General features: G+C 38.3%; 12 protein-coding genes across 26 annotated transcripts in view; 6 read left to right on the top strand and 6 right to left on the bottom strand.

Annotated features, from left to right (window-relative positions):
* prokr1a (prokineticin receptor 1a) overlaps nt 1-6,986 on the top strand; it is a gene marked incomplete at its 3' end in the record, with an annotated part of 10,564 nt that extends 3,578 nt beyond the window's left edge. Inside the window, exon 3 of the mRNA XM_084402122.1 lies at nt 6,281-6,986. Within this exon, the coding sequence (XP_084258248.1) occupies nt 6,281-6,986 (706 nt within the window). The remainder of the gene's footprint in view (nt 1-6,280) is intronic.
* A 27,703-nt stretch (nt 6,987-34,689) lies between these two features.
* aplf (aprataxin and PNKP like factor) lies at nt 34,690-57,953 on the bottom strand. Of its 8 annotated transcripts, none has more exons than XM_084396827.1 (12): nt 53,388-53,719; nt 53,145-53,237; nt 52,892-52,985; nt 50,289-50,360; nt 48,413-48,573; nt 46,776-46,938; nt 45,906-46,011; nt 44,390-44,574; nt 43,498-43,760; nt 42,566-42,709; nt 41,290-41,336; nt 34,690-35,734 (listed from the first exon to the last, which is right to left on the bottom strand). In XM_084396827.1, the coding sequence occupies exons 3-12, from the start codon at nt 52,961-52,963 to the stop codon at nt 35,553-35,555; spliced, it is 1,395 nt and encodes a 464-aa protein (XP_084252953.1). In that variant the 5' UTR covers nt 52,964-52,985; nt 53,145-53,237; nt 53,388-53,719; the 3' UTR covers nt 34,690-35,552. The 8 variants fall into 8 exon arrangements, with proteins under 8 accessions (XP_084252953.1, XP_084252954.1, XP_084252951.1 ...); XM_084396828.1 differs by having other exon boundaries at nt 53,514-53,652; XM_084396825.1 differs by lacking the exons at nt 52,892-52,985; nt 53,388-53,719 and adding an exon at nt 57,827-57,953.
* fbxo48 (F-box protein 48) lies at nt 53,720-55,279 on the top strand. Its single transcript, XM_084396919.1, has 3 exons — nt 53,720-53,812; nt 54,105-54,409; nt 54,490-55,279. The coding sequence occupies exons 2-3, from the start codon at nt 54,107-54,109 to the stop codon at nt 54,649-54,651; spliced, it is 465 nt and encodes a 154-aa protein (XP_084253045.1). The 5' UTR covers nt 53,720-53,812; nt 54,105-54,106; the 3' UTR covers nt 54,652-55,279.
* Nucleotides 55,420-59,037, top strand: cnrip1a (cannabinoid receptor interacting protein 1a). Its single transcript, XM_084396893.1, has 3 exons — nt 55,420-56,073; nt 56,447-56,591; nt 57,851-59,037. Exons 1-3 carry the CDS (start codon nt 55,769-55,771, stop codon nt 58,013-58,015), a joined length of 615 nt encoding a protein of 204 aa, XP_084253019.1. The 5' UTR covers nt 55,420-55,768; the 3' UTR covers nt 58,016-59,037.
* A 1,026-nt stretch (nt 59,038-60,063) lies between these two features.
* On the top strand, nt 60,064-81,879 carry ppp3r1b (protein phosphatase 3 (formerly 2B), regulatory s1ubunit B, alpha isoform, b). The gene is made up of 6 exons (XM_084396906.1): nt 60,064-60,269; nt 64,834-64,873; nt 75,112-75,288; nt 75,659-75,718; nt 77,630-77,814; nt 79,673-81,879. Exons 1-6 carry the CDS (start codon nt 60,267-60,269, stop codon nt 79,718-79,720), a joined length of 513 nt encoding a protein of 170 aa, XP_084253032.1. The 5' UTR covers nt 60,064-60,266; the 3' UTR covers nt 79,721-81,879.
* A 9,331-nt stretch (nt 81,880-91,210) lies between these two features.
* etaa1a (ETAA1 activator of ATR kinase a) lies at nt 91,211-96,507 on the bottom strand. Its single transcript, XM_084401589.1, has 6 exons — nt 96,173-96,507; nt 95,607-95,741; nt 95,453-95,526; nt 95,261-95,370; nt 92,989-94,514; nt 91,211-91,949 (listed from the first exon to the last, which is right to left on the bottom strand). The coding sequence occupies exons 1-6, from the start codon at nt 96,309-96,311 to the stop codon at nt 91,828-91,830; spliced, it is 2,106 nt and encodes a 701-aa protein (XP_084257715.1). The 5' UTR covers nt 96,312-96,507; the 3' UTR covers nt 91,211-91,827.
* A 6,484-nt stretch (nt 96,508-102,991) lies between these two features.
* On the bottom strand, nt 102,992-126,453 carry meis1a (Meis homeobox 1 a). 2 transcript variants are annotated; one of them, XM_084401773.1, is made up of 13 exons: nt 126,074-126,453; nt 124,721-124,932; nt 124,077-124,215; nt 123,818-123,868; nt 123,626-123,676; nt 122,992-123,138; nt 119,949-120,054; nt 117,537-117,682; nt 112,594-112,670; nt 107,354-107,412; nt 106,323-106,412; nt 104,406-104,506; nt 102,992-103,785 (listed from the first exon to the last, which is right to left on the bottom strand). In XM_084401773.1, the coding sequence occupies exons 1-12, from the start codon at nt 126,083-126,085 to the stop codon at nt 104,445-104,447; spliced, it is 1,152 nt and encodes a 383-aa protein (XP_084257899.1). In that variant the 5' UTR covers nt 126,086-126,453; the 3' UTR covers nt 102,992-103,785; nt 104,406-104,444. The 2 variants fall into 2 exon arrangements, with proteins under 2 accessions (XP_084257899.1, XP_084257900.1); XM_084401774.1 differs by having other exon boundaries at nt 106,323-106,409.
* A 2,758-nt stretch (nt 126,454-129,211) lies between these two features.
* Nucleotides 129,212-142,478, top strand: spred2a (sprouty related EVH1 domain containing 2a). Its single transcript, XM_084397579.1, has 6 exons — nt 129,212-129,594; nt 135,733-135,916; nt 136,003-136,171; nt 136,251-136,315; nt 138,598-138,747; nt 139,842-142,478. Exons 1-6 carry the CDS (start codon nt 129,569-129,571, stop codon nt 140,529-140,531), a joined length of 1,284 nt encoding a protein of 427 aa, XP_084253705.1. The 5' UTR covers nt 129,212-129,568; the 3' UTR covers nt 140,532-142,478.
* A 10,051-nt stretch (nt 142,479-152,529) lies between these two features.
* On the bottom strand, nt 152,530-165,037 carry actr2a (actin related protein 2a). Its single transcript, XM_084399903.1, has 9 exons — nt 164,885-165,037; nt 163,611-163,721; nt 158,280-158,495; nt 158,118-158,190; nt 156,999-157,135; nt 156,500-156,649; nt 156,173-156,318; nt 155,560-155,692; nt 152,530-155,128 (listed from the first exon to the last, which is right to left on the bottom strand). The coding sequence occupies exons 1-9, from the start codon at nt 164,930-164,932 to the stop codon at nt 154,958-154,960; spliced, it is 1,185 nt and encodes a 394-aa protein (XP_084256029.1). The 5' UTR covers nt 164,933-165,037; the 3' UTR covers nt 152,530-154,957.
* Nucleotides 165,038-166,774: 1,737 nt separating this feature from the next.
* Nucleotides 166,775-177,439, bottom strand: atg4da (autophagy related 4D, cysteine peptidase a). The gene is made up of 11 exons (XM_084399894.1): nt 177,121-177,439; nt 173,860-174,087; nt 173,605-173,688; nt 172,321-172,494; nt 170,830-171,187; nt 170,681-170,745; nt 170,427-170,578; nt 169,755-169,833; nt 169,593-169,669; nt 169,369-169,488; nt 166,775-168,299 (listed from the first exon to the last, which is right to left on the bottom strand). Exons 2-11 carry the CDS (start codon nt 174,044-174,046, stop codon nt 168,120-168,122), a joined length of 1,476 nt encoding a protein of 491 aa, XP_084256020.1. The 5' UTR covers nt 174,047-174,087; nt 177,121-177,439; the 3' UTR covers nt 166,775-168,119.
* Nucleotides 177,440-178,945: 1,506 nt separating this feature from the next.
* Nucleotides 178,946-243,312, bottom strand: mast1a (microtubule associated serine/threonine kinase 1a). Of its 2 annotated transcripts, none has more exons than XM_084399874.1 (27): nt 242,630-243,312; nt 235,341-235,372; nt 206,961-207,049; nt 206,798-206,873; nt 202,952-203,024; nt 201,307-201,464; nt 200,590-200,665; nt 200,036-200,245; nt 198,412-198,513; nt 197,452-197,584; nt 193,467-193,534; nt 193,058-193,134; nt 192,761-192,969; nt 192,420-192,558; nt 191,274-191,406; nt 191,030-191,195; nt 190,302-190,403; nt 189,078-189,200; nt 188,881-188,990; nt 187,573-187,733; nt 187,196-187,461; nt 186,843-187,100; nt 186,498-186,727; nt 186,269-186,391; nt 185,964-186,097; nt 185,691-185,878; nt 178,946-185,588 (listed from the first exon to the last, which is right to left on the bottom strand). In XM_084399874.1, exons 1-27 carry the CDS (start codon nt 242,678-242,680, stop codon nt 183,838-183,840), a joined length of 5,238 nt encoding a protein of 1,745 aa, XP_084256000.1. In that variant the 5' UTR covers nt 242,681-243,312; the 3' UTR covers nt 178,946-183,837. The 2 variants fall into 2 exon arrangements, with proteins under 2 accessions (XP_084256000.1, XP_084256001.1); XM_084399875.1 differs by having other exon boundaries at nt 186,867-187,100.
* Nucleotides 243,313-256,474: 13,162 nt separating this feature from the next.
* kif16ba (kinesin family member 16Ba) overlaps nt 256,475-288,358 on the top strand; it is a 33,844-nt gene continuing 1,960 nt past the window's right edge. Inside the window, exons 1-30 of one of the 6 annotated variants that reach the window (XM_084393409.1) lie at nt 256,475-256,813; nt 260,701-260,770; nt 260,862-260,975; nt 262,306-262,422; nt 262,563-262,660; nt 263,295-263,404; nt 264,774-264,916; nt 265,061-265,229; nt 265,310-265,441; nt 265,994-266,169; nt 266,318-266,383; nt 267,440-267,499; nt 267,600-267,719; nt 267,852-267,903; nt 268,890-269,027; nt 271,794-271,876; nt 272,319-272,407; nt 273,796-273,828; nt 274,190-274,243; nt 275,269-275,470; nt 275,754-275,977; nt 276,757-277,141; nt 278,316-278,576; nt 280,131-280,468; nt 283,035-283,193; nt 283,290-283,395; nt 284,381-284,428; nt 285,395-285,439; nt 285,519-285,641; nt 285,774-285,863. In XM_084393409.1, coding sequence (XP_084249535.1) covers nt 256,767-256,813; nt 260,701-260,770; nt 260,862-260,975; nt 262,306-262,422; nt 262,563-262,660; nt 263,295-263,404; nt 264,774-264,916; nt 265,061-265,229; nt 265,310-265,441; nt 265,994-266,169; nt 266,318-266,383; nt 267,440-267,499; nt 267,600-267,719; nt 267,852-267,903; nt 268,890-269,027; nt 271,794-271,876; nt 272,319-272,407; nt 273,796-273,828; nt 274,190-274,243; nt 275,269-275,470; nt 275,754-275,977; nt 276,757-277,141; nt 278,316-278,576; nt 280,131-280,468; nt 283,035-283,193; nt 283,290-283,395; nt 284,381-284,428; nt 285,395-285,439; nt 285,519-285,641; nt 285,774-285,863 — 3,852 coding nt within the window. In that variant the 5' untranslated portion in view covers nt 256,475-256,766. The remainder of the gene's footprint in view (nt 256,814-260,700; nt 260,771-260,861; nt 260,976-262,305; nt 262,423-262,562; nt 262,661-263,294; nt 263,405-264,773; nt 264,917-265,060; nt 265,230-265,309; nt 265,442-265,993; nt 266,170-266,317; nt 266,384-267,439; nt 267,500-267,599; nt 267,720-267,851; nt 267,904-268,889; nt 269,028-271,793; nt 271,877-272,318; nt 272,408-273,795; nt 273,829-274,189; nt 274,244-275,268; nt 275,471-275,753; nt 275,978-276,756; nt 277,142-278,315; nt 278,577-280,130; nt 280,469-283,034; nt 283,194-283,289; nt 283,396-284,380; nt 284,429-285,394; nt 285,440-285,518; nt 285,642-285,773; nt 285,864-288,358) is intronic. The other 5 variants (XM_084393410.1, XM_084393411.1, XM_084393412.1 and 2 more) reach the window with 5 other exon arrangements.

The raw sequence follows: 288,358 nt of genomic DNA, 5'->3' as shown, positions 1-288,358 counted from the left end.
TGACGGTAAAAGTAAAATGACATAGCATTCTGAGGTGAATAAAAATTAAAACACTCATGGATCATTTGTAATTGTTATATATTTTGTTATAGGATGTTTTTTATGTGATTTTGACACTGTCCCAGTTTGCCAATAGCGTATTGTTAACTGGGACAAGGTATTACTGGCAAACTGGGACAGCCATTTAAGTCATTCTAATGGGGGAATTGAGTTCCCTTTTTGTATGCCCGTCATAATTTTAGTTAGCTAGCTAGATATTTCAACAAAGATTGTAAACTGATAAAAAAAAACAATGCCAATTCCAAAAAAAAAAACCCAAAAAACAAGAAAGATGGAGGGCACAAGCTTGGATGGCTGGGACATTTGCAAAAAACTTTTCAACAAAAAGAAATGAAACTTAGCCTGTGTGGAATAAAATTAGCCTATAAGAAGAAATGTTTATGAAGATTTCAATTTTTTTAATTTATATGAAATAAACTAACCCCAATACAAAATATTGTGGACAGGCGAGGGAGGGAGGGGTGGAAAGAATCTGCTGTACCTGCACCCCTCCTTAAAAAAAGTGATTTTTATTATTTTTGTTGTTGTTGTTTATATTGTTATTGTGTATTTAATTCATTGGGCCTACATTTGAATAACAATTTAATGTGTCCCAGTTTGACAGTAGCGCCTGGAAAAATGTGGTTTGGGGTCCATGTGTGTTTGAGGAAGAGTCATCCATCCTGTGTTTAATGTTTCTTTCTTTTTTATTCTGTATAGTAGAGTAGAGCTCTTAAGCTATTCTGCATAAAACATTATGCAGAAGGTAAATTATCAGAAAGTGTCCCACTTTACCAGTATTCACCCTACATCAATGAATCCTGAAAATAAAAATGTATCATGGTTTCCACAAAAATATGAAACAGCACAACTGTTTTCAACATTGATCATAATCATAAATGTTTCTTGAGCATCAAATCATCATATTAGAGTGTTTTCTGAAGGATCATGTGACACTGAAGACTGGAGTAATGATGCTGAAAATTCAGCTTTGATCACAGGAATACATTACATTTTAAAATATATTCACATAGAACAGTGTTAAATTAAAAACCGTTATTTTAAAATGTATTAATATTTCATGATATTAATGTTTTATTATATTTTTATTTCATAAGAGACTAATTTAAAAAACATAAAAAATCCTATCGACCGCAAACGTTTGAATATTAGTGTATACAATATTAATATTGAATGCCAATTTTGCCTAAATTAGGCTGTCATACATCTATCACTGTTATTCAGCTTTTTAACTTACATTTTTAAAAGTTAGTAAAAAGTTGGGGTCCGTTCTTTATTCCTCTCTTAATACATCTGAGATGATTTGACAGATGCCAGATCTTCTAATCGTAATAACTGATCTCTGGCTAATTTGGTTCTTCAGAGGAATTTGTGGATTTGATTAAAATACCAATGGCTGGGATTCTGGGACAGACTTACACTAACAAACCCATCCAATCAAACTAACAATCCTGGATCATGTCATATCGTCAACAGTGAAATCCAGATGACAGAGTAATCCAGAACGGCTCCTCAACAACACTGCTGTCTAGTTCAGTTAATTTTATGTTAGATAATACTGTCTCTTCGGGTTGTTTCATTTCTGTCGTATTCATGGAAGGTGCCAAGTGAAAAATAGAAATTGAAAATTGCTTGAACACATAAATTCCTGTTTATGAATCCCAATCTTGCTCTGCGCTTGCATCACATTTGGTCATTTACTCAGGCTAAGCTAGTTAGCATGTCAGTATTTGAATGGCCTGGCAGAACGTGCTGTATTTATACTCATGTAAACCTAGGCCTTAGATGTCAGGTTCGCTAGCATGTCATGAAATCAGCATCTGGCACACAGAACGGTACATCCAACAGTCTCGCCGCCTCTGAAGATCTTAATGTTAACCCATTCGTCAGTCTGTGCTGCAGTTTGGTTATTTTTGAAAAATCTATTCTCAAGCACATTTCAGTAAATAGCAGGACAGATATTCACTTTAAAATGACAATAAAACTTAATGAGCTGAGTGTCTACTAAGGCAACATCCTAACTGAAATTAAGCCTTGGAAGTTTAATTTATTGCTATAGAGTTTGACAAAATGACACTTTAATAAGCATCCAAACACACAGCACGCTAAATATACACTCACCTAAAGGATTATTAGGAACACCTGTTCAATTTCTCATTAATGCAATTATCTAATCAACCAATTACATGGCAGTTGCTTCAATGCATTTAGGGGTGTGGTCCTGGTCAAGACAGTCTCCTGAACTCCAAACTGAATGTCAGAATGGGAAAGAAAGGTGATTTAAGCAATTTTGAGCGTGGCATGGTTGTTGGTGCCAGACGGGCCGGTCTGAGTATTTCACAATCTGCTCAGTTACTGGGATTTTCACGCACAACCATTTCTAGGGTTTACAAAGAATGGTGTGAAAAGGGAAAAACATCAAGTATGCGGCAGTCCTGTGGGCGAAAATGCCTTGTTGATGCTAGAGGTCAGAGGAGAATGGGCCGACTGATTCAAGCTGATAGAAGAGCAACTTTGACTGAAATAACCACTCGTTACAACCGAGGTATGCAGCAAAGCATTTGTGAAGCCACAACACGCACAACCTTGAGGCGGATGGGCTACAACAGCAGAAGACCCCACCGGGTACCACTCATCTCCACTACAAATAGGAAAAAGAGGCTACAATTTGCACGAGCTCACCAAAATTGGACAGTTGAAGACTGGAAAAATGTTGCCTGGTCTGATGAGTCTCGATTTCTGTTGAGACATTCAGATGGTAGAGTCAGAATTTGGCGTAAACAGAATGAGAACATGGATCCATCATGCCTTGTGACCACTGTGCAGGCTGGTGGTGGTGGTGTAATGGTGTGGGGGATGTTCTCTTGGCACACTTTAGGCCCCTTAGTGCCAATTGGGCATCGTTTAAATGCCACGGCCTACCTGAGCATTGTTTCTGACCATGTCCATCCCTTTATGACCACCATGTACCCATCCTCTGATGGCTACTTCCAGCAGGATAATGCACCATGTCACAAAGCTCGAATCATTTCAAATTGGTTTCTTGAACATGACAATGAGTTCACTGTACTAAAATGGCCCCCACAGTCACCAGATCTCAACCCAATAGAGCATCTTTGGGATGTGGTGGAACGGGTGCTTCGTGCCCTGGATGTGCATCCCACAAATCTCCATCAACTGCAAGATGCTATCCTATCAATATGGGCCAACATTTCTAAAGAATGCTTTCAGCACCTTGTTGAATCAATGCCACGTAGAATTAAGGCAGTTCTGAAGGCGAAAGGGGGTCAAACACAGTATTAGTATGGTGTTCCTAATAATCCTTTAGGTGAGTGTATATTGGCTATATAAGGAGCCAAGTTTACATGATACTGTTTCCAACTAACAACAGAAAACTTTTTATGCGTTTTGGCCGTTCATTTACACAACGCCGTTTTGTGGGCCTGAAAATACAAACTTTTGAAAACAGGTTTCAAAGTGAACGTTTTTTGAAACGTTAACGTTATCGCCTCTGTGTAAACTACAAAAACGCGAATTTGTGAAAACGGTGATGTTGTTTTGGCGGATCCGTATGAATGGAGATCGTTTTTGACAACGTAAAAAAAAAAGTGCAAAAAAAAAATGATGTAGGCCTACATTTTTATTTAGACAACTATTTTAGCAATATTTTCAGTATTGAACAACTACAAAAACGCGAATTTGTGAAAAGATGTGCATTGCAATGCATTGTGGGATTGTCTTTTCCATATAATGCAGCATTATAGCCAAAAGAAGTTACCTGGGACAGACTATAATGCCTTTAAATGCTCCCTACTTAGGGAGCTCGCTAGGTTTTGGAACAGAGCCGCTGTCGTATCTTAGAATCCCATTCATGAAATCATCCAACCTGTTGCTCCAAGCAGAACTCAGACTTCTTATTTGGGATCAAGTAGCACAGATAATACATATCAATAGTAAATTTAATAAAGTATAAAAGTCTTTAGTCTGCCCATGCATCACAGTAACTGAAAGTACGTTCTGTTCACTCCTGCTGAGAGACTCCGCTCCCTATTGAAGGTTTCCTATGGGAAGAACAGAATTCTTTGGAACATCAGAATTTCAAGTTACATACAGATGAATTAACAAATTAAATGTGTATTTACCAGTAATACATTTGGAATCATTACAGAGAGAGGGACAGATTTCAGAACTCAAAACAAGATGAGCCTTGAGCAAAGAGCTGTTCATCAAAACGGACAGAGTGTAAATGTGTAGAAATAGTGCTGTACCTTTGATTTAGAGAACAAGAGACGCTATTTGCCGTGAATGTCAAAAGGTTATGGGATATCTCATTAAGGACGGGGAGCAGTGATCAGATCAGACAGAGAGATCAGAGAGTCAGTGCGTGTTAATAGACCGCTGTGTGCCAGACCGATAAATAATCCTGATTCATTTTCCACGTTTGAGCCTTGAACAGAGATCCGCTCCGAGATGTTTAATAAATACCATTACAGATCTACCACAAACACCCACACACCACACACCAGATCCGTTCGAAATGCTCACAGTTTCCTGATCCACACCCAGTCCAAAATTCAGAATTTATGCCATTTTGGAAAATCGAATACCAGTCAAATGTTTGGACACGTCAAGGTTTTTTGAAGGATCATGAGTGAAGACTGGAGTAATGATGCTGAAAATTCAGCTTTGATCACAGGAATAAATTACATTTTAAAATATAACTCAGGAAGACAGGATCATTTAGGCAACTATGTACATTTCTCCCGAGTAATTCATATAAGCTTATGAGCTCATGTGAGCTTTATATAAAATATGATCCTTACATTTTTGCTTTTTGTCTCTGGAACATTGTCCCTGTACTTCTTGGCAAATATGTTACAGATTTTTCTTGTTAAAAGATATATATATATTTTTTTTTTGTCTTATTTTGCAATTAAATATTATACTACTAAATAACTACTTGAGAAGCCACACAGCAGAAGATATTAAGACCTCTTTAATTTTGCTTTACTGCAAAAGTAATTATTTTCACTTGTTTAAAATATAATATTGTATATCTGTATGTAATTTAATATTGTATATAATATATCTCTTTATTCAAGAGATAATCTTGAATAAAAAAGCAATGTTGCTTTTCAAGTAGATTTCTTGGATATTTTACTGAAAAAATTGTTTTAAAAAACAAAACAATTGAAAACATTAAGAACAAAATTATAATTTTTTGGCATTGAAAGATAAATGTAAGATATTTTGTGATAACTGTCAAGAGTCACAAAACTATGGAAGCTAGCTTGTTTCCGCCACAGAATAAAACATAAAAAAGGTTATTGCGACTTTATATCTCACAATTCTTAGCCTGGAAATCCAGACCTAAATCTAAAAGATTAATGGTCTGGCGTCGACTAATGAAAATCGGCCAGCTCGAGGGGCGGCACCAAGCATGCATTTGAAAATCTCACTGCACGCAATTGGATAACAGTACGACCAATCACAACAAGTTATCGCTTAGCTAATAGCTACCAGCGGAGCTAACTGGTACATTAGACTCAAAGCAACGTCCTTCTTGCAAAGGAACGATTCGAGCGGCGTCTTCTGTTCCTCTTTTAGAGAAAAAGTCTAAATCTTACATTGTAGCGGCCAAAGCCGTTTCAAACAACTGGTGTTCATCCATAGCCATCTTGCAATGTTTACTAATGATTTCGACGTCACAGCGCTGTCGTCATCTGTTTAGCTCGCCTCTGGCCCGCCTATATCAGATAACCCGATGTGATTGGTGCAGCTCAGATCGAGGAGCATATTTAATGAGCATCATTACTCGACACCAGAGTAAACTCGCTGAGCAAATTCAACTTGAGCTCTCGCGAGAACTCTGGATTACCAGGGTACACAATTCTGCTTTTTTTCTCACAATTGCGAGTTTACATGTCGCAATTCTGCCTTTTCCGCTCAGAATTGCATGTTTATATCTCGCTATTCTAACTTTATAACTATTTAACAGTCTTTTTTTCCTTAGAATTGGACTTTATAAACTCGCAATTGTGTGTTATAAAGCCAGAATTGCGAGATGTAAACTCGCAATTGTGAGATAAAAAGTCGCATTTATCTTTTAAAATGTTTTATTCTGTGGCGGAAACAAGCTTTCATACAAACCCGTTTCCCCCCTGTTACAAATATCTATGTGAATTCGGAGAGTTTTCTCAAAGTTTTCTGTATTCAACAGGTACATGGCTATCGTTCATCCTCTGAAGCCCCGTATGAGGTTTCAGACAGCGTACTGGCTTATTTTTGGGGTTTGGATTATCCCAGTCCTCATCGCGGTGCCTTCGGCCTACTTCGCCACCGAACACGAGTACCCGCACAGCACGCTCGGCCACGACAAGAAGATCTTCTGCGCCCAGATCTGGTCTGCGGACCAGCAGATCATGTACCGCTCCTACTTCCTCTTCATCTTCATCGTGGAGTTCTTGGGGCCCGTGATCACCATGTCAATCTGCTACGCGCGGATCTCAAAGGAGCTTTGGTTCAAGAGCGTCCCGGGATTTCCCACGGACCAGCTGCGTAAGCGACTACGGCGACGGCGCAGGACAGTCGTGGCGCTGATCGCGGTTCTCGTGGCGTACGTGTTGTGCTGGACGCCGTATTACAGCTTCACGTTGTTACGCGATTTCTACCCGGCGCTGATCACGCGCGGACGTAACTCGCTGGTCGTTTTCTACATCATCGAGTGCATCGCTATGAGCAACGGGGTCATTAACACTCTGTGTTTTGTGAGCGCTAGGAACAATGCCGCAAAGTGCCTCGGAGCCGTCAAACTCGCTAACTGGCGCTCGCTAACTAGGGCGATGGTCGGCAAGATGGCGGAAGACGACATTAGGACTTCATCCTTGAGAGTGACCGAGGATGTGGAATGTACACAAATTAAGTGAACGGATGAGACGGGAAAATACAGGTTTGGGGGTCGACTTTGGAAGGATGAACATGAATTACAGGGCCAAATAAATTAAGACGGACTTCATAAACTGAATTACCAATGAAAAGGTTCAGATCACATAGGCTAACTGAAGCCCCTAATATGGTTCAGCCAACTGCTGTGATATGAAATATGCTGATGAGACCGACTGAACTCGTTTATGAGCAACATGAAAGAAAATGATCCCCAGATTAATATATTTATTGCTTCAAAGACCCACCTTACGTCAACAAGCATTTCCAGTGATCGGACCAAAGGTTCTGTGATCAATGTAGATTATAGAGCAGAAATTATGTTGCTGGTTGATTTGAACAGAAGTGCCAAATAAAATGTTTTGTTAGCGATTCATTTTTAGACTAATGTTAAAAAATTGTTGCCTCTACCACATCTTTGCTAACCCTAAACTTCAAAGATGTACTTTTCTCTGCAGATTCCAGCTGAAATTATCACTAACAACTTTTATTCATTTTCACGCAAATTATGATTTCAGGAGATTATCCATTAATAAAGACTTATTTTTCCTGTTTCCTTGCACAATATGTTATGACCAGGGCTTGACATTATTTTTTTTGCTCACCAGCCATAGTGGTTAGTGGTTTTCCAACGTTACTAGCAACTCAACATTTTCATTGGCCACAATTCTGCCATCGATACCATGGGGAAAAACTGCCATATAGATATTTTTAATATTATCTCATAATTTGACGCACGGATCCATCATATTGTTACACATGCGTTTTCTTTCTCAACTGTTTACCTTCACTTAAAATATAACTGACTGTGTTTATGTGAATACTCGCCAAGACCGACATTGTGAGATTATTTTGTGTGTATTTTACTGTTTAAGCTCAATAAGCAGCGGAAAAAAGAGCTCAATTTAGTCCTGAGAGGCGGATTTATGTGCCGCACTTTGAGTGTGAGCATAAAATTTGCGGGAATGAGTCAATTTATGTGCAATAAATGCAATCCCACGCTGAAATTCAAGCCCTGTGACAGCAACAATATTCACCAGGAGCAAATGAGACGAGTGAGTGAGAGGAGGCGGGTTTGTGTGTCGACTCGCTGTCGGTATTGGAAGCGTTTCAGACATTTAAATATCGATATGTATCGAAAAATCTATATTTTTGACAACACTACATTGCACTTAGTTTATTATTTCAGATGCCTTTTTAGAAGACTTCTATTGTAAAATGTATGTGTTATATATAAAATTCAGCACGCCAAAGTGGCTACACACCACTGCTGAAATCCACTGGTTGGCTGGTGTTAATGTCAAGCCCTGGTTATGACCTCAAAACACTTTTACCATAACACATGACTTGTAAACAAATACATTTCGATGTTTTCATCTCATAACCAGCTCTAAATATATGGCTTTTCTGATGAAGTAAACTTGCTCGGTTGCTCACTTGGTACAGATTGCACTTGCGTTATTGAGTCACAATAAAAAAAGAGCTCAAAGAATCAAGCTAAAATGGCATGGTTGCTTCAGCAAATGTGTTTTAACGTCACATTTGCTTTTGTTAACACTGTTAGATTTAGTGCAGGTGGTACGTTATTTAAAGGGATAGTTCGGCCAAAAATGATATTTAACCCATGATTTACTCACCCTCAAGCCGTTCGAGATGCATATGTCAATCTTTTTTCAGACGAACACATTTTCAGTTATTTTAGAAAATGTCTTAGATCTTTCAGTGGTTATAGTGTGAAGCTATGGGGTCCACCTCCTCCAAGTCCCAAAATGTGCATGCATCCTTCACAAAAGTAATCCATCCGGCTCCAGGGGGATAAACGAAGGCCTTCTGAGGGTAATCCGTGCGGTTTTGTCGTTTTGTCGTGGTAGCGGTCGACGCGCGTTCACGGAGATGGATGCTGGCGTATGACGTAGGACGTAGCGTAGGAAGCGTTGTGACGTAGAACGAACGTAGAGTTTTGGTTTGCTCTGCTCTCTGGCTGCGCTATCACGTTCGTTCTACGTCACGACGCTTCCTACGCTACGTCCTACGTCATACGCCAGCATCCATCTCCATGAACGCGCGTCGACCGCTACCGGAAGCCAGTTATTTTCATTTATAAAGTTTTAAATATGTATATTTTTACGACAAAACCGCACGGATTACCCTCAGAAGGCCTTCGTTTATCCCCCTGGAGCCGGATGGATTACTTTTGTGAAGGATTCATGCACATTTTGGGACTTGGAGGAGGTGGACCCCATTGCTTCACATTATAACCACTGAAAGATCTAAGACATTTTCTAAAATAACTGAAAATGTGTTCGTCTGAAAAAAGATTGACATATGCATCTCGAACGGCTTGAGGGTGAGTAAATCATGGGTTAAATATCATTTTTGGCCGAACAATAACCTTTTAGCACCACTTGATGGATATTTCAACTGCCGCAATAAAAAAAGTCCAACCAACGTAATAAAATGGTGTCCTATTCACCTTCATCTGTTTTGAATAAAACGAATGTGTCGCAAAACGTAAGAGTAAAGTTAAAATAAAGCATTTATGATACAAATAAACAGTTGTGTTAAGTAATTTTAATGACCCAAACGTTGAAAAATCAGGCTGAATATTCACTTTTCCAAAACTTAACATGCATGAAATAAAGTTCGTTTTGGATGCAACAGCTACAATAATATCAGCCTGCTTGGTTTTCTATAGATCAGAGGAACATCTCAAAAGATTAATTTAGAAATTACAATTGTTATTAATCTGGGAAGTTAAAAAGAAATAAATACAAAAGCAGTAAAGTTACTAAACGGAGGAAGCCAATTTTCCTTGTGTTCAATCCAAAACACATGTTCACACTTTAGGTACAAGATGCACTTTTGGGTCAAATCAATAAAAAGATTGTTTCCGTACATGACAGTCATGTCATGCTGTGACTTGTTTTGATCGGATATAAGACTTTCCTAGTCAGTTTCACGCACTGAGCAAATAGAAAAACAATCTGCCTGAATCTGAAAAACACATTCGTTCCGTTCCCGGTCAACTGCCAACGTGGGCAGCGTTAATACCTCATTTAAGGCCAATTTCAAAGCAGAATAGCATGCGTCCCTCGAAGAGAAGGCAATCCCATAATGCATTGCACAAGCTAGAAAGCAAGAAAACCGTTGATGAACAGTGAAACAATAAATGAATTAGGCTACTAAAATTAACCAAAGGATGATAATAAAAACAATTTTATACCCATTATTTTTGGCTGCGTTCATGCCGTGTTGTAATTAACCCGTGACTTTTTACGCTGAGCTATTCTCGGACTCGCAATGGCAACACTATCAACGGCAAAATGAATATGCAGGGGTCATGAGGTAAAAGTCAGAGCACTCCGAAATTTCAGAAGAGTTCTACGAGGAGGTGAACAATTTTCAGAAGTCAAAATCTTGTAATTACTGTAACTATTACGTGATGTGCGTGTTTTCATCTGGAAGACATTTCCTGTCAGATGTTAAATATACATTTATAAAACGTCTTTAAGGTGTTTATGATTTAGAATGCATGTCAAACTGACTTTTTAAAGATGTTAATCAGATGTTTGTTCACAGCAGACGCTTTCCAGATGAGCTGCTCTTTAACAGACATCTTGGAGACATGCGTGTGCTATCTAATTTCGTAGAGTCTACCTTTCATGATTAGCATTATTTGCATATTGTGAGGTTCAATTTCATTTAGGATGCTGGCTAAGAAGGCATTTGCTTATACAGCTCACCGCTTTGGAAAAAAAGACATTGTGCCTCATTCATGAAACATGAGGAGAACAAATTTTCAGAGTTAATCATTTTCGAAACCATAATTCCCGCATCCAGTTCAATGCGACAATTTACGTAAGAATGGAATTACGAATGAGTTTGACGCAGATTTGATCTGCTTGTGTGTTAAGTCAAGTCACGTTTATTAACACATCAGCAGTTCAGAGTTGATTCAGTTCCGTTGTAAAGATGATCAATTATTAAATTAGTGCATTTCATCTATAAAGCAGTTATGCAGAAAACAGTGACGGCATGGTCCAGCTCAGTTCAGTTCTCGTGCATTTAGTAATCAATAATATTGTTGAATATTAAGTGTCCCCAACTAAGCAAGCAGAGGCGACAGTGGCAAAGAACCCAAACCTACAGAATCACCTGAAAACCTTGGCTCAGTCTCATTGAGAACATATCACACAACTGATTATGATGCACAACAAAAACTGCATTAACAGGCACATGACATTTACTTTTATACGAGTCGAGCGCCGACAAGAGTGCTTTATCACTTTACTGGGCTTATGATAAAAACACATTTTTCTCCCTAATGGTTTGGCTCCCGCACTTGAGGCTGGAATAGAGGAAGGACGCACAAAAAGATAACTGCCTAAATCTGCTAAAACGCTAAATGCTAGAAACAGACCAAACCACAATGTCTCTATTTACCTCCCTTCTCTTGGAGACTGATGCTCTAGAGAAACCAGCAGCATTTCAGGACAGCTGGGACCAATCAAAACCAGTAAGAGCCGCTGATTTACAAATATACTATTGTTCAAAAATTTGGGGTCAGTAAGATTGGATGCGATAAATGAATCAAAAGTGACAGAAAATACATTTATACTGTTATAAAAGATTTCCATTTGAAATAAATGCTGTTCTTTTGAACTTTTTATTCATCAAAGAATACATGAACATATTAATAATAATCAGGTAATTGATAATAATCAGAAATGTTTCTTTAGCATCCCATTGAAAAAACTTTTTCATGAACATTTCATTTCATAATATTAGAATGATCATGTGACACTGAAGATTGGAGTACTGACATTAGGTTTAGAGCTGTTTTGTGGGCACTTCTTATGAAATCATTAAAATATATATATGGTTTGAATGGGGTTTCAGGATGTTCCAGGTTCAAGTTAGACGTATCGTCCAGTGCTCTCCATCCAAGATAAACCTAAAAAGCCCCGGTCAGCCAAGGATTTTTTTTTAGTTAGCCGTTTAAACCCATAATTAAATATCCAGAGTGTCTAAATCAGCAGTTCTCATCTGGTTCTGCTTCAGGACATTGATTCAACATGGGACCTGATGTGTAACCAAACACAGGACCAAAATAGTTTATCGTACAATAAAAATCCTTGAAATAAACAATAAAAATGTATTAAACGGAACACCAACTGCATAGGACTATGAATATGAGAAAAAAAAGACGAGCCTTTTCTTGTTAAAAAAAGTTACAAATCCAATTTAATTTGCAAACCTGAGTCAACTAGACATGATTATATATTCATTATTATTGTATTATTTGCATTTAGTTTTCTCCCTGCTGTTTGCAACCCACATTTAAAACAAGCATATAGAAGATTTTTTCAACTACTCACCTATAACTACTATAATTGATTATGAATATTTGGATCAGGTAACAGAATTAACTTAATGTTGTACATTAATATTACAATCAATTAACCTGTTTGTGCCGTGAACACTCAGTGTTAATTGTTTATTAATTCTAAGAAATGTACATTTCCGTGGCATGGGAAATGTCTTTCTTACTTTACAGTACTACTAAGAGCAAGTAGTCAAAATCTGCATGATTAGGGACTCCAGATATGAGCTTGAGACACGGACAACTTTACATGTGACATGAACAAGATTTTATTAACTAGACTAAACACTTAAACTACTCCAACATACACATACAAACATGCATAGTTTCCCAAGAGAAAGAGCTGAAGCAGAATACAGGAAAGCAAGACGTTATAGCATTGTTTGATATTCAGCAGATCAACAGTCTTGAGCAAACCATCAGTTTACTTCTAACACACCCTTCTTAAAAAGGGGTAAGGATACTTAATGTATCAAATAATGAGACTTTGAGTTTGATACTTGCATGTCTCGCTCATTTGAATTAAACTGTCCTGATGCAATTTGTTGAGGCTCCAGTTGATCTTTGCTGATGTCTTGATGAGAGAGAACCAGTGGGAGTCAGAGGATCGTTGGTGAATGGAAAGACAAGGCCGCAGCCTGGCACAAGATTGGGGGTCCTTAGAAAACTTCTCGTTCAGCATCATCTTCACATCAGGACTTCAGAAAGGAACTAAGAGAGTAAGAGGCGTGATCTTGTGATCAGTGATTTTTAAAGCGTGAAGATGTCACACCCTCTGGAGGTGTGTGAGCCAATAAGAAGTTGTTCCCTTTGGAGGGAATTTCTTTACGACCCTTTGTTCAAGCAGGCCCTTGAACATGTAATTTGATTGGATGTTTAACAAAAGAATCTTCAAGATTCTTATCATACTAATGCGTCACAAAGTTGGCAAAATAATGTAAATGAACAAATGGGGGGTGAAGATTGGAGTTTATAGAGACTAAACATGCCAAACATTTTGGTTAACCATTAAATATTAATCCAAAAGAGTTTAAAAGACTACATAGACCAAACAACATAAAAGGAAAATCATGAGGTGGGAAAATTAGATACATGTTTATACATTTCTCAAGTGGTTATATATAGAATATATAGGATTAAAAGGGTTTATTTCTCCTTCTCAGCAAGAATTAAGTGAGATTCACAACTGTAACAGGACACCGGGCTCTGCCGGTGTGATACTTCATTTGGGATGTTAGAGTTTGGGGACGTTTCATAGACCTTTGTTGGGAGAGTGAGTTTGATGGATTATTCATTAAATATAATTAATCATTTGTGTGTGTCTGATTGGTCCAGATGCCTTATAATGCAAAAGTAAACGTGTGGAACATCATGTGAAAACAAAAGGTTCTTAACTGTGTTTATCTTTGGTCTTAAGGGTAGGCGCACGGTCGATTAGTGCCTGTTTTCTCCTCTGTCCAGGACAAAAAGTGTCTGGAGGGATTAAGGTTAAGCCAAAAAAACATGAGATAGCACATTTATCTCATTGAAAGTTAAAAGAAAAAAAGGCTTTGTAACTGTGACTGCACACTGACAGATGGGAGGTCAGGAATGAGCCAGTGTTGGTAGCATGTTGTTATTTCACGTCTCTTAGAGATCAGCTTTAAATCCTGCACAGTGACCGGGTGTAACGCAGGACTGGTTGAATTTAATCTGTGTGCCGTGATTCTCTGATTCAGACGGTACGGTCCGGCCACCAACAGCATGAAATAAAACTGATGAGTGAGGACCGTGAGACTGATTAAACCAAAACAATGGTGCATAAAATAACTCTTTTAATTATTTTACTCTTGACAAAAATCAAATTAAGAAATATTACCAAAGAAGAGAAAGTATTAGAAAATAGTATCTGTATTTTGAAATTAAATACAATTTGCATCTAAAAAGTATTAGTATGTTTGTTTTAAAGTCCCCAGTAGTCAATCATTGTATCCCTCAGAACTCGTCTTTGATCACCAAAATTACACATTTAAACTTTTTTTTTTCTTTCAAAAAAAAAAATTCATGTTTTAAAATAGCTTGAATGAGTCTACACCCTTGCCTCATTTAGTATACGCGGTTCTATGAATATGCAAATGAGCCCCGCCTCCACTCACACCAGCTCAGAGATCCACTCGTTGATGATCACACGTTGACCTGGGGTCCGTTCTTCGTACGTCGCTAACTCACTTAGCTGGATTTGATTGTTGGCGATTTGGCATGATCTTGGATTGTTTGGTTCTTCAACGCTCATCCTGGACTTGCTGTCATAGCAACATGTGCGCAAACTTAAACCTGCTCGGGAGCAGGCTTATTTCATGTTAACAGGATTAGATCCCGGCTTCATAAGCGGAGCTGATACGGGAAGTCCAGCGATAGTGCACTTTCTTTCTGAGATATATATTTTTTCCTCGTGATTCATGAGATTGTCGTTTTTGTCGCTTTTATGTTTAAAAAAACAGTTTTAGTTTTTTTTTGTGGCATTTCCAAGCCACTTAAGACCCAATGTTGTAGGCTAAAGCATTTTTTTTTTTTTTTTTTGGCTATCATAATTTTTTATGAAGATCATACAATCATGACCATGCCGATTACAGATATGTCACTCAGGCTTCACTAACGTGATTGGTAGGCTACCATAGACTATAGGCTACCATAGACTGCCATCAAGGCCTCAATGAAGGGGATTATGTGAACAGAAAGGGGGTTCACAATGTAAATGTGCAGCCCAGTTACTATTGTGATTCTTAATATTCCAGATTAGTAATATTATATCAAATAAAAAAAAGGCAGTTGACTAAAATCTTCCATATCACAAATGTGAAAGCAAAATGGCCAGGATCTGTGCATGACTTAAGAATTTTCAGAGATTCACATTTATGCACATTATTTGAAAGTGGTAAGAAAAGTTCCACAATTAAATATCAAGATCACTGTATTACATACACTTATGCTGATCCTAACAGAACTGCATTTTTTCATAGGTGATTATGACATATTCTTGCCTGCAGACAGGTGTTTTATGACCCCATTCCCTGACCCAAACCAGTTACAATGCAGCTCCAGGACAAGGGCACACAATGAAATGAACTTTGGCTAACTAAAGGGAAGATTTCAGTGTCTGAAAAGTCTGAGGGTTGCACACCTGACAGGGCCTGTGACATTGTTGCATGTGCCATATTACACAACATTGCCAAAAAAAAAAAAAAAACACTTTTCATTAAATGTTTAATAAAAGACAAATATGCTTAGTTCCTTGAGTTTTATTTCAATTGTCCTTTGTAAAGAAAAGCCAGTGGTCAAGAGATATTAGACACATGCCTCATGCAACAAATAAAAAGGAAAAGTTGGCTCTACACTGCCCACCTGTAGGCCTATGTCTCCTCTGTCTGTGCAGACTCTTCTGTAGGCCTGTCTGTAGATGTGGAATCCTGCAACTTATATTGCAGCCATAAAGCATACAAGTATAAATTAAGTAAATTTATTTATGCACTTGCAGGTAGGCTAGCTCCTCCATATGACAGTTATCTGAGAGGGTTTATTCACTGTCCAGTGCAATGGAAACAAATGGACATTACAAAGTCTTATACTTTCTTTCCTTTGGAAAGTTAGAAAATGTCCACTTACTGCACATATTTCAGTCACCACTTTCTTGGGAACAGCTACAAGTGTTGGTGTATTATGTAAAAGTGCACAAAAGAGGAAAAAACAATGTCATTACAATGAACTACACTGGGGAAAAATGTGATCAATAACTCATGGCAAAATATTTTTACATTAACATAAGTTTATCAGTTTTCACTTTCACAAGTCAAAGCAATTCATCATTACTCAAGATTTAACAGATGAAATGACTATACGGCCTTAATTTAATGCAGCAAAAATGATTTTACAGTGTAGGCTACTAAGATCTTTAGTCTTTAGGCTACCAGCCTTTTTCTTGGTTGCTTTTATAAACAGACAACCATTTATTTAACAGTGCCTTTTATAAAAGAGACTATAATATAACTAAAAATTACCATTATGTAGAATATTTTTGTACTTCACTCTTATTTGTTCCCATGTTCTAGTATGGTGACTGACATTACAATGCACAAAGTAATTATGCAATTATTAAAATACAAAAATATAGGCTAATAAGTGATAAAAACATCTAACGGATTTAAATGGTCTGCCACTTTTTGCCAGCCCTCTCTCCTGGCTTTTGCAGACTTTGAGGTGTTCCCTGGCGTTTTGATTAAACATTAAAATTCCGAATAAACTTCGACTATTAGTTCTTGCTGTGCTGAGGAGAAAAACTGAGCGCGCTCTTTGGCCACGCTGAGCAGCCAATAGCAGCGTTGCTGATCAATGTTTCTACTATCGATACATATCCCCTTTTAACCAGCGCATGAACGTCTCCGGTTACTTTCGTAACCTCGGTTCCCTGAAAGGCAAGGAACGAGACATTACGGATGTCGTATATGGGAACTCCTCTCATCCTTCACTTCCGCTGAAATCTTATAGGCTAACGCCAGCAGAGCTGGCCAATTGACGCAAATATGCAAATACTGAACACCGTTGCAGTTATAATGCAAGTGCAGCGTCAATTCCCTTCAGAATCGAACAACGCTAAATTTATAGCGAACACGGCGGCGAGCGTAATGTCTCGTTCCTTGCCTTTCAGGGAACCGAGGTTACGAAAGTAACCGGAGACGTTCCCTATCAAGGCTACGGAACTCGACATTACGGATGTCGTATATGGGAACTGTATAGAATCCCGCCGTGGCAGCAAACTACTGAACAGACCCAATACAAACCTCGCCCCCAGAATGGAAGTGCCTGATAGGCCGAGATTGACAAATAGCGAACCTCTAACCTCTGATAGGTCCAAAGGGACCAATCACAGGAACACACCAACACTACCGGAATTTGCATATCCCGAGCAGTATAACTGGGGGAAGGTTGCACTGTAGACCAACAGGGCAACAACAACAACAGAGAAGCCAACGCATAGCGGTGACAATAGTATAACACACAAATAGCACACAGAACAACTCATGAGCAAAGCGCAGAGCTGCTCTCTTAATGCTGTGTAAGCGATCAACTCACCGAAAGCACTCGAGACGCTACAGAGGGTAAATCCAACTTATAAAATCTGGCAAACGTGTTCTGAGAAGACCAGCCAGCCGCAAGACATAAATCCTGAATAGACATACCCTTAGTCCAGGCCCACGAGGAGGCAATCGCCCTAGTCGAATGGGCCTTGATGTTCAGGGGACATTCCTGTCCCAGGCAATCATAAGCCAAAACAATAGCGTCCACGATCCAGTGAGCAAGCCTCTGTTTTGAGACCCCCCGTCCCTTGTTGCATCCACCAAAGCACACAAACAGCTGGTCCGATTGTCGAAACGCTGCCGAGCGAGAAATGTATTCTCGGAGCGCTCTGACTGGGCAAATAGCACTCTGAGCATCCGAACCCTGAGAGGTTGATGGCTCAGCGGACAGGGCAGGCAGAGAAACGATCTGCGCTCTGAACGGGGTATTGAGCGACTTAGGAACGTAACCCGGTCTCGGTCTGAGAGTAACATTACAGTTTCCCGGTCCAAAGCGAATACAATCTTCACTTACAGAGAAAGCCTGTAAATCCCCAACCCGCTTCGCCGAGGCGAGAGCGAGAAGCAGAGCCGTTTTAATCGATAGCTCCTTAATGGCAATCGAGGCTAGGGGCTCAAAAGGCGGTCGTGACAAAGCCTCCATGACCAAAGCTAAATCCCACGGCGGCACAGAAGGCGGCCGTGCAGGGCACAATCTCCTAGCTCCCTTGAGGAACCGTGTCACCGACGCATGTCTACCGATAGACTGTCCGTCAACAGGGGGGTGAAACGCGGCAATAGCGGCCACATAAACCTTCAGAGTGGATGGCAGGCTCCCTTCATCCATCCTATACTGAAGGAAGCGTAGAATATCCGACACAGAACAGTCCGCTGGGTCTATACCGACATCCTGACACCATTTAGAGAACACACCCCACTTCAGAGCATACAGGCGCCTGGTGGACGGAGCTCGCGCCTCCGCGATGGTATTCAAAACCCGCGACTGCAGCGCGTCCCGCCCGCTCAGCGACCCTGTAGCGGCCACACATGGAGGCTCCACAGCGCGGGGCTGGGATGCCAGATCGTTCCGCTCGCCTGAGACAGAAGGTCCTTCCTGAGCGGGATCTCCCATGGCTGCCCTGCTAGCAACTCTACCAAATCCGCGAACCAGGGCTGATTCGGCCAGTTCGGGGCTACCAGAGTCACCGCCGCCTTCTCCTCCCTGATTTTGCACAACACCATGGGCAAAATTTTCACCGGAGGAAAGGCATAGAGACAGACTCTCGGCCATCGCGCAGTCAGCGCGTCCACCTCCCGGGGGGAACGGGACAGCGAGAAGAACATCTGACAGTGCGCGTTCTCGCTCGTTGCAAAGAGGTCGACCTCCGCCCTGCCGAAACGATTCCATATCAGCTGAACCGTCCCGGGGTGAAGCCTCCACTCCCCCTGGGGAATCCCGCTTCTCGAGAGCATATCCGCCCCGCGATTTAGAACACCGGGGATGTGCGCCGCTCTCACCGAGAGGAAAAACCGGTCCGCCCATAGCAGAAGGGATTCCGCCTGCCTGAATAGGGCTTTGGAATGTACACCGCCTTGGCGATTTATGTACGAAACCACGGAGGTGTTGTCTGTCCGAATCAACACATGCCGCTGCTCCAGCTGAGACCGGAAGGTTTTTAGAGCTAGAGAGACCGCTTCCAGTTCCAAGCGATTTATGTGCCACTCCATCTGCTTCTCTGACCACCGACCCGAGGCGGGCTTGCCCAAGCAGACCGCTCCCCATCCGGTGGATGAAGCGTCCGTCAGGACCTCCACTCGCTGGGTCACTAAGCCCATAGGGACACCTGAGCTGAAGAGATCTGGGTTCCTCCACGGGGCCAGGGCGCGGGCGCATCCGCTGGTGACCATAACGCGCCTGTGGCCAGAATACCACGCACTCGGGGGAACGCGCGCTTTCAGCCAGTGTTGAAGCGGTCTCATATGCAGCAGCCCCAGATGACACACCGAAGAAGCCGCTGCCATCCGTCCCAGTAGTCTCTGAAACTCTTTCAGTGGGACGAGCCTGCCAGGTCTGAAGAGACCGAGAGAAGAACTCAGAGCCTCCGCTCGCTCGGGGGAGAGGCGCGCTCTCATTCTCACCGAATCCAAGCACACTCCCAGGAATGTTATCGTCTGGCTCGGTGTGAGCACACTTTTCTGGACGTTCACCCTCAACCCGAGCATCTCCAAGTGTCGAAGGAGGGCATTCACGTGGCTGACCAGCGTTTCTCTCGACTGAGCGAGAACTAGCCAGTCGTCCAGATAGTTCAAGACGCGCATTCCGCTCGATCTGAGGGGTGAAAGTGCCGCGTCTACACATTTTGAAAACGTTCGGGGGGCTAGGGCCAGTCCAAACGGAAGCACCGTATATTGGTACGCCGAATCCTCGAACGCAAACCTCAGGAATCGTCTGTGACGTTTCACTATCTGAATGTGAAAGTAAGCGTCCTTTAAATCCACTGAAGCGAACCAATCCCCGGGGCGAATTTGCGCCAGGATTTGCTTCAGTGTTGTCATCCTGAAGGCGCGTTTGTGAAGCGCTCTGTTGACAGGTCTCAGATCCAGAATGGGGCGGAGACCCCCTCCCTTCTTCGGCACAACGAAGTAGCGGCTGTAGAACCCGCTGTCCCGTTCGCTCGGGGGAACTGGTTCTATAGCCTTTTTCTCGAGCAAGCTGCACACTTCCTGCCTCAGCACGCGAGCGTTTTGGGGCAAAGTTAATGACTGAATTACGCCGCGAAAGCGGGGTGGTCTGCGTTTGAACTGAAGTGTGTACCCGCGCCGAATTATATTCAACACCCACGGCGAAATGCCCGGAATAGCTTCCCACGCTGCCTGGAAACGACTGAGCGAGGGCTGATCTAAACCTGCGGTCATCGCCGCTGCGGTCATGGCCGCTATGTGAGTGTTGGGGGTAGTTATTGACCGTGACTCTGCGCTGCTCGAGGGCAGGGCGGGTAACACAGTGTGTGGTGCAAGAGGAGAAAAAAGCTCTGTTTGTGAAGTAGTAATTTGCTTTATTTGAACAACATTCACAACATTTACACACACAGAACAACTGCACGCGTCGCTCACAGAACTCTGAGGGACGAAGTGCACTAGAGCGCGCCGCTTGCACGCGGGGCCGGCCTGGCGCTTTTTCCTCCTCTTGCCCGAGCGGTCAGGACGACTGCTTGGGCCTGGCAGGGGACGCGGTGGGCTTTCTGCGCGGGCTCCTCTGCGTCCTCCTGTTACCCGCCCCTTGCCACGGACCGCTGCGGCCTTTACGGGCATCCTGTCCCGGGCGGGGCGCTGTCTGTCTTCTGGCCGCAGCCTGGGGTTGGCGGCCTGAGGCTGAGGACGAACGAGAGCGCGGCTGCGGCTGCGGCTGCGGCTGCGGCTGCGGCGGCGGCGGCGGCGCCCTTCGCGGAATGACGTGGCTCATAGCTTTGGCCTTTTTCTGCGTCTCGGAGTAACGCTCGGTTACTTTCTCCATGGCGTCTCCGAACAGGCCTGCAGGGGAAATGGGCGCGTTCAAGAGCGTCTTCCTGTCGGCTTCCTGCACGTCCGACAGGGTGAGCCACAGATGCCTGTGGAGGACCACGAGGAAACCCATAGAACGGCCGATCGCCTGGGCCGAGCGCTTCGTGGCCAGGAGCGCGAGGTCCGTGGCCGAACGGAGATCCCGGATGGCGTCAGCGTCAATAGAGGCGGCGCCATCCAGAGACTTCAGCTGCTTTGCCTGGAGCACTTGGAGAAGGGCCATAGCGTGCAGCGCGGATACCGCCTCCCCCGCGGCACCGAAGGCCTTGTTGGCCTGGTGGGCCGTAAATCTGCAGGCTCGGGACGGCAGGCTGCGGTCCGAGCCCAGGGCGGGAGCCGACGGGCAGAGATGAGCGGCGACGGTCTCCTCGACGGGAGGGATGCCGAGGTAGCCGTGGTCCCTCGCCTCGTCCACGGGGGCAAACATAGCCTGGGTGGAAGTGAGGGTGCGCGCCGATTGCGGGGCCGCCCACGACTTCACCACGTGCTCATGCACGTCGGGAAAAAACGGTGTTCCCCTTTTCGAAGCGGCCTGACGGCGGCTCGATTGTAGGAACCACGTATCCAATTTGCTCTTAGATGGTTCATCAGGAGCTTTCCAGTCGAGGTCCAGCTCCTCGACGGCCTTAGAGAGGACACGGAAGAGCTCGTCCTGCAGGTCCGCAGGGGTGTCCTGCTCCGCGGCCGCCAGCGGTGCGGCCTGCTCCGCACCCCAGTCGTTCTCGGAGGCTGACAGCGACATGGAGTCGTCCTCCTCACTCACCCCGAAAGAAACGAAGTCAGCGACGTCGCGAGGGGGATGAAAGGTGGGGTCGGGGAAGCTCACCGGGGAGCGAACCTCGACTCTGCGGTTGGGGGGGGCTACCAGCGGCTCAGAGGCGGCGGTAGGCCCAATTCCCGCTGCTGCGCGAGCCTCGTCCCTCCTGGCTCTGAGGGCTCGAAGGGATAAATCCGCGCAGTGGTCGCAGGACCCTCCGTCCCCGAGGGCTGACTCAGCGTGGGCCAGCCCCAAGCACGCGATGCAGAACAGGTGCGTGTCGGGGGGGGCGATGGGGCCCGAGCATACGTTGCAAGTAGTTGCCATCGGATGCAGGAGACAGTGCGAGTATCTCCGACGCAACTTCAACGACGGCGAATAATCCAAGTTTGTAGTATCAGCTTTCTAGCACACGATTTAAGCGTGAAGAGAGAGATTCTGAAGGGAATTGACGCTGCACTTGCATTATAACTGCAACGGTGTTCAGTATTTGCATATTTGCGTCAATTGGCCAGCTCTGCTGGCGTTAGCCTATAAGATTTCAGCGGAAGTGAAGGATGAGAGGAGTTCCCATATACGACATCCGTAATGTCGAGTTCCGTAGCCTTGATAGGGAACGTGCAGTTATCTCAGATAACTCAATCCAGCGATACTAATCATATCCGGCAAGTGTGTTCGAAGAACCGAGTTAGCCAGATCATGATTCCAGGGTTCTCAAGTCTCACGCATTGGCCGTGAGACACACGCAATTCAACCAGTTCACACGCTCACACGCCACACCGTGTATTTCTCACGCTGAAAAGGCAATGCCAACCAAGTTGTCCTGCAAGCTTTATATATAACGTTGTATACGAGCGCAGGCACACAAAGTGAAGTTTCCTGCCGCCAGCACGTATCTCGACCAGATTGCGTTCGTTACTAGGCAACATAGATGCGCGAACCATAGGCGCGAACACACGGAAGTTGACGGAAAATTCTCGGCCGCCGTACGTTCGTTACTAAGTAACCAACAACATCACGCGAACACACGTCGTGATGGAGAAGGTAAGTTGGAATTAAGAAAGCTCGTCTAACATTTTTAGGCCAGAACATTAAATATATCAATGTTATCAAGGCGTCAAAATGTGCAACAAACACTTACAACACAAAACACATAGCTGCAGTGTGTACTCTTGTGTACACACACACACACATGTAGTGTTTTAATTTTTTATGGGGACTTTCCATAGACATAATGATTTTTATACTGTACAAACTGTATATTCTATTCCCTTACACTAACCCTACCCCTAAACCTACCCATCACAGAAAACTTTCTGCAATTTCACATTTTCAAAAAAACATAACTTTTTTGATTTATAAGCCGTTTTCCTCATGGGGACCAAAACAGTGGGACATTTTGTCCCCATAATGTAAGGTTTACCAGGCCACACTCACACACACACACACACACACACACACACACACACACACACACACACCTTAATACTATGTCATTTGTTCACAATGTCCCACACCACACAATAAATCATTATACCATTACGACTAGACACATTCAAAATGCAAAAAGATTTGTTTTTCCAAACTGTTTGGAGCAATTTGTTATATTTTTGGATATTTGTAATTTTGAAATATAACATTAAAGAGTATATTTGATGTGATTAATTGCTCTGTCATTTATCAGATTTACCAATTGTTATAATTTCAATTTGTGCTGGTTAATTATGAACAATGGGTAAAATTGGGGGGCGGGGACGGACGGGTGGGGGCGGGGCTCCATTAGGGCTCCTCCCCTAACCGCATGTGATCTCACTCCAAGCTTTTGATAAAACTTGAGAACCCTGATGATTCGCACGATGATATCATCTTGGATGTGTCATTTGATCTCGGATGTAATAAGCAACGTACGAAGAACGGGCCCCTGATTGGTTACAAGGTAGTGTGTGACGTCAGAAACACCAGCGATTTCAAACCGTGTTTTTGAGACTGTCTTTGGTTCACTGCAGTTTTAAAGAGAAAACACTCTGCAATGGTGTTGACTTATGAATTCACACATGGTTTGTCTTAAAGCATATTAAAAACACTGGATTTTCACCACAGGGAGACTTTAAAACAAACTTTTTTCCTCCTAGCTGAATAAATGGTTTGGTAACACTGTACAATAAGGTATATTACATATCATGAACTATGTTTTTTTTTGGTTTTTTTTACAATGTAAATTTATTTATAGTGTCATATACTGTTCTTCATTTATTCATTCATAAAACATTAAAGGGATCATGACATGAAAAATCAAGTTTGAGAGCTTAAAACATCTTCCTCATTATAAACAAAACATTTATTTAATGTCAAAAAAGGCTCCTTTTGATATTGCAGGATCTGTGAAGTAAGGGTAAATTAATTAGCATATTCCTGCCTCCAGAATAGTTACACATCATTGCACCATTGGCCCCGCCCACTGGCGTTCAGTAACGGCTGGCATTTGCCTAACTGTTACATCACTTTGTGTCATGTCAAAAGCAAATAAAACTCATTATTGTCACTGACGCTGTCTACACTGGATATAGTATACAGATGTGCTCAGTTTCTGACATTCGTCGCGTTCGTTTTGTCGTGTCCATATCGTTTGCGTCTCTGTACAGACTTCAGATGGATCACAGTGTTGGAAACAAGTGGATGGTTTATTTTTAATGGCGTCATGAATCGCGTCAGAGGATTATATGTTACTTCGAAGCATTTTTGTTTTGAAACTAGGCACAGTGTAAAGGAGAGTTCGCAAGAAACTTTTGTGGACAGGTGAAGCAGCAACTGTATTGGATCTGATCTGCATCACAATCCGTATATGATTTCATAACGATTTGTCTGTGAATTACAGTCTTACATGGATGTTTTCAAAACACTTTCTATCACAGAAGAGTGTGAGTAATGTTTCCTATATGCAATAATATTAGCCAATCATAACAGTGGCGTTTACTGACAAGCCTTAAAGGAGCCGCGCCTGAATGAAGGTTGAAAATAATCATATATTTGTGCAAAAAAACTTTTATTAACATTATAGGTGAACCTCAAGAAACATATTGAATAAATCTATCTCTTTAATTTATACAGCTTAAAATGTTAAACATGTATTAGTATATTGTCGATTCATAAATGCTCCAAGTATTGTTCATAATCTAATGAATTAACTTACTTATTGTAAAAGTGTTTCCAATGTTTTTAATAGCACTAAAATGTTAATACAGAACAGATTCAATTTACACCGAAAATTGTCTTGCTGTCTTCTGAGCGAGCGTCCTAAATAAAAGGGAATCTTTTAAGTGAGTGATTCTGAATGCTCACACGTTTGCATGGTTTCAAAAGAAATTAGAGTTACCATGGCGCTAAGATAATGACTCGCTACTCATAAAGCTAAAAAATAAGCAGCACACAATTAGTCAACTTCAATACTGAATGAAATACAATTAAAATTTCTCTTCGTTTGCCATCTTGGATGGATTTTTTCCAGCTTGTTGCATTATGTGATTAACTTCTCTGCGGAGGACACATGCAGTGCTAGAATTTGGCCAAAGCAAGCAATTTTAGATGGCATTATAATTATGCTACCTACCTTTTGGAACAAACTCTACATTTGCAGCAGTGCTGGAACAGAGCAATTGTTTCCAGAGCAAATAAATGTCTGGCTTCATATTTCATAAGCAAGCGCAACTAGCAACTGTCATGACAAAATATCTCTCCCACTGTGTTAAATAACTTCAGACGGACAGCAGAAAGAAACAACATTCTCTCATCCGTAGAATAAAGGGAACTGGCATGATGGCCGTGGAGACAGTGGGAAGGGCATCTGGCACTGATTGTATTAAGATCGCCCAGAGTAAGAGTCTCAATTCAACCCAGACTGAGGTTCTTCAGATCCTTAGAACGTAGGCTCACTATTAGCCAGCATCACACATATGACCAGCGTTGGCCAATAGTGAGCCTACGTTCTGACGAACAACCCAGAAGCGCTGCGGTTACACTACGTGAACTCACTCAGAGGCCCACACAGAAGAAAATTAAGTTGACTTAAGTTGTTATTTTTGTTTGCTTTTTTGCGCACAAAAAGTATTCTCGTCGCTTGATAAAATTAAGGTTGAGCCACTGTATTTTTTAACGATGTCTTTACTAACTTTTCTGGGCTGGCAGATGACCAGAGGTTGAAAGAGTACTGAAAATTTGTACTCAAGTACAAGTACCGTTACATTGCTGAAATAATACTCAATTACAAGTAAAAGTACTGGTTTAACACATTTTTACCTTATTGTCGAAGGACATTAATTAGTGGATACTGGAATTTCTTACTTCAATTGGCGCTTTTCCACTGCATGGTACGGCACGGTTCGGCTCGGTACGGTTCGACTCGGCACGGAACGGTTCGGCTCGCTTCGCTTTTCCACTGCGTGGTACGACTCGACTCGGTACGGCACGGTTCGGTTCGCTTTAGCTCGGTTGCTTTTCCATTGCAGTTAGTACCGCTTCAAAATGGGTGGGACTGATCGTTATAGTTGCCGCCTCTACTGCCATGACATCATCGTAAACGCGCCACATTTCAAACGCACAACACAGGGGATGGTGCTCTTGATTCTCGGCATGTTGTGGATGTTTTTAAATTAAATTAAACGTTCTTATAATGGTTTACTATATGGAAGGAAAATTCTTAACGTGTAATTAAACGTTGCGTTCATATTCTGGGCTCATCTGATTTTTTGTACATAGCATAGCCTACTTTATGATTTTAGTATCATAATGATTAATAAATGCACGCACAATTATCCGTGAACTTGATTTGAACAAATGCCTTTCAACTTGTGTGTGCAAAATTCAGAATTAAATGAATGTGCAGCAATCTTTACAAATAGAGAGTCTAGGCCTAATGTAGCCTACTGTTTTAAACTACTGCCATTAAAAAAGCGCATTTAATGTTAAGTTATTTTTTTCCATCTGCATATGTTGATTATGAAAAGTGAACAGCACGAGACGAGTAGAGAGACATGGAGCGAGTCAGACATAATTTTGACCACTTCATTAAGTTTTGTTCACTTTGTTTTCTTTAAAGTGAATTTCGTTTTGTATAAATTGTATCTTAATTTTAATAATTTTTTCATCAAACAATTGCCTGGATTGAATAAGATGCAAAATAGACAATTTAACCATTGAGGCGCCCGAGCGGTCACGTTAACTGGAGCGCATCTCATCCTCAAATACACAAAGCTTGAAATGTCTTTAAACGAAATAATTCAAAACAAAAAGAAATAGGCTACTCTCTTATGTAATCCATTATGTGCATTTCTCTCTATAGGCGCGTTTACTACGAATATGGCGATCGTCAACTTCATCTTTGCCATGCACAGACACTGACAGAAAACACTATTTTATAAATAAAAATCAGTGCACGCGTTTTAATAAAATTAAAACTTTAATTGTGATCATTAAAATAATTGAATATTAAATAATTTGTGGCCAATTTTTGCTCATTTATTAATAGTAGGCTATATATAGGCCTAATTTTATTAAATTGAACAAGCGCAAAATTCAGCATTCAATCAAATATTCAAAAAGACTTAATAATAATAATGTTATTTCAACATAATATCTCGTTATTTCGACATAATGTGCGTGCAACAAGCAAGATGTGCGTTTGTAAATCCGGGGACGCGTGCACTGATTTTTATTTATAAAATAGTGTTTTCTGTCAGTGTCTGGCAAAGATGAAGTTGACGATCGCCATATTCGTAGTAAACGCACCTATAGAGAGAAAAAACATTATTATTAAGTCTTTTTGAATATTTGATTGAATGCTGAATTTTGCGCTTGTACAATTTAATAAAATTAAAACTTTAATTGTGATCATTAAAATAATTGAATATTAAATATTTTGTGGCCAATTTTTTCTCATTTATTAATTATATATATATATATATATATATATATATATATATATATATATATACACACATATGTGTGTGTGTGTGCCCTCAGCACATGCGTTAAAAATTATCCGGCGCCGCCCCTGACTGCAAGAAACAGTTTACAAGAAACTTTTTAACTGCAAGACACTACAGCGTTGGCTGTTGTCTACTGGCTATTTAAATCTAGCGGGTTTGTCTCGTGCATGGTCTCGTGTCGCAAATACAATGACACTGATAGTGACGATTCTGTCTGACCAATCAGTGATCTTCAGTGTTTTCACGTCACATTTTAGTACCGGTACGGTACGCTTGGAACCTCAACAGAGGTGGTACCATTTAAAGCGAGCCGAAGCGAGCCGTACCGTACCGTACCATGCAGTGGAAATGCGCCATAAGCGTGCCGTACCGAACCGAGCCGTACCGTACCATGCAGTGGAAAAGCGCCAAAGCGTGCCGTACCGAACCGAGCCGTACCGTACCATGCAGTGGAAAAGCGCCAAATATGACACCTTGAAATATGTCAATATTCAGTAGGCCTAGCCTATAATTTTTAATACCATCGGGAAAACTACTACATACTAAATATTTTAATATCTACATTTTTGTCCATCCATTTTGTCAAGGCAATCATTATTTTCAAGCATTGAAAAGCACAACACTCATTGTAACAAATCTTTGAATGGAAAAGTTTAATTCAAGTCTTCTGAAGAGACACATCCACTTTATAAGGTGAGATTTTAATTTAGGCTTTTGTTTACATATTTAAACATTGATCAATAACCATTACAATAATCTAATATTTACTCACTCAGTGTATTTGTCTTTACAAAAGGGTAACGTGAACTGTCGCAATAGCTCACACACAGCACAAGGAAGCTTGATTTCAATTCAAACTGAATTTAATTTGCAAAAAGACTAGATTTTTCATAACTTTTGACAGCGTTTAATTCAAGAGCATGGAGAGATTGGAGCTGGACGTCATTTGAGTCTGCAGTGAGAACCACTTGGAGAGATTCGCGATTACACATGATATGACACACAGTCCGAGAGCGCACACTCAATATCCGAGTCCAGTTCATTCATATTTGAGAGCTCGCGTCCAGTTTTCTGCGATTACATGAATGTGCCCTCGCGTTATAATATTGTTAGTGACATTTGCCATTAAAATATGCCATAGAAACTTGCAGGTATTAATAAAATTATGCGTAATAGCTAGGCCTACCTGCAATCCCGCGCTGAGAGGAGGCGGGTGTGTCAAACTCGCTGTCGTTGAGATGAGAGAATGAGAACGGGCAGCTGGTATCGTATTGGTGTATAGGCCAAAATGAGTTTTGACAGATATTTCAGTATTGATATGTATCAAAATATAGATATTTTGACAATACTACTATGTTGTTCCAAACTTTCAGTCCAGCCATTAATCACTCTGAGCTCCTCGCCTCCTTCATGATCAGCTCTTCAAAACCTGCTGCGACTGCGGCGGCTTTCATTCAGTTTATTGGTCCGTTTTACGATCGAATATTTTTATTGGCTACCGAAATGCCATTCAAAGATTTGAATATCAATTCAAATTGTAGGCTACTCAGTAACGAAATGTGATTTTACAAGTAGCGAAGTAGATTACTTAGCTTAATATGTAGGCTACTTGAGTAGCCTACAAGTAAAATTACAGATTTAAAAATATACTCAAAAAAGTACACGTACCCAAAAAAACGACTTAATTACAGTAACGTGAGTAGTTGTAATTCGTTACTTCCACCTCTGCAGATGACATTACCTAACAGCCTGTGAAGGAGTGAGCCAGCGCTCAGATTTCATCAAAAATATCTTAATTTGTGTTCCGAAGATGAACGAAGGTCTTACGGGGTTGGAACAACATGAGGGTGAGTAGTTACTTACGTGAATTTTCATTTTTGGGTGAACTAACCCTTCAATATTCATTACAGCACCACCTCTATTCTCACAGTGTATTAAATAGTTTGATAAAGGATCCGGTCTCTCTAATCTCCTCCTTTCTAAGAGCCTACTGTGCTCTGATTGGTCAGATTGCCCAGTCTGTTGTGATTGCTCTCCTCTGCTCGGATTGGTCAGATGGCCCAGTCTGTTGTGATTGGTCTACCTTGCTTTGATTGGTCTACTCTGCTTTGATTGGTCAGATGGCCCAGTCTATTGTGATTGGTCTACTCTGCTCTGATTGGTCAGATGGCCCAGTCTATTGTGATTGGTCTCCTCTGCTCTGATTGGTCAGATGGCCTAGTCTGGGGCATGTTCAAGTTCAAACCGGTGCGCAACGTTTTGCTACGGTTTCCGGGTTGAACGTCATGTTTCCTGGAAACGGCGTGCACCGGTGTGCAACGGGGTTTGAGATACGTTTTCTCTTGTTTGGTGGGTGTGTCAGAACTGCAGTCCAATCAGCAGCAACATGTATATAAAGCACGTGGTATTAAAGTGAACTCGCACAATGGGTTCAAGGAAAGTAATTTACAAATGTGTTCGATGCAGCTCGATATACGCAACAACTGAGGATATTAGAAGACATGTTTGTCGTAAGTTTTATTGTAAAAATATAGGATATCAACATAATGATGTAGTTGTTTATATTTTTAGCTTCATTGCAAGTGTATGACATTTGGTATAGAAATAAACAATGGTAATTAAGTGCTTTTCCTAAAAATGTGAAAGAAAATACAGTGTATTAAAACAGTATGAACTACAAATAAAGTCAGTATGTGAGGCTATACAGAGGCCCGATGTGTTTTAGTCTGAATTAGGTAAGATGTGTGCTTCCATTTCAGTTTCAGCAATCCCTTCACTCGATTGGGATGTTCTCTTTTGTTCTGGGCGGCAAGTGCAGTAACTGTGACATCGGGCATATTTTGTACTATTAAACACATATTTATACCGACTTCATCAGGCTCAGAAAATTCTTCACAAAGAATGGCCTTCTCAGCTGCCATAGTTGCAACTCTTGCGTCATCAGAACAGTCTATTCAACGCATCACCGTTTCTGTTTAAAAAAAGGTTGTGCAACGTTTTGTCGGGGCTGAACGCAGCCCTGTTGTGATTGGTCTACTCTGCTCTGATTGGTAAGATGGCCCAGAGTCTATTGTGATTGGTCTCCTCTGCTCTGATTGCTCAGATGGCCCAGTCTGTTGTGATTGGCCTACCTTGCTTTGATTGGTCTACTCTGCTTTGATTGGTCAGATGGCCCAGTCTGTTGTGATTGGCCTACCTTGCTTTGATTGGTCTACTCAGCTCTGATTGGTCAGATAGCCCAGTCTATTGTGATTGGTCTACTCTGCTCTGATTGGTCAGATGGCCCAGTCTATTGTGATTGGTCTACTCTGCTCTGATTGGTCAGATGGCCCAGTCTGTTGTGATTGGTCTACTCTGCTCTGATTGGTCAGATGGCCCAGTCTATTGTGATTGTTCTACTCTGCTCTGATTGGTCAGATGGCCCAGTCTGTTGTGATTGTTCTACTCTGCTCTGATTGCTCAGATGGCCCAGTCTGTTGTGATTGGTCTACTCTGCTCTGATTGGTCAGATGGCCCAGTCTGTTGTGATTGGTCTACTCTGCTCTGATTGGTCAGATGGCCCAGTCTATTGTGATTGTTCTACTCTGCTCTGATTGGTCAGATGGCCCAGTCTGTTGTGATTGGTCTACTCTGCTGTGATTGGTCTACTCTGCTCTGATTGGTCAGATGGCCCAGTCTATTGTGATTGTTCTACTCTGCTCTGATTGGTCAGATGGCCCAGTCTATTGTGATTGTTCTACTCTGCTCTGATTGCTCAGATGGCCCAGTCTGTTGTGATTGGCCTACCTTGCTTTGATTGGTCTACTCTGCTTTGATTGGTCAGATGGCCCAGTCTGTTGTGATTGGCCTACCTTGCTTTGATTGGTCAGATGGCCCAGTCTATTGTGATTGGTCTACTCAGCTCTGATTGGTCAGATGGCCCAGTCTATTGTGATTGGTCTACTCTGCTCTGATTGGTCAGATGGCCCAGTCTATTGTGATTGGTCTACTCTGCTCTGATTGGTCAGATGGCCCAGTCTATTGTGATTGTTCTACTCTGCTCTGATTGGTCAGATGGCCCAGTCTATTGTGATTGTTCTACTCTGCTCTGATTGCTCAGATGGCCCAGTCTGTTGTGATTGGCCTACCTTTCTTTGATTGGTCTACTCTGCTTTGATTGGTCAGATGGCCCAGTCTGTTGTGATTGGCCTACCTTGCTTTGATTGGTCTACTCGGCTCTGATTGGTCAGATAGCCTAGTCCATTGTGATTGGCCGACCGCTTACAGTGCGTGTCAGAAACAAAACGCTTCTTTCTATCTGAATTTCAGCTCCAGATCTTCCACAGCACTTGATACACAGTGATACGAACAGTAACAATGCCGTTAGTTTTTCCATATCATATCCAGCCAGAGTCCAAACAGAGTCCAAATCCTTTGGAAGTGCATGCAAAGTGGATTTGCTTTGGCAACGCAGAAAACAGTTTATTCGCAACATGTCGACAACACGAGGCAACTCTTCCAGGCCTCAGCTACAACTAGTGTTTGAGGATCAAAGTAGATGTTGTTCGCCAGCAGACAATGAAGACCATAGGCTGGCATTATGCAAATGTCTTACAAACCTACTTAGGTTTGTGTAGGAAGTGAGACTGGAATGGCTGGAATTCTGACTTGTTTAAAGCAGTTCAGATTAATCTGTTCTCAATCACTGTTTTTGATCAACAAAAATTAGATTGCAAAGAAAGTAAGATTCAGTTACAGTTAAAGGAATCGTTTACCCAAAAATATCAATCAGAAGCAGATGGTGATCGTTTAATTCCAATTTCCCAAAAAACAAACAGAAACAAATAACAAAAACAAAATCAAATGCATTATGAAAGTATTCTATTCTATTTGACTTGTGCTAAGAATTATAAAGTCATATGAAAGCTTTGTGTGAGCAACGGCCCATAATTTAAGACAGTATCTTAAATTAGTATCTTACATTTCTCAAAGCTATTGTGTGACTTCAAAAGACTTGGAATATAGTGCATAATCCGAAGAGAGAGAGAGACACAGACAGACAGACAGACAGACAGACAGACAGACAGACAGACAGACAGACAGACAGACACAGACACACACACACACACACACACACACACACACACACACACACACACACACACACACACACACACACACACACACACACACACACACACACACAAATATATGTATGCTGGTCTTAATCAGGAAATAAGCCCTGATCCAAGCATACGCTCCCAAGTTTCGACCTCACAATTGAAGATTCTTCATAATTGTCAAGTAATTTCACATGTGCCAATCAATCATGAGTCAACTGGCAGGTGGAGTCGTTCCAAATCAATCACTTACGAGGGTCACAAACACGAGCTTGATTCTGGGTGTTGTTGCTTTATCTGACAAAACAGAAACAATGCTTTCCATCAACAGACAAGTGCAACAATGAGCTTTATAAACAGACAAAAGTCCAAGATATTCCACAGGATAAAACCCCACACACATCTTAATGCTTTGTATGATGTATAAAGCTTTACTAAGCACTCGTAATCTGCATAGATCAACAGTTCCTGAAAGCTCACATGTTTATTTGTGATTTCTAATTTGAACGGTTTCAGACTCTTAATTCATAATGACTTGGAAAGAGCCATATCTCAAAGTCATGGATTTCCTGTTTAAGGCTGGTTTGTTCTCTTCTCCATTTAGTCATTTGTACTTGATCAGTCACAGATAAGAAACTTAATTTCTGAAAAACTTTCCAAAAACTGCAGCCCACAGGGTTCTGGCAAGAATTAGAAATGAAATAAAGAAGTGGCTAATTCTTGGTGATGTCTCTGCTTTCAGAGGCTGTGTTCAAAAACCATGCGAGCTGCCTATCTAGACAGCATTTTAAGGTATCAAACGCATCCTTCCGATGTGGATGCTCTTCTAAAATGTAGGCTGCCTTCTAAGATACTTTGTTTTGGCCAAACTTTAAAGCTGCATCAGACAAGGCAATGCTTCTTCCATACCAAAAAGTATCAATAGCAGTCTTATCCTGTGCACTGAAAAGAGCGCTCTTTGTTATGATGCACAGAGTTACTCCCTAAGGCGCCATTTACACCACACCATTTTCAACTAAAAATGTAAAACCGTTCATTTACACAACAGCAGGCCATTTTGGGGGCCTAAAAAGGCAAACTTTTGAAAATGGGATTCAAAGTACACGTTTTTGAAAAAGATACCGTTATCGTCTCTGTGTAAACTACAAAAATGTGAATTTGTGAAAATTGTGACGTCATGTGCATCCGTATTATGCGTTCAGTCTATAGATGTGTGTATCTGTTGTAAAAAGTTAAGGCCCTTGCACAATGAGTCCGAAATTCACGTCCGAAATTTTCGCACGTAAAAAAATATATACAACCTCACGTTATGTCAAATCACGCTTACACACTGCCTCCGAAACTTTCGTCCGTCATAAAAAAAAAAAAAATCGGATCAGGTTCGATTTTTATGTGTTTTTCGCAAGCATTTTGAATGGGGTTTTGACAATTCAGAGCCACCAAATCACAAATACGAAAAAACGCATACGAAAATTTCGGACTCAAGTGTGCAAGGGCCTTTAGGGAGTAACTCCGTGATTCATACAAATAGCATTCTGAAATGGAACCCTGAGTGAGCGATTTGGAACACTGTTATGTAATATTCCAAATCGCTCACTTACGGTTCCATTTCAGTTAGGATGCCAAACTTAAAGCAGCAATGACCTTTGCTGTTGCTCTATAAAGGTCACTGGCAGAAAAAGAAATTTTTTTATATATAATATATATATATATATATATATATATATATATACACACACACATACACACACACACACACACACACACGACCAATGTATTTTTGTAACTGTGGCAATTAAAAAGCATTTTAGAAATTGTGTTACTGAACTAACTGTTGCTACTGGTTCATCGCTTTATTTTTCCTATTACTCTAAACCTCGGTTCAAAGAAGACCCAGCAATAGAAATAAACAGCCGGTCAGTGAAAATAAAAGCCCACACAACTATAATTAACTGAACTCATACAATGAACAAAAAAAAAAACTTACAAAGTAGCAGCATCTATACAAACACTCACAGACAGGATAAGACAGGCTGGGATAAGAGAAAGTAAAAAAAAAAAGAAACAAAAAGAAAAGAGCTGGCTATTAAAACAAACAAACAAACATTAGATTGCAAAGAAAATTAGATTCAGTGATAGTTCACCCAAAAATCATTTACAAGGAAACCAGAGATGGTGATCACGTAATGCCAAGCTCATTACAGCTCATAATTTAACAAGGAACAGCCCATCATTTAAAATTATTCCTTAAAATGTGAAAGCAAAAGGGTAATAAAGGTAATATGAAACTGAATAAAATGCCTCAATGGACAGGGATTCTGTCAAACCCAGCAGCAAAAAACACTCACAGGACGGGATAAGATAAAGGCAAAAAAAAAAAACACGGCAGATTGTGAAGAAAGTAAGATTCAGTTAGAATTAAAGAAATATTTAACCCAAAACCAAAAATTGTGTCATCATTTACAATGAAAGTAGATGATCATTAAATGCCAATCTCCCAAAAAAACAAAAAACAAAATTCTTTTCTGGGGAATCCATTCTTTAAAATGTGAAGGTAATCTAAACCTGAATAAAATGCCTCCATGGACAGGGATTCTGTCAAACCCAGTGTCAGATGTTCCTCAGTCTTTGTGAGATTAGTGTAAAGAAGTGGTTTTCATGTTATCTACCCCAAACGAGTCACTTCTTCCTCCTGAGGAAGGCTTTTGCCTCTTTCTGCAGCTGTTTAAAGTCCTCTGCTTTTCCACTGTCGTCCGATTCGGGCACATAGTCTGAGTCTTCATCCACCACTTCCCCCTCACTCTCGTCATTAATAAAACTGTTTTCGTAGTGGTCTTCATCCTCTTCAGCATCGGTCTTAGCTGGGGAAACAGAACAACATGAAATGTGGTTTGAATTAAACATCTTGGAGCCGTTTACACCTGCATTTCGCCCTGACCCATGTGAGCACCAAAGACGCTGTAAACAGGGCTTGAGAAGAAACATCTTGCACAGTCATGCGGTTGTAAGCGTCATTTTGTTAGGATTTTCTGATAAGGAAAATGTTCTGAAAACAGCTGCAAGCGTCTGTGGTTCTCGGCCTGGTTTTTGTGAAACCACTACACCGTTTTCTGGAGAAAAATATGCTGTGACTTCATGAAGCATCAGTGACTGCTAATAATGAAACATCACAGTGTAGATGTTTCTCTTGATATTTATGATGTTGTCCATATGTGCATTCTGTTCCTCCTCAGGGTCCACACAGCATGTTCTCAATTAGTTTAAGAGCAGTTTAATTATATTTAATGTCCTCACCAAACATTACGCTCAATCAGTCCCGTGGAAAAGTATTCAGATTTAGGCTTCAGTGGGACGCAAGGAGTTGGAACAATAAACATATAAATGAATCTTCATCTCAGAATGTCAAAGCGATCGCATCTCAGAGAAGAGAAACTGTTTATCACATTTTCATTGAGGGCTTTATACCAGGGTGTCTACAGATATGAACAAGTTAAATTTAAGACTTTTTAAGACCTTTTTAATGCCACTTTGAATGAAATTTAATACCAAACCTGTGATGGAAATACAAATTATATTACATAAGTATATATTATGGGTGTAACGGTTCACAAAATTCACGGTTCAGTTCGATACGATACACTTGTGTCATGGTTCGGTTCGGTACGTTTTTGATACAGCATAAAGAAATAAATGCCAGAGAAATGTCCTTGATTTAAATGTTTTATTCTTTTTTATATTAAAACTAACATCATAAAGTATGATTTTTTTTTTTTTTTACTTTGAGCAATTCTAGAGCTATAATTGACTATTCTTAGGAGCATATAAAACAAAGCAGCTCCTTGGAAAAAATGAAATGTCATATTGTAATAGTTATAAACAAAGGTTTATTTTAGTTCAGATTAACATTTGAGGGCAGCAATTGTATTCATAATGTCAAAATAAAACCGACGTGTTACTTGAAGGCATTATAGCCTACTATTCCTGCCAAACGTAGGCTACATGGTTGCAGTTAGTGTTACTACAGTAAATCCATGGTGAATGTTGCTGATCTGTGGACACCGATAGTTCATTCATGGCACAATGTTTCTTCCAGGTTTCCACGTCAGCGCTGTTTGATCCGTTAATAACGGAGAAATATGAATGCTTCGTTCTCACTAGATCTCGCAGCAATGTTATTACTTCTGTCAGTTCTGTGGCGAATACAAATGCTTTCTTTACTGCATCTCTTATTAGCGCTGTGTAGTAACAGTGTCGCATGATCACGATCGGCTCGCGCTGCACTGGTCCAAACTGATAAACGGTCCTTCAACCACACAATAACGAGCAGTTTCGTTCCGCTTGCATTTTACGTTTGCCATTTGATGTTGGGCAATGTTGTGGTCGCGCCGGCGTCTTACATTATGAGCGCGCTTTCCACGCGCAACGCGCCTACATTTGAAACACCAGAAAAAGCCTACATTATCATTATCAATATCTGTTTATGTAATAAAATCTGAATCATTCTCGCGATTCGATGCTTCACTGGTTATTTGACGGACATTAGGTGCGTCAGACTGGATAAATTTTAGCGGTAACGTGACCAGAAATATTTAAGACCTATCGAATCTGAATTTAAGACATTTTAATACTTTTTAAGGCCTTTTATTAGGAAAACTTTATTTAAGACATTTTAAGACTTTTTAAGGACCCGCGGCCACCCTGTATACAAACAGAGATGAGAGAGCTAAACCAGAGTGATGACCGATACGGCCACCTTGCTATTTTTAACTAAATTACAAATACAAATACAGACGATGATGAAGACAGAGAGCCTTCAACATGACTCACTTCAGGCTGATCCACTTATATAACAGGGATTTTACTTGGACAAAAATGCATTGACTTTACACTATTTCAATTAATTATTTAACTGGCATGATTAAATCCTTTATACGACGGAAAGATGTCTGCATTTATTTGATCAAATATACAGTAAAAACAGTAATATTGTATTATATTAATTCAATTTACAATAAGTTTTCTAGTTGAATATATTGTAAAAATGTAATTTATTCCTGTGATCAAAGCTGTATTTTCAGCATCATTACTCCAGTCTTCAGTGTCACATGATCCTTCAGAAATCACTCTAATATGGTCGCTGTCGTGTGGAAACCTCGTATCTCCAAAAAACGCTACTTTTTAGGAAATAGGGGGAAAAAACACTATTTTTGAAATAATTAAACCTCATGTTGATATATCAACATTGATATTGTGGCTTTATATACGTTCAGACACTTGCATCTGTCATTACATTACAAACATTTGAGTAAAATCAAGCTTAAATTGAGTTACATGGTTTTTGACCAGCGAATTTCTGAAAATTTCAGTGCATCGCATTACATTTTCATCAACTTTCAGGTTATAAAGTATAATATATACAGTGCAATGCATAAGTCAATACACCCATGCTAAAGTTGACTAAAAAGAGGAATAAAAAATCATATTTTGGAAATTGAACTTAATGCCTTCATTTAAAAAATTAGGAAAAATCCAACCTTTAAGGACACCAATTTTCTTTGTGAATGAATAATGTATCGTAAATAAATAAATGTTCTTCTTTAAAATACATGGTGCATAAGTGAGTACACCCCTATGTTAAATTCCCATAGAGGCAGGCAGATTTTTATTTTTAAGTATTTTTTTTTTTTACATTTTAGGATACTATGCATCCTGATAAAGTTCCCTTGGCCTTTGGAATTAAAATAGCCCCATATCATCACAAAGCCTTCACTATACCTAGAGATTGGCATGATTTTATTTCAGTTAGCCTAATAGCTAGTTTGATTTGCATTGAGAGATGATCTTATGGAAAGTACCCCATGCCAATCTCTAGGTATGGTGAAGGCTATGTGATGATGTGGGGCTATTTTAATTCCAAAGGCCAAGGGAACTTTATCAGGATGCATAGTATCCTAATTTAAAAAAATATATATATACTTAAAAATAAAAATCTGCCTGCCTCTATGGGAATTTAACATAGGGGTGTACTCACTTATGCACCATGTATTTTAAGGAAGAACATTTATTTATTTACGATACATTATTCATTCACAAAGAAAATTGGTGTCCTTAAAGGTTGGATTTTTCCTAATTTTTTAAATTAAGGCATTAAGTTCAATTTCCAAAATATGATTTTTTATTCCTCTTTTTAGTCAACTTTAGCATGGGTGTATTCACTTATGCATTGCACTGTATATATATATATATATATATATATATATATATATATATATATATATATATATATATATATATATATATATTCTTGTATACATTACAGGGAACTACACTAACCTTTTCCACTGGTGGCACTTGCGCTACTAACTTTTTCAGTTACTGGCGCAAAACATGATTTGGTCGCACAAATTATTTATAGTAAGCCGCTCTGGATAATAATGAACAATAATGAAACTATTGCATACAGATGTGCTTTTTATTTTACTTGCCATCTTTTAAACCACATGCCTTCTTGTTTTCTTTAACATTGGTTGGGATAGATTTACTGCAACAAAAAAAAAAATACAGTACACAACTGTCTCTACACTTCGCGTGCTTCATACTGTCATTGTGAAGCTTCAATGATTCGTGTTTGAATTGTTTTGATGCAGTTACAAATTTGGACAGTCCTGCAATTGAAGGCCCACAGAATTTACAGTAGGCTACACACAGTGCATTGCTCCATCTTGGTACCTTAACCACTGGTATTCTTCGAGCCACTGGTGTCGAAATTCATATGTCCGGATACTAGGGGTGTAACGGTTCACAAAATTCATGGTTCGGTTCAATACGATACACTTGTGTCACGGTTCGGTACGTTTTCGATACAGCAAAAAGAAAGAAATGCCAGAGAAATTTCCTTGATTTAATTTTTTTAATTATTTTTTTTATTTTATTTTATTAAAACTAACATCATAAAGTATATACATAATTTTTTTACTTTGAGCAATTCTGGAGCTATAATTGACTTTTCTTAGGAGCATATAAAACAAAACAGCTCCTTGACATGAAATGTAATATTGTAGTAGGCTAGTTATAAACAAAGGTTTATTTTAGTTCAGATTAACATTTGAGGGCAGCAATTGTATTCATAATGTCAAAATAAAACCTACGTAATGTTACTTGAAGGCATTATGCCTACTATTCCTGCCAAACTTCCATGGATGCAGTTAATGTTACTACAGTAAATCCATGGTGAATGTTGCAGATCGGACACTGGATCATTCATGGCACAATGTTTCTTCCTGGTTTCCACATCAGCGCTGTTTGATCCGTTAATAACGGAGAAATGTGAATGTTTCTCACTAGATCTCGCAGCGATGTTATTAATTCTGTGGCGAATTCAAATGCTTTCTTTACTCGATCTCTTATTAGCGCTGTGTAGTAACAGTGTCGCATGATCACGATCGGCTCGCGCTGCTTTGGTCCAAAGTGATAAACGGTCCTTCAACCACACTATAACGAGCAGTTTCGTTCCACTTGCATTACGTTTGCCATTTGATGTTGGGCAATATTGTGGTCGCGCCGGCGTCTCTTATATTTAGGCTATTATGAGCGCGCTCGCCACGCGCAACGCGCCTACATTTGAAATAACGAAATTTTTGTCGGCAGGAAAAATGGTCCAACGAACCGTTCGGTTTAAAAATTCGTACCGAAAACCAAACCCAACTTGATGTGTTGAATGCTCAGAGTAGCCTACGTTATAAAACGTATTCTTAAAATACACATTTCGGTTTTAATAAATGCTCATAGTAAATCATAGCATATAATCAGTGATACATTTGCGACCCATTAAAAATTAGGGTCGCAATGGCATTTCAAAAGGTCGCATATGCGACCATTTTGGTCGCAGTGTAGTTCCCTGCATTATTTTATAATTTAATGTTTTAATGTAGTTTTGAATTTTCTCTGCCTGTCCTTAGATCCAGAATGTTCTAAATTTGAATATCAACCAAGCGCTTGGTCATTTGAGATATGACTAGAGATTTATGTGACTAAATCAAATGGCTCGCATAGCCTAGCTTTTTGTAGTTTCCACCGCACAATTTATTCCTAAATCCTAATGGAAACATAAATGCAGGAAAACCATTTTGGCACCAATAACAGAATTCTGGGGAGTGACTCACTAAATCCGTTTCTCTAAATTGCCAACCAGGACCCAAAGAGAAAGTAAATACGACATTATATTCAGTTTGAAGTTAAGGAGGACAGATAGAAATCTCTTATTCTCAATTAGTGGAGTCTTCTAAGGTAAGAAGGTAAGGTAATCACTTATTATTGTTATACTTAAGAGCTAGAGATTTGAACAAACCCTTCATCTTACTCCAAGTATGTAATTGTGGCAGAGAGTTCACTTTAATTCACATTTAAAAATACTCACGTGGTGATTTAGTGTGTTTGTACTCTTTCTTGTGAAGTGGATTCTTCCTGAAACATTGAGACAAGCACACAGAACACACTTTAAACAAATGCTAGAATTACACTTAATGCTTTGCTTTATTAATCTAACAGATGAGGCAAGACACTACAGGCAAATCCATTGCTTTTTCATGCACTAGTCAATATTGATATTTTGGGCTATTTTGCTTCCATAACATGTCTTCTTTCAGACTAGCGGAAAGAAGATTTCAATGTAGATTTCAATTACAATGCAAAGATTTTTCTCCTGCACTGAGCCACAAATCTCCACTTCAGTAGTACTTGCGTACACTGAACTTTTTTCTACATTTATTGCTATAACAGCTGCACAATTCTTGATAAACTGAAGAGTGAAGATAAAAGATCCTGATTCTAACCAGACAACTAAACAAAATAAGTAATTTACTCACTCAAAAAGACTTCACTTGTTTCATTAGCGGATGAATTAGCGGTTTTAAAACGAATCTCGAGTGAATGATTCAATGACTCATATACTTCACTTGTTTCATTGCTGGATGAATAAAGTATTAAGTGCGCTCTTTCAATTAATCGTTAAAAGATCGATTCATCTATTAATTCTTATCTACATTCTGGAGGTTTTTACGGGGGGGTTTCCTGAAGACATATTTTATGATTTAGAGTGATAAAAAGAGAGATCCAAAACTATAATATGTCAACAAAATGAAACAAGAATTTTAAGCCTGGCTTTATCCAGTTTGGACTTCTGGCTTGAAGATATATGCAAATTAGTGCAGAACATTTCAGAAAACAACTGTCTTAACGTTATTGTGATTAATAAACTGTTCACCCTATTCACCTTTAGTGCCTTGCCTTAATTTTTTGTTCCTACGCTCCACTTTTAATGTTCCCTATAAAGACGTGTAAAAGTGGACCGTCTTAAAAGGATAGTTCATTCTTTAAAATATCATCTTTTGTGTTAAAGGATGAAAGAAACTCATAGAGGTTTAGAACAACTTGAGGGTGAGTAAATTATGACGATGAAGGGTGAACTATCCCTTTAAGTTAATGTCTCAGATTTTATATGAAATTAGTAGTATTTCAGAACAAGTAATTTTTTTTGTATCTTACTTTCAACAAATGTTTTGAGTTCTGAAAGTAACAGTTTTAATAGTATCCGAACTCTCATCTCAAAAGACCCAAAAACTTTAATAAACTTCTAATTAAAAATAAATGTTTAAATGAAGTATGGTGGTGTTTTGAATCTCATTTGTTGTCACCTGTAGCAGTGGGTTCCATACGGACACTCCGGCCTGTCATCATCATCATCAGCGTCCTCTTCTTCTTCCTCCTCTTCCTCCTCCCCCTCCTCATAGTCACTGTCTCCGGGGTGACTGCACTCCTGAAAGTGGAGGGGATTTTTCCTGGAGAGAGGAAAAACACAATTGCTGAGTGAACTGCAATGCATGCTGGAACACAATAGGTCAAATGAATTCAATCACGAGCATTCATGCAACTTAATTACACTGACAGCTAATCAAGTTGAAAAAATGAAACGTTTCTGTTCTTCATTTCCGAATGTCGTTATCATTCTGTGAACCTTCATAACAGGAATATTTCTATTAAACTGTCAACAGAAAGAAACTCTCATAGAGTAATTGATCAATCACAACTGCTGTCAGTTAGAGATGCTGCTTTTACTTATTTATGACTGTTTCTAAAGAAAAGTTTGGAGGGGAATGAACCAAAAAAAAAAAGCTGCGTTTTCAAAAGATGAAATGGTTCACAAGGTAATGTCACGCTTCACCTCTGCGTTTGAGGACAGCACCCTCCGGCTAAAATACAGATTTTGTGTTTTTATCTCTCAGCTTTTTGGTATTTGGAATAAACATCAGAGAACCAGACAGGAAAACATGTGCATGTGTCTTTGAAATACCACGCAAACCATTTCAGTCGCAGATTCACGCATATTAAACATCTCAGAGGAGCTTTTGCTTGTGACTGTTTCAGTCTTAATCCTCTTGTAGCATCTTGAGATGATATTAACTAGATGAAACTAATTAACATGTGCAGTGTTGATTTTCAAGGAATATTTCGAGTTATATATTTATGGCATTATAGACATAGAATCTCTGAATGCTGTCTTGAAACCGCAGCATTGTTTGAAGGTAGAGTTTAAAAAGCAGAAGTTCACTGAAGGTTACTGAAGTACCTGTAGCAGGAGCTGCCGTAAGCACACCGCATCCGCCGCTGTTTTTTCACCTTACTGGTGCTTGTTTTGCTCTCGGCCTCCGTGATCTTTGACCTCTGCGAGGGTCCCTGGCTGGCCTGAGAATCACTGGGATCTTCAGCTTGAGCTCCTCGTCGGACCTCATCTCCTTTCGTCTCTCCATCGTCACGCTCCGTCAAACCGGTGCTGTTCTCTCCGTCTGGGACTGTTCTGACTCTACTGCTCCCGGGAGCTGCCGCATCATCCTGTCAGGACATCCGTGCACACAGTAAATACTTCCATTTCAATGCAACACAATTCAGGTATTAGCTATATGGGACAATTCATGTATACATCTCTACCAGGTTTTACTACGGTTTTATTTAATATGAATTAATATTATTATTGTATCCAAAAATGTAGTGTTTGGCATGTGCATACCTTTTACGGTTTATATATTTTATACAATACATTTAATATAGTAACAGCAAATGATAATCTCACATAAATAAGCAGTGAAATGTGATACTATAATTTAATAAATAGTAAATCACAAATTTAAAATTTGTAGTCTATAAGACAATTCACATTATTATTATTATTATTATTATTATTAATAACAATTATAATATTTTAATACATATTTTATTATTATTTATTATTGTTGTTGTTGTTATTTTTAATAAACAGTATGCTACCATCAAAAAAAAAGAAAGTTGCAGTATGCATGTCATTCCAAACTATAATTATTGATGTTGTTGTTGTTATTATTATTAATGAAAAATGTAAAACTTGCTGTCTACAGGCCATTTCAAATGATTAAGAATCACAATTCTCCTTTTTATACTAACATATTATTTAATAATATATTAATATATACAAAAATGTCTCTCACCAGAGATACCAGAGGCACCGCCTCATCTTCAGAGTCACTCTTCAGTCTCTTTGTTTTTCTTTTGGGCATCTCTTCCTCCGGCTCCTCTTCCTCAGATGACAGCTGTGCGGCTCGAGCTCGGTTGGGTCCAGTCGCCCGCTTCGGTGCAGCTACTCGTTTGGGTTTGGTAGGAGTCCCTCTCACTGCTGAGCTCCAAAAGAACGTGAAAAAAAGAAGATTAATTGACGGATAATGTCAACTAGGGCTGCACAATATATCGAAAAATTATCGTTATCGCGATAATAGTATATGCGATATCCGTATCGCAGAGAGGTGCGATAAACTGCATTTATTTTATGTGCCAAGCATTTGTGTGATGCATGTTGCATGCCTAAGTTGTTTATCCAAATTCAACCAATCAAATGTGGCCTTACTATCTTTATACCCGCCTCCCCAGTAGGTGCTATTATGCTATTGGCTAGATCGGGCCCAAAGGGGAACCTTGTGGCTCAGAGCAGAGAGTGGAAAATAAAAACTAATGGCGGGAGTAGAGACAAGCGAGGAAAATGACAACAGCGTAGAACCGGTGCCTAAAGAGAACTGTACGTCTGAAATATGGCAATATTTTGGCTTCAATAGAGAAGACGTGTCATAAATGCAGGTACTGTGTAAGGGGCCGTTCACATATCGCGTCTAAAAACGCATGAAACGCTCTTCTTTTCCACAAGCCATTGCGTCTGTCGTTGTTATGCAACCATGACCTGCGTGCGGAATTCTGAAAAGTTGAGATGTTCTCATCTTGTCACGGCATAGAAAAATGTGCTTCCATTTTGCGCGCAAAAAATGCGATATGTGAACATAATCTCTGACCCTCTCAGTGCCACAGGTCACATCTGGAGCCCTCTGGGGCCTTTTTCGCTCTTTTGTGGTCCTACAGATCGTACAATGTGTAATCACAGCATCAGATGTCTTCCTCATCCTCAGGGCTTCTCAGATGTATTCTGCAGCTCTCCAGAAATGGGGATGGATTGCAAAAGAGCAAGTACAGACTTCATAAGCACCTCATTAGCACCACACCCGTCACATTCATCTCTCCATCTGGATCTTGTGGCACTGCAAAACTTTTTCTGGAGAGCTGCAGAATACATCTGAGAAGCCCTGAGGATGAGGAAGACATGTGGCCCGAATCTGGACCCAGTCCGACTGAGACATGCAGAATTCGTATTTAAAAAGTCTTACTCTCGTGCCCAGATGCGTTCTCAGGTACCAAAATTTGGCACGATTGATTTAATGTGATTTAATGGCACCGACGTGATTCGGTCGGTGCCATTAAATGTACAGAGTTCGGTACCCAACCCTGAAAACGACTAACTCTCTCCTCCTTTTCCAATTTATCCCTCAAAAAAATGTCTGAGTACAATCACTGTGATGACCGGACACTTGACAGATGTGGGGTTTGTTTCTGTATGGGTGTGAATAAACAGACCCCTCACTCTGTTGCCATGGGGACAGTGTTCCATCGCCATAGTGACGGTACCTTTGGAGGTTGATGGGCTTGTGGATGCTGACGTCATCATCCAGGCTGGCAAGATACGCTTCTTCTGTGGCCGATCAGACTCATCCTGTTGGCTCTTTGTAGGCACCTTGAAAACACAAAATAGATTAGAATTAGATGATAAAATTATTGGACTATAGTTAAATTGGTATAGAAGAGCATATGAAAATATAATACAGAATAGAAGAGTATAGATAAGAAAAGTAGAATTTATAGAAGAAGAGTACCAAAGAGTAGGGTATAGAATTATATGTATCGACAAAGATAGAGAAATTATAGAACTGAAGTATAGAACTAGAGTACAGTATGCAATTATGCATGTGTCAATATGTTTAAAATCACCAAAACCCACATATATAATCTGTATAAAGCTATGGTAGTTTGGAGTTTAATAGATTAAACTTAATAAAAGATTAATACTTTTATTCAGCAAGTCAAAAGTGACAGTAAAGACATTTATAATGTTACAAAAATGTCTGTCAAATAAATGCTGTTCTTTTAACCGTTCTATTCATTAAAACAGTCCTGGTTTCCACACAAATATGAAGCAGCACAACTTTTTTCATAATTGAAGAAATATTTCTTGAGCATCAAATCATCATATTGGAATGATTTCTGAAGGATCATGTGACACTGAAGACTGGAGTAATGATGCTGAAAATTCTAAAAGTTATTTTAAATTGCAACAATATTTCACAATATAACTGTTTGTACTGTATTTTAGATCAAATAAATTCAGCTTTGTTGAGCAGAAGAGACTTCTTTCAAAAAGTATAAAAAAAAAAATCGTACACACCTCAAACCTTTGAATGGTAGTTTATATGTAGAATGCAAACACACACACACACACACCTCGGGTAAAGAGCAAAGAGTGTGTGATGAAGCGCCTTTATCTCCTGTGAGTGTGCAGCTTGGGCTCGTGGGCGCACAGCCGTTGGATTCGAGTGTGGCAGCGTCTATAGAGAGCTCTGCTGGTCCAGTCAAACACTTCTCCTCCTCAAACGCCTGACTGTTTCTGTGAAGAGAGCAAATCTTCTCTTATAATCCTCTATTATGCCCAAAGTCTTGATTTAGTTTTTGGGCTCTACTAGAATGGTTTTCATGCTTGAATGAATGTTCAAGAAACACTTAATTTTTCACGTTTGCCATTGTTGCAGCACCTCTCTTCTCAGTCTGTCAGTAACGCTCTGTTTAGTTCCTGTCTCCATGAAGCTCCTCCTTCTGAAAAGCACACTGTGCTCTGATTGGTCGGCTGGACCAGTGTGTTGTGATTGGTCAACCACTTCGAGCGTGTTTGAGAAATGTCACACCCCTTACCATACCTGCGAGTTTCAACACACCACTAACTAACTCAACCAAGTCCCTTTATTTGCATATGCCTTGTGCGGGAATTATTTAAATGAGGAACATTGTGACATTTTCAATCCCGGAAGAAAACTCAAGACTCAAGTCTACAATGGAGGCGTTTCAGGGAGTTCAGAAACAGTGTGCACTGATATAATAAATCCTGTCGGAGTGACTTTATGCTTTGTAACTTTGCAGACCTTTTTAATGCTCAAACAGCAACATTGTAATGCACACTATAGAAAATTAAAAAATTGCATTATAGGTCCTCTTTTAGCCTCATATTGTGATAAAATCACTTTGATAATATTCAACAATGTATAGCACAATTCAGACACAATAATTGCACCCTTTTGAGGAGACAAGGCTTAGAATCTTGCCAGTCTTTAAAACAATTCATCATTAGCAAAAACAACAATCCCCCGTTTGCGTGAGCACGCCATAAGAAAAGACAGACACCTAACGGTCTAATTTCACAGATGAAAGGCATGACTTTTAAATGCATGCAAATCAGCACATTCAGAATCAATTGGCCACAGCAGCACTTCTCATTTGTTTTCTCAGCTGATCATCTGTGTGTTATCAGAGCATCTTTTTGAAGGTGTCCAGTGAAAACCAGTGTGCCTGCGAGCTCATTATAGAGAGAGACAATAAAAGTGTCCTTTGATTTAAACGCAGCGGGTCACAGATCGATTTAAGGGTAAAGGTCAAAATGAACATGTTCAACCAGACGCTTGTCATCATGACCAGAGGAAATATGGAAAGATGAGATAAATGACTGGCACTATTTTAAGATGACAAATAATTCTCACACTACATTTATGAATGTATTTTTGAATATTCATGAGGGTGAGAATATTCATAAGGATCCTTAATGTGACAAACTGTACAATATCCAACAATGAAACAACGTAGCACACTTAATTTTATCCATCTGGAATCTGGAAGCCAGACCTGAATGTATTTAGAAGGTAAATTGAGTCAATGATATATTAACCCCTCCTTTTAAAGGGTAAAATGAATAGAGAGGTTGTTGCAAACATGTCGCACACTTTCAAATCATATCATCGCACGGCCAGCCAGATTCAGCTCTGTTGTTGTTGTTGAATAATAAATGCGCGGCTTTTAGTGACAGGCTGAATCACCTGAGGGTTTGATCTTCTTCTTTGAGGCGCACTCTGTAAACGAATTTCCCGGGCATGAGAGAGAAGATGTCTCCTTCCTTTAGGCAGTGCCACTGGTCCTTCTCCAGAGGCTGAGGGCTGGCCACAATGTTCGTCTGAATAAAGCATGGGTTCAGGTGTGTCTGCAGGACAGAAACCAGAGGAATGCCGGTCGGTCACATGCACTATACAACTCTTTTTGCACAGGTCTTTAGCATACTATTCAGAATTATTGTGTTGCGCTGATACACAGCTTTGACAGTCTCTCTCAAAATAAGTCACATAACTGAGCTGATCTCATGTTACCATTATTTATATACTATTATAATATGTATTAATATTTTGAATTAGTTTTTAGTTTTATTTTACTTTTAGTTATTTTGTTATGTGCTGGTGTCATTTTAAAAAAATGCATATTTCCATTTAGCTTTACTTTTTGTTTTAGTAATTTTAGCACTTAAATGTATTTTAAGCTTTTTATGTTTAAACATTTCATCTAATATTCATACTATATAATTTCAATTAATGAAAACAATTTTGGTGACACTTTTCAGTACATTTTCCATTTGTTAAAGTCCCGCTGTGGTGAAAATCAAGGTTTTAATATTGTTTATGTCTATGTTGTGTTTTTAATATGCTTTAAGACAAACCATGTGTAAATTCATAAGTCGACACCATTGCTGAGGTTTGAAATCGCAACGGTTTGAAATCACTGGTGTTTCTGACGTCACACACTACCTTGTAACCAATCAGGTCAACCAATAACAGGTACTTAAAGGAGTCATAACCTGCAATTTTCACTTTTCCACGAGAATCAATGTATGTTATGATCGACTAACGATTATACACTGGCCGGGAAGCCGATATTTAAAAGTGAAGCGTTTGTTTACCTCAGGGTAAATAAACCAGCGCGCGTGCACGCCCACTCAAATACGAGATTTTGATTTCAGCTCCCTCTTGACGTCATGAGGTAGTAGGATATACCATATATGGACACCGCAGCAGGAAGCCCCCCTTCCCCTCTCCCCCTCATATTCAGTTCAGTCGAGAAAGATGGAGAAACCGAGTGCACACCGGACTTGCTCTGTGGTTGATTGCCATAAAAAACATGTAAATGTGTTTTATCTCCCACAATCGGACGAAACTATCAGGGACCAGTGGATGAAATTCATTTTTAATGACGCTGTCCCAACAACACTTTCAACTGGCGTGCAGAGCCATATAGAGCGTCCACGACAGCCAAAACATCGCATTGATCTCGCGAGACAAAAATGCCTTCAGAAATAAGGGTAAAAGTAGGTCTGTGTTTATTTTTTTTCCACTTTTCTTTTTTAGAAGGGCCTGAAAGACTATAATACAGCAGTAGGTATCCAATGTAATACTAGGTTATGACTCCTTTAATACATGTTAACAAAGGAGACCCTAAAGCGTTACCAAAATTTGTATAGTTTTAGTTACAACAATAACAAAACTGAATTGAGCTTTTGCAGCCAGAAACATTTGCATACTTGGCCTATAGTGTGTTTAATGATTTAATTCAATTAGCTATTAATAATCTGAATATTCATGAGATGAATGCAGTTTTGAAAACAAGGGCTTGTTTTCAAGAGTGAAAAGATCAATCGAGGTGAAAATGACCCAAATGCAATCATTGCAGCTATGACAGCATGACTAAGAGGCAGTAATGACACGTGTAATTAAGAGAAACAGCTGCGAAAGAGAGAAAGAGCTCTTCATCACGAACTTTTGATGTCTTAACATCAAAGGCCAGTGCCGCTTTTGTTCGGCAGAAGAGTCTGAAATGACAAAACCACCATCACGACTCTCTGCCCACATCAGACAACTAACAGAAACCTACAGGCTTCAGACGCAGACGACCGTTTTGGTTCTCCAGGACGCCGTGGTTCCTGGACACCCTCTTATCATTCACCTGGTGCAGAGAAAAAAAAAAAAAAAAGTGGATCAGAAAAATAAATCTTTGCAAAACAATAGAATGATAAACTGCATCTTAAATTGGAATTTATAAAGGCATCTGGTGATCTATGGTTCAAAAGTTTGCATGGGGTCAATCAGATTTTTTTAAAAGAAATTTCTATTTTTATTCAGCAAGTGACAGTAAAGAGATTTATGATGTTACAAAAATTTCTATTTCAAAATATATGGTTCTTTTGAGGGGAAAAATAAGATTTTTTTTTTATTACAGTTTCCACAAATAGCCTAGATTAAGCAGCACAACTGTTTTCAACATTGATAATAATACGTTTCTTGAGCATCAAATCATCATATTAGAATAATTTCTGAAGGACCATGTGACACTGAAGACTGGAGTAATGATGCTTAAAATTAAGGAATAAATAATATTTTAGAATATATAATTATAATGTACTTTTCACTGTATATTTGATCAAATAAATGTAACCTTGGTGAACATAAGTGATTTCTTTCACAAACATTTAAAAAAAATCTTTCTGGCCCCAAATGTTTGAATGTTAGTGTAGTATTCTTATATGGAGAAAATTCACACATAAATGTCCAATGGCACCCAGCACTATCATAAACAGATTGTTTTCTGTAGCTCAGTATCATGACACACTTCACTGAGATCTGGGTGATTTAAAGACCACATGATTTAAAACGAACTGGCCCGTATAAGCTTTCTGTCTTGTATTGACATACTTCCTAGAGATTTAAAAAAATGTGTTTATATGCTAAAGTTGATCAACTTTTAGGTGTACACTACACTAGCTTATAGACAGATAACACACATACAATAAAAGGCAAAAATCTCCCATTTTGATTTTAATGGGTCTTCAAAAAAACGGACTTCTGAGGTTTGTTAAACACAATGAAGAACGCAGTTCATGGACCACTCCATAAGAGATTTAACCTCAAAATCACAGATTTCTAACCCTAAGATTTGATAGTTTGGACTGCCATCTTCAGGGCTTTGATTGTCATTACTCCAAAATAAACAGCCCCATCATGCATGAAACTGAAAGTAACAAATGTTAACACATAACAACAACGAAAACATTCAACAGGACAAAATATTTTAACAATTTGAATCAACAAATTATCCATGCAGCCTTCACATAAAGTCTCTTTTACTTCACTCTCAGGAATAGTACAAAGCTGTCACTGGGGCAGTACTCTAAGGCAGCGGTCCCCAACCTTTTTTGCGCCACGGACCGGTTTAATATCAGACAATATTTTCACGGACCGGCCTTTAAGGTGCGGCGGATAAATACAACAAAATATAAAAAAAATATAAAAAATAATTAAATATAATAATAAACGTGAATCCAATGTGTAGGCTTACTTGCAATTTTATTAGCAGGGTACTCGTAATATCGCGCCTAAAGACAACTGAGAAAGCCTGAACACAAACAAAAAGCCCCCCAATAGAAAAAAATCTCCATGTTGTTTACGGTGCTGATGCGATGTAAGGTGGCGCTGCCAATAAAGCACCTAAAAGCTGTCACAAAGAACCGATTTTAAGAACCAAAATTAATGATTATGAATATGTAAAATATAGCAGGAGACATTTTAATTGTTTAATAATAAACAAGTGTTTTCTGTGCAAAGATGAAGTTGACAATGCTGACTCGATCTTCGCAGTATGCCTAGTGAACGCGCCAGAGAGAAATGCACATTTCATACGAATTACATAAGCAGAGAACAGTCAGTTTTCTTTTGTTTTGAATTGTTCTGTTTAAAATTAGACATTTCAAGCTTTCTATGTCTCAGGTCTGTGAGGCAAGTAGGCTACCTTATAGGCTGGATTTCGGTTAATTTATGAGATCAGCTCCAGTTCACGCGCCCGCGCCTCCGTGTCCTGATTAAATATTTTCTATTATATTAACTTCTTATTAAATCCAGGCAATTGGGTGATGAAACATTGATTAAAATTAAGATACAATTAATACAAAACGAAATACAATTTAAAGACAGGCTTTTTGCTTTCTGTCTGAGGTCTTTGTGAAAGTTTTAAAGCAGTCTTTTTGTGCCGCTTTCAGAGCGCTCACGTCCGTAAGGGTGAACAGTCCCATCCGAACAATTATTATTATTATAATTTTTTTTATTTTTTTTGTGAAATAGGCTACATTTCTAAATTAATGCGACTTATAGTCCAGTGCGACTTAGGCTATATTATGTTTTTTCTTCTTCATGACGCATTTTTTTACTGATGCGACATATACTCCGGAGCGATTTATAGTCCGGAAAATACGTTAGGTTATATAGGCTATTCTTTCTGTGAGGCCCGGTACCAAATGTCCCACGGACCGGTACCGGTCCGCGGCCCGGGGGTTGGGGACCTCTGCTCTAAGGTACAAAAGGTACATTATTTACCCCGAAATGGTGCATAATAATTCCTTAAAGGTTCATATTAGTACTTTAAAAATACATTTTTAGTTCCTTAAGTGTACATATGATATTAGTACCCTTTTTTAGCTTTTGTACCTTAAAGTACTTCCCCATTGACAGCTTTGTGTCATTTTTTCCTGAGAGTGTTGGGTCATTCCTCCATGCCATATTGAGCTTTATAACTGCATTTCTGTAAAAGCACACAACAGACTAAAGGCACTATAGTATACTTGTTAATTTGCACAAAGGCAAGAACCATTGTGCAAAGGTTAATATAGCATACTGTCTTATATATTATCAAGACATTTGTGAAAACACACTGCACAGTAGTAATGGCTCACTCACTTACCCCCAGAAAGGGTCCTCTCCCTAAAACAGTTTCTCCATCGGGAACGTTTATAGGACTGCCACCGTCCACCTGCTCCAACTCAAAGCCTGGCATCTGTGCAGAAGAAGAGACAGAGACCAAAATATGAAATATCTTTACTTAACTATAACAAATAAAGTGCATACAAACAGATTTGTGCTCGCACGCGCTGCTGTCTTTCTCAGTACAAACTCTCCCATACTAGTTTAAGAAAGAATTACTTACTAGGAATTCGTTAGTGTTGTATGCAACCCAACTTTTCGCTACTTCATGTAAATGAACGTGCAAAAGAAACTCACTGTGTTGACTGACCGTGAAGTGCAGTAAGAAAAAATTAATAATGATGATTACTTTTCGTGCGCGAATAAGTACTTCCGGTGAACTCCACATTAGCATGCGCTGTATAAACACGCACGTCGGACTTATCCAAAGCTCTTGTCGACGAAGGTGTGCACATTTAATATGATATAAAATGTAACCTATAATTCATATTTTGCACTAATAACAAAGAATCAAAAGGACTCTACATTGGCGCTGAAGAATCGCGCATGCGCAGTGAGAACTGGGCGGGGAGGTTTGGCTTGTGACGTTTCTGTCGTAAACAAACAGAGACGTTTAAATCCTCAGCTGTCAGCGAGACGCGACTTTCGGTATGAGCCTTTACAAATAACATGTTTTTAAAAAATATCATCTTGAATATCACTTTTTCGTACCGCATACAGTTATATAGATGTGACCGTTTCGTGGTTGTTTTTAAAATCTCTTCTAGCCATTGGTTAGCTAACGTTAGCTGGATTTACGTTTTTGGTGCTGCTGTGTCCAGTAACGAACAGATACTGCAACACGGACAATCTTCGTATTGCTTAAATTACAATGCTTTATTTGTAAGTCAAAGGTTCTGTCATGTAAATAACTTGGTTTTGGAAACTGAAACTGTTTTAGAGATGCATAATGTCTGCAAAAGGAGCAAAAGCGCCATCTTCAGGCCTGAAGGAGACCCATCCATGGACCCAGGTGATCATGATCCACTTCAGCAGGACTTTGTAGAGACCCTGCCAACAGAGGTGAGTGTGAGGATCTTCAGCGAGCTGGACGTCAGGAGTTTGTGCCAGGCCTCGCTCACCTGTAAAAACTGGAATGACATCATCGAGGGCAGCGATCACCTGTGGAGGAGCCACTGTTTTACGGTGCTGGCTATTTGCCGGAGAGAGGTGAACGGGGACAGGCTTGATGGATGTTCGTGGAAGGTTTGTGTTATTAATATTCCTGCCTCATTTTGTACCTAAACCTCTGCTGTTCGTTTATCTTCTTCTTCCTGTTTTCCCAGGTTGCTCTTGTGCGTAACTACAGGAAAGGCTGCGTAAAGAGGAGGTGGCTGAAGGGCCTGTACAGTAACATCCGCTCTGCCGACGATATCCCGCCCAACAGCATGTGTCCACTGGACGTGGAGACCTGGGGGGAGATACTGGAGGCAGAACTGGAGAGATAAGAGACTTTTGGGATCATGCCAACAGACCGAAACACATCAGATATGCGTCTACAACTGAGAATTTTTGACTGAAACACTTGCTGGATGATTTTATGGGATGTTTTATTATCAGTGTTGCAACAAAAAAAAAAAAGACAGACAGACTGAGGTGGTCAGAAAACATGATAATGTGTCTTTTGTAATGGAAAATGTTATTTCTATTACTGAAATTTGCTGTATGGGAAATTAGATTTTATTGGTTTGAAATCGTTTTATAGCTGTAACAGAGAGATCTTTTCTTCGCTCTTTTTATAGATCAACAAAATTGTGCACATTTTGAGTTTTGATTTTATAATCAGTGTTGCCAAAAAGCACAAAGATTCTGCGGCGGTCAGAATACATGATAATGTGGCTTTTGTTATGGAAGATTGTAATTGTATCACTGAAATTTGCTTCAGACTGTATGGGAAATGACATTTTATAGGTTTCATGGGATGGATTTGTTTTAAAACTTTGTGTGCTTTTTTTTTTTTTTTTTTTTTTTTATCAACAAAATTGTGCACCTTTTGAAAGTGTTCAACACCAAAAGTGTTCTGCCTTAAATCATGCAACAATTATTTTATAAAAGCTAATATATTATTTAAAAGCATGCGTCCCTATGCTATACTTCTCTCCCCGTCCCCGGCCTTCCATTAAGTTGCTGCTGCTATCTGTTAACAAAAACATAATTTAGTTCATTCATTTTATGTTAATATTTCAAGCTCACCAAACACGTAATAGCAGCTTTTTGTGTGTGTGTTTAGAACATTTTATATTTAATCTTTAGGACACAAATGTTACAGCAACACGTGATTCTTCAGTTTCAGCACTTTGGACAGGGACTTCTATCGCGAAAATAACGGAGATGAGATGGACAATAACTAATGGGTTTACGATCTAAATAGAATGCTTGATAAGCTATTTACGATATCTATGACTCCTAGAATACAAATATAGAAAATATAAAAACAATTTGTAGGGTAGCGATTCCTATTTCCCTGCGTTTGTTTACCCAGCGCGCGCGAGCGAGAATAATGGGCAGCACTGGTGTATTATATGAGCCTTGTTTATGCATAAGCATAGATGTATATATGGCTGAATGGGAGTGATGGCTTGTGTAGACGTCACAGCATCTCTCAACAGCTTCCTGGGACCATCCATGATCCGCCATCCCTTTAATGACGGGGAGCCCTGGAAACACATCGACCTCCGTTATCTCGCAACTATGGCCGACGTTCCAGCGATAATAAACATCGCGATTTCATTGAAAATCCAACCTAATGACGGGCCGGTGTTTTATAAAGTGGACGGGACGAGGTTCGGCCAGAGCAGGACAATCAAAATGCTAACAGGATCGAAATACAAAATCGAGGTGATCGTGAAACCGGGTAGCGCGGAGGCCACGTAAGTCGGTGCAATGTGAATACGCGACTGAATTAATCGTGTAAAGCCTATATGAGCCACGCATCTGATATGTTGTTGCATACAAAATAGCTCTTAGGACTCGATGAGTTGTCGTAATATTGTAATGATGTCGAAATATGCACCTGCGCCGCTGTAAGAAAAGAAATAGCCGATAATATATCATATAGCCTATAAATAGACTGCTCTGTGCATTAAAGGAGATTCTTTAGAAACGCTTTATGGCTGTAAAACTGAGCCGTGTGGTTACAGTGCACGAGTCTTTAATGTTTTATTGACAGAAGGAATTTCAGATGTGTGTCATTTAAGCTAAACAGGCAGTCTCAGCCTGACATTTGTTTAAATGGGTTTTTAGCACAATGGGGATCGGTGGAAAGACCTTCCCAATGGAGGAGCAGTCCAAAGATGAGGAGCAGATCGTCTACAATGGCACCTATGATACTGAGGGTGTGCCACACACCAAGAGCGGGGACAGACAACCAGTGCAGGTCTCCATAGAGGTAACAAAACCAGCAGGGAAAAGAGTACAACAGAATTAACACTGAAATCGTGTGGAATTGGTAGGTGCTAAATTGCTCATACAGAGGATTAGGGATTTGAAGCTAAGTATTAGACTTCACACGTAACTCCTACCGCACTATTTTGGCTTGCATGATGCCTCAAATCTTTTTTTGCTCGTATATGATTTGTAGTAGAGCTGCAGAATTCTGGATAAATTGAGAATCACGATTAATTTTTTTTCAAACAGAAATCACGATTCTCCCACGATTCTGAACAGACAACTTAATCAAATAACATGTAATTTACTAGAGGTTCTGACAAAATGTTAATTGCTGCAGTCAAGAAATTCAAGAAATTTCTGTCTCATGACAGCCGAATAATAGGAATATCCTAGTTTACTCGCCATTTATGCAATCTGCTCAATTTCCCAAGTTTTGCATCTTCAGAAATCAGAACATCCAAACCGGTATCTGAGAGAGTTGCAAGGAGTCCTAGTTGAGTTTGAGTCGAAGAGGATTTGTGACCCTTTGAATTTCAATTTATATCTTACTTTATTTGCTCATATTGACCCAATTAGGTTTAGATCAACTTGGGTGACATTAATTTGAATCATTTAATTTTTTTTTTAAATCAATGACTCACTCTTAAAGGGATAGTTCACTCAAAACATTTATTCACCCTCAAGCCATCCTAGGTGTATGACCTTCTTCTTTCAGTCAAACACAATCAGAGTTAATAAAAAAGAAAATCCTGTCTCTTTCGAGCTTTATAATAGGAGTGTGATTTGTGATTTTGAAGCCTAAAAAAGCGCATCCATCATAAAAGTAATCCATATGACTCCAGTGAGTTAATAAAGGCCTTCTGAAATGAAGCGATGCGTTTTTGTAAGAAAAATATCCATAATCATTGGCTTCCGCCTTCCGGTAACAGCCGTTCGCGAGTCGGTAACCAGACAGTTGACGGTAGCCATTGACTTCCATTGTATTTTATCTTCTTCTATGAAAGTCAATAGCTACCGTCAACTGTTTGATTACCAACATTATTTAAAATTCCTTTGTTTCTGTTTATCAATTGAGCTAAATCAATTTAGGATGCTACTGTACATGTACTGTACATAGTTAACAAGTAAGAGCATTGTGTTCATTTTGCATGTATGCAAGCATGCAAATGTCCACACAAAGAGGTACAACTGATTGAGCGTATGAAGAAAACTGAACTATGAAATGTTACTAACCTTCCATCTTCCTGTCGTCGCCAGTTCAAAGATGCCGGCATGTTTGAGACAGTGTGGCAGGTGAAGTACTACAACTACTACAAGAGAGAACACTGCCAGTTCGGCAACAGCTTCAACTGCATCGAGTACGAGGCCAAGCCCAACGAGACCCGCAGCCTCATGTGGATCAACAAAGAGGTCTTCCTGTAAAACACGAGCGCAGCGGCACAGAAGCAGCAGCAAATATGCACAACATGTCCTGTAACCATCATGGGGCCGCTGTGTGTGGGACAGATGACTCCAAGCTCCTCAGTGAACATTAAAGGCGGATCCATCAGGGTATCTGTTCACCAGTCAAGCAATGCACCTGTTTGTCCTACCACTGCTCATGCATGATTTCCAGTTTCAGTTGTCAGAATTTCGCCTCATTTATGTCTCTCCCTCCTTATCATGCCTGAGCTGGTGAAATCTGAATAGGGGAATCAAGTTATAGGGGAAACTTTGTGTGAAAGTTTCCATGGGGAAGGATTTTCAGCTCTCTCTTGGTCATTTGCACATCACATATCTGCTCTATTATGGTTACAAATACACTGAGACCATCTTTCCACAAGACTCGGGTGAGACGGCTCTGAAGGCCTGTATTTAACCAAGTCATTTGCTGTTAAAGAGACAGGCAATGCTGGCTCAAAAAGGTGCTGTATGAACGTACACAGGCTATACATGATACTCTATATTAGTGTGGATAATGTAATATTATAAAAGTAAAGACCAGTCAGTTAATATTGTGGTCTTTTGGTACCAGTGTAAAACAATTATTTATTTTATGACAGGCGTGCCTGTTTATGGTGTGAATGGATGTTTCATTATTTCCCATTTTGTGTTACTGTTGTTTACTGCTTAAACTCTTATCTTTGTTGCCTATTTCTTCACAGAAGCATTAGTTCACTGGTGAGAGTTAGAAGTGAATCAGAAATGAAGGTAGTGCTTTATTTTGACTTAATTCTATTATTTTGACTTAATTCTATTCCCATTTTCACTCATTTTCAGATTGTTTGTTTGCCTATGTGAAGTTGCTGAATATCAGTCTTGATTTTGATCATTCTCGTGTGACTTTGAGCCAAACTTTTGACTTTGTTTTTGTAAGAATATAAACAATATTGTTGCTTGAAATTCTGTGCTGTTTTAATAAATATGTTACAGTTTAAGACAAAAGACCACAAGAAGAATAAGGCAAGAAAAAACTGAAAAATTGAAAATAACATGCTGGTTGTTTTTAGCTATACGCATACTGATATAATATAGTAACCTTAGCTGACAGACATAATAGATAGCCAGATTATCTTATAATGTCCATCATATGAAGCTATTTTTTAACAACGGGCAGCTGGTGCAGATTAAATACAGTATAGGGGTTGTTATTTTGAAGTTCATAGACGCACACCTGCAACACTTTAAGATGCAAATACCTGCATAGTAATGGCCACCAAATGTCCATTAAAATGTTATATTTTTAAACACAAAAGCAGGCCTCTCAATAAAAGTCCTTTATGAGTATGAGTTTCTTTCTTCTGCTGAACACAAAAGAAGATATTTTGAAGAATATGGGTAACCAAACCGTTGACGTCCATAGTATGGAAAATAAAAAACAATGGAAGTGAATGGGGATCAAAAACTGTTTGGTTACTGACGAAATATCTTCTTTTGTGTTCAGCAGAAGAAAGAAACTCATACAGGTTTGGAACAACATAAGGGTGAATAAATAATGACAGAAATTTCTCTCTTTTTTTTTTGCGTGAACTATCCCTTTAAGAATGTTAATTTTTTTTTAAATAATTTGAAATGCCTTCAGCATTCAGTATTGGTGCATGCTGAAATGCTGCAGGACCTTATTATAAAATGAAAAGTAATGTAAAATTGTTTTTGTAATGAATGTTATTGGTACTTTTGTGTGAACTGTGAACTATCCCTTTAAGTAGGGTAATAACAGCTTACAATACATTTCCATTAATCTCCTCTTCCGTAAAGTCAAAATACTATGTTTCTCTTTCTGACTTGAGATGCAAAATCATTTGATCAACGTCAATGATGCAAATGTTCATGTATATATTCAGGGAGAGAATATCAGGCATAAATACCCGGATGTGATGTGCTGTTCTAATGCACCTCCCCCCTCCGCTCCGCTCAATCTTGCTCCCTCCCTCTCTCTCTCTCTCTCTCTCTCTCTCTTTCTCTCCCCCTCTCTCTCTCCCTCCACCACCACCACCATCGGCTCAACCCACTGCCTCTCTTCCCCCTCCGCTGCGGACCTACCGAAGCCACTGCAGTGAATCCTTCAATCTTCAAACCGAGAACAAGATCCGAGCGACGCGCTTATCGCGACTTCCTCGCTCAGAAAAATAACCGTCGGCGACAGTTGAGTTCCGCGAGAGTCTGCACAAGGCGAAGAAACCCCGGCGACAGAATGGTAAGGATCCCCAACAGCTCTCGCTAAACCGCTGCAAATATATCCGAGATAGCAGATACTTCCTATACTGTTGCGCGTCGTATCAATAGCGCGTTTAACACGCCTTTCTGGTGCCGTGACGGACTGGAAACGCGCTCGCGGTGTCGTGATCAAAGCCGTTGTTGATAAAACAGAGCCATGGCAGTCAGTGTGGCCCGCGTTCAGGCTCTGTACGCTATGAGCTGAGAAGAAACACGTCGCTATCTTGTAGATTCCAGTGTAAATGCTGTATTTGACCCGAACAGTGATCAACTGTAATGGCGCGGCTGGAGAAGAGAAACATTGTAACGTTTTGGCTGCTAGTTCAATCGATACGGCTGTCAAAGTGATCGAGAGCTGGTTTGCTCGTAAAATAGATCCGTTGACAACTTGAATCGACTGGTTGATTCTCCAGGAAAGGTTGACTTTGCTGGGCCATCAATTATACGACGGGGATTCCTACATTTGGGGAAGTTTTCTATCCCCTGGCGTGATTTTAATACTACTTTTTCATAAAACAGTTCTTTAGTATTTCTCATTTTTAGGGTTTCTTAAAGGGATAGTTCACCCAAAAATCATTTACTCACCCTCAAGTTGTTCCAACCCTGTATACATTTCTGCTGAACACAAAGGAAGATATTTTGAAGAATGTTTGTAACCAAACAGTTGTGTTTTTTCCTCAATACTATGGTGATAGTACTAAGTCACAGATAGTACTACAATACTAAGTCAATGGTGTCCCACAACTGTTTGCTTCAATGTTCATTTTTGGGTGGACTATCCCTTTAAATTTGCTAGAAGGTCTCTGTTTGCGGTTGTCCGCCCACCCTGACTTCTCAACTTTCCCTGTATAGGCTAATAGTTGTATAAAAAGTCCTAAAATTAGGGAAATTCTGCTTTGCAACTTTTCATAAGAGCGTAAAAACATTTTCGCCCTGGTTTGATATTAACTTGTGCATTTCTATTGTTCTTATAACAAGACATTCACTGTCCCACACACTGCTGTCATTACTGCCACACCAAGCATTTTAGTTCACAACCGTGTTTCTTCAAAAAGCTAATATTTGGTTATTATAGAAATTGCAAAGTGACAGGAATGTTTTTAAAATGTTTACATCATGATCTGAGAGTGGATTTATTATGCATCATTGGCCAAACAGATAGAGTTTATTAGAAACTTTGTTGATGAATCATGTTTACTGTAATATTTAGTGTTGTATATATGCAATTATGACAGTTAATGAGCTGATTGACATGAGAGGAAGTCATATCTCACATTTTTTTGATACAGTTCATATCTACCAATATACAGTAAGCTGAAGAAATAAGCAACCTACAGGATTCCCTCATTTAAGCAAAACCTAAAAAATATTCTTCTGATCCTAAAAGTCTTATTAGTATTAGCCGTATTACCAATGACAGATGAATTTGTGCCAAAATAGGGTTTGATTGGATGTACTGTCATTGAGGTAAACAAAAGATATGGGAAGGTGATATTTATTTTGCTATCCTAACTATAAGTGGTTAGTTGAATATTATTTTATGTGCATTTTTGTCGTTTTTTTCCCCCCTGCTGTCCTTGATCCTATCAGAACAAATCTGCAGCCCATTTTTGTGTCTTTCTTGACCTACTAAAAATTAGTAAAACATTTATTTTTAAACTGTTTTCTAGTAAACTGGTTTGACTGGTCAAATAATGCAAATGTATTGGTCCGACGGTGTGGGAACCCTGAACCTGTTGTTTATGTACCAATTTCTGTGGTATAGTCATTGAATTTAGCCTCAATTTACACTGAATTGCTATCATGAGCAGAGTGGCTGATACAAAGCATATGTATGAATAATTAATCATAGCTAATAAAAGATACACAAGTTTTAAAAGGACCCTAGTTGGAACTTGGAATGAGCACTTCTTTTAATCAGATGCTGCAATCGGCCAATGAGAGAATCTCAGTTGATCAGTGTGACCCTAAAAGAAGACATTCAGTGCACTCAATTCAAAGAAAGTGAAGTGTGCATACTTGGGATGCATAGCGTAGCATTACGTGCTCCAAGGACTAGCTTCACAGACCCAGAATTAGCCTAGGCGGAGACACTATCAACATGACGTATATCTGATTATAACGGATTATTGAAAACAAATGTAAGGCGGGGCTTGGTATCTATGCAGTGGTTGTTGATTGGATGTTGAGATGTGGATGCAGGCCCTGTCCCAAATGGCACACTTCATGTGGACTTCCAATGGCCGCCGCGTGCGTTAAGTCCCCAAGACCGTAGGGTGTCCCATGTGTCATTTTAGGTTTCAGAAGTTTCCCTTTGCGGCCGCTACGTGCACTTTTACCGAGACCGCAAGCCCACTAGCTCTGCAGACTTCTACCCGACAGTCACAGCGGCGTAACTTCACGAAAGTGTGGACTTGGAGGAAGATTGTGAGGGTTTTGGGTTCCATTTGGGACAGGGCCGCTGATGAACACGAGCTTTGAGGAGCAGGGTTTAAGTGCACTAAATTATCCTGCTTACGTCATCAGAGAAAAGTCTTGTGTTTTAAACATTACGAGGTCAAAAAATGTGTTAAAAATTAAACATGCACAGATGACTTGTTCACAATACGATGTGTTAGCGTGCATGTAGAAAATAGATGTGGTGAATTTTCTTTAAAACAGCAATGAAAAGTAGTACATCTGCAAAATTATGCAAATGTATATCTGTTGACCTCATGTTTAGGGGTACAGGCCTGATTTGCGTATTCATTTAATACCATTACTTTCCATCTGCACTTTCCCTTTAAACAATACCCAATAAATGCTTCAAGCCGTTACAAAACAAAGCACAAATCACAAGGGGTTCCCTTGAAAAGTGCGTGCCAGTTGGCTTCCTAACAGACTACTGAAGGAACTTCCTGATTGGACATTTGAAATGATTGGGAATGTGGTGATGTAATAAAGGGTCAAATGTAGCGCAAATATAGTTACATTTCAGCCGTGCATTCATTCCCTGTATGAAAGTTTCCTCCAGCTTTTGCTTTGCTTTGAGGTGTCTTTCCTTGCCCGGTGACTTTGCTCACGCTTTAGGCCATATAACCAGATGAAGTAATCCTAAACCCTCAATCCACTTTAAGTTAATTTGCTGTCGCTCTACCACTAAAGTTAAAATAGCACATGGCACTCAACCTTAGCTAACCTACTAGCTGTGGCAAAACACCGTCTGATTGTAGAGCACATGAGCGTACTAACTCATTTTAGAGGGAGAGACATACTGAAACGGCTCTATTTGAATACAGTAAATAAGAGAAGTCTCTGTGTTTGACCACACAGTGACTGAAGTGTGACCTGTCCCACACGGGTTTAATCTACTTCCACACCATAGGTGCGAACGCATGTACACACAGCGCCAAAAATACACCTCCTCTACTACATGTTTTATCAGCGCCAAAGTGTGCTCGAATGTTATATTAGAACAGAAATGTTAACACTTCTCCTTTTTACAGTGTTCGTTCATTTTCTCTTATCTTATCCCCATGAAATGGCTGGATCACAATCACATAGCCACACGGGAACTTGACTTTGTAAGCTGTGAAACTGTGTGATACACGTTTAATGGAGAGCTATAGATATTGTGGAAGTTGCTGTAGATCCTTCTAGGCACAGCGATGGCCCAGTTTATCTGTCCCGCTCCCTATATTGGGTTGTGGTAGCTTTGGTTTCCTCCTGCGAGTCACAACAGGCCTTCAGCAATCCGCTCCTGAAGGCACCAGCCCACTTGCTGACTTGAAACAACTTGATATTTGTCTGAGATGTCACGCCTATTGAGAAATCGTTTGTTGAAATCTTGCCCTCTGTCTGGTCTTGTAGTTCGTTTAAAAATCAAATTATGTAATTTACGCATCCCAATGTGCCATATTATTTTTCTTCCCTGAAACCCAAAATGAGATGCAGCCTCACCAAGGCTCATTCATAAAATTCAGTAAAACTTTAATGTTGTGAAATATTATTACAATTCAAAAGTGACAGTAAAGCTATTTATAATGTTACGAAAGATTTCTGTTTCAAAGAAATGCTCAAAATGTATCGCCGTTTTCACAAAAATAAATATGAAACCTTCATTCTTTATCATAAATGTCTCTTGGACAGCAAATCATCATATTAGAATGATTTCTGAAGGATCATGTGACACTGAAGACTGGAGCAATGATTATCGAAAATCTGATTATCTACTTAGCTAAGACACGTCAGGTGCCATAGTGGTGTGACTCTGAGGACCCTTTCCCCTTGTGACTCGGGTGACAGCCATGTGTCATGTAGTGAGAACATAGTGAACATTTACTACATCAACACACACACAACTTTTTCATTACAGGAAATAGTAGCCTAAAAGACATATATTATGCTTGGTTGAGGTATTTGATGATGCCAAATCATTGATTATGGTGTTATAATTGAATTTATTTCCTCAATCAGTATCAACGACATTAAAAAAATGAATTCCCCTTGGTTAACATTTTAAGTGTGTTGTCATGCTGATTCAGACTCTTGTTCTCTCTCTACAGGGAAATGAGGCGAGTTATCCCTTGGAGATGTGCTCACACTGTAAGTAAATTGGGTATTCTAGTACTTTTCCTTACTTTTTAATTTGTAAATAGGGAAATTCAGTCATAGTTTATGCACGATGCCTTAAACAGCACCTGTACATGTCTGGATTTGTTTCAACATTTGTCAGAAACATGTGTTCGACATCAACAATATGGAAAATGGTGATTATGTAATTATTGAGGATTATGTAGGAGATGACGAGGTTTGGAAACATGCATTTTGTATGCTAGGATGGGCTAAAACCCCTTTAAGGCAAGTCAGTCCACATGGCGGCCATCTTGACAGGGCCCCTGGGCTGTGGTTAAATGAGGTTTGCCGTTTTGTTTCCTTCCTACAAGAAAGAACTAGATATTGCATTATATTGCACTACTGCTTAAAGTAAATATCTTTAAAATGTACTTTTGGATGAAAGGAAACTGACCAATCAAAGCACTCTGAGCTTATCAGAAGGAGGGGCTTTGTAGAAATCGGCACTTTTCAGAGAGACTAGGAATAGAGGAGCTGCAATAATGTACAGCATGGGGGGAAAAAAGTGTTTTTTGAACCTTAAAGCATAACCTAATCAATTAACCCAGTAAACAAAATAATGAACTTTTAAAATGGCATCAAATGACCCTTTAATATTTTGAATTTTCTAAATTTTCCATTTTATTTTTAATTAAACTTTTAGTAATTTTGTTGTGTTTTTGTCATTTTATTGGTTATAAATGTGTCTATTTAGGTGTGTGTGTGGGGGGGGGGGTCCGATTTATTTATTTATTTATTTATTTTTTATCAATTTTAGTACTTTAACCTAAATAAAACACTTTATTGTGCACCGGTCAATATTTTTTTCAATGAACCCTCCTGCAAATTTACGTCAGATGAACCGTGGTTAGTCACTAGAGCTGCACAATTCTGGATAAACTGAGAATTGACAAAATGTTAATTGCTGCAGTCTAGTTTTAAAACGTTTAATTAATTTAAATAATTTATTTTTTATTTTTTAATCCAGTTGAATAAATGATTCAATGACTCGCTCATAAATACATCACTTGTTTCACCACTGGATGAATCAGCCTTTTTGAACAAACCTCTTGAATAAACGATTCAGTGGCAAACACATTTTTTAACAGTCACGTGTCGCCACCTACTGGCGTAACGATGTAATCATCTGTGGTAATTTAAATATTTGCAACACAGACATAATTATACTGTGTGGTTGAAAAGACTGTATGTGTTGTGAGCTTTTTCATACCTATACATGACCACTGCTCTTTCTGGCTCAGCGGTGTGATTTTGTCAAAGATTAATAGACATGGCTGAATCGTTGTCATTTAGGAATAAGATCGCGTGGGTATTTAATTCGATGTTTTAGCGATTAATCGTGCACCTTTATCAGTCAAGACATGTTGCTCGTTGTGTATGATCAGAATAAGCAGCCGTCAGTGTAGTCTAGTTTGGTCCTTTAAACACTTGTGCTTGCTGCTTTGGGATCAGCTGGAAGATCGAGACATGAGGGAGAGGGCTTTCCCTGGATCAGTGGGGCTCTCCAGGTTTGGAAGAGGGCCAGTGCCAGACAGGGTGGCGTAAGGGTGCTTGCTGTGGATATGTGGGCTATAAATGCCTCCAGCTTGTAAAGGTTAGTCTGGGGGCTGCGGGAAGCACAAGCCTGTTTATTTATAGAGTTGGTGGGGGTGAGTAAAAGATCATGAGGCGATGGCCCATTTTTAATAGGTTTCTTTTTTGCGTGGTTCGTAATTCTTGACGAACGCATTTAGGAGAGCTTTAGGATTTTTGATAACCCTTTTTTTGCTGTGAATGTGATGGCTGGTGCTTGGCCGAAAAGTCTACAAACCTCCAACTGTTTCCACTTATTTAAAGGGACGGTTCACCCAAAAATGTATATTCCGCCCTCATTTTCTCAAGCTCATGTTGTTTCTAAACTAAAAGAAGAGAGAGATATAAAAAAAAAATGTCTTGTTGTTTTGTCCAAACAATGAAAGTCAAAGGGGATCTTCTTTTGTGCTCCAAGCAGACAAATGAAAGTCATACAGGTTTGGAAAGACATGAGGGTGAGCAAATGATTACAGAATTGTTGTTGTCGGGCGAACTATCCCTTTAAGAAATAATTCTAATGTTACTGTTACTTCATAATCTTTGCACATATAGAGAAGGAATATGAAGAAATTTCTCTACTTTGTAAGTAAAACTAAGATTATTAGAGTATGTTTTATAAGCAAATACTATTTCAGTCTTACTCGTACGTACCGCGGAGAACAAGCTGTGTCCTGTGAATAAGAGGACAAAACTCTTTCAAATATTTGATGGCACTAACATGGCAAATCCAGTGATTTTATTCGTCCTCAACACCGTAATGATGAAAGCAGTGGGAGGTCAAAGGTCAAGGCGAGCCGAATTCCCAGGAGCTTATGCTGCCGAATGAGGTTCCAGTAATGAATTGCGCAGGACTGTAACTGGTTGATAACGAGAGTGCTGCTGTGAAACTGAGCCACCTGTTGGTCAGATGGGTGCTTGGCAACCACAAGGACATCATAAGGCCTCTCAAATTAGCAGCTGTGGTAACATAACACTTATGACATCATCCCAAATCAGTTTTGTAGATGAGATGCATCTGGCAGACACAGGCTGTTTATTTGACATACAAAAGAAAAGATGATTCTGATCACCAGTCACTATATTTCACCCCGACACTGTTTTATTGGATCATGAGAAGGCACTATGTTTAAGAGGGATGTGCACACGAACTGGATATCTGTGTCCGAAATCGCCCCCTATACCCTCACCCACTATTCCCTACGTTAGTCTACTAATGTAGTCCACTTGAAGGAGTGAATGAAAACGAGTGAGTGAATTCGGACACTGAGGGCTGTTGTTTTTGCATAGTTTGTGCTTGTCGTTTAATAATCATTTGAAACTTAACAAACTAGCAGCTCCAGTTGTAATGAAAAGATTTATCTTGAACTCTGTCATGGAAACTAGCATAAACCTTAATTGAACAATTTAATAATCAAGTAAAAAGGAATTATTTATACCTGTATGATATTATGCTGTGCCCACATTGGACCAGCGGTTTGGAAAATGGATGGATGGATGATTCAGCTGCGCCGCCATCTTCTGGTCAGACGCGGGAATTCAGTCGGCGACTCTCACAGTGCATTATGGGTATTCTCTAGCCATTGAGCGTACATCGGTTGTACCAGAGAATGTCTAATAAGGGGAGAACTTCCACTCTCAGTAAACTTCCGGCTTCTGAACTGGTTGCAGTTCCACTCTAATTCCATATGAGGGCGCTCACAGGACGAGTGCAGAATGAATGGAGGTCTATGGCAGTATACCCCTCAAAATACACTTTTCTCAGGATATAATTTTTTGTCTAGTAATTTGAATGCTGTATTCGAAAAGAGATGCAAAGAAATTACACATCGCTGGGTGTTAGATTTTTTTTTTAGAGTCACTTATTTGCTTTAAAAAGTCTTTTAAAGTGTCAATGACGTCATACACATCGTACAACCAGATATACTGCTTTACGGCAATCCTTCAGTCACTTTGGTGCTTTCGCGCTCTGCACTTTCTTTTCTCTCGAGGCATCGACAACACAGCTGACACAGGTAAATACACGTGCTAGAAGAGTTTTTGTTTTGTTTGTTTCTGGTCCCGCTTCGGATGCCGCGATGCCATCAAGCGGTATCTCTGGTCGTAATCAGTCCTTCACTGACCAATCAGCGTTCATTAGCAGAATGCTAGCGTGTTATGAGCAACAACAACTCAACCTGTAAGAAATCGAAAGGACATAAGTACTCGTTCATTCAACTTTCGACCTATAACCCATGTTGAACTTGCAAAACCTACAATCAAATCTGAGATTTATCAACGGCAATCGAGTGAAAGAGACGAATTTAGCCGTTTAGCCCCACAGACTCTCATTCATTTTGCACTCATGGGCGATCGCCCCCAGTGGAACTCTGGTGGAACTACAACCAAAATTCGGTACAATAGGACTTAATAGGGAGTGGGCAGGCTCTCCGTAGACGGGCTCTGGTTGTACACTCGTTACTGCGGTGCATTGTGGGATTGAATGTGTGCATTCGATAACGTCCGCTATGGTTTTGGACACCACTACAAATGGCTGTTCCCTCAAATAGAGCCCTATTTAAGGGTATAGGGATGATTTCGGGCACAGACACACTTTCAAAAAAAATTTGAGGAAGTGCTTCAATATTCAGTATTAAAGTAGTATTAGACAAAGGGGAACTGGAGCGCTGCTGGTATCCCTTGTATCCTCTGGTGCTCGTGGAAAGGTTAAATGTTCATAAAAAAGAATTGGAAAAAAAATCCAGGTCCAGGCACTCAGTAGAATGTAAAAGTTAAAAAGCCTTTATTATTTTAAAGGGCTAAAGCATTAAAACACCAATGCGTATCGGCCCACTGGCCTTCATCAGGGTGTTGGTAACAAACAAACAGAATCAAGCCATACTTATAGTTGCATTGATTATTAAAGTAGTATTGTTCCAGGTTAAATAAGTTAAGTTATCAATTGACAGCATGTGTGGCATAATTTTGATTACCACAAAATATTATTTCAACACACCCATCGTTTTCTTAAAATCAAGGTTACACTGAGGTTATAATGCAAGCGAGACAGATTTTGGCGGATTTAAAAGCAGAATGTGAAACTTACAATATTGTACAATGTTCACTTCTATTGAAAGTGCCTCATGTTGTTGCTTTTTTTTTAATAAAACTGGTGAAAATGGATTTCTGTGGTAATTGTCACAAAGGCTATGTACTGAACCCAGAATATGTTTTGGATTCACCTGATCCCAAATAGACGTGTCTTAGAGAGGGCATTTACATAAGACACGTTCTTGCATTTAAAAACGTCTAGTTGGAGCACTATCTAGTGTTGTTGACACATTTTAGAAGTGGAACGCTAATTAAAGCAAAAATCTGCAGCAGAAATGATATAGCAAAAGTTGACACATTTCTCTAACGAGCGTGTGCACCACTGCTCTCCCTCCGCTGAGATGGATGTCCTTGTTGCTAGGGGGCTTTTCTGAGAGATGGCCCTTATCAGCCATTACAGTGTGAGAGACCGTAGACGATCAGCCCGACTGCTATAAATATTTTCCCATCTCGACAATGTTTGAATACTGTGGCTCAGTGATGCAACAGTCATGCTGTGCCTGTAGTGAAGAGTCTGAACTTTATTTTTATTCGAGATCCGCTGATGCCGATTATTCAGAATGATATCTACCAGAATGATATCTATGTTTGATTTTCTTAAGGAAAAAAAATCTCTCCCAAATAATGCTGCAAACTATACAGGGAACCCTCTCATTTGGTACATTAAAATTAACAACAGCTGTTATATTCAACTGGTATTTATTTTCAGATATAATAATTACACTTACATTTTGATAAGTTGTGCTGTATCATTCAGCATATCTTCTGATGTTCATGCATGTTTTTTCTTGCTATAATTTGCGTTAAAGTGGAAGAAAAGACTCTGTCGCTTCATCTGAGGCTCTACAGATCTGTCACGTCACATTTAAGAGCGTCAAAATGCCATTTATTGTTTGAATTTCGTGATAAAATGGACAGAATTTGAAAGCTGAGACTTTGTTTCTTATCCGAAGTAACAGAGCACAAAGCTCTTTGAGATTATTGAATGGGAGGCGCTACAAATAATGATTGGTGTAGGAAAAAAACGCAGACCTGACAATCCTGGCTTCAGCTACGGGTGATTCACAGGGTCAGATAGAGCCTGCTTTAACGTCGCTATTTTTAACTGTCAATGCGTTACTGTTGCATTAACTTGCCCTCAACACAAGAGAGATTTTCTTCACACTCATTATGGGTTGCAGTCTGAACACGTTTTTCCGCACCCTTTTGATTGACAGGATACAATCAGCCCTGATCATTGGCTGTTTTAAAAAAAAACGTCCGATAGTGAAAATAATTGCTTTTATCGGCCAATACAGATTATTAGCCAGTACGTTTTTGCATCTATCATTTTTATTCTTTTGAGGCCTAGAAAGCCCCTTTATTTTACGCAAATCTGACCTAAAATGGCCCCATTCACCACTTTCAGTATGTGGACTGTAACACCCTTTGTCCCGACGTCTCGCGGCACGACAGATGCATGATGGTGTAATACAGTCACCTGGTTTATTGACACACATTGACACTAGCTCTATCAGGGTTAATCCATGGTATATTAATAGATATGAAGTATGAATAGTTATATCATCTGCTTTAGGTTAATCTGGGAAGTGTCCACACACTCGAAATAGCACAGCAGAAATCCGCATGTGTCTCTTTACCTCTCTTGAACCACGGAGAATAACTGGATGTGCAACAGCAGTAACTCAGAGCTTGTATCAGCAGTGACAGGGTCTCAGGCTGCTTTTCATTTACACGGCTGTTTTTGGAACCCATTCAACTTAAATTACATGTGCTTAAATACTGAATATTATTGTCCTCCGGAGACCCAGATGTTCGATTTGTCCTCTGTTGAAGACTTTTCCCCCCCTGAATTGCTGAGTATGCAATACCTGATTAATCTGGTCTGTCAGGGATATTTAAATGATTTAGGTTTAAAGCTACAATATGTGATTTATTTTTTTCGCCGCTAGTGGTCGCTAACCTCTTACAATAACAAAGGCGTTGGTTGATGACGCAGTGATAAGTGGAATCATGGAACTTGTCGTCATGCCGATGGATCTAATAATGTTTGTGGATGAGTGAATACATTGCTGTTTTTTAACATGACTGTGGTATGAAGCAGGGCGAGATTGCTAATGAGAGACAGATATCAGCGCCACACGCGAGTCTCGCGGAGATAAAGGAATGAGGACGTTTAATTCTACCTAACTAACTTACCCACAAGTGCTGAATTACTACTCGCACAGGTCAGTTTATTTGACAAATTAATTTTGTGAGTCTACACTATCTTGGTCTACACTATCACACTGAACAGCATTTGAGTGTGTTGAAAGTTATAATGTTTTTCTCTGTGTTAAGTTTGTTGGCTATATGAGACTAGCAGTAAGCTAGATCATCATTAGAATAACATAACTGATCATATTCTAACATTTCATCATGTTGAGCTATATAACATTGATTTGTTTTATGGGGGCTGCACAATATATCGAAAAATGATCGTCATTGCGATAATAGTATATCATATGCGATATCCATATCGCAGAGAGGTGCGATAAATTGCATTTATTTTATGTGTCAAGCATTTGTGTGATGCATGCATGCATAGGTTGTTTATCCAAATTCGACCAATCAAATGGGGCCTTACTATCTTTATACCCGCCTCCCCAGTAGGTGCTATTATGCTATTGGCTAGATCGGGCCCAAAGGGGAACCTAGTGGCTCAGAGCAGAGAGTGGAAAATAAAAACTAATAGCGGGAGTAGAGACAAGCGAGGAAAATGACAACAGCGAAGAACCGGTGCCTAAAGAGAACTGTACGTCTGAAATATGGCAATATTTTGGCTTCAATAGAGAAGACGTGTCATAAATGCAGGTACTGTGTAAGGGGCCGTTCACATATCGCGTCTAAAAACGCATGGAAAGCGCGGCCGCGCCGCTATCTCTTCTTTCCACAAGCGCTTAAGTCTGTTGTTGCTATGCAGCGGAGCTTGCGGAATTCTTAAAAGTTGAGATGTTCTCTATGTTGGAAAATGTGCTTCCATTTTGAGCGCGCTTGCCGCGCGCCTGCATTTGAAATAACGAATTTGCACGCGCAAAAAACGCGATATGTGAACATGAAAAATGTTGGCCACGTCGAGAAGAAACTAATCTCCATAGTCATGTGGAAACGCAACCTCAGGGAGCTATATAGACTTCAAAAAGTGTAAGCCCAAATCTACCAAAACTGCTAACGAAATGCCAAGTAACAATAACAGAGTCTCACAGACAACCATTAATCAAGTGTTGCATGTGTAACGTTAACTCCTTATGAAAAAACTGAGATATTCCTCTGAAGATCAGAAGAATATCTATTAGCCTACCTGTTTATTTTAATATGATCATTACATATATAAATGATTAAAAAAAGTAATAAAAATAGCATTTCTCTAGGGAAATGTTATATCGCAAGAAATATCGCAATACTCAAGAACGATATCGCATATTTTCCCAGTATCGTGCAGCCCTAACATTTGCTCACCTGTCTTTTAAAGTACATGCAAGAGCGGCGTCTCTGTCAAGTCGAAGTTTGCCGCGAAGCTCTCGGCATCTCGAAAAACGCCACGCCGATATTGATCCTCGTTTTAGTTCTCCTTTTGTCCCAAAGTCTGTTTGCCATGATCCATAATGTTTGAACAAAACAACAACAGAGTGCCGCTAAATATTACGCTAAATCACTCCGCAGAAGTAGCAGTGCTTTGCCTTCTGAGAATATAGTTCCCAGTATGTAACGGTTAGAAGATGTCTGTGTCTCATGTGACCTTGTTATTTGTACACGCTGTGACTATACAAATCACAACATGTAAACAGGAAAATGTTGGCATTATTTTGTCACTTATTGGGAGCATTATGCTAGCTGGAGCCGTTTACCTCCAGTCTTTGTGCTAAGCTAGGCTAGCGGTGGGTGCATCAGACAGAGTTACGGCACGTACGGTGATGAAAAGGGTATGTGTGGACTAGGCTTGGCACGATAGTCGGTGTTACCGGTGTTACATGGTGTTCAGTCGCAACACCGGTTTCATCACTTGCCCACCGCAGCACCGCAAACATTTTTTTTAAAGCAGTTACGCAGTATCCGTTTTTTCGGTCATCAGTTGACTAGCGTTATATGATCACGCTCAACCATTCAAGTGCGACAAAACAAGAGACCGCGCTGTAAGTCCTGCCTATTAACACACACGTGCGCACACACGGAAAAGACGCGCGTCAGTATCGAGTTCTCTTTTCGGCCTTGAACAAAACATAACACACACAAATTACGCCAAAATGTCCGTTTTGTTGTTGCGTTTTTCATGAATAATAACGAATAATAACGAACCCACCATTCAAAACACTGTGGTTGAATCCGAAATCGCGCCCTATACCCTCAAATCGTGCGTTATTGTTCTCAACATGATCTCAAGCAGTGAAAAATAGAGGACACTGACAACGCGCTGAAATACAGGACCGAGCAGGTAATATTTAATATTAAACAAAGTCTTAACTTTCAAATTTGGTCAGTCAAACAAAAATAAAATAGGCCTACCGTTTTTTGGCTCTTTAATGTGTCGTGACAGATTGCCTCAGTTAAAGCCAAGTTCAAATCCACCGAAGTTAATCAATAACTCTTCTGACTGCTTTGTCGCACAAAAATGGTGGAATTTGATCGGTCAGATCGCATGTCAATCAAACTCAATATGAATGATGAATTGACGCCATGTAAAAAAAAAAATTACATCACTCTAATACCCCCCACCCCCACGATGAAACCGGTAATACCGGTGTTGTCACAATTCGATTAACCGGTGGGAGAATATTATCACCATCACATCTCTAGTGTGGACTTATCTAACTCTGGGGGACACTGTGAATAAGCTAAAGTCCCAAAAAGTCGCCGTGTTCCTTTAACCATTTACAAAGTCGGCAAGATGCATAGTGTTTTAAAATCTTCAGATTTTAAAAGTTGTGTAGTGTATTCCAGCCTTCAGTTGAACAGATTGAGTTGGGCCTCAGAATTGTATCCCTGACACTGGGCGACTGAAGAGTTGCAAACTTTGAGAATCGCTGATCTCTTGTGATTTCGATGTTTAATTCGATTAACCACACAGCGCTAACAGCAAACAGTCTGACAGCTGATTACTTGAGGTGTGTACCACGTGGCTGTGTGAATGAGATTAGGTCATTTAGCAGTCCGCAGCACAACACTGAGCCGGAGCTGAACGGCAGTCCTCTGAGAGATGACCATGACTGCCAGGCAGAAGAAACTGGGTACGGCTCCTTCTGGCTTTCTGATGGGAGCCAAAGATGGATGGGTGTGTGTATGTGTGTGAGAGAGTAAGAGCCTTGAATATGGAGTTTAGCATCCCTATGTGTGTGTGTTTTAAGACTTGCGCAATCCTCGTAACCATTAGAGATTGACGTTTTGAAGATCTATTATTGATGGTTGTAGCCGAGGGAAAGCTAAGAGAATGAGGAAAGGATGTATTATTTAGTCTGTGTTTTGTGTTGCGCTTCTGTTTAAATGAATTGCTCTCTTCTCTCTCTCTATTTCAGTTGACGCTGATGAGATTAAAAGACTAGGAAAGCGGTTTAAGAAACTCGACCTTGATAACTCGGGCTCTCTCAGCGTGGAGGAGTTTATGTCTCTACCCGAACTGCAACAGAACCCGCTGGTGCAGCGAGTCATCGATATATTTGACACAGATGGCAATGGAGAAGTGGACTTTAAAGGTCAGTAATTGTGCAGTTATACAATGTTTAGGGTCTTTAAGCGTCATGATAGTGATGACATTGCAAAAGCATACTGAATTCCAATTTAGTCTTTTTTTTATTACATCTGTTTGCATGATCAGTTGTGATTGGTCTGGTGTTCCTTGCATATATTTAACCATTCATATCTGTCTTTATGCAGAACCAAAGCCTAAAATTGTTTCTTTGTGGCCTAGGAAATGTAATATTATATGCATTTTCTGACCAATTGAAATTGATGCATTGAGAAGCACAAGCTCAATGCTAGTTTCAGAGGTGCTCTGTGTACTTGAGGAGTTCAGTGTGTAAATGGCTACCTCATCCTTCAATTGCCTGTCTTTTTTCCTTCCAGAGTTCATTGAAGGCGTCTCTCAGTTCAGCGTCAAGGGCGACAAGGAGCAGAAGCTCCGCTGTGAGTCTCTTTCAGTTTTGAATTTTCCTAGTTAACCCTATGAAGCCTACTGTGTCATATTTGATGTGCAAAATTTCTAAAGCCTCTACATTATCAACATGAGAACTGAAACACAATCGACTCTGTGCCTTCTGTCGTCTGATTGATCGTTACCATTTCAGCAAGTAAAAGGCTTTTAGAGTCATTTTAAAAACGTCCACCTCCAGGTCGTGGTATACGTGTCATTCTGCTCTGAAATCTTTAAAAACATAAAAATAACTTTTATATTGTTATTAATATTTCAAGATGAACACTTACTGGACTGAAGCAACTAAGGTTTACTTGATTATCCATACATACATTTTTAGAAAAATCACATGAATCGATATATCAGATGATCTCTCGATCATCATTGCATTACATGTTTTTTCTCCCACAATAAAAAATTACCGCTCGTAAAACTAAGCATTTAAATATTATCTTACTTAGACGTATAATTGGAAGAAATAGTGACAACTGATATGTATGTACAACTGCTATACTGTTATAAAGATCCTATTAATTTACATTACAGGTTATCTGAATTTCATCTTGGTGCAGCTGCACCAAATTTCATATTTTTGGAATAAAATTAAGCCGTTTTTTCGTTCTAGAGTTTGAGCTTTATATTCCCACTATATGATACTACATGAGCCATAAAAGCATGATGCAGAGTCCTGCACGTGGGTGGGTGAACCGCTAATATTTGATGTAATGGGTGGAAGAAAATTTATGTTGTCATTTGAGAAGCGGTTGCATGTCGGGAATCAATAGGCGAGGGCGGACTGCGGGTCCAATATCCAAGACTATTTCACCTCCATTCGGTACACGCTGCTTTTAAGCGGTCCGTGCATATTTGTTCACATTCTGAAGACTGTCAAAGGTTTCTATATACAATGCGTTTTGCAGAATTAAACATAGTCAGTCGCACTGAATTGAAGAGATGGACAGCTTCAGTGTCAAACGTGTTCAGAATTAAATTAGTACAAAAAAACACATGCAATCTTTACATATATACACTGCCCGGCCACAAAAATAATAAAGTCGCTGTTTGGATTTAAATGCAAAGCTTAAGAGTCTATGATTGGATCATTATTGCAGTGATTGTGATGTTTCTAGCATGTTATATGTTTGGAAACAGTTCTTCTAATCCTAATTGATGGAGTGTGCAGCTTTTCATTTCTTAAAGGGACACTCCACCGTTTTTTCATATTAAACTATGTTATTACCTTAAATAAGATGAGTTGATACATACCTCTCTCGTCTCAGTGCGTGCACTAAATCGCTCTGGCGCGCGGCGAAACTTTGTTAGCACTTAGCTTAGCCCAGTTCATTCAATATGGGCTAAGCAGAGAAGCTACCAAACACCTCCACGTTTTCCCCATTTAAATACAGTTACTCGCGTAGTGTAACTTGACCTAGGACGGTGACACAAAACAAAACGTTGTGCTTTTCTAAGCATGTAAAATGGATAACTATATTGTATGGCGGAATACCATGGCAAGTGCTTGGAAGCACTTCGACTTCGGTCCTCACAACCATTCTTTCACAATTTGAGCCTGATGAATCTTGACATTGTCATCCTGGAATATGAACATGATGTGGCTTAAGAAATGAAAAGCTACACACTCCATCAATTAGGATTAGAAGAACTGTTGCCACACATATAACATGCTAGAAACATAATCACTGCAATAATGATCCAATCATAGACTCTTAACCATTTGCCTATTTAAATCCAAACAGCGACTTTTTTTGGCCTGGCATACAGTATGTCTAAATGCGCAGCAAACTTTTTTTTTTTTTTTTAATTAGATTTTTTGGAATTATTTCATGTCAGACTAAAAATGTTGATACAAACCAAAAAAACTCATTCTTGGTTTGTTTCTGCAGTTGCGTTCAGGATTTATGACATGGACAAGGATGGCTACATATCCAACGGCGAGCTGTTCCAGGTGCTGAAGATGATGGTAGGGAATAACCTGAAGGACACCCAGCTGCAGCAGATCGTCGACAAAACCATCATCAACGCAGACAAGGACGGGGACGGGAGGATATCCTTCGAGGAGTTCTGCGCTGTGAGTCTCACATGGGTCATTTCACTTTTGGGTTTCTAATGTAGGGATTCAGCGAAAGTTGACACACATCTGCTGATGCCATTTTCAGCTCTCACTGCAAGAGAAAATAGGCTGGAAGTAAAACGAAAGGGCTCGACATTAACGTTTGTCCAGGACATGTGGGGTTTTTTTCAAGGGGCAAGTGAAAGAAATTGATTTGCCCTATCGGACAAGTAGCCTGATTAAAACTGATTGAAACGCAAACATGATTCTGATTTTAATACATTCAGTGTAAAGAGTTATTGATAATGGATAGTGTATTTCTGGTAATAAGCTCGCGCTGCATGTCTCTGTGTGAGAGACTTTCGTGAGAAATTGAAAAAAAATGCTCACATAAAAAAACATACTGACCACTGAGGTAATAATTCATAATGTTTAGTTTTTTATGCATAACATATGATATAGTTAAGTAACATAACACGACCCAGGGAGCTGATTTGCCGAATATTATCACGATTGCAAATGTTTTAATGGTTTTATAATCATTAACATTATCAGTTCAATCGTTATCAGTTCAATAAACAAGTAGTTAATATTACATCACTTACATTTTAGACACAATATTGACTGTTTTTATTGTATTTCACCAAAGACCACAGCAGAACATTTGTTTATTTTCAAAGCATCACTCAGCGGTGTTTTGTCATTGAATGATTCAGCGTTTTGAACTAATCGGTTAAATCAAAGATTCAATGACTCACTTATTAAATGACTTACTGCCACCTACTGGCAGTTTAGTTTTACCTTTAAAAGTATCATGGCATTTTTTTTCCAACATTTCTTATTTATATATTCAAAAATGTATTTAAAACATTAACTTTTATTTATTGCAGTTTTAAAATTTGCAGTCTAAATTATTTAATTTGTTTGTTAACGGCCCTATAGTGTCTTATTATTATAATTACATTTATATCATTCAAATGTAAGAATTTGACATGAAAGATGACGCATAGGCTACATTTAATTTGGTTATTAAAGGTTGTATCAGTGATTTCAGGCCTAAACATAAATGATCACATTCATCTAATCTTTCCTAACGATCCGCTAGCTGGTAATCACCCGACAGGGCTGGGTGTTGTGAGGTTTTGCGCTCGTGCACGGCTGCCTATGACGACTGCACGCGAAAACCTCACAACACCCAGCCCTGTCTGTGATTGGTTGGAACACTATTTATTTTGGTTTTGAGTAGTTGGTGAAACCAACTGTTTTTGTGTGCAGATCTCAGAGCCTAGGCTGCCTACAGAGACGCGTTTTTTTTGACGGCATGCTTATGGGGCGGGCAGCTAGCGGATCGTTAGGAAAGATTAGATGAATGTGATCATTTATGTTTGGGCCTGAAATCACTGATACAACCTTTAACCAAAAATATGCATATTCAAGTATTTAAATCTGATGACAATATTCATCAGTAACTTTTGTACTCGCACAAGCACATGACAAGGCTTAATGTCGAACCCTGCATTGGTTGTTGTTGGTTTCAAATAATTTTATTTCATACGTTTCTATCTCTATAAACGGTTTTGAAAAATCTTAGTCCAGTACTCCTGAATAAATGTATTGATTTATTGATCAGAAGTTGTTGGAACACTAAATAGAATAATTAACATTTAATATGAATGTAATTATTATAGATATTTTGCCTGTGTTTTTTAGTTTTTGGTATGTTTTTGCGGTGGTGCTTTAATTGGCGCCCTGCAAGAAAAAAAATTTAAAAAAGAAATGGGTTATTGAAACATTACACTTTCTTTTCTTTTTTTTCTTTTACAATCTCTGGTTATGAAATGCACTGACTTTTTTCCCTTTCACCCTTTATCCGCAGGTGGTTGGTGGCTTAGACATTCACAAAAAGATGGTGGTGGACGTGTGAAGAGACGAAACAGGCCCTTCACTGAACACCCTCTTTTTCACTTCTCCATTTCTGAGAATCAGCTCCAGACGTTCTGCTCTCTCTCTCTCTCTCTCTCTCTCTCTTTCTCTCTTTCAATGGAAGTATTTCTCTGAATGATGCCTCTGTTCCCCGTCTGTACTCCCTGAGCCTTGTGACGCCTGCCATCCTAAGTGTTAAAGAGCATGAGATTCTTCTGTCCACGTTCTCGGGTATTTAAGGACAGTCAGAGAGACGTCATCTCTGTCCATTACCGAGCGATTCAGTGTGGTGGAGAAGGAAGGGAGGAGGGTGTGTGTGTGTGTGTGTGTGTGTGTGTACGTTCTTTATTTTTATTTTTGAAGGGGGGGGAGTTTTTGTATTTATTTTGGTCCTGTCTTTTTTTAAAGATGATCCAGGTCTACAGGGAATACATGTATGCGAGCGACATGACTTGACACTTGATTTCAGTGCAACACGCTTCAAGCATGAAGTGCCAATCGAAACATACAATAGCTGAATATTGAAATCGCTATCTGATGTTCTTCATGTCATGAGGAGATTAAAAAAAGTTTGTTAACAAGCTTATTGTTTTTGTTTCCACCTCTTTTGGTTTTGATATCTGCTTCAGATCTCGCGCAAAAAATGCAAAAATCCGATTCGAATTTTCTACCGAGAATGTGTGCGTGTATGTGAACGTGTGCTGTGTTAATATTGTCAGGGAGTTCATCTACCGTCTTGCTTTCTGATATACAGTAGACTAGGATAAAAAGTAAATATATTTGAAGTTGTGCACATATATACGTATGGTTTACTTTTTAAGACGGGTGTTTTATCGCAGGGGTCGCGGGTGGGGAGGGGCGATCAGATCACATATTACTGTAGGATGGAACCGTGCCATCAGTAAACTCTCAACTTTTTTTTTGTGTGTGTGTGTGTGTGTGTGTGTGTATTCTGGATTTATTACCATTTTAACACCGCAAACGAGTCATTTTGATTTACCTCTCGACATTGTAGTTACTTACGAGGATACAGTGCATATTGTGGCGGACTCAATCCACAATAACACCTGATTTGAATATTTGTTGTGGAAATTTAAGGTTAATTTTTCCAACTTGACTGCAGGCAGCATTGTAAAGATCTTAGTAGCTCATATTTGTATATTAGGGATTGAAGGACAGAATGTGTGTGTTGTGGGCTTGGGTTTTTTAAGCTTTAATCGAGTTGGTTCGCAGCATGTTGCTGTCGAAGTAGGCAAAAACCAGACCAGACTGACCATCAGTTTCTCTCTTTCACTTCATCATTTCAAAGACTGATCGATGGGATTCGATTTGTTCAAGAAGGAGAGACCAAACTAAACGCTGTCAATGCGGATGAATACACTCGAAGCATTCAGCCACTCCGCTAGTTTTAAATGTGAATCTCCCGCGCAAACCGGCGCCATCTTCTGCACGGAGACGGGGCTTGTATGTCGTTCCCGAAGACCGTCGAGGTCGAGGTCTTGTGATGTGCTTGCATGATACGGGAGGGTTTCTCTCTATTTTTTTCTTTCTATTGTGCATGTAGATTTTTTTTTTGGGGGGGGGGGGGGGGGATTCTCTTGTTTACATATGAATCGTACTTTTGAGATATAATCTGAATGACAGTTACATATAAATATATGGACGTTGCCAAAGTTTTGGTAAATGTTTAAATATGGAAATTATTTTAAAGCGAGTTTCTTCACTACATTTATCCATAAATATTATTATTCTGAAAATAAACATGTGTGAGTTATTCTGGATTGGTGTCTATCACTCCCAGCGAAGCTTCGTTTTGTTCTTTCCTCTTTTTTAAAAAAGAGAGAGTTATGTTTTTTTTTGTTTTTTTTCGTTATTGGTTTGGTTGAATTGTTTTGTACAGAATGTGTGTTTATTAATGCTTCTTGCTTTCGGTTCTGTTTTGTATTTCTTCAGCTGGGGGGGGTCAGACAGCCATCTATATAACTTTCGGTATGGTGGGATTTTGGACAAAGGAAACACACAAGTGAATGAAAACGTTTCGCTTTTAGGTTCAACGTTTTGTTTCTTTCTTCATTTCTCTGCATGCTGCATCATATGCTGTGGGAACCATTGAAATGTCATTCATGAAAATGAGAAATAAAATATTTGAGACTTGTACAACTGTGTTCTGGTTGTGTCAATTGCACCATAATGTAGAAAAAGCCGTTCATTTTCGTGTCCCCATCATGGGTCACCGTGATTTTGCCAAGACAGACATGTTCCTGGATCAACATATTTTGTTGATCCTGGAATAACATTCCTGTCCCAAAATTTAGCCCTTACCAAATCCCTACCCCTAAACCTAACCCTACCCATATTTTTTTCCTAAAATCAGAGGGAAATGATAGGTGAATAACACTGATGTCGAAGCAACTCACCCTGGTTCTAAGCCTAAACTTGACAAACTGTAAACTTGTCCCTCAAATCTGATTGGTTGATTGGAAAGTTGTTCCAGGATCAACAAAGATGTTGATCCAGGAACATTTGGTACTTGGTGAAATCACGTTCACCCCCCATCATGCATTTCTTAATATAGGCTATTGGATGTAATACTTGTAAGACTGATGTCACAGTTGGGTTGTCCTTAAAGGGATACTCCACTTTTTTCGGAAATAAGCTCATTTTACAACTCCCCCAGAGTTAAACAGTTGAGTTTTACCGTTTTAGAATCCATTCAGCCGAACTCCGGGTCTGACGGTACCACTTTTAGCATAGCTTAGCACAGATCATTGATTCTGATGAGTCCAGTAGCATTTCTTTCAAAATGACCAAAGAGTTTCAATATTTTTCCTATTTAAAACTTGACTCTTCTGTAGTTAAACCGTGTACTAAGATCGACGGAAAATGAAAAGTTGCGATTTTTACGCCTGCTGCACTCATGGTACAGCCGCACAGTTCCTTAATTATTACGCCGGAATGAGAGTAGTTCCTAGTCATATAGGCTTAGAAAATCGCAACTTTTCATTTTCCGTCGATCTTAGTACACGGTTTAACTACAGAAGAGTCAAGTTTTAAATAGGAAAAATATTGAAACTCTTTGGTCATTTTGAAAGAAATGCTACTGGACTCATCAGAATCAATGATCTGTGCTAAGCTATGCTAAAAGTGGTACCGTCAGACCCGGAGTTCGGCTGAATGGATTCTAAAACGGTAAAACTCAACTGTTTAACTCTGGGGGAGTTGTAAAATGAGCATATTTCCGAAAAAAGTGGAGTATCCCTTTAATACTGTTATTTTTAACCTGATCGTCAACAAGTGGATCTCTGAGCTGCTGTGAGTGAGTGGAGGCGGAGCTCATTTGCATATTCATAGAAATGGATGTACTAAATGAGGCAAGGGTGTAGAGTTACATTCACGCTATTTGGCATGAAGATTTTTCAAGGAAAAAGCATTTAAATATGTCATTTTGGTGATCAAAGATGTTTTAAGGGATAAATTATTGGGAAGAGAAGAGACATTTTGTTTGGTGGGGAAAAAAAACATAAATTATTAGCAATGGATTTGATCAATTTTCACCTGTTGGTTTGTCGCACTCTTAAATATCCAGTTTGGTAATAAATTGTCAAAAGCTGGTTATAAATATCTAAATTGTCACCAAAATTTTTGGGGTGAACTATTCCTTTAAAGGCCCACTGAATTGTCTTGAAACACGGAAAACAGGGTGGGACCATAGACTGTAAAAGGGTGGGACATATCGAACAGCTCCTCCCCTCATAGCCAAAAGAGAGCCTAAGTCCCGCCCCTCCGCTTCCGGCTCATGGGACCTTATTTCGGAAAAAATATGTATGGTAGTCAATGGCGAGAACCAACTTATATTTTTATTCCGTCTGAACTGTGCCCTGAATTACACAAATGATGTTTGTCAATTTAAAAGATAATTATGAAAGTCAAGAAAGTCGCAGTTTGTCATAAAACAGAAGAGTAACATTTAGTTTTATGTGAAAATCGCTCAATGAATTAACGTTACATCTCCCGGGAAGCGAAACAACGAGCAAGATCCGTTGCTCGTATGTGTGCAGTCTGGTACAAAACACTCAGGCATGACGGCGTAACGTTACGATTATAACATAAGACTATAGAAAAAATGACAGACGTTAGCTACAGTACAGTTAGCTTCATTCATTGAGAGAAAAGGTATGACGTCTCATGTGCGCCTTTTGGGTTTGTAGTCTTTGTTATTACGTATTTTCACAGTCTTATACCTCAACAGTTTTACATCAAACTGCGACTTTCTTGACTTTAAAATGTATCTTTTAAATTGACAAACATCAAATGTGTAATTCAGGGCACAACTCAAACGAGATCAAAATATTTGTTGTTACTCGCCATTGACTACCATACAATATTTTTCCGAAATAAGGTCCCATGGTGGTCGACCGGAAGGGGAGGGGCTCATAGTGTTTAGTTTATATCACAGCTCGCGAGAGCCGTTGAGCTCAGTTACGCAGCAGTTTCCTCCTAATCTCTAATCGTTTCTCCTCCTAATCCTCCATATCGCTTTAAAATATAGCATTCTGTGCAGAATTCAAATGGGTCCGATACGTTTTCTGGTCTGCGCGGACTTAATCATATGATCCGCTGTGCTATGGTGTCTCTGGACCGAAGCTGTGGCGGTTCACGTGACACTAACATGAAACCAGATTTTATTCGCCTCAAGGGAAAGCATATTTATGCTGTCTGAATCTTTCCTTATCCCCTATAGTGCATTAACATGTGCAACGTGTCCCAACAAGTGACTGATTTCAGCTGCTTCAGCATTTATTTATAATGTAGTTTTAGATTCTAGAGAGCATTTGATTGGACAGGAAATCTGATGAGAAGCTGAAGTGCAGAGTGATGTCATCAAAGTCATTGATCCCTATTGGCGGGAGAGACTGAGACTGTAAATTTGAATGCTTTTATCTTCTAAATGCGAATTTTGCCATTGTTTTGAGGCACAATAGCTTGTAGGTAACAGTAAGACTAACATATCACACTACCAGCCAAAAAAACTTCAATTTTGATTCATGGGGACTTTAAAAGTCTTAAAGCTGTAATATTAGTTGTTTGCCGCTAGGTGTCAGTGATACACAAAAAACTAACGAACTCAAAAGGTTGTTGAGTCAAAGGGGGAAACCCAGCTAACAATTTGTGGTTAGTTTATGGTTATAATAAGAATAACACTTCAAACCATTAGATAACGTTTTGTATAAGTTCTCATTAGGTTATTACAACAACAAAAAACTCCCTGTAACGTTCAGGGAAGGTTAGAATTTGGTTACAGAAAAAAGAACCTACAGTTCCGTTAGGAGACGCTAGCGGGCAGAAATTACACCCATGAGGAAATATCGCCTTATAGAAACGGTTACCAAATCGAAAAGGTATTAAAATGTTGTGTCTTTTGGGAAAGAAGAAGGTTATCTTAGTAGTCTGTTGCTTTACAACACATTTCCCTGGCAAAGACGTTAAGTTAAAACAGCCAAAGTTGGTTTGTTAGTCTTAGCGTGTTTAAACATAGCCGTTAGACAAGAGGATCAGAGTTTCTGGTCACATTTTAGATTAGGGTCCAATTCTTAATATTAACTATGAATTTTGCCCCAATAAACTCAGAATGACTGCTTATTAATAGTTAGTAAGGTAGTTGTTAAGTTTAGGTATGGTAGGATTAAGGATGTAGAATTTGGTCATGCAGAACATGGCATTAATATTTGCTTTATAAGAACTAATAAACAGCCAATATCCTAGTAAAATGCCTGCTAATAAGCAACTAGTTAATAGTGAGAATTGGACCCTAAACTAAAGTGTTACTGAGTGTCTTTATAGCCCACATCAGAGATCTTTGGATGACCAGCTTACATTACACAAATGGATGTGCTGATACTCATACAGAACACATTTTGTAGTCTATTAATTGATGACTCAGAATAAATCCTCAAAAATCCACAAATTTGACATGCAAAACCCTAGTAATGACACTGGTTTCACTTTATTTTGATGGTCCCTTTATTTTGATGTTTGATGGTAACACATTCTGTTGACTGTCTATAAGTAACATTGCACCTACATGTCAACTAACTCTCATTAGAGTGTTAGTAGAGTATTAGTAGACTGGTAGGGTTAGAATAAGTTGACATGTAGTTGCAAGGTTACTTATAGTCAGTAGTATGTCTGTTGGGAGAGCATCACAATAAAGCGTTAGCAGATATTAAGCACAGTCTACTACTCTAATGAGAGTTAGTTGATATGTAGTTGCAAAGTTACTTATAGTCAACAGACTATCAAAATAAAAGTGTTAACATGGCATGACACTTTGTTTAAACCATAGGGTAAACTTACAACAGACATTTTCCAACACGTCATTTTTTTCCTTGCAGAAACCGAGTCCCGTACTGGATCTTTCTGGAGGAGAGATTCAAGACCAGCCCTATCAGTCAGCATCAGGTGAAGCACAACAGACAAAATAGAACATCTATCAATTACAACACACACACAGAGAGAGAGAGAGAGAGAGAGAGAGAGAGAGAGAGAGAGAGAGAGAGAGAGAGAGAGAGAGAGAGAGAGAGAGAGAGAGAGAGAGAGAGAGAGAGAGAGAGAGAGAGAGAGAGAGAGAGAGAGAGAGAGAGAGAGAGAGAGAGAGAGAGAGAGAGAGAGAGAGACTGTTATTTCCCACACACATGCATACACATACACACACACACACCAGAGGACACTGGTCCACTTCCAGAATCTGTGCCCCAGTAGGACAATAGTCTTGGCCTCACAGGTTGGCATTTCTCAGGCTCGGCGTCTGGGACAGCGAGCGGTATTTTTGTATCGGTGTCCGTACTGATTGGGAAGGAGAATAATTGATGAAACTGAGAGAATCGGAGTAAAGCAGAGAGGAGAGCGGGTTCATCTGGAGTTCAGGTGTATTCTCAGGTGACTTTATTCCTGAACACAGGCTGCTGATAAGCATGTTTATCGAGCAGACAAAAGGACAGTGAGGATCCAGTTGCTTCAGTTTAAACCTGCTCTCCGTCTCCATGTGCTGGCGATGGGAGGCCAGACAGGCTCTAAATGGAGCAACAAAATGGTGCAGTCTCTTACACAGAATTTGCAAGTATTCCTATGGGCTCCCACACAGTGGACCAGTGAATTTCCATGTGTTTTAAGACATTTATGATAAGGATTTTAAAAACAATTCAAATTCATACTGATTCACTATAAACCGTTCAGAGTCGGACTGATTATGTGAACAGCGTTGATAAAGATGCTTTGAAATGAACCTACTCATAAAACTGATTCACTATCAAACCAGACATTACAATGACATTCAAGCAAATTATGAGATATAAGAAAAATATATGAGTGTTATTATTCACACTTTCTTTATTTCCTATGCTGGAAAGATGTATGACATACAGTGCTGGTCAGAATTATTCACCACCTTGGTAAATTTGATCAAAGATGGCTGTAAAAAAATGAATCTGCATTGTTAATCCTTTTGATATTTTATAAAAAAAATTAGCAAAAATCTAACTTTTCATTGAAGTAAAAATTGAAAGTGGGGGGAAAATCACATTTTTCTCCAAAAGACGTTGGGAACAATTATTTGCCCCCTTTTATTAAATACTTTTTGCAACCTCCTTTTTAACAGCTCTGAGTCTTCTCCTATAATGCCTGATGAGTTTGGAGAACACCTGACAAGAGATCAGAGACCATTCCTCCATACAGAATCTCTCCAGATCCTTCAGATTCCCAGATCCATGTTGGCGCTTCTTCTCTTCAGTTCAGCCACTCATCTTCTATAGGGTTCAGGTCAGGGACTGGGATGGCCATTGCAGATGCTTGGTTTTGTGCTCAGTGACACATTTTTGTTTTGATTTTGATGTTTGTTTTTAGATCACTGTCCTTTTGGAAGATCCAAACACGGCCCGTTATAAGATTTCTAGCACAGGCTGTCAGGTTTTGATTTTTTATCTGTTGGTATTTGACCGAATCCATGATGCCATGTATCTGAACAAGATGTCCAGGACCTCTGGCAGAAAATTAGGCCCACAGCATTAAAAATACAGCTGAGTATTTCATTTTACACATGGGGTACTTGTTTCATCTGTCCATCTGAGCTGTTATCTTGGAAAAAGCAGGTAGTAAAAAGTATTTAATAAAAGGCGGCAAATAATTGTTCCCAATGTGTTTTGGAGAAAAACATTTATTTCATAATGTGATTTTTTTTTACAGCCGTCTTTGATCATATTTACAAAGGGGGCAAATAATTCTGACCAGCACTGTAAATATTCATGTAGGCCTATATATGTGTGTGTAAATAAATAAATTATATACATACACATATACATATATATATATAATTTATTTACAATTTATCATGTTAATAATAAAATAGGATATGAATGAAATTCTTATATATATATTTGAATTTCATTCATATACTATTTTATAATTAACATGATAAATAAAATGAATGAATATGATTCATTTCTATAATGTTAAACATGAAACAAGTTATAATATTATTTTAATATATTTAAATATTATTATATCAAAAAAGTCAAAAATATATAAAGCTGTTAATAGTTAGACAATTGACATAAATAAAATACAAACAGAAAGAAAACACTGTCATCAAAGTTTCCAAACTTTCTGACCAATGAATTTCCATGACTTCTCCCAATAATTTATTGAAGCTTACACTCACAAATCAGAATTCTCCAGTCAGACAACCCAGCAAGCAACTTTGCGTTTAAAAGACGTTTAATAACCGTCCAAACACAGCCCAGGCGTCTAGGCTAAAACAAGGCAAAATTTGGGCTGTCAGTGAAAATTTTATAGAAGTCTAAACCAGAGCCCAAGAATAAACTAGTCATCAATTAGATAACAAAGAAATATAAATGCACATTGCTTACATGATGGAATATCATACATCTCACAAGTTATTTTGGCAAAAACAACATGTAACCAAATTCAAGGTTATTTTGGCAAGACGTGGGTCACTCATAGCCGGACTATATCGGGTCTATAGTTAACCAAGACAGTGAAATGACGGCTATTGCTTGCTGGGAAAAGATGTAAATCATTGTTGATTTCTTTCAGGCTTGGGAATCATAATTGTAATGACGATTGTAATGACGACACCATGCCGATGTAGGCCTAATTCTAAAGCCCACTTTACACCAGACACGTTCTGCCTCAACAATGTGTCAAGCTACCGAACTGCTGTAAATTGAGACCATTTTTCAGCTTTAATAGCAGTCACATCAACCTAATGTGTTGTGTGTACTTGTTAGCGAACTAGTGGTTAATGAAGCACAGATGTAGACCTTTGACTTCAGCCATGTAATCCTCAGGTCAGCCCCATATCAAAACACACACTAATCTCAGCATGTACGACATGAAGCTCACCGAAGGCCCTATTCATGCTGTCCTCATCAGAGTTCAGTCAACACATGGTCCAGGTAAGTGCCTGGACGCTCCGCTGGTCAGGTGAAACCGCATCCCGGGCCGCGGGGGCTTTTCATAGTTCTGTGCGCTAGCTACAGTTACACACCGGCAGGCTGATAACAAGACTCGACTTTCAGGAGCACTCATGTGTGCCGCAGGTGTCCGAGGACAGCTAATGATGAGAAACAGCCCGCCTGAGAGGCCTTACACACTCTTACACCCCTTTACCTGCACGTTTGTGCTTAAAGACAGGGTAGGCAATTTGTTTTATAAATACATTTTGCTACACTGGTTCGAACTCTCTTCACACACTGATAGCAATCAATAACAGAAATGGTCTAAATATTAAAACATGCACATATATCTTCTGTGGAAGTCTCAGGACCCAACAATGTTCATCCAATCATTCCCGATACCGGCCTGTCAACATGTATTTACATATCTTTGCGCATCTGCTCGCGCCGACATCACCCGTCATCTGCGCGTTCTGTAAGTCTATGCAGAGTTGTAGACAGACGTCAGTCACTGAGCGCCACAAACAGCAGTCGCCTTTTACAGTTCCTCCTGAACCAAAACAACAGCTGATGCTGCGTTTCAAGCCATGTCGTAACTGTAATTAAGAGATGGCAACCCGTGACGTTCTACCCGGAGCTGTTCACGTCCTCAGACTCGGGTTTATGCGTTTCAATGTCAACACTATCAACGCCAAAAATAATCTGCAGCAGTCAGGTGGTACAACTAGAGCTCTGTAATTTGTTTAGGTTCATTATTATAATAATGTTATGTGCGTTGAGACATGAGGTAGTTTAACACTTTGCAGACTCTGCGGGTTCATGTGTCCTGAAGGAGGCGTGGCTTTGGAGACGCTCTGAAGGGAGGGTGGGATCTCATGCTATCAATGCTCAATACAATTTCCAAATTGCCAACCCTACCTTTAAAGGAGAACTCCGGTCAATTTTAACATTAAGCTCATTTTTTTGTACATTTGGAGTGCTGTCAGTACAGAGAACAACGACAAAAATCGGTGTTGCCTACATCGTGTTATCCTCTTTTTAAAATTTGCACCCGGTTGACTTCAATGGGGCAAGTTTTAAACCTGCTTTTAGGCTCTTAACATCCTTGATGTGTCATTACAAGTGCACAGGTCATGTGAGTGATTCCTTCTGAGTGAACGCGGGTGAATCTGACTGCAGTAGATGTGAAAGAAATATATAAAAAATGATGTTTATTCAGCCAGCGCACATACCTGTATTTACTTCCTGTTTTCGGTCGAAGTCCACAGTAATCGATTGTCGAGTTCACGTGCATAGGTTTAGTACCTATGATCACGCGCGTGAACTCGACAATCGATTACTGTGGATATCGATTAAGAGGATAACATGGTGTAGGCAACACCGATTTTTGTCGTTGTTCTCTGTACTGACAGCACTCCAAATGTACAAAAAAATTAGCTTAATGTTAAAATTGACCGGAGTTCTCCTTTAAGTACGTGGTATTGGTCAGATGGGCAATCTGAAAATGCAAATAACAGGATAAGGATGTTTAAAAATCATGTAAAGTCACATTTGCTGAATAAATCTTTCAGAAGACTTTATTTCTTTGACTTTACCATGGACCAGTTTCATAACCAGCCATTATGTTACGACTGTGTCTTAAGAACTAGTATGACAAACTAGCTTAGTTAGTTGGGGGTAATTTTGGTACCAAATTAGACCAATCTTCTTGTTTATGTAACGAACTTAGTTGTTATGAACAGTCTTAAAGAAAAAATTTTAGACTAGTCTTAGCAGTTTATACAACCAATCACAGGCCTGGAAACCCCAGCACCCAAATGTCCAAAATGAATGTTCAAAATGACCGGGAGAACCTGAAAAATCGATGAATTATGATGAAGTGTCAGTTTGGCCATTTCAATCTGCTGCTCCTGATGCGACTCTGAAACGAAGCATATAGATGAAATACAGGATATTTGTAAATGATTTAATATTCCCTTGATTACAATGACAGTTCCAACTCAATAAATACTGTACATCACTTACTTGAAGTCACTTTATTATTCTGGGCTTCTTATTTACAAAGACTGTACATTGACAAAAACAGTAAAAATCAACCAACCAACATTTTTAAAATGTCTTCTTCATTATAAACTGAACAAGAGCGATTTCCTTTAAACATTGTGAAAATAAAATGTTTAAGATACAGATTGAAGGAAATATTTATTATACAATTTACTTAGAAATGCATCAAATTCGCATTAAAGTGACTGAAGTGAACAGGGCAGCTCCTCCTGATTTTCTAGTAACCAATGGGGATCCATTGAGAACGTCATCATACATGTTTATCAAAAACAAAATGTTGATCTAGGATCTCCGATGCCCAAACAGAAACGTTAATGGCAAACCATATGACCTTAGATCAGCATTTAAATGTTCTACACATAAGAATGGCCCTTAAAGCAGCAAAAGCCATTATTCCAACAGTTTTGGTAACATTGTCCACAAACAAGTGGCATGATGCAGGACAATTAGATCCATGAAACTGCACAGGTTTGTTGTTTATAATGGGAACAGCTTTAGTTGTGATGTAGAACTCTTATATAGACATAGACCTCTGCAGGTCTGTTTTGTTGTACATCTCCATAGTAACGCTGTATCAGAAAGGAGCTCTGAGGTTCTGATTGGCCAGCATCTTGAGTCTCCGCCTCTCCATAGCTTGCTTCTTCTTCCTCTCGATCTCAGCATCACTGCACCTCGCGGCTTCAGACTTACACACGTCTACGGAAAACACACACACACACACACACACACACACACACACACACACACACACACACGGAATAAGCAACACTTCAGGAGAGTTTTGAAAGTCAGATATTTGGTGAATATAACACCAACAAGGGTATTTGATTAAGTAAATATTACATTTCTGTAAAATGATTTAACAGCCATAAAAAAAACATTCAAAAAAATCTTACCGACCTCAAACTTTTGATTAGTAGTGTATAATATATTATATATACAGTATTGGTGTGTAATGGGTGTTTGATTTTTGCATATGTTTAAGAACTGCACGGCACATTGGCCAACCAACTGTTGTCAACTAATCTATGATTATTCTGTAAAATTATTGACCTTATGTGACAATAGTAGTGAATATTGTTTATTACTATTGATCATATATAAATAAAAATGACTAAATATTAGGAATTAACAATATATCGGCCACCATCTCTGTATCGGCCGATACATGTTCATTTTTTATATTATAGTTATCGGCCTGATAAGAAAATTTGGCCGATATATTAAAGCTGATAAATAACAAATACAGAGACCATTCAGATGCACGCTGTTCGCCATGATGGTTTTGAATTGCTTGAAATATTATTGGAATCACTTCGAAAAAGGAAAATACAGTAAAGTGCAACATGTGCAGCGCTAGTCTGTCATATAGGCTACATAACATTACAATGAGAACATTATAATTGTGTGCTTGGTACATGGCTTTTAATTGTGAGACTTTTGTTTTTGTAATCAGGCTCTCAAACATTATATCCAAATTTGGATTTAGATTTATCAGCCAATATATCGGTTATCGGCTTTCAAATATAAAGAATTATCGTATTGGCCAAAATGTTGATATCCGTGCATCGGGATTCTCCCTTGTGCCCTTGTGAAAAACTGGAAAATGTGCTTGATTTAAGTGAAAGTCTACCTAGATTTTAATTTTTTTTACCCTATTGTAGTTCTTTAGACATTTAAAGATATCATACCCCTAAAAGCCACTTGCAACCATAATAAAACAAAGAGTATGTACCTTTGGCGAGGCCCGGCGCAGACCTGAACGAGTCGCTGTGTGGCTTCTTGAACTGGTGACTGTCTGATATTCTCACATCTGATTGGAGGACGGCCAACACGCCCCTCTCGTGACCCTGCTGTGAGGAGCTGCTCACCTGTTTAAATTTATACGGCCCATTACTTAAGGGGCCAGATGGTCTCATTGTGTCACATGACACATTAGAGCCGAGTCCTGTAGGCCCAGAATTCACAGCATGAGCTTTCTGCCCGTACAGAGACGCTGATGTGTTTGCGCTGGACATGGAAACATTAACAGCCGGCCTTTTGGGTGGATAAGGATGGGCAAATACAGTTTTCTGACTAGCCGTATCACACGGTTTGTTTTGTGCTGCTTTTGTGGTGTTGTGTTGGCCGTTTGTGTCTGGGGTTTCAGACTTGCCAGGTAACTCCTCAAGATTATCACACGCCTCACAAAACAGATCATCGTCCTCGGCTCCGTCATCCCAGATGTCATCAGATGCAAAAAAGGAGTCCAAGTCTTCATCTAAAACATCACTGAAGCCATCTTGGCCTGTAACGCCATCCTCTTCTCTTTGTCCAATACCTCCAGAGTTTGGATTTTGCTGCGTGCTGGGCGGCTTTGAATGAAGGGGTTTTATAGTACTGAGGCCGGTGGACGGCAGCATCTCTTTGGTGTTTGAATGGAAACGGCGCGTTGAGGAAACATTGTTGAGTTCAGATGAATTCTGAATAACCGGATGCTGTCGTACTTGCGTTTTTGCGTTTTGGGCATTAAAGCAGCTTGGAGCAACTGGCAAAGCTTTACCCATGGGAAAAACCTGATTTGTGCAATTATTTTCAATGTGATTTCCAATTCTAGGCAACCCTCCACAAGGCTTCGCCTCTATCCGAGAATCCAGCTGAAAAGTTTGTTCGCTTTTCGCCTTTTGCCCTTGAAGTGTGCCACATTTAACATCCTTTTTAGCTTCTTGCGATTTGTTTGCCATTACACTTAAGGCAGTTTGATTCTTGTGAGTTTGTTTTTGTGTTGAACTGTGCTGTGGTGCAGCAAACAGATCTGGGTTTTGCGTCATCTCCAACAGCAAAGAGTCATCAAGTAAACCGTCGCTGCTCCAATCGTCATCAAAATCATCAGCATTATTAACTTGCTTACGGTCACTGTTTGCTGTCGGACAGAACGAAGAACCTTTTCGTGAATCACAGGCGTTCACAGCATTTCTCTCAGGGACAACCTGAGTATGAAAACTCGACGCCTGACTGAGACGCCCGCTGAGCTGCTGAGTCGGCCCATCAAAAAGGAAATCAAGATCATCCTCCATCTCCTGATTAAGCCCCCTTTCATCAACAGGCTTCTTGTCATTGGGTTCGAGAGCAGAACTCTTCATGACAGAACCGATGTGAGCTGTTGTGTATCGGTCACCATGTGAAGCTGGTTCATCCGAGCTCTGTTCTTGAGTTTCATCTTGCCTCATGTTGAAGTCAAACTGCTTCGCCAGCCGCATGAGATCTTCTACAGTGCTCTGTCTGCGACATACAAAACAGCAGAATTTAGACGAATATGGACAATAACGAAATGCATTAATATGATATACATTTGCACTTTTCTGTATCTTTTACTGTAAATGGGTAGTTGATGCATAAAATGTAAAATGCATCATCGCACCTTGACGGATTATAGTATTTGACAATGTGAAGCTGTTTGTGCCTGTCACAAATAATTCAAAAAGATCTTTTGGATTGCAGCCTATATTTAAGTTCCAAATAAAAAGAGAAAATAATATAATAAATAAATAAATATTATTAAATTATTAAAATTTTATAGAAGAATAATGTCATCTCATTGTGACCAGTTTTTAAAAAGCAGCATACTATTGTGTTCATAGAGTGAACACTTCACTGATTTTTTTTTACAGTTTAACGGAAGTTACACCCTTCATTCACGCAAAGCGTCATGGGGCATAGGAAAAAGGTGGATTGAGCATTTTTGCAGTGCATTGTGGGATTTATGACTCCCTGATCAGTGCCCTGACTACTGAACTTGGGAGCTGACTGAGACGCACCCTTAAGTCGTGTGCATTATTTATAGTAGTCATTTATGATTGTTTGTTTATTAGACTGTATGAATATGATCCACGCTGTAAGCCATGTCAGACTGTGGGATTTCAGTTGTTATTAATGTCAGACTGTACAGCGATCAAGACGCGTTAAAAACAGACACACGCAAGAAGACTTAGCCTTAAGATTCCCCCTCCTACAGAACAGTGGCTTACTTTGTCGACACAGGCTTGGCTTTGGGTTGTCGTACTTCCGGTGTGCAGGGAATGGCACTGTCTCCAATCCACTGCAGTAAAGAGGAGTCCACTTCTTCTAGTCTTCCATTCTACAATCAAAGAAATGACAAAACACACACTTTTATATTTTGACCTGAAAACACAAGCACTGTAGCAGTTCTTCGAGCAAACCTTTGGAGCGATCCGATTGGCAATGTCCGATATATCCACCGCTCTGACGTTTGCAGTTCTCCTTTGTACACGACCTGAAGATAAATACACTTCTGTCATACTGCATGTTTAAAGAGGAATTTCAAAAATGCACAATTCCAATAGACATTATTACCATGTCGAATGGGTGACGGAGATGTCGTATCCCATATAATATCTTGATGAGAATCAGGATCATTGCTGGGGGAGTCGTCAGGTATCAGGCTTCTGAACTGGCCTCTTGCTGGACGTGTAGGTGTTTTGAACTCTGCTATAAAACACAGGCATTTCAAAAACACATGCTTTAGTGAAGAAACATGGCTGTATCTGATGGTTTTGCAATGCATATTAATCCCCTAATGCAGAAACTAAAAACTTAATAGTGATTTTATATGTGGGACTTTTCTACTATGTTGTTTGACAAAATGTAAAAACACGATTCAATAATAAAATAAAATAAATGTAAATCTACTTTAGTTTGTAGTTTGGTCTACTATTTCATTAAAATGTTTAATTTCATAACAAATACGTTACAAAATTACGAAATTAGTTACACAACAGGAATGGCTAAATACTTTCCGACGGGAATAAACAATGTAGCAGTAACATTCATAGAAAAGGTTGGTGCTTTCACACATGCGTTAGATGCGGCATAAAGCACAGAAAAGCAGGATAATAAGTGTTTTTCGGGTGGTTTGGTACCTGTGTTACGGATCTGCCCGGGATTCAGTGTCGCTGCTTTCGGGCTCCGTTTCAATCTGTTTACTTTCGACTTCATCTGCGTCAGTTTGGCGATGTCAGTTCGCTCGCATTGTGAATCCTGACTGCGTCTGCCCTCCATGTTGTTGGATTATTCGGAATGTATACAGCGCAATATTTCATAGAGTTGGTGTTATATTATTTCTGCTTTTCGTTCCCATCGTGAGCCTGGATTGATGATTTGTATAAATTGTTCAAATATTCCGCCAAATACGCAATTCCTCCCAGGATTCATTGCGGAAATGTGCTCGAGGACATCCACTGTGCGCAGCTGCTACGCAACGCAGCGACGCATACAACAAATAACAACCGACTAGACATAATTCATTGTTTGTAATGTGACTGGCATTTAAATAAATTAATAAAAAAAAAACACATAATAACAACATAGCTGTATAACGAAATCATTAAATATCTGAAAAAATCTTTAAAGACTTCTTAGTTTTATAAAACTCTAATAGTTTATTAAATGGTGTAATAATAAGTCTGTTTGAGCGAGCGCAGATCGGTTGTTTCACGTCAAATGTATAAGTTAGGCTAGTTTTAAAATGTAGGCTACATTTCGTTTTCTTAACACAAAACAATGTCAAATAAAATGAGTAATTCAAGTAATGAGCCTAGACATCTGTGTTTACAGTCATTTTCATGGGTAAGTTAAGGGGTTTTCTTAGACATGACGCCGCAACAACAACATCAATAGGCTAATGATATTAGGAAAACTAAATACATTTTCCTTCAAATAAATATGGTTCAAGTAAATTAATATAGTACACATTTTTATTCGGCAATTTTTCAAATCCAGCCATGTAGGCTAGTTCAAGATCTTCCCCATGCAGAATGCGCAAATGCCTTGTTTCTATCACTTTATGGTAACTAGCTTATGTCAAAATAGTATACACTTACACTTAGACTGTTGGAAACTACTGTCATTAAAAATATGACAAAACATATTTAGAAAACTTCTTTGCTTGAGGGAGATCCTTGGCTATTCATTTGTTATTGATATGATTTTACACCAGTGACAACTTAACTAGTAGCCTTCTCTATTGTCTAATCTCTTGTTGTGAGTAGGCTATTCATCACCATACTGACAAAAGTCTGGAGACTGCGTGGCTTTGACTGTCCGTCTGTGTCACTGCAGGTCAGTAACTGTAGAAAAGTGTCTGTATTGGTAGCTCATTGTGTGTGTGTGTGTGTGTGTGTGTGTGTGTGTGCGGTTCAGGTATTCTATGTTATGGAGACAAAATGTCCCCACAAAGATGGTTTTGTCTTTGGTCCCCATTAGGAAAACAGCTTATAAATCATACTAGGTTTTTTTTTGTTTTAAAAATGTAAAAATGCAGAAAGTTTTCTATGATGGGTGGTTTAGGTGTAGGGTTAGTGTAAGGGGATAGAAAATACAGTTTGTACAGTATAAAAACCATTATGTCTATGGAAAGTTCCCACAAAACATGAAAACACAACGTGTGTGTGTGTGCTTTTCTGAAATGACCTGTATCCAAATAATGGTTGATAGTGATCTTAGCTTGTCAGAACCGTTTTCCTATTGTACTTATGGAGTGATTACATTGTCTAAATGTCATAATACAGAATGTGTCTACTCAGTAATGTATTTAAATGTTAATGTTTTGGTTTCTTGCAGTGCTTTTGCTTGTCGACGGCACCACTGCAAAGCTTCAGTGTTATTTCAGGGTAATGTAACAGGAAATAGCTGCAGGAGCTCAACATAAATTTAAAGGCTCACGTGATCGACCTCGTGGAGGTTAAGTGGAAATGTACATCCGTTTGATGTCATACCAAACGATATCGTTAACAGAAAGTCGGACAATTCATAACATTAAACAAATTACTGTTCAAACTAGTAGTCAAAATGATTTGCCTTGCGCCTGAAAGGGATTCTTAATCTTTTAAAATGCAACGGACCCTAAATATTATCATCCTCGTGCAAGGAACCGCCATCCCCAAAATTAAAAGGCTATATATTTTCATGCATTAAGACCGAATTTATACTAATTTAAACTGGTATACTATACACGACACCAATTGAAAATATTATTATTTAGAAAATATATAAATTTCTATAAGTATTAAGTTTTTTTTCCTACTCACTACTACTTTATTTTATTTGAATTAATTAGTTTAGTTTAATTAATTAATTTACTTACTTATCCTAATTTAATGTAGCCTATTTATATCTCTTTTTTTATTTATTTACTATTTTAACCTATTTATTTATTTTACGGGATAGTTAACAGGATAGTTCACCCCAAAAAACTCATGTCATTCTTTTTCTTTTTCATGATTATTAAAATTTTTGACCTGTAAAATACACTTAAAATGGACCACTTTTAAAGTTCTATTATGGTTTTATGAGTCCTTTCTAGAGCTTGACTGACTTACATTTTTGTATGCAAATGAGCAGTTTGATCACAGTCTGGTTTGAAACGTCATGAGAGTAAAAGTTATGGCAGAATTTCTTCCCGTTTTTTGCTAAACTATTCCTTTGAGACGTCTTTAAGATCCAGCTTTCCAGAATCGCTGTAGCCGTTCACTGTATGATAGATGAAGAACATCTCATTGAATTATCAAAGCATGATATGTTGTGGTTTGGCAATTTAGCTCAGTTTCCTGTGAGTTCAGCCCATGTCAGACCGGGCCTCGCGGGTGAGTCTAATCAATAGAGCTAAGTCATTCTAAACAAGAGCAGACTGGGGATATATTATTTGATCTGACCCGTGTCTAATAAATCTCCCGTGAACTGTTAAACTGTCAGGCTGACATGTAGACGGAGGCCTGATTGACTGCCCTGTCACTGCTAAAGCTACCTCAACAGATTACTTATGTTTATATCAGAGTCCACACACACACACACACACAGAGAGCTAGGCCTTTCATTTGATAAATGGCTGTTCCACGAACAGTCGGTTATTGGGAAACTCTGTGATATACGGCCCTGTATTGCCGCCAGTGCCGGTCCAGCTCCGGTTACCCACAGGAGTCTGATGATGTCATCAGAAAAGGTACCTAACGACCCCTGGTTGGCCTTTTTGTGGTTAGATCCTGATTAGAGGAGCTGATTGAGTGTGTGTGTGTGTGTGTGTGTGTGTGTGTGTGTGTGTGTGTGTGTGTGTGTGTGTGTGTGTGTGTGTGTGTGTGTGTGTGTGATAATCACTCACAGGCCTGTGTTTGGTGTGGTTTGGGTGAGGGTCACACAGGGGTTGGATGATGGGAACTGTACTGTATGTACACTGACCCATCAAACAGTTCACGTCTCAGTCTGTGTGATTTCGGGAGGCTCCTTTCTTGTTGTTTGACATTCTGATTTGTAGCTTTATTGTTATTCACATTCATTAAACCAGTGTGAGTCTTCCTGGAAACTTCTATGTATACTTTATCTTCAGATACACCACTTCTGTGCGCGTCCATAAAGAACCATTTTTGGTTCCCCAAAGAACCTTTCGGTGAACAGTTTCTTAGTGTGAAGAACATGTTAATAATCTAAAGAACCTTTTGTGGAATTGAAAGATTCCATGGATGTTCATGGAACCACAGATGAACCTTTATTTTTAAGAGTGTGCAGTGAAAGAAATATCAGTGCTGAAACTTCAGATTAAGATAAATGTTTGGAATAGCGAACACTGAGTTTAAAAAGAGGGTTAAGTCTGATTTCATGTTGGCCACAGTAAGTCCATGTCTTTGTTAAATGAAGCCAGTTGCTTCTTCAAACGAGGTCAACTTCCTGTCCCGGTACAAGCTTTCACAGGACAACCTGACACTCCTCTGTTTGTCTCTCGCTCTCTTCGTTTTCCTCTTTACCCTTGAACTGAAACAGATCCAGAGACACTCAATCGCCTCGTTTCCTGTTGACTGTGGGCACCTCTTATTATGTGCATGATTTAAATGGTTAAAACAGTGTGTGTTAATCAGGCATAGCTGATGTAATAATAATAAATGATTATGCCCCAAATAATAAATTAGATTTTGCTTAAATAAAAATAAAATGAAGCTTATCTATCTATCTATCTATCTATCTATCTATCTATCTATCTATCTATCTATCTATCTATCTATCTATCTATCTATCTATCTATCTATCTATCTTATCTATCTATCTATCTATCTATCTATCTATCTATCTTATCTATCTATCTATCTATCTATCTATCTATCTATCTATCTATCTATCTATCTATCTATATCTTTCTCTATCTATTCTGTCGATCTATCTATACACACAAAAACACAAAAATTATGTATATATTTTTTAAATGATAACTTTTTTAACTACTGTACTAAACAATTTTTTTTATAAAATGGCATAAAATAATATATACATATTTTAGACGGTTATATATTTATATATAGATATATACACTACCGTTCACAATTTTGGGGTCAGTAAGATGTAAGTTTTTTTTTTGGAAAGAAGTTAAAGAAATTAATACTTTTATTCATCAAGGACACATTAAATTGATCAAAAGTGACAGTAAAGACTGTTACAAAAGATTCTATTTCAGATAAATGTTGTTCTTTTGAACTTTCTATTCATCAAAGAATCCTGAGAAATAAAATGTATGACGGTTTCCACAGAAATCTGAACTGTTTTCAACACTGATAATAATCATAAATGTTTCTTGATCATCAAATCATCATATTAGACTGATTTCTGAAGGATCATGTGACTCTGAAGACTGGAGTAATGATGCTGAAAATTCAGCTTTGATCACGGGAATAAATTACACTTTACAATATATTCACATAGAAAACAGCTGATTTACACTGGAATAATATTTCACAATTTTTACTGTATTTTTAATCAAATAAACACAGCTTTGGTGGGCAGAAGAGACTCTTTTAAAAACATAAAAAATCTTAGCGACCCCAAACTTGTGAATGGCAGTGTATATATATATATATATAGGCCTATATATATATATATATATATATATATATATATATATATATAATTTTTTTTTTTTTTTTTTTTTTTTTTTTTACGTAGGCTAGTGATTGTTTTTAACAAGTAAAATTTCTGGATGCATTTTTGTAATTGCAATTTTTGCCAAAAAAAAAAAACTTTATTGATCCCAAAATACTGTAGATTTCAGCTGAAGGTCTGTAGGACCTGTAAAACCCTCCAGAATAACTGATCTGAAACATACACTCATAATGCAAACAGGAAAGCTGCTTCAGAGTCAAATATGTCAACGTAAAACAGTTTGCCAGAATTGTAAACATGGTTTTGGATTAGCTTCAAGATTCTCCTCTGTTGAGATGATGGCGGGTTTGTTTTGGTAGTGAGTTTAAACAGGAAAGTGGAAGAAGAGAGAGATCAAGCATTAAAATCCAACCCAGACATTTTAATTCCACTGACCATCACTCACCTTCATACCACAGATGGTTTCATTACAACCGCAACCCATGTTCGCAAGCCGCTTTCTCTCAGTCAGTCCTCCTCCCTTTTCTATAGAAGTCAGTTGTGATATAGTTTTTAGTTCATTTTTGGTTGGACGTGGACCAGGGGTGTCCAATCCCGTTCCTGGAGATCTACCTTCCGGATCAAACCCGACTGAAGCAGCTCATGAAGGTCTTGATCATTACAGACCGGTGTGTTGGAGCAGGGATGGACCTGACCTCTGCAGGATTGGACACCCCTGGACTTGGACATTCATTTACCCCAGTTGTTGATGAAATTTCCAGTTTAAGTTATTGGACTGCAAAAGAAACCACAGGAGAAAGCAGTACCTCTCATGCCCTACAGGGGGCGATACCTCCATTGTGCAACCCGCTTACCAACAAAGCAAAGGCTGTGCAAAGGTACTATTCCTGCAGTATATAGTATGTGAAGTGTGCACTGTATGCATAGAATACAAAAATGTGTAGTATTTAACAGAGCACACTGCACGGATTACTGTATCCCATAATGCGTTGTGCTCAAATTCATCTTCCATGGTCAGTGTGAATAAACTGGACATAATGTCTTCTTATCTCATTACATGGTAAGACATTTTGAAGACTTAAAGGCAGAATTTGGTCAGACTTTGAAACTCATATTTTTGAGATTATAAAAATAAACATGCAACATACTGAGGTAAATGTAGCTGTTTGAAACATATATCAGTGCTTATTGTTTTACATTCACTGCTGTTCAAGTTGGGTGTCCATTTAATGTTTGTGAAAGAATAAGGCTGCATTTATTTGATCAAAAAAATACAGTAAAAACAGTAATATTGTGAAATATTATTACCATTTAAAGGAACTGTTTTCTTTTTGAATATATAGTAACTTATTCCTGTGATCAAAGCTGAATTTTCAGCATCATTACTCCAGTCTTCAGTGTCACATGATCCTTCAGAAATCATTCTAATATGAGGATTTGATGCTCATGAAACATTTCTGATTAATATCAATGTTGCAAACAGTTGTGCTGCTTCATATTTTTGTGGTTACCTTGATAGATTTTATTGCGGGATTCTTTGATGAATAGAAAGTTCGAAAGAACATCATTTATTTGAAATAGATATCTTGTGTAACATAAATGTCTTTACTGTCACTTTTGATCAATTTAGTGCACCCTTGCTAAATAAAAGTACTAATTTCTTTAAAAAAAAAACAAAACAAATTCTTACAGACCCCAAACTTCTGCACATTAATGTACTTTTTAAACTATGTACTGTATATAATATTCAGAAAGCAGTACACTAGCCCGTGCCAAACACAGATGAATCACCCATGTGCAATAATAATGATATAACACACGTGTTGAGGTATGAATTTTTATGTGAATAAACCCACACTCACTGAAAACCAACCAAACACACACACACACACACACACACATAGTGTGAATATACAGCTCAGCTCACTTCAGTCGAATCCAGAACAATCATTAGTACCTTTTCAAAATCTCATCGACTGTCCAGATGCATCTAAGCGCATTTATACCGCAGTAAATGGTGTATGAGAAACCTTCAGTTGCATTCATTGGGCGTTTATGAACCTTTTCTGTCATATTTGACACATCCAGCAGCATTATATACAGTTATGGGCTTTGTATTGAATTGCTTTGCACAGATTAGATCGCAAACTTCCGTCAGTGTGACGTAGGCATCTGGTGGTGTGACGAAGGCGTCTATCGCTCCCGGACTTTTGTCTGCAGAATAATGACTCTTGATTTCAGGTGGCACTTGAGTTGAAACACGAGACTTTGTTTCGACCTTTCAGGCCACTTGAAGATTCACCTGGTTCCAGGTGAGAGGTCACGTGAAAGAACCTCCCGGCCCAGAGCGAGTACGTCCAGGTCTTGAGGCATTTCTTTTTTTCTGTATTGTTTACTGATACAGTTGATCTGCCCATCACAGGGAACACGAGTCCCGGCGGCCATCTTGAATCCGTCTGGCGCCTCGCTCCGAGAGTAAAGCTGTAGGGGTTTCTTTAGGGTGTCTGTACCGTTGAATAAAGGCCGTTTATTGTGATGCAAGTCAAAATCCAATTTCCGAATCCGCCCGAAAAACTCCGGGTCCGTGAGCAAAGGATCGATCCTCTCGCCAAAAAGCCTGAGTGTGTAATGAAAAAGAGTTGAAATCATTTATGAGGAAACACTACTGGCGACAGCACGGTCACAAATCAATTCAGCTGACATTTCTGTCAAAACCCCCGCTTTCATCTTTATCTTTTCCTGTGGGTTGAGACATTAACTGATTCCAATGTCATAAACTGTCTCCACTTAGTAATTGAGTGACTAATTAATTGGACTGGGCGGTTTGTACCATGTGACGGTGGAAATGTGGGATGGTGATTTTGCTGTACAGTTGCTGTGAGTTGATTTTGATCAATTATTTTTATAAACTGCTCTTGCAAATTAAAGCAGGTTTAAAGTGGGTTTTGTTGTTGTTGTTGCAAGAACCAATTTTGGTTCCCCAAAGAACCTTTGAGTCAACGGCTTTTAAAATAACCTTATTTTTAGTGTGAAAAAAGTGTTAATAATCCAAAGAACCTTTTGTGGAATGGAAAGATTCCATGGATTTTAAAGGATTTTCCTTTAAAGAACCTTTATTTTTTTAAGAGAGCATGAAGAAAACTGAAAAGGTGAACAAACATGAATTTGACTATTAGCTGGGTCGAACCGCCGTGAGGGATGTTTCCATACAGGGGAATCCCTGGTGCAGAAGCGTACCTCTCGTCTGCTGTGTTCAGCAGGATGGCAGGGGTTTGTTTACATGTAGTGCCACTGACTCTCCAGACCCATATTCACTCCCCCAAGACCACCCAGAGCCGCTGAGAGAGAGAGAGAGAGAGAGAGAGAGAGAGAGAGACTTTCATGAAATCACAAACACATCTACTGCCAGCCTTGAGAATGGATCATTCTCATCTTGTATATTCAAATGTTTTTTGTGAATTTTGAGTAAATGTTTATTATTAATTAGTTATTTCATTTCAGTAATATTGTATACATCTAATTTGCTAAAATAAATGTATATCTATGCATATAAACACTGTATATAAACCATATATTGCAGGTGGACTGACATTTTTATGACAGTTAAGCAGTTTTTTTTGTAATGCATTATTTTCAACAACACAAAAATGTAATTTACAAAAATATAGTAAAAACAGTAATATGGTGCAAGAACATGTCCTGTATGACACATGTCCCACTGAGATAATAATAATCATACACACACACACACACATATATATACAGTGCAATGCATAAGTGAATACACCCATGCTAAAGTTGACTAAAAAGAGGAATAAAAAATCATATTTTGGAAATTGAACTTAATGCCTTAATTTAAAAAATTAGGAAAAATCCAACCTTTAAGGACACCAATTTTCTTTGTGAATGAATAATGTATCGTAAATAAATAAATGTTCTTCCTTAAAATACATGGTGCATAAGTGAGTACACCCCTATGTTAAATTCCCATAGAGGCAGGCAGATTTTTTTTTTAAAGTTTTTTTTTTTTTTTTTTTTTTAGGATACTATGCATCCTGATAAAGTTCCCTTGGCCTTTGGAATTAAAATAGCCCCACATCATCACATAGCCTTCACCATACCTAGAGATTGGCATGGGGTACTTTCCATAAGATCATCTCTCAATGCAAATCAAACTAGCTTTTAGGCTAACTGAAATAAAATCATGCCAATCTCTAGGTATGGTGAAGGCTATGTGATGATGTGCAGCTATTTTAATTCCTTTAATTTAAATCTGCCTGCCTCTATGGGAATTTAACATAGGGGTGTACTCACTTATGCACCATGTATTTTAAGGAAGAACATTTATTTATTTACGATACATTATTCATTCACAAAGAAAATTGGTGTCCTTAAAGGTTGGATTTTTCCTAATTTTTTAAATTAAGGCATTAAGTTCAATTTCCAAAATATGATTTTTTATTCCTCTTTTTAGTCAACTTTAGCATGGGTGTATTCACTTATGCATTGCACTGTATATATATATATATTCTACTATTAAGTGTTTTCTATTTGAATATATTGTAAAATGTAAACTGATGGCAAAGCTATCAACTAATTAGAGAACTAATTAGTGAAATCAGCTGGCTGAGTTCATGGCTGGAATAAACATACGGCAGGACTTTTACTTTCTGTCCCCTGGACTTTACACCTCTGAAGAAATATTTATTATTATCAATTAAAAGCTAGCAATAAAAGCTTCATATTCATGTGGAAACTGTTATGGAACTGTTGACAAATAGAAATGTCAACAGAACAGCATTTAATTGAAATAGAAATCCTTTGCAACATTATAAATACCTTGACTGTCACTCAATTTGTTCAAAATCTGTCCTTGCGGTATAAAATTATGAATATCTTTAAATATAATATAAATATAAATATCGAAAAATTGGGATTTTTCTGTGTTATAGTAACGAGAAAGTTTCCTTAAATGTCATAAACACATCAAAAAACAATGCAATGATGGCTTCATTTTCTTTAAGCAAAATATAATCTCTTATATATTGATTATGGTGTGAATCATCCTTTTATAGAGCGTTTTATAAATGAAGCAGTGCTTTGCTGGCTTCAGTTCATTTTCACCCTCAAACATTTGAGCATTCGTTGATGTACCTGGTGGTCTGATGCCCATGTGCGACTGACCGTCCATTACGAAACCTCCCATTGGCTGACCATCAGGGGTGTACGGGCCACCGTGACCTACTGCACACACACACACACACACACACACACACACACACACACACACACACACACACACACACAAGACAGTTAAGAAGGTCAGGCATATCCACACATAACAGCTTCCCAAAGGAAATGTGTAAACTGTCACAATGTTAAGAACACTTCCTTTCCAATCCACCCTATACATTTACTGAAACCAAGCTGTGTGTGTGTGTGTGTGTGTGTGTGTGATGGATAAGGCTGAGTTCAACTAATTCATCCTAAACAAGGTCATACAGGACATGTTCTTGCGTTTAAAAATAGCACAACAGAATGGGACCAAAAGCATGTTTGGAAATACATGATTGGTCCATTGGTTTAAAACTGATGCACATTAAAACTTGTTGTAAAACTTTGTTTTTTGATTTTGCATACATGCAATTTGCTACACAAACATATATCTAAGCACATATATGCTATATATAAACCATATATTGCAGGTGGACTGACAATATTCTTACGAGAATTAAGCAAACTTTATAAACATTACATTTTTCATTCCCAATAATACGTAAGAAGTCTCTTCTGCTCATTTATTTGATCAAAAATACAGCACAGTAATATTGTGAAATATTACAATTTAAAATAACTGTTTTCTATTTGCATATATATAACATGCTAGTTTATTCCTGAGATGCAAAGCTGAATTTTCATCATGTTTGGAGACAAATGATTGTTTCCATTGTTTTAAAACTGCTGCACATTAAAACGTGTTCATTTGACTCCTTCAAAAGCATGATACTTGTGGTGCAAGACACTGAAATAAACAGCAATGCAACAGCAAAAGTCATCCATCTGTCGCATGCTTGCATAGACCCAATAATTAAAACATAGTGCAGATTTCCTGGATGAAAGAGCATTTTATGCAGTTTAGCTCTGAGGATTGAAACAAAAATCCGTCAGTTTTACAAGGCACTTGCCTGCGCGGTTGGACTGGTCGATCATCGGCTGGACGATCCTTCTCCTGGCATTGATAAACCTGATGGAGCAAAGCAAAGAACGGTCGAAATGAGCATAAAAGGACATTTATTTTTTTTATTAACGTGCTGGCTCCTTTCAAACGCAAGCATCAATAAAATTTATGGTTCTGGATCTGAACAAACATATTTGAAAAAGTATTCAACTTTGGCGCGCGGCTCATCCAGCACAGTTTGTGCTTACAGACACGAATGATTTCTCAAATCATGCAGCTTATTAAGTCTAAAGAGAACAGATTTGGGTGAAAACGGGTGAAAATCATTGTCATGTCGGCGAATTCTGCATATGCAAACACGGCTGACATTTACAGAACACAAAAAAAAACCTAGTTTATTTGAACACAGAACATAAATTAACACAGAACTTCAATGCTTTCCGCATTTATTCCCATGCTATGCTTGACCTATGACCCCCTGACTCGGTGACCTCACACCCCGGGCAGCAGCCCAGCTCTGCTCTTTCTCAGCCTGAAAAATTCCCCGTGACCTCTGACCTTGGAGTGCCAGGGCACAAGTCCACACATGATTAATGACCCCTCTGCGTCACCTCAGGTGCTTCGCTTCCATTCGAACCTTCACAAAGGAGGGGAAGTTCTACTTTTAATTCATAGGAAGTGAATTACACACACTGACCATGTGAGCGTTCTTTCCATTAGAGGAGAAGCCTGCCTCTACATCAAGTTTTCCAGCCAACTTTGACCAAATCTAAACATTCACAACAATATTCCCTTATTGCAACAAAGATGCATTTTCTTAAGAAGCAAAACTGCATAAGAGACAAGGACTCATTTTCAGAGAATGGATGAATTATGTTATTTCTCTTACTGCACTCTTGAATAATAAGAAAAATAAATGCTTTGAAATCAACTCTTACACAATTTTATTTTACTTTTTTTAAAAATCTTGTCTTAAGTATGAAATTCATATGGGAAAACTGGACAAAAATACAGATTTAGAAAAAAATTCATATACACCTGTTCAGAAGTTTAACAAAAAAATAATAATATTTGTATTAGACAAATATGCATTCAATTGATCAAAAGTGACTAAAGACATTTATAAACTTACTATTTATCAAAGAATCATGAAAAAAAAGTATCCTGGTTTCCACAAAAATATGAAGCAGCACAACAGTTTTCAACATTGATCATAATCAGAAATGTTTCTTGAGCATCAAATCATCATATTAGAATCATTTCTGAAAGATCATGTGACACTGGAGTAATGATGCTGAAAATTCAGCTTTGATCACTGGAATAAATGGCATTTTTCAATATACTCACATAGAAAACACTTATTTTAAATTGTAGAAATATTTCACAATATTACTGTTTTTACTGTATTTTTAATCAAATAAATACAGCCAAGCACATTACTATTCCCAGTGCAGAAGTGAGAATGTACCAATTAAAATGTCTATATTTTATAAGATTTTATAATACATTTTCCATGTAGTGTTGCATCCCACAGCTTGAGAAGCACAGGCATAGATGAATGTTAAGAAGCAGTAAAAACAGAGATGAACAGGATGAGCAGCGTGACGAGCAGGTACGATAAACGCTTTTTTTGCGGTTGTTGAGCGCTAGCATCTCTCTCAACTCCGCCCGTTAGGTGACCAATCAGAGATAAGAGCCGTTTCCCCAGCGGGGACGAGCCCGTCCCACTCTTTAAGGGGGTTAAAAGCTGACCCCTCACTGAACCCCTCTTCTCACCACGAGACCAAGTTTACGAGCTTCATGCCTCTGCCTGTTCACTCCAAACACACACACACACACACACACACACACACACGTACACGGCCCAACACGCACGCCAAACACATAACAACACTACGCAGCAAGTGAAATATTTGGGGGCCCTTTCTTGTACACAAGGGAGCAAAGAAACACATAGTACCTTTACTGCACAATCCAACACAGAACAAACCTGCTGTGCCATATAGGCTCATTTATATAGGAAGAGCTAGTCTATGTGGGGTTCAAATGCTAAGATCTACTATATACAGTGCGGCTGAAAGAATCCACTAGTAAAAATACTTCTATTCTGAATTTTAATACAAAATATTTACTTGCAAATTTGATTGCAAATGCTGTATATAGTGGGATTAATGGTTGTTGTTGTTTTTTTTTTTCAATTTAATACAAAACATTTATTTTCTAATTATATTATCAGCATAATTTGAGTGAAAATAATTTTAGTTAATGCTCAATTTTCATGCTCATTGTCAGAAAGAAATAGTTAAATCAATAAAGTTAATAAAGTGGGAAATATCAGTTTTCATTTCCAAACATTCCTTTTGCCATTAATTGTAATAATCCAATAATCCAATACAGCAAAAGATATAAATAACTGGCTTAGAACCATTTTTTGGGGTGAAAATACTAACGTACCTAAATATATATATTTAATATTGTGTGTGTGTAACAATATTAAATTAATAAAACATTTATAAATAATTCAGCATTTTATATATATAGCATCTATGTAGCATATAGTGGGGTTACTTGTTTTTTTGCAATTTAATACAAAATATTTATTTGCAAATGGTATTATCAGCATAATTTGAGTGAAAAAAAAACTTAAAGAAATAAAATTTAACAAGAATTTCAGTTAATGCTCAATTTTCATCCTCATGCATTTAAGATCAAAATGTACATATTTCTTTATTTTTATGTCATCGCTTTTTTTTTTTTATATTCTGAAAACTTATTTTCCCGGCTTGAATAAAAACAAAGATTTTCTATGTGGTCTCTTTCTGGACCCCACCGTACATTCCTAGGCCTCCCAGTTTATATTAACTCACCCTGTGATACTTGTAGCCTATTGAACCTAAAACTCTACAGTAAATGTTCCTGTCTGGAAAGCATAGACATAAAGTTATCTTTTAGTCCCACTGTATTGTGAGGTCATTCGGAGGACAGTGTTCCTCTTTACGAGTGTGTGTCTGTGCGTCTCCATGTTTAAATAAACCAGTCCAGCTGTTCCCTGTGATAATTTCTGTTTAATTTGACAGCAGCTCGTTTTCGCCCCTCGCGTTCCCTCACCTGTTTCCTCTGCGCGCCGGAGCTGCACACACACACACACACACACACCGCTTTCTGCGCTCTTGTTTGTGTTGGGCTTTGAAGAGCACCTAATGTATTTTCACTCCGGTTATTAAAATACTAATTAGTTGTCATTTTGATTATGAAGGGCTCTTGAGGGTCTAAATACTGTTTACGGTGACGAGCAAAAGCCAAAGACGAGAAAATGTTCTGCCAATTAAAATGCACAACAAAACAAAAGTCAAAGAAATGATTAAATATGACTGAATCAACCTGACGACACACACAGTCCAAAATGTATATTTTATACACAGTCCAATATTTTCTAAAAGCAATGAATTTGTATTTTGTATGATTTAATTATTAAAAAATATATATTTTAAATATATATCACAGTGGAATATAAGAGATATCTTGTGCAAATAGCACAAGATGAAAACCTTTCTCAAAAAAGAAAAAAAAAATATTTTTTGTTTTGGTGACTTGAGGAATATTCCACATAATGGTGTTCTGCTAATAAAAAGCTCTGGCGAAGAACAAACTTACAGTACACAACTTCGTCTAGTAAAATGAACAAGCAGACATGTTAAAATAACCGTTTTGTTTAAGTTCTGCTTACAAATCTCAACTTAAATCTGTAAGTTGCCTAAACTTTTGAAATTGAGTTACCTGTACTCAAGTTTTATGGTAACCTCTACAAGTACACAAGTTAACTCCACAAAGTAGTAGAGAGTAGTATCAAGTAAAAAATGTTACTTGAAAATTTTGAGGCAATACGTTTCCACAGCTTTTCTAAGTAAAGTCAACTTGTCACTTTTTACAGTGTAGAGCTCAGCAAATTAAAGGACTGTAAAGAAACCAGTCCAGATCTTCAATCACCACACCTAACATTGTTTAACTCTACTTGTCAGTTACTATGGCAGAAGCAGTCGGTTTATGTCCTTGTAGAAATGTTTCTCATGAATCATGACTGGTGCCGGGACACCACAGCTCATTTCCTTTCACATTAAGCCGGATCAGAACATACACTCTTAAAAATAAGACTTCTCCATTGGTTCGTTTCAGCAAACGGTTATAAAGAGCCATTTTTCACTCTATAGGGTTCTTGAGTCGACTAGCGGTTCTCAACTGGAAGGCCACAAGGAGTGTGCGAAATGTTAAAGGAATTTCTGCGTGGGAAAAAAATGCTAAATGCTTGAACTAACCATGTAATCGTGCACAGTTAGGATAGCAGAACAGATACGGTTATCAGCGTAGAAGTTGATAGGGAGGAGAAAACCCTTCCTGTATCTATTGCTGTTGACGGCCAAAGCTGTGAGTTCAATCAGAAGCACAAATTAATCTAAAGCTAGTCAAAGTAGACAGATGCAAACATGGACAGGTTGCCTGTCGTGCCTTTAAAAAACAAAAAACTTTGAAAAATGATCCAGACTACATTAACTCAGGGTTCAGTTGCTGCAAGCAAAGCATTGTTAGTGTCGACCACAGTGTGTTTTAGCATTTAGCATCTATCTATCTATCTATCTATCTATCTATCTATCTATCTATCTATCTATCTATCTATCTATCTATCTACTGTACCCCAGTTTCCACAAAAATATGAAGCAGCGCAACTGTTTTCAACATTGATAATAATTAGAAATGTCTCTTGATCCTCTAATCATCATAATGATTTCTGAAGGATCATGTGACACTGAAGACTGGAGTAATGATGCTGAAAATACAGCTTTTATCACTGGAATAAGTTATATTTGACAATATATTTAAATAGAAAACTGTTATCATACATTTTTTCACAATATTCCTGTATTTACTATATTTTTAATCAATGAAATGCAGAAACTTTTCTCAAAAGCCCCAAACAACACACTCACACACACACACACACACAATGTATTGTACACTTTATGTCTAGTCTCAGTACTGCAAAAAAGATCTTGACGTTACACATTCTATAATGTAACATCTGTCGTGACGTAGAAGAACTAAAGATTATTTGATGACCGTGAGAAGCTTCTCCTTTGGTGTCAAGGATGCAGAACCCTTTTTCCTCAATAGAAATAATAGCATACTTTGATACTTTCACATCTGTATTTTTTCAACCTGATGCCGTGTTTGTCTGATGTGATCAGCCCTTACCAGTTGTTGACCTGCAGGATGGTCAGTCCAGTGTCCTGGGACAGCTGCCTCTTCTGCTCCTCGGAGGGGTACGGGTGCTACGGGCCGCAAACATCGACAGTTACAACACTAGCAAACAGAAGAGTAGCAGTACAACAGTAGAATTGCAAGAAAAAAAACAGGACACAAAGGACCAGGTTTCAGTTGCATTTGTTCTTCTGTTGAACTGTGTTATGTGGCTGTAGGGTGTTTGCATATGCAGCCAAACAAATTCCTTGTATATCTTGGCAAATGAAGCCCTAAACTCTAAAGGAAACCCCATGCGCTAATCGGAGAGTTGCCAGCTGGGATTTAGACGCCAAGCCACAAAGTCATTACAAATTGCTATCCTGTAACCAAGGGTGACGGCTCTAGCAAGCACCAAAGCCTTTCTCTAAACCCAGAGGATACGCACACAGTGACAGGGGAGGTCTCAACCTGTAATTAGACAACAACTGATCCCGGGTCAGCCGTCTAAACCTCAACGAGATCTATAAATAAAGAGGAGTGAGCATTAAACTGATCCTGGAGCAGGAGTTTTACAGCAGAGACTATAAACACCTCACCCATGAATGACTCTCTCTTAACACCTGTTGCATGCCGAGAGCTCTGGTAGCAAATGGTGGGTAACTTTACGACCGAGTGAGCCATGCTGGCTGGAGGTGTGTGTATGTGTGTGTGTGTGTGTGTCCTGTGAAACTCAATGAAGAGTTAAAGGTGTGTGTGGGGTCATTATCCTGTTTACAGAGGCAGTAAAACTGTTAGGGCTCTAATGATCTGTAATTCAGGGTGAACGGTACTTAAAAAGCTTCTAAAACACACCCAGCCTCACCCGCCGCTGCAGCTGTGTGAGTGTGTGTGTGTGTGTGTGTGTGTGTGTGTGTGTGATGGTCCCTCTATTGTACTCAAACACTGAGTCTAGACTTTAGACTATTCTACTTAAACTCTACTATACCAGTGGTTTTCAACCGGTGGGTCACAACCCAAAAAACCCCACAGACAGCAGGGATGAAAAACAATACGAGATCCAAGCACTAAATCTAACCATCGGGGAAAAAACGTGCTCGTGTCATGACAATACTTTTGCATATTTTTTGGTTCAGTTAATGGTAATATTAAATTACAATATCATTTATATATTTGAAATAATATACAAATATTGAATTGATTTGATACATACACGTATGTGTTATAATAAAGCATTGTAATATTATAATGAAGATATTAAAATAAAATACATCTATGTAAAATTATTTTATTTTTATTTGATATGTCCTTATTTTATTAATATATACGTTTTTGTTTTTCTCAAATGATAAATAATATATAAATGTTTAAATTGTGTGTGTATATACATAAAGTATTATAATAATAAAGACGGATACAAGTATTATAATAAAAAAATTTTTTATAATGTATTTATTATTTAATTTTGATTTAATATTTACACACACACATATATGTGAGATAAAGTATACAAGATAAAGCATGTATATGTGTATATATATATATATATATATATATATATATATATATATATATACTGTATATATATAATGCTGAGTTATATATAAATGTTTTATTAATTTAATATTGTTATACACACACACACACACACACACATATACAGCATATATATACCTGTGTGTGTGTAAAAGTATGTTAGTATTTTCACACAAAAATAGTTTTAAGCCAGTTATTTATATCTTTTGCTGTATTGTATTATTGTATTATTACAATTAATGGTAAAAGGAATGTTTGGAAATTGATATTTCCTTCTGACACACAGCAAAATATATAAATAACTGGATTAAAACCACTTTTTGGTGAAAATACTAATGTGCCAAAGACTTTTGCACAGTACTGTAAATATAACTTAATAGATTTGAAGTAGTTAGCTAGTACTTTCTCAAATGAGTAGCTTTATGGTATGTAGAGTATACTTTGATTTATAAGTAGCTTGTTACTTGGCAAAGCTAGTTTTAAAGTAGCTTCTCCAACACTGCATAAAACAGATTTTCATTTCTAAAAAGATGTTCCCACAAAGACCCAGCAGGCCGACTGTGATTTTCATTAACTTTGTAGCTACAGTCTTGAGTGAATCCCAAAGTGAGGCATGACTTCTCAGTCCGACGGTTCTCCGTTTCATCTCTGCGTCTCCGCGTCTCCGCGTCGCCCCCCTCCCCTCTGCGTTTACGGGGGGGGGGGGGGGGGGGAGTCTGGCCGTGATGAATCACCTCTCCTCTCTTTCATTCTCTCCAACAATTTTCCTTTCCGCATCCCTTTCTTTTCATGGGCAAGGACGGAAATTCCCTGTAGGTCTAGCAGAACCCAGGTCCCCAGGAGGAGCTGTCAGAGCCGTAATGGATGGTGTTTTGATAACAGCGAGTTCGACCCTGGAGAGACCCTGGGGGGGGGGAAGGAACCCCAGCAGATCCATCCTCACACAACATGCCCGTGCAGTTAGGCTAAATGAACTCCATCGCGCCCACCCCGCCCCCAACAAAGCCCTCCGCTCCTCATTTTTTGAGACTGACGCTAATTGCGGCTCCCTCATTACAACCAAATGCTCCACCGCTTCAAAGGAAAAGTACACCTGTGGAGAAACCGGCTAAAACAGTAGCATGAAAGCCTAGAAAGTATAAATAAAGCCCCCAAACAAAAGGCACCCCAGCTAACAAAAATATGTTCCAAGAACGTTTTGGCAACGTCGCCATTAAGCTTCCATTCTGAAACGTTCGAAAAGTCCAGTTTTTAAAACGTTTGGGGAACATTCCATTTGATGATTCTACAAACTTTTAAATGTTCTCTGAACATTCTAAAACAAGTTACATTTAAAAAAACGTTAGATGGATGTCCAACCAAACGTTCCATGAACCATGGTATAAATAATAAAACATTCTGGGAACAGTATTAACGACCAGATAACTTTGAACAAACGTTCTATTAATTTTACTGAAAAAACATTCATTCGTAACATTGTTCTGAGAACGTCTATCACAGGTGGGTGTTAAATAAGTGAAATACAGTGAAAATTGACTGATGAAAATTATGGGATTATTTAATAACCTTCATATTGTTCCAAAATGCAGGTTATTGGGCTTCAAAACTCAATGCAGTTCTTTTTCATGCAACAAGGAAACTATCAAGCTCCAAAAAAAGCACCATAAAAGTAGACAAAATGACTCACGCATCATGAAAAATAACAGCACATGGTTTTGAACAATAAGAGTGAAAAAATAATGAGCTAAATCTTTAAACACGATGCCTTTGGTCTGCTCTGCAGCTGAATTAGGGGTAATCAGCGAGCGGAGGTCTGCGAAATCACATTTACAACTGACAAACATCAATATGGAGATTTAGATTGATCAGAGCCTGGGAATAGGCGGGGTGGAAAAACATATGAATTATGTTTTGCATGCACTGCTCATATTTCTAAACTTCAAACAGAAGGATGCCGTAATGTCTGAGGTGGCGCTGCACGGTGTTTGTGTGCTTGGCGGAGCTGAACGGATCGGGGAACTGTACTGGAATAAAGGTTGGGGGGCGCGTTCTTTTACGCACACGACCTTTGACCCCCCTAATGATCTCAGGGAATGTTGTAATGTCATCTATCTGCATGCTCGCCGCCTTAATCGGCGCCTGAAGGAAAGTCCTCGCGTCTAGAATCCGCATTCTCAGTGTTTACCTCCAAATCACAAAGATGGATGTTCAGGTGTTTATGTGCTCAATTACCAAACAATATTTACTTCACCCTGACATCACTCCTCCAGTCTAAAGTGTCACATGATCCTTCAGAAATCATTCTAATATCTCGAGAAACATTTCTGATTATTATCAGTGTTGAAACCAGGTTAGGTTTAGCGTATCTGAAAATGTTGCCTACATAGTGTGTTTGAAAGGAGCTGATTTGCTGACGCTGTTATTTGTAGGTTTCAATTAAAGATCTTGAATATGCATAGCCGCAGTGACTGGTTAGCACATGTTCAGCTCTTTTCTGTCCTCTTGTGACTCTTATATAAATCATAAAACGTTTCTTCCATAACGTTGGTCGCTCAGGCAGCCGTGTGTTCTGCTGCTTCACATCTGCTGGCAAGAAGGGAACAAACTACCCACTAATTACCCAATCCAAATCACAGCCTTTATGTGGGAAGCATATGAGCTAGTGTTTATGAGGTAGTGTGAGCGCCTATTTGTTTGGAAAGAGATTCAACAAGTTTCCGAATGAGAGAGGGGGAAAATGAGGATGCAGAAACAAAGGCTAAATGTCTGGTCAGATTATATATTCAAAGCCAGAGCGAGGGGGAGGGGCTCTGAGCTGTGCCCGCCCACTTTACCATGGAAACCGTTATCACACCGTACACATGACAACAGTAAGGAAACCCTGCCTGTGTTTCATCCCAATATATTGTTACACCGGTCATTAGTGCATCTGTGTGTGTGTGTGTGTGTGTGTGTGTGTGTGTGTGTGTGTGTGTGTGTGTGTGTGTGTGTGTGTGTGTGTGTGTGTGTGTGTTCAATAAGCCTCTAGGCAATGTGGGAGCGTCACTGAGCTTGAAATAATGCAGGCGTGCAGGTACAGACTCGCCGGCACGAGCTTCTTATCATGTTCTGTGCATCTGTAAGCTGTTTTATATGCCTATATGTGTGTTGATGAGCTTCAGATTAAGTTTCAAAATGGAGACGCACAACTTTAGGTTACATGATTACTACTGAGCACCTTATAATGATCCTTATAATCACATAACTTGCATTTATCTTGGGCTGCTTTCATTAATCTCAAAGTAGTTTTCGTTTCTGAAAGCCATAATTGTCATTTACATCGAACTGCATTGAATAACTTTTGTTCAGCACGTGCTGGTTTGGTTTTTACTCTGTTACAAATTAACACACATAATTATGATCATAAGAGAGACATGTTTTACCGTGAGGTGCTGGAACAGCCATGCCCTCATGATGTTGGTTGCCACTTTGGGAAAAATGCCTCTTTTCTTGTTGTTCTTCCTCTCTCTATCGGGGTCTTCCTCCTCTCCTGTGCTTGGAGAGGCGACACTCTGATCCAGAAAGTCACCTGAGAAAAAGAAACCAACTATTAACATGTTTAAGATAGTGACAGTGAACTTAAGTATGTTTTTTTGTTTTGTTTTTTGTATTTGCTTAGGCTGCATTCATTTTTTAGAACAAGGTTTTAAGATTTTCAAAAACGAGTAAATGCAAATCCATATTTAGTTGGATGTATTTCCACCAGTAATGTACAGCGACAGTACTCGATGCATTTTCAAAATGCATTTCAAACACATTATTTTTTATTATACTCAAAATACATCATTCCAACAAATTATTTCACTTCTGTTCAATATGGTTTAATTTAGCAGTTAGTTTTATTAAAGGGGTAATATCATGACTCATTTGTAGGGCTGGGCGGCATGAGGATATATATCGTTAGCACGGTATATAATATCGTTAGAGGTTTTACTATATCGTGTATATCGCGGTATGTAAATATATAGCACTATTGACACTTCAGAGTGATGAGAAGCATGAATGAGAAGATAGAGCGGATGTGCTTGATGTTAAAAAATGTTACAAGTGCAATCTATCTTAAAATTAGCTTGTGTTGACTGGCACACTGCCAAAGTGCGCACGCAGAAATCTGCCACTCAGAAGGCATTCGTGAATTTGGGACGTGCTCAATGTTAAAAAGTGTTAATAAGCACAAAGGATAAGCAGTGAAAAAGAGCTCGATGCGGTGCTCTTGCTGACTGACACACAGAAAGCCGCGTCTCTCGGCATGCGATCGTGAATTCAGTTCTCTTTCACGTCTTGTTGCGCTTGAATGGTCGAATACACACGCAATTATGTCAAAATGCCCATCCTGTGAAGTATTCATGTAAACACAGCTGGTTATGTCTCAGGTGAAAGTAAACAGTTGGGTGTAAACCGGATGTGTATCAGTGTAATGGATCTGTGCGTTTGGTCTTAAAGTGACAGCAGCCTAATATTCCTGCTTAATGTGAATCAGACAAAAGAGAAAATCACTTAATGCTCTTGAATGAATCACTTTTTTAGCTTTAATAAGAATACATTTATATTTAATTAATTAATTTGATTATTATATTTATGAACTAATATGTTAAATAAACCTATTTTACCTGAAAAACTTAATTTGTTTAATTCATATTTTTGTTTTTGACATATTTTTGTATTTGTCCTATTGTTTGTAATTTGCTTCTTTTTTCTTATTTTTAATAACAGAAATTAGAATAACACAAAATAACTATATTATTACACCCCTACTCATTAGGAGCCAGCATTTCCTTTCTGTACTGTAAAAACAGTAACTTTCAAAGCTAAAAACTTCCTTCTTCATTGAAAAATAACCATTTATTAAAAAAAAAAAAGCATAAACATCTTGTAAAGGTGATGTCAGACAATAAAATACTGCAGTGTAAAATGTGTAACCTGCATCTGTTATAAATAGCAGCTGAAAAGAGCTATTTCTACCTGGTTAAACCCATACAATTAGTTTTGCTGGTATGAATTAATGTATGTAGGATGATTCAGTGATATTAAATAATATTTTTTGACTTGAATAGAACCAGGTCATTTAGAATGTACCATTTTTAGGTTATATATTTTTTTCTCATTTCACATGCAAAAAGGCATTTATATAGCCTTAACAGCATACAAGCAAAAAAGAGCGCAGAGAGAGGGTACAAAATGTCAACAAACTTTACATAAAAAAATAAAAACATATAACCTGGCTTCTGAAAAGACAAATGTTTACAGTATAAATAATGCTCTAGGACAGACTCTGTGCTTCATTGTGATCATTTATCCGTGTGTTTGTCTGTCTGTTGTTTCTCTTTCTCGGGTAGAGAGATATTCTGTCCGAGCCAGACTCACAGCTGCTGCGCTGAGGCAGAGCGGACAAAACACACACACACACACACACACACACACACACACACACACACACACGCAGATGCGGTGCTCGGGGAAGTATGTACTCTGGTTTTTATTGGCCATGGTTGGTGCTCAGAGCAGAGGAGCCCAGAGAAGAGTCTTTATATCCATCATGCACCATTTCCTGTCCAACACACATCCACACACAAACACACACACACACACACAAAAGAGGCTGCAGTTATTTAGGAGCAGTCTACCGATGTGTGTACATGCGTGTACGTGTGTGTGTGTGTGCAGTCGGAGACCCCCGTGGTGGTGCTAAAGTGTAAATGTATGCTAGAGATGACAAACCTGCTGCAGATCTGTTTCACTTGGCACACAGCGAGCTCTTGCGTGTGTATCTGTAGCATAGCGTGCAAGTGTGTTACCGTGCTCGCTGCTGTTGTCTCCATTGTGTGAGCCGGCGCGTCTGCTGCAGGCCGCCGGAGCTTCAGAGGAATGAACAGATGCCGCGTCGTCCTCTCTCCAGAACACCTAGAGAGAGACAGGTAGACAGAGTAATAAGCGTAATATATTATTGGTTAAGTACAGTATAGCGGCGCATACCAGAGGCGTGCTGTAAGGAGTAATACAGAACACATGCTGCAAGAGCAAACAGTTTCATAACGCTGGATATAAACACACGCACAAACATCTGCACGTAAATTAAAAGACAAACAAACATACACAAACGGGACCCATCTTGTTAGCTTTCACCGATGAAGCGGATGGATACGGTTCTGAATGCTGATTGGTCAACTGAGCGTTCGAACTGTGCTAAAATACATAATATGATAACAGCTTTGACGTGAAACACCTGTTCATCTGGTCAGTGTGTATATCACTGCACAGCGCCCAACTGAGAACGTTTACATGTCAGTGACTAAAAAATTTTTTTTTTATGTTTTAAAGATGCAATCTGATCAGTGTGTTGCAATTAACTGACACTAAACCTATAGAGAAATGTCTTAACCAGAGATCAGACACCATTCAGAGTGAGATGGATTACATTAGGAGAGACCGGGGCTAGTTATCACATTGATTACTCCATAAACATTCACACATTTACACACACACACACACACACACACACACACACACACACACATATGTGTGTGTGTGTGTGTGTGTGTGTGTGTGTGTGTGTGTAAATGTGTGTATATATGGAGTAATCAATGTGACAACTAGCCCCAGTTAGTTATATATATATATATAAATATAGTGGGTTTATTTGTGACTAAATCTCTGCATAGATTTAAGTTATATATGTATATATATATATGTGTGTGTGTGTGTGTGTGTGTGTCTGTGTGTATATATACACAAATTTAGGAAAAATAATCTCCTAAGAACGACTCAAAATTCTTCAAAAATAGTGTGGTTTATTGTGTTCACTTTTTACACAAATGCAATTAAAAAACATGATGAAATTGGAATTGTAGCTTGGATGATATACAAAAAATTAACCTATTTTAAGTGGATTTTGAATTTGTGTAATTGGATTTACCTTACATGTCCCAATGTGACAATTTGCCCCGGCCTCCCCTAAATATTCAATGCATAAATTAATTGTATTTAGTTATTTTAAATTTGTTAAATTATCTCATATCTACACACCAGACTACAGATTTTATTCAGTTATGAGTTGTTTGGGAAACTAATGATTCAAAAATGGGACAAAAAAAACTGTATTGTCACTTTTTTTCCTTGTACAAATAAGGAGCTGTTTTAAAGTGAGCATCTCTGTGGAATAAGGAGACGGTCTCTTGCGAAACATATAATAAATCAAGATTTTCAACCAGGCAAACATAATCCTTAACATTCCAAATGCAATGATGGTGACTCACAAAAAACCCACATCATTAAGGGAAATACAGTCATCATCACATGACACAAAACTCACAAGCATCCATACAAATAATGCAGTAAACAGTAAAGACAGTCAACAACGCTTCAGTGATAGGTATTCAAGACATACACAGCACTAATGAACTCTGATGGATTATTTACACACTAAATAATTAACCCTGCCAAGTTTGCTGTGTGTGTATATAGATGTATTCTGAAATAACAACATATATTTATTTATTTTTGATTGGTGGGAGGCACTTCAAATCCTTGGTCTGAACTATACTTGGTCAGTATTGGAATGGACAACATATACTTGTATTATCATGTGATCTGTAATAATTTTGTGGGACGTTGTGTATATTTAATTATGCATAACTTGTACACTGTAATGTGAAGGTTTCATTTAACCTCAAAAGAGCAAAAAAGATTCATTATAATATGACAGAAGAGTGATTCTCTGCTGTTATTTAATATAGACGACGGGGACGGATAGTCTGTGGCCGTATTGTATCTCATGAAACAGGAGTTTCTGGCCTCCCCACAAAAACAATCTCTCCAGGCTAGTGTTTCAAGTTCCCTTCGCTACTGTATTTGAGCAGGTGACCAATCTATTCAACATTTTTAAATATATTCATATATTATGGAAAGGCTATATTTTGGGTGCTTTTAAGTTTGTGGTTTTCTTCTTTTTTTTTCTCTTTTTTTTTGTAGTTCACAAATGAATTTTTAAAAGTACAATATTCCATGTAATGTCTCAATTATTGCGTGGTCATAAAAGATGCATGCATAATAAATATAGAAGAATTACAAAAATATTTACACAGGTTTCATGTCAACCGTGCATTTGCTGAAAAAAAGTGTAACACTTTACTTAAAGCATTTATGTATGACGCATTATTAAAAGTATTTGTAATGCATTAATTATGTCTTGTAATGCACCTTATATTATAATACGTAGGCCTATCTAAAGTATAGTGCATTAAAAGCATTACAAATAACCAATTTCAGATGTAACAAGGAATCTGCAAATATTATAATGCATTTTACAATTATTTATGAAAAATATAATGCATTATAGCATAGGCTACATAATGAATAATCCATTATTCATAAAGGCTTTAAGTGTTAAACCGAAAAGAAAAAATTCTCACCACAGGCCCAGAGAAATCATAATAATATTTTTTTTTTATCTTTTCTATTCTTTTCATATGTTCTATATCAGCTCCATATCATTACTAAACTTTTAGCCTAATAGATCAAGCAAATCACTTTTTCTTGATAAAGTCTTAGCTTCATAAAATACTGTAAAAAGTGATCAGTTGACTTATTTGACTAAGAAACCTGTTGTCTTAAAATTATTGAGTAATAAACTTAATGCGTAGGCCTAATTGAATTTGACAATTCCACATAACTTAATTTTTTCAATTACTCATGAAGTTTATTTAGAGGCAATGGGTTTCCTCACTTTTTTTTTAAGTTAAGTCAACTGATCACTTGTTCTAGCTTTGTACAAAGCAAACATATTCAGCACTGCCCGTTTAAAAGCACACCAATGCAGAAGGAGTTTATCTGAAGGCTTGCCTGGTCTGTCCCTCCCGGGGTGCGTGTAAATTCCTCTCCGTCAGATCTGGATCCCCCCTCTTTATCATCCACCACCAGATCAATGGGCATCTTGCCCTTCAGACAGCTGATGTAGCGGTGACAGAAGTTGTCACACAGCTCATGCACCTACGATGAGAAATGAGGAAAGACAATTAACATTAATGATAGGCCTATGTGTTATTTACATGTTGACGCACGTCATATATACACGCAGCCTAATGCACGTAATATAACGAAATAATAGTAACACTTAACAATAAGGTCTCATTTATTAACATAATGCGTTACCTAACAAGGAGCAATTCATTTGTTACAGGCTAGGTTATTTATTAATCTTTGTTAATGTTAGTTCATAAAAATCCCGCTGTTCATTGTTTGGTCATGTCAGTGCATTAACTATAATATTAACAAATACAACATTTGATTTAATAATGTATTAGTAAAAGTTGAAATGAAAATTAACTAAGATTAATACATGCTGTAGAAGTATAGGCTAGTTCGTTAGGCTATTAGTTAATGTTAACTAAAGTAGTTAACTAATGTTAACTAATGAAACCTTGTTGTAAATCGTTACCATAAAAATAGAAATTATAATAATAATTGAAAGCCAAACCTTCTCTAATTCGAGCAGATGAAATCGTAACACTTGAATGGCTTGAATCATCTAAAACGAAACGACATATCATGTCACAAAATGGCTTTGTGGTTATTGTTTTATTTTATCCAGTTATAAAAAAAGGAATTCAATTGGTGTAAAGTAAAAAAAAAACTATTAGCAATTGTCTCAAACTACAGGGCGACCTACCAAATTATCCAAGTCTGGATTCGACGAGAAGAAAGGTTTTTCCGCCCTTATCTGAAATTAAAAAGACAAAACAAAACAAACAATAGCGATCGTATCGTTATCCCGGAATATCGATTGTATAGCCTACAATTGTCGTACACAATTACATTGGGCTGTGTTGTTGGTTGTTATTACAGTGTTTTTTTATTTAAAAAAAAAATTATATAGGCAAGTAGCCTAATAATAACCGGTTGTTAGAGAAGTAAACCGAGGGCCTGACCTGTTTTGAAAATACTGTAATATCTTCGTCAAATGACTCTGACGAGCAGACGTCGCCGGTCACCCCGCTCTCTCGAGGCGTACACGTCGCTAATTCACATTTCTCGAAAACTAGTGCAAGCAGAGGGAAGAGGGGGTGCCTGGAAAACAAAACACATTCACTGGAGTTTATATAGACTATCTGTTCTGCATCAAGCACAAGACATTCGGCTTCAAGGCCCTGTCTTTTCCCCCCCTCTCCACACCTTTTCAAATAATGGAGAAATCTAAAATAAACTGTGATTTTTATGTGAGCATTTAAGTAGGCTACATTTAAAATTGTATGCAAAAATGATGGTTGAGACAGCAGGCCAATAGCATTAATTCCATATCAATGAAAACATACGTAGCCTAATAAAAGTGAATTTGTAGTCTTCATTTTAAGGGGGGGAAAAAAACACTGTCAGACACGTAAATATTTCCTCAATTTCAGAATTACGAAGTAGGCTATAGCAGAACATCGTAAAAAAAAAAAAAAAAAAACATTGCACAAAATAACAAGCGACTACATCGAAAAATATTTTTTACTTAGACATTCTGCCCTACATCCTAACTCATCGACATAATATAATAGGCAGCATGGGGTATTAATCACACGTAGCCTACCCGTAAATGGCGTCTTTGTCCCGTTTTAGCGCGTCGTTAACGGGCGCCGGGCCCCCGGGAGCCCCGGGGTGCGCGTGCGGGTGCGGGTACTGGTGAAGCGGCGGGCCGTGACTCACGTGAACCGCCTGCATCGCTCTGGCCGCGTGAGGATCCCCGTACATCGGAGACGGGATCCCGACCGCATCCATGCCGTAATGCACCAGATCCTCGTACTGAGGAAATTCACAATGTGGAAGTTAAAACTCAGAATGGGATTTTTGTTGTACACACACCTTTACACATAGGCTACACTCTTAAAAAAATAAAGGTTTCAAAAGGTTTCGCAGCGATAGTAGAACCATTTGGGGTTTCCCAAAGAACAGAGTTCTGAAGAAGGTTTTATTAATCTAAAGAACCCTTTTCCACTATAAAGAACCTTTTGTGCAATGGAAAGGATCCATGGATTTTAAAGGTTATTTATGGAACTATCGACACCAGTAAAGAACCTTTATTTTAACAGCAGGCACTTATTTGTTTAAATTGAGCATCAAACCCGAATTACACGTCAGTAGTTTCATACTTAAAGCAAATTAATTAACCAGGGATTAGTTTTAATTTTTAGGCCCTTTGTGACTTCAATGTGCAAGAACGTACAGCTGAAAATATTAATCATTGCAATTACTTCTTTAAAACATTTTTGGACCTGTTTTTACACATTAAACACATGGAACGTTTTAATTCACATCTGATGTAAATTTTAAATATGTTATCTTAAATTACCGTATCATAAGAAACTGATTTTTTTTTTATTACTATTTACAATTATTATTTCAACTCAGTTTTCCTGTTTACGATAGCTGAATTTCAAAATGCACAAAAAGTATAGTGTAACAGAGAAATGTAGCAATGTTTTAACTGCGTATTAAATAATTACTGAAATTAATATCGATGTTTTATAGCATTAAATCGGTCTCGCACAAGTACCCAACGACAGCAATATGAGTTATGAACCGGCTGTAAGCATCAAGTTACACTTTTGGCTGTCAGCTAAATATGGAATTTTAGGATAATAGGCTACTTAAAATAAATGTAAAAAATATATATTTGAATTTAATCAAAAATAAAATAAAGAATGATTTTTATAAAAGCATGCTGCATGAAAAAAATATCATGACAAAAAAGAAAAGAAAAAAACGTTTTTTTTTTTGGTGGTTTCACTTGTTGCTGCGTATTCCAAAACAATTTATGTGTATAAACGCACACACACGATTCATTGAAGGAATTAAAGGACATCTGACTGTAATTATGTCCAATGTTTTATCAGCGTCTGAGCAGAATTAGTCTTGACGGCCACGTTTGAGGGTTTTTACGCACCCGTTGCGCCATGAGGACTCCGCGTCACCGACTCCCTGTTCTCAACACGTCCAGATCTCAGTGCCGCGAGCCCGGGGAGCCCCACACCGCACTCACAACTCTCCCGAAGTTCCCGTGCTGAACAATAACATTGTAATCCACCCCAAACACTCAGCTGGTCAGCTTTCGCAACAAACGCAAAGCTGGATATCAGTAAGTTAGAATTCCAGTTCTCGACGCTCCGAAACAGCCGAAGTGCGCGTCTGACGTCTGCCTTGTTTTTCTATTTCCAGTCGAAGATTTGTAGCCAAAAGGTGAAAAAGCAAACTCCATTCGGGGCTTTGATCGTTTGGCTGGTTTATTCCTAATGCAATAACACCTCTATGAGATGTGAGGAGCGCGGAGAGGGAGGAGGAGGAGGAGTAGAAGAGGGCATTTGGACTTCTTAAAGGAGACGTAAAAAAGGGAGACCAAAGCGAACCCGTGCGTAAAGGGCGCACTACTCTATACGGAGCAGGACACTGGGAAAATGCCTTTTAGAAACCAAATTAAAGTTTTCAAGAAAAAAGACAAGTCGCATATTAATTAAAATGTAAATAATAATAATAATAATAAGAGGATCATATTAGACCAGCAATAAGCCAGCCAACAATTTAAGTTGCATGGTAACTCGTCTGATGACCAGCTTAGATTTGCAGTGTAGACCAGTTAGAAACCAGTTTTTGTCCCATTATATCTCATCATTCTGACACATATAACGGACAGTTCTAAGTTTAACCCATTTGGTTTTATTTAGAAAGAAACTGAATATTAACATCATAAGAAATGTACAATATAATCCCACGGTTTCACAGACAAGGCTTAAACTAGTCTCAGACTAAAATGCCTGTTTGAGCTCTTTTAACTGAAAGCAACTTGCACTGATATAGCTTAAAATATGCCACTGCCGTTGTTTTCTCAAGATGCACTCCATGTTTTAAGTGCCATCAACTGTCTGGTTACCAACATTCTTCAAAGCATCGTCTTTTGTGTTTTCAGCATAAGTTAGAAACTCATACAAGTTTGGAACAACATGTGGGTGAGTAAATGATGACAAAATGTTCATTTTTGGGTGATCTATCCCTGTAATCCTAGCCCTGTCTGTGAAACCAGGCCAATACGCCTCAACTCAATAAATGAATACAAAGCTGTTATTTTGTGTAACATTTTTACTTTGTAAATTCCTGAAAATACACGCATAAATGGATTTAACACTGTTTATTTACTAAATACATCTGATGTAAGTCAGGGAAGGAGAAGACGGAAATGGACTGTATTTTTAACCGTTCTCTTGGCGCCCTCTACTGGCAGTACTCATGTTGAAAGGATTCCCACGTCACGGAGACTCGATTGCATTCCCTGCTTAACGTGGAGTTGAAAACTAAATACCTTTCTTTTTTTTTATTTGAACCCTTAGCCTTTATCGTTTAACCTTTAATGTTAACTGACAATTACTAAAGTTTTTCTATGTAAACTGTTTTATCAAGACTGTTTCTAAAAAAATACTGTCGAAAATATATGATCAATAAGTTATGACAACATGTTTTTAAATTGCTTTAATTCATCAAAATAAGTTAAGCAATTTTCTACTTTTTTACAAGTTATACAAGATCCAACTAAGTTTTAAAGTCGGTTTAATGTAATTTAAGTTGAATTACTTAAACATCCAAGTTGAATTGTAGCCTACTCTGTTAAAATTAATTTACAGTGTTTTTTTTTTTTTTTTTTTTTTGCATATCTGTGAATTTGGTTCCATCAGCATAAAAGTTATTATTTGTAACCGCCTCTTTTTACCTCGAGGTGGCGGCATATGATCTGATTTGACGCAACGCGTAGCGAATGGACAGAACTGGCACACAATTCAATTCAAAACAGCCTCACTATTCCGACTATATTTACATTTCTATAGATTTCTTTGGGTTTCAGTTTGTATTTAAGACTCTTTCCCTCTACAAGTATGCAACAATACCTTGTGCTTTCTTCAAGTCTTCAAAAATCTTCTTATGTTTTAGTTTCAGAAAACATACTCGCGATGGCATTTTAATAACTGCCTCTGGCTGTATGAAAAACGGGATTCAAGTTCAACAACAACCACATTTTACCAACACTATGTTTGTTATTGAGACTAGCTGTATAGGTCCAACGTATATTATATATACATTTTCGCAAGATTTGCCTAGATATACACAATTTATATTATGCAGGCCTAAAGAAAAATTATTGTCATAGTTCCATGAAGAACCTTATTAGCGGTTCTTTACACTGGAAAAGGGTTCTTTAGATTATAAAATGTTCTTCACACTATAATACTAAAATTCTTTTAAGAACTGTTTATTAAAAGTTTGTTTTCCATTTATTTGGTAACACTTTATTTTACAGTGTCATTGCTACATGCAGTTACTGTAGTAAAAATGATAAATTATGCATAATTTCATGCAACTAAACCAAACCTAATCCAATAGTAAGTAGGCTACATGTTGTTACTTAATATTACTCAGTACTTAAATGTATAATTACAATGTAACAAAGACACCTTAAAATAAAGTGTAACCCTTTATTTTAAGGTGTCTGTATTTTAAGGTATTGAGTAATAATAACTAACTACATGTACTTACTATAGGGTTAGGGTTAGGAAAGGGAGTTGGTTGCATGTAATTATGCATAATTTATAGCCTAGTTAGTAAGTAGGCCTACACGTAACATGTGTAACAAGGACGCTGTCAAATAAAGTGTTACCGAAAGTTTACGGGAGTTTTGGGGAACCAAAAATGGCACTTGTTTTGCTTCACTGCCTTGTCTAACCTTTATTTGTAAGTGTGTAGACCATTTAGAAACCAGCAAACTGGACTTCGAGCAGTGACAGATCACAGACATGCGTGAACTTTATTACTACAGGGGAAATAATAACCCCGAGCAACCTACAGATTAGGGCGAGAGGAGGCACTAGGTGGCGGGACGTTGGCACAGCCCGTCACACTGGAGATCCCTCAGTCCAAAACGGGCTGCAGTCGTTCCTGTGTGACGTCATTGCTTCCGCAAGCTCCCCCCCACCACCACCACCTCCCCCCCTCCCCCCCTCCTCCAGTGTCGGCGGCGCTCGCCTGCTGCTGCTGACTACACAATCCAACATGGAGTAGTGAGAGATGGGGGCTCCTCTTCGAGACCAGCGCGCAGGCTTCAGCCACGGCAGAACGCGACGCGACGCGAACAATCATCGATATAGCCATCGGGATGTTGCATAACGCGAGGATTCCTGGATCTTTAAGCAGATGCATTGCAAACCTTGACGGATAGACAGTGCAGTGCGCGGAGGAAGAACGAAAATAAGGAACGCTGAAACGGATTTGGGGGAAACTCGTTGATGCACTGGACTTTAAAAAAAAAAAGGCGAGGTGGAAAATCGAGACAACATGAAGCCCGAACGCTGCGCGCCCGCGGTGGGATATTATTTTTATTGTAGGTGAAACGAGGGGGAAAATGACTGAGGAATCGCACCCAGACGAGTGAGTATTCACTTTTTAAGAAAACGACGCATGTGGACACGAATGGAAATCTTATCCTGTGTCCAAGAATGTGTTCCCGAGCTGAACGAGGGGTCAGTCAAATGCAGGGAACTCGTGCATGCATGCGCTTCTGAGAGGGACGTTGGAGATGTTATTACTAAGAAACAATGCAGTGTCAAAGAGATTTTGAGTGCTGGGCCCCTGCTGCAGGGCTCTGGTCTCAAACCGAGAACGGGGGGAGGAGGAGGAGGGGCTCGAGCGGAAACATTTTGTGGATGGATCCTTTACTGAATTCCTTATATCTCCTCGACCCTAAAGACGAATTTCCGCTCCGAGGAAGCAAACTGACGACTGACAAGTTTAGAAACACACAATGCTAGAGCAATGAGCGCGTATAAGCTCTCAGAACGGCCGTTCTTGGTGTCTTTCTTTGTGGTGGTCTGACATGCTATATCCGCCATTTCTTTTTCGTGAATCGCTCTCATTTGCATACTGTCCTTCATTCATAAAAATACAGGCGGGGGCGCGCGCAGCAGTGAGAGCGCCTCAGAGCTGTCCTGATGTTAAAACAGGCCCTATATGCCATATATAGGCCTATATGTGCTTTTTAAATGTTGAATTTAATCAGGCCGTGTCTTCCATTTGCAAGAAACAAACAAACGCGAACGTGAATAAACACGTTATGAATGCAGCGCATATCGGTTGTCATAACAGTAAACTGTTTAGCAAGTAGGCTATGTTTTAGTTAGTTTGGGATTTTTTTTTGTTGCCACATTCTTCTGCACAACATAAACACTCGTATCTTTTTTTCACGGTAGTTTGACTCAAGATCAAAGTCTCGTTAATAGCATTAGGGCCGTGTTAAATGGCTCGTTAACTCCGTGAGCTCTTTAGGGGCTTAAAAACTTCTGTAACGTAGCCTACACTCAATCTGTATTAACAAGGCGATGTTTATTTGGTCTTTTGTCCCGCCATCCGTTTTGATCAAACGATTATGTGAACGTTCATCGTTAAGTCTAGTGTAATGAGAGTCGTAGTTTTAATATCCCTAAGGAATACTATTTAGAGGAGACTGAGGTGTAGCCTATAACATTGTTTCAACGTCTGTAACTCTTTTTTTTTGCATTACTCAGAATGTAATATTCCCATATGTGTCTATTTGAATTTAAAGTATTTATTACTTTTCCTTAACCGGTGAATATTAATGTCAAGTAGCCTACAAAGAGTGCTTTTGTTATAATTTTCCTACTCCTGGTGTTGTAACGCCAGTTGAAAACATGGACGTAACATTTTGTTCTTGAATTAATTATGATAATCAAAAATTGACGTAGCTAACTAACGTAAGCTATGTGTGCCTGATTGTTTAAATTTGTTAAAAACATTTACTTTTTGTTTGCCCTCAGGTCACAGAGTTATCTAACCGTCAAATATCTTAAAAGTAAAAGTAACACCAAGGTTTTTTTTTTTTTTTTTTTTCATCTTATGGTTACCTCGAGGCGATTTTTGTTCGCGAACTAGCGCAATCTGACTGCTAAAACATCAATTTATAATCAACGACCATCCTAGTAGGAATTGGTTGTGCAAGTTACATTTATCATTTTAATTGCTTGAACTCAAGTTGTATTTCCTCTCCTGGACATCATGTATCGCAAGAGCGTAACCCCGAAGCTGGTGGGGAATTTCTCTTATTTAAATTTATGGCACACTCACACCCGTTTGAGTAAATACGTGTGTCACACTGGGATGTAAAGGCCCATATAATAGCCCGGGGTTGTGAAATGTTGACTTTTATCGGCGGAGGGGAGGGCTACAGGCTACTCCAAAATGGGAGGAGGTTTCTGAGAAGGCACGGAATGATTGTGAAGGGAAACAATGGTGAGAGGATTAAAGAAAGATCCGGCGGAAGTGAAAGAGGAGGGTGAAGCGGTGAAGCGTAACTTTGCTGTCACGCCCCTCGATTGTTTGATTCTCGTGACGTGCCAATAATGAATGGATTACTTTGCACAATTCATTTCACTGCAAGGAAATCTTTCTCTTTTACTTAATAGGCATATCTCTCTTTTTGTGTAGTCTAAACCGTTATGGCCCCAGGTATCACACATTGGAGTTTCATGTCTTGCAAGTTCTGAAACATGGGCCATATATCTGGGCACTTAAACAAAAAAGTCTGAAGGCCATTGCTTTTTGTTGGAGCTTACTTCGCTGATTTGACTGACCCCACAAAGTGTCCAATGCTTTTTATTTAATTGAACCATTTTTTAAACAACATTCTTGTTTGTGAAATGTGTTGCTTGAAAAGTGTATCTTTTTATTTTCTCATTTGTTTTGATATATTGTTATCTCATTGTTTATTTGTGACCTATGCCTGGTATACATTGTATGATTTTGGGCTGTCCCAGACAAAAGATAACCAATCGTGGTAATTTCTGTGGTTGTGGTTCCTCAGCGTTGGCTCAGACACACAGTGAGAGAGATTCAAAGACGGCCGTTGTCTCGGTCTTGCAACCAAAGATAGCCTGCGATAATTTTCTGACAGTGTCAGAAATTTAGCATGATAATCATCTCACAGTGTGTTTGATGCTACGACCTATCTCTACTGACTAGCCGAAAAACATGCAATATGACATGGCATTAAAACTTAAAACCACTTACCTCAAGCTCCATTTGCAAAATGGCATGTCAAGTTGACCTCTTTTCCCAAGCCATGACTGTGTCCATATTCTCATCTTTTCTCAGTGCACATAAAAACACAATTGCTAAAATGCGATTCATCTTGGTCTATTTGTTTACAATAAGCGCATGCTGATGACGTTTTATTCTTCTATACTAACTTGCGTCATAGCCTACGATTCAATCGGTGTCACCATCGTACAGTCTACATGTCGTACCCAAGTTTATTAGATCCATGTTGTACAGTGTGATTTGTAATGATCTTATAGGATTGTAGCAGGCATCAAGGGTCTAAATCGGGTCTTTTCGGGGCCACTGTTTCAACATACCAAACATTTGTCACAAGAACTGGAGTGGTGGAAAAGTGTCTACCAATTTATTTAACATTTTTATTTTTTAAAAGTGTTGTTTCAGGAGATTGAATTGTATATATCGCCTTTTAAGCAGTTTTACTATAAAAAGCTACGTCGTGCTACATTTTTACTCGAAACCATTGGTGACCGTTGCCTGCTTTATGTATTTTGAGTTTGCCTGACTGACATTGACTAAATAGGTCACTGTCCTTAGTACTGTAGCGCTGTTCTCGCTACTTCCTGTGTGTTATTGCAAATGACCTCTTGGCCATTAGGCCTTGTATCACCACAATGCATATCTGCTCTCGCTCTCACGCAAGTTCCATTTTTCAAAATTAACTGGATAATTCAGGTTCATTGTGACTGAAAATGTATAAATATCATAGGGAGCTGAAAAGGACTTAAAAAAGTTCGAATTTTATCATAATTTACTCATGTCTTTACAACCTTGTGCTATTATTCCTACTTCAGAATGACATGAGGGTGAGTAAATGATGATTCGATTTTTTGTTTTGGTTGATCTATTCCGTTAGAATGTTAAACACTTTAGAGTTTTCTGAAAACTCTGGAATGCTGGTGTTTGTTTGTCTTTTTTTTTTTTTGGAGAGGAATGCGAGTCCCTCAAAAACGTGCTGAGCAAACCAGTGGCTCCCCATTGGTAATGACTGTAGCCTGAAGGTGTGTGTTCGTGCTCACGTGAACTGGCTGGCGCCCAGACCTCAGACCCGGATGCCCTCTCCAGCCTCTGGGCCGTTTGGGAGGGGAGGAATGCAATCTATATTGATCAACCCAGCATGACCTATATGCAGCACCATTATGGGTCAATAATATCTAAGAGGGGAAGAGAGAGTGACTTTGAGGTAAAGTCAGTCCAGATGAACTGTTCTGATGGATTTACGGTAAGGATAAGGATTGATTTGCGAGCCAGGAAGTGTTAGGGTAGTGAAATACAGAATGAAGAGACTGACGGGAATTGAGTTTTAAAGAGTGGAAGATGAAACATTCTTCCTTTGTATGTTGTTCAGTGTGTGGGAGACAATGGTTGCTTTGGCAGCCGCATGTGTCATTGTATTGTTGTATACCAGGGCTGTGTGAAGAATCTGCCGATACGATACAGGGGTTACAATACGATATATTGCGATACAGTAAGAAAGGTGATATATTGCAATATTATAAGAATGAAACCCTTTTTTATCTGTTTATGTGGACACAAACCTAAAGATTTTTTACAGACCTATTTTACAGACTCCAGAAAAACCTCAGGCTCAGATAAGAAGGAAATGAACTCATGTTCTTGCCGTTTACATTGATTTCTCAACAAATGTTCCATGGCGATGTCCTGTTTTTAACGCAAGTTCCTGTGTGAACGGCCTTTAAATGTTCTCCACACCATGATTACTGCTCCTTCCTGACTGTGTTCAGTGCTGGACAAAATTCCTTTAACCAATCCTATTCCAAATTGCCATGTTGCGATTGACAAAATTACAAATGAGGCTCCATTTCTGTGAGTTTTTGTGAAATGTTTTGAAGTCAATTTGTGTTTTCTTGTCGTTTCCATTCTTTTACATATTTCCTTTAGCTAACTTGGTAATTAAAAAAAAAGCATAGGCCTATGTTGGGCTGCCCCTTAATAGTCAACTAAACGTTAGTCAAAGAGAAGAGGCTTAAGGCCCGTTCACACCAAGAATGATAACTATAAAGATAACTATATTAGCAATATCATTCTGTTTATTCTAAGCGCATGCTCGTCTGTCACTTTAAATGCAAGAGCTCGTTACAGCAGGATGGATTCTGATTGGCTGTCTATGTTTTTAATTGGTCATTGGCTCAGATTCGCACTATTCATGATGGATTTGAATTGCTAAATACAGTAAAGTGCAACATGTGCAGAGCCAGCCTGTCATATAGGCTACAGAAAATGATATCATCATTATAATTGTGTGATTGGGTCATTGCTTTTAATTGTGAGAGTTTTGTTTTTGAAATCAGGCTCTCAAAAAATATATAATTTTTTTTTGATTTATCTGCCAATTTATCGGTTATCGGCTTTCAAATGTAAAGAATTATTGGTTATCGGCCAAAATGTTCATATCAGTGCCTCCCCCTAATAATCTCAGTCCTGAAACTGAAAATATAAGTAATACAATTAACAACAAGCAATCAAAATAATACCATGGACGTCCAACTTGACGTCTAATGGCCTAAATGTGCGACTACTAGTCGACTATAAAATCTTTAGTCAGGGGCAGCCCAAGAAATAAGAGCATGATGGGTATTTGTATTTGGACACTGTCTGATGCTACACGGTAAAGATGAGGCTGTAATCGAAGTTCCCATGCTCTACTGCAGTCAGTATGTAAATCACATTCTGAGAAATCCTGATCCCAAGTTTTGCATTTGTTAAACCGTCTGTCACATTTGTGGTTCAGAATTCCGGATGGCATTATCATATCTCTGCATGAGGCGTATCACTGTCTTTAAACAACGGCCGGAAATCTCATTAGCATAACGAACATCATCCTCTTCAAGATTTCTGTACACCTTATTTGCAATGCAGAGCTGTCATTTGTAAGCTCATGCATCTTCCCGAACGGATTATGATGTCATCATTATGAGTCAAGTCTGGGCCCAATCAGGCTGCTTAGGTTAGATGGTTTACTATAAGCTCAATAAGCTCCAAAAATCAGCATATTAATAAATATTTATGTAGATATATAAATATATTTGATATATTTGTGGCTGTTTATATATTTATACATTATTATTTTAAATATGTAGTATCTTAGACAATTTCTGACATTTCATGACACAAGTCAAATGGTTTCAAATGCAAAAACCCCAAGAACAAATTTGTTCATGATTAAAAAATTCTGTACAAATATTTTTTTTTTATGTTAAAATGTATAATGATTACACTTTCAAGGTTTTTTATTTCTTGCTTGTTACACCACTTGGCATTTGTAGTCATTAAATCAAAATTTTCATTGAAAATGGTAACAAAATGTGTGTAACCAAACCAACATGAATACAGAGAGTGCATTTGTGTGTTTTAAACTACATTTCTCCCTGGAATCATTCTCATACGTCATTGAAGTTCCTCCGTCTCTCCCTGCAGTGACAGTTACATAGTGCGAGTGAAAGCTGTGGTAATGACGAGGGATGAGTCTAGCGGGGGTTGGCTGGCTCAGGAGGGCGGAGGTCTCAGTCGAGTGGGCGTCTGTAAGGTGGTCCCGGCTGACCTGGAGATCCTGGGACGCAACGGCTTCCTCATCTTTGGCGAGAGACTCAAAGACAAGCAGGTTAGAGAGCCGCTGACCGCATAGTACGGTTCAAAAATCTTGATTCCTCGCGCCTAATATCTTTGGCTCTCTCTGTGTTTGAGCAGGTGATCCTGCAGTGCTTTCTGAAGAAAGATCTGGTCTACACTAAAGCCACGCCCACTTTCCATCACTGGCGAGTGGACAACAGGAAGTGCGGCCTGTCGTTCCAGAGCCCCGCTGACGCCCGAGCGTTCGACCGCGGCGTGAGGAAGGCCATCGAGGACCTGACGGAGGGTGAGCGAGATGAGAAATGCCTGAGACATCGTGTCCCGTTCTGACTGAGATTATAACACGAGTCTTGCTTTTTCTCCAGGCTCCACTACTTCTTCCTCCACCCTGCAGAACGAAGCCGAACTGGGGGATGATGACGTTTTCACGGTGAGCGAACAGTCCGACTAGAGTCTTGCATTTGCCCTCGAATGGCATGGAAGGGTTCATTATTTATTTTTTAATCAGAGGATCATTTCCACTTCGGTAATCCATTGTAATAAATGGCGCGTGTTGTTTTAACATGACAAATGTCGTGCTTCTGTGCACGATCTCGAGTGATGAAAGTGATTCAAGTTTCGAAGTGATTCATTCACAGATTTCAAAATGATTTATCAAAGGCTTGTAAAACATATCTTTCTTACATCTTGGCATTGCTTAACTTTCTCCAGCAAAAGCTTTGTGACTAATCATGAATGTTCAACATATCAGCAGGGTATTATCTTCTTTTTGCTATTCATTTATCTACCCAACCTCTGAGAATAGATGCTATTAATGGGTCACTTGCCATACTTTTTCTGATGAATGGTTTTGTGTGTGTGTGTGTGTGTGTGTGTGTGAGCTGTGCTCAGGAAGTGACCTTTGCTCCCTTTGTCCTCCTATTGCTCTTAATTCAACACAACAATGCCACTACAAAGCCTTCGGATACAAGAGTCCATTTAACACGCACGCACGCATTCAAGAGCCCAAGGTTGTTCAGAGTGAAGAAACATGAATGTGTTTCTTTTGGTCTGACTTCAGGCTTTAGGTGCGTTTGCCACGGTCGCTCGGCAGACTGGTGTTCCTCTAATCGCTAACTTTAGAAGTTTATGACTCACTGCTATTCATACAAGCCCAGCCAGACACTGATTATTACTAATCAGAGTAGTCAGTCGCTCCTAAGTTTAGAGAGAGAGAGAGAGATGGGATGTGTGCTGTAGGTTTAGAATGGGCAGCAGCTGTTGGATGTCTAATTCCCTCTGAGGTAAAGTCTAAAGTGATAATTAGCACAGCCACAAATACATTTCCATCCAGACATTATGCACACAACTCTGTATGTACTTAGTATGTTTGTACATTCACACTCTCATATACACTCAAGACACTTACATAGATCTATCTATCTAAATTAACTATATTTTGTTCCGTCTCTATTTTTAATGATATAATATAAATATAAATAATTATATTATTGTGTATTATAATTAACAAGGCAATACATGCACTTTACGGTAAAAAATGTAAAAATTACAAATAAATGATAAAGTGAATAGTATAAATTATCTTATAAATTTAACGAGATTGCAAATGTTTTTTTTTTTTTTAATATAATGTCTAGAATGTATCACCTTATTATTTATGGTGAACATTTAGATTTAACAAAATGACCCATGTATTTTTACAGTAAAATTATGTAAAAAAAAAATGTGGAAGTAAAATTAACATTTACAATAAAAAATTTATTTAACAAGACAATAGATGTTCTTTTATGTAAAAAAAAGAAAAGAAAAAAAGTTTGCTTTCGTAAGACCATATCATTTCTGGTTGAAATGTTAAAGAATTTCCCAGAAGTCCAAAAAGACGCATCACATTGGCATATATTTTATTTTCTTATGTTCTCGGTTTATGTATACTGGGGAGTTTATGTTACATTATGTTGTGTAGTTGATGTTTATTGCATTATTTTAGTGTCACGTGTTACCCTGGTGCTGCAGCTGCCAGATTTTTGCTGTAAATTTAACAAAAGTCTTTTACAGTGTAGTGTAGATTTCAGTCTTTGCAGTAGAAAGGAGCCAGATGACTTAAGAGAGGCGAGCTGTGTTTGTAATCATCTCTCTCTCTCTCTCTCTCTCACACACACACACGCGCGCACACACACACACACACGCACTCTTGAGTTATTGATGGCCCTGTGGCTCTCTGTCAACTCTTAAAGCAGATGCTCGCACACACAGACACACACACACACAGACACACACACACACACACACACACACACACACTCTGCTGGCTCTAAACTCAGACTCCAGGCTTCAGGAAGAGTCACAGGAAGGAGACAGTGTGGATTTCAGGGGTTGAAGGTCAGAGATAATAGTGCTGATGATAGTTCTCAAGCACTTCATTTACACAAACCTCACACACCCAGACACGGGGTCAAAGGACAAGCAGAATGACCTGTGCAGTGTTGCTGTGGAGCGTTTTAAATGCTTTTATACACAGACACGTTCTGCATGGTGAAAGTAAAATTTGAAGTTCTTGATGATTTAATGCTTTTAAATGTTTAATTTCAACGAAAAATTCGTGTGACCCTCGTTCAACGGAGTCTTTCGGTTTGTGTCTAGTCGCCATGATCCTGCCAACATGCTCAAATTGGGAAACAATTTCTATTATTGCTCTCTCTGTGTGTCCGTCAGAATGCCACAGACAGCTCGTCGAACTCTTCTCAGAAGAGAGAGACGTCCATGCAGACGCTCGCACCCATCAGCTTCTCTGAGCCCCACCACTGCATTCTGGGACATCTCTATGACCAGCACAGGCACTCTGACCGTTTCTACCTGGAACAGGTGAGTTTGTATGAATAATCTGTTTGTGCAACATTTACTCAAGTTATGTCATCACAATGTACTGTTTTACTGAACTTTGAGTCTTTACTTGCAGTATATTCTTAAGACACTAGGGGCAATATACTGTTCAGTCAGCCAGACTTTTACTATTTTTTTTTATAATTTTTCACAATTTTATGTATTAAAATTATTTTAAAATAAAATTATGAAAAATGTATTATTATGCAGTGTTATATTAAAACAATAATAATTAATAATATTTAAGTATGATTAAAACTTGGCTAAAATTATGTTCTTGCGCAAAAAACAGTTTTTTCTCACTTCATTCACTTTTGGATCAACTAAAGAAAAAGAACTACATTTGATTATTTTAACTCTTTCCCTGCCAGCGTTTTTTTACAAAAAAACCTCCTTTTAAACAATTTTTTTTTTTTTTTATTCTAGCTTCATGCATTCTTTTTTATGAACACTTGAATGTGGGTAAGTTTCATAAAAAAAAAAAAAGCGGAGAAAATTTTGTTTTTGTGTCAAAGACGACGTCTGGATCGGATTCAGAACGATGATCAAAACATAGATGGAGTAGATAGAGTCCATCAACACCCCTAAAGCTTCACAGTAGCTCGTCCTGGGTCGACATTTTATTCAGTAACATTAGGCAGTTTTGATTTATATGCTGTTTAATGTTGATGATCGCGTTATTTTACATATGCATATGCTTACAAATGATATCACTTGTTTCTGCATCTTCTTCGCATATGTTTTGGTCAAGAGATTCTCTACTCTTTCAGAAGATGCGTAATAGCGCCCCCTACCGTATAACAGTGAAAACACGGAAAGACGGAAAATTCCGTCAATGGAGGGGAAAGAGTTAAAGAGTAATGACGTAATTAAGTCACAAAAGGCATCACTTTGCATCTTTTGTTTTAGTGTGGCTTCATTCTTTTTTTTGATAAGTGGTGTAAATATGTGATATGAAATTTTTTGTGTGTTTACTGTGTTCAAGATCAACCATTCCCGTTCCATTTCATTCTTGTTATATCTAAATCCAGCTCGTGTTAAACTCTCTAAATATTCTCCATGTTTGTGCCATTCAGACGGTGCCCATGTTCCCATGTTCCCGTCACGTACGGTTTCACGAGGAGGACGAGGAAATCGTCCGGATTAACCCACGCGAGCGCTCTTGGCTAACGGGCTACGAGGACTATCGGCACGCCACCACAGCCACACGGGGCAAACCTCTGCGACCGGACGCCACGGACGCTTACGTTCACCTCGCCAAGATCGAACCTCCCAAACACGACTACACTTACTCTTACCCACTCAGTGGGGACGGACACACTACCCGCGACAGCAAAACGGGCATCGGCGGAGGCGTGGTCACCGGTCAGCCGCGACCGCTAACTGCTAAATGGCTGCCGCGGCGCGTGGAGGACAGCAGAGAGCGCTTACGGTGCGTGTACTGTCAAAACATGTTCAGTCCGGCCGAAAACAGGCGCGGGCGCTGTCAGGAGGCCCCGGACCCCGTGCAGACGTGCATTCGTCGGGTTAGCTTCATGTGGTGCGCGGACAGCCTGCTCTACCATTGCATGTCGGACCCCGAGGGCGACTATTCGGACCCCTGTTCCTGCGACGCCAGCGAAGAGCGCTTCTGCCTGCGCTGGCTAGCACTCCTGGGACTGTCGCTGCTAGCGCCCTGCATGTGCTGTTACGCGCCGTTGCGAGCGTGTTACCACTGTGGCGTCGCGTGCCACTGCTGCGGCGGCAAGCACAAAGCCGCGGGATGAGCGGGAAACATGCTAGCACACCAGCAGCTGGGGGAAAGAATGCTAATGAAAAGTGGAAGAATGAACTTGTGGCTGCATTTAAGTTTTTCCCCCTCCCATTTTTATGTTTTGTTTTCTCAATTTAATTGTACTGGACAGCTGTGTCCTGGTTTGTATTTTTCTTTGTTTTTAAAAGAGTAACCCTCAGCTTCCATTTAAAAGACTACACGATATATATGAAAAGTATATATAAATATATGTAGATATAAATATATAAATCCAGGTACTTTATATTTTTATGCTCATCTGCTTCGAAGGTTTTGAATTATCTGCCTTCCGTCTCGTCTGTGTTTTAACATGTTGGTTTGATTTGATTTTACTCTCCCGCGTCAGCCTTTCGTTATAGTGTCTTCTTCAGTCAGAGGCTTCTCTCTCTTCTACTGTGATCCACTCCGTCTAGATAAGACAAACCCAGAGGAATCCAAAATAGCTGACCTGTAGGACGGTAGATCTCGTGTATGTGTGTGTGTGTGTGTGTGTGAGGTCAGAATGGACGTGGGAAATGACATTTTGCCAAATTGCCAATATTAATTTGCAGTGCGCAAACTGATGGCAAACACATCGCTGCCCAAGTGTAAAGCAAGTGTGTGGGTGAATCTCAAGAAAACATGTGCAGGTCATATTTTACCCCAAAATCGAAAGAAAACGTGCTTTATTTGGACCTTTTAGCATTACTTTCATGACAATTAAGCATGTTTGCCATTACCGTAATGCACCTAAAAAAAATCATTCTCAGTACGGTAATATTTTTGTACATTTTTTTATGATTTTGTTTTTTTTATGACAAGACAAGAGGGAAGAGTACACCAAATACTACTATTGCGTAAAAATACTTTTTTCGTATTCCAGTAATGAGAGTAAGATTGTTGTTGCACTACTGTAATGAAATAGCGTGCTTGATTATCATGAAAATTATGTCACACTTTAAATACCTAAAAATGGGGGTTATGTTCCAAAAGTGAATTTTTTGGCTGCTTTTGGGGTGAGATATGAGTTGGGACGTCCCATGTTCTTATAAGATTTCGTGAGGTGTATGTGCCTGTTGTCGATGTTTTGAAAACCAGCCTCAAAATCGATGTACCCCCTCCTACAGGACGAAAAACAAGATGTCTTTTTTCTCTGCCTTTGTCTTAAGCACAACACAAACTAGTCAAACAAACAAACAAGGAAAAACAACCATCTGAACACTGTGCAAAGTTGTTGTGAAGTTCTCGAAAATATAGTTCCAGTTGCTGGCCTATCAGCAGAATCCTTCAAAAACAACATCCAGCCAATCAGCGGACTGTGACAGCGTTGTCATGACGACTGTGATCCTGATGTTTTATGTCCTATTTGTCTCTCTATCTCTTGTCTGTCATCTATCTCTCCCCCCTCTTCCCGTGAAAAGCTTTTGCAGTAGTACTATCTGATGCGTGACAAAAGAGGAGCAGTTTTATTTTTTTATTGGTGTCCAGGAGAGTGAGTTCTCTGTCTGTCTGATGCTCCTGAACACTCTGAGATTAAAAGAAAGTGCCTGAATCAGCCAGTGCCGTCTCACCCCTTCTGTCCATCTCCACATCATTCATGTTACGTCGCTGTTATTTCCTTCTTTTGACATCTGATTGCTTCAATTACAAAAGGTAACGTTTTGTCACGACCAGTCAGTCCTTCATGCTACGCACATCAAGATCATTTGTTGGTCGCTCCGTGGAGCACGACAGTTTCAGAGGTAAAATCTGACTTTTTAGCAACGACATTAATGCTTCTCAAGCTCGGAGATTGTTAAATGTTGGTATACTAATATAAAAGTCACAAGTCGGTGTCATTTCAACTGTTTCAAAAAACTGTTCCCAACCCTCAAACTATTTATATATTTGTATATATTTGAATATTTTGTAACAAATATATCAATAAAAATATATTGAATATAAATATACTTGTTCTTATATTAAAATGACATGGTTTTTATTATATCTATATGTATGTGCACAGACGTTAAAACTCTATGTTGGGTAAACGTCTTTTGGCGGTGAACGGGAGACGACTGCAAATATAACCGTTGCATTTCCATTTGCTCTAATAGCAAAAGAAAAACCCAGGAAAGAGTTTCCACGGCTTTCCAAAAGAGAGAAAAAATATCGAGAGATTGATTATGTTGGTCAGAAGAGAGAAAGACGTTGTATTAGAAACCCTCACATCATGTATGTATCCTTCACAGCAGTATTAATTCGTTTTTTTTTTTTTTTTGTTATTTACTGACAACGTAATTGTTGCAATATAGCGTTATTAATGTGTTTTAAAGTCCCATTTTACCCCTTAAAACCCATCTTTGATCACAATGACACATTTAAAAAAAAAATCGCCAGGCCTTAAAATAGCTTGAATGTAACTCTACACCCTTGCCTCATTTAGTATACATGGTTCTATGAATATGCAAATGAGCCCCGCCTCCACTCACTCACTCCAGCTCAGAGATCCACTTGTTGACGATCACACGTTGACCTGATTGGTTACAAGGTAGTTTGTGACGTCAGAAACACCAGCGATTTCAAACCGTGTTTTTGAGACTGTCTTTGGTTCACTGCAGTTTTAAAGGAGAAAACACTCAGCAATGGTGTCGACTTATGAATTTACACATGGTTTGTCTTAAAGAATATTAAAAACACCACATAGACATATAAACAACGTTAAACTCTTTAAATGTTTAAAAATGAAAACCTTTACTAAATTTGCTATGATGATATGACGTATATACGCCTCATCATAGTCTGAAAATTGTTCATTGAACTTTTTGAAATGCCTATGAATAATGCCTTATTATTGTAATAATAATAATATATTACAATATTAATGTAAAAACATTGACTATGTTTGCATGAGCACCAATAATGTGATTATTTCTAATAAGTAGAGTAGGACTTTTACTCTTTATTTATTTATTGCGGTTAAATTCGACATATGCCACATATATTACTGCGATCATTATGATTAATACTATTATGAGCTTAATCGCATCAATTTGGTCAAAGTATTACATGAGGTAAAGTTGAACTGCAATATTGCCTAAATCTCATCATAATTGCATTATGAGGGTGCATGCAAACATAGTCAATAACAGACAAATGACAGACTTTTGACCATTCGATATTATGGAAAAGTGTGTGTGTGAATGTGCATGAATTACATGTGACTGTGTGTGTGTGTGTGTGTGTGTGTGTGCAGAAAGCCTGGCACGTGCTTGCATGACAGCACGTCCTATATCACACCCCCCAGTGACCCACTCTAACACTCAGTTTGTTTCTTCCTGTGCGTTATCTCACAGATCTCATGAATGTGCAGCCATTGTAATGCAAAGTCAAAAAAACATCTTAATTCTGAGCTCCCGAACGAGTGAATAACAGCTTGAGTGAGACAGATGGGGAGAGCGAGGCTGTCCCAGAGGCCTTGTCCAGCTTTGGAGCTGTAACTACAAATAGCATCAAATTCCAGCATGTGCAGACATTTAGACCACGCCGGACTCAACAGGAGTCCTTCTTTGTCCTCTTCCCACTGTTAAAGCGGAGGAATCCGGTAACAGCACACTGTAATGCATATACCACAGTAGGGATGACCAGAACACCTTACAACATGACGAAATCAGAACCGTCCTGAGGTAATCACCAAGCCAGCTTCTGGTTTTGTCCATTCGTCTGCAGAGAGATGTTGATTATAATGGGAGAATGCTAGTTTTACCATTCGACTTTTGTCTCACTCTCGTCATTCTGCGAGCTCTGTTGATCATTTTGGATAACGCTAGTACTAGTTTTGTTGTTCTACTTTGTAATGACCATTTTAGGTTTGTTTTTTTGCTGCCATCTTTGTTGATGGGTCCCCGGACATAGTGCGAAGTGTCGGCCCAGATCCGGCCCACATCCGGTACACGTGGATTCCACACTCGGCCCAGATGTGGGCCGACACTTGCCGTCTGTGGTCGCTCTAATGTATCCAGTTTTGTTTTTCTTAATTAAAACCAAAGCATTCAAATTTTTCGTTTTGTCTGCTAACAGCTTCGTTGATGATGTTAGCATAATAGTTTTAGCATTGTACTTGGTTTAATTTTCTCATTTCATTTACCAACATCTTTAGTGATTATAATGAGAAAGTTCTAGTTTTGTCTAGTTGTTTTATCCACTGACAGCTTGTAATTGCTGCAATTTTAATGGTGGTTTTGCCAGCTTCATTGATGGTTATCCAGACAGCAACATAGTGTCGGCCCAGATCCGGGCCACATCCGGTACATGTGGATTCCACACATACCAGATGGGGGCTGGAGCCAAAAATGGCGTATGGCAAAAAATATTCAGACTTATAAAACTGTGCGTATGCCAGAACCTGCGCAAAATTCCCTTTATAAATCCCAGTCAGCGGAAGATTGCGCGCACATGCGTCTCCTCCCCGAAATAACCATATATGGAGCTTACAATGGCTAATTTTACTATGGATATCCTCATTTGCATATGCATATTATCCACGTGATACCATGTTTAACGGTAGGCTACAAGACATGAAGAAAATATGAAATACGGATGTGCCGTCACATTACATTGCTAAAAGTCATTTAGTAGCCTATGATTAGGACTCATAATGAAGATTTAAAGTGGTTTCCCTTCATCCGCGGTCAGTCCCTCAGCTCACCATCGGTGTCGCCAAACTGCTCCGTCTCCAAAATGTTCGTACGCATGGGTCGGAGTTTGCGTGCAGGTGCGCAAATTCTCCCGTCAAGTTCTTTTTATAAATCACAACTTATGCGTAGGAATTGGCGTACGCCTCTTTCAGGGCCAGTTTCGTGCGACACAACGGTTATAAATGAGGGCCCTGGGCCGACACCATGTTGCTGTCTGGGTACTCGTTGCTGTTTGGAGCGTAGAATAGGGTGCTAATCGTTTGCCGCTCAGCAGGCATGATTAACCTTAAAACGTGCTCGTTTATATAAGCATTACTGCCAGAATGGCCCATCTTCCTGAACCCCCGTGACCCATCCCTGCTCCCAGACTGCAGGAGGCGCCGTGATGCCGCTCCCCGTCTCGTTCGGGACCCTGTCGTGCCATCACACGCATTTGAGAAGGAGTGTTTGTGCAACACAGCTTCCTCCCAGTTGGGAACAAACAGATCACACACACCAGGATGTTATTGTGCGTGACACACAACTAAAGAGTTTGAAGTGTGTGAGAATGATGAAGGTCAACAAAGATTAAATGCACATTGATATCAACATTTGTAGCTTTATACAAAAGAACAAGGAAGAGGGAGGAAATAGAGATGTTCGGGGAGTCTGCGTTCTCCAGAGGAGTCTTCCCACACTGAACAGGGACCTCGGAAGGAGCCGTGTGTGTGTGTGTTTGCAGGAAAAGAGAGGGCCGGGCCAGCATTGTCTCTTTCCCCGTGTACACCCTTGTTTGTTTACTTTCAGCAGCAGTTATCTGGCAACCTGTCCACAGGGCCGGAGAGGTCATGGTAATGAATTTACTGCAATAGTCCGAGGTCAACTGGAGCCTTTTGGGCCGTACAAGTCCCTGTGGAGCAATGCTGCGCTTCAAATCCGGTTAAAGTGCATTTTAAGAGTCCAAGTCTGGAGTTTTTTGGTAGCGTCTGGATCCTTGAGACGAAAGTATTAAGAGAGACACTGTAAAAGTTGTCTCAATAGAGCCATGGGAGCAGTTTCTTATGAGCAGACAGCATGATGGGAAACAGACCCGGATCTGAGCAACTTGGAGGAAGCGGAAAAACACGTTGCCTTTACACTCTTAATTCAGTTAAGTTAACGCACGATTCGTTTTTACTTACGAGAGTCACAACCGCATTTTATAACCGAACTCAGACCGGTACATTTTCTGGCCTCAAAACGGCATTTTTCCGACGAACTCATGCTGTGTGAAAGGAACCGCACTGGACAACTAACTAAACCATCCAGCTAACAATGTTTGGTTCCCAGAACATTCTTTTTTTAAGGTTTGTATTTGGTTTAATGGAAATAGAACGTTAGTTTTTGGTTTGTAGAACGTTATTCCCCTAACGTTATTCTAACATTATTCAAATGTTCCCCTAACGTTATTCTAATATTCCCCTAAGGTTTTTTTTTTTTTACGTTCCTCTAACGTTATTCTTACATGATTCAAACATTCCCCTAACGTTATTCAAAAGCTCCCCTAACGTTATTCTAACATTCCCCTAACGTTTTTTTTAACGTTCCCCTAACATTATTCTTACATTATTCAAAAGCTCCCCTAACGTTATTCTAACATTCCCCTAACGTTTTTTTTAACGTTCCCCTAACATTATTCTTACATTATTCAAAAGCTCCCCTAACGTTATTCTAACGTTTTTTTATGTTCCCCTAACGTTATTCTTACATTATTCAAATGTTCCCCTAAAGTTTTTTTTATGTTCCTCTAACGTTATTCTTACATTATTCAAATGTTCCCCTAACGTTATTCTAACATTCCCCTAACGTTATTCTAACATTCCCCTAACGTTTTTCTAATATTCCCCTAACGTTTTTTTTATGTTCCTCTAACGTTATTCTTACATGATTCAAACGTTCCCCTAACGTTATTCAAAAGCTCCCCTAACGTTATTCAAAAGCTCCCCTAACGTTATTCAAAAGCTCCCCTAACGTTTTTTTGAACGTTCCCCTAACATTATTCTTACATTATTCAAAAGCTCCCCTAACGTTATTCTAACTTTTTTACGTTCCCCTAACGTTATTCTAACATTATTCAAACCCATACCGTTATTCTTATGTTATTCTAACGTTCCCCTAACGTTATCAACATTATTCTAATGTTCCCCTAACATTTTTCTGACTATCTCCTAACATTATTCTATTGTTTTTCTATTGTTACCCTAACATATTAAACTATAATTTCAGATCTCTGAATAGGTCATTACACAAAAACATCTGCAACGTTTTAATTGGAAGGTTATTTTACATGGCTATTAAATAATAACCTAACCTAACAATAAACATTAGGGAACGTTCCGTATAATTTAAGAATAACCGCCCGGCAACGTTCTGGGAACATTATTTTAAAATAATAACCTACAAATAACCATTAGGGAATGTAGGCCTATAAGTTATTTTTTAGGTTATTTAAAAATAATTATGACATAATTATTAAATAAAAAGTACAAATTATAGGCCTTCTCATGAGTCATTATGATATAGAAAGTCGAAATGATTGTGTCATAAAAGTCAAATATAATGACTATGACCCTTTATCTCAGAATTCTGACTTTTTATGTCATTAAAGTTAACCAACTGCAAAATAGCTATTAGGTAATCTGCATCTCTCTCTCCATTAAGGTAGGTTATGAATTATTTCCCCATTATCCAATCAATTGTCGATAGATAAAATCAGTCCCACACTGCATTTGTTCCCCTTGTTGAATGGTCTGTTTAACATAAAACATCATATTATGGAAGTAAAACGAGTTTGCAAATGCTTTCATGCTGATTCTTTCTCCTAATATGCATGTAAGAGAGAAATATATTTGAATGCTGCATTATAGCCTAATTGTCCTCCAAACTCAATCCCAGCATGCCCTAGTGATGACTGTTCCAGCAAATAACCCTTTGAAAACTAGGAGCATTTACACCAGATTTGCCCTCACGGTCCGGTTGCATAATGATATTGATAGTAAACATGTCTGTGGTTCGTTTCATACACCAATGAATCGGCTTGTTGTGTGCTGGATGTGCATGCGGTGTTCAACTGAACAGAATAACTATTCTCTTCCCCACAGGCCAGTTCAGTCATGTGTACAGTGTGCAGTGGAATTGTGGGATATATATTATGTGGATAACACTGTTTTCTGTACCATGTTACTTGTCATTAAGCAGAAAAATGACTAATGGCACAAACCACAATGAACCTTATCTTAAAGAGATCTCAAAAAAAAAACCATATTAACACTTGCATGCCATCTAAATCACTGATAAGACATGACAGAAATGGCGCTAGCCATCAACATCAAATCTTGTTCAATGCATCTTCAAATGGGGGACATTAAGAAGACATGGGATAAAGTTCACATTCACAAACCATATGGACTTTTACGATACTTTTTCAGCGCCAAAAAGTGGGTTTGGAACGACATGTGACAAAGTGTTTTTGGGTAAACTTCCAAATTGGGACCAAACTTGCATTTCTGTGTCATTTATGCAAATCTATCTGTAGTCTCTCAGTACAAACAAACGTAACGTACAGCGAGTGAGCCGCTGTGTGCAGAGCAGCCTGGCCTTAATTTAAACAGGCCCCACTGAGTCTGACAGCCCCCCTTGTTTACATGAATAAAATCGGAAACAAATGTGAACACAATCACCCCCTCCTACACACACACTCATACAGCTCTGTATCACTGTGCAAGATGACTGTATCACTCAGACCTCCAAAAACCTGACGCCTTCTTGAGAAATGTCAAGGAAAAGCACTTTGTATTGTCCACAAACTAAAGTTGCAAGCAAAAAATAATTCCTCCTAAAGCCGTGATCGAATATTCATCCAGCCCAGACCCAAGAGACAGAGAGAGGCTGAAAAAGAAAAGCACATATGCATGCGTACATATGTTTTAAATATTTAGGGATAATGTACAGTTCAACCTGGCATTATTGCAAGAAGTGATATTGACCGGCTGACTACACATAATCAAAATTATTACATGGTTACTTACCAGATAAAACAAACAAACGGACATTCAATATTTAGTTGCTGGGTTTTTTTTTTTGCATAAAGTATTTTGTGAGAAGAGAGAGACTTAAAAGTGATAGAAAAGACACAAAACTAGCACAGCTAAGTTGAAAATCTATTGTCGGGGACAGTCAATTACACAGTATTTGTACAAATAATTTAACCTCAGAATATGGTGACTGACCAATTAGAATCAAGTATTCCAGAGAGCTTGAAAGTTAAAGTGCGTGTGTGTGTGTATGTGTATATATATATACAGTGGGTACGGAAAGTATTCAGACCCTCTTAAATTGTTCACTTTGTTATATTGCAGCCATTTGCTAAAATCATTTAAGTTCATTTTTTTCCCTCATTATTGTACACACAGCACCCCATATTGACAGAAAAACACAGAATTGTTGACATTTTTGCACATTTATTAAAAAAGAAAAACTGAAATATCACATGGTCCTAAGTATTCAGACCCTTTGCTGTGACACTCATATATTTAACTCAGATGCTGTCCATTTCTTCTGATCATCCTTGAGATGGTTCTACACCTTCATTTGAGTCCAGCTGTGTTTGATTATACTGATTGGACTTGATTAGGAAAGCCACACACCTGTCTATATAAGACCTTACTAGGGCTGTAATCAACCAAAGAAAATCTTGGTCGACTGAAGTCCAGAAATTTGAGACTAAAAATGATGTTAGGAAAAAAAAAACGTTTAATTAGCTGCGCACTGTGCGCAGTCCTTGGTAGCCTTGTTGTCCGCCTAAATGAATTATAAATAAACGTAAAAAACTAGTAGGGTATTTGCAGTATATTAAATCGTTTTTGACCTAATTATTTTGCACTGAAATGAGTCTGTCGGCTCTGACAGCGCTGCATCACATGCACCTGCGCAATATCATAGTCTATGATATCACAAGAACTTTTGAGGAATATGCAACATAATTTAGACAATTGTTTTTGTCATATGTATTATAATAACTGACAGACACTACCATTTCAGCCGCTCTGCAGCTCACACAGAGCGAGGCTGAACATAGGAGCTCAGCTTCGCGGATGAGACACGAATAGACTATTAACTTAAAGCTTTTACTCATAAACACAAAAGGCACGTCCACTTTATTAAAATAATTCTTCAATCTTTCTTCAATCTGTCTCTCTTCTCCAGTGGGTTGGGCTAATCCAAAAGAAGTGAAAACAAGGGGGGTGTTCTGAAGACAGACTGTTACCTGCGAAACAGGGGTGCTCTGAAAACACCCCCATTAGCAACTAGTGCTTTCCACCTGATGAAATGAACGCGGCAAAAATTCGACCAATCAGAATTTTGGTCGAGTCAGAACGTATCGACCAATAATCGACTAATCGACTGGGAGATTACAACCCTAGACCTTACAGCTCACAGTGCATGTCAGAGCAAACGAGAATCATGAGGTCAAAGGAACTACCTGAAGAGCTCAGAGACAGAATTGTGGCAAGGCACAGATCTGGCCAAGGTTACAAAAAAATGTCTGCTGCACTTAAGGTTCCTAAGAGCACAGTGGCCTCCATAATCCTTAAATGGAAGACGTTTGGGACGACCAGAACCCTTCCTAGAGCTGGCCGTCCGGCCAAACTGAGCTATCGGGGGAGAAGAGCCTTGGTGAGAGAGGTAAAGAAGAACCCAAAGATCACTGTGGCTGAGCTCCAGAGATGCAGTCGGGAGATGGGAGAAAGTTGTAGTAAGTCAACCATCACTGCAGCCATCCACCAGTCGGGGCTTTATGGCAGAGTGGCCCGACGGAAGCCTCTCCTCAGTGCAAGACACATGAAAGCACACCTGAAGGACTCCAAGATGGTGATAAATAAGATTCTCTGGTCTGATGAGACCAAGATAGAACTTTTTGGCCTTAATTCTAAGCGGTATGTGTGGAGAAAACCAGGCACTGCTTATCACCTGTCCAATACAGTCTCAACAGTGAAGCATGGTGGTGGCAGCATCATGCTGTGGGGGTGTTTTTCAGCTGCAGGGACAGGACGACTGGTTGCAATCGAGGGAAAGATGAATGCGGCCAAGTACAGGGATATCCTGGACGAAAACCTTCTCCAGAGAGCTCTGGACCTCAGACCGGTCCGAAGGTTCACCTTCCAACAAGACAATGACCCTAAGCACACAGCTAAAATAACGAAGGAGTGGCTTCACAACAACTCCGTGACTGTTCTTGAATGGCCCAGCCAGAGCCCTGACTTAAACCCAATTGAGCATCTCTGGAGAGACCTGAAAATGGCTGTCCACCAACGTTTACCATCCAACCTGACAGAACTGGAGAGGATCTGCAAGGAGGAATGGCAGAGGATACCCAAATCCAGGTGTGAAAAACTTGTTGCATCTTTCCCAAAAAGACTCATGGCTGTATTAGATCAAAAGGGTGCGTCTACTAAATACTGAGCAAAGGGTCTGAATACTTAGGACCATGTGATATTTCAGTTTTTCTTTTTTAATAAATGTGCAAAAATGTCAACAATTCTGTGATTTTCTGTCAATATGGGGTGCTGTGTGTACAATAATGAGGAAAAAAATGAACAAATGATTTTAGCAAATGGCTGCAATATAACAAAGAGTGAAAAATTTAAGGGGGTCTGAATACTTTCCGTACCCACTGTATATATAGTACTGTGCAAAAGTCTTAAGGCTACTAAGGCACGTTAGTATCTTCACAAAAAAATGGTTTTAATCCAGTTATTTATATCTTTTGCTGTAGCGTGATATCAGTTTACATTTCCAAACTTTCCTTTTGGCATTTATTGTAATAATCCAGTGAGATTTTTGTATGCATAAGCATTCTGACAACAGCCGGTATGATCCACATCATCAATTTGACAGTCCATTTTTTTATATATATATATATATATATATATATATATATATATATATATATATATATATATATATATATATATATATATATATATATATATGAGTATGTGTGTGTACGGAATGGAATTTTGTCTACACATTTTATAACCTAAAATATGGATAAAAAGCATGAATAAATGATGAGCATGTGTGTCTAAGACAGACTGGTACTGTAAATCACCACTTTAATAGATGAACAGAGAAAAGACACTGCTTGTGTACAGCACATCTACATGGCAACCAGCCATTCCTTGTGCACTTCCATAGTTACATGCCACATATGAAGAAAACTGACTGTCTCTCTTTCTCTCTCTCACACACACACTAAACAGTGCTGGTTTCAGTTGGTTTAAAAGACTAAACTTTGAGTTATTAATCAATTTTCTTTATTCAAATCAGTGGTCAGGCAGTACGCTACAAACAAAACAAAAACAAAAGAGCAGAAAACAAACAAAAACAAACAAAGTGACTACAATACCCAGACTTGGCACTTGAAGAATGCGTGTGAATGAAATCAAAGGAGTCGTCACATAGTTCATTCCATGTGAGGAGAGTCTGAATGTGTTCAAACCCCAAGCCAAACACAGAAACATCACTGATCCAGCTTCCAAACAGCTGTCACGAGTACAAACACTAAAAATTATTATCATTACCAATACCATCATCATTATGTTGTTCATATTACAAATAGGCAGTAAACCGTTACATCATGGCTGCCTTCGGTCTGGGAATGAAGCGTCTGACCCATAAACACCCATCGGGCGTCAGCGAGACCCTTCGTTCCCAGACTATTAGATGCAGTGAAGAACGCAAAACACACATAACGATAAGAAAAAAAGTAGAGAATGTGAACAATCGTGAGGTTCCTCCGGGGAGCGAAACACGATTGAGACTCGTTAGAACACTAAATAAATGAGTTGATGAAAAGGATGCAGGGTTATTGCAATAGAATATGCGACACAAGGTTATGCACACGTGTGAAACATGCATGAGCTGCCACTAAACACACTGCTGCTGCTGCTCTCCATGTTTTACGGCCAATTCTCCATGTGTGAATCTCACTTCACTCCCAGAATCGGGGGGGGGGCATTGTGACATTTTCTTGACAATTACACACATTCACTTCCCAAACTCATTAACATAATGTACACAAATATTTTACTTCCAGATGTTTTGTAATTCCCATTATTCTACAAGATGGTGTCTTATTATATCCTCATTACTGTCATTTTTTACTGTATTACAGTACAAATAGCGTAATACAATTATTTTTACATTTAGATCTAAATACATCTAATTTAGATTAGATTTTTTGCATTATCGGTAATGAAAATGTTTTGTTTTTTGCATTACGGTAATTTTTAGTTTTAGTTTTTAGCATTACGATAAAGATATTTTCCTTTTAGCATTACGGTAATGAGTACAAATAGCGTAATACAATTATTTTTCAATTTAGATCAGCATAAAAGGCAGTACAACAAAAACCAACCACATTTTATGCTACAAAAAATTGCATTACGGTAATGACAATACATTTTTTGCATTACGGTAATGAAAAAGTTTTGTGTTTTGCATTATGGTAATGATATTTTCTTTTTAGCATTACAATAATGAGAATTTGGGGTCGAGGGGGGATATGAAAATAATGGCACAATGCAAAAAGGTCTCCCTAAAATTCCTTTACGGGAACTATAAATTCTTATTTCTTTCAGTTGATTCTGGAGAGAAACGTGACCCTGAAACAGACACGTTTCATGAGATTCACCCGGCCAAATGCAGAAATGAGGTTCTAGATTGCAGCTCTAACTGTATGCTAAACATGCGGCAGAACATTATCACTTCCCTTTCAAATGGAGTCTGATATTGATACTATGGTTTATGAAGGTCCTTTAGATTGAAAGGAATAACTGATCCTGGAAGCGCAGGTGGAATGACATGAACAGAGAGTCTATATTTAAAGATTTCCAAATGCAGATTTTCATTACTAAAATAAGGCAGACTGACGCTGCATTTAAAGCGTCCTCAGCAATGATATTTGACAAAAGAGCTCTCTTCAAATGTTCTTTTAAAGTTTTCTCTCGCTACTTTCAGGGCATCAGGTGAAGTGCACATCCAATAATGAAGCGCACAAACACTGAGATTAAAGACAGAGATAGTAAGATAGAAAGTAGGCGTTTCAGCAAAAGCAATCTGCCTTCGTTTGAAAGTCTACGTGTTTGATACAATCGGCCACAATTCTTATATTCTTTATCATTTTTATTAGCAGATTGGGCTGCAGCGATATTTTTGTAATCCTCATTACAAAACTTTTTTTGTAACAAAGAAACTTTTTTTTTCTTTTTAAAAATACATCTTTTTATTGTTTTGTCCGTTTACATACACAACATCCTCCTGTTTCTTACTCTTTTTAGAGCGATATTCCTCTTCATTAGGGGCGATGTGAATTCATGAGACAGACAGGACTCAAAACAAACAGAAGGTCATGATATGGTGGATGCATTAGATTAGAGGATTCATTTTGGCAGCATAAACGGCTGATTTCGTGAGCAAAATAAACATTTCGTTCTGCTCGTGTTGTGCAGCAGCGATACGAACCTTTACATTTGGAATGTCGTACAAACATTAAGCGCGTTTTTGGATTGCAAAAGGAAGTTCAAGTATTTGATCGTTGTTCTCAAGTATGTCCGTAAAAAACTGCCGGAAACCTCTGTGTTTACGCTGCCAAAATGCCACCCTGTGACTGGGAGTGTGATGTTTTGTGTGCGTGTGTGTGTGCATGTGTGGGTGTGTGTGTGATTTATCTAACGGTGACGCCTAGCTTCTCCAGAACACGCATGCCCTTCTCTTGGTACTCCTCTCTGGTCAACCAGAAGTTGTCTTTGTCCTTCATGATGTCGGCCAGCACCGCTCCTCCTAAAAACACCATGTGTTTACGGCGTGGAGGATCCTCGATGCGGATCTTAAACTTCTACAGAAAGAGAAAAGACGACAGATTCAGTAAAACAGCAATGCTGTATATGTGAGAAATCATTACTAATAAAACTCAAAAGGGTTAGAAATTGTAAAAATTGCTCTAGATATTTATGATACAGAGGCAAAAATGCTCCGGTAGTGATTCATCCATTTCAAAATGGCTAATATTTGACATGCGATTATACTTTATTGTTATCGGTTTAGTGCATCTGCATTTACTATCTCATGGTGAGGGGAAAAAAGTAAAAATGTCCCAAATTCAGAGGGAGTTAAATAAGTTAATTTATGACATCATAGTCCATTGATAATCTCAAATACTTCTGAAGAAATTGCAAATTGCTAGTGAGAAGCTTGTGGACAAATGAGTTTTTTAGGATGCCTGTATTCTAGAGCAAGTCTGTATTAGATTTAAGTTGTTTTTGGTACCGAAAGCTTGTCGACGTCTCCCTTCAGCACTCTCTCGAGGTAAAGCTGCTTGAGCTCACGCTCCAGACGGGACGGCAGACCAGGATACATCGTAGAACCGCCCGACAAAACAATGTGTTTGTAAAACTCAGCCCTGGAATAAAGAGAGTCAAATATGAGTGTGTATACACATGTACACAAAAATATATATATAATAACGATAATATTATAATTATAAAAATATTAATACAATTATTCAATATTATTACAATTATTAAAAAATTATATTATAGAATTATACATTTTGTTTAGTATTTTAAAACTTATTTAAAAAAAAAAAAAAATTATTTACTATTTTATTGTAAAGATATTACATGATGTGTTGGTAAAAAGACAAAAAAAAGTATTAAAATAAAATAATATTTGACAAATTATATATTTTATGTGTACTACTTTAAAAGTTAGCCTATTTAATTTTTTTAAGTTGTTTTCTTTTTTTTTATATATATATTACATGATGTGAGTTATCAGATAACAGACACAGATGAAGATATAACATGTAATATATATTACGTTACATCATATGCTATACTATAAGGAATACTGAGTGTGAAGTCTGTGTATCTGAAGAGACCTGGTGTCGATGTCGGCTGCCTGGATGGTGTTGAAGAGCAGTTCGGCTACACCCACTCCCTCCACGTTAATGAGGTGAGGCTGGAACAGAGCTTCAGGAGCCTCGAAACGCTCGCCGCCCACTTTAATCAGCCTCCCGTCCGGCAGCTGCAAACACAGAGAGAAGACACTGGTGACGAGAGTTCACTCGACACGCTGCTGCTGCCCTCTAGTGGCAACTACTGCCAAAACAAGGCATCTCAGAAGCCGGCATGACTGTTCCAGTCTACCAGTGAGATGGTTTATTACATCTTAAAATGCTTTTACAGATGTATGTATTCATATGTACCGTGTAAGACTCCACCAGCACGGTGGTCTCCAGCGCAAGCTTCTGCTCCTGCTCGATGTTATAGCCCACGTAACACAGCTTCTCCTTCATCATCCTCACCGTCTCGAAGTCCGCGGAGTGGTTGAAGGCGTAACCCCTCAACAACAGCAGCTGGAGACACACAGAGAGCGTTACATTCAGTCTGGACATTTCTCTGTGGAATCCACCTATTTATAGTTGACTACAGTGTTGCTATAGTTAACTGAAAACAGAACTATTAAAAAAATGTGCACAAAATGTATTTATATTTTATATGTTAAAAACACAAACACGGTGATTACAATACACACTAGACTGACATGTTGAGCGGACTCATTAACTTTCTCAGATAGAAGCTTCTTATTGACATGGTAATATTCACACTAAACGTATTTGGACTGGATTGAGTGAGACTGTATGTATGTATGTGTGTGTGTGTGTGTGTGTGTGTGTGTGTGTGTGTGTGTAGATAGAGATGTACCTTGATGAGGTAGCGCGTGATGTCTCTTCCAGCGATGTCCAGACGGCGAGTGAGATGAGGAAGAGAAAAGCCTTCATACACTGGACAGATGTGAGTGACACCGTCACCAGAGTCCACCACTACACCCGTCAGCAGACCTGCAGAGGACATTCATTCACAAATATCAACCTGAGGTGCTGAAGTTTCATTTTTCATTATACTTTATATATATTTGTTATTTTATATATTTTATATTATTTATATTTATTATTTTTATATATGTTATTATACATTTAATATTTATATATTGTATTTAATATCTATATTTATTACTTTATATTTATTTTATATATTATATTATGTTTAATAGTATTTAACTATCATTTTTATATATTTTATATCATATATTTCATATTTATTTCTATTGTATTTATTTTATTTACTTCTTTTAATTTTATTTTTTAAATATATTATAGATTTATTATTCAATTATTTACATTTATATATTTAATTTAATATATTTACTATGTATTACTATATATATAACTTTTTCTTTTTTATTATTATTTAGTATTATCAGAGACTATTTATTGGTATTATATACCTTATATTTACTATTTATTATATATTCATGCATTTATTATGTCTATTACGGTTTACTGTTTTTATATATATATATATATATATATATATATATATATATATAACGTTATTTACATTTATTATTTATATTTATATGTTGTATTTAATATTTATTATATTTATAACTTTATTTTATAATTATTTATAAATCATATTTAGTATCTATTATATTTATTACTCATGTTATATTTAATATTTATTACTTTTTATAGTATATACATTTAATATTTATTACTTTTTTATATATTATATATTTAATATTTATTATATAATTCTAGATTATATTTAATACTTTTTATTTGATCATTTTGTTTTAAATATTTAATTCTAACCATCACAACCAACATGAAATCAAAAATGGCTCCATTAACTAACTTACTGTCTTTTTCTGTCTCTATAATGCACATTTCATCAGTGCATGTTGTCCTAAAGAATCAAACGTTTGGTAATCATCACCAGTTCTTGCCTCTGGTTAAAGCCCATTGGCAGGTTCAGTACCTTGAGCGTAAAGCGTGAGCACGGCCTGGATGGCGATGTAAACCCCTGAGAACTGATAGGTCTCAAACATCACCTACAGGGAGCGAAAAGAGGGTTACAAATAAATCACATCAACACAAACCTCAGTGAGGTCCATCAGAGGTATAGAACAACGCCACAAACCTCGATGATCTTCTCTCGGTTCTTGGTGGGGTTCATGGGCGGCTCCGTGAGCAGGATCTTGCAGTTCCGCGAGTCGATGTTGAGCTTCTCGGGGCCGAAGGTGTAGTCCCACAGGTGCTTCATATCGTCCCAGTTCCTCACGATCCCGTTCTCCATGGGGTAGTTCACCTCCAGCATGGAGCGCAGCTCGCTCGCCTCGTCACCCACCATTAGGTCCTACAGGTCACAGAGGAGAGGTCAAAGGTCAGTAAGCTCAGCGCCACGTTATCTTTCACTTCGAGCTGAACGGAAGCCGTCCATGTTGACAGATGAATTAAGAGTTAGATGGGAAAATTAACTAGCAATTTCATTCCATCAATGTATTTTATGAAAGTCACTCATGAGTTGACTAATGCAACTCTTCTGACAGCAGAAACATTAAAAGCACTGCAATCCAGTCATTAAAAGTGAGTAAACGTCTGCAACTAGAGAGAAAGTTGTTGAATGAACCAGGGTTGCCCTCTGTGTTATTATTGTTGTAAATTAATATTTGCCTTGAACATGATATATGAACCCTGTATATCCTCTTAAGACACAGCACACTCGTGTCATTCAGCACAGAGCAGTGCATTCTGGGTAATGTCAAACATCGCTCACATACAAGCCAGATCATTTCATCGGGGTTAGTGAGAGAAGAACTGTTCGTTAGTTTTGATCAAACTGCTGAGAGAGAGTCAAACTCACAGCCATACAAACACTTACCATCCGTCTACAATCCTACAGGAACACAGGACACAAAGAGAGAACAGGAGAGTAACTGATGTAAACTGATGCAGGATCAGCGCTCTTATCGCACTCACTCTTCAAATAAGAGCCACAACATGCCTTATATTCAAAATCCATTAAAGAAAATTATTTAAAAAAACGGAATATTCACGGCATTCATTGCAGTGTAATTTTAGCATAATTTATAGTTTTTTTTGTTAATGTTCTAAGACAGTTTTTGTCTTTATATTTTCCATTTAATTTGAGTTAATTTGAGTAATTTGTGTCAATATAGTTTATTAATTTTTATTTTAGTTATTTTAGTACATCAAGCCTTGGCAACTAGCTGAAAAAAATACGTTTTTTATATTTTATTTCAAGAAACGATTTTTTTTTTCAGTTTTAGTTAACTATAATAACCCAGATTCATTGCTTTATCATGGTTTTGAATGCATAAATGTAATATTAGTTAAAATAAGTCTAGTGCTTAATCTGTTGTACCTCGATTTGTTCTGTCTCCTTCAGTAATTATCTACACCGTCAGACGAAGATTTTTGTTCATTTTTAAAGAAATATTTTATTCTTATTTATATATTTTATATAGATAGATAAAGCGCAAGTAACGTGGATCAAGCGCTTTAAGGCCTTTAAGAACATGCGAAAAAGGTATTATGTTTTCTTTAGCAAGCCTGTAGCAGTATATAGCGCCACCTATAGCCTCCGATCTCCATAAAAGTTTGCATGCTTGTTTAGAGTCATATGTCGCATGCGCTTGCCTAATTTAAGTTGAGTTTTCGTTTAGTAGGCTTTTGAGTATATTTTGCCACGCCCTTTTCTAGATCACCCTGTTATAGCCATGCAAATGCCAAAGTTCAACATTTTTTTCAAAATATTCACCTAGAGTGTCCAGAGAATTGTACAGCAGTGGTTTTATTGAGGTTGAGCAAAAAACCTGCGACTAGTTTGCAAAAGTAGTTTTTGTTTTATATTCTCAAATATTTAACGAACGATTTGATTGACAGCAGTGGTTCTTGAGGCAAAGTTGTTCAGAATGAGGAGATCTACAGTATGATATGAATATTGTGTTTCTGTGTGAAACAGGGTGATTACAGAGGCGTAAAACTTGTTAGCGCCACCTAGTGGCTGCTTTCTTTCAAATTTCACACAAACCTCAAGGGCTGAGAGTCGAACATGACCACGAGCTCTGTTAACCTCGTCTAATAGGTACTCAAACTTCAGTGGCCGATTACAGACATGTTTTTTGAGATACTTAGAATATATGAATATATATATATATATATGTGTGTGTGTGTGTGTGTGTGTGTGTGTGTGTGTGTGTGTGTGTGTGTGTGTTAATAACATTGTGTTTAAATCTAAACAATACTCAGGAGATTGTAGGATCGTGGGAAACAAACCCAACCACGCTAACATAGATAGATGATAGACAATAAACAGAAAGAACTCCAGGCTTAAATACACAAGGAACAGAAACTTGTGTGTGGAAACTAATGAACAGCCAGGGAAACTAACTAGGAACTCAAGCAAACAAGAAAAAAAACTAAATTGAACATACAAGTACTGAACATACTACATGACATGCTGTCTTATTTGCCCAGGAATATACATGTTTCATATTAAAAGAAGAGGGTAGAGACTTAAGGAATTTAGGAACCGGATTTTTCATAATAGTGTAAAAAACAATTCCCTTGTTTATTTGAATACTACTTTTAGAAAAAAGGCATTAAAAAAATAAAGATAAAATAAAAAGTTCCCCTACATGATTGAGCTAAACAGAAATAGTGTAAAAAAACTAAGACATATATCAACTTATAATGTAGTGTGGTATAAAAAATTATATGTGTTAAACATAAAACTATCACTTGTTACTCATCTCAAAAATCATAATGTGTTTGTAGCTAAAAAAGGGTCCAGGACCAGGACTAAGCGTTGGTGATATGCCTGAAACGATCTTTTTTGACAATAATAAATACTCAATATGTCTGGATTTGCTCTGATAGAGTATTATTATTATTTTCAATCAGAGGAACCCATAAAGCCCCTCTCACATCTCATGTGGGCTCCAGCCCTACTGAAAAACACTCAGCAGGAACTTCAGCTCAAGCAGGAAGTTACACAAGTAGTGGTTTCTTACTAAATAACACCATGGCGTTTCTGTGAAATCTGTAGAATGACAATTTCCAAACCTCTGATTCGAAGTCTAGTTAGGCAGCATCTAGAAGCATCATAAATGTGCACCTGACATGTAGGCTGTTCCAGAAGGTCTTACGATACCTATTCACAATAGCCATGTTTCCATCCAAACTTGCCAATTTAAATTATACGCAAAATTGGAAAAATCACACAAAACATTTGCAAATAAACCAGCGTTTCCATCCAGTGATCTGAGAAGAACAAAATCTAAATTCATGATAAACTGGCGCTACATCACTAAGAAAAATGGAAGTGGATGCAGTAGGAGAAGCGCCACTGTAAAATAATATTTTTTTATATAATAAATTACTTTACAGTTATGCCATCCCATCGCACAGTCAAGTCTTTTTTGATGCGCATCGAGGAATTTATTTGGTAAATGTGTTTCTATTGTAGTTTATGCGCATGTTTTCTTAACAGATAAAAAAAAATTTGCATACATTTTTTATGCACATCTCGGCGTTTCCAGCGTTTTTTTATGCGATATGCATACAGTCGGAACGTCTACTACTGGAACGTCTCCAAGATGCTTGAAGAAACCTTCCTGCAAAGCTACCTGAAAAACTACGCGCAAGTGTACCTGGACAAAAGCCGTTTTAAACGCAAAGGGTCGTTACACCATACATTGATTTGAATTAGTTAATAGAAGTTAAAGGTGCATTAAGCAACTTTTCATGTTAAAAATACCCGTTTTTCTAACCCATACATGCTTAAACAATTGCCTGATGGGCTGAATGAGCCCTTCTATGATCACTGTGATTGCCTCTATAATCCTGTACAGTAAAATAAATAAGAGGGATTCGGGACGGAATCGACTGGGCGTGACGTCATGCGCGTTCACGCTCACCTGGCTATGTCTGGCAGGTTTGTGTATTCGCCGCCATTATCCGCATCAGCGAAGACAACTCAAGCGACTTTTGCAAAAGTAGAAGATGGATTCAAAGAGACCGGCTTCTAGTTCATCCCAAACCCCAACGCAAACTCCACGTAACCGCGTGCATAACTCTGGTTGCAGTTTCGCGTGTCGCCAGAAGAGGGCATAGTTCTGCAAAAACTCAGAGACTTGCGCAATGTACCTTTAAATCATAAATAAATGCAATTTGTGATTTTATTTTTGAAAGCATTCTCACTTTACAGCATTTTAACACAAGTACTGTAGAAGAGACTGTAGAAGGTTCGCACTCTGAAAAAACTAGACAAAGTCTTTAACAAAAAGAATCAATTATTTTAATAGAGCAAGAGCAGACGTTTCAGCCATCCAGCTATTCTCAATGCTCATAACACAAGTACTGTAAAAATAGGTGGACGGAAACATAGCTAAACACAGCTCTAACTTACCTCAACACACGCCCCTGGAAGTTTCTAGTATGCCTAGTAAGAGCTTGACGAGCTGGTTCAGGAGTTTATTTGGGGTGGGAGCTGAACTCTGCAGGAGAGTGGTGCTCCAGGAGAAGGATTGGACACCCCTACTTTAGTTACTTTATTGTCACTTAATGTGTGTTCACACTTGGTGTGTTTGGTTGGATTAAAGCGAACTCTGGTGCGATTGCTCTGTTAGTGCATTTCATTTAAATAAGTGTGAACGCTGCCATCTGAACCCTGGTGCACTAAACAAGAGGAGTGAGAAGCTGAAAAGATGAGTCTCTGTCCGCTTCCAAACCAACTCTGGTGATGTTCGACTGAAATATGAATGTGACACGGACTAAAGACATGTAAACCAACCAAAAACAGGACGTGATGTCACAAGATGTGACCCTAAAAAGGACAGAATGCTCAAGCAATGCGATGTTGCGCATCTCAGTTCAGTACAGGTGTCAGAACCGTGTCTCCTCACAGCAGATGTGTGTGTGTGTGAGTGTGTGTGACGGAGGGATTCCTGACGCTGTTTTGACGCTCTTCACGAGTTCTCAGCTGGTCACGTAGCTACGCACATACAGCGAGCGCATTTAGCTCAGAACATAGCATTGTTCTGGATGTTCGGTAAGTTAAAAATTTGTAATAAAAGCCGAACCAATCAGGTTGTAAACGTATCCCTATGCCTTTAGGTTCGGTGTTAAAATGCCAATGTAAACGCTAAGCGGACAAAACATATTTTGGGGGTACGGACCAAATGAACCAAGCGAACCAAACTACAAGTGTGAACACCCTTAAGCCCGGGACACACCAGGCCGTCGGGCCGTTTTTGAGCGTCGCCTGACGTTTTTCTGGTGTGTTCCGCACCGTTGGTTCTAGTCGGACGCTGTCTGGGGGTTTTTGGGCCGATTCAGCATGTAGAAAACAGCACAGATAGAAGGCTGTTCGTCATCATACCCGAGTCATACCCTTTCATGGTGTCAGAGTAGGGATTTAGGGTGCCATTTAATGAGGAAACTTTACCTTGATCTCGATGTTTCCCACTTTGGCAGTGGAGCGGATGATCGGTCTCCCCACCAGAGCAGGAAAAATGTGCTCCGGGAAATTAGAGCCGGCATATCCGCACTTCACAAACTGAAAGACAGACAGACAGGGAGTTACATCATTACAAATATCACCAACCTGAAGGAAAAAAGGGTGGAAACTATTAAAACTAAGTGATAAAGCTAAATAAAAATATAAAAAAGAACATAATAAAATTACTCCACTAAAATTAAAAATGTTCAAAATATTATTAATACAGACCGAAAGAAAGACTGCTAGTCATTAAAAATCAGACACAAAGCAAAAAATCAAGATGCTTCTAGACATTTATCAGAAACATTAGTGCGCATTTCATGACAAACAACAAAATTAGGTGTTTCACCTGTTCAAAAGACATATGCCATAGTAAATGCCTCACATTATTGAGTTTTTCTCCTTTTGTCCCAGGGTAATGTTTCTATTTTGTATGTACTATAGTAATACCATGTCTTTTGGACATGCACTACAGTAATGGCGTGTTTTGTGAGCATTTACCACTAAATATGAACATGTATTATGGTAATATCATGCCTTTTGGACCATTACCATAAAAATATGTTGTTGTGGACATTTAATAATGGTGTTTTTCTCGACATATAATACTATGGTAATACAGGATATGCACCATTATATAATTTTAAGTAACTTTGCGTATCATTTGACTATCATAGCATTATCATTTGTTACCGGACAGAGAGAATGATGATGGAATGTGTTTCTATGGTTTGTCTCGAATGTCACTTCCTCTCTCGGCCAGATGTGAGATTACAAACTCGGAAGTGAGTTAGAGATCATCTACATCTTTGCTTTTACAGACACAGACACTCAAGCATTATTGATGTAAATGTGCATAGACATGTAATTTATTCAATAATGCATGCTCACACTGCGACCTCATTAAAATATAAATCAAAATATCTGTAAACGTCAATCATACCAATAAATACACACAGCTCCTTCGAAACATCCACATGCAAAACCGTTTATAATCTATCGTGATCTATGATTGTTGAACATCTGATCAGTGTCATTTCCACATTTAAGGTCGTGTGTAAATCACAGATAATCAAAGTGTAAAATAAGGTGCTAGTATCAGTTCACTTCCTGTTCCGCTGCATCTCTCTCCTGCAAGCCGTCATTTAAACACACACAAGCGCAAAATATAACATCCTTCAGACGGGACAGAGCCGTATGAGGTCCGCTCTCACACTCACCCCGGTCCCGTTGTCACACACCACCACTTTTCTGCCTTGACTGTCCATGTTTCTACAGACTCTGTGAATCCGCCCTGATCTCAGCGCTGCTGCCGCTGTCTTCGGCCAGCCGGAAGTCACTCAGCGCCCCGCCCGTCACACCCCTTCAAAATATAAGTCCGCCACGACGCTTCAAAACAAAAGCCGTTGTGTGGCTACAAAATAAAAGCTTTTAACCATTTTTAAATAAAAGTTACTTTAAATAGCACATATCTTGTGTCAACCTCTTTCACAGATGAATTTTATTTGAAAACCCAGATTTTTTTGCAATTCAGCAACTAAAATATCTATTACAAAATGTCCTTAAAGTCCCCTTGTGGTGAAAATTAAGCTTTTGATTTTGTTTGTATGTCTTTGTGGTATTTTAATATGCTTTAAGAAAAACCATGTGTAAATTCATAAGCCAACACCATTGCTGAGTATTTCTGTTCTTAAACCTGCAGTGAATCAAAGAAAGTCTCAAAAACACAGTTTGAAATCGCTGGTGTTTCTGATGTCACAAACTACCTTGTAACCAATCAGGTCAGCCTGGTGTGAGTGAGTGGAGGCGGGGCTAATTTGCATAATCATAGAACCGTGTATACCAAATGAGAAGGAAAAAAGTTTAAATATGTAATTTTGGTGATCAAAGATGAGTTTTAAGGGATACAATTATTGACTACAGGGGGACTTTAAAATAAAAAATTGGGATTTATTAATATTCACATGAACTGTATAGGTGCAAAATGATTAATAATATATATTTTTCTTTGCTAAACCCTATTGCTCAAAATAATTGGTTTGAGTAGACACAACTTAAATGTGAACATATTAGTTCAATCAAATTAACTTTCAAATTAGAGTATTTAGAACTTTTAAATACTTTTTCTTTTAAATCCACAAAACTTAAAAATGTAACTGAAACTGCAGTGGGATTTTTCTTTCCCTGAATGCTTTGAAACCATGACACTTAAAAGGGAGAGTAAATGCTAAAATTAAGTGTTATTTAATGTTGTTTTGTTTGTTTGTTTTTTGTGCAAGATTAATTTTAAGTGGGCGATTTAGTAGTGCTTAATGTTTTGCTATGCTAATTTAGAAGAAATTTGTGTTATGTTTTTTTTTTTTTTGGAGTGTTGCCATCATGTTGACGAGTGGAGCATGAGCTGAGTTTGAGAACAGGTATATGTTTAATGTTCTGTACAGCCACACTCACTCAGCAATTGCTATGCCGATACTAGCATTGTGCTACAAATTAACAAATCAGCATTTATTGAATTAGCTAGTTAAAACTAGCCAACTTCCACTACTAAAAGTACTTAAATTGAGATTACATGATCATTTTAAGTTAAACGTATAAATTAGCTTACTCAAATATTTCATGTTCAGAGCAATTAAAATGTACGAGAACACGATAGAAATCTGCAAGTTCTGCTCACTTAAACTTTGAATCTCTTAACTTAAAAATGTTTATGTAACTGATTACCTCAATTTTTTTTAGTTTTGCCAACTTATTCAGGTTTACAGTGTAACTAAACATGATTATATGGTCTGTTGCATTTTATTGTTTGTTTTTTTCCCCCTTCTCTCCATGATCTTTCAGAACAGACAACTGGGGAAGGACTCCTTAAGAGCTTGCAGATGACAAGTCAGAAAAAAAAAATTAATAATTTTTCTTTGTTCTAATTTTGACGGACTTTAGTTAAAATTACACCGAAACCTCAAAAGCAAGCAGGCCAGTAGCTCTCCAGTTCAATGGATGCATAAAAATAGATCAAAATGCACAATAATTGATAAAAATAGACAACTCAGTTCAAACAATGTTGTTTAAAAAATACCTGAAGTTATTTTAAGGACAGATACTCAGTTGCGCAATTATGGAATTATAAGCAATTTACTTCTCTCTTACTTTTAATTCATAGTTTCCATCTTCCAATTCTGAAAAAACAAAAAAACAAATCCACACAGAGGCAAATCACCCTCTCGCCCACTGGTCCTTTGAGCATGTATGTTCAGGAGAGAGAATCCAAAAAAAAAAAAAAACATTTAAATATCTATTATTATTCAAAAATGATTGTTCAAACAGTGACAGCAGTTCAGCTTCATCCGGTGCATCCTCAGACAGAACTATGATCAAAAATACAAGTTGTAAAAATAAAATTAACAGCTTAAATAAGAACGGACAGTAACAGCTAATTTGGTTGACCTGAATAAGCAAAAGCAAATCAGACATCAAATATTCAGACAGCTTCCAGCATCAAACTCAAACGCCACACAGTCTCCCAGAGCTTGAGGAGGTACTACGGCTGTGATTCCCCATAAAATATACAATTAAATAAGAGAAAGCTGTAAACTGACGACAAACGCAGCACAACGACTTAAAACAAACACACACACACTCAGTTCAAACACAGCTGAGAGATTTACAATATACACGACTTAGAAAACCAGACATACCACACAGCAACCAGGAGGTTTTCTCAATGTCAAAGTTACCCATAATCCCTCCAGTGCTGTCCTGTTATAGAGCACAGTCTCAGAGAAAAACACTTAAAGAGTACCCGTTTACCTTCATAAAGAGCGACGCAACAGCAGGATCATGTGTGCAGTGTGTGAGACAAACAGGAGGAAGTAAAACCTTAGTGTGTTTGAGGCCCGAATCAGTTGAAAATTGAGCTGATAGAGAATGCTCCTCATCCATTCATGAATCACTTATAATGTATAGATAATTTACCAAAGAAATGTAGGTGTCACCCCAAAATTATAGTATGCATAAAGAAAATAAACCGTATTTTTAGAAGTAGTACATTTTTACACTGATAATTAAAGCATTTTTCCTCTTACAATTGTCATTACCATAATGCAAAGCATGCTTATACTGTAATGCAGTGAATTAAAATCATCTTTTTTCTTTCTTTTCTTTAACTAAAACTTAGCATAAAGGCTAAGTAATTTAAATAATGTAGCTTTTTTTACATCACATTACAGAGAATGAGGGTTTTTTGGCATTACGGTAATGATAAATAGGTGGAAAATGTGTTTAACTCTCATGAAAATAATCCTAAAAATACGCAAGATTTTCCTAACGCAAAACATAATTTCTTAGTTTTGAAATATGACCTAGACAGAGATTCTCAATCTTATATTTATCAGTGTACAGACGTGAGGAACAGCAGTGTCGTGAGGTTCAGTGCAGTCTGTGTCACATGCCATACGCTCCTCACAGGAGCACAAACTCATCTGTGCTTCCTCTCTTATTGTTCCTGCTCGTTCTGTTGCATGAGAAAATGTTTGCAGGCCCGTCCATGGAGCCCGCGCTCTGCCCCTCCAGTCCATAGTTCTGTCCCATGCCCTCCACAAATGTAAAGATGGGATACTTCTCTTTAGACGACGACAAAGCCTGAAAAGAACAACAAATATGGTTACACTTTATTTGGTAACACTTTATTTTACAGTGTCCTTGTTCCATATGTTACATGTACTAATTAATCGAATTAATCGCAAATAATTGCACATCAAATTTGGCTGAGAAATTACCCCCCAAAAGATAATTTAAAGTCATTATTGTGCTAATGAGAAAAGCATCAAATAGACATTGCAAAAAGTAGCTTTAGAAATGTTTTTTTATTAATTTTTATTCAACAGAGAATTTATTACACAAACTTTAAGGCAGATGATGACAGAATTCTAATTTTTGGGTGAATTATACCTTTAATGCGTTATTTTTTAACATGGATTTTTTTATTTGTATAATTTTTATGATAGTAGTAGGTGGCGGTAAATGTTTAAATGAGTAAGTCATGACTTATTCATTCATTCATTGGATTCGTTCAAACGGCTGATTCATTCGTAAATGGCTCTCTTTATGAATGGACCATTGAATCATTCAGAAACGAAACACCCCTGTGTGTTGCTCAGAGACTCACAACAGTTCTGCTCTGGCTTTATAGGTAATATTGGAAAAATTTTGCTTAAGCAAACAATATTGTGTCTAAAATTTAACACAATATTCTTATTTATTGAACTGTTTTATAAAATAAAAATTACATTTGCACTCGTGCTATTCGGGACAAAAACGTCACTTGTGTGAAATTGCTTAACTATATCATGATACAAATATGAGACAAAAAAAACAAAACATACAGGGGCATTTTTGCCCTGATATCTTAAATTTTAGGGGAAATCTAGAAACTTGAGAAAGTCTAGCAAAAATATTTTATTTTATAAAGTGCATACTAGTGCAAAAAAGTGCAAAGTGTACGTGAATTAAAGGAGAGACGAGCACGAGCAAACGTTTTCAGCACACCTTCACCTTCAGCACACCTTTACCTTCAGCGCACACCTTTAAGCAACTCCTTTGTTTGTCTGCATTGACTTTTTTTGACTCTACGCACCAGAAGCAAAGGATTTTTACCTACTTGGCTCACAACAATAACTTCTAGTGTTACCGATTCAAACAAGACACTCACTTCACTGACCGCTGAGCACAGCGACTCAAAGTCTTTCTTCGTCTGTGCGTAGAACCCGATGGTACAGCTGGGATCCATACGACTGAAGTTCATCTTCCTGGGTGAGTTACAGTGAAAAGACTACGAGAGAAACGAGAGACTTCAGCTTGATACATGTTTATAAATATTATAATGTTTTTTACATTTTTTTCTGTACGAATTAAGAGGGTTGCTTTCGGTCTCACCTCCAGAGAGAAGTTGCCTTGGGTGACGTCCACCACCGGCTGACAGTAGTGTGGGTCTAGATACAATAGCTGGTCATCTGGAAAAACAGCAGAGAGCAGCCAATCAGAGAGCAGACAGCAACACGGTAACCAATCAAAACATAGTTCTTAATAGACACATACCTTGAAAGCCAATAAAAAACAGAGAATGCTTGGGTTTCCCTCCAATAATACCTATACAGCAGTTCAACTTGAGAATGTTCTAGAAAAGAAGAGATTGTTTATTTAAAACAAATATCAACATAAGGCCATTAATTTAAGTAATTAAAAAAAGTTATATTAAATTAAATATAAAATACAAATTATTTTGCCCAGTTTGCAAAGTGTTAAATCACTTTGCAAACTGGACAAAATAATTTTATTTTAGGATAAAAATGAAAGCTTGAAAGCTATGAAAGCTTGTTTCCACCATGGAATAAAATAAATAAATAAAATTAAGTAAAAAAAAAAAGGTTATTGCAAGTTTCCATCTCACAATTATTTTTTTATCCGCCACAGAATTACAAAATAAAAAAGGTAATTGTGTCTTTTTATCTCATAATTCGGACTTTTTTTCTCAGAAATGCTAGTTTATATCTTGCAATTCTGAGTTTACATTAAAATTTACATAAAAGTCTGAATTAAGAGATATAAACTCAGAATTGGAAGAAAAAAAATCTCAGAATTGTGTTTAAGAAATCAGAAAAGTAAAAAAAAAAAAATTACCCGGTGGCGGAAACAAGCTTTCATAATTTATCTATATTTTTATTTTCAAACAAATTCATATTTTTGTGAATTCATGTGCAGTACATGTACCTTAACACACTCAATGTAGGAGGGGTTTAAGGATTCTCCTCCGAGCCGCACTGGCACTAGAATGATGACTGATTTCCATCCCGTGCCACCCGACTCGGACCGCTCTTGTGTCAGGGGCGATTCACACAACCCCATGACGTCTCCTTTATACACTGCAGCACACACACACACAGAAGCAGAAGTATGAGCTAAACATAAAGTTTCAGTTTCACTAACTGTTTTTGTCAAATGATCACATGATGCACAAGACGCACCCGTGCAGTCCTGAGCCACGTATACAGCAAGGCTGTGAAACACTGGGGTTCTAGCCACTGCTTTTCTGGTAGAAGAAAACACATTAAATAAATCATAAGTCACAAAGTTCAGTTCAATGTACACTGATGTTCGTTTGTTCTCCTCTCACCTCAGCATATGTGCCACTACGGACGGACCGTACCAGTCCCCTGCCCTCTTCCCGGACTCCTTTCCCAGCTCCACCAGCTGGTGGACTCCAAACGGAGCCGAGGGATGGTCCCCAAACCAAGACACCACCTTCCTGTGTAACGCTTCCACCTGAGGGTCATGTCTGGCTGCAGGGCATTGCTCAGGGGTCCGTCTGTGACCCTCAGCACTGCCAGAGCCGGGGTCCCGCTGGGAAATGGGGCTGGTCCAGGAAGAACTAAAGGAAGGCAGGGACATGCCAGCCGGGCGGGAAGGAGAGCGGGGCTTCAGCACCTCAAAATCAACGTCTGACAGCGGATGACAGTCCAACCACCTCCAGTCTGGGATATAGAGAGAAGGATGTACGCAGTTATATTGCCGTTCAAAAGTTTGGGGTCAGTAAGATTTTTTTTTTTTTAAGAAATTAATACTTTTATTCAGCAAGGATGCATTAAATTGATCAAAAGTGACAGTGAAGGCATTTATAATGTTACTAAAGATTTCTATTTCAAATAAATGCTGTTCTTCTATTCATCAAAGATTCCTGAAATAAAATGTATCATGGTTTCCACAAAAAATATGAAGCAGCACACCTGTTTTTAACATTGCTAATAATCAGAAATATTTCTTGATCATCAAATTAGCATATTAGCTTGATTTTTGAAGGAGTAATGATGCTGAAAATTCAGCTTTGATCACAGGAATAAATTACATTTTAAAATATATTCAAACAGAACACAGTTCTTTGAAATTGTAATAATATTTCAAAATATTACTGTATTTGTGATCAAATGTCTTGGTGAGCAAGAGACTTCTTTCACAAAAATTTTAAAATTCTTACTGACACCAAACTTTTGAAAAGTAGTGTATATATATATATTAATACACTAACAGACTATATTTGTTGTGATTATGTATGGTTAATAAAAGTAATTATATACATTTAAGCAACGTAAGGAAGTTTTGAACACTCTTTGCATCATTAATGAATTGCTTTATTGGTTGCACTTTTTAACAGTAAGTGCACCATCAATCTACTTAATACTGAGTAATTTAAGGTAACTACATGAGTTCAGATTAGGTTCTAATAGAGCTATTACCTAATTATTACTCAGTTATTGTAATTACTACAATAAGTACATAAATCTCCCGGCTTGTAAGCTAGTTTCAGACTAAAATGCATGTTTGAGCTCTTTTGACTGAAAGCAACTTGCACTGACATATCTTAAAATATGTCACTGCCATTGTTTTGTCTCAAGATGCACACCAGTGATGTTTTTTTTCTAAGGCATGTTTATAAAAGCTACTTAAATGTCCTAATTAAACTAAGGCCCCATCCTGGCTTAATCTAAGCCGTGTCTGTGAAACCAGGCCAGTATGTTCATGCAAAGCAGGACTGTAAAATAAAGAGCTACTGCTTTACTTCCTGCATTTAATTCACATGCAAATCAGCAAATGTGAAAGCAGCTGAGACCTGTGGGCAGGAGGTGCAGCAGTAACCCCTGTGCCAGCAGCATCTGTCCACTGCGCAGCATACAGCCCCAGCCACAGTCTGTGGTCAGACTCGATCCCTCCAGCTGAGGAAACTCCCTCCTGTAGGTGAGCCACACGCACGACACAAACACCTGCCGGAAACGCTCCACCTCGTCTGGGAACGAGACGGCAACTCAGTACAACACAATCACATTCTTTTAATCATTGTTGTGTAAGTGTTAATTCAAGCTCAAGTCAAGTAAAGTCACCTTTATTTACACTGAACAAAATTATAAATTATAATTATAAACTGCACATTTTAGAGTGGCCTTATATTGTGGCCAGCCTAAGGCACACCTGTGCAATAATCATGCTGTCTAATCAGCATCTTGATATGCCACACCTGTGAGGTGGATGGATTATCTCGACGGAGAAGTGCTCACTAGCCGCGTTTCCATTACCCTTCAAATTGCGCAAATTGAAATTGCGACTTGAAAATACGGCCAATGGAAACGCTCGCATGAGGTGGTTTTTCAGGCAATTCGAAAAAGGAATATTTCGCAAAACTGTAATGGAAACCGTTTTTGCACATTTACAGTCACCTGACTTGGAAGACGCGGTGTGTTTGGACAGAATACGAGACAGTTCTTTATTAAATTCATAAAAGACAAAAGAATGACAGAAATACTGGATTCTAAACCTCACAAGAAATACCACAATCAAGACCTCGGAGCAGAAATGAGTGAGAAAAACCCAGAAACATGTGTGCCGCTCACAGTATAAGGTTCTTTCCTTGCCATTAATGCTTGGATAACACGCCTACGTTTCCTTCCATTAATAATAATAATAATAATAATAATAATGTCTAGTGTGGTACGTGGCTGTGATATATATAAACCTACCAATGTCCGTTGCCATGATTTTTGGAATGACTTATCGCGAGAGGAAAAAATGGCGTTTTAGTCGCATAACATCGGTTAATGGACACGGCGTCATTTCGCAATAGTTTTTTATCGATATTTAGAAAAAGAAAAACGCAAAGTTTTGCGCAAATCTGTAATGGAAATGCGCCTACTAACACAGATTTGTGAACAATATTTGAGAGAAATAGGCCTTTTGTGTACATAGAAAAAGTCTTAGATCTTTGAGTTCAGCTCATGAAAAATGGGGGCAAAAACTAAAGTGTTGCGTATATCATTTTGTTCAGTGTATATAGCGCTTTTTACAATACAGATTGTTTCAAAGCAGCTTTACAGTGACAACAAGTGTGCGAGTGTTTACTCACCTTCACTATTGAACAGATAGGACTGACCCAGGAGGAACAGAGGGGAGGTCTTGTTGAAGGTAGTTTTAGATTTCACGGTCCAGCCTGGGAAAATGAAGACAGGAACTTACTGAGATACAGTCAATGATATTTGATGTGACCAGTTTTGAACATCTGACTTCAAAAATGGCCCAGGAAAAAAAGGAACAACCATTTGTGTCATTATTTTGTGTCAGTCATAGAAACCAGTTCTCAATCATGTGCATGAAAACCGACCATATTTGACGTTGTTCCAGGCCGAAATGAACTTGGCTTTCAGTCGATCCACTTCATCGGGCTCTTCCCTGATGGCGTCAGGCACTGGCCCGTGGCCGTTGTGGTGTCGGGACTGGGCCGAGGGCCTGTCATCATGAGCTCCAGCGCCCACCATGTACTGAACGCCACTGGGAGACACGGAGTTCATGGTTCAGGCCGGATACAGCAGCATTACAGAAGAACGTCAGCCTGAAAGACAGTGAAAGTAAGAGAAAACATGATATGAGAGGTTCCTTAAAATCTTGGTATATTTTTAATATCATGAGGAATCAATAGTTCCGTGAGCTTTTGAAAGAGCAGGTGTGCTATGACATCACGCGGTAATTTTCAGAACTCAAAACCTTCTCTAGTCCAAAAAAAAAAAAGAAGCATTTACTGAAACTAAGCTGCGGAAACGTCTCATTCTGAGATCTGATTTCTGACATCAGAAACATTAACGTGACGCTCACACTCACATAATCAGTGATGCCTATGCATATTGATGCTAAGTAATATGAAAAAAATATGGTTAAATACAAGGAATGCAAAATATATCTGTACCACATCAGTTAACAGATTTTTTTATGTATTGATATCAGCCGATAATAATCATCTAACACACATTAACACTAGTTAATAATAATAATAAGTAAAAAAAACAAATGAGTACAGGGTTTCAAGGAAATATTATCATTGAGATTGCATGGTTTTGTAAGCATTCATACCATGGTAATACAATGATATTCTAAAGTACCATGCAGCACCATATACTGGATGTTGATAAGGACTTTGGTTAGAGATTGCAGTCACACAAAGCAATTTATAACCTATTTTAGAGCTGACTGTAAATAGAAAAATGTACATATTACCGTTCAAAAATTTTGGTTCTTACATTAAATAGGTCTCTTCTGCTCAGCATGGTCACATTTATTTGATTAAAAACACAGTAAAAACAGTAATATTGTGAAAAATGATTACAATTTAAAAGAACTGTTTTCTATGTGAATATATTTTAAAAATGTAATTTATTCCTCTGATCAAAGCTGAATTTTCAGCATAATTTCTCCAGTCTTCAGTGTCACATGATCCTTCAGAAATCACTCTAATATGATGATTTGATGCTCAAGAAACATTTCTGATTATTACCAATGTGAAAACAGTTGTGCTGCTTCATATTTTTGTGGAAACCTTGATTTTTATTTTTTCCAGGATTCTTTAATGAATAGAACATTCAAAAGAACAGCATCTATTTGAAATAGAAATCTATTGTTACACTATATAAATGTCTTAACTGTCACTTTTGAAGTCGTGCAACTTTAATTGCTGACTGCCATGTGACGTCACAATAGACACTATTCAAACTAGAAAACATTCCACCTGTGTGTTACACAAACAGAAAACCAGCTGTGTGGGAAATGAGTCTGTCACATGAGAACTGACCGAGGACACAAGAGTTCAAGCACACTTTACAAAAAGGAATGTGACTTCCCTTTTCCTTGTTGTCTCAAGGAAGTTTGAGCTTACAGTATAACGGTGGGAAATGAGGCAACGTCATCAGTTCAGAACGAGAGACACCGTCATTGCACAATAATGCAAATTCTAAAAAAGTTCCACTTCATTCTAGAGCGCTAGACTGCTTGGAGAAAGTGGACACATGTGAATTGTAAGACATGTGACCACTGAGTGCTCAGCAAAAAAAGGTCATCACAATGCATTTAGCATACTACCATACTACATTAAAGGGATACTCCACTTTTTTGGGAAATAGGCTCATTTTACAACTCCTTCAGAGTTAAACAATTGAGTTTTGCCGTTTTCGAATCAATTCAGCCGAACTCCGGGTCTGGCGGTACAACTTCAACTAAGCATAGCTTAGCATAGATCATTGAATCGGACAGGACCATTAGCATCTCTCTCAAAAAAAAATGACCAAAGAGTTTAGATGTTTTTCCTATTTAAAACTTGACTCTTCTGGAGTTACATCGTGTACTAAGACCGACGGAAAATGAAAAGTTGCGATTTTCTAGGCTGATATGGCTAGGAACTATACTCTCATTCCTGCGTAATAATCAAGAAACGTTGCTGCCGTACCATGAGTGCAGCAGGCGTAATGATATGACGCAGCGCCTGAAAATAGTCCCCAGCTCACTAACTTCCAACATGACCGGGACTAAGTTTGTCTAACCTATTAGACCTATTTTCAGGCGCTGCGTCATATCAATACGCCTGCTGCACTCATGGTACGGCAGCAAAGTTTCTTGATTATTACGCAGGAATGAGAGTATAGTTCCTAGCCATATCAGCCTAGAAAATCGCAACTTTTCATTTTCCGTCGGTCTTAGTACACGATGTAACTCCAGAAGAGTCAAGTTTTAAATAGGAAAAATATCAAAACTCTTTGGTCATTTTTTTGAGAGAGATGCTAATGGTCCTGTCCGATTCAATGATCTATGCTAAGCTATGCTAAAAGTGGTACCGCCAGACCCGGAGTTCGGCTGAATGGATTCGAAAACGGTAAAACTCAACTGTTTAACTCTGGGGGAGTTGTAAAATGAGCCCATTTCCAGAAAAAGTGGAGTATCCCTTTAATGAAATAATACTATTACTGCAGTATGTAAACAGTGTACGTGCGCAGAATACTTGCATCATTTATTACATGTCAAAATGTGTAGTATGCAACTGATTACACCGTTTCCCACAATGCAATGCGCTTGACCTAATATAAACATCAACCATTTTTTGACTGACAAAAGTGTACAAAAAAAGGACAACTATACTGCAGCTTATTGAAGTCACCTGACAAGCATTTTAGCATACTAATGTTTGAAACGTTTTGTGTCACATGCTGCCTAATAATACATAGCGTTGTAGAAATGAGTAAGTTAGGCATTACACAGTATATAGTGCACATAATGCAGTATGAAGTACGCTAGTATTTAATTTTGAACACAACCTAAGAGGAAAATCCAGTTTGGCTGACTGTAACTTACAATCATTTCGTTGGAAATAATTAATTCGTTTTTTGTTTTTGTTTTTTTTTAAGCCAAGTAATCGCCGAATGCCAGTCACGATTCAGCTTTTAACACCATTAAAATGCACAAATACGGCAGCCTGATTCCGGTGTTTGTGTGAAATATTAAAAAAATTAAGTATGAAGACAGATATCACGTATCTTGAAATGTATGCACTCCAAAAGTCATTTTAAACAGCCAGACTAAACATTTGAAAGCTTGGCCGGGTTACCTTCACGTTAGACCCGGCATGTTTGATGTTCCGGGTATTTTTCCGACTTTTCCTATAAATAGTCAACGGCGTCCAGCTGCACGAACGCTCGCCTGGATGTCTGGCAAGGACAGGCGCTGTGAGACCGAGCTCAGGCCTTCTCAGGAGCCGTAATCTCGGCGAGTATCGATTAAAGCCGCAGTCATGAGTTCCTCCTTCTATACAATCATACGCGTCGGTCGAACTGTCAGCTGAGAGATGAATAGTGTATAAACCAACGACCGATTAAACCAGTATGCAACCACTTCCTGTTGTCATTGCGGATACACACCCTCGCTCCGCCCACCAGGCGACGTGATTGGCCAGGTTTGACAGTTGCCGTTTGATGATTGGACGATAGACACGTACGAGAAACTGTAGTCAATGAATTCTGAATTATTTATTCATTTGTTTAAATAAAATATGTACATACCATATGAATAAATTAATACAGTGAATAAATTAAAACAGTTTGGAGTATCAAAAGGAAAGAAATTATGCAGTTGGTAAAAATGTTATAAATTAATTAGATCAGTTCTCATTGATTTCATGTCTGTATACACTAGCTAGCCTACTCGTAATTTTGAAAATATGTAAGAAATAAATCAAACCTTGGTTTGTTATGATACATACATATGGTAAATTGTTAACCTTTTTATTTGGTAAGACAAATTTTACATTCATGTAAAGAAAGAAAAAGAATTTTTCCATTGAAATCCTCTTGAATGTTCAATAAAAACATACTCTAAATTCTGTTTTGTGCTGATGTAATTTTGTTGTACTGTGAAGGATTACGTAAGCTTCCCTCTGACAAAGTTCATATAGTAAAAAAAAAAAAGTAAAGGGTCATGTAGTGTTATGCTTTGTTTGCATTAGAGTAAATTCTGCTTGCAGAGCACTAATAGCATCATCATTGTGTTCTGCATCACTCAGTATGATAACAGCCAGTTTTTGTATTTGTAAAAGGTCAGTTTTAGTACTGTTAACAAATAATTCGTAACTCATACTGTGATAAAGGAGGACAAAGGCTCAGTGACCAAAGGTCTATGTTGACTTGACCCAAAAAAAATCTAGTAATGCCTTGATGAACTTTCCTGTGTGAGTTTAGTATTATTCTCTAAAGCAAATAAAAGAAGCATGTCATTTTATACAATACATCTTTATTAATTGACTACACACACTGCACCTCAGTTAATGGACATCTGCATTAAGTGAAAGTGATGTACAGAACCAAATAAATAGAATAAATTACAGATTCGTTTCAACGCAACCTGTCCAAAATGCCACACATACACGATTCTCTTCATTTCTCCTACAGGACATTCACATTAGAACAGAATATGTTTATGTCTTTATTTTCCTCTATGTACAGTATTGTACAGAATTGTGGACAGTTCATTAAAGCAACGTATAAAATAACTATATCCGACATGAAATAAAGTGCATTCTCAAAAGATCACATCTTGTAGGAAATTACATTAAAAAAATGAAATTTCTCAAACAAACACAAGCACTTAAGAACACATTTTGACATACGAGTGGACGACATACTTTAAATATGTGTGGATTCTTGTTTTTCAGTTCACTTTGTGAATCTATTCTGCAGTGGAAATCAAATCATTCAAAAGCGAATAAGACAGGGTTTAACGGTGAACATTATAAAACATTAGTTGGTTGCTCTCGTATTCAACTATAACAGTCACATGGTATAAAGTGGAAACGTTCAGGCCAGTGAAGTGTTAGAAGTCTTTAACCACAACTGAAAAGTCATGCATGGGAAAGGGATGAATATGACAAGAACGGCAACTTGTGTTTTTTTTTTTGGATTGTTACAAACATAACATTAGATATATTAACACATTCACACAAAATCTTTACATTATTTTATGCATATGTCATCATCACTTCTCCATTTCACTGATATATCCATATAACTCTCTGTGCTGAGTTTCTGTATAATACAATAAATAAACCTATTATGCTTTTAATAGATATAAAGAAATCTTCACTAACACCAAAACCAGATATGAAACAGCAAAAGATATCTGAAATGAAAGAGCTGCTTGAGCGATAAACAGCGTCAGAATACATTTACGGAAGGATTAATAGATATCTGAATGTCTATCCAAAGGCATTTTCATGCTACAGTATGAAATACAAATAAATAAAGCACTCTTGGTCTTGTCACTGATTGCTCCTACTCCGACTACTTATACCACCATTTAAATATAAGGTGTAAAATAGTGACAGTGTCCCTGTTAGCCATCAGATGGCAGAATAACCCAATCTATAGACCTCATTCACAGCAGCGCCATCTTTGATTTTTAGCGGGAATGAAAGCGAGGCTGTGAGGGATAGACATGCATCTATTCAGTGGGTTGTACTGTTATTATTAGGGGTTCGAGCTAGTAGTGCTGAAACACTATGTTATAATTTCCAAGGATCAGCATTCTTCCCTAAAATTGATCGGGCAGACCAAACCAAAAACTTTTAGGGATGATAGTACCAGAGAATGTCTAATATGGCGAGAAGTTTCACTCTCACTACACTTCCGGCTTCTGAACTGGTTGCAGTTCCACTCTGATTCCATATGAGGGCGCTCACAGGACGAGTGCAGAATGAATGGAGGTCAATGGCGGTATACCCCTCAAAATCCACTTTTCTCAGGATATAATTTTTTGTCTAGTAATTTGAATGTCAATTAGCAGAATGCTAGCGTGTTATGGGCAACAACAACTCAACCTGTAAGAAATCAAAACGACATAAGTACTCGTTCATTCAACTTTCGACCTAAAACCCATGTTGAACTTGCAAAATCTACAATCAGATCTGAGATTTCTCAACGGCAATCGGGTGAAAGAGACAAATTTAGCCGTCTAGCCCCATAGACTCCCATTCATTTTGCACTCATGGCGAGCGCCCCCAGTGGAACTCTGGTGGTACTACAACCAAAATTCGGTTCAATAGGGCTTAATAGGGAGTGGGCAGGCTCTCCGTAGACGGGCTCTGATAGTACCCACCCCGTCTACAACGTCACCAAAACTCGGCCCAATCGGCCAGATGGTGGCGCTACAGCGATCAAAAGTACTTAATGGCTCATAACTCCTAAACCATTAGTCGCTGTCTTATATCGTTGGAATCCTTGGCCCAAGACCGGATTCGGTCGCAATCCTGGTGAAATTGTCTGGTTGGCCTATTTGGATTTTTCGAAAAACCTACTTTGCGAAGTAATCCTACGTTTTTCACCCGATCGGAACCAAACCAGTGCAGAAAGATTCTCTGCAGTCTGAATATCAACAATTATCGAAAACCGGCTAACCCTCTTGAACGGAATTAGATAATTTCACTAAATTCGGTACACCCGTATGGGCTCGGTCTGTGGTCACGTGAAAAAGGATACAGCGACTGGCCACTTGGTGGCGCTGTTTTAAAAAACCGTGTAGCTACGCAACAATCAGCCTGGGGTGCGTTTCCCAAAGCTCAATGGAAACTGCGATCATAATTTGGCCAACGATGCTTTTGGGAAACGCACCCCTAACTGACTTAATAACTGGCATGCGGTCTTTGTCCAAGGTGCCAAGATTGTTTGAGGACATTTGTATATCTTGAAAAACACAGCCGCCATCGGCCAATGAAGTTTGAGCAGCTCAGACAAGGTTAACGGAGGCCGATCGGAACGAAACTTTACCTTATGGTAGAACTCCTCATTCTGAGCAACTTTGTCTATATGACCGCCGCATGTCAATCGAATCGTTCGTTGAATATTGGAGATTATTTCAAAAACCTACTAGTCCCCTTCATTTCTATTTTTGTTTTATATAATTAGTCTATATAATTGTTCTGGTTACGAAACACTGCAAAACATTCTTACCAAGAAATTTCAGTAGACTAAAATCTGGACATGAGCTGTGGAAAATGATAAGTGATTTAGGAGCTTTTTACAGCAGACATAACTGAAAACACAGTAAGTTTATCCCTCACAGCCTCGCTTTCATACCCGTCATGGCGCTGCTCCGAATAAGGTCTATTTCTGCCACACCTCAAATGGTCCTCGTCATGTGATACATTTGTGTTACATTAACAAATACATGAATTAAATGCTAAACCAAAAATAACAATGTCCTTATGTTCTACAATTTAACTAAAGTGTCAAAACCTAAGATATGACAGAAAATGCTTAAAAGCAGTTGATTCTTTTGAATACACAAAAATGTTTTTTCAGTCTTCTTCTAAATGTGTATATAATTAGCTTTACTTGATAATACTGAGACAAATGCAATTTATACCATTTAGTTATTATTTTATACCAATACTTTACCATGTTTTACTACTAAAACCATAGTATAGTATTAGTAGTATGGTTACTGTAGTAAAGTATGGTTACTATAGTAAAACCATTGTTCATCTCCACAACTGTTTCCTAGCATTCAAGTGACGATGTTTCGGAGCCTTTAGAAATGGAAAAAGAACAAACGATGCAAAAAAACCATCAGTCGCATCCCTACAAACATTTATGTTTTGCATATATGCTGAAAAATTGGAAACAAATGTTTACTGATATTTTCTTTGCATGTAGTGAACAACATTCAGATCACAAATGGCAGGGTACACCGGGTTGCCATGACAACAGTGACATGTCTTGATGCTTGACTAACTATAGAATATTTTCTACCATACAATCCTCTTTCGCTCTGCAGATTCCTTCAACCATCATAAATGTGCTGATCCAACAGTCTCTCAAATCAGGACCTGTTATGACTCATGAAGGATGTCATCTAAAATTGTGATATGCGTAATCACTTCAAAACTTAAGGTTCCTAGTTTATGGTTTTGTTTTGAATAGTCACTGCCCTATAAACATATCCAGTGCCTTACACGTTCAGACCCTTAACCAAATTCTCTAATTTTACTGATTTACAAAACGTATTAGCATTAATTTCAATATATGGCTACTTTTGAATTGTTGTCAATGGGGAAAGATGCTCTCTTTGCAGCCAGATGGTGTAGTTATGACATCTACTAGTAGGCTAACTGCTCCATGCTAACCTGCCAAACCATGTCCTCTTGGTTTAAACAGATGAGGAACCCCACAGCTTAAGAATTATTATTCGGGTAGCGCATCTGACACTTGAGCGTGAGGTCAACAATCACTTTCAAGGACTATTCAGTAGCACAAAATAGAGTCAAAAAGCTCTAGTTTGAGTCAAGAGCTGTGCATAACACTGACCTACATGTGAGAATGAATTAAATCAGTCTCTAAACAGCGGCTGGATATTTACAGAAAAACTGTGAGGCTTGAAACATACTCTAGGCAAGTATGCAAATGTAGAGGTGCCTGCTTGTCAATGCATTGCAAGCAGGGCTTGACATTACCACACGCCAACCAGACAAATTCTGGTGGATTTCAGCAGTGGCGTGTAACGTAGTATTCACTTAAACAGTCAGTTATATTTTAAGTGAATGTGAAGAGTAGAGAAAGAAAACGCATGTGTAACAGTATAATGGATCCGTGCATCAATCTTAAAGTGACAGCAGCCTAATTTACCTGCGGCCAAATTATGATATACTATCAAAAATATCTATATGGAAGAACATCCTGCACACATTATTTTATATATTGTGTGACCACAATCCATAATGCTGCAAAATATGCATTGCATTCTTTGTTGCTGCAGGATGCGCTATAATGGCCATTAGCATGAACTTCTACAATCAGATAAACTATTTTAACTACTGTCACGTTGCAATCTTGTCTTTTTATCTGGGCCAGATAGAATACATTTTTGTTTGATTTGACAAAAATAGCAAAATTTTGCTAAAAAAGCTAAATTTACGATATTAAAGTAGATGAAAGCTATACTTGCATGACTGCTGAATGCACCGACTTGCCATAAAGGGACTTTGATATTTACCTCAGAAGGCATCAAGCTATCATTGCCGAAAAAGATGGCTCGGCAAATATTAAATTGAAGACTGAATGCTTATGCAAACCTTGGTTTAAAATAAAAATAACACATCAATAAAATGTCAACAATTTCAACATTCAGCATTTGTAATTCAGTATAATGAAAGAATTGGTTAAGTGTGAATTTTATAAGGGGAATGAATCTACAGTTTAGCGAGCATCCCCCACGTGGCTTAAGTAGTATGCGGTAGCTGCTAATGGATATACAAAACTCCTGAATCAGGTACAAGCTATGAAACAGCTTTCAAAGCAATGTGTCCTTGATGACGTTCTGTCTACGCCAAAAACTTGATATGATATTACCTTTTCAGTTTTTGTATTTTAAGGAAATCATGTGGCTGGTCACCTTAGAAAACGTAGGAACATTGTTTTGGTGTTCACAGTATTCAGCATTGTTTGATCTGTTAATGCACTTTGCGCTTGTTTTTTTGTTTTTGTTTTACCTTGTTGCATAAGCACCACTAAACATGCATCCATTCACCTTCTCACAAACACAAACACCCAACACACATTCTTCTATAATACATCTATCATAATTGTCTGACACAGCTCTGCATGTACAATAAATAACAGCCTTTAAAATAACCTTGGAGTTATTGTCCTTTGTTCAGCATAATATGATTTAGTCACTTGTTTTCACTGGTTGGAATGTCCACTAAATGTCTAAGTGCCTGAAAACATTGAATTCTGCTAAACCCCCATTAAAGGCATCTATCTTTCCAAAACGCACAAGATCAAGAGCCATTCTTAGGAGTAACGACAGTCTTCACCTGTGGAGAGGTGATAGTTGGACTCTGACTGAATCCTTTGGAGCTTGGTCTACTCTCAGAAGCAGACTCAAATCTTCCTGGTACACAAGCCTGGGTGACCTCCAACTCTTTGGCCTTGGGCCCCTCTTTAACAAGCCCTATAGATTTCCCTGTGCTTGTCAACTGTGGAGCCACTCCAGATCTTTCCCCAGGAGACTGAGGTTGAGATTTGGGCAGATCAGGAGGCACTCCAGTTGGAGAAGGAGTAGGAGATGGAGAGTGTTCCTCAACAATCTCCAAAAGACATTTGTCCTCCCAGTCAAATGTTCCACGGAAGCAGCTGACCGGAGCCAGGCACTTGTCCTGCCGAAGTTTTCCCAAAACAGAGCACTGCGCCTGGGGTGGGTGGGATGGGACAACCCCTTTGGATGGAGCTAAGGCAGTTCTCACCCTGACATCTAAAGTTCTGGTATAGGGATCTAATACGCCCTTTTTGAGACCCTCTCCGTCATCAGATCCCTTACTTGCTTTGGTTACCTCTGTGCTTGTTGTCCTCCCAGGAGCACTACATGGTATGCTTGGCTTGACTAAAGTTGAAGTCTTCCCAACTTCTGTTTTCACTTCTTTCTTCCCAGTATCCTTTCCCCCATCTTTTTCCAATATGTCTTTGCTGATAACACCTGATGTACTCACGGAGCATGAAGGCTTAGTGGTTCCTTGTGCCTGGTTTTGGGGAATCTTTGTAAGACTTCCTTTGTCATTATTCCCTGCATCCATGACGAAACTTGGATCTGTTGTTTTAGCAGACGGGGAAGACGCTGTGGCCAGGGGCGATGGAATGGAGGCAACTACACTATACTTTGACTCTGATGCTACTGGAGAAGATTTGGTCAATGGAGGCTGCCAAGTTTGGGGTTTGGCTAGGCAACTTTCCTGTAGAGTGAAAGGGGGCCGCTGAGATGTTTCAACACTTGGAGATTTTTTACTACCAGGTGGAGTAATGCCACCAGGAGGAAGTGTCTCTTTGACCACCCCCGATTTAGCCTCACTAGCTTGACTTAGTTCGCCAATCCTCTCCTTGTCTCTATCCCTTTCTCTCCCAGCAAGCAAAGCATCTCTACTCAAAGGTGACTCCTGCCGGCCCAGTTTCCTGACCGGCTTCAGAACGCCTGTTTCAGGCGGTGACGAGGTCGGTTGTGTGGGTGAAGGAGAAGTTGTTGGGGCAGATACCAGATTCTCACCCTCTATTTCCACCAAACTCTGCAGGCCAAGCTCACAGTGGAAACTATCCTTTCTATAATCCGAATGTCCAACCTCCAAACTGTGCTTTCTCATCATTCCAATCCCACCTTTCTTTTCAGATGAAGATGAAAGCGGTGACCCAAGTTTCTCTGCTGACTGCACTCTTTTGAGTAGCGGTGATCTGGGTGGCTCTGCACTCTTGGGTCTAGGCCTTATGATCGGTGGGGACGAGTGTAGTTTGGCAGGAAAGGTTTGTGTGGTGTTGGAGCTTCCGATAGTGTGTCCAGGCAAAGGAGGTGGTGAGGATTGAGTTGGGGATGGAGTATGAGCCAGCGGAGACAAAGGAATGTTGCCAGCAGACTTGCAGCGGGCTGAACGATATTGGCGGTGCAGCTTTGGGGACAGTCCATGCAGGGAGCTGGGCCTCATATGCTGGGTTGTTGCAGGGGAATTTGGGGTACTGGAGGCAGGAGAACTGTTCTGGGAGGAGGCACCTGGGTCAAGAAGATCAAAAGCCAGGGTTTAATGTGTCCATTAAACTTTTTAATTGTTAGTTTTCCCTTTTATAATCACAGAACACATTTTGATCTACTCACCAAGGTGGGACGACTCGGGTGTTGAGCGGTAGCTCTGGGTGGGGGAGTGACCAGACAGGCTGTGTGTTGGAGAGCCAGGAAGACTATCGCTGGATGACAGGGACCGGTTTAGAGACGACAGACTACGGCTTGTATGCAGCAGGTTGGACTGCTTAGTGATTTTGCGGAACAAAGATCCGCGCCTCTTACTGTGAATGATCATGGAAGAAAAAAGACAGAGGTGAGAAAAAAGATAAAAGATTTTCTTATATTGACGATCCTAACACATTATACCTCTCTTGTCCCTCTTTCACCGGCCTCTTACTGCGTCTAGCCATTTTGGACTTGTAACTGGACTTGCGTGCAGGTCCCACTTTAATGGAAGTGTTCTCAAAGGGCGTGGTGGTCAAGGTCACCTTGTTTCCACTCTGAACGAAGATAAAGCAAAGAAACATACACACCTTTATCAATGAATCTAGCTCAAATCATGTGGATTCTTGAGGACAGGTGTGTTATTACTTTTCTAAGTGCTAACTAAATTTCTAACTTGCAATTTTTGCCTTGCTGATGATAACATCTCATGTAAACTAATGTCTCACCTTAAGTATAAGCTCTACCACTTCAGTATGGACCAATCCATGCACAGATTCACCATTGACATGAGTGATGAGGTCACCAGCAGATAGTCCTGCATCCTGGGCAGGGCCTCCATCCTCCACGTGCTGTGATTGGATAAGGACATAATTACTAATTATTCCATCAACAAAACTATTGCAGCATTTCTGTTCTATACTCGGTCAACTTTATCTCATGGTGTTGCTTTCTCACCCAGACTATGTGGTGCACACTGTAGACATCAGTGTCTCCAATGTAGACCCGAATGGCACGGAGTGTGAACCCATACTTTTTGCCAGAGCGGTGGATGGTGATCGGTGAACGGAGCACCATGACTGTGGGGCAGTAATCACGGCTGGGAGAGGAGTCTCGTGATGAGGGGTTGGAAGAGAGAGACCGTGGAGACATAGGACTGGCCAGTGGAGAGCTACCGTGCTGCTCAACTAGTGATAATACAAAAAATTTTGCTCATAACAACTAAGCACAGAATTTTTGCATTACAATAATAAGATTTGGAAGGAAAACGTATAAAAATAATGTCACAATGTAAAATCTCACGTGCGATTGGAGGCTGAACTGTACCTCCAGGAATGATGACAGACAACGCGGTGGTAGATGCAGATTTGATGACCTTGTTGCTGGGACGTGAGGTGCGTTTCTCCCCATCACTAGACATTTGCTGATGACGCGCTCGCCGAAGCACCAGATCCTTGGTCGCCCGCTGACCGACCGGGTCACCGATGGGGATCGCTGCTGTGGCCCCAGTAGAAGGTATGGCCTGTGGTGCCGATACCTCACCTGTTCTTGATGGCTTGTCTGCCAAATTTACATTCACAGAAATGTACATTTTACACAACATCTGACTTCATACATAAGCACTTCTTTTTTTAATTCAACTTTCCTCGACTCACCTGCCCCTTTACTGGCACTGGTTGACATCACTTCCTTCCCAGCATTCCTCTGTTCGTTCGCACTAGGCGAGGATGGAGCAGTGGCTCCCTCTACTGATGGTCCAGGGGTTTTAGTGGCACCCTGTCGTGCGGAGAGCTCTCCATCGCCCTCTTGAGGAGCCGCAAACCGGTGTGTGTCCATTAGGGCTGAAAAGCGGCGCCGGGCACCCATCGGAGGACTGAAGTCTCCCTCCATATACAGAGACTCAGAGCATGACAGACGTTTCCTGTGAAAAGTATTGGAACGTGCCACATAATTTAAAAAAAGCATCTTTATGCGCAGTATTATGGTGATATATCTGACAGACATGGTTTGAATCAAACTCTCACAAACGTACATCTCAGGTGAGCTCGTCCTCCAGCTCTTGTCCCTCATGCTGAAGCTTCCCAGACTCTCCCGCTTGGCCATCTTGTCATCGCGGCGACCTTTGTGCTCTCGACGGGTGACTACAGGGGACTTCTGCTCCAGCTGGGACAGCTGCTCCATGCTGCTATACACCTGAAAGACAGAGAGCAATGCCAAAGGCTGCTTTGTTTACACCTCACATGTGCTGTAGAAGTCTGTAGGAAGTCTGACTTTTTTGAAGAATATCCTGTATGCAGTTTTCTATAGAATAAAAAGGATGGGGATTGGTGCTGTCAAGCTAAAAAAAATGACCATAAAAGTAGTCCATATGACTTATGTGGTATTTTACAAGTCTTCTGAAGCCATAAAATAGCTTTGTCTTGGAATATAGAGCACAAGTCATATAATCACAACCATTCAAAAGTTTGGGGTCAGCAAGTATGTTTTTTTGTTTGTTTTTGAAATAATACTTTTATTCAGACGAGCAGAAGACAAAAAAAAAACCCGACCCCAAACGTTTGAATGGTAATGTATATAATTATATGGTGCTTTCCTGCTATTTTGGTGCTTGAAAATCATCCAGTCATTTTGCTGTTTGCATAATTGTGTTTGTTTTGTTGTTTATATAATCCAAGGTCTTTGTTCAGGTCCTGAAGAGGGCCGCACGTCTTGAGAAGAACATTTAGCATATTCACGCTAAAGATGATCAGAGCATGTTTATTATGTAAGTGTGCGATTGTGTTCGCTTATCTGAAGCCCCCTGCTTCACACGAGTGTTTTTATCAAGCACCTGCGTTCAAAACAAACACATTAAAATTCCTGCCATTTCTGGGAAAAGAAGGTTTATGCAACATATATAATCTGGCAGAGGAGATGTTTAGAAAATTGTTTAACGGTGTTGACCTTTTCAATGGATACATGTAGGACAGGTGGCGTTAGTTGTCACATGAGTTATATGTCATAAATGTTCAAATGCACAAATGCTTTTGCCAAGACTTTAACATCTAAAAAAAATTTATAGAAAATAATAAAATGTAAAAATTGTTACATCTAGCCGCAGTCTCCACTAAAACGAATCAGATGTAATGTGAAAAAAACTATAAATTACGACGTATATAAAAAGGATGGGTGTTATTCAATTCACATTTATTTGTACAGCATTTTTTTTACAACACAAAAGCAGCTTCAAAGAAAACGCACGTTTCAAATGTTGTTCCAGGGTTAATGAGTGTGTTTATGCATGCAAGAGTTTTTCTTAGAAAGAAAGCATGAAATATGGATGCAGTCATGTTAGACTGACCTTGCTGAAGCGCGGTGAGCAGGAAGAGAACTGTCTTATCTCCACCGGCTCATCATCGTTGGTGTCGTCCTCGTCGTAGGAGTTGATGTGCCTATAGCGCTCGGACCGCGCTGAGACAGAGGGAGAGTAAGAGGACGGTGAGAGATAGAGTGATGCAGATCAAGGGCAGACTCAAAAGCAATTGTGAATGTCCTCACTGTCAAAATAGCTGGTGTCCTCCTCAGACTCCAGATGAGGGATGAACTCGGCCTTCTGTCGGAGTAAACCGTTCCAGTCCAATCCCGAGAAAAACGAGTGCTGCTTCAGTTCAAACGCTCCACCTGTTCACAAGGGTAAATAGACATGCATTTATAGACAATGTAAACAGATAAACATAAAATCTTAGTAAGATATTAGGTGTTATGATCGTGGATTGTGATGCAAAACACTCAAACTGTCTGACTTGCTGTCCTTTTCTTTTTCAGAAATATATCAATATATATGTCTTAATTTATCAGTATGTCCAAACTAAGGACTGTAATTCTAATGTCTTACAAAGTTTTGCATGGAATCACACTTGGCGCATCAAGATGGAGTCACGGCAAACATGAATATACACAAACACAAATGAGATTTGAAAAATATGGCGGAGGAGGGAAAAACTTTCTGTACTTTTCTGTAAATTTCAATCATTTTTTTGTTGTTTTCAGATCTTGACAGTTTTCATCTCATCATTTTGTCTCATAAGCTTTCATCATTTATTTTCATTGTATGGAAAACAGCGACAACTTTCACATTCTGTGACAGAAACCATCATATGAAACAACATTAAACGATGACAGAAGTTTAAGTTTTGGCTGAGCGATTATATAGACTACTATTCAAAAGTTTGGGGTCAGTAAGATTTAAAAAAAAAAAAAAATTATACTTTTATTCAGCAAGGACACATTAAAATGATCAAAAGTGAGAGTATGTTACTATAATGTTACTAAATATTTATATTTCAAATAAATGCTGCTCTTTTGACCTTTCTATTCGTAAGATTCCTGGAAAAAATGTATCACAGTTTCCACAAAAAAATATTGAGCATCAAATCATCATATTAGAAAGATTTCATTACATGTGACACTGAAGACTGGAGTAACGATGCTGAAAATGAACATTTTAATTGTCAATTATTTTAAATAGTAAACATATGTCGAAATATTACTGTTTTTACTGTATTTTTGATTGAATAAATGCAACATTGGTGAGCAGAAGAAACTTCTTTAAAATCCCAAACATTTATATGGTAGTCAACAAAAAAAAGATGAAATAATAATATGCATAGATGAATTGCTCACAATAAGACCAAGAACATGAATTAAATTAAAAAAGATCCGATTTGATTCCATGTTGACTTGTTGAAGTTGTCTTGACAGTGAAAGCGTGGTAAAGTGTACCTGTGCCCAGTCGCACCACTGGGTTGGTTTGCAGCAGGTCAGAAATCAGGCTCTGAGCTTCACTAGGCAACGCCTCATCTCCCCCAGGCCACTCAATATAATCTGCACAAACAAACAAACACAGAAATCCGTTGGCAGCACTGACGCTCTTCATCCCATTTCAGTTTATGTAATTGCAAACCCTTGCAAGAAAAACTGAGCGCTTTGGAAGAGTTCTCTGGAGGAGAAAAAAAGCTTTGCTTTTGCACTAATCAACACTGCTGTTGCTAATATTAGCACAGATGTAGCTTTTGAAGCCAGATTAGCAGAAGAGAAGTGTCAGGACACAATGTGTGATTAAGCATTAGGATTTACCTCTGCATGAGATGCAACATTCAGGGGCTGTTTACACCACACCGTAACTAAAAACGTACAACTTTTTATGCGTTTTGGCCGTTCGTTTACACAAACGAATAAAAAACGTTTTTCAACGTTTTTTTTAAAAGGTCCCCGTGTAAACAACAAAAACGCGAATCTCTGAAGAAGATGACGTCATGCACATGCGTATTACGTGTTCAGTCTATAGTGTTTCATCGCCATCTAATGGCCTGGCAGCAGAATACAGCGTTTATAATCGCTTTCGCGGATCTGTGTGAACGGGGATCGTTTTGAAAATGGTGTCGTCTGTATGCGGAAAATTTCTCCGTTTTAAGCATATCGTTGTTGTGTAAACGTACCCTCTGACTCACCTGTGATCACCTGACCAAAGAGCTCTTCAGGCGTGTCTCCGAAGAACGGCACACAGCCCACTAGGAATTCGTAGAGGATGATCCCCATGGCCCACCAGTCCACTGGTTTCCCATAGCCCTGCCTGAGAATGACCTCTGGGGCAATATACTCCGGTGTGCCGCACACCTGAGACAGAGATAGAGACATTACGGCCGTGTTTACACCTGGTATGTAATCCCTTCACAACAGAACAAGCGTCCTTACCTGTTTGTCCAGGAACTCCCTGGCGTCCTTCTCGATGTGTCCCTCGTACAGGTTAGTGGTGAGATTCATGAGCCCCATCTTTGACAGGCCAAAATCAGTCAGCTTAATGTGACCCATCGAGGTGATCAACAGACTGTGAAAAAGAACCGGCCGTGAGCGTTCGCTTTAAAAAGGATGATGACAAGATGAGGCGTACACAAGACAGGGGTGGCATCTGTTTTACAGCTTGTAATGGAGCGCAACAGGAAGTAAAAATCCCATTCATTTTCTCCATAGGGGACGATAACTTATTAACCTTTAAAGACAGACCTCCTGTGAGCTGTATGAGGTTGTTAATCGATGGTTTATGCTTTTGTTCAAGCCGTCAGCCCACATTATTTCAGCTTACTTTTTAAGTAATCATGCCTAATCCTGGTGAAAAACTACATTACCCATAATTCTGCAGAGAAATCTCCACCAATTAGAAGTGAAACAAGCAAATTGTGCCAAAAGGGCCAAACAAGGGGGGACTTTAAATATTTGTATATTTAAATATTTTATATATATTAAGCATATATAGTACAACGTGCAGTGAAATGCATTTTTCGACTCGACTTGACGCGCACATATAATAATAATTAACATAACAGTAACAGAGAAATAAAATCTTAAAATTTACACACAAATAGAACATACGTAAATTAACAAATCAGAAAGTTAAGCAATGAGGATACTTTATTCTACATTTACAATAGATGTAAAATGTGTTTTCAACATTTTTAAATTCATAGTTTTATATTTCTCCATTGTTTTTAATTTGATTATGTCATTCGCAATGCTTCATGGGATTGTAGTTCTTTCCCTCACTAAACCCGATTTTCAAATACTTTTTTGCTTAAACCAGAATTTGTACTGTTTTAATTCACCTTGTAGCTGGCTGGTTTGGCTTATAACTCTATAATGAGGATTCTTTTTTAAAATCCCTATGGGAAAAATACTTCCAGAACCGAGCCCACTTGAACATGTGAACTCTATGCACAGATGATATTTGTGGGATACATGCGCTTTCCTGTAGGTATTATATTGAGTGCACATCTTTACACTGACTGCACTTCCACTATTTGACTTGACAGATGACCTCCACTCCAGCAGGGGGCGCTGACTTACTTGTCTGGTTTCAGGTCTCGGTGTACGATGCCATAATTATGAATGTACTCCAGCGCCAAAACAGTCTCAGCAAAGTACATCCGAGCCATCTCCACAGGGAGTGCTCCGATATTCTTCAGAAGGGTTGCACAGTCACCGCCTAAACAGGGATTTTAAAATGGCTGAATAACATCCGTACATGTTCGGAACCAATAGCTCAGTGTGACACACAGTGATGGGAAGTTCGGATCATTTTACTGACTCTATTGTTCGATCTCGTTCATCAAGTGAACGGATCGTTCTTGAATGACCCATCACTACAGTGTGTGTGTGTGTGTGTGTGTGTGTGTGTGATGTCTTACCCTCTACATACTCCATAACCATACACAGGTGACGGCGTGTCTCAAAAGAGCAGAACATGCTGACCACGAAGGGGTTCTCGGCGAAGGTCAGGATGTCCCGCTCCACGAACGCCTGCTGGATCTGGTTCCGCAGGATCAGGTTTTGTTTGTTGATCTTCTTCATGGCAAAGCGCTGGCGTGTCTCTCTGTGTCTGACCAAATACACAGCTCTATGATCCAAACGAGAGGGAGAGATCAATATTTACACAATGGCTTTGAATAATTTCAGAGTGAATAACAGTGTTAGAGTATTCTTACCCGTACGCTCCGTTACTGATGAGTTTGATAGTCTGGAAGTCTGATTCACAGGGCGGTTTGATGGCTTTGAGCTTCCCCTGAGAGAGAAAAAGTGCGATTCAATGCAGGGGAAATAAGTAGACTCACTGGAGCATCATTTCACTCCTTATGCCGTTTCATTTCTCCCACTTTCATCCTGAATCCCTGCCGCTGCAGTTGTGCTCCTAGAGTTTGCTGAGTCCTTAATTAAAAATATGTTTCCATGTGAAAGAGTGAGAAAACTGCAAGCTTATATAACACATCTTGCGCTGTTTTTCCCCCCTCTTTGCTTGAATCACAGACTTTATTCTAGTAGGTAAAAGTTATGATCCGATGCAAACTTTTTGGTCATTGCAACACAAAATGTACATGACTACACCAATGCACTCACTTCAGCAGAGTCGTCCGTCTCCGGCGTGTGTGGGCCCTCACTGTCATAACTCTCCAAATTCACCATTTCTGTATGGGAGGAGGAGGTTTGGTTAATCATTTTTAATTTTACGTTTTTCCATGCAGTAAATATGTACTACCTTTGAGGAATTAAAATTACATAAATGTGTTGTTTGAGAAACAGTTTTATGTTTTCAACTTTTAAAGTTTTTGGTCCAATTCTAGTCAAATGAAACTAAATTAATTCAATTAATATGTAATGCATAAATATATTAATAATATACACTGCTGTTCAAAAGTTTGGGGCCAGTAAGACTTTTACTATTTTTGAAAGAAGTCTCTCTTCTGCTCACAAAGGCTGCATTTATTTGATCAAAAATACAGTAAAAACAGTAATATTGCAAAATATTATTATAATTTAAAATAGCTGGTTTCTATGTGAATATATTGTAAAATGTCATTTATTCCTGTGATCAAAGCATCATTACTCCAGTCTTCAGTGTCACATGATCCTTCAGAAATCATTCTAATATGATGATTTGATGCTCAAGAAACATTTCTGATTAATATCAATGTTGAAAAACAGTTTATTATTCTTGTGGAAACTGATGCATTTTTTCAGGATTCTTGAAAAGAACAGAATATTTGTGAAATTATAAATGTCTTTCCTGTCAATTTAATGTGTCCTTGCTGAATAAAAGTATTTATTTCTTTAAAAAATACAAATAAAAATCTTACTGACCCCAAACTTCTGAATGGCCAAAAGTTTTATGGTTTATATATATATATATATATATATATATATATATATTTATATACTAAATTTGCATTGTAATTCTATGGTATATGTCCAAAATTGTGTATATGTAATCATGAGTAGCATGCATATTTGATCACTCTCAACAAATGAAGAGTTATCTAAAATTCATATATAATTAGCCATCTGCCTTTGCCTTTCCATGCAATCCAACAGCATATTGCCTAATCGTGTCTAAAAACAACTCCTCCAGTCACCACAGCAACCATCCATTCTAGAGACAATAAGGAAGCATCGCTGATCTAAATAAAGACTATGATATAAATAAACAAAAACTCAAGAAAACACTGAAAACACACAAACAAGCACTAAAACAGCAATTAAAACAGCGCTTTTTTCGTCAGCCTCTAGCCGAGTTCAGTATAACGGCATGTGGAAAATAACATCTTCAACACATCTGGGATTTTAAACTTCATTTTCTCTGGCAGCTTGTGCAGCCGGAAAATTAAGCGAGGTGACTGAAACGAGTCTTCGCAATTTCACACTAGACTTGAGTGACCTGAGTTAAACCTGCTTTCCCAGGGATACGGTTTCACAGTGTCCAACTCGAGCTGGGTGAAACGCTGAGTGGCAGGATTTAAATCTGCATCCATATAAATGATGTGCTGCCGGACTCTGAGACGAAACACTGACAGGACGACAATAAACACAAGGCCAAACAAGACTGCTTTACTCAGTCCTGCCCACAGTGAAATCTCATTGGACCATAATCTCACTCGATAAAAACACCAATTAAAATGATTCATAAAGTCCCAACGGAAATGGATTAGGTATACATTTTATACTCACTGCATGCAATGAAATGAAGTTAAATATATTAAAGGTGCAGTATGTAAGTTTCGCCGCTAGAGGCCGCTTTTTCAAAACAATAACAAAGGCGTAGCTTGATGATGCCATGAAGGAGTCTTCACCTCCAGAGCCGATGGAAAGCAATCCGACGGGACTCAGGCAGAAATCATGTTCATAGATCAGCTAATGTATTAAAGGGGTCATATAATGGTACATGCACTTTTACAAGTTGATTGTACTGAAATGTGTGTTGCCTGTACACAACCATCATAAAATGATAAAAATCCATCCAGTGTTTTTTTTTTCATCTTCTTATATGTTTTCCCCCGTCTCAAATCAAGCCGTTCGATTTTGTGACGTCACAAAATCGACGCCCCTCCCACGATTGTTGATTGACAGCAGCATTTCAACACAGACCCACCCTCACTCGTGAGCGAGCTGTCTCTCAATATTCCCCACGATCAACAGCAATGCTTTCATGTTTGCGCGAATCATTTCACCAGACTGCTTTATAAACGAGAACATTGAAAAAGGTATTAGCTCCTGTCTGAGTATGTGTTGTTTATGTGCCTAATGACTGTCATAGTCTCACAGACTGGTTATTTTTTAAACAGATCAGTAAAATGTTAGTGCTTCAGCCCTGACAGTTGTACCTAACACTGCATAGATAACGTTACGCATCACGGACAAGCCTACATTTACCGAAAAATAGTTTTTCAAGACATCAATCTGTCAATGAACTAACATCAGTAAACACATAGCGTTCGTATCTCACTACTCTACCCTGCCAGTACATACAAAGATAGATCAAAGTGACATTACGTTAACCAAACATTCAGAAACGTCCTGTTTTCCGACTCCGGTTCAAATTGATACGGTTGCACAGTGTCCTCAGAGACTCCCGCTCCCATTCTTCAAAATATAACGTTACTCTCAACTGTTGTCAAGGCAACACTCCACGTGTGTTGTGGCAAAACGCCCATGGAACAGAGGGGCGGGGTGAGCAAAGCTCATTATCATTTAAAGACACATGCACTTAAACGGCGTGCTGAAAACAGAGCTGTTTTTGACCAGGTAAAATGAGTGTTTTCTTACAATACTAATGAGAATTTTTAATTAAAGTATATTACAAACTTTTAATTTAGACCCTAAAGAATCATATTAGTTTGTACAAAAATGGCATTATATGACCCCTTTAAAGTTTTATTAAAGCAACACCAAAGCACTTTTCCTCTTCGGTCCCCCTACAGGTTGGAAGCGGAATTGTCCATTACCATTGTCGTAAATAATTTAGCCTACCGCAGCCTACTGTCGCACGCACGCTATTTATTTGCTTTGAAAATAACGATGTCCACAGGCTAGGTAGAGTATGTTGCATGATTTTATGAAAGAAAACAAAGAAAAACTAAAAAAATTAAGTAATTTTAAATTAATTAAATAAATTAATTTTATTAATTGTAATTGCAGTAAAGCAAGTCAAATTTGTAGTTTCTTATGTCTCATTCGAACTACAGATCCGCTACTCAATCTGGCAAACTTGCATAGTGCGGTTATAGCCGATAGAAGTTCACAAAGTGAATGCAGAAGTGCCGTTCACCCTGTTATGAGTTGATGAACCACTGAAACGATTTTGGAAACATTATTTTAAACATTATGTGTAAATTCAGAAGTCAACACCATTGCTGAGTATTTTCTCCTTAAAACTGCAGTGAAACAAAGACAGTCTCAAAAACACGGTTTGAAATCGATGGTGTTTCTGACGTCACAAACTACCTTGTAACCAATCAGGTCAAAGTGTGATCATCAACGAGTGGATCTCTGAGCTGGTGTGAGTGAGTGGAGGCGGGGCTCATTTGCATATTCATAGAACAGCGAATACTAAATGAGACAAGGGTGTAGAGTTTCATTCAAGCTATTTTAAGGCATGAAGAAAAAAAAATTCAAGGAAAAAACATTTAAATGTGTCATTTTGGTGATCAAAGATGAGTTTTAAGGGATAAAATGATTGACTACAGGGCGACTTTAACTAAATAGGCCGAGTAGCATTTAAAAAAAAAATCAGAGTGCATTTTTTTGCTAGAGAAATATTTTGTTGTGTTTAGTTGTGCAGTGAGAGAGAGCGAGCAAGTGCATGTTTTTATCAAAAGCCCCATTACTCTGAGCCGGCTGCTGTTTGCCAGGTTCACAGCGGTGCTTACACATTTCCCAGCGTTCTTGGCAGGAAAACAAACTTCCCACTGCCTTAACCTGTTCCATAATCTCATCAATGTCTCTCAGTATGACCTACATTTCTCCCCCTCTCTCGGCTTCTGCTACGCTCGTTCCTCTAGAGACTAACACGCTCTGTGTGAAGATGTTCAGTCGTGTTGGTCTCTCTCACCTTCCAGAGGGTCTCTGGTCAGGCCGAGCTGGCTGATGATGTATCGTGGGATGTCTGCCTTCATTAGCTGGCCCTCTTTAGCGTGGTCTTCTGCTGCTTCCAGGAGGTGGTAGAACTCTTCAGGGTTAAACTCCTGAGGAAATGCAGTTTTTGGTCAATTGCAGCATTCTGTAGTGAAATAAACCACCGGTCTAAAGTTCGGGGTTTGTCGATTTTTCAATGTTTTTGAATGAATCTCTTCTGCTCACTAAGGCTGCATTTTATTTGATCAAAAATACAGTAAAAACTGCAATATTGTTCAATATTATTATAATTTAAAATTTAAATATATATAAAAATGTAATTTATTCCTGTGATCAAAGCTGCATTTTCAGCATCATTACTCTTCAGTCTTAAGTGTCACATGATCCTTCAGAAATCATTCTGATATGATGATTTGCTGCTCAAGAAACATTTCTCATTAATCAATGTTGAAAACTGTTGCTTCATATTTTTGTGGAAACCTTGATACATTTTTCTTTTCAGGATTCTTTGATAAAAAGAAAGATCAAAAGAACAGCATTTATTTGAAATAGAATCTTTTATGAAAATGAAATTTGCCACTTTTGATCAATGCGTATCTATTCTAAAATTTCGAATGAAAGCATAGTTGGGAGCTATATTGAAATGTCCACATATGTATTTATCTGGTGATCCATATTATTGAATTATCCAGTGATCCATATTTCCAGTGGTCGCACTACTGGGAGCCTTTTGTGTTTGATAATACCAGTCGAGGTTTTTGTTACACTGAAGCCTTTCAGCACATTGTACTTTCTTCTCCTGACCCTTGGTGACCCCATCAGACAGTTGCTATGGCAACTGCACAACGTAGGCTGAAGAAGCGACCAAGCCCAACGACAGGCAGATCAAGTGTGTGTGTGTATGTGTGTGTGTGTGTGTGTGTGTGTGGACTCTCACCAGACACTCAAGCAGTCGGGCAGGGCGGGAGATGATGATGAAGAGTTTCTTCACCAGCTCTATGATGAAGGTCAGCTCCGAGCTCTCTGATCGCTCATAGGCCTGACGGAAAACAGAAGACCATTAAATAAAAAAACACTTTTAACTACTTACAATCTTAATTGGAAAATTAAACACACTTGAGTGAATTTATATTTCTCAGGTCTCCTGATATTAGGATTGACAAAGAAAATATTTCCTCGTGGTTGTAGTGAACACAGGGCCAAATTATTTAAAATTAAAACATAAAATAAATATTTCATTAAAAACATAATTAAATACTTAATAAAAACATAAAAATAATTAATTATTAAATCACCAAACAAAGAAATAAATGTCCTTTGTATTTAATTTTAGAATTACTTTGCATTAATTAAAAAAAAATTATCATTATCTTTCAATTAATTTTTCATTTAAGCATAAGCTTGTGTTTCATTTGCAGGGTTATAGTTCTCAGTCAACAAAATGTAAAAAAAAAAAAAAATGTATATTTAATTTAATTCTTTTCTTTCGAGTAATCTGGCCCTCCATAGAAGTGAAACTACAAATGGATTTTGTGATGTCTGAAGGTGTGGAATAAAAAAAAGAATGATTCATATTTTTTTAAATATGATTTTTTTAATGTTCTTTAAGGGATACTCCACTTTTTGGAAATAGGCTCATTTTACAACTCCCCCAGAATTAAACAGTTGAGTTTTACCGTTTTCGAATCCATTCAGCCGATCTCCGGGTCTGGCGGTACCACTTTTAGCATAGCTTAGCATAGATCATTGAATCGGACAGGACCATTAGCATGAGTGCAGCATGCGTAATGATATGACGCAGCGCCTGAAAATAGGTCTAATAGGTTAGACAAACTTAGTCCCGGTCACGTTGGAAGTTACTGAGCTGGGGACTATTTTCAGGCGCTGCGTCATATCATTACACCTGCTTCACCCATGGTACGGCAGCAAAGTTTCTTGATTATTACGCAGGAATGAGAGTATAGTTCCTAGCCATATCAGCCTAGAAAATCGCAACTTTACATTTTCCGTCGGTCTTACTACACAATGTAACTACAGAAGAGTCAAGTTTTAAATAGGAAAAATATCGAAACTCTTTGGTCATTTTTTTGAGAGAGATGCTAATGGTCCTGTCTGATTCAATGATCTATGCTAAGCTATGCTAAAAGTGGTACCGCCAGACCCGGAGATCGGCTGAATAGATTCGAAAACGGTAAAACTCAACTGTTTAACTCTGAGGGAAGTTGTAAAATGAGCCTATTTCCAAAAACAGTGGAGTATCCCTTTAAGAAGACTTTTTTTTGTGGCATTTTAAACAATTTAATTTAAGTAATTAGAGATGCCAAAAAATAATAAACAAACATTGAGCTAATGGAATATGAACGGTTTAATAATCCAGTTAAATGAAGCGAGATGTTAATTAATATCAGCTGAAACAAAAGTACTCATATCCAGCTGAACAACAGCTGAAATGCATTATTTTCCTGTTATCACAGTAAAGCTGCTTTGAAACAAAGCGCTATGTAAATAAAGGTGACTTTACTTGACTCATATCCAGCCCACACATTTAGACTCATGCTCACTTCATGCAGGAGTTTCTCCAGGTTCTCCTGCAGCTCGTAGAAGTAGACGGTGGTGATGAGGCCTTCGCGAGATTTGGTCAGGCAGTTTCGGGACAGCTCTGCGATCTGATGGTGGATGAAGCTGAGGACCCCGTCGGCCAGCGGCAGCACGTTCTCAGGCGAGTACGAATCGATGAAATCACCCAAACGCTCCTCCATCTGAGCTTTGGCCTGAACGTAACGGACAGACAACGTTTAAACGATGCTTTTAACAGGAAATATAATGTGGACTGCAGTTGCAGAGACAAACTAGGGTTCAGAATTAACACTCAACAATATTTCTGGAAAATAATACAACAGTGTTGTCCACAATGCAAAACTAAAACTTGAAACATGACCTGGACATGTTTTTGACATGTTTTGTGAAGTTTGCCCTTATGGCTGGTAAATTTACCCATATTTAACTAGTGCGGCAAAAAGTTAAAAGTCCAAACGTATGTGCAACGCTCAGGTAACGTTGAAAACACTGAAGACACAGAAAAACACTGAAGAGTGTGTGTTTGTGTTTTGCTAACCTTAGGGAACCGCTCCTTATAAACATGGTTCATCATAACAATCTCATTGTCGTAGCAGGAAGGTGATCGGCCTGGACTGGAGAGAGAAACAGAGAGGATGAGAATAGAGCAGAAGAAAGAAGACAACCAGGGTGTGTTCACACTTGTAGTTCGGTTCGCTTGGTTCGTTTAGTCTGGACCAAAAAAGAAACATTTAGTCCTGGTCCGCTTAGCGTTCACATTGGCATTTTAACACTGAAACTAAATATATTGAACCTAAAGGCATAGGAATACGTTCACAACCTGATTGGTCGGCTTTTATTATGTATATTTCGTGACAGATCTTACTGAACATCCATAACGATGTTGTGTTCTGGGATAAATGCGCTCGCTGTATGTGCGTAGCTACATATGATGGTATTTTGAGCAGCTGAGAACTCGTACAGAGTTTATATACGTGTAAATGAGTCAAAACAGTGTCAGGAATCCCTCCGTCACACACACACACACACACACACACACACACACACACACACACACACACAGATCGGCTGTGAGGAGGCGCGGCTCTGATGCCTGTACTGAACTGTGATGAGCAACACTGTCATTGCATTGACAAAGCAATCGCCCCAGGGTTCGCTTTAATCCAACCAAACATGCCAAGTGTGAACACACACACACTAAATAACATTTGGCACAAACTGATGTGCTTCAGTCGTTTGTGTGAGCGTGTTGTACCTGAGACTCCGCGAGCGCGGCCGCACGTGTGGCGATCTGCGTCCGTCATCATCGGTGATGCTCTCGGTGCTGCCGAAGTGTTTGGACAGGAAGTGCAGCTCGTCCAGTGTGGGCTGGAATGGCAGCTGATGGAGACGCTCCTGAGACGAGCTGGAAGACTGAAGAAACAGACCATTATATACTTCCACATGGAACAAAGCAAGTCCCACAATGTTACTGCCATTGGGTTTTATTAGGATCTATCCATCCATCTATCTATCTATCTATCTATCTATCTATCTATCTATCTATCTATCTATCTATCTATCTATCTATCCATCCATCTATCTATCTATCTATCTATCTACCCACCCATCCATCCATCTATCTATCTACCCACCCAACCACCCACCCACCCATCCATTCATCCATCCATCCATCCATTCATCCATCTATCTATCTACCCACCCAACCACCCACCCACCCATCCATCCATTCATCCATCCATCCATCCATCCATCCATCCATCCATCCATCCATCCATCCATCCATCCATCTATCTACCCACCCACCCAACCACCCACCCATTCATCCATCCATCCATCCATCCATCCATATATCCATCTATCTATCTATCTATCTATCTATCTATCTATCTATCTATCTATCTATCTATCTATCTATCTACCCACCCAACCACCCACCCACCCATCCATCCATCCATCCATCCATCCATCCATCCATTCATCCATCCATCCATCCATCCATCCATCCATCCATCCATCCATCCATCTATCTATCTATCTATCTATCTATCTATCTATCTATCTATCTATCTATCTATCTATCCACCCACCCACCTATCTATCTATCTATCTATCTATCTATCTATCTATCTATCTATCTATCTATCTATCTATCTATCTATCTATCTATCTATCCATCCATCCATCCATCCATCCATCCATCCATCTATCCATCCATCCACCCATCCATCCATCCATCCATCTATCTACCCACCCAACCACCCACCCATCCACCCATCCATCCATCCATCCATCCATCCACCCATCCATCCATCTACCCACCCAACCATCCATCCATCCATCCATCCATCTATCTACCCACCCATCCATCCATCTACCCACCCAACCATCCATCCATCCATCACATATATACTGTATATGCTCAATCATGTAACTTCACTCAGACATCAATATTCATGAGCTCATTATTTTCAGGAGTTTGAGAAAATAAAAATGACTTTTCTTTTTTTTTAGCTTTTTCAGCTTTAGAATGTTTATGTAACACATCTTTGATCGCAGGAAAAGATGCCAAGTTGCTGTAATGAAACCCCATTCAAAACAAAATATATAAATGAATGAATATAGATCTAATTATTATAAATATCTTGCATTGGATCTAGACAATGCACTATTTTCCCATATAATTCCACACATTATGATTCTTTCTCACTCTATCATTCTCACCCATTTGATTCATCCTGTTTGACTTTCAATTTAATATAGTATATCCACATGCGTTTAAACGATGGTAGCAGTGTATTTCACTGTCTGCAATAGTTTGCACTTTACAACACCTTTTAGTGACTATCTAGTCAAAACTATAAATGCCAGAGCATTCTCTGGACTGGTTCCTCATGTACCGTTGAGCTGGGTGTGTTGGTCCCATATCCGGAGGAGGGAAGAGAGGCCAGAGACCAGCGTCTGCCATCGGCCCTGCGGAGAGAGAACGAGTCGAGCTTCAGCATCCTTACCAACATCTACCAGACTTTACGTACAAGCCACAGTTTATCACACGAAACCGAAACAAGCTAAACGTTAAACATGTTCGTTTCAACCAAACTGAATGTTAAAAATCTACAATTTAGATAAATTATTAATTGTCCCTCCTACATTATAATGAAATGAATGTTTATGACTCTTTGTGTAAAGCTTTGCAAGCATCAAGTATCAAGCATCAAATATTTTCAACATTGATAATAATCATAAATGTTTCTCGAGCATCAAATCATCATATTAGAGTGATTTCTGAGGGATCATGTGACACTGAAGACTGGAGTAATGATGCTGTAAATTCAGCTTTGATCACAGGAATAAATTACATTTTAAAACATTAAAATGCATCAAACAGCTATTTGAAGTTTTAATTATATTTCCACTGTTTACTGTATAATTTATTTCAGCTTTTTATAAATGAAAAGTGTCGTTTCTGTGCCACTAGCAGCAACAAACAGAAACATGCGCTCAACCAATGGCAAGATTGTTTGCGTTTGATATTTCTAGTGTAAAACATTAAATGTGACCAAGTTATCACAGTGCTTTGTGGGTAGAGTTTATAAGTCCATGTGGCAGCATTCTTATGCGGTTGCTAGGCAACCATCACATTTCTACACTGTTTAGTGCATATTTCGGTGCCGGGCAACGTTCCCAGTGGGGTCATTAAAGCTGTCATCCCACAGCATTAGAAGAGAGCAGAACCAAGGGTTCCACATACTGAAAGCATGAAAAGAGGATCTCAGCAGGGATGAACCGCACGCCTCAAAAAAATGGACTTTTTGATCATGCATGCGTTTTTTATGTCTTGCAAACTTTTGTTGCGATGTTCTGTTGCACTGGGCTGGATTGTGTCTTCTTTGTCAGGCACTATATTTCATGTTCTTGTGTGTGTTGTGAGCAGAAGCTCTGTGCTTTGGACAGGATTGATGATTCATGCTGTGCAACCGTCTCGCTGCACGAGATTTATATGGGCAAAATCCAATATTAGCCCTCGCGTCAGACAGGAACGAACGCGCGGATCAATCGTCTGTCTCTCGTCCCTCAACCTCTCCTTCGCACTCGTCTTTCAGACAAACGTCTGTCGTTCGCTGAGGAATGATGTGTGCTGCTCACAAACAGACTTGATCTTCACAATGAAGAACCTCTCTGAACTAACTGAACAGCTTTAATAAAGACGTCGGATTTAGTGAAATTTTATACATATTGAAAAAACGTGATTTCACTACAATTGGTCCTTGTAAACAGGGTTGGGGAGTAACGGAATACATGTAACGGCGTTACGTAATCAGGATACAAAAATCCAGTAACTGTAATCCGTTACAGTTACGTCAAAAAACGTAGTAATCAGATTATAGTTACATTTTAAAAAAAGGGGGAATACTTTCAGGATTACAATGGTTTAATTTAAAACTAAATAAATAAGTATTTTGGCATAACACTATATTAAGCGCTGCTTGATTATACAGTAGTTCCTGGTTCTGTTGCCAGTAATGACTCACGTGTGCCACGCGCTGGTGAATGCGCAAATAACAGCTGTCTACAATCTCCTCAGACGCAGATTGAATCACTGCTGCTAGTAGAAACGACGCTGCCTGCGGGTAAAATCGCTTTTAATTCATGGAAATTCCGCTGCTATTTTGTAGAAATTAGGAGAGTATCTTTTTTAGTACTCAAAATGTCCTTTCTTAATCTTTTCTCACGTAACGGGATGTTCGCTGTCTAGGTAACGTAGGGGAACTCCCACTGCCAACGCCACAAGTTCAGTCAGGCAAATTGAGAAAGATCACGGCTTTAGTCAACATGTAGGCCTATTTTAAAATAAACTAATATGTAGATTGTGTAAAAATGTTAAATGTTGTGTTTTTATTTTTTAGTTAAAAATTAGTTACAAATAAAACAAAAATAATCTGTAATACCATACATTAGCCACTAGATGTCTGTATAGCCCTTTACATAAATATATATTCAGGCCTGTGTGTATATTTTGAAAATATTGTAATGTACACTGAGCCAAATTCTTAATAAATAAAAGTTTTTTAATATTTTTTTTTAATAATATTTCTTCCTGCTTGACTTTATTTATATACGTGACCTTGAAGTAATCCAAAAGTAATCAGTTACATTACTTTCATATTATAGTACTTGGATTACGTTACTGAATACTTTTTTTATGAAGTAATTTGTAACTGTAACGGAATACATTTTTAAAGTAATCCTCCCAAGCCTGCTTGTAAATGCACTCTTAAAGCTACACTGTGTAATTTTTTAAGTTGATTCTTAGCAAAAAACACTTTGTTCTTTCAAAATGATATGTGCTCATTAATGTGTAATTACTTCTACCAACTAATCAAGTATTCTCGTAAGCGTAGAATCTGCCATTCAGAATACATACGAGCGAGTCGTTCGAATGGCGGCAGCCATGTTGCGCCTCCATCTTGAAATACATTAGCCAAAGAGGGACATACCTGGAAATTCAAGCTTCGCCTTTCGCGTTTTTACACTCAGTGGCACCGTGACGAATGCGAGGGGGAGATTACTCGCGACTGCCGGCAGATTTGACATAATACGGCCACCGTAGGAGTTAAAACGCCCTGAAGGCTATTTTCATGACAAGATTCAATAAAAATTTTTAAAAATTAGTAAACGAAATTTGAAATAAATAAACTTGGGGTTGTAAAACTTCTAAAATTACTATGGAAGCTTGTATCCGCCACAGAATAAAACATTTTAAAAGATAATTGTGACTTTTTATCTTACAATTGCGAGTTTACATCTTTATTTCTCAGAATTGCGATATAAAGTCAAAATTGCAAAGTATAAACTCACAATTGTGTTATATAAAGTCAGAATTGCGTGATATAAACATGCAATTCTGAGAAAAAAAATCAGAATTGCGAGTTTTGACGACTTGTGTGAAATAAACTCGCAGTTGCGAGTTATAAAGTCCAATTCTAAGGAAGAATGTTTTATTTAGTTTATATCTCACTCAATTCTGACTTTATAATTCGAAATTGTGACTTAATATCACGCAATTCAGTGATAAATAGTAGCCATTACCTTTTTTTTTTATTATTCTGTGAGGGAAACAAGTTTCCATAAGTTTCCATTTCTTTTTGGGGGAAAAACTTATATTTTTAAAATTACGAGAGCTTTTTTTATTTCTTGTTCAAAATGTAAAGGAAAAAATGGCAACATGTAAGTCTGTATTGATTTTGAGATTGCTCTGGGTGTTCCTCAGATAGTTGTTGAAGAGAACAGTGAAACAACATCGAGTAAATGCAGTGAAATGTGCAGTTTCAGTCAGGCTTTCTTCACACTGCACACAAACCAAATGTGCTCTTCAATCTGATCTTTATAACTGACCGTCCTCAAGCGACGAAATCAACTTTTGTTAAGAAGTCGGTGTTGCCAGTGTACATTTTTGGCATCATTATGACAGAGAGAGATTGAGAGTGGCAGCCGTGGTACTAAACGGGTAAGAGACATTACTTTATTCTGACACTTCAGAGCATCCCAGCCAGATAACTGTCCTTGAGATGAATGGGAACGAGAGCGGAGAGCTTTCTCCAGGTATTACATATCTCTACGGGTCAGGTGACAAAAAACTAAACCCATTTGAGACGGACATGCCAAAAAAAGACTGTCTGAACAAACAAGGTCTGACAGATTAAACGAAGAACAGCTTCTGGGTTGTTGTTTGTTCAATTATTTACCTTCTGGATGATGCAAAAGAGAAATGTGCGGGTGCGCTGGGGGAGAAGGTCCTGGGACTGTCCAGCGGACTGCTTCCTGTGAGGTGGACAGAGACATGGATGAGAACGACACCTGTGGACTGAGACACCGGAGCAGATCATGTGATCAAGGGTGAGCGCTCACCTATGTGTCCCGGAAGAGGAGAGTGAGGCCGAGGAAGAGTGGGCGACGTACTGGTCAGGATCAGACTCTTCCGGTTACTGGTGCGACAACTGGAAAACAAACAACACATGATCATGACACTCGGCAAGGGAAATCACACACGTTCAAAAGGAGATATTGAAGAAAATGGACAACGACTAGCTTGTAAATAGTCTGCATATAAATATTTTTTTTTAATAAATTTTTTTTTTACACACACACACACACACACACATATACATATATATATATATATTATATATATATATATATATATATACACATTTATACTGTATTATATAAATTATATTAAATATAATCTTTTTGCTATATATAGAAATTATATATATATACATTTCTAAAATATATGTAATCAATTCTACACATTTTCTATATATATATATATACATTTATACTGTATTATATATATTATATTAAATATAATATTTTTGCTATATATATAAATTATTTATATATATATATATGTACATTTCTAAAATATATGTAATAAATTCTACACATTATATATATATATAGAAAATGTATATATTTATATATTTAATTTCTTTATAAAGAAAAAAAATTATATATCATATATATATAAATATATATAAAATATTTTATATAGGCTATACATTTTATATATATACATATATTGTATATAAACATTCGTAATCTCAAAACAGAGTTTCTAACCTCAGAGACCTGCTGAGACTGAGGAATAAAGTTACAGCGACTGAAGCCGAACACGAGGGACAAACAAGAAAGTGAAATGTCATGCTGCCACGGCAACAAAGCCGACAGCCTCCGCGTGACAAACCAGCCTTGCGATTGGCTGGTTAAGACTTCATCACGTCCAATAACACTCCCCGAGACACAGCTGGAGATGACAGCCTCATGTGATGACATGATGCAATCATCAGAAAGCCATTTGCGTAGTGTAAAAAACTTGCTCATCACTCCTGATCTAGATGTGTGTGAGTGTGTGTGTGTGTGTGTGTGTGTGTGTGTGTGTGTCTCAGTGAGTACTGACTGAAATCTCCAGTGATCCTCCCATTTTATCCCTTCTGATCATCTTCTCTGCCTCTTGTTCTCTTTCATCTGTTTCTTAGCTCCTCAGGCTGCATTTCATTCTATAGATCAGCATGTGTGCGAGTATGTAGCAGAAAACACAAAAAAATACAGAAATACACTCATGAAACCTGTCAGGAACTGATTGATTCAGGTCATTTTTAACCCCAGAATCAAAAGAGATAAATACGTTTTTTCTTAAAGAATATGTCTATTTGTTTAGACTTTTGGAGTTTCTTTTAATGTATGCATATTTTTGACAAACATATAGAATATATAAGATATATTATACACAGCCACTTATTTAGGTACACCTGTTCAACTGCTCATTAATGCAAATCTCTAATCAGCCAATCACATGGCAGAAACTCGTAGGCACGACCAAGACGATCTGCAGAAGTTGACTGAGCATCAGAAAGGGAAGAAAGGTGATTTGAGTGACTTTGAACATGACGTGTTTGTTGGTGCCAGACGAGCTGGTCTGAGTGTTTCAGAAACTGCTGATCTGCTGGGATTTTCGTGCACAGCCGGCTCTAGTTTACAGAGAATGGGCCAAAAAAGAGCAAATATCCAGTGAGCTGCAGTTCTGTGGGAGAAAGGGGCTTGCTGATGCCAGAGGTCGGAGGAGAATGACCAGACTGGATTGAGCTGAGGGCAACAGTAACTCAAACACACTCGTTACACCCGAGTTCTGCAGAAGAGCGTCTCTGAACATGTTGAGCCTTGAAGCAGAAGAGCTTCAGCAGCAGAACACACACACACACACACACACACACACACACCGGTGTCACTCCTGTCAGACGAGAACAGGAAACTGAGGCGACAATTCACACGGGCTCATCAAAATCAAATATGAATAGATTGGAAAAACGTTGCCTGATCTGATGAGTCCTGATTTCTGCTGCGACATTCAGATGGTCGGGTCAGAATTTGGTGTGAACAACATGAAAGCATGGATCCATCCCATCTTGTCCCATCGGTTCAGGCTTCTGCTGGTGTAATGGTGTGGAGGAGATTTTCTTGGCACACTTTGGGCCTCTTACTGTAGTACCAGTTGAGCATTGTTTAAACACCACAGCCTACCTAAGTATTGTTGCTGACCATGTCCATCCCTTTATGATCACAGTGTATCATCTTCTGATGGATACTTCCAACAGGATAACACGCCATGTCAAATCTGCAGAAATGTGATGATATCATGACAATATGGAGCAAAATCTCTGAGGAATGTTTCCAGCGCCTTGTTGAATCTGTGCCATGTAGAGTTAAAGGGATACTCCACTTTTTTTGGAAATAGGCTCATTTTAGAGTTAAACAGTTGAGTTTTACCGTTTTCGAATCCATTCAGCCGAACTCCGGGTCTGGCGGTACCACTTTTAGCATAGCTTAGCATAGATCATTGAATCAGACAAGACCATTAGCATCTCTCTGAAAATGACGCAGCGCCTGAAAATAGTCCCCAGCTCTGTAACTTCCAACGTGACCGGGACTAAGTTTGTCAAACCTATTAGACCTATTTTCAGGCGCTGCGTCATATCATTACGCCTGCTGCACCCATGGTACGGCAGCAAAGTTTCTTGATTATTACGCAGGAATGAGAGTATAGTTCCTAGCCATATCAGCCTAGAAAATCACAACTTTTCATTTTCCGTCGGTCTTAGTACACGATGTAACTACAGAAGAGTCAAGTTTTAAATAGGAAAAATATCGAAACTCTTTGGTTATTTTTTTTGAGAGAGATGCTAACGGTCCTGTCCGATTCAATGATCTATGCTAAGTTATGCTAAAAGTGGTACCGCCAGACCCGGAGTTCGGCTGAATGGATTAGAAAACGGTAAAACTCAACTGTTTAACTCTGGGGGAGTTGTAAAATGAGCCTATTTCCAAAAAAAGTGGAGTATCCCTTTAAGGCAGTTCTGAAGGAAAAAGGGGGTCCAACCCGGTACTAGTAAGGTGTACCAGTGTACCTAATAAAGTGGCCGGTGAGTGTATAGTCTTTTTTTACTAAATTAATTATCTATAAATGATTAAACTGGCAGGTAAACTGTGTGATATGTTTTGTCCCATGTATCAGTTATTAGTGAGATTACTTTTACGCCATTGAAAAAAAAAAAAGATCATAATGAGAATTCCTATTGAGAATGAGTAATGAGTAAAGTAAACCATGAAGAAGCATTAAATGCTCTTTTTTTTCATGTAAAATATCATTTCTTTCTTGCGGTTTAGTGGTGAAATATGACCTGGACATGTTCTTGACAGGTTTGCTGAGATTCTCCCACGCATGAGTCTGAGTCTTAGACTGGGTCTGATCAGTATTCATGAGCTCTTGTTTCTGCTCCATATAACTTTGCAACTAGTTGTGTGCAGTGTAGTCTGTTTATGCTTTAAACTCACACTGTGTTTGAAGCTTACATAACATCTTAAATTTACATTTCTCTCAGTAAAGAATCTGTCTCAATAGAAGTGCTCTAGATTTTGGTGTTCTCCCTTCATAATACAGTATAATCCTGTGGCTATACTGGTACTGATTCTGTAGTGAGTAATAACTGTGCACAGCAACTTCAGAAAAGAAAACGGCAGGCTAGATCTCTCCAAATTAATTCCCACAAATGAAATGTGCAGTATCCACTTTAAAAGGATGATATCTCAAGAAAACAGGACACAATGTGAGGGGAAGAGATTGACCTTTTTAAAAAATATGCTCATGAAAATGGAAACAGTTGTCAGACTGAATGCGATTCTCTGCTCAGCTTTAGAGTCTAACGCTCGCTGACAAGAAGCCACACTGTAGCAGAACAGACGAAGCCCATGCATTCATTGTGAAATATTTAACAGAAGCGCATTAGCATCTGCAGGAAGTAATGTAATGTTCTTCCTCCAAACCCCCTGTGTGTGTGTGTGAGAGAGAGAGAGAGAGAGGGAGAGGGAGAGGGAGAGGGAGAGAGAGAGAGCTTCCTTGTTGGCGTCTCTCTGCATCTTGGTTTCTCTATCACACACACAGTATCACAGATCACCAAAAACATGACTTTGTGTGAAAGTATCATCAAATTCTTTCCGCTGCAACCACAAGCTTTATTTTTAAACCTCTCACTTCTCTATCTCGATCTCTCTCAGATGAAGAGATTACTTTAGTTTCAGTTCAGAGATTACAGCTACAAAGAGGCAACAAGATTTTTCAATTTTCACACCGTCAACTGTAAAAAAATATATACGTTTTTGAGGTCATTGAAATTAAAATTTTGAGTTAATACAATGAAGGAGTTTCTGTTTTTGAGTTGGAGTTTGGAGTTTTTGAGTTTCTGTTCAATCGACAGAAACTCAAAACATTATGTTATCTGAACCACATAAATTATCTAAGTTGATTTGACAAAGGAAAACAATTAAATGAAACAAATGAACAAATGAAAATATACCTTATAAATTAATAACTTTAATTTAATTTAAGAAAAAAATTAAGAAGAGAATTTAAGTTACATTATAAGATTTTTAATGTTTTTTAATGAATGTGATTGCTTTTACAGTTATTTATTATTTTATTAAAGTATTTTTCTTTCTTTTCTTAAATTGAATTTGAATTCTTGATGCTATGACTTTTTCCAAATTGTATAAATAAAGGAGTGCAAATGAATTGCTCTCTTCCCATCTCTCTCTTTGTAATTATAAAGATTTATATATTCTTTACTTTATAAACAGAGTGAAATTATGACTGATTTCACAATTATTTATTGCTTTTATTCCATGAATTGATTTTTTGATATATGAACTTGATGTTACAAGGTGCTTTTCCCCAAATCTTATTATACAGAGTTAAATTATGACTGATTTCAGTTATTCATTATTTTTACATAACATAAATTTGAATTTTTTATTTATTTAATTAGTTGAATAATTTCAATTATTATTTCATGATTTTTCCAAATGTGTATAAATTAAAGAGTGTGTCTTCCATTCCTTTCTCTTTTTGCCCATTTCGCTATTACTTTCTCTCTCTCTCTCTCTCTCTCTCTCTCTCTCTCTCTCTCTCTCTCTCTCTCTCTCTCTGTGATTCTCATTTGTTAATTACGTCTGGTTGAGAAATTACTTTTCTAATCGCTTTTGCTCTTTAAAACAGAAATGAACCTCCTAGACCACACCGTTCAATCTCTTTTGTCAAATACTGCAGTGAACATCACTTCAAATCACTTACTACATCAGCAACAACGGAAATATGCAAGAAAAGTCTGTTAATACGCTGACCAGCATGAGTGAGATCATCTAACAAAAGTCAACAAGCAAATTAGTAGTATTTATTAATATTCTTTTTTTGCTTTAGATCATTTGATACGTGTTGTTTTTATTATTTTTTGGAAACACTTTATCATAAGGTTTTGTTTGTTAACATTAGTTAACTACAGGAACTAACGATGAAAATTACTTCTAGCATTTATTCATCTTATTAAATGTTAATTTCATCATTTACTAATCATTCAAATCAAAAGATGTATCTGTTAATATCATTTAATGGACCTGAGCTGACATGAACTACCGATGAACGGATGTATTTTTTTCAAACTAACATTAACAAAGATTAATAAATACTGTAACAAAAGTATTGCTCAGTGTTAGTTAATGTTAGTTAGTTATTGCATTAACTAATGTTAACTAATAGGATCTTATTGTAAAAGTGTTACCATTTTCTCTTTAGCTGTAATTTATTTTTTACTTCAGTTTTAGTCATTTTATTTCTTCAAATTAAACTTATTTCAGTTAGATGACAAGGCGACATTTCTAATTTTCTAACTCTGATATTTATATTTTATATCATCTTTATTTCAATAATAAAAAAAACATTTTCAGTTTTAGTTGATAACAGCACTGACATGAACTAAACGAACAATCTTTGGCAGAATAATAATATTAAGTAAACATTTGTCTGAAGAGAAGGATGGAGGTCTGGACGGATATGGTGCGGTATGACTTTCATACACTGTATCTGGAGACAGGAAGTGTAATATAGACAGGATGTGTTCATATTTCTGAAACACAAAGCATGACTGACAGGCCGATGTTATATCCAGGTTCTGAGGTAATAGTCGAGAGAGGCGATGTGTGTGTCTGAGTGCGTATGCTTGATCTATGCTGGATCTAAGCTGCATCCAAAGAAGCCAATAAATCAAAAACACCTCACACACACACACAGGCGGCCACCCGTGGAGAAATCAACAGGGTCTGATGCTCTTCTGATGATGCCAATCATGGCTGGAATTATACAGCACCAAAAATAACACACACACACACAACAGCCACAATAACACTGGCATTCAGCAGCACTAACCCATTTAGCAAACTCTCTTTCATTAACTCCCCTCGCCACTTCTCTATAAACAGACTGTTTTCAGTGTTCGCGAAGCGAATCGCTTCAATAGCAGAGAGAACATCTGATTTATCCTTTATATGGCCTCCGCCAGGCCATCAGGAGGATTCATTGTTGGTTTCTAATGTTCAATTCATCAGGAAAAGCTAATCTAAACACTTTCAAATAATTTCCCATGCAGGGACGTCAAAACAAATGAAAAAAACATTTTCGTATTATTTGACTGGAGGAAAGCACACATTTCATGGTTTCAAGGGGAACTATTAAAGCTGCATATTGAAGAATCTGACTGCAGTACGGTCTGAAATGCAAAAATGAATAAAGCTGGAGATTTAAGTCAGCCATTGCATTCGGTTTGAAACACTAGAGATCAACAGCATGACAAGTAAAATTAGCTTCTCCTCGTCTACATTTGATTCTCACACAAGCATCACTTTTTGAAATAGAATTTGGTTGATTATAACATAAGAAGTTGTATTAGGATGAATTAGAACCTCATAGGCTACTCAACAACAAAAACATTTACAACTGGACCAAAAAGTTATATATACTGACCATGTTAGATGAAGGAATCAAGTCAAAATATGTAAAAATAAGTTGATTTAAGTACTTCAAAACAGTACAAAAAAATTGTGTCTAATTAATATTCATTAGATCACCACTCTCCCTTCCACGGTGTCACAAATTACATATTCACTATGTAAAACTTAAATAACTGAATAGACATGCCGAAAGACATGATAATCATAATCTTCCATAGGCTATGTTAGCAGTTTAGCTAGCACATTTTTCTTTGCTAACACATTTTCAACCCGCTTTGTATTGTTACAATGTCGGTAGTATATGTACATGAACAATGTTTAAAACTACAGATTATCCTGTCTCCGCCCACAGACAGTTACTCGACAGCGGGTTATTAACAGAAGAGTTATTGTAGGTTTATCAGTGAAAATTGTATCGTACTATATCTCTGTAAACAGAATTATGGTAAAAATGGAATACCGTGGCAACAGTTTTCTTACTGAACTGACAGAACAGCCGTTTCTCTTTTAGTTTTCCCCTCCGTTTGGCCTAAAATGCTGAGTTTGTGATCAGTTTGAAGTGTTGACTACAAACACATTGTTTTTTTTATATTGTCCATTACAGTGTTCTCTCCATATTTACGATTCTTTTCCCAGACAGCAACATAGTGTCGGCCCAGATCCGGCCCACGCACTGAATCCACATGTCCCAGATGTGGCCCGGATCTGGGTTGCAGTCTTTAGCCACTGACTACAACACGCTGGACACCTAAAGTAACTCACTCCCGATAAACGTTTACTCGATTACGTTTACTATAGGCAGAAAGTTTTAAAGGGGACCTATTATGCCCCTTTTCACAAGATGTAAAATAAGTCTCTGATGTCCCCAGAGTGTGTATGTGAAGTTTTAGCTCAAAATACCCAACAGATCATTTTTTACGGCATGTTTAAATTGTCATTTTTTGGGGCTCAGAAAAAGTGTGTGCCCTTTAAATGCAAATAAGCTGCTGCTGCACGGCCCAGGGGGCGGAGCTTCATGAGCTCGCGAGCTCAGTCTCTCAGGACAATTTCATCTCACGGAATGATGATAATATCAGAAACTCTCAGTAACGGTGTTCATTTCGACCCGGAGTCGGACAATAATGCCTACAGAGTCAGAGTGCTGTATGGAGATGGAACAGGTATAGTTTAGTAGTTTAATTACGGTTATAACGTATTTGTCATCTGCTTGTATGTATCCACTATTAATAGCCTACAAGTCTGCTGTTTCGGACCAGGTCCGAATGATGATCAAACATATACTGATGAGTTTAATAAAGTTTATTGTACATCACACAAAAGATGAAGCGTCAGTTTTACTTCAGAAAATCACCGTAAGAGCTGAGTAAACACAGTATAAGAAGTGCGCAAGTACATAAACGAATTTCGGTAGAGTTGAGGGAGCAATTTCTTTAAAAACAAAATAGTTCCACCTCGTCTTCAGCGGCTGCCTCAGATTTCGGGAGTAAATAGAGAGAGAGCTATGTGGATTAATACATCCAGCCACACAACACCTACAACGCTTGGGAGATGTCAGTGCAATGCTCGCTGTGAACTCGATCAGGGCGGGTCTATGTTAGAACGGCAGTGTCTGTCAACACTCGTGGGCGGGGCCTGTGGCTTTAGTGACGTCACTAAAGCCGCATTCTGAAAACAGGTCGTTGGGAGACACTGCTGATGATTTATGGGGATTAATAAAAAAGGAGTGAGTGGATTTTTATCACTATTGGGTGGTTGTGTACACACACTGCCAACACACATTTATGTCCAAACAGCACGCAAAAGTGAATTTTGCATAATAGGTCCCCTTTAATGAAAGCCCATTTTGCCAGCAGTGAAATACCCTAAAGTTACCATGTCAAGCTCCAGAAATAATTTAAAATCCTGAGGTTTATTGTAAAGTTCAATGATAATTTAACAAAACTGAGACTGTCTATTAACAAGAACGCAGGCTGAAGTTAGTTCATCCATGCTATCAGAGTCGTCGACACGTGGCTTGCTATAAATGTCTCTATTCTTTAGACTAGCAAAAGCACTGAATCTGTTTACACACCAATAATCAGTTAAAGCTGTTAAATCCCACCAGTTTCACACGATGCTTCACCCACATAAGATCACGCTTTGCGAAACGAAGCTGCTCTTCACAGGAATCTCAGAACCTTAAACACTTAATGAGACGACAACACAAGTCCAGTGTGGTGCTGAGCTGATGTCATCCGTTACCATAGCGACCGCTTATACACAACGTAAAGCAAAACGTCCGCATCATTCACGGCACATGACCTGTCCTCATGATAACAGATCACACCTTTAGAGAGTCAATCCCATCCCAGAACTGGTGAGCAAACACAACAATATGTGGTATGAATAGGTGAGCTTGTGTTGTTTGTTAAACAGATCGTTTCCCTGCTGAATGAAGTCTGTCATCACAAGGTGAAAGGGTTAATTCAGTGGTTGCCATGGAGAATGACCCATCGCACTCCCCAATTAACACCTGCTTAGACTCTCAAAGGACACAGAGGAACTCCCATAAAGACTAATCATCACATTTCAGACTTCATAGGCCAGATTTACGAACAGCTTGCTCCAGGGCAAACCCTCTTTTGGCGTTACAAAACTACTGTCAGGATTGACAAGGAGTGAAAAATTAGCGCTGAAAAGGCGTGGACAGTTATTTTTTAAGCTGACCTTATTGCATGCATTTGTAGGAGTTTCCCTTTCAGACGCACAATTTATGGGAGGAGAATATTTAGGCTAAAAGAATCATGCAAGGTGATTTACTAAGGTTTATTACTTATTTAGTATTTATTTACTAAGGTGCTTTATTGGAATTGACCAACCGGTAAGCCCCGCCCCCCTTAGTTACTGTTGCTATCTCAGACAAACAAACGGAGTTGCTAACTGTCTTGACAATGACAGAGCTGTCAGTGTGAAAACCTTGTCCTAAGATGTTTTTGATACATTTTGGACACAGAAGGACCACCTCTTGTTGAGGAGCATTCATGTGTGGACTTAAATATGCCATGGAGGGATATATAAAAGATTTTAAAATAAATATGGTGGTACGTAAGACGTAAGTAAGCAATAAGGTATGAGAGGCTGTGCTGTATCGTGAATAAAAGGGCGTTGTTAGGCACGACGCGAAGCAACCCCTTCAGCCGTTACTTATTCATGATACAGCGCTTGCCTCGAGTACCTTATTGCTTTTATAAAATGGTTACCACACAATATTAAAGTAAAAAAAAAAAATGTATTAGTGCAACTTTCATGAAGTTAAATCAATAAAAGCATTCCTTCCGCTAGAAAAAAATAGTCCCTGACCGTGAACAACAACGTTCCAATGTGTAATATATGCATGAAAGCTCAAATAAAAACAACAAACCGTTCTCAAACTTTGTCTCATTCTTTTTATTTTTTACAACACAATATTTGTGAAATTTCCTCACACAAATAGGCATAGCTTATCTCTCAGCATGAGAAAACGTTTTTTTTTGTTTGTTTATTCCGTTATTTTCTCTCTGCACTAAACTAAATATTTACATAGCCTAAATAAAAAACACAAGGGCACATATTTTGATAGATAACAGTTAGGTCTTTAATCTATTTTATTAATGTTATTAATTTAGTTGCTAAAATGCTGCCAAACAAGAGATACTTTTTTATTGTTGTTTATTTAAATTTATTTGATCATCTCCGTTTATTGTGCACGCATTAAATATTTGTCTCATTTCAATCGGCTCCACTGTGTTTTCTATGTTTATGTTGATACGTGTGGTTGCTAAGGGTGTTGCTAAGGGCGCAGGTAAGCAATAAGGTACGAGAGGCTGTGCTGTATCGTGAATAAAGTAACGGCTGAAGGGCGTTGTAATGGTGCGTTCATGGTGCGTTCACACCAAACGCGAATAGCGCGTCAGGCGCGAGTGATTTCAATGTTAACGCCGGTTTCACACTGCATGCATTAGCAGAGCGTAAGCAGCGCAGGAGCAGTGCATATGGTGAGCAGGAGCAGGACACGCGCGTTTTGCTTTCACACTGGCAGCGTTTTATGCGCGCCTGAACTGCGGGTTTTGTACAGACAGAGTAGGCTACTCTATAATGGATGAGTTGGCATTGCTTTATTTCGTTTTCAAATACATTTAAGAGAAAATACTTGTCAAGAAGCTTATTTTATTAATAATTTCATTTATATAACTTTTGGTTCATCTTTGTTTTTATTGTTCGGGCAACAAGTTTGTTTTTGGACATTTGTTTTCTTTTTAAATAGTTTTTGGTCATTTGATTGACTGTTTAAAACACAATAGATATCATCAATGCGCTTTTTGGGTAAAACTGCGGTGTATTTTGGCCATGATCAATGCATTGTCACTTTAATTCAGCGTAAGCGGCGCGTTAAAAATAGACTGGGCGCCGAAACTATCGCGGCACTGCTGTTCCTGCTCTGCTCCTGCTACGCGCTGCCGCGCCGCTTCTGCGTGCGGTGTGAATGCACTCATTGAATAACATGGACGCCGAAAAAAATACGCGCTGCTCACGCGCCGCTGACGCTTGCGGTGTGAAACCGGCGTAATCGTAGTCAATGCAAAGACGCGTTTCGCGCGTAAAAAATTCCTGCGGCGCGAATGAGGCGTTTAGCGCGGCGCGGTAGACGCGAATACGCCTCATTCGCGCGTCAAGTTCGCGCGAATAGCGCGTTAAGCGCGTTATGCGCGAATGATTTTATTAGTGCTATTTGTGCATTCACGCGTTTGACGCGAATTCGCGTCTGCCGCCCAAGTTGAAAAATCTGAACTTCTGCGTCAATTCGCGCCGCGTTAACCAATCAGGAGCCTGCTTGCTGCTGTCACGTGGTGAACTGACAGTTTATAATGTTATTTTATGTTTGGCCTCAATAAATTATTTTGTAATATGACTAAAATGCACAACAAAGCAAATCTTTCACATAAAAACTCGATTTCAATATGAGAGATACTCATTTTTTATTGAATGCTATTTATTCCATATCTATTCTAGATTATATGAAACTTTATTAATCTAATGTAAAGACAACAAACACAATTTAGTGTATAAAAACTTTTAAAAAAAAATCACAGGACAGGTTTCACTTTTGGAGGCTGGCTCCATTTATTATCAAAACAAAAATAAATGACAGATTAGGTGCGGGCGAGGGTGAACCTCGCGCCGGGCTGTACAGCGCGGGCTCGTCATGCAGCGACCACTCGAGGCCGAGGCTTATACGGCCTACGCTGTCCTCGTCAGCGTCCTCACCGTTAGGTCCACCAAACCTACCTCCTGGAGCAAATTGTGAAACTCCTGAAACCCTCCGGAGGGTCTGGTGGACCCGAGTACAGCGACGATGTCCCCTACGCAGCTGTTTCTGCTCTCCAGAGCATATACGAGCGGTGACTCTCTCGATTAATGCTACTGCTAATGCTCGATAAACATCTAAAAAAGATGGCCGCCAACAGGTTTCGAAACTTTCGCCTCCGGATTTCGCCTCTGACGCGCGTGACGCGCGTAAATTTCATTTCAAACTTTTGCTTTTACGCGCGTCAATTTCGCTCTTGACGCGCGAATTAACACAAAGTGGTCAAGCGTATAACTAGACGCGGCAGGCGCGAATTTGACGCGCTATTCGCGTTTGGTGTGGCACGACGCGAAGCGGAGATAAAAAATATTTATCTATGCAACTTTCATGAAGTAAAATCACTAAAAGCATTCCTTCCGCTGGAAAAAATAGTCCCTGACCGTAAACAGCAACAGAAGTTACTTAACGTTACATACATTATTTCGCCAATAGATGGCGGCAAAGACTGTCTTATGAATGAGTCAGTCGGTAGAGAAGACTTTTATATTGAAAAGACTCAAACTTGTTTTCACGGAGAAGGAAGACGCAACTGACAGATGACTACCGTTATAGGCACGGGCAAACCCCTTAACGGTTAACGTTAACTGTTAAAAGGACAAGATATCGCAGCGGACATTCAAACGGATTATTTTATTATGAATATAGGACTGACCTGAAGGAAAATGCAATGTCTACTGTGAATGCAGGTAACTTTACACTCGCTTTTCAATGAGATCACACATGTAAGTTGCTAAGAGTGGTTGCTAGGGGTGTTGTAGTGATACATAGAACCATTAGGTGAAGCGGTCATAGCCGTGTTTTATCGTGAATAAAGCACAGCTATTGACCAATCAGAATCAAGGATTGGAACTAACCGTTTTATAACAAGATTAATTTGGAAGCGAGGGTTTATAGATCACAATGCAAGCGGGAGAAGCCTCATGTTAAGGTCGTCACGATCGTTTTTGACCTACTGTACATGACGTGAAAACAGTTAGCTATTTAGGTTTGTACATTAGCATGGACTCACTAACTTTAATTGTAACTTAATGAGAGTATATGACAACCAGAAAATGAACGTTTTTGTCTTCATTGGGATTGAAGACTAAAAGTCTTTGCACACTGAGTCCAAAATTCGTGTCCGATATTTCCGCACGTAAAAAAAAAAAAAACCTCACATTAAAAAATAAATAACCTCATGTTATGTCAATCCCGCTTACACACTGCCTCCGAACCTTTAGTCCGTCATAAAAATATTCGGATCGGGTTCGATTTTCTGCGTTTTTCGCATTCGTAACAAGAATTTGAATGGTGTTTTGACAATTCAGAGCCACCGAATGACGAATTAGTGTGTAATGTTGCTGTTTGAGCATAAACAACATCTGCAAAGTTAATACTCAAAGTTCAAAGCAAAGGAAGATATTTGCTTTTAAAGAAAAGGAATACAACAAACGGCTGGTTGGGACTACACAACCTTCCTCCCGGGTTAGTGACATCACTAACCCTAGAATTTACATAAACCCCGCCCCCGGGAACACGCAGTCCATGTTGAGAAGAGGAAAAGTTGTTGTATAAGAGTACATTTGTGAGTCAGCTCAAACTTTAGCATCCATCTTTTCACATGCAATAGAAAGTCAATAGAAACTAACCATTCAGAGACGTCCTGTTGCATTCTACATGTTGTCACTTCTTGAGTCTCTCCATCTTTGTCTGACTCCGTTTTAACATTAAAGGCAGAACAGTTTCTGTCATTTTAGTGTGTCTGCGTGAGGTAATAGCAGCTGCTAACACACACAGGAGCTCTTGAAACCCCGCCCTCTGCAGCAGCTCATTTGCATTTAAAGGGCCAGGCACAATACGGTGCGTTTTTGCAAACCCTCAAAAAGTGTCAACTTTAACTTGCTATATAAAAATATCTGTGGGGTATTTTGCGCTAAAACTTCACACACACACTCTGGGGACATCATAGATATATTTTACATCTTGTGAAAAGGGCATTTTACCACCCCTTTAACAACTAATAAACCCAACATACAACACAGGGATTCACTTGTTCAACAAAATACGCAACACACTCACACAACACTAGCTTGCAGAGCAGCAGTCAATTTACTAATGCAATCAGGTCTGCAGCTCAGCAGCGGGACAATTAAAGCTGACTACTTTATCACCTGTTACATTTCTCATCTTCATACAGTGTGTCTCCAGAGCTCCCTCTCTCATCATTCATCTGCTGTAAAGAGCAGCATGACTGGTGACTAACAGATGTTGTGTTTAGGTGCAGGTGTGCTGTTGTCCCAACAAGACTGTGCAGTTTCTGCTCCCCTAGTATAGTGTCACCAAATAGAGTCACAAAAACAATGACATGCTTTAAAACTAGGCAATAGGATGTGGGTACTAGAGCAGATACTGGTGTGCACGCAGAGAAGGAAAGGAAGAATAGATGAGTGTGAAGATGAATGGGTAAAGGAGAGGTTTAGAGGTGAATGGGATAAATATAGACTCTGATGGCAGTGGCTCCTGTCTCTGCTTAAAGGAGGACAAAAAGGACTGTTAAACAGGATGACCGAACGGATGTCCTGGTTTTACAAGGTGGGTCCCAGTGTCCCGACAATTCATTAAAAATCTAAATATGGCCCCGTTTCAGATGTTAGACTCACTGACTTCAAATTAAATATCTGCAATGTCCTCTAGCTATAGTATCTGGTATTATTTTTTCTTTCTCAGCTGGATGACATTGCAGAGGAGAAAAGATACACCTGTGTTCAAATTAGGGATTTGCAATTTTTAAATAAAATAATATAAAATTGTGAGATCTAAACTGGGAATTGTGAGAAAAAAAATGTGAATTGTGAGTCATAAACTGGGAATTTTGAGTTAGAAACTGGGAATTGGGAATTATAAATTGGGAATTGTGAGATATAAACTGGGAATTGAGAGTAATAAACTGGGAATTGTGAATTATAAACTGGGAATAGCGAGAAAATGGTCAGAATTGTGAGTTATAAACCAGGAACTGAGAGTTACAAACTGGGAATTGTAAGAAAAAAGTCAGAATTGTGGGTTATAAACTGGGAATTGGGGAATTTAAATGTTTTCATTCTCAGCTGGATGACATTGCAGAGGAGAAAAGATACACCTGTGTTCTAATTAGGGATTTGCAATTTTTACATAAAATAATATAAAATTGTGAGATCTAAACTGGGAATTGTGAGAAAAAAATGTGAATTGTGAGTCATAAACTGGGAATTGTGAATTATAAACTGGGAATTGAGAGTAATAAACTGGGAATTGAGAGTAATAAACTGGGAATTGTTGGGAATAGCGAGAAAATGGTCAGAATTGTGAGTTATAAACCAGGAACTGAGAGTTACAAACTGGGAATTGTAAGAAAAAAGTCAGAATTGTGGGTTATAAACTGGGAATTGGGGAATTTAAATGTTTTCATTCTCAGCTGGATGACATTGCAGAGGAGAAAAGATACACCTGTGTTCAAATCAGGGATTTGCAATTTTTAAAAAAGTCCATTCAATTTAGTCTAAATAAAATAATATAAAATTGTGAGAAAAAAATGTGAATTGTGAGTTATAAACTGGGAATTTTGAGTTATAAACTGGGAATTGCAAATTATAAACTGGGAATTGTGAGATATAAACTGGGAATTGAGAGTAATAAACTGGGAATTGTGAATTATAAACTGGGAATAGCGAGAAAATGGTCAGAATTGTGAGTTATAAACCAGGAACTGAGAGTTACAAACTGGGAATTGTAAGAAAAAAGTCAGAATTGTGGGTTATAAACTGGGAATTGGGGAATTTAAATGTTTTCATTCTCAGCTGGATGACATTGCAGAGGAGAAAAGATACACCTGTGTTCTAATTAGGGATTTGCAATTTTTACATAAAATAATATAAAATTGTGAGATCTAAACTGGGAATTGTGAGAAAAAAATGTGAATTGTGAGTTATAAACTGGGAATTGTGAATTATAAACTGGGAATTGAGAGTAATAAACTGGGAATTGAGAGTAATAAACTGGGAATTGTGAATTATAAACTGGGAATAGCGAGAAAATGGTCAGAATTGTGAGTTATAAACCAGGAACTGAGAGTTACAAACTGGGAATTGTAAGAAAAAAGTCAGAATTGTGGGTTATAAACTGGGAATTGCAAGTTATAAACTGGGAATTGGGGAATTTAAATGTTTTCATTCTCAGCTGGATGGCATTGCAGACAAGAAAAGATATCCCTGAATTCAAATTAAGTATATATATATAATAAATGCTGTGCTTGGAAAGATCAGCAGAATGGGGTTAAAGTTTACACTTTCGGCACCATGTTACAACAACCGGGGTCCCTGATACTTCTCTCTACAGAGTTCAGAGCTTTGGCCAATGTTGCATTGAGTGAGAGCGTTTGAAGACCGGCCTGTGATGTGCGAGTGAACGCTGAAACTTTGATTAGCTGGTCAAGTGTGTTTGATCAGTCAGTGAAATCTCTAGGAGAGAGTTTGCCTTATTCTAAAATGCTGTGATCTTCTAAAGTCTAAAGTGCAATCTTTAAACCTCAGGCAACTTGGCAGTAATGTCAGGTTCACATAAAAGTTTAATTCCTAACAGTATTGGCGCATTGAGCAGTTTCACTGGATTTAGGTAATACGATTAATTAAATCCAGCATGTGGGCTGTATTTATTATATAACGACTATCAGATAGATTAAATTTAAGGACAAAATTTAAAAGTCAGTTCAATAGATAACTCTCTGCACAGATTGAATTGAAATATAGTCGCCCCTAATGCTGCATGACCTCAAAGACAATGCTCGTGTCTGAGCTCAACTGAACTACGTGATGAAATGGTCTGAAACAAAGCTGATGTTGATGAACCTGATTGTGTTGATTATGTTCATTTGATTGAATACATCAATTTCTTTATACTAGCAATTTAATCTCTTGATGACAGAACAATTATTGTTTGTGGACAGTAATGACAATTAAGTCAGAATTGCGAGTTATAAACTGTGAATTGAATGTTTTAAACTGGGAATTGCGAGTTATAAACTGTGAATTGAATGTTTTAAACTGGGAATTGCGAGTTATAAACTGTGAATTTAATGTTTTAAACTGGGAATTGCGAGTTATAAACTGGGAATTGCAAGTTATAAACTGGGAATAGCAAGATATATACTGGGAATATAAAGTTATATACTGGGAATTGTGATTTATAAACTGGGAATAGCGAGTTATAAACTGGGAATTGTGGGTTATAAACTACGAATTGCAAGTTATAAACTGGGAATTGGGAGAATAAATGTCAGAATTGTGAAATATAAATTGGGAATTGTGAAATATAAATTGGGAATTGAACGTTTTAAACTGGGAATTGCGAGTTATAAACTGGGAATAGCGAGTTATAAACTGGGAATTGTGGGTTATAAACTACAAATTGCGAGTTATAAACTGGGAATTGGGAGAATAAATGTCAGAATTGTGAAATATAAATTGGGAATTGAATGTTTTAAACTGGGAATTGCGAGTTATAAACTGGGAATTGCAAGTTATAAACTGGGAATAGCAAGATATATACTGGGAATAGAAAGTTATATACTGGGAATTGTGATTTATAAACTGGGAATAGCGAGTTATAAACTGGGAATTGTGGGTTATAAACTACGAATTGCGAGTTATAAACTGGGAATTGGGAGAATAAATGTCAGAATTGTGAAATATAAATTGGGAATTGAACGTTTTAAACTGGGAATTGCGAGTTATAAACTGGGAATTGCAAGTTATAAACTGGGAATTGTGGGTTATAAACTACGAATTGCGAGTTATAAACTGGGAATTGCGAGTTATAAACTGGGAATAGCATGATATATACTGGGAATTGTGATTTATAAACTGGGAATAGCGAGTTATAAACTGGGAATTGTGGGTTATAAACTACAAATTGTGAGTTATAAACTGGGAATTGGGAGAATAAATGTCAGAATTGTGAAATATAAATTGGGAATTTAACGTTTTAAACTGGGAATTGCGAGTTATAAACTGGGAATTGCAAGTTATAAACTGGGAATTGTGGGTTATAAACTACGAATTGCGAGTTATAAACTGGGAATTGCGAGTTATAAAATGGAATAGTGAGTTAAAAACTGGGAATAGAAAGTTATAAATTGGGAATAGCGAGTTATAAACTGGAAATAACGAGTTATAAACTGGGAATTGAACGTTTTAAACTGGGAGTTGCGAGTTAGAAACTGGGAATAGCAAATTATATCCTGGGAATAGAAAGTTATATACTGGGAATTGTGAGTTATAAACTGGGAATAGCGAGTTATAAACTGGGAATTGCAAGTTATAAATGGAATAGTGAGTTAAAAACTGGGAATAGAAAGTTATAAATTGGGAATAGCGAGTTATAAACTGGAAATAACGAGTTACAAACTGGGAATTGTGGGTTATAAACTTAGAATTGCAAGTTATTATTGGGAATTGCAAGTTATCAACTAAGAATTGCGAGTTATTAACTGGGAATTGGGAGTTATAAACTGGGAATTATAAAGTGAGTTATAAAGTGAGAATTGTGAGAAAAACGTCAGAATTGTTAGTTATAAACTAAAATTAAGTTAGAATTGTCACAATTACCTTTTTTCAAGTTAAGTTTTTATTTAGTAGCAGAAACGAGCTTCCATACAAATCAGTGGCTGTCATGCTGGGAATCTCTTTATGAATGAATGTTCAGGATCGTCCTCAAATGTTCAGTCTGTCATCTAACTGATTCCTGAACTCTCCCGCATCACAGGATCAACATTGACTCAAACTATAATCTGACAGATTATCTGAAAGTCGCCGTCGCCAACAAACAAGATCACGCCACAATCAACCTGTATTCCTCCATTCATCCGCTCGCACATCATCCTTTAATATTTCCTGCTGTGCTTTCATTTCCTGAGATCTGCGCTTGCTTCCAAACGCTGGGAGCTGTGTAATCTCAGGCCTTGAGGAATCGTGTGCAGAATGATACATCAACGTTCTGTGATCTCAAGAGAACTCTGAATCCTCTCAGACAGCGGTTCTGCCACATGAAAGTTTTGGTTTTGTCTATAATTTTCATTTTTATACAAGACTCGACTGTTTCACAGCTTTATATTTCAATAGTCCTAGTTAGAGAAAAACATTACTGTGTGAGGCAAGGCATAGACAAAATAATTATATTAATATACTCCATTTACTAATGACTCTTGTTACAAAGCTTTATGGCATATGTAAAGCACTGGGTAAGGGATAATCAAGACATAGCTGTGCATTAAACAATTTTAATGCACGACATGCATGGAAGCAAAGAACAACCCAACGTGAAAGTCTGTATCTCTGTATCTGATTCAAAGCGGGCAGAATGCTAGACCTGACCTTCCCATCACATATCACTCCACAATCATCAATAACAGCTTAAACTTGTCAGTGCTGGCAAATAACCATGGTATAAGCAGGATAATCCATGGCTAGCTGTGCTTTAAACGATTTCAATGGTCGATTTGAGTGGTTCTTTGCCTTAATGTCATCCTGATATGCACAGCTTTGTGTGTGTGTGTGTGTGTGTGTGTGTGTGTGTGTGTGTGTGTGTGTGTGTGTGTGTGTGTGTGTGTGTGTGTGTGTGTGTGTGTGTGTGTGTATATATATATTTAGAGTTTTCTGAACAGAAAATGTTTTCGTCCTTGAAGAATCTCTGTTCCAAACTCGTTTTCTTTCTTGTTCCGCCTTTGAAATCGGCTGAGTCTAAGTTAAAATGCTCTGTAATGACTAACTTGGAAAGTGAAGTGCAGGATGAAGAGAGAGCAGGTGTTTTAGAGAGGAGCTCAGTTAACACACTCCAGCGTCCTCAAATATAGGCCAAGACATCTCCTCGGGCTCTACACTTCTCGTTCTCCCTCTCATTCATATTCCCTCTCCATCTGTGTTCTTCCATAAAAGCATTTGTGGCTCAGAGCAGCCCGTCCCAAATGACAGAGGAACAGAAAGTACTAAACTCAGAGAGACAGCGACGAAATATTAAAAACACACACTTTCCTGAGACATTATCTAAACACAAGCATAAGCACAAATGCATCTAGCAACGCAAATTTCATTTCATGCACAATCCCAAGCACTTTATTATTAGTGACTTTCCCAAGGTGTGATATCAAATGCACAAACAGGGACAATTTTAAGTCCATTTCACACTTTCAAACAAAACAACAAAAAACTTGACAACATAAAACAAAACAAAAAACTAAATAAAATAAAAACCAAACTAAAAAATAATAATAATAATAAATAAATAAATAAATAAATAATAAAAAAAAAACATAAAAATGTAATAATAAAAATAAAAATATATATGAATGAATAAATAGATTAAAATAAATTAAAAAACAAAAACTACAAAAATATTTAGGATTTATATACCTCAATAAAAAATGTGTGTATGCTATAAATTCATTTCATCAGAACATTAATGATGAAATATGATCCAGAATGATACAGTTACACGCAGTTAAACCTTGACACCTTCGGTCAGGTCAACGGTTGCCATAACAGTTCACAGAAAATGAGCAAATCTTATAAACATGAATAATAACACATCAGGTTCAGTGGGGATTTTTGGGGTGAACTACTTAAATATCAAGTAAATCTATCTTTTTGCAGTGCAGAACAAAATAATTGAACTTTAACTATTCATAAGCCCTCTCTCGCTCACACACACACACACACACACCCATAATCTGAGCTCAACAGCGTCAGTGCAGACAGAATGGAGCGCCATGGGGGACAGACAGAGATGAAGAGAGAAAGAGAGAGAGAAAGACCGAGAAAGAGACAGTCTGTTATTAAGGCGCACTGTGAACACACACACACACGCATGTTCAAAGCCACTTTAATCTCTTCTCTGCCACACACAACATCACACAAAAACACAAATAGACACACACGCAACAGCCACAACAGCATATGTACAAAAACATAAACACACATATTATAAACTGCTCATGCGCTCATGTCAGCTCAACCAAAAGCATGTGTGTATGTGCATATGCACAGTTTACCAGGAGTTCAGCTACATAAACTAGTGCTTAATCAATATGAGATTTCAGATACCAAAAATACAATATAGAACAAAGTAGCTGAAGGCCAATATAATAACTGCTAGGCCAATAAACTGTATCAGAGAGACTGATTAAATATGTCGATAATGTACAATTTTGAGATTATTAGCACCGGTCAATATATCTGTGTCAATCGGATGATTAATAGATGTGCTTAAAATGTAATTGATCCCTTTTATTATATATATATATATATGGATTTTATATAATATATTATGGAATTTATATATAGCCTATATTTATATATATTTATATATGGAAAAAATATTGAACATTTACAGCACATAATATATATATATATATCTTACTGACCCCAAACTATCTATCTATCTATCATTTACATTAAGAACAATATTTTCATAAAATTATACAAATATATTGCCATTTTGTCATTTTTGTGACTGAGAAACATGATGCTGCTCATGTTCAAGAAAAACTAAGTTAATGATAAACATTATTTTACATGGCATAAAATAATATGTGTGCTGTAAATGTTCAATATTTTTTCCACCATTGGCAGGTGTGGCAAAAAGTCAATTTTGGATCTGGTTGTTGGCCAGTGCCGATAATCTCAAAATGGCAATATAACGAATAACCAATTAATCACCCTGATCAATCTATCAGTCTCTCGCTACCTAAACAGAGTGTTGATGAGTTCACGCATGCAAACACACTTGCAAAACACAAGCTGTCACCCCTCCACGCAACCGCCGAGAGACGATGACATCAGTGTAAACAATCACAGCGCATCACCATCGTCACCAAAAATAACAAAATCACCATCATCATCATCATCATTATCATCAGATGAACAATAATCAAACCAAACACAAGCAGCACATACTGATGAGTCATTATTGCAAGAGCAAGCCAAATAATCCTCTCTCTCTCTCTTTCATTTACCTCTTGGTTCGGCGGAACATGTTGCTGGCCAGGACGGCCGGTTGGCAGGCGCACACGCGGAGATGAGAGTGACAGCGGCAGCCGAGTGTGTCAACACACACTTAAACAACAGTCACATAAAGCAGTCACCGACTACACCATGACACATCTCGTCCTCCCTCACACACGCTCCGGGTTCATCTGAGTGTGTGTGGCTGAGTGATGGAGAGCCGGAGAAGATACAGAGAGAGAGAGAGAGAGAGAGGGAGGGAAGGTGGCTCTCAAGGGTACTGTGTGCCAAGCCAGGAAGTAAAGGCAGTGAGAGAGAGAGAGAGAGAGAGAGGGAGGGAGGGAGGAATCATAGGAGGGCTGTCAGCATGTGTGTGTGGCCATTAAAAGCCTATCAGAGCTCAGGGCTCCGGGCTGTGCCAGTGCTAATGGAAATATGAATGACACATGGGAGGGATAAAAATGAAACAGAGAACAATATTATGTTGAAATTGTTCATAAAATAGACCACCAAGGTTATTTGGAGCCTTAAACATGGACGCTAAAAACAGATTGGTCAAATTTATTGTAGCACAAGCTTCAACAATATTGCTTTTTTTTTTTTTTTTAGCTTTTTGATGATATTAAATATATATCTTACTATATAAATATATACCTTGATATTTTTCAAAGAATCCATAATTTTGACCAAACACTCTAGACTGTCACTCTTTTGACTTTTGATATATATATGTATGTATGTATATATGGTTAAAATTATGTTTTGTGTCTATATATATATATATATATATATATATATATATACACACATTTTTACTAGTAAAATATAAATATATGTCAAAAATATTTTCAACAATACATAATTAGCAGCAATCTTCATTTAGCTTTTTAATTAAACATTTTAATATAGGAAAAAAATCCACAAAAAGATGAAGATGAATGAATATTTTTGAGAAATAATGCAAAATGAATTTTAATGACCTCATTGGAACCGTCTCAATTGATTCATGCAGATGAACCAAACTCTCCAATTCTAATGTAATTTGCATTAAGTTGAAATCAGACACATGGGAAGGGTGGAAAGAAGAGAGAAAGAAGAGGGTTTTTTGGGGGGAGCTTGCTACGCTTGTACTTGGAGGCTGACACCTGATTGGTCGATTTGATTGTGATGTCACTTCAGAGCTCCGCCCATCTCTCTCTGTATGCCAGGGTATAAGAGCACTGACATCATCTCTATGCCCAGAAGATAACTCACCACAATAAACCTGGTCTGAACCTTCAAATCGCGTCATGTCACAGTCGGGAGGGTCTGTTGGGACTGGGGAGGCCAGACCACACACACACACACTTAGCAGCATACAGGCCCAGACAGACATTAAAAGGTGCTCATTTCAATAATAAATGATCTGGATGGTGGAAAGAGAGATTAAATATAGATGAGAGACAGACGCAGATGAGCTTTTAGAAGTTACTGGGTCAAATTCATAGAGGGGAAAATATGACCTGGAATAATGGATGGAAGGAAGACGTGTGTGACCTGCCCAGTCTGACAATGGAAAGATCTATCTATCTATCTATCTATCTATCTATCTATCTATCTATCATTTGTTCCATCCATCCATTGTTCTACCAATATCTTTCGTTAATTTGTTCCATCCATGATCCATTCATCCATCCATCCATCCATCCATTGTTTATCTATCTTTCATTCATTACATCTATCCATTTTTCTAACATTCCTTTCCATCCATCCATCCATCCATAGTTCTTTCCATCCACCCATCCTTCATTCCATCATCTATTATAATTTGCTGCATCCATCCATCCATTGTTTATCTATCTTTCATTCATTCATTCCATCCATCCATTTTTCTATCGTTCTTTCCATCCATCCATCCATCCAACCATCTTTCCATTGTTCGTTCGATCCATTCATCCAACCATCATTTGTTCAATCCATTGTTTGTTCGTTCCATCCATTTATCCATCCATCCATCCATCGTTCGTTCCATCCATCATTTGTTCCATCCATCCATCCATCGTTCGTTCCATCCATCCATCCATCGTTCGTTCCATCCATCCATCCATCCATCCATCGTTCGTTCCATCCATCCATCCATCCATCGTTCGTTCCATCCATCATTTGTTCCATCCATCCATCCATCCATTGTTCGTTCCATCCATCCATCCATCGTTTGTTCCATCCATCATTTGTTCCATCCATCCATCCATTGCTCGTTCCATCCATCCATCCATCCATCCATCCATCGTTCGTTCCATCCATCCATCCATCCATCGTTCGTTCCATCCATCATTTGTTCCATCCATCCATCCATCCATTGTTCGTTCCATCCATCCATCCATCGTTTGTTCCATCCATCATTTGTTCCATCCATCCATCCATTGCTCGTTCCATCCATCCATCCATCCATCGTTCGTTCCATCCATCATTTGTTCCATCCATCCATCCATCGTTCGTTCCATCCATCCATCCATCGTTCGTTCCATCCATCATTTGTTCCATCCATCCATCCATCCATCCATTGTTCATTCCATCCATCCATCCATCGTTCGTTCCATCCATCATTTGTTCCATCCATCCATCCATCGTTCGTTCCATCCATCCATACATCCATCGTTCGTTCCATCCATCATTTGTTCCATCCATCCATCCATCCATTGTTCGTTCCATCCATCCATCCATCTATCATTTGTTCCATCCATTCATCCATCCATCAAATATTATTAAAATAATAAAATACAGTAAAAAAATAAAATAAATCTAGGCAGGTTTTCCACTAAACATTTTACTATTTTACTCTAAATGAAAACACAAAAAGAAATATTTAACAACAATATTAAACATGCATATAGCGATTCATTCAACAGCTGAAATTGCTCACACTTTTAATCTAAATATGAAAATTAATCTGAAATTGCTCCTCAAATCTCTCAAAATAAAATTAGTCTCATTAAAAACATCCATAGATATAACCAAGGCCATGGAAACCATTGCTAGAGTGACTGTGTAGTTTTGTGGATATGAGACAGTCTGAAAGTCATGCCGGTCCAGACAGTGATAAGCTCATATCCTGCAGCCAGCGCGGTTCAGCAGTCCTGGAAATGTCATATTGATCGTCTGCTGATTAATCTACTGTATCAGCCCAATTAAACAGCGTGACCTGTACTGAGCACAAAAGACCCTTCCGTTATTAGCTGCCATAAGAAACTACAAAAGCCCTTCCACATCTCCCAAGAGAGCTCTATTCATACACACAAATTCAGGTATTGTGTGTGTAAGTCCGTGGAGAGGCTCTTTAGCAGTTATGTTAATGCTATTACTACCATTACTAACAACAGCCATTCTGATCTGATCAGCATACAAAAAGCCCAAACTCTCACAGTAGCTAATGAAACCCACACAGTCACACACTCTCTAACACCAAATCTGTGAAACTGAGGTGTTGTGATTCTATATATAGGCAATAAACAGACAGATAACACACACAAGTGTTCAGTATAGACAGGCAGAGACACACACACACACACAGGGAGTCTCTCATGCCAGATACAGTTCAGCACCAAGGCCAGCGCCTCATTCTCTATCTGCAAGGCTCAGACTCCACAGCACTGGCTCTCGAGGGTTTTGAGTCATGACTGGATTTTACATTGGACAGCAACACAGTGCATATCATTCAAAAGTTAAAGGCACACTATGCAGTTTCAGTTTTTCTCAAACAGCGCCCCCTAGAGTCGCTGTGGAGTACTTGTATTTAATGTTACTGTCGTAAATACCACTCAACACAGCCGTCTCTGAACTCTTCCGACCGCGCTTTCTTCGTTGACTCTGCCATGATTCACGTCTGAAATGCGTGCTAGTGTCTTCCATAGAGGCTGCTTCATATGTTGTTGATGTATGTGACGTCGTGCCGTAGAGCAAGTCGTGATTCTCACGAGATTTGTCGGGGCGCCACCTCTCAAACTTGCAATAGCTGGTTTTGCTGCTTTGCTATCAGGATAATTCGCCCTACTACGAGTTCGTTTACCATCAAAATGACTTCGAAGCTGTTATATTAAGGTAAAAATCTTGCATTGTGTGCCTTTAACAAAATGTCCATCAGATAAAAACTTTGTCCTTAAAATAAATGATCAACTCTTGAATATGAAAGTTTCATGTTCTTGGAAGCCAATAATTCACCTAAAAAAACACACCGTGGTTGCCAAAAACCATGGATACTCATGTGCAAGTTGCATATTTAATTTAGTGTGTGTTGTATTTTCTTGCACAGTACCTTCTCATGGCTTTTAATTATGATTGCATCTTTGACATTATGCCAAAATACCATATGGTGTTTGGATGCATGGAGATTGAAGTCAACAACAAAAGATGTGGGAAGCGTTTTCTCCTGTCTTTTAAAAGTTGATAAGACTATTAATTTTGCTATCCTAACAATGCACAGTTTATGGTTGGTTGCAATTTATTATTTGCATGTAGCATTTTTCCCCTCCTGTCTGCTAAACTATTAGAACAGACACATTTTGGGACCAGCTCTAGTACTCCAGCATAACTGCACTGCTGCAGCCCCGCAGTACTTCAGAACTCTATCTTAAACACTGGTGCATTGATGCCCTCATATGCTATATCACTTCAAGCCTGTACTGCATTACTGAACCCCATACTGTTGCACTCAGCAGTACTGCACTTCAGTATTACTGCATTATGTCTCTCCATCACTGCATCACTGCACAAGTGTATCACTGTATGCCTGCATCGCCGCACTAAAGTTTTAAAGCATCCTTGCATTAAAGCATTAGTGTATCGCTGCGTTCCTGCATTGCTTGACTGATGTATTGCTGCAGCCTCGGGTTTGAGCCTCCTTTGAGGACAGCAAGCCAAGTTAGTTTACCATTAACTATTAAGACTGGATGGGCAGGCGAACCAATGAAAGTGATATTGTGTCCCTGCATTACTCTGCTGTGTTCCTGCATTTGTGCACTAGTGCATTGTTGTTTTCCTGCATTACAGCACTGATGTATCGCTGCATTACTGCACTAGTGCATTGTTGCTTTCCAGCATTGCTGCATGAAGTAAGCATCTGTAACGGACGTTGCATCTGTAATTGCATCTGTAACGGACGTAGGCCAGTAAGAGCTGAGCGTGTGTAAACCTCACTCACCGGGCCTCTATCGCTAGCGGCTGTCGGAGCGAGTCGAGAAGCACCGGTTGCATGTGGTGCCGTGACCCGGATGGGAGTGAGGTTTAGGGGGATGAGTGTAATGGACGTAGGCCAGTAAGAGCTGTGCGTGTAATCCTCAATCAACTGGCTTCAGTCGCTAGCGGCTGCGGTCTTTAGCACCCTTGTTAGTGCACGCACCTGCCACGCCGGAGACCCCGGTTCGAATCACCCTTGGAGCGGGTCGAGTAGGACCGGTTGCATTTGGTGCCGTGACCCGGATGGGAGTGAGGTTTAGGGGGGTGAGTGTAATGGACGTAGGCCAGTAAGAGCTGTGCGTGTAATCCTCAATCAACTGGCTTCAGTCGCTAGCGGCTGCGGTCTTTAGCGCCATTGTTAGTGCACGCACCTCCCACGCCGGAGACCCCGGGTCGAATCACCCTTGGAGTGGGTCGAGTAGGACCGGTTATATTTGGTGCCGTGACCCGGGTGTATTACTGTATGTATTACTTCCTGAACTACTATATTATGTGCAGCTACACTATTGCAGCATGATATTACTGTGACCCTGCATTATCTATTCAGATGTGGTAGGTTTCCAACTTTCGTCTGTAAATCTTTCATTCAGCACATCAAGTAATTTCAATGTTGACAGGTGTAGCGAAAAATGGACACAAATCTGGGGTTGTTTGTTTAGGATTGGGTTTGAGAAAAGTGCTTTTACTCAGTACCACATTATGCTAGGTCCCAGCAAAAAAAAAAAAATCCAGACAACATTTGGACAAATAAATGCGGAATCAAATCAAGTAAAGCAGATTTGCTACACTCACCCACTGCTCTTCCTGGGCAGGGGAAGATCCTTCTGGAAGAGAGAGAGAGAGAGAAATGATAGACTGAGTGATTATATTACCCAGTGTAAAATGATACCATCAATAACTGCTCAATACCAGTTTGCTTTAGGACATAAATATCTTGATGAAACCAAACTGGAATAATCTCATGCCAGCTGACATTCATTATGACCCATAATGCTCTTCAGATCTCTGAGAGGGAGGACAGCACTTAGGGGAGAACAATCCCAAAACATTAATGGCCAATTACACAAACAAGGTCACTGGAGAGAGAGAGAGAGATAGAGAGAGAGAGAGAGAGAGAGAGAGAGAGAGAGAGAGAGAGAGAATACATGTCAGAGCGGGAAAGAGGCCATGCTGGTGCACGTGATGGTACACTAAGGGCTTCTGTCGGGGGGAAATGACTTCACCCACTGTGACTCACTTTGATGACATCGTGTGTGACAAGGGCTTCCCTGCCAGCATGACTGGCGCCACTGAGCAACTAATGGAGGATTAACTGGACAAATAGTCTGTGGCCGGTGTGTGTGTTTATATGTGTGTGGCCTGCGTTCTACACTTTAAAAAAAATACTTACATTTTTTCGAATTCATAATAATCAAACAAAACATGTTACTTTTCTATTTACTGAAAAAATGACGGATGGACGAACAGCCTGATTAACACTGAATTGACATACTTTTCAGTTAAGAATTTATATAGTCTGAACCTGTATAGTGAGGATAGATAGATAGATAGATAGATAGATAGATAGATAGATAGATAGATAGATAGATAGATAGATTGATAGATAGATAGATAGATAGATAGATAGATAGACAGTTAGATAGATAGATAGATAGATAGATAGACAGTTAGAAAGATAGATAGATAGATAGATAGATAGATAGATAGATAGATAGATAGATAGATAGATAGATAGATAGATAGATAGATAGATAATCTAGACAGACAAAAAGAGATAGATAGATAGACAGACAGACAGATAGATAGAATCTAGACAGACAGAAAGACAGATAGATAGATAGATAGATAGATAGATAGACAGACAGACAGATAGACAGATAGATAGCACTGATCACACTCATGTCACACTAAAGGAAGAGTCTCCATTGCTACTTCACAGAATATTAATCCATCCAACTGAAGCAAAGAGTGAGAAAAACACGAGTGAAGAGCCAGAGGAAACAGAAAGATGAACCGAAAGGATGTCGCAGTTGACAAATGAGACAATGAGGGGAAGCAGTATTAGAGAGCAGATCAATTCATTACATTAGGAAAAAAAGACTGAACCCTTCAAAAGACTCTGTGGATGGATGTATTATTTGAAACAGCTTATATTTTTATTTTAGCTAGATTTTTTACATTTTTTGAAGGAAATGCTGTGCAAAACTCACATAGGTGGTTTCTTAATGGCCCAAGGTCCACGTTTTAAATTTTTTATACTTCTGAACAGAATCAGATAAGATAACACTGATCTGGTCTGTTTTGACGGCTGAGGATCACAGGTATGAACCCTAAGTGAGGAACACCAGAGAGGGTTAATACTTCAGGTCAGGGATTTCAGCAAACCTCTAACCCTACGAGCTAAAAAAACAAAACAAGGAAAACCACTCAAAACTGAGCTCCGATTTCCACTCCGAGACTGTGTGTGACTTTTATCTCGTACATAAAATGTCTTTCTGCTTATCGACTGTCTGCACTCCACGGGGAGCAAGAGAGCAAGAAAAAGAAGCTGCTATTTTCTCCACATCAGCACTTCATTTACATTTTCATATTTCCGTTCTCCTCTTTGAACTCGCAACTGTGAGAGGAAAACCGTTCTCTTAATGTATTCGTTAGAACGTCGTTTTCTGCACTTTGTTCGGATGTTTAGGTCAAAGGTCAAAGATTTTATGATGCAACAGCATATCCCAACACTGCTGTGCTGTCTTGCTACACTCAAGTATGTACTTGTACTGTAGGTACATAAATTGGGATGCAGCCACCTTCTCAAGCCTGTGTTTCTACTTTTCTCTCATTCCCAATGGAGTAGCCATTAGCTGAAACAATATAAGACGCGGAAAGTAGCATATCCACTGCATGCACTTGACATAGTGGCAAAAGACGATATTGACAAACACTGGGCTCATTAAGTCTGCGATCTTCCAGACCGGTGATGAATAACATTCAGCCTACAGCTGAGACTAATGAAATAGACTGGGCTCAACGCCCAGAGGAGAGAAAGCCCCCTCGTTCCAACAGGAGATAAAACGAGGGATGGAAAAGAGGAATGACGGTAATAACGCAGCCGCCACACTGCAAGACCAGGCTGTCAATCATAGAGCGGCTACAGACAGGCTGAAATTACTCCACAAATATACACCGCTGAGAATTTACTGAATCATCCAGGATTCAATGTTTTAGCAGCCAGAATATAATACAAAAAACATATATTATTACATACAAGATATAAGTTGAGATTCTCAAATCAATATTTTTTGCTTAATTTTTTAAATAATGATCCATATAGATAATTCGATGTAATCCCTCATACTGTACTAGGTTAAGATTACCATGATGCTGTTTTATCATGCATAATCATGCAAGTATGATTTATTTTAGTGAATCAGTTTAAACTGTAGATGAATTGATTCAAAACTCTAATGGAACAATTCATTTGAATCATAATTAAAAAATGTAGTGTGTTTTGGTAAAAGAAAGTTTGGGGTCAACCATTTTTTTAAATAAAATAATACTTTAACTCATCATGGATGCATTTATCACTGTTTCCACAAAAAAATATTAAGCAGCACAACTACTTTTAACATTAATAATAATAAGAAATGCATATTAAACACCAAATCATCATATTAGAGTGATTTCTGAAGGATCATGTGATGCTGAAGACTGGAGTAATGATGCTGAAAATTCAGCTTTGATCACAGGAATAAATTACATTTTAAAATAGGCCTATATTACAATAGAAAAGGGTTATTAAATAGTATTAAATCACGATATTACCTTTTTTCTGTATTTCTAATGAAATAAATGCACCCTTGGTGAGCAGAAGAGACTTTATTTATGAAAAAATAACTTTAGAACGATAGTGTAAATTAGTGCATATAAAAAGAACTAATACAATAGTAAAATATTAAAATATACTTATTTTCATTTAGTGGAAAAACAGTATGGAATTATGCATGTATTGTTTTAATTACCATATTATACTTTTGCATTTACATATACACAGAATATTATCAAAAGGCTAAAAAATTGCTTATTTTTTGCCATATACCCATCACTTCTTTACACATATACTCTCTATCATATTTATTCTTCAATGCCATAAGCTGTTAACCTGCCATTAACTGCCTAATGGGGCTTAAAAGAGCAGATTGTGCCTGTCCCAGGAAAACCATACCCTCCCTATCCAGTGTAGGGCCTCTGATAGCCTGGACTTGAATGTGTGTTGTTGAGAAGAAGTGTGTTTGTGTCTCTGTAAGCATTTCCCGTAAGCCTATGCCTCAGTAAGCATTTATAAGAATCAAAGTGGTCGCTAGTGAAATCTATGCATCCTGTATGTACACACACACACACACACACACAGATCCATGCAGTATCCTAACTGACTGTGGGTTTTGCATCGCTTTGATGCTCCTTCACACAATAAAGCTGCATCCAATCATTAAGCTTCCTTGAATTCCTGAGAGGTCAATTCCCAAGTGGACAGATTTCTCAGAAGTGCTCCCTGAAACAAAGCTTTAAGTTGGTCAAAACTCCCTGGCATCCCTGAAAGCAACCACTAATTTGTGGTCTACATTTAATCACCCATAATGCTTTGCAGGCTAAAAGCCATTCCAACTTCGCATCTCCAAAATCCAGATGGCATTTTGTCAGAAAACAGAGCTGCAAACCTGGATATGTGTCTCCCGGGGTGTAGATCCTATATATGAATTATGTTTTTTTTTCATTAACCTTAAAGGGGACTCTTTTTTTCTTTTCTTTTTACATATATTATTTTTCCCTGAGGTACACTTATAATTTAATTATATTTTGAACCAAAAACAGACATAATATGGTTTTAACAGCCCTATCCTTCAAATACAACCTCTTTACAAAGCCTTATTTACATTACAGATTATAAAATTATATCTCAAGCCACTCATATCTAAAGTTAATATACATTAGAGTGTCTGGTGCTACTCAAAGCCAAAAACTACTTACGATTTATATTTAAGATTGTTTCCTTCATTTTACCTATGATTAGTTCTTATGGTGTTTAGATTCTAGTCATATTACCTTACAGTGACTGAACACGCCAGGTGTCTGAACACATAAGATGTTCATTGTAGCAAAATTTGCGGAAGAAGCCAATAGACACCATATTCACAGTTTAGTTTCAATACTAACACTTTTTTCTCTAAGGAGGAAGTTTTGAGGTTTGAAAGTTAGAGAATTAATACCGTTTTTAACGATTCAATGAACTCTTTTATCACCAAAAAATCAAAGGAACGTTTTATTCCTCATTGAAATGACTAATTTCATTTTACAAGTAATAAGTATAGACATTTTGCACTGAAATGCATCACAGTGCTTGGCATATAATGAAAAAGTGACATAAATTACTGTAAATGTGAGCAGCTAATACTGATGTCCAGCACTTTAAACTAAAGCATAAACACTGAGTTCTCTTATTTTCCAGTAAAGGAACTGAAAATTGGTGCCGTTTTTGCGAAATCTCCAGCGGTCTGGGGTGGAGTGCAGCGGCGCTCTGAAACCCAGATCAGCTGGAGCTTGAAAATGGCTTGTTTATTTTCAGCAGTGAAAGAGGGGAAGTGAAAGTAATACGCACACTTTTTGTTTTGACTTCATAGAACAGCAGATGGTTTCCGTGCTGTACCAACAATAATACGACAGCTCAAAACCTCTTTTATGCTTTTTTTTTCCAGTTATGTTGCTCTGGGCAAGAACCGGAGACATGAAAACAATAACTCCCAAACCACAAAGCAAATATGAACTCCTGTGAGTACGCTGGAACCTAGTGAGCAACTTACAATGAAAACAAATCTAATCCTGTTACGGTTTAGATAGCACTTTACACTTTACATTCTGTTGGGCAAAGAAATCAGTGTTAAGTGTTAAGAAATCATACTGTGAAAACTAGATTAATATGAAGTCACAGTGGCCAGTGATTACCCGATTTTATTTTTAATCAAAGTTCAGGGATCTCTTTACGATGAACAAACTTGGCTATCTTTAAGTGCGCCAAAAAGTGAACTAAATAAACGAAAAATAATCTACTTCAATTAGCATTCACACTGTCCCTGGCCTTGAAAATGGATTCATGTCTTTTTGGTGCACTTCATTTTATTTCTTGGATATAACTCATATGCACAAAATATATGATACCTTTAAAGAGATAGTCTTCATTTTCTCACCCTCAAGTCATTCCAAACCTGTTAAGACTTTTGTTCATCTTCAGAACATAAATGAAGATCTTTTAATGAAATCTGAGAGATTTCTGTCCCTCCATTGACAGTCTACGCAACTACCACTTAGACGCTTCATACAGAGATCGTAAAATTAGTCATCATTTTCTGAAGGGACACAATCTCTGTATATGATGAACAGAAGCCTTTAATTTAGGCTTTAATTCACATATAAACCTTCATCAACGCACACATCCGACACGGTAAATGGAAGCTCAAGCATGCTTGCTTGATGTGCGAGAACCAATGAGCTTCATTCTCTTGTGACGCAGCACGTTTGAGCTTCCTCAAGAACCAATGAGGTTCATTCTCTTGTGACGCAGCACGTTTGAGCTTCCTGAAGAACCAATGAGGTTCATTCTCGTGTTACGCAGCACGTTTGAGCTTCCTCAAGAACCAATGAGCTTCATTCTCTTGTGACGCAGCACGTTTGAGCTTCCTGAAGAACCAATGAGGTTCATTCTCGTGTTACGCAGCACGTTTGAGCTTCCTCAAGAACCAATGAGCTTCATTCTCTTGTGACGCAGCACGTTTGAGCTTCCTGAAGAACCAATGAGGTTCATTCTCGTGTTACACAGCACGTTTGAGCTTCCTCAAGAACCAATGAGGTTCATTCTCTTGTGACGCAGCACGTTTGAGCTTCCTGAAGAACCAATGAGGTTCATTCTCGTGTTACGCAGCACGTTTGAGCTTCCTCAAGAACCAATGAGGTTCATTCTCTTGTGACGCAGCACGTTTGAGCTTCCTGAAGAACCAATGAGCTTCATTCTCTTGTGACGCAGCACGTTTGAGCTTCCTGAAGAACCAATGAGGTTCATTCTCGTGTTACGCAGCACGTTTGAGCTTCCTCAAGAACCAATGAGCTTCATTCTCTTGTGACGCAGCACGTTTGAGCTTCCTGAAGAACCAATGAGGTTCATTCTCATGTTACGCAGCACGTTTGAGCTTCCTCAAGAACCAATGAGCTTCATTCTCTTGTGACGCAGCACGTTTGAGCTTCCTGAAGAACCAATGAGGTTCATTCTCGTGTTACGCAGCACGTTTGAGCTTCCTCAAGAACCAATGAGGTTCATTCTCTTGTGACGCAGCACGTTTGAGCTTCCTCAAGAACCAATGAGGTTTGTTCTCGTGCTTCAAGCTTGTTCAGTTGAGCTTTTCTTTATGTTTGCTGATAAATGTTCATACATGAATACAAATTCAAACTGTTCATCATAAGAAGCGATCGTGTCTCTTCAGAAAATTTGACCCGACCATTCAATTCATATGGATTAGTTTTATTTTAGATTATCTTAACTTTTTAAAAGCATCAAAGTGGTAGTTGCGTAGCTATCAATGGAAGGACAGAAAGCTCAGATGTCATTAAAAAAAATCTTCATTTGTGTTCTGATGATCTTGAAAGTCTTCCGGTTTGGAACGACATATGGGTATGATGACAATTTTCATTTTTGGGTGAACTAACCCTTTAAGGTGTTTTTGTTTGTTTTCTTGTCTTTCGGAGCTTGAAAGATCCAGTCCCCATTCATTGGAATGGCACTGAAAACAAATTTTCAACCGTTTTGCTAACTTCTGCCATTTTGCTAATTTAAGCAAACGAAGACACATCAGCCAACCCGATATCCGCAAACCCCAACGCGCTAAATAATTGACATAGAGAGGGAGTTTCAGATTGGTTCCAGTCAAACAGCTGGGATTTCTCAGTCATGACAGGCAGTAGAGATATCGTATATGGGATGTAAAACATAAATGGCTTGCAACAGCTTTAATGTGATCCAGTTTTTGAATAACAAAACATCTCACCTGCATCCTCCGCCGGCGGATGATACCGGAGTCATCCATGGCATCGCTCATCGTGTCTGTCTGACTAAAGCCCTTCACATCCAAGTCCACGTGGTGACAGACGCCTACAGCTGATGTTCAGAAGTTTTCCTCCGTTTGCATTTCCCCCCTCAGGTTGAGAAGATCATGGGCGTTGCAAAGCGATGCGCGAGACACATCAACAACAAACACACAGCTGATGGAAAGTACATCAGTTAACGTTAACTGTTAAAGAATAAACCGGAAATCGTTTTATAATTGATTAAAACGCTCCGATCTCGGGTCAAAGTGCCTGGTTTTTACAGTCAGAAACGAGTAAAATATTCATCTTGAGTGCTCTAGATCTTCACTTTTTCTGTCCGCGCGGGCACGACCGAGGCGCGTCCTTTCGGAGAGATCGAGGTCCTCTTTGGACATCTGGAGCACTAATGGACCACGGTCTGTCCCCCAGAGGACATCGCCATCAGATCATATTCGCTGGCTGACAGCTGGGTCAGTAATGCCATCATTTATGTGAAATGCATCCTGCTCTGATTGTTGCCGTGAGATTCTTTCTAAAACGAAGTATGGCAATCATATCTTCCTGTGGTACACTGATGAGTGCACGTGAAATCTGCACTGGATACCGCCTCTGCTGATAGATCCAAATACACACTGTGTATGTGGAGAATGCGCGTGTGTAATAATGAATCTTCTCTCACTGCCAAGGAGAAGCATACGTTAACCCTTTGAGCTCTGAGCTGATGTAGGTGGCGCCCAGCAGAAGTCAATCTTGCGAAATAATTGCAGAGCGAATTGACTCTTACTATATAATGGTATATAATGTATTGATTAAAGGGATACTCCACTTTAAAATGAAAATTCTGTCATCATATACTCACCCTCATGTTGTTTCAATCCTTTATGAATTTCTTTCTTCTGCTGAACAGAAAGGAAGATATTTAGAAGAATGTCAGTAACCGGACAGTTTCTGGTCTCATTGACTTCCATAGTATATTTTTTTCCTACTATGGAAATCAATGAGACCAGAAACTGTCTGGTTACTGACATTCTTCTAAATATCTTCCTTTCTGTTCAGCATAAGAAAGAAATTCGTACAGGTTTGAAACAACATGAGAGTGAGTATATGATGACAGAATTTTCATTTTAAAGTGGAGTATCTCTTTAATATATATTTTTTTGTTTTTTGTAATGTATTTATTAAAAGTATCTTTATATATTGTGCCTAATTCCCCTTTTAATAAATGCAATATATTTTATTATAATATAAATGTATGTGTAGGTGTGTATAACATATAACAATTATAATATAGGCTATTTGTATGTGTGTATAACTTATAACATTATGACCAGTCACAGGTGAAGTGATCATCGCTTATATATCATATTGATATTATATCGATAATAATCAATGTGTTAGGTGCAGAGAAATGGGCAATAAAGATTCGAGGGACTTTGACAGGGACCAAATTGATATGGCAAGGCGACTGAATCTGAGTATCTCTGAAACAGCAAACGCTATAAAAAAATAAAAAATGTTGTTTCAACTTAAAAAACGTAAGTGTTTGTGCTGCCTTCATTTTAAGTTTAGTCACCTCAAATATCCAAGTTTTCACTTCACATTCAGCTTCACATTTCAAGTTCACTAAAATAAAAATTTGAAGGCAGCAAAAACACTAATTTTTTTCACAGGCTTGTGGGTTGCACCCAGTCAGTGGTGAGAATTTACAGAGAAACAAGTGGTCTGAGGAGGGACGAACCACAAACCTGCGACAGGGTGTTGGGCTCGCAAGGCTCATCGATGACCGAGGGCAGTGAAGGATATCTCGTCTGATCTGAGCCAGCAGAAGGTCTACTGTGTAACAGGTCACACAAAATGTTAATGATGGTTATATGAGGAATGTGTCTCAACACAGTGCATCACACTCTGCTGTGTATGAGGTGCGTAGCTGCACATCAGTCAGAGTGAATTTTACATCATGGCACCAGTGGGACGACGACAAGCCGGTGGAGGGAGTGTGACGCTCTGGTATAACGCTCAATATTCTGCTGGGAAACACTGGGTCCGGCCTTTTAATGTGGATGTAAATTTGGCACGTGCCACTGACCTAAACATTGTTGCAGACCAGGTACTTCCCTTCATGACAATGGTGTTCCCTGGTGGAATTGGCTCCTTCAGCAGGATAAAACACGCCTTCACACTGCACACATTGTTCAGGAATGGTTTGAGGAACATGATGAAGAGTTCAAGGTGTTTCCCTGGCCTCCAAATTCCCCAGATCCTTCAGGGATCTCGTAGAGGCCATGCCTCGGCGGCTCGGTGCTGTTTTGTATATTTTGTATATATTGCTGTATAATTATATTGCATTTGAGATTATAAATTAAGGAAATAAGATCTCCAGTCTTCCAGTAGGAGCATTTATACAAATGAATTTTTTTAAAATATATTTAGGCCTATAATATGTATACTGTATGTAGGCCTATATGTATGTGTATATGTATGTATATATGTGTATATACATTTGTGTGTATATATATATATATATATATATATATATATATATATATATAGCCTATATATATATAAGAATAATGCAAAATATAGTTACATGAGTGATTAATAAAAGAGTGTGTATCAGCTGTATTTTAGACATTAAGAGTCAAGCAGTGTTTCCCACACATAGACTAATTCGTGGTGGTGCGCCACAGACTCAACACCGGCCGCCCACATAAGCGTTTCGTTAAAAAAAAAAAAAACGCAATTTAAAACAGGCAGCGTATTCATTCAGCTGCCTTTCCCTGCTCTCCCTCCGTCTCTCTGTCACTCACGCGTCTTTCTCACAAGCAATTTTGTGTCTCGCCAAAGCCTTATTTGATCGCTGAGTGATGTACATGAGAGCTGCGCTTGCGATAGGGCGCATATTACTGAAAGAACCATAGACAGATATAAACGGAAAGAACGAGTAGAGAGAGAGAGCCCTGGTCGCGCGCGCGCGCACCCTTACCGTCTTCAAACTGTCTTGCTCTCTCTCTCTCGCTTCCTTTGCGCATATTAATCAAAATCAATTGAGAATTGACACGATGGTAAAAGATCGGAAGACCGAAGTTTCACGTGGAGCATTCAAGTATTTTTTCCTGAATTACGCTGGGTGATGTGCTAAAAAAAAAAAAAAAAACCGTTGCCTTATCTTCTCTGAAAAGCGTTCCGCACATTCAGCTGACATAAAAAACACTTTAAATAAACAAAACAAAACCTATCCAATGATTAAATGTTTTCTCCGTTGACAAATCTTGTGCGATGGATGTCCTAACTGCCAGGATAATCCATAGACAGTAAATAATCACACGCGGTTGTACAAGTCCGCTAATGACACGTCCGATTCGCGAACTAATGACTCATTTGAACCGATTCAATCTTTTAGACTGTTTGCGGTAAATGCAGTTGGGTTGTCGAGGTCAAAACTCTAAATAAGCTGTGAATCAAATAAACTTACTATAAATAATGTTATGTCCTTTTTTTACTCTTACACTGATTTTTTGGATTTTGTGAAGGTGTGAATCATTTTTGATTAATATTTAATATAATAAAGTTCTGTGTAACAAATTTTTAACTCAGATTATGAGTTATAACCCCCCCCCCCCACACACACACACACAAATTGATTTAAAATCTGTGGGAAACACTGGAGTGTGTGTGTGTGTGTGTGTCTGTCTGTGTGTTATATTAGACTTCCCCCAAGCTAAGGCGTGGGTTCCTTGTTTAGTTTAGATGAAATCTGGTCCCTTCTTCATTTACAGACAATGTGTTCCTTTGAACAGTGTTTAAGTGTTTATAGGATGGACTATCCACCTGACAATGAAAACAGTGTCAAACTAGTCTGCAGAACGTGCCGTATCCTAGAAACATGTCAGACATAGATAGAATTGAGGAAAAACAGCAGCTATTCTCTCTCTGAGCAAAGTCCATCATGACATCACACAACGCAGCTTCACACAACCTTTGCTGGATCATGGTGGGAATATCACAAAACCTGTCAAGAATGTGTCATATCTCACCCCAAAATCAAAAGAATGATATTATGCTGAAAGAAAATGATGCATATTTTAAGACAATTTTTGAATGTGATGAAATGTATATTTGAAATAACCCAATGTGTGTGTGAGTGTGTTCCACACAAGGCAAATTAGAAAAATTGTAAACTACCCAAACACATTCTATAAATCATATCTATCTATCTATCCATCCGTCCATCCATCCATCCATCCCTCTATCTATCTATCTATCCATCCATCCGTCCATCCATCCCTCTATCCATCCATCCCTCTATCTGTCTGTCTATCTATCCATCCATCCCTCTATCTATCCATCCATCTATCCATCCATCCATCTATCCATCCATCCCTCTATCCATCCATCCCTCTATCTATCTATCCATCCATCCATCCCTCTATCCATCCATCCCTCTATCTATCTATCTATCTATCTATCTATCTATCTATCTACCTATCTATCCATCCATCCATCCCTCTATCTATCTATCTATCCATCCATCCATCCCTCTATCTATCTATCCATCCATCCGTCCATCCATCCATCCATCCCTCTATCCATCCATCCCTCTATCTGTCTGTCTATCTATCCATCCATCCCTCTATCCATCCATCCCTCTATCTATCTATCTATCTATCCATCCATCCATGCCTCTATCTATCTATCTATCTATCTATCTATCTATCTATCTATCTATCCATCCATCCCTCTATCTATCTATCCATCCATCCATCCATCCCTCTATCTATCTATCTATCTATCTATCTATCTATCTATCTATCCATCCATCCGTCCATCCATCCCTCTATCCATCCATCCCTCTATCTGTCTGTCTATCTATCCATCCATCCCTCTATCCATCCATCCCTCTATCTATCTATCCATCTATCTATCCATCCATCCATCCCTCTATCTATCTATCTATCTATCTATCTATCTATCTATCTATCTATCCCTCTATCTATCTATCTATCTATCTATCTATCTATCTATCTATCTATCTATCTATCTATCTATCTATCTATCTATCTATCTATCTATCTATCCAGGTTCAGACTATGTAAATTCAACTGAAAATTATGTCAATCCAGTGAGAGTTCATTTGCATGCATTTCTTTTAACATTAAACGGCACACTTGCTCTCTCACATATTCTCTCACTTTCACACACACACATTCAAAAGCTGTAGGCAAACAGAATGCAATCAGCCATACACAAGAAAAGATGCACCCACGAGGAATCTGTAATCAAAAGCTCTGCTGCCGTAGAAACCATTACATGAGAAAGACAACCACCACAGGAAACTACATCAAATCATCCACAAACACTGAGAACCACACCAGTCATCAGTTTATAATGCTTTTCACAAGATTTTATCTCTCTATATAAGAGCAGTTCTTATGAACTCACACAGTTCTATGCTTCTCATCTGATGAGCTGCAAACCAAAAATGGGCCGCAGATGTGCTATGATATGGTCACGGACAGTGGAGGAAAAGCAATGCTAAATGCTAATAATAAAATAATACTTAAGGGATAGCAGGCTTTTTAAAACAGAGGAGAAAACCCAGCAAACACAGAACGTTGGCACAACGTAGCCAAACTTCTAACAACGCTTTATCAACATGGCCAAAAGGTTGCTATAAATACGTTGTGTGGTGAAGGTTGTTACAGTATTGTCACAATGTTGACATTAAACCACCGTTCAGAGCCATTGTTGTGCCAACGGTGTCTTGACAACCACTGGACTATTATGTACTCGTCACTGCCCTGAAGCGCGAAAATCAGCCTTTTAAATTTCAACCGCCTGTTGGGCTCATTGTGTAGTTGTCTCGTTCTTCATCGAGCAAGTATACGTGAGTAATGTGTTTTATTTACCTCAGCTAAATAAGATACGTAATTATTCAAACACAACCAGCAACTTCATTTTCTAATGTAGCCTCGCTTGCACTGTTTACCCATCAAACACATTTACGTTGTGGCAACGTCTGTGGCACGTTGCATTTCTGCTATGGCAACGTCGCTGTCTACGTGCTCGCAACATTGTAACAACGTAGAATTGTAAGCCGAGTCAGGGCTGTAGCAACGTTGCTACGCGACATTCAGCAACTGAGAGATGACGTTCTGACAATTTTTTGTTTTATGCTAGATAGGTCTATAGATATCCCCCATGTAGCATTTTATGTTTTGAGGTTAATTTTTAATTAGTCATATGTTATAAAATTATATACTTTTTAAATATTGTTTATCCTTATTATTATTTATGGGCCTAAGAGTAAATTCATTATAATCAACACCTGCAAGTGTACACTTTGAAGAGTAAAAATGACATAGAAGGTTAGCTAATTCAACTTTATTAAAACTGCATATGGTAATAATCAAATTGCACTTCCAAAAGTCATACATTTGTGAGAAGAAAAACAAACAAACATATTATACAAAAAGTGGACTAACGTTAACTAGCATGAGCAAACATGCGAAAATCTGGCAAAGAAACGAATGAGACGACAAATCAAAGGAAAAAATAAACAGGTGTGCGAGCAGCTACAAACATTTTTATTTTTCTGTGCGTTTCCAAAAAAAAGTAAAAAACATTAACGTGCAACAAGTAGCCTAGGCGTTGCTGGCTGTTCAATGAGTGCTGAAATCAATTAACGTTACTCATCATTAAAGTCCTTTTGGCATAAAGTTAAATATTTGTCACACCTCACCAGAAGATGTTCAAAAAAATGTCACATCAGATAAGGAAGTTGTAGGTTGTGTTTGAATAATTACGTATCTTATTTAGCTGAAGTGAATTAAACACAATTCTCACGTATGGATTGCTTGATGAAGAATGAGAGACGGACCAACGATCAGTTGAAATTTAAACGGCTGATTTTCGCGCTTCAGGGCAGTGACGAGTACATATGTTTTAATTATTTAACATATGACTAATTAAAAATTAACCTCAAAACATAAAATGATAAATGGGTGATATCTATATAGGCCTATCTAGAATAAAAACAAAAAAATGTCAGACCGTCGTCTCTCAGTTGCTGGATGTCGCGTAGCAACGTTGCCACAGCCCTGTTGCGTCTTACAATTCTACGTTGCTACAATGTTGCGAGCACGTAGACAGCGACGTTGCCATAGCAGAAATGCAACGTGCCACAGACGTTGCCCCAACGTAAATGTGTTTGATGGGAATGCTATGGTGTTTTGTTGCAGATTCACACACATCTTCATCTGGACAAGTTGTGTGAAGCTTAACAGGTTAAGGCCACTGAGACAAACCCGGTCCTCATAAGAGGAAGAACATGTGTACTGCAAAAGTGTGTGTGTGTATAGTGTGTGGAGTGTGCAGTTAAAGATACACTTTGTAACTTTTTTGTTTTTCAAAATTAACAAAATTTAAATAATGAGTCAAAACATCATCAATTCCTTCTTCCACACCGTGTTTGTCTTACCTTGATTAACTACGGTAAGCCTATTATTAAGTGTTTATATTTATGGTTTTCACGGGAAATTGCATACATGTCGCTCGCCCATGTGTCTCGTCATATCCGTGAATAGAGAAAGGTTGTTTTATGTTTTATTAGTAGGATGATAACCATATTCATCCACACAGTCACGAAAAGCCAATGCACAACTAAAAAAGTTTTTTTTTTTTTCGCAAAATGCATGCAGTTTTGTTTTTTAACCACTAGAGGGACAAAAGTTACATATAGTCCTACCTTCAAAGCAAAATTATAATGATCAAATTATTATTATTATAAATTATATTATAGGCTACTTTAAAGATACTGACAGGACACTTCAACATAAAAGCACACATTTTGCAGAGTCTTCACAAGCATGCAAGTCTGACTTACCATCAGGTGAAATAATTAACATTGACATCTGTTGGTAGACAGTGGAAATGACATTGTCTTTGGTCTCATTAGGTGTTTTCACACTTTAAAAAACAAAAAAAAACACAACAAAGCAACAAAAAAAAAAAACTTCAGACAATTAAATCCAATAATGAGTAAAATGGTAGAACAATATTCCGAACAAAGCCAAGTGCACTTTAAGAGTCATTAATGGATGAAATTGATTGCATGTTTATTTCTTCCTGAACTAAAAGCCATAAATTACTGCTTATCAAATTGGAAAATCATCCTAATGACTGCAAAGAAGCCTCTTTCCATCACTAAATGCCGTGTCATGCGATGAATTGTTCTTGAAGTGAGTTGGCGGCGCAATAATGCCTAAACCCGACAGTGCCAAGAACAGACTCTAGATCATTAGATTTGTCACAGGTAAATTATAGCTTAATCAAAACATTTATGTTTTTGCTCCATTAAGGCTTCATAAAGAATGGGAGTCAACATGAAACCTAATTAGCCTAAGTAAAAAAAACAACAACACTGAATTGATTTATATGAATTGTAGATGCAGCTCCAGTAATACTCCTATCCATTAACATTCCCATCCTCATTTACTATAATCAAAAATATTTGTCATAATGCACAGCTAAGAGTGATGGGGGGGGGGAAACAGTTATCCAGTTAGTACTATTGATGTGAGAAGCGGGTCTCAGTACATTAGACGACAAACAGGATTAAGGGTTTAATGGGGACTGGTGTGTTTCCTAGGTCACCTGATTATTTACAGCAGCACGGCCTTGACTGACGTCCCCTGTTAATGTCCTCAGTCAGATCAATCAGACATGAAGCGTTTAAAGATGAGTCAGATTCTTTATATATAACTTTCTATTCACTACTAAGACAAAAGTGTAACACTTTACAATAAGGTTTACTCTTGTGTACACTAATGTTAACTCCCTTAGTTAACAAACTAATAATGAACTGTACTTCTACAGCATTTATTAATCTTAGTTAATATTCATTTCAACATTTGCTTATACGTTATTAAAATCAAAGGTTGTATTTGTTAACATTAGTTAACGCACCGTGAACTAACATGAAAAAACTATGAACAGCTGAATTTTTATAAACTAACATTAACAAAGATGAATAAATACTGTAACAAATGTATTGCTCATTGTTAGGTCACGTTAGTGAATACATTAACTAATGTTAACTAATGAACCTTATTGTAAAGTGTTACCGACAAAAGATTAGAAAATTGATTGAATGCATGCAAATAGTTTTGTAGAAATTTTGTAAAAATTATGCGTGAATTTTTTCCAGTTGTATTAATTTAGCATTTATTTATCTATTTATTTTTCATATTTTTTTTATTTTTTTTATTATTTACTTTCTATTTCTTAATTGTTCATCTTTAAAAAAAATTGTTTTTTACTTTTTTTAAATGGATCAGCTAACAAATTTGTTTAGTAGAAAAAGATTATATATGTTTATTATTAGTAAATTGGCACATCATGAAGTTTATATATTGTGCCTATTTATTTATTTGACTGTTTTACTGTTTATTTTAAACTTATTTATTTTCTTTTGAAGTCCTTCAATGCTGTTTAAAAAGCGTCCCAGGATGCATATCAGAAAAACATATATAATATATAAAAAATAAAATTTGCAGTGTTATTTATTTGTATGTTTCTACTTTCTACTTTATACTACTTTAATGTTAAAAATCATGTTTTATATTTTAATTTCTTTTTAAATAGAACCAGAAAGAAAGGCATTCATGCAAACTTTTTTAAAACACAGATGTCCAGAGTGTGCAGGGCTGTGATCTAAATAGCAGAATAGCTTTGATTTGTTTAAAGGGAACCTGTTATGCAAAATTCACTTTTATTAGGTGTTTGAACACAGATGTGTGTCCACAGTGTGTGTAAACAACCAGCCTATAATGGTAAAAATCCACCCACTCCTTTTTTTTATAATCCTCATAAATCATTAAAGTCCCCCTGTGGTGAAAATCCAGCTTTTAATGTTGTTTATATTTCTATGTGGTGTTTTTAATATGACAAACCATGTGTAAATTCATAAGTCGACACCATTGCTGAGTATTTTCTCCTTAAAACTGCAGTGAACCAAAGACAGTCTCAAAAACACGGTTTGAAATCGCTGGTGTTTCTGACGTCACACACTACCTTGTAACCAATCAGATCAACGTGTGATGGTCAACGAGTGGATCTCTGAGCTGGTGTGAGTGAGTGGAGGCGGGGCTAATTTGCATATTCATAGAATGGCTTATACTAAATGAGTCAAGGGTGTAGAGTTACATTCAAGCTATTTTAAGGCATGAAGAAATTGTTTTTGTTTAGTTATTGCATCTAAAAGTTGTAACTTCTTCCTGAGTCTCTCCATCAGTTTCCGACTCCGGTTCAAACATGTAACGCTGAACACCGCTACTGACGATTTCTGACTCTTTGGCTGCGAGAGATTCGCCAATTTTGTTGTCTTCGAGCTGTAAAGGCTCCGCCCTCTTCTGGAAAAGAGCAGCAGCTCATTTGCATTTAAAGGGACACACACAAGAACGGCGTGTTTTTGCTCACACCCAAATCGGAGCGAATTTAATAAAACTATAATAAATGATCTGTGAGGGTATTTTGAGCTGAAACTTCACAGACACATTCTGGGAAACTAGAGACTTATATTACATCTTGTGAAAAAAGGGGCATAATTGGTCCCCTATTATGAGGGTCAGTGGTTTCTTGGTTTTCTGGTGACTAAATGAACTTTCGCACTGGAAGAACGTTTTCACAGTTCCCATAACTACTTTTTGGCATGTTCACACCGCAGAAACTGGGAATGATTGTAGTTATAGGAATGCCTTTTGGGCGGACTAAATTAGCTCCTACTTCAGAGTAGTGTTTAACCCAACACAATAGGAGCTACCAGCGATGCCATACGAAACAGCATCTGCCATTATTAAAATGACTGTAAAAGCACAGTGTACATATCCTTACTCCACCAACATGGAAAACGGCGATAGATGGACCTTTACGCTATGGAGTTGTCGAATGTCGTGCTTGAATGGCATCACTATTGGCCAGCTTACTACTGGCAGTGCGAATGCAACCAGGAAAATGTCCCTAGGGCAAAAGTTTGTCCTTGGGGGACCTATAACTTTAGTTCCTATAACTTTAGTTCCTATGACTGCCCGGTGCGAAAGCCCCTTAATAGTGTTAGTGTGAGACTTCCCGTCGTCAAATCCCTTCTCTGTATTACAGAGCCTCCCTTAAAAGAATTAAACTCAGACGTGTCTGACTGTGCGATCCCGGTTTAGCTGACCTCTGTTGGGCTATCTGTGCCACATCCCATTGACGCACAGACTAATTTAGGGATTTGGTGTGTGTCATAAGAGCGGGATGGGGTGAGGATTATAAAGGAAGGAACGGATCAAAGGGACACAGACCTCATGAATAGCCGTGTGTCTCAGTGGAGCCTGAAACTTGACTGATATCAATTCAAGCCTGTGAAGCTACTACAACTTCTGTTCCTTTAACTCTCCCGAAGGAAGAGCTATACGTGAACTGACGGGAATCATGGACTCTGTGTCGCACACGTTACCTCGCGCAGAAGGATCCGTACCACGGAGAGTCCTAAAGGTCCCGGTTCGCGGGGCCTCCTCACATTTCGTGGGCTCCACCATTGTCATCCTCTCCACTTACGCTGTAGCAACACTGGCTATGAACTGTGGGAAAAATATACAGGATCAACGAATGGGCACTTTAAAAAACTGAAGAACAGCTGTGCAGGACTCGGAGCACTTCAGCTCTAATGGCTCATAACGGAATTGCCTTATAACTCTGTAGAGTCAGTTCATGTGTGTGTGAGCTGATCTTAAGAGTGTGTGCTGGCGCTGTCAGTGCTGCTGATGAAAAATAACAATGAACGGAGCTGATATTATCATCATGTTGTTTAAGTTTAAGCCCCGGGACAGCATGAATGGATTCAGGATGGCATCTGAGGAAGCATCATTCCTGTGAGCGGTCAGCGGGGAGAAGCAACAACATGGTTCACTACAATTGCACAAATTATTTTTTTCTTCTGAATGTAACGTCTAGAGAGATTCATAACTAAAGAATTCATTTGTAAAGTTAGTGTTTAATTTGCAATTTAGATAATAAAAACATGTAATAATGTCATTATTTTTTGTCTGTCCTTATTGATACATCCTGACATTAAAAACCAGTATTATTTTAGTATTATTCATATTATATAGCATTATATTATAATACTGTTGTAGTATTTATTCATATTTTGAATTAGCTTTTATTTTAATCTTCATTTTAGTTTAAGTTTTAATAATTTTGTTATGTGCTTTTGACATTTTCATTTTTGTCATATTTGGCTTTATTTTTATTAATACATTTTTATTATTAGTATTTTAAGTACTTCAAATGTACCCTTTTATTTGGGGTTTTCTTCTAGTATTTATCTTTTATTTTATTGCAGCTTTGTTTCAATAAGGAAAACTAATTTGAATAGTATTAGTTAACAATAACAACATTGATAAATACATATATAATTCATTAGTGATTGTGTATTAAAAATGTGTAAAATATCTTATTCTTTATGAGGTGCTATAATCTAATGCCTCACATTGTGCCCTCAATGAATAAAGTTAGAGAAAAGAGACAACGTGCTTGTTTGAGCTTACTTAACAGAGGTAATAGAATAGAATAGAATAGAATAGAATAGAATAGAATAGAATAGAATAGAATAGAATAGAATAGAATAGAATAGAATCAAGGTTTTCAGCCTGGGGTTCAGTGAAGGTATAATGGTATAAAATAATTTAAACATTAACTAGAAGATGTGACCTGACTTGGCATAAATCATAGATTAGATAAATCAGGTTAAGGTTGTTATTGGTCTAATTACATGAAGGTCCACGACCTAACTAATGAACACACTGTTATTATTGGATTAAATGCTAACCTGTAAAGACTAAAGCAGAATAGACAAGAGCAGGGAAGATTAAAATAGCATATGACCATATATATACAAAAGCAGATCCTCATCATCATGATCATCATCATGAAAATATAAATGAATTATCAAAACAAATCCACATCCCCATTGTTACGTATTCATTACTGTAGAGGACTAGGACAATTTGGCTATCATTTTTTCTTTTGCACTTAACAAAACAACAACAACAACAAACAAACAAAACATTAAAATAAAGAAATCAAGAACACTAGCAAAAGAAGCTAGCAATTCAGTGACAAATCTCACATGTGCATGTCTACAGCACTTTTTTGTAGGCTAATATGCAAGGCTACAGTGTTTACTATATTATGGTAATTTATTATGTTTTGTTTATTTTATTATCATAGTTTTTCATTTATGTTATTTATGGTATTTATATATTCTGCCTATGTGTTATTCTAATAATACAAATATTTATTTGTAATGGTTAGGCTATGTGCTGACAGCCGATAGCCTCATATTTGTATTATTATTTGTAGCCTATTTGTATGCATTATTTGTATTATTATACCAGGTGTTTTTGTTCTAAAGTACATTGATTGATTTACATTTATCATCACACCATGGCTGCGACCCGAAATCTTAAAAATTATGCCTTTGGAGGGCATCCAAGGCACGTCCCAATCCAATGTTAGCTTCACATCACAAAGATGGCGTCTGAAAGCTGTGCAATATGTGTAAATGTACATTTTTGACCAACATTATGTCATTACTAGCGAGAAATTACTGTCCGAAATCAGTTTTGTGAGGCACATTCATGCGCAAACGCTGCCTACAAAGTCACTCCCTGATAAGGCAGCGAGGGAACAAGTTAGCAGCCTAGGTTTTCGGACGCGGCCCATGTTCCCGGTAAGCCATGATAACTCCAGGCCGGCAGGTGGCAGTATCGCGTCTGATATGTGTTCTGCCCTACAGCCAGCAAAGAGCAGGACGTTGTGAATCACTCCGGGAAAATAATACGAACCAAACAACAGCGTCCTGGACAAATACGCTTTTTTAAATGATGGCAGTTGAGTGAATACTAGAGGATTGTTATCGGCTCCTCTCTCACGGACAGACTGATCTGTTTTTACGCGTCCCATCACCCGGAGCCGGTTACTGTAGTGTGTGTCAGTGACCCATGAGAAGTGACTGAAGTGAGTGTGTGTGGTGGTTCTGGTCCTCAGGGATGTGTCATGGCATCGGTTCGGGTGGCAGTGCGGGTCCGGCCCATGAACAGACGGTGAGTGGGTGTCAGACACACTAATAAACTAATAAACCTGCACATAAACATGTCCGAGTGAATGTCGCAACAGCCGCGGAGTGAAATGCATGACAGTAGTAAAGCACAGATATTAAATCCACCTAAAAATGAGTGAGCTGTATTTATTATTATCATTATCATTAGCATTAATAATATAAATACATTATAAATATTCCATTCGGTTATTTATTTCAGTTTTATTATTATTATCATTATTTTTGTCCATTGGGAAGTGTTTTTTTTTTTTTTTTTTTGCAAAGTGGGATACATATTATCACAAAAAAGAAAGGATAAGAAACTCGAGGTAGAGCGAGGCAATAAAATACATGTTCAAACAATATATTGTGAAGTGAACATGACGCAGGCCAGATACGAACCTGAGCAGACGGTTCCCGCTGCGCCGTGACTCTGACCTCATCTGTGTGCGTCATGGGCACGTTCAGAGCCAGCATGTCCATAATGTTGTCTTATTAGGCTGATAGGTGTGATTTGTCACTGGGGTGTAATTAAAACACCAAAGAGATCAAAAAGTGAAGCAGATTAAAATGACCCAGTTCTCGTTTTTCGTTGTTGTTTTGTTTATTTTATTTTTTGTCAATTATACTGCTCTCAAATCGATTAATCGCTTCTAACTTAAAAGTTTGTGTATGTGAAGCATATATACATATATATATATATATATAGATATAGATATAGATATATAGATATAGATATAGATATATATAGATATACAGTGCCCTCCACAATTAATGGCACCCCTGGTAAATATGATCAAAACTGGCTGTAAAAAATAAATCTGCATCGGTTATCCTTTTGATCTTTCATTCAAAAAATGTGCAAAATTCTAACCTTTCATTGAAGTAAAAGAATTGAAAGTGGGGGTAAATCACATTATGAAACAAATGTTTTTCTCCAAAACACGTTGGCCACAATTATTGGCACCCCTAGAATTTTTTACGAGTAAAATATCTCTGAAGTATATTCCCATTAATATTTACCTTTTTTAGTACACCAGGGTGACTAGGAACATGAAACTGTCCAGCTATGACTTCGTGTTTCACAGGAGTTTAAATATGAGGAAACACAAAGGTCAAATTCCCTTAATCATCCATCACAATGGGTAAAACCACAGAATATAGTTCTGATGCGCAGCAAAAGATTGTTGAAGACAATAGCTGTAAGACAATAGCTAAAGAATTGAAAATCCCCATTTTGACCATCAGAGCAATAATTAAGAAGTTCCAATCAACTAAAGATGTTACAAATCTGCCAGGAAGAGGACGTGTGTCTATACTGTCTTAATGCACGGCGAGGATGAAAGTTTGAGTGGCCAAAGACTCTTCAAGGATCACAGATGGAGAAATGCAGAGATTAGTTGAGTCTTGGGGTCAGAAAGCCAAAAAAAAAAAACACTAAAAAAAACCTACATCCCCACATGTTGTTTGGGAGGGTTTCAAGAAAAATCCTCCTCGCTCCTCCAGAAACAAACTCCAGCAAATGTAATTGTCAGACACGACTGGAACTTCAAACGGCACAGGGTTCTGTCTTCTGTGGTCAGATGAGACTAAAAAAATAGCTTTTTGGCAGCAAACACACTAGATGGGTTTGGTGAACACAAGGATAAAAAGTACCCCATGTGTACAATTTAATATACTGTTGGATCTTTAATGTTGTGGGCATATTTTTCTGCTGGAGGTCCTGGACTTCTTGTTCAGATACATGGCATTGTGGATTCTATCAAATATCAACAGATAAAAAATCAAAACCTGACGCCTTCTGCTAGAAATCTTATAATGGGCCGTGGTTGGATCTTCCATCAGGACAACGATCCAAAACAAACATCAAAATCAACACAAAAATTTGTTGCGGAGCACAAAATGAAGCTTCTGCCATGACCGTCCCAGTCCCCTGACCTGATGAGTGGGCTGAACTGAAGAGAAGAAGCACAAACATGGATCTGGGAATCTGAAGGATCTGGAGAGATTCTGTATGGAGGAATGGTCTCTGATCTCTTGTCAGGTGTTCTCCAAACTCATCAGGCATTATAGGAGGAGACTCAGAGCTGGTATCTTGGAAAAAGGAGATTGCAAAAAGTATTTAATAAAAGGGTGCCAATAATTGTGGCCAACGTGTTTTGGAGAAAAACATTTATTTTATAATGTGATTTCCCCCCCACATTCAATTCTTTTACTTCAATGAAAGGTTAGAATTATGCTAATTTTTTGAATAAAAGATCAAACGGATAAACGATGCAGATTTATTTTTTAGCCAGTTTTGATCATATTTACCAGGGATGCCATCAATTGTGGAGGGCACTGTATATATATATATATATATATATACATCAACATAAAAATGTATAAATATATAAAATGTGTGTGTGTGTGTGTGTATATATATATATATATATATATATATATATACATATACACACACACACACACACATTTTATATATTTATAATTGTTTATGTTAGATGCGATTAGACACAATTCATCGATTTGACGGTATATTACAATAATATAATATACAAATACTATAGTATATAAATACTAATATATATATATATATATATATATATATATATACACAAATAAAATAATAACAAAAACTTTGTAAAGGTTTCAGCATTGCTGTGTGAAAAAAAAATCATTGGCATGATTGGAAAAGGTTAAATGGTCTTGAAAAAATAGTCACACTTTTATTGTTCGCGGTCAAAAATGTATTCGCATTGGAAATTAATGAGAGAGTGTATTGGAAAATATATATCATAGAAAAATTGAAAATGGTATTTTTGTGCATTTTTCATTACAGTAAATGTAAAAAAAAATTACAACTTTTTTTGAAGTTCACTTTAAAAAAAAAAGAAGCTTTTCACTTCAGCAATAAATAATCTGCAGTAAATTATTGCATAAATACAATTTAGTACTAAAAATATTAAATAAAAAATATATTACAATAATTTCTTTCAAATAAAATAAAAATCTGTCATTTTTTGACCGACACGCGAACAGTACCAGAGGGTTAAGGATCTCAATAATAAATTGTGAAGTATTTATAAATATTGTTTATTTTATTTAGCAGTCTAATTTCTGGTTAGCTAGGTGTAATTTCACTAGTCTATTTAAAAGAATCAAATTAATCAGATCAACAAAAGTGAACCGAATGAAAAATGCCCCCGTTCTCTTTGATTTTATGCGGTCTTGAAAGTGGACTCAGATCTCTTTTCAGACTATTTTAGGTGTCTTAGTTCACTTTGTCTTGAGACCCAGACCAAATATTTATTATCATAATATTTGTATAATAATAATATATTACTATTGTTAATATTATTAATAATAATTGTAATATTTAAATTGTAAAGTATTTTTAATTATTGGTTTTGCCTTTAATTACACTTACAGCAATTTAATGATTAAAGTAATGCGAACGTAAGCCAGAGGTTCTGCGTCTGGCCTCCTGTATTATAGAAAAGTTTCATTTTATTTCGTATTTTGTTCCTGTATTTCATGCAGATGTTATACAGTAGTGTCCGAAAGTTTTACCCAACGATACTCGCTTTGTAAAAAAAAATATTTTTCAAATGTTTTACTCTTAATTGTTGTGCTGATAATACAATTTGCAATGAAAAACATTTTCAACCAGCAAAAAATCTAGTGGACTGAATTTTTTAACCCTATATATTCTGTTTTCCCTCCTAAACTGCTCATAAAAGCATCAAGTTGACAACAGATACCCGGTTTGATCTGTGGATTGGTCTAAATTAAATCGTCTCCCTCGAGAGTAAATGCATTTTTTACACTGTGTCAATAATAAATTAAGTGCATAAATATGTTTTATTTATGTGTTATTGATTTTCGGCCCAGGGAGAAAGACCTGTCTGCCAAATGCATCATCGAAATGGAAGGCAACAAGACCACCATCACCAACTTAAAAGTAATGTTGTATTAAGTGACTCTAAATGATTGAGTTCCACAGAAAGTATAATTTTTATGCTTATTATTGTGGTGTTGTTTTTTTCCGCCAGATACCAGATGGAGTGACTGGAGACTCTGTAAGAGAGAGAGCAAAGACCTTCACGTATGATTTCTCTTACGACTCGTCGGACGGTAAAAGCGGCAGCTTTGTCTCACAGGAGAAGGTCAGTGGAAATATGAACAGACTGTAGAACTTTTGTCATTTGCAGTCATCAGTTTGTTAATTAACCGTAAGCAATTAGTAATTAGGCTGGGCGATTTATATTTATGCGTTTGCCCTGAAATTGCTTAAGCATAATTTATGGAAGTAAAATAATGTCAAATGTTTTTGAAATAAAAAAGCCTGTTGAATTGCACCATCACTGCATTGCATTAACCATGCTTGCATTTTAATGCATTGTATTTTTAGGGCTTGCATTTTTATGGGCTGAAATTCAACATGGTTGAATATTTAAGCTGTGACTATTTCAATTAAAAACATTTCAAACACATTTTCATTTTTAAAAATTCAATAATCCATATTCACCTTTCATATTTCACTTCCAAAATATTCAAACTGTTTAAAAATACAACCTATAATATTCAACAGGCAATTTTCGGTCCATTTTATTTCGCTTCCACAAATTCAGTGGTTCAAATTCGACAGTAAATTCAACATTGACGTGCAGGAAAAGCAGTAGATTGCCGAGCATACTCTCCGTCTGCTGTTAGTCGGCCTCACCAGCAGGGGGTGCAAAAGCGCGTGTTGTTGATTATACTTCCATAATAATTTAAAAACAAATTAATTAAATAATTAAAAAAGAAACCATTTTAACCGAAAAACTGAATGTAAGAAGTAAAATAAGTTAAAAATCGAGTTTAGAATGTTTACATGTTTTCCGCACTGTTTGCACTATATGAACACAAGGGAAAACATACGTTTTGTCAAATATCTATTCCGAAGCTGTAGGGGGAGCTCTATAGAGAAACCTGCGAGAAAACAGCGAAGAAATTGCCAAAGCGCTGCTTTAATGGCCGAATAAATATCATAATCACAATGCGAATTCATTCAAATATATTGTGAATATTCTATAATTTGCCCAGCTCTAATTGGAGCATTTTTGTGGAAGCATTATTGGTATAAATTCCTCAATAGATGTTTTATTTAAAAGCTCCAGCAAAGAGAACTTTTTGAATGAATTTGTTCTACCCTGTTTCTGCATTATGAAATAATCAGATCTGATTAGGAACTAATCCTCTTAGTGTTTGTGTTCAGGACGGTTTGTAACTCTGTGCTAAATGTGACCACAATCTTGGGTGTTGTGTTGTACAGTAAAAACTATAACATTGGTATTCATGACTGGTTTCCCAGATGCAGATCCTGATCGTAAAGGAATTGTAAACGCCCTGCTATTATTAACAGTGCAGTTGAGAACATAGCTTGACTTTATGATTAGATTTGAGCTCATTTCGATACTGTAATGTCACAGGCGTGAGATATATGTGTGTTTTCAGGTGTTTAAGGATCTAGGCACTGATGTGTTGAAGGCAGCCTTTGAAGGATATAACGCCTGCATCTTTGCTTACGGCCAGACGGGATCGGGGAAGTCGCACACCATGATGGGCATGCCTGTAAGCTTTAAGCTCTTTTCTTTTTAGGTTTTGTCATTTCAAACATGCTTTAGTTAATCTCTCAGGCTGTTGATTTATCACCCTCGACTGCTTGCAGAATGTGTAATATTGGCTCTGAATCATGACCTGCTGTGCCGTAGGGTGACGTCGGGCTGATCCCACGGATCTGTGAAGGATTATTCAGCCGGATTTCAGGAATGACTCGGAGAGATGAAGCCTCTTTCCGTACAGAAGTCAGGTAAGTTGAGTTATGTGTGAAAATCCAGCGCTGTGCGATAGCTACATCATGATAATTAAACAGCCACTCTTACAGACACAGATTAAAGAGGACCTATTATGCCCTTTTACAAAGTCTTGATTTAGGGTTTGGTGTCCACTAGTTAAAAAACACATTATTTTTCATATATTTGACATTGTTGCAGCACCTCTCTTCCCAGTCTGTCAGTAACACTCTGTTTAGTTCCTGTCTCTATGAAGCTCCTCCTTCTGTAAAGCACAATGTGCTCTGATTGGTCGGCTGGACCAGTGTGTTGTGATTGGTCAACCACTTTAAGCATTTTTGTGATGTGTAACGTCCCTTACCATAACCATGAGTTTCAACACACTACTAAATAACTCAACGAAGTCCCTTTATTTGCATATACCTTGGGTGGGAATTAGCAGCCCCCTGTCCTGAACTCATGCATTCATTGTTTTAGCCAGTGTTGTTGTGTCCACCCCAACTGACTCAAACAAACAGATTGCAATTCCTTTTGGTGCTGCTAGGAGCACAGAAATGAGACGCTTCATGTTTACGTCTTTAAAGTGAAGACCAGTTGCTGTTTGCGTACGGAAAACCTGTTCTGACTCTTACATTTTGGTTATGCTGGAAGCTATTTGGAGATTTACAACGAACGGGTGCGGGACTTGTTAAGGAGAAAGATGGCTAAGACGTATAACCTCAGAGTTAGAGAGCATCCTAAAGAGGGACCCTATGTAGAAGGTAAGACCATGACTTCAAACCTTAACCAAATCAATGCATCAAATTTCAGTAGTCAATACAGTTTTTTTCGATTTGCATACTGATTTCAGTGTCACAGCAAAAATGAATATGTTATAGATAACACTCCTATAATAAGAAAAAATTAAACAGTAATATAAATAATAAATAATTAACCAAAACAGCCTTGTAGTCTTTTAGTAGTGTTTAAGTAAACATTGCTTGAAGTACTAGTTTAAGTAAATATTAATTAAATATTGAGTATAAGTATCGCAATATAAATTACATGAGTATAAATTTTAATTGTAAGTGAATTTTAAGAACATAATATATATATATAGCAATATTTTCTCAATATTTAATATTAATGTTCATATTATATTACATGAGTATATATTGTAATTTTGAGAGAATTTTAAGAAAATTAAGTACATTTTAAGTAAATATTGCAGTATCATGTTCTCATAAATATTGCAATATTGAGTAGACATTGAGAGTCAATGTTGCAATAGTATTTAAATATTGAGTAAATATTGCAATGTCATGTAAACTGAGTGAATATTGCAGTATTATGTAAACTGCATAAACTAGAAAGTAAATAAAAAGTTAATAAATATTGAAATATTATGTAAATATTAAGAGACTTATTAAATGCATATTAAATAGTTGGAAAAATATTGCAATCTCATGTAAACATTATGTAAATATTGAATAAATATTGCAATATTAAGTAAATATTGCATTATCTTGTAAATGGTGAGTAAATATTTATACAATTTTGCAATAAGTAAACATTGAGTACAGTTTTCAATTTTGAGTAAATATTTCTTAAATTTAGCAGTATTAAGTAAACATTGAGTAAATATAATTTTATGTAAATATTGCATATTAAATAGTTAGAAAAATATTGCAATATCATGTAAACATTATGTAAATATTGCATTATCTTGTAAATGGTGAGTAAATATTTATAACATTTTGCAATATCAAGTAATCATTGAGTAAATATTAAAATATAATGTAAATATTGCATAAATATCGCATATTAAATAGTTAGTAAATATTGCAACATCATGTAAACTATGCAAATGTTGCAATATCAAGTAAACATTGAGTGAATATTGCAATATTGAGTAAACATTAGGTAAGTATTGAATACATATTGCAGTATTATTTAAACATTGAGTAAATATTGTAATATTATATCAATATTATGTAAATATTGCAATATTGAGTAAATGTTGCAATGTCATGTAAGCATTAAGTGTTGCAATATTAAGTAAATATAAACTATTGCAGTTGAAGTTGCATTGGAAGGTGTGTGGATCTGTAGCCCCTGTGAGTCGTGACAGTTGTTCCTCACTGGTTTCAGACCTGTCAAAGCACCTGGTGCAGAACTACAGTGATGTGGAGGAGCTGATGGAGGCGGGAAACATCAACCGCACCACAGCCAGCACCGGCATGAACGACACCAGTAGCCGCTCACACGCCATCTTCACCATCAACTTCACACAGGTGACTAATGCATCACACACGGACACGTGGCTCTTTGCCATAGAATGAGCATTTGCATAAGCATCCAGCTAAAGAAACGAGATACTAGTAAATGCTATTAAAGCAGTAATATCATACATTTTGTCATCATTCGCTTCTTCTCAGGCTAAGTTTGATGCTGAGATGCCGAGTGAGACGGTCAGTAAGATTCATCTGGTGGATCTGGCAGGAAGCGAGAGAGCCGACGCCACCGGGGCCACTGGTGTCCGGCTCAAAGAGGGCGGCAACATCAACAAATCACTGGTCACTCTGGGAAATGTCATCTCCGCATTGGGTGAGAGGAACTGTTGTGTGGAACAAATGCCACAGATGTAGTCTCTTTTGATCGGTATTCTGATGGCTCCTTCTTTGTAGCTGATCTGTCTCAGGAAGGAGGGAACAGTCATTTGAAGAAGAAGCAGGTGTTTGTTCCTTACAGAGACTCGGTGCTCACGTGGCTCCTGAAGGACAGTCTGGGAGGAAACTCAAAAACCATCATGATCGCTAGTGAGTCATGTAACATGTGAATCATGTGACAATCTAATGTGCACTTTTAAATCTTATGTAGAAAATTTGCCTTTTTGGAGTCATAAAGCATAATGCAAATGCGATAAACGCTTTTTTTTTTTAAAGATTTTTTTAATGTTTTTGAAATAAGTCTCTTTTGCTCATCAAGGCTGCATTTATTTGATCAAAAACAGTAAAATTGTGAAATATTATTAAAATTCAAAATAACTGTTTTCTATGTGATCAAAGCTGCTAATATGCTGATTTGATGCTCAAGAAAAATGTCTTATTATTATCAATGTTGAAAAAATGTTTTTAAGATTCTTTGATGAATATAAAGTTCAAAAGAACAGCATGTATTTGTGAAATTTGATTAAAAAATGATCAATTTCTTAAAAAAAAATCCTACTGACCCCAAACTTTTGAACCAAAAAGCTTAAAAAACAACAACATAAGAATACATACAATGCATAATAACATGAATACAAAGAGTTTATCTGAGGCATATCCCTACTGTGAGATCTTACCATATTTGCAAATATTTTTGTCCAGCGATATCGCCTGCGGACGTCAACTACGGCGAGACACTGAGCACGCTGCGCTACGCTAACCGTGCCAAAAACATCATCAACAAACCCACGATTAATGAAGATTCCAACGTTAGACTTATCCGAGAACTCCGGGCAGAGATCGTTCGGCTGAAGGCGCTGCTCGTGCAGGGAACTCAGGTCAGAACGGCAACTTGACCGTTGGTATTTACCCTAAATGATTATGAGCCTTTTAATCAGCTTTATATTGGAACTGCCAAATAATCTTAACTTCTTACCTCAGTATCAGTTTTCATTTTCATTTGCTATTATATTGTGTCATTTTCAGATAGCGCTGCTCGATTCCCCCACAGCGTTAAGTATGGAGGTGGAACTGCATCATAATGAAGCCAGGGTAACATACACACTTTCATAATCACATGGCAACAGCCGTCGCACTGAAGAAGCGCTTTCTAAATGTACTCGTTGTCATAAGCTCAAGTCCATAATGTGCTGGACAGTAGGCTAAACTTTCGCTAATACAGGGTTTGATGCTTACTTTTTCCCAAGCAGAACATACGACCTAATTAGAAGAATTTAGGAGAGCATAAAGAACTTATACAAACTAGGTTTCATAGTTTAGGGTTACATAGTATATATTTTTTCCCCATAATATAGGAGTCAATGAAGTCCATCAACTGTTTGGTTACAGTCATTCTTCAAAATATCTTCTTTCGTGTTCAGCAGAAGATAGAAATTATGTTTTTTCTAAACATCAAATTAAATTCCAGATACAGTTTATTTTGTAACTGAAATACCAATAATAATCAGAAAAAAAAAAAAAATGTTGTGCATAATGTGGGACTTTTAATTATAAACAAGCCTGAAATTCAATGGGACTCTTATTTTGAAATCTTTACAACATTAAAACATATGAGGGAGATAAAGGCTACGTATGAAAATGTAGGCAATGACTATCAGGCAGTGATTTTCTAGGCATCGTTTGTGCATGAAGGTTCCTCACGAAACTCATTTCGGACAGACTTCTGAGGCAGCGTAGCGGTTTAATGATCTACAGCAAAATAGAGCGAGCTTTGGTGATGACTAAGCGAATATTTAATTACTACCGCAGTCATTTCCCGCTAGAAATGACATCAGAAGTGGAAAATGTTGGTCAAAACCATTTAAGACCTTTAAAGACCTTAAATTAATAAAAAATAAGACTTTTTAAATAACCGTGGGGACCTACTACTACTAAATAATCAAATATAGCCCACATCTATTTTTAGTCGCAAATGCGAGTGAAATTCTTGCACTGTCAAGCCCTGTAATAAACGCTGTGTATTCTCTATCAAATGAACTATAACAGGCCCAGTATACCTTGTGATGAAATCAAATGTAGGCTTTGGCAGGATATGAAACACACACACACACACACACACACAGTCTTGAGCATGTTTTTCTGTCGCAGGTGTTGGAGCTGACCAAGGAATGGACGAACAAATGGAATGAAACCCAGAACATCCTGAAGGTTTGTCGCAGTGATCACACAGCTGTCACACCAGCACTAATGTTAGTCTCCTCATGCACTGAGCCAGACGCTGAGTGTTTATGATGTGTGTGTTGAACAGGAAGAAACTCTTGCTCTGAGGAAGGAGGGAATCGGAGTGATCCTGGACTCAGAGCTGCCTCATCTTATCGGGATTGATGATGATCTTCTCAGCACCGGCATCATTCTCTATCATTTAAAGGTAATGAACAGTAGAGTTTGTGCCGTCAGCTCTAATTTTCACCTGCCACTGCATCTACATGTGTTCATCAGCCTGTAGTTCACAGTAAGAGTGTGTATTGAGTGAATGTGATTGGCTTGTGTTTGTTTACAGGAGGGAAGGACGTACGTTGGCCGTGATGATGCCACTAATGAACAGGACATCAGTGAGTTTGCAGTCTTGTGTGTTTTCATTGACTGAACTCTCTCTCCTTCAGTTCAGTTACTGATAATTATTTTTCCTGTCTTTCCATTTAAACATCCTATGCATCATATCATGTCATTTATCCTGAAATAAAATGTAATCAATTTTTGTTAATTTAGATTTCTTTCAATTTCATGTGAATTCCATCCTTAGATATCCTTAAAGGGATACTTCACCGATTAGCATTAAGCTTTGTATCAGTAGAAACCCGGTAGTATTTTCGAATGACCGTGCTTCCCTCCCTCATGTCCCCCTGAGACGAGAGATTTCTGTATTGTGTGTCTGGAAAAAACCCTCCAATGACGCAAAAATCGTCATTTTGCGTCATCGGCAGCTTTTTTGTCCAGAGGCGAGAGACTACAGCCAGTAGGAGCTCGTTCTGCATGTTTTCAATCCACCCATAGGGGGATCTCACGATGAAACGGCGTCTTTTCAGTTTCGAGTCACTAGTAGCCTAGTTGTATCATTTCTTCCGATACTGCCCTCTGTAACCGGTAGGCGTGGCTTGGGAGTGGCCTCGTAGGGCAGCGAAGCAAGTGCATTCTGGGAGTTGTTATCTTTCATCCACATTAGCCAAAAATACATTTTCTGGCTTTTCTCAGTCTAGAAGGCACCAACTTCTAAAATAATTTCACATTTCTACTACATAAATGACCCAATTTAAATACACATTCATCTTTCCAGCGGTGAAATATCCCTTTAATATTGAAAGTATAATTCTGCATCCTGTTTGCTGCCTAAATTGAACTTCAGATTGAATTGAAATTCAATTTTCGATTGGCACAATCCTGTTATTATCATTCATAAAGTCAATGTTTCTCTCTCTCTCTCTCTCTCTCTCTCTCTCTCTCTCTCTCTCTCTCTCTCTCTCTCTCTCTCTCTCTCTCTCTCTCTCTCTCTCTCTCTCTCTCTCTCTCTCTCTCTCTCTCTCTCTCTCTCTCTGTGCAGTTCTTCATGGTCTGGGTCTGGAGAGTGAGCACTGTCTGATCGAGAATCGGAACGGAACGGTCACTCTCATTCCTCTGAATGACGCTCAGTGTTCGGTCAATGGAGTTCAGATCACTGAGAACTGTCAGCTCAACCAAGGTCACATATATAATAAAACCATTTTCTCACATTGCAAACTACAATCTAGACATCAGATAGATCGCTCAATACAGCGTGAAATCAACAAAATGTCAGGGGTTTTTTTTGCGACCCTGCATAATTCAGAACAGAACAGAATTCTGAACATTGGATAAAGCTAGGCTCAAAATTCATGTTTAATTTTGGTGACATATTAAAGTTTTTTCAGAGGAGATTTTAGATCTCTTTTTATCTCTCCATAAATCAGAAAATACTGTCAACAGCCAGAAACAAAAGAAACATTTTCACCATGTTTTTAAGAATAAAATGTAATATAAATGAGGCGAATTATACATGAACAAACGCCTCTGAAATAACCTTCAGAATTTAAATGGGAATAAAACTAGTTTAAAGGGGCTTTTCAAGTGAGCCTGTTTGTCATTCATCAGTGGAGACCGTTTTCAAAAAAATTCATCCAGTCCTTACTTTTGGATAGTTCGCTGGTGCTAGGCTAGCGCGAGTCAACGGTAGATGCGTTAGCCTGCCATTAAAAACAGTTTTACCCACTCCACAGTACATCAAAAGCAAATAAATTATAACGCCAGACTACCGATATAAATGTCTGTTGAGATAATAATGTTAGAAATCAAACTACCCTTTCATCGCATTGCAATAGTTATACTTTGTTCCCTGTGTTTATTAGCACAGTCTACAGCAGTGGCGGAGTGATATTAAGTTACCTAGGCAACCGAGACTACTACTAGCTAGCTAGACGTCCCGACTGTAGTGCGCTTCTTTTCTGTGTTTACTTTTCGGCGCAGTACTAACCGGAGCAAAGTAAAATTCCGCCACTGCTGAGAAACTAGTTCCTGTAAATGTAATGCGATCATTGAGATGCAAGTGTAGTTTGATTTCTAACATTATTCTCTCAACAGACATTTATATCGGTAGTCTGGCGTTATAATTTATTTGCTTTTGGTGTACTGTGGAGTGGGTAAAACTGTTTTTAATGGCAGGCTAACGCATCTACCGTTGACTCGCGCTAGCCTAGCACCAGCAAACTATCCAAAAGTAAGGACTGGATGAATTTTTTTGAAAACTGTCTCCACTGATGAATGACAAACAGGCTCACTTGAAAATGAGGTCCGATGTTGAAAATCCTGAACCACCCCTTTAAGTGGAGCTTTGTAGTTCAGTACTGGTGAAAAACTCATTTTGAGAAAACAGCCTTTGAAGATATGTATTGTAATTGAATCCTACAGATTGATCAAGGGCCCTATCAAGGGCCCTAACTGTCATCGCCAGTGGCCCATGCATGCATATCGACTGTCACTAAAAATCAGTGGTAAAACTTGAGGAAATGCTAGATTTTTTATAGCTGGCAAAGTTATAGTCTAATGAAATACACTGACACCTTATAATTGTATTTAAAACATATAAATGCACATGTATATGTATAATTATGTCATTATAAAATATATATTTGTTTATATACACACTATAAATGCATATATTTGAAAATAAAAAAAAATTCGCTTAAAAAAAAAAACTTTCCGTACATAGCCTAGATCTACGCGCCCCCTAAACCCACATAATAAAGATGGACAGTGACATAGAAATTTGCACAAATTAAGCATACGTTCCATACAATTGAGGTATTATCGAAATATCAAAATTTTAATAACGAGTGATTATTTAACAAAAGGCAAGTAAAACGGTCAGGGTTACATTTTAGACACACACACACACACACACACACACACACACACCTCTGAAGCGATAGAAAAGTCATCGGGACCGCATCACTCGCAAGACGAAACCTGCATTGGTGTACAAGGCCGAAGTCCACCATTCTCCAGTTGTACAGTTGCTACACACACATAGTTTAGATGTGTCTGTGGTTGATGGCCGGAGTCTAGTCCTGGCAGCATCGCGAGGAAAGATGCACTGGAACTTTTGCACCACGAAAACAAACGCGCGTCCCATCATTACCTCTCTCATCTACTACGCGATATCATAGTTTGACATGTCTGTCATTGGAAAGATCCACGTGGTGTCATGAATAATTAATAGAAAGTGTCTTCTCATTGGATAAAAAACTCAGTCTCATTAATAATTATGAGACACCGATGAGTCATCAAAGTACTATCGTGCTCTGTGACGTGGACACGATGAAGATTTTAAACCCGGAAGACGGAAATAGCTTATAAAAACAAAAATTTAACCATTTTCCCCCTACTATTAAATCTAACAGATGCTAACATTGTCTTCAATGGTGTTCAACACACATACCTCTGTTAAAATCTCAGAAATTTTGGTTTAGGGTGTCATGACCCTTTAAAATAGCATCTGAGTAGCACTGACTTTAGACTAGGTTTTTCCTGGTCTGTGGCGGAATTGTTTTCTGGAACTGCAAAATAGCACCAGGGAACGTTTGCGCCGGAACGCACCTCCTCTTTTCGCTGTACCGCCCCCGGGAGCACAAGTTCATTCCCTAATTTACCGACGTGCGTCTGTGGAGGGAAAAGTCTGCTGTGCGTCGGGTGCAAAATAGGAATGATACAGGCGCTGGTGTACAAAGTCAATTGCGCTGGGTGCAAGATAGGGCCCAAAGTGTTATAAAATAAACTCTTAAAATGTGTATTATGTGTTTTTGGCCACTAATCTGAAAGATGCAAAATAGCATTCATAAAATTCCCAAAACTGACCAGTGCATGAAAAAGCAGTAGTTTTGCTTTAGTGTCTTTCCTTAAACAACACTTTAATAAGTGCATTTGTGTTTCTCAGGTGCTGTCATTCTCCTCGGCAGAACCAATATGTTCAGATTTAATCATCCTAAAGAGGCGGCTAAACTACGAGAGAAGAGAAAGGTGAGAGAAATTCACACATGAAACTTCAGCGTTACACACACGTTTGTTGAAGTCGGCGTGAAACAGAAGTTGCGATAGTCTTTTTTTCCCCTATTGTGACGTATGTCTAAGTGAAACGACAGCTTGGAACAAAGAACAAATGTAGGGCGGGACTTGATTTAGTCCACGGGGAATTGATTGGATGTTTGTGGTTTGCTATTGGTGGATCTCATGTGAGTGACAGGTGGCCCCGCCTTCACGCCAGTAAACGCATCATCAGAGAAGAAAAGAGATGAGCTGCAAGAGGGAGGGGAAGTTATTTTGAATAAAGATTACGAGGCACATGAATTAAAAAATAATAATGATATGCACAGATTTATAATAAATTGCAATATTCCACAAAATAAATAAGAATTGTGAATTTTGATTACATGGTGACTTTAATGCTCTTCCTGTTCTCCAGAGCGGCCTCCTAACCAGTCTGAGCTTATCCATGTCTGATCTGTCCAAATCCTGTGAAAACCTCTCCACAGTCATGCTGTATAACCCCGGGTAAGCCATCGCCTGTGTGTGTGCGCACCTGTGCGTTAGAGCGAGTGGTAGCTTCCTCTTCCTCAGCCCTCCTCCCTCTCTTCCTTCCCAGGAGCCTCCTCTTCCCTCCTCTCTCCATCCTCCACTCTCTTCATGCCCTCCGGCGCCATTGCTGGTACCGCTGATGCCCAGTGCATTAAAACAGCAGACAAAAACACTAATTCAAACCCCGCTTGCCAGATCACCAGAGACCCTTCCCCAAAAACAGACACTAGGGATGCACGATATATCAGTGACCATATTGGTATTTAACAATGGAGGATAATGCGCATATTTAGAAGTCTTCTTAAATTATGAATTGGACAAGTACACAATAAAGACCACCAACAGCCAATAAAATGTTGGTATATCCACTAGTGTTCAAGTGTTCGGTATCAGTAAGATATTTATTATTAATAATATTATTCAGCAAGGATGCATTGTATTGCTCAAAAGTGACAGTAAAAACAATAAATATATATTTCAAATAAATATATTTCTATTCATCAAAGAATCCTGGAAAAATGTATCACGGTTTCCGCAAAAATATGAAGCAGAACATTTGTTTTCGACATGATAATTATAATAATAATAAATGTTTCTTGAGCAGCAAATCAGCATATTATAAGGATTATGTTTACAAGAGGCTGTATACCAATTTTTTGAGAATCGTTCAAGATGTTGCACCATAATGATTGATTTTAATCTAAACTATTGCCAGTGGTTTGATTTGGTTAGTAATGGATGAAAATAATTACATTTTTTACAATTAAAACAATGTTTTTTTTTCTTCTCTAGTGTGCCAGGTTTCAACAGTACTAAATACATATGCATCAATTTTGCTGTACATATTTTAATATTTTTATGCCTGATTTCAAGCATGTATAATTTTAGGTTGGACACAGCTGCTCTAGTGAGAACACGTTTACAATAATAAAAAACACCATAGATTTATCGACTATAAACTTTTTATATATATCTCGATGCATCCCTAGTAAACAACAAAACGCATGTTGTCTTTTTGCATTGTCAGATTAATAGAAGGATGCACAGTAGAAATGAGTTTTATGATGGTTTTGTTGGTGAGGTTCTGATCTGCGATCGCGCATGATGATTGGCCTGTAAAACCCTTAACAGTTGTGATCTTAACAGTCTGGGCGATGACCTGCTACTACTCTAACTTCATGTCATGAATGAACGCCAACCACTCCATTTTTACACAACTAAGTGTTTATTTTATTTTAATATTTAGAGTTGTTCATCATTTACTCTTTTGAATTGTCTTTAAATTAAATTAACTCAGACTAATAGCTAGGATTTGTGCAGCGGTATTTGGTAACATTTCCTCTTTCTGAACTTCTTCATGGCAGTCTCTTCACTGAAAAGGGTCCCATCTTTCTCAGGTAGAACCAAAGCACAACTAGTGTCCTCATGTTAACTGTCGTGTTATTTATATACATATATATATATATTAATCATCAGTATGTGTGGGTTCAGTCTCTGCATTTCTCGTTCATCATGCTTGTGAGGAGCACATCATCATCTTCATAATACTTTAGTTGAACGTGTGTCTTCATCTCTTTTTTTTTGTTTTTGTTGTGTATTCTGCAGCATGTGCTTATAGTTGCAGCGCATGCATTGTGACTGATGGATGCTCATAATAATGCAGACCCTCATCCCATGCGCTGGTGTGAGTTTGCTGTGGTGTGTGTGTGTGTGTGTGTGTTCTAAAGGTGGAAACTAATTATGTCTTAAATGTTCCAGACTGGAGTTTGAGAGGCAGCAAAGAGAAGAACTGGAAAAACTGGAAACTAAAAGGTGTGTCTTGTGACTTATCAAATATTAATATATGCAAAACACTTCAGTGAAACGTAATTGACATAAAGCAATTTACAGTTAATTTAGCATTTTAGCCAAATTAACTTATGCAAATACACAATAATCGGTAACACTTTACAATAATGTTTTTGTTATCATTAGTTAACTACTTTAGTTAACATGAACTAACAATAAGTAATACTTCTACGGCATTTATTAATCTTAGTTAATGTTAATTTCTACATTTACTAATATATATTTAAAATCAAACATTTTACCTGATAACATTAGTTTACTGTACTGTGAACTAACATGAACAAATTGTATTTTTATAAAAGTCCCCGTTTTGAAAGTCAAGCTTTTAATGTTGTTTATGTCTATATGGTGTTTTTAATATGCTTTAAGACATTAAATTCATAAGTCGACACCATTGCTGAGTATTTTCTCCTTAAAACTGCAGTTAACCGAAGACAGTATCAAAAACGCGTTATGAAATCGCTGGTGTTTCTGACGTCACAAACTACCTTGTAACCAATCAGATCAACAAGTGGATCTCTGAGCTGGTGCGAGTGAGTGGAGGCGGGGCTCATTTGCATATTTATAGAACCGCGTATATTAATCGAGGCAAGGGTGTAGAGTTACATTTAAGCTATTTTAAGGCATGAAGATATTTTGTTTCAAGGAAAAACGTTTAAATATGTAATTTTGGTGATTTTTAAGGGATAAAATTATTGACTACAGGGGAACTTTAACATTAACAAAATGCTGTAAAAATATGTTAACAAATGAGAAAGTGTTTCTAAATTATCAAAAGCGAGCTGCATCAATACATATACAGTGATATATATCGGAATCTCATGGTATATACTTTGCAAATTCTAACAAAAATCATGCAAAATACAGTTTTATGGATATGTAATATATATTTATGACTGGTAAAGTTTCAGTTTCACCCACTACTGGTTAATTTTGGGCCCTGGCCTGTCCAATCACCATCTTTCCCTTTGTGTGTTTTCTTGGTCCAGGCGGCTGATAAAAGAGATGGAGGAGAAGCAGAAGTGTGAGAAGGCGGAGCTTGAGCGCATGCAGCAGGAGGTGGCGTCTCAGAGGAAGGAGTCCGAGCAGGTGCAGCTGCGCATACGCAGACAGGAGGAGAGCCTGCGCAGACGCAGTCAGGACATCGAGAGCCGCCTCAGGGACTTGATCGCTGAGAAAGAGCGATTCCAGGTCAGACTGCCATTTGGGTTGTTAACAAGACAATAATATTTTTTTGCCATAATGATGGAATTCTTCTGTTCTTCCTGCTGATAAAATCATAACAGTTATTTCTCCACAAGGCAACACATAAATGCATTAATTTGTACTTGGGTAAGTTTTTGCCTTGCTATTTCCACACCAAGAGCCAAAATTCACCTCAGACAAGAGTTTAAATCGAAACGATGCTTTCTTATAAACCATGTTTTGAATGTCAAGCCAGACTTCTTTATATGCTAATGTCTGTTTTGTTCAGGAGGAGAGACACAGAGAGCAGAAGGAGCAGGAACAGCAGAAGCAGAGGAGATTACAACCGAAGCAGAAGCTGGAGGAGAAGGAGATGCAGGAGGAAGATCTGGAGGAGGAAGAAAAGACTCAGGCCCAGCGAGAGCAAGCGGAACAAACCGAGCTCTTCCGTGAGCTGGAGCGGCTCAAAAAAGAGCGGGAGGAGCAGGCCGTCAAACTCCAGCTAGAACGCAGGTGAAAAAGAAAAAGACTTTTACCTGCTGTTAATGCCTGACTTGGAAAATATTTTTAATTATTCAACTAGTCTCAGTATAAGCGGGAAAGCAATCCAAACTAAATTTCAGAAAAGCTTTGTTTTTAATTATTTAAAAATGTAAATCATTTATTGTTTTTTTATTTTTTACTTTACAAAAATACAACTAATAATAATATGAGTAGTATAAATTATTTTATTTTATTATTATAATATATTAAATATTTTAATTAATAATAGTCATTTAAAAATAACATTTTATTTGAGATCTATCTATCTATCTATATATATATATCTCAAATAAAATGTTATTTTTAAATTACTATTATTAATTTAATTATATATATATATATATATATATATATATATATATATATATATATATAATAAATAAAAATATTTGAAATTGTGTATATATTTAAATGTACTGTTATGTAAAAGTAAATTTAACTAATAAAACTATTATAAGTATAATCATATTATTTTAAAATGTATATACACAGTAATATTAGTATCACATAATATTATTAGTATAAATTGTTCAATTAAATTTAAGTTATTTATAAAAATAATAATTATGTGTGTGTGTTATTTAATTATATGTCGTTACTTTTATTTGTTTAAGTTATAATCATTATAAAGTTATATTGGAAATGTTATATTATAAAGATATCATACATTTAAAAATGTATTTAAATTTGGATTTTTTTATATATGGAGTGCCTACTTTTGCAAGCGTGTCGTACTGAATGTCTTCCAGGCGTCTTGAGGAGCGTGAGAAGGAGCAGCTGAGTCTGGTGGGGCGTCTGGAGGAGCAGCTGAGGGAGCGCAGCGAGGAGGCGTCTGTCCTGCTCACTCCTGACGAAGCTCGACGACTGGAGGAGGAGAGGCGGGCGCTCACCGAGCTCAGGGAGGAGCTGCTCAGAGCCAAGGAGGCGCGCATCGATGGAGAGGAGAAGAGCGGGGAGGAGGCCCGCAGGAGCGCGCAGGCAGGCTATGAACATTTCAAGCAGACGCAGGTGGAGGAGCTGGGTTTGCTGGAGGAGTCGCTGACCCAGCAGGAGGAGCGACTGGAACGGGAGGTGGCCAATGAGCGCACGTCTCTCGGCCTGTTGCTGCACGCGCACAAGGACAAACAGAGACAGGTAGAGCTGTCCGTATTTCAAAAGCTCACTGAAACCAGAGGGAAACGGATTCGAACAGGCCTGTCGTTTTTAATTGTTTATTATCTAGAGTGTTGTCTTTCAAAGGGTTAGTTCACCCAAAATTATAATTCTGTCATTAATTACTCACCCTCATGTCGTTCCAAACCCGTAAGACTTTCGCTCATCTTTGGAACACGAATTAAGATATTTTTGATGAAATCCGAGAGGTTTCTGAACCACCCATAAGCAGCAACGTCATTGCAACTTTCAAGGCCCAGAAAGTTATTAATGATATCGTTAAAATAGTCCATGTGACTACAGTGGTTTAACCTTAATGTTATGAAGCTTTTTGTGCGCAAAACCCCCTAAAATAACGACTTTATTCAACAATCTCTTCTCTTCCATGTCATTCTCCTACACTGTTGACGTAGTGTTAACTGCAGCGCTTCCTGGTTCTATGTCAGAACGTAGGTTTATTATTGGAGACAGAATTTTCACTAAACTACTGTAGTCACATGGACTATTTTAATGATGTCTTTACTACCTTTCTGGGCCTTGAAAGTTGCAATGACGATGAGAGGGACAGAAACTTCTCGGATTTCATCAAAAATATCTTAATTCGTGTTCCGAAGATAAACTAAGGTCTTACGGGGTTGGAACGACATGAGGGTGAGTAATTAATGACTGAAATTTCTTTTTTAGGTGATTTAACCCTTCAACTATTGGGATAATAGTGTGGCACTTAAGTACTGTTTAATATGGTAACATTAATATGGTAATGTTGGTGATTTTATTTTTCTTAATTTTTCTTTCTTTCTTGTTGTTCTTCTTTTAATCTCATGAAATAGTGTGACCTGTGAAGGCCAGTTCTCGAACAAATGACTCTTTTACTCTCTTGTAGCCCTATTCCTGAAACAAATGACTAATATGTGTGAGTCATAATAATGAGCCATAATAAATAGTTCACTAAGACGAGTTACCGGTTTGAATCAGTCTGAAAAAGTGAATCATCTAAAGCATTAGCATAAAGAAAATTTCTTTCAAATGTGAGTAAATAGAACTTTAGAACCAAAAAATAAAAATAACCAAAATAATTAAATCAAATCAATATTAGATTTAAAATGGAATGGAATCTGGCGATTCGCTGCGTCTCATCCTGTTCTCCTCTTTTTAGGTCCGTGACGTGATGGACCGTGGCGTTCAGGACGTGTCCTCTCTGGGTCAGGAGGAGGCTCTGATCCAGCAGGCCGAACACAGGCTGCAGTTTAAAGAGAGACAGCTCCTATCTCTCCGTGAGAAACAGCTCCCCGCTGTCTCCGAGGAGCGCCAGAGAGCCAGCGAGCTCCTGGAGAGAGCGAGAGGGGGAACAGGCTCTCCTGGTTTGGACAGAAGTTCAGAAGAAATGGACAAAGAACTGGACGAGACTCTGTATCAGGTAACACTCTCAAAACTCTGGTCCGTCAGATGGTCTCATCCTGACGCTACTCGGCCAGAATAAGTTGCATTTTTTTCGTTATTTGAAATAACTTAAACTTAAGAAAAATGTAAAAAACTTAAAGGCAGGGTATTGGTGATTTGTTCCGGAAACATTTTTTGTTATGCTGGTTAAAAGTCCACATCCTGATAGCAATCACTACATTAAGTGGTCTAAATGTATTTATATGTATATATATCATCTGTGGAAGCATAGGACCGTAAACAAAAACTGTTTGTTCTATCATTGAATTTGGTCCGAATGCAATGACACAATGTCCTACCTGCCTATCAGCGTATGTATTTCCCCACCTCATCATATCACACGTCATCAGTGCGTTTAATGCTATGCAGAATTAGACAGACGTCAGTCACCGAGCAGCGCAAACAAAACAGCAGCCGTCTTTTACAGTTCCTTCTGAACCAAAACAACCAGCTCACACCATAACTGCTGTAATTTGGAAGAGATGGAAACCTGTGACGTTATACTCAGATCAATTCATGACTCGAATTTATGCGTTTCTATGTCAACACTATCAACGCTGAAATGAACCTGCAGCAGTCAGGTGGTACAGGTCAGCGCTCTTTAAGTTGTTTGTTCATTATTATTGTAATGTTATTTGCTTTGAGACGTGAAGTAGTTTAACGCCGTCTCTCGTGACGCGTTTATGTGTTTTTAAGGAGGCGTGGCTTTGGAGACGCTCTGAAGGGAGGGCGGGATCTCGTGCTTTCAAAGCTAACTCGCTAATTGCTAGCCTTCTCTGAGAGTTGCCTACCCTAGCTTTAAACTTTTTATGAAATTTTTAAATGTTGTCTTGGTTGAAGTTGAAGTACTAAAATGATTCAAACTAAAACCGAAATAAAAATAAAGCTAAATAGAAACATTAAAAACTAACTAATTAATTAAACAAAAGCACAAAATTACTAAAAGCTCAAATTTAAATGAAAACTGAAAATATAAACAAGAAAATCTAATTCAAAATATTAAATACTATAATAGTATATAAATGATACAAAAATCACACTAATATTGCTGAAATATTTTTGTGAATTTAGAAACATGACAGAAGTTCAGCTGTTTTCAAAACTGTCTCGCTTGTCCATTATTTTTGTCCTGTTTTTCCAACAAATAGTGGTTTAGTCAGTGTGTCAAAACGCAACTTCATTGAAATGAATCAGTTCCAAAAAACTGAAATCATTAGAGTCATTATTCTAGTTTTCCTACAAATCCCAGCATGTCATTTGAGCAAACTCCTCTAGTACAGACATGAATGACAATACCTCAAATCATGCAGGTGGTTTAGAAGGTTTTGTTCGTTTGTTTGTTTTTTACAGTGACTAGACATATAATTTTCATCTGGCTATAGATAAAATGAGAGTAACAATTCCTGTAGACTTACATTGAAGGTGGAAGTTGAGCAATATCTGGATACCAGAATATCAGAGATTTGTTTTCACCCTAAGCACTTGTTTCAGTAGCAGCATCTCACAACCTGTCCTTTATCCTTCTCTGCAGGTTGAGAAGGAGCTGGAGGAGAAGGAGGAGCGCCTGTCTCAGTACAGCGCGAGCGCAGAGCAGTTGCAGCAGCTGCAGCAGTCGTACGAGTTCACTGCAAACGTGGCCCGACAGGAGGAGAAGGTTCGCAGGAAGGAGAAGGAGATCCTGGAGTGGAGGGAGAAACAGCAGCGGGAGGCTCTGGAGCAGGCGGTCGCGCGTCTGGAGCGGAAACACTCGGCCTATCGCAGGAGCCTCAGCCTGGAGTCGGACCCTGAAGGGCCCCGCAAGAGGTCACAGTCCGCACTGGGACAGAGCACTTCCAAGTTTACAGGAACACAAGACCCGGACCAGGACAGGTGAGGGCTTGTTTTATAGGAGCACACTAGCACTGGGGTTTTCCTTTTCAAAACTTTGTGATGCGAAGGACCCTCAAATACGATGATCCTCTTGTGGGAACCTGTTCATAAATATAAAGGTAGCTGAGCTGTATGTATTTATGTATAAAAATCCATTTATAGAAGAAGAAGGAGTTTAGAAAGAAGAAGAATATTAAATTATACTGTGTAAGAACATGATTAAGGTAATGGTAAAAACTTTATTAATTCCATTTAGAACATTTCCATGCCAGACCACTCACATAAAACATAAATCCTCAAAAATACAAACATAAATGCATAATAATTCCAATAAATTCACATAAATATAAACCTCCCATAAACATCAAGGCAATATATGTTTATATTTTTTCATGCTATATATATATATATACAGTGCTATGCATAAGTGAATACACCCATGTTAAAGTTGACTAAAAAGAGGAATAAAAAATCATCTTTTGGAAATTGAACTTAATGCCTTAATTTAAAAAATTTGGAAAAATCCAACCTTTAAGGACACCAATTTTCTTTGTGAATGAATAATGTATCGTAAATAAATAAATGTTCTTCCTTAAAATACATGGTGCATAAGTGAGTACACCCCTATGTTAAATTCCCATAGAGGCAGGCAGATCTTAATTTTTAAGTTTTTTTTTTTTTTTTTTTTTTTTTTTAGGATACTATGCATCCTGATAAAGTTCCCTTGGCCTTTGGAATTAAAATAGCCCCACATCATCACATAGCCTTCACCATACCTAGAGATTGGCATGGTTTTATTTCAGTTAGCCTAAAAGCTAGTTTGATTTGCATTGAGAGATGATCTTATGGACAGTAACCCATGCCAATCTCTAGGTATGGTGAAGGCTATGTGATGATGTGGGGCTATTTTAATTCCAAAGGCCAAGGGAACTTTATCAGGATGCATAGTATCCTAAAAAAAAAATGAAAAAAAAAAATACTTAAAAATAAACATCTGCCTGCCTCTATGGGAATTTAACATAGGGGTGTCCAAACTTATGCACCCTGTATTTTAAGGAAGAACATTTATTTATTTACGATACATTATTCATTCACAAAGAAAATTGGTGTCCTTAAAGGGATAGTTCACTTTGAAATTAATTTTTGATATGTTTTAGCTTACCTCAAGGGCATCCAAGATGTAGGTGTCTTTGTTTCCGCAGTAGTTTCAATTTTGATATTTTTAGGTCAAACCGTTCTTGTCTGTCAGTCATATAATGCAGGTCTATGGTCACTGTCTCAAAACACAAGCACAGAGTCCAAATTAAAACAATTCCCCATCGTCCAAATGAAACAATTCCCCATCATAAGTACACACTGATGGCCTAAGACACGAAACGAGCGGTTTGTGTGAGAAAACGAACAGTATTTATAGCGTTTTTACCTCTTATACACAGCCACGTCCAAGTAATCTGATCTGACGTGTACGCAGACTGGTGCATAGATATATACACTAGATGTCGCCTTGTCTACAGCAGTTCATTGGAACGAATGTCTTTAAGGCGACATCTAGTGTATATATCTATGCACCAGTCTGCGTACACGTCAGATCAGATTACTTGGACGTGGCTGTGTATAAGAGGTAAAAACGCTATAAATACTGTTCGTTTTCTCACACAAACCGCTCGTTTCGTGTCTTAGGCCATCAATGTGTACTTATGATGGGGAATTGTTTCATTTGGACGATGGGGAATTGTTTTAATTTGGACTCTGTGCTTGTGTTTTGAGACAGTGACCATAGACCTGCATTATATGACTGACAGACAAGAACGGTTTGACCTAAAAATATCAAAATTGAAACTACTGCGGAAACAAAGAAACCTACATCTTGGATGCCCTTGAGGTAAGCTAAAACATATAAAAAATTAATTTCAAAGTGAACTATCCCTTTAAAGGTTGGATTTTTCCAATTTTTTTAAATTAAGGCATTAAGTTCAATTTTCAAAAGATGATTTTTTATTCCTCTTTTTAGTCAACTTTAGCATGGGTGTCTAAACTTATGCATAGCACTGTATATATAAAATGTAAACATGGTACATGGTATTTGCCCAAAAAAAATATTATTAGCATTTACATAATCAGTATACTAAAATAAATTATTAAAATATTATCTGGAAAATATTTACTTTTTATTAAATTGACAAGTGTATCTGAAATTGGCACTTACATTTTTTTCCCAAAAAGAAAATATTTAGAATACTGAAAAAAATAAAAGTAAAATAATTATAATTAATGTCTTAATAATTATAATAAATTTCCGAATTTCCGACCGGTCTTTAGAAAGCAGGATGAAATACTATTCAATTTAGTGAGAATGTGAAAAATAATCACGCTAAGCATATAATATTTAATTAAGATTTTAAGTGCAGACATGAACTATATAACAGCCTCAAAAAATGTACTTTAAAAATAAATCAAAAACAAACTCGAACCCTAGGACCCCCTTGCGGCCCCCAGGGGTCTCTAGAAATGAATGTGATAAATCCAGAGCTCTTATCCTTCTGATTTTATTGTGGATGTTTCTCAGGATGGAGCGAGAGATTGCCCAGCTGAAGCAGAGGATCAGTGAGAGTGAAGGAAGTGTGCGGAGTCTGAGCGTGAGCGGAGAGGAAAAGAACAATGTGAACCAGTCGCCCGTCAGCCCCATGCAGACCCTCCCCAGCGTACTGTCTGTGGGAGACGAGAGGTGCGCGCGCTGCTTAGTGCTCTCGAACACAGTTTTACTGCTCGCTTGTGATTTGGCCAAGCAATGCAATCCTTTAATGACTCGTTTCTCCTTCAGGATAAACACGTATATTGAAGAAGAGGTGCAGCGGAGGCTGCAGAAACTGAACCTGCTGAACAGAGAGAACAACAACACGCTCTCGCTGTCCTCAGACTCACTGCAGGTATATGACTACGGCTCGCACAGTCACTCACTTTAAACTGCAACAGCTGTAGTCCGGAGACTAGGATTTAAGTGTGAAACCACCAGAAAGTCTTTTGCAGTCAATATTCGTCTTGTCTTCTTTTGTTTTGCGTGACCCTGTTACCCCAATGAGCATTTCTTGTCCTATGGTCACACTTTCATTTTTCAATTTCTATTAGTATTGCATCCTTCTCATGGGCATTTAATAATGTTTGACTTTTCAGTGTGTTAAATATCTTTTTTTAGCCCATTTTTTTCGTGAAAAAATAGTTTTTTTTCCGCTTCCAGTCCTTGTTAACAATTATATATATATCAACATTAACAATGATTATATACGAAATTAATAGTAGTTATTAAGTGTGATGTGGTTTGAAATTTGGTAAACTGTGCTTGAAAAAAAGATCGGTATATCGAATTGCCTAATAATTATGCCAGCACTATTATATATATATGTGACCCTGGACCACAAAACCAGTCACATGGGTAAATTTTTTTAAATTGAGATTTATGCATCATTTATGCAATATCCTAATGATTTTTGGCATAAAAGAAAAATCTATAATTTTGACCCATATAATGTATTGTTGGCCATTGCCACAAATACACCCGTGCGACATGTGACCATGTTTTGTGATCCAGGGTCACGTGTATACAGTGCCTTGCGGAAGTATTCGTACACCTTCACATTTTGTTATGTTGCTGCCTTATGTTAAACTACATTAAATAACTTTCTTTTTTTTCACATCAATCTACATAAACTATAATGACAATGCAAAAAAACAGATTTGTGACAACTTTGCAAACTTATTAAAAGGGAAATACAATCAAATTAGCCGAAGCTTTTAACATTTATCCACAGAGATTTCTGTGCAGGCACGCATTGTGGGAAAATAGTTTAATGTCTCCCTAGTCGTGCACAAGAGACACATTGTTTTTGGCACCAACACAGTTGTTTAACTCTACAGGAGGAGGAACAGGATAGTGACGGTAGCTCTGTTAGATTGACGGATGAGGTAAGACAGGCCTCAGCCAATCAGCACCAGCTGAGTGGACTGTGATTTGCATGATCCAGCCTTAATGATTTGCATATCGCTCACAATCTCTGATGTCAGTAGATTGGGTCTTTCCTCTGCGGTTTTCCACTTTGGGAGCATGCAGCCTGCCCACCGATTTCTTGTGTAGATGCATTTGCTATTGCTGCAATGATTTTTTTTTTTTCTGTTCCCAGACATGTTCCTAGATCAACATGTTTCCTAGTCCCAACCCTACCCATAACTTATTCCCAAAATCAGAGGGAAATGATAGGTGAATAACACTGATGTAGAAGCACCTAACCCTGGTTGTAAGCCTAAACTTGACATTAACTGTAGACCTCAAATCTGATTGGTTGATTGGAATCTTTTTCCAGGATCTACAAAGATGTTGATCCAAGAACATGTTCTACTTGGTTGAATCACATTCACTGTTTCCATCCATCTATTTTTATGGAAATGTTGGGATATTGCATTAAAAACACTGGATAGAAATACCAAGATGCGCATAAATTCTAAAAATGGGCATAAAAAACGTATGTGCTCAATTGAGTCGGATAAAAAAAAAAAGAAGATCAGATAAGAAGACCTACGATGGAAACACTTTATTTTTTTTATTATTAATTTTTTTTTTATATAAATCCTTCGATGCGCAACAAAAAACTCATGTGACTTTGCCTCAACAGAGGATGTGATTGGATAACTGGACTGGCCAAAGATGTTGGTTTGGACGTTCTGAAATCCCTGAGCCAAAGTCTGTCATCAGAATGAATTGGTTTAATTCCCTCCCAGAAGTGATATTCCAGTGAATATTAAATTTGCAACATTGCATGGAAACATAGCTATTCATACGAAATGAGAAACAAGTACTCGCTTGACCCCTGAAATCAGCTCCGTTGAGTTATGTGTGTGTAATTTTGTGACCCTAATAAACTTTCAATCTCTCAGGACAACGATAAAAAACGCTTGGATCCACGCAAACTGAAATACGAGGTATGATCTTACTGTATGTGTTTAGGGAATGATATTTCATTAGCGTGTTTTCTGACCGTCACTGGCCGTCTTTCCACAGCGACTGGTGTCCATTCCCCTGGATCCGAGTCCAGAGAATCTTAAAGATCCTGTGAAGATCAGTATTCCACGTCACGTCCTGTGCGGACAAGGCAAAGACGAACACTTCGAGTTTGAAGTCAAGGTTTGTCTGCGTTTTATACGGTCTCAGTCGGTGCATTATCTATGAGAATTGACCATCCGGCGACCTCCGCTGAATAAACAATCTCTGTACATGAAAATCTGTGATGACTTGGTGTTTTGCGTCTGTGTTCAGATCACTGTTTTGGATGAAACGTGGACGGTGTTTAGAAGATACAGTCGTTTTCGGGAGATGCACAAGTCTCTGAAGCTGAAATATCCAGAGGTATGACCTACATGTACACATGGAAACATGTTATGGGTTTGATTCCCAGAGAGTGCACGTACTGATGAAATATAAACCTGGAATCTGGGCTTGACATTAACACCTGCCAAATGTGGGTGTATTTACAGCGGTGTGTAACGCAGTCACTATAGCCACTTTGGCGGGTTGAATTTTATACGTAATACATACATTTTTCAATTGAAGTCTATTAAAAAGGCATCTGAAATAATTAAGTGCAATGTGGTGTTGTCAAAAAAATATTTATTTTTCAATACTGAAATATCTGCAACGCTTTTAATACTCATTTTCCGCAGAATAGATACACGATACCAGCTGTTCTTTCTCTTTCTCCTGGGTTTCCGCAGGGTCTTAAAAAGTCAAAAATTCTGAACTTTAAATTTAAGGCCTTAAAAACGGCCAGATTTTCATCCTAGGTCTTAAATTTCATTTAGTCAGGTCTAAAAAAGTGTTTACCCTCGTTCATTTCCAGAAACGCCGGCCGCAGAAAGTTATTACAAAGTAGCAAAAAAGTATCGAGTTGTAGCCTACAAAGCGGAGCCCTAGAGCAGGGGTCTCAGACACGTCGCTCGTGGCTTGATATGAGCTAGCTCGCCAGAGGCCGTCCACATATCGCGTCTTTTGCGCGCTCAAGTTTGTTCAAATGTAGGCGTGCGGCAAGCGCGCTCATAATTGAAGTGACGCGATATTTTTTTTACCAGGCGCAATGAGATGAAAAAAATCTAAACTTTTCAGAATGCCGCAAACGCACCGCAGGTCATGTGACAGGAACCAACCAATCACCCCTTTCCAGAACAACATTGAAAGCTCAGTCAACATGAAGGATGGGGGTGCACCCAAACACAACTAATAAATATAAGCTAATGTGTAAATGTCAGTCATTTATCTTTTGTGACTCATTCTTTTTATAAAAAAAATATTTAAAGGCTGAAATATGAGGTTTATCTTTGTATAAAACCTTTTTTGTCAAAACTTTATTTGAACTTGTACATGTTAGTAGATAATATGTTGCAAGACACTCTTTTAAAATCTGGCCATCATTTTTAATGGTATTTTAATGTTTACGTAAACAAAAAGTGCATATTGATGCTAATCAATGTGTTATTTTCTGTTTTTCGACATAAAACTTGTTGAACTGACTTCATTCTGTAGTATTAGTATTGAACAGGATTCTGTGATAACCATGATAATTTTGGTCACTTTAATCATCTCATCATTTCCTCTCTAGTTATGATCAACTAAAATCAACAATAATTGTGTTTTTACAGTATAATATGCAAAAGTACAATTTTCTATAAAAAAAATATCTACCTCTCCCTCTCTCTCTCACACACACATCAGATAATCCTAGATAGATAGATAGATAGATAGATAGATAGATAGATAGATACTCTAATGATCCCGAGATAACTATCTAACTTGGATAATGCGTCGTGTAGGTCTTAAATTTCAATCTTTATGGTCTTAAAATGTCTTAAAAAGGTCTTAAATTTGACTTACTGAAACCTGCAGAAACCCTGTTCTCTCATCTCGCCGACAAACCCGCCTCCACTCACTCACTCCTTTCATTTGCTCCAGATGAATATTGTTGCTGTTACAGGGCTTGAATTTCAGTGTGGGATTGCACTTTTTGCGCATAATTTTTACTCATTCCCTCAGATTTTGTGCTCTCACCCAAAGTGTGGCACATAAAGTCGCCTCAGCACTAAACGGAGTTATTTTTCACTGCTTATTGCGCTTAAACAGTCAAATACACTCAAAATGGCAGTCCTGGTATTCACGTAAACACAGTTATGTAAGAAATGTAAACAGTTGAGAAAGAAAACGCATGTGTAACAGTATAATGGATCCGTGCGTCAGGTCTTAAAGTGACAGCAGCCTAATTTACCTGCTGCCAAATTATGAGATAATATTAAAAAACGTCCCCATGGTATCGATGTCAAAATTGTGGTCAGTGAAAATGCAGAGTGGCTATTAACTTTAGACTTAGACACTAACCACAGTGGCTGGTGAGCAAAAAAAATGTACTGTCTAGCCCTGCCTGGAATACATCATAAGTTGCTTTGGATAAATGCATTAACATAAAAGATTAAATTCATTTCAGATCAAAAAATTAATGTATGTAACTTTTACATTTTTAATGATTATTATTATTATTTGAATGAATGTATTTCAACCCAAAATAATTAAATATTATGCTTAAAGAAAAGTTAAGCACATTTTTCGGACCATACATTTATTTTGATTTATTTATGCCTTATTTTCATGCAGTAAGCATTACAGGTTGTTCCGGATAAATGCAAAAGATTAAATTGATTTTAGATCAAATTTATTCAAGTAACCTGTCTTTTTTTTTTTTTTCATTATTTTAAATATTTATATATGTAATCTTTATAAAATGTTATCATTCCTATAAATATATATCACACCAAAATGATAAAATATTTAGCTGGAAATGAAAATATGAGGAAATATAC

Source organism: Rutilus rutilus (genome assembly GCF_951802725.1).
Source record: "Rutilus rutilus genome assembly, chromosome: 2".
NCBI classification, from domain to species: Eukaryota; Metazoa; Chordata; class Actinopteri; order Cypriniformes; family Leuciscidae; genus Rutilus; species Rutilus rutilus.
This window is presented reverse-complemented; position numbering and strand designations above follow the sequence as displayed.

Bases quoted from the DNA above. Each gene is read 5' to 3' on its own strand.
- aplf (XM_084396821.1), bottom strand. From the start codon at position 53,558: ATGCTAATGTGGAGTTCACCGGAAGTACTTATTCGCGCACGAAAAGTA. The intron at 46,939-48,412 runs GTGATTCAGCCT...CTCTCTTCACAG, and splicing joins GAAGAAGATCAAACCCTCAG to AAACAGTCAGGCGTTTGAGG. The intron at 44,575-45,905 runs GTACCGTCACTA...TTTGGAGCTCAG, and splicing joins AAGCCCATCAACCTCCAAAG to CAGTGAGAGGGACTCCTACC.
- fbxo48 (XM_084396919.1), top strand. From the start codon at position 54,107: ATGCATAATGTCTGCAAAAGGAGCAAAAGCGCCATCTTCAGGCCTGAA. The intron at 54,410-54,489 runs GTTTGTGTTATT...CTGTTTTCCCAG, and splicing joins TTGATGGATGTTCGTGGAAG to GTTGCTCTTGTGCGTAACTA.
- cnrip1a (XM_084396893.1), top strand. From the start codon at position 55,769: ATGGGAGTGATGGCTTGTGTAGACGTCACAGCATCTCTCAACAGCTTC. The intron at 56,074-56,446 runs GTAAGTCGGTGC...ATGGGTTTTTAG, and splicing joins CCGGGTAGCGCGGAGGCCAC to CACAATGGGGATCGGTGGAA. The intron at 56,592-57,850 runs GTAACAAAACCA...TGTCGTCGCCAG, and splicing joins CAGTGCAGGTCTCCATAGAG to TTCAAAGATGCCGGCATGTT.
- ppp3r1b (XM_084396906.1), top strand. The intron at 64,874-75,111 runs GTAAGTAAATTG...TCTCTATTTCAG, and splicing joins CTTGGAGATGTGCTCACACT to TTGACGCTGATGAGATTAAA. The intron at 75,289-75,658 runs GTCAGTAATTGT...TTTTCCTTCCAG, and splicing joins TGGAGAAGTGGACTTTAAAG to AGTTCATTGAAGGCGTCTCT.
- etaa1a (XM_084401589.1), bottom strand. From the start codon at position 96,311: ATGGAGGGCAGACGCAGTCAGGATTCACAATGCGAGCGAACTGACATC. The intron at 95,527-95,606 runs GTAATAATGTCT...ATTTATCTTCAG, and splicing joins TCCGTCACCCATTCGACATG to GTCGTGTACAAAGGAGAACT. The intron at 94,515-95,260 runs GTAAGCCACTGT...TGTATGTCGCAG, and splicing joins GCCAAGCCTGTGTCGACAAA to ACAGAGCACTGTAGAAGATC.
- meis1a (XM_084401773.1), bottom strand. The intron at 123,139-123,625 runs GTTTGGCTTTCA...TTCTCATCGTAG, and splicing joins ATCTGCTCGAATTAGAGAAG to GTGCATGAGCTGTGTGACAA. The intron at 107,413-112,593 runs GTAAGGGCTGAT...TTGCTCCATCAG, and splicing joins ATCCTGCAGGTCAACAACTG to GTTTATCAATGCCAGGAGAA.
- spred2a (XM_084397579.1), top strand. From the start codon at position 129,569: ATGACTGAGGAATCGCACCCAGACGA. The intron at 135,917-136,002 runs GTTAGAGAGCCG...GTGTTTGAGCAG, and splicing joins AGAGACTCAAAGACAAGCAG to GTGATCCTGCAGTGCTTTCT. The intron at 136,172-136,250 runs GTGAGCGAGATG...CTTTTTCTCCAG, and splicing joins CATCGAGGACCTGACGGAGG to GCTCCACTACTTCTTCCTCC.
- actr2a (XM_084399903.1), bottom strand. From the start codon at position 164,932: ATGGACAGTCAAGGCAGAAAAGTGGTGGTGTGTGACAACGGGACCGGG. The intron at 158,496-163,610 runs GTAAAGTTTCCT...TGTGACCTGTAG, and splicing joins TGGGAAACATCGAGATCAAG to GACCTAATGGTGGGTGACGA. The intron at 155,693-156,172 runs GTCTCTTCAGAT...TCTTTATTCCAG, and splicing joins GCAGCCGACATCGACACCAG to GGCTGAGTTTTACAAACACA.
- atg4da (XM_084399894.1), bottom strand. From the start codon at position 174,046: ATGAACTCCGTGTCTCCCAGTGGCGTTCAGTACATGGTGGGCGCTGGA. The intron at 170,579-170,680 runs GTGCGTCTTGTG...TGTGTGCTGCAG, and splicing joins CGTGGCTCAGGACTGCACGG to TGTATAAAGGAGACGTCATG. The intron at 169,489-169,592 runs GTGAGACCGAAA...TTTCTCTCGTAG, and splicing joins AAGGCAACTTCTCTCTGGAG to TCTTTTCACTGTAACTCACC.
- mast1a (XM_084399874.1), bottom strand. From the start codon at position 242,680: ATGAGCGATGCCATGGATGACTCCGGTATCATCCGCCGGCGGAGGATG. The intron at 186,728-186,842 runs GTGAGATTTTAC...TATTATCACTAG, and splicing joins AGTTCAGCCTCCAATCGCAC to TTGAGCAGCACGGTAGCTCT. The intron at 185,589-185,690 runs GTGAGTAGATCA...TTCTTGACCCAG, and splicing joins ACCCGAGTCGTCCCACCTTG to GTGCCTCCTCCCAGAACAGT.